We start from the raw sequence: 243,793 nt of genomic DNA on the forward strand, positions 1-243,793 counted from the left end.
CGTGCATATTCGTGTTTTGGAACATTTATTTATAAAAATTAAAGAAACACAACTCTAGAGAAACAAAAATATACTCTGGACCTTTAAGTGGTTCCCTCAGTGTAATAAAATTCCATCATATCTATAACATATTAATGTAGTCATACTTATCTGATTTGCAGTTAAATTATAGTTATGTGTAATTAAACCGCTGGTTTATACGAATATATTATTTCTTCAGAGAGCTATGGCTGAACAGTAACGAAGCGTTAAAAAAATCATGCGTTGGTTAATTACTGTGGGCTTTGAGCTACAATATCACAGAACAGTCATGATTATACGAAAACTGCATAATTTTATGAATAACCTCTAATATTTATGAATGTATTGGCAAAGCAAAGAAAAGATTTTTTACCATTCTATTTTAGGAATTTTACCCGTCTATCGCAGGACTGTGGAAAATTCGTGAACATGAGTTAACGAGTTTTCGCCAATACTCCTTGTGAACGACCTCCTGTCGTAGCCGATGCGTATAACACAGCTTGATCACCTGTGTTAGGTTTTCCAGCATTGTTATGACCGTAAGTGTTGCACAATAACGGAAAAAAGCACGAGCCAGTCGCTATAAATTTTTAGCGGCAGTATTCCCTATGAACAAGTAGTTTATGTATCTGTCGGCCCTTAATGTCATTACCATAAATTATCAAGGATTGTAGCTGAATGTATGGAATGTTCCTTACGATGTTCTTATCTATTGTTATTTCTACTAACTAAGAAGAGCATCGTTTTCCAAAATGTATGTTTAAATATCTCAGTATTATAGTCAAACATTTTCACTCATAAAATATGCTAATTATACATTGTTTAGCTTAACACACTTAAAATCAACCGATACACACATAAATGACACTTATACTCGCAGCCAACGACCTACAAAGATTAAAAGTAACCACTTTCAGCCAAATAGTTGGTCTTTATAGGGTTGGCTGACGCTTATTTAATTAAAATCTTCGTGACGTTGGTTGGGGCTGAGTGTGACAAACAAACAGTTGTTTCTCACTTTGACCCCAGTAAAACTGTCTAAAAATATTTCGACAAAGGAAATGACTATCGATTTCAAAAATAACTAGGTTGTGTGTATATAGAATGCAAATAATTTCCCTCTCCTGTATTATCAATATTAAAAGCCAGCTCTACTGGCGACCATCTTGATTTTAGCTTCACATAAACGATGCTACTAAACCTTATGCATTTTAGCATAGGATTCTTTTAGTCCTAGAATTAGAAGATGATTCATTTTAAACATAATTAATAGGCATCCAAACGCTTTTTGTTCTATAATTTTACCGGTTATTCACAACAAAATCTAAAATTTTGTTGTACTTCATTATTTTAATATGAAAAAAGTATAAACTTTCAAAGAAAAACTTAAAAGCGTTTGGAAGAGTACTAATAACATTTTCAAAAGCAGGCATAACGCTACGATAAGGCCATATAAAGGTATGAAGTTTCTTAATATTGTTCTCATGGGAGAAAAAGTCAAGGTCATTGCACTGCAGCCGACTTTTAACGTGGTATACAGTAAAAATTATTGGCATAATTAAAAATTTGGAAATATATAGCGGCCCATCTGACGTCATACATCACGGAACAAGGTGCTGATGCAGACAGGTCGCGACGTGTCGTCCTCCGATGACGTGACGTGACGAGTTGAGAGCGTATCGATCAGTGGTCGGCAGACAGTGACGGGCCAGCTGACCAATGGTAGCCCGCCACGCCCCCGGCTGATAGCGATAATTAGTGGTGGCGGCCAATCAGCAGGCTCGGCCTTGGCGGGAACTAGGCCAGTGAGGCGCGGACCAGTCCCAGCGCCTCTCCGTACATTGCGGCCAGCGTTAGCGGTGCAAGCGTCAAGGATGCTAATTCCTTAACCAGGATGTTAACTGCACTAGGCCAAATACAAAGTGAGCTGTCCTTTAGTTTATTTAACTATTATTAAAATAAAGTGAGTTTCTAAATATCGGTTTAGATAATATAGTGTGATTTTTTTTAGGACAAAAACTAAAAATAGCATCTTATTCGTTCTACAAAAATTATGGTTATACAGGGTTTAGCCCTGTAATTATTTATATTATAATACTAGAAGACATTCTCCTAAGACAATGCCTTACACTGTTAACTGTACGATAACCTGCATAAATTCAGGAAGACGATAAAAAATCAACTTACCATCCCTGGATTGAAGAATTCCTTTTCATCCTAGTCCTGACTTCTTCCCCCTCTATATCATCATTAGATGCAAACCATTGTTTATTATAATTTTTATTTGTACATTTTATATGTATTTGCTGTTACTGTTTTGTCTAGTTATTTAGCCCACTTACTGTTATATGTAGTTATAGCTAAATTGATATTATATATATTTCTGTTATTACGCCATTTAAAGATTTATTACTGTTGTATTTATACTTTTGTATTCAATGTTTACATTTATTTCAACTTTCTCCTACTTTCTCATCATTAACTATTTTGTTAAGATTTACACTCTCCAGTTTCACAAAGATTTGAAATAAAAATTTAGTTTACATACATTTATGTTTATATTGCGTTTTGATAAACTTAATGTAATGAATCTGATTAATTTCAAGGTCATCTCTTACATTTGGTAATTTTGTAAACTTGATTTGTTCTGAAATAACAAAGAGGTGCTGAATAGACTACAAATTTGTATAAAATAACTTAAATATTGCTTTAATCCTTACCTCATTTTTCAACAAGTACATATTTCACTAATACACTATCTTTCAAATTTCTAAAAAGACCAAATATACCTAGAGAATGTACAATAATATAGTGTATATCATTTATATCAATCTATCTGTTTAGTAATTGCAATTCCTATATAATTTTGATCTGGAGTTACATCTTAAATATTCTTGTCGTACAGTTTCTATTCAATGAATAGATGTATGATTTCAAATAACAAGCTGAAGAATTTAGTATACAATCGAATTCCGTATGCCATTACGTCAATATGACAATAGCGTGTATAAAAACCTTTTAAATTAAAACAATAGATGTTAAAAAGATCGTAACTAGATAAATTTATTGTTTGTGTTAACTGGGCAGATTAACTGCAGATAATGTCTACGTTCTGAAAATAAAGGATTTTATGACCTTAGTTCCAGGATGATATAAAATTTGATACTTTTACTGCGTACATCCTGTCGTCCACGATAGCTGAGTATTCGCCTCTCATCCCAGAGTCCCGGTTTGGACATGGATTCCTCGCACTCATATGTGCCAGCCTAGCCTGGAATAATAAAATAAGCGGTTCAAGGCTAGATGTTCATATTATCGTCACATAAAGAATTAAATAGGCTGAATCCTTTGTTATTATCACACATAGAGATGTTTCGTACCGTAGACATTTGCAAATTGCCATCTAATTTGCATTTTTAATTGCCAACATCAAGCATTCGTACTGAAGCATGAGCAGATAGAAATTGTAGGCTGCAACAACCATTTCTGATCTTATAGGTCTTTATGAATTTCCATCCAGTTAGATAAAGATATCCAATGACACATCTTTCAGAGACTTAAACTATTCCAAGATCGGGATATTAGTTTGACATTTTCCCAATGGTCAACTTTGATCCAAGCCATTTCTTTCCCTTTCCCCTTCCTTGCGGGAAATATTGCGGTGACATCAAGGTAAAAGGTCTCAGATGGTCTCTGCATCACTCTTCTGCAACTATTCGGGATAGAGAATCAGTGGATTTTCAAATTGTCATCAGATATTGGGAATACATGGGAACATGCTACCGAGGACTACAGGCCATTGTGTTCGATGACGTATCAGTGAAGACCGTGATAGCTTCTGGGTACTTAGCGCGAGAAGAGTTCACCATCACTCGCCTCTGATCCTAGCGTTTCCTGGGGTGACCTCGTGGTCTAATTAAGTGTTCCTTAGAGTACCTCAGATGGAAATGCGGGTCGGCAGCAGTTAGATAAGATGGGGCATTGGGAGTCGATTCCCTTCCAATGGCCATAACACACCTCGAAGATGCTGTATGGATAAGAAAGCCAGATTGCCTTTTGGAGAGCAACAGGTCTAAGACTAACGCAATAAGAGAAATTGGGTTCAGAAGCGTGTATTTCCCCTAGCCAACAAGTAGTGGCATATACAGATAATGATTATTGAGGTTTGAGTTCACAATATCAGAGGCCTTCCATCAAGATAGGATCAAACGAAGAATTGGCTAAAAACGTCTCGGATGTTCCAGATTCTTAGTGTGAATATACAATTATCTAATGCCGCCTCATTTTTATATAAAATGATATCACCTACCGTTATTTATTATCATAAAATATGCATGCAATAAGACACCTTTATTTATTCAATATATCTTGTGTATAAGTTTTGTTACTAATGAACTGTAGTTATAATTAAATATATTACTATGTCTGCACATGTTTTTATAATACTTAATACCGGTACAATTTTAAGAAAGTAATAATACGTTCCTTTGAAGAGCTATAATGGTCAACTCAGAACTATGCGATCCATAGATTTGAAAATAATAATATACCCTAACCATTATTAGACTTGTCATACCTTAATATAATTTTTCGGTTTTCAAAGTTTCCTTCTTCTTTGACGGTTTTTCACATTTAAATTGTTGACTTTCGTTTAAAACATGATATTTTGCATAATTAAATAGCATTATAGCAGGTTTTAAAATTAAACAAACTTTTTACACAAAGCAACTTGATCGATTTGTACTTTTTCACAGATCTAGATGACAACTACATTATACTACAATGAATTTTCAACAGCTAAATATACTGCTAATTACAATTTATTTAATATTAGTATAAGTTATTATAAAAATTTACCGAGCTCATCTAGTATTGTTATTGTATCATATACTCTATTTATATTAACTGTACATACTATTATCTATGTCAATTGTCAATGTTTCTCTGTTAATTAGTGTACAATGATATTCGTCAACGCTTCTCCAACTATAATATAGAATGTTTACTATCAAAGTTTCTATTTTATAACTATACAATTATAATGACTAACATTTCTCTAACCGTACTACACTATAATGACTATCGATTTCTTATTACTGTGACTATTACAGTTATTTTGCTAACATTTCTCTCATCATAATATACAATGTTAATGATATACTATATATAATACTATGTCTTTACAAATGATAACGAAAAAACATTGTAATCTTTTATTGCTACTATATAATTATCGCTGCATAGTTTGAACAATATATTCAATTATATAACATTTTAGCACAATTACCTGTTGTTGAGGAATTAATGGACGTTGGAAACGATAGATTAATCATTAGATGAATGCATTCATGTTTTTATAATTGTTTTCCATATGTACACTTGTATATTACGTTTAAAATATCTGACAATTTTCAGTATTATTCTTCAAACGTATTATACTGTATTTCTGCTATACCCTGCCTGAAGTAACTTGCCGCACACTCTAGCGGTAGTTCACATAACTACGATGCGAGGCCAGCGTTCTCTGTACTGTAGGCGTAATGATAGAAAAAAATTAGCTTTCGTCCGGATTTTATCAATACTTGGAGTTTTAAAACACTATTTTTTATTTTTGTATTGACCTTATTCTGAATTTTAGAGTTGGCAGAAGTAATATAAACACATATATAGCTTATGCAAGCAATACATGCGAGCTTGTAAACACAACGGACTTCTAATTAACTTATAATTGATTCAAACTAAACATTGTTAGGTTATAGTACTTATTTACACTTTTTACACACTATTTGGTTGTCTTCGTCGAGTATTCTCACATTGGCTAACATGCTTACACTATTTTCTCCATACACATTTGTGTTCATCATAATTTTAACTATATTGATTAAGAGTTATATCATTACTTCACTGCCCTTATTTATTTGTTTTATGTTATAGTAACTGGTTAATAATATAACATGGAGTTAGTTGAACTGGAACTCAAGATGGTGAACGTCACGTCTAGAAATATACACGTCACGTCCACTTTGAATGGTCTTGAGAACGCCTTCCCTAGTCCACGACGTGAAGCAGAATTTGGACGTGACGTTACGTTCACCATCGTGTAGCGGGGCGTTAATTCGTCTGGTCGTGGCAGTTAACGAAAAATATACCTCGATATATACACTATCAAATAACAGAATAAAATTCTGGAGGGTCAGATCAGAAATTTCTGAGACAGGTATAAAATATTATAAGCTCGTTTCCATAAACGTATTTCTGCATAAAAAGTTGAAATTCCAAGGCCGCCTGACCAGTTGCAGGACTAGTATTATCTTTATAGATATCTCAAAAGGTATTACATTTAAAGCGATAAGGCGTTTCAGTCATTTGATTTCACTGATAACCTATGAACGTTTTTTTCTTCGTTTTCCCTAATATTGCTGTTAATATAAAGCTCCTCGTAATTTGAGATTTAGTCCAACTGTCCAAAGACAACGCTGTATCTACCATTCCATATTAAATTTGTCTACCTCAACTACCACAATTTAAATGGTTTTTCGGACAACCACGTACTAAGTGATCAAGCAATGGACTTTGGGTTCGGAAAATCATTTTTTACGCAGAATTCATAGCACTCTTATATAACCACCCTGAATATAGAAACATTTTACAAACTTTTACTAATCACTCACGTAGGACATTCAGTCATTTTGTAATTAGACCTAAATAAAAACGGGTGAAGATAAAAAATGTGAAATTTTTACAGTATATGCATGGGTTTAACTCTTTTCTTCATGTGGATTGAACAAAGATATTTTTTGTATACAAAAAGGTTATCTTAAAAAGACAGTATTTAATATTTATATGTATTTCCCAAATCCAAAATCGAATGCACCTGCTTAACATTAACCCCATCTAAATTTAAAAACTTGTTTTTTGAATTCCTAGATTACTCATGAGGTTGAATGTACGGGCAACAACATAAGTTAATTAGTTTTTTTATATTTAGATATAAATATCTCAAATGTTTTTACTGACTTAAACTGTTGACGGTATCATACACCATTCATTACAAAATACACTTTTCCTCGCACACTGGTTGATATCCACATGGAGATAAATTCCTTGAACATTTCTTATGATTTATATTTGTTACTTTATGTAAATTATGGGGATAAACGCAACTAGTTTTTAGATTTAGCAGTTTATTTACTTTAAATTGCTCTACAAAATACAAATCTAATTTAATTAACCCTCTTTTTTGATTTTTCACTCATACATTAAGCTTCAGTCCGTGCGCTCTTCCTTTTCGCTGGAACATGCACAGTTTGTTGTTTCCTTATCTGGCAACACCTGCCGTACACATGCATTCAATCTGAAGATGACTCATATGTAGGCTGATAGTAAAAACTACATTTTTCTCCACAATTGAATTAAAATACACACATTGAAGAGGATTTTGTAATAATTATAAACATCAAATTAAATGTGTTGTAGGACAGGTTACAGATAAGGAAGGGCTGTTATGATAACAACAAGGTTAGAGTACGCTACACCAAGTGTCTAGAAACAGGATATAAGTCTATAGCTTACTTGTCTTGAGATGTAATGCGTACAGATAATCATACAGAAAGAAATATTAACAAAGCCGAACCAAAGAGAAATTGTGTGACACTACTGAACGATAGGCTTTAATGAAGCTCAATCAAATCCCTATTCATTTTGCTTAAACACTTACTAATTCTGTGATTCTGTCGTTGCCGTCATGGTGATCAAAAGAGCAATGGATAAAAATTCACTAACGCTCAGCCAAAACATATGGAGAGACATGCTCCATCATTGAACTCGGAAAAACCTATATAGAAGTGAAGCTACGTTCAAAATTTCAAGTCTAAGGCTCAGTTTGTTCTTAAAACATCGTGCGGACAGACGGACAAAATTTTGTTATCAGCCCGTCGACTAATAGGCCTTGCTAACGCTCAGCCAAAACACTGCTGAGACTTTACCGATTTGGTTTGTTGTTAAATAATTATTATAGTTAACGCCAGTTAAGAGCCGGGTGTGGTTGTGGCCATTCTTGGCAATTCTGCATAAAATTAAATATTATAAAGTTTATATTTTACAAGAAACCCCAAAAAGTGTGTGTGTGTGTGTGTGTGTTTTAGAAAATATTATCTTAATGAGACATCGTCCAAAACGCTACAAAAAAGAAGTGTGTTCTTTTGTAGAAAACCCCAATTTCTTTTCACTACAGCCGACTCTTCATGATGAAATAATAAACATTAATAATTATTGCAATAGAGAATTTTCGATTATGAAAGAACTTCCAGAGAACATGTACGTGTGAACCTTCGAAGACAGACGGACGCTATCTATTACTGACATATGCCCCAAATGAAAAGTAAAGAGGCACACACTGTAATCGTGGCGAGAGTACGATGGTAACCTTGTTGAGACGATAGTTCTTAAGGACTATTTTGGACGTTACATCGTTGTTCAGCCATTTCACAACAGTCAGCGCACGCGGTGTGAGGGGTGAGCAATTCCACACGATCCGCGATCACGCACACACCACGGTTGTTTACACGCACTGTTTGGTCGAGCGAACACCTGATATAGGACTACGTAACACTCCGCTCCCTAGGTGCACTGAGATATTGGAACCGTGAAAGTTCTGTTTGTGTGTGTGCACCATTTGTTCTACTCACAACACCTGCTGATTTTTATGTGTTTGCTAAAAACGTAAACAAACCTTCAAGAGCTGGAATTCTCAGGCACAGCCGATAAGCACAGTACATCTCCGCTTCGATCGGATGTTTAAGATCATTTTTATTTCAAGTGTGACAGTGTGTAAATTATCATTCAAATCATGTTGGCACTTCAATGTTATGTTATGTTCGAATTGTCAACAACTTGCCGAACTCGATTAAATGTGTCCCCATGCTGAAGGCATTCAAAGCTCGTCTAAAAACAACATTGATTACACATGCGTTCTACAGTATAGACGAGTTTATGGCACACAATTGGGAGACCTCTCAATTGGCTGACTGACCGGGGAAGTGGTGGATCAATTCGAATGAGTGAGAGAGAGTGAACGCAAAAATTGTATGTATGGAAGGGACTTCGATGGTAGAACGAGTGGAAAATTTAGCTCGATATACGTGACGATTGCTATAACATTGTTTTTATGTTCTACGCAATAAATAATTTATTATTATTATTATTATTACTTCTATTAACATTATGCATCAGAATAATATATTAATACTTTACTCGCATGACTAAATGGCCTATCGAAATTTTAGTTCGAGATAAGAATTTTAACTCGAAGCTTTTGATGCTACTCGAACTACATACACATCACAAATGATGAAAGTAGATTTAAAGGTTGAATATACTGTACTTGACGGAATACACTATTTACTCATACACTTTATACCAGCCTTATACCTGGACATTATAATGCCGATGTGACAAGCATGTGTTTTGACAGTTCATATAGTACACACATCAATACTACCACCACTATTTATAGTACCATTTCAAACAGAAAGAATTGATGATTTCAATAGTGACATTTTTTGTGGATTTGCCATCAGTGATGTCATAGTGACGTCATAAATCTTGCTAGAAAGATCGTCTTCATCTAGCCATTGTGAAAATTAGTGATATATCGTGGGTATGGTTTATTACGTTGATTTATATATTGTAATGGTTTTTTGTGCTATGCTGTGCTAATTTTGGTATATTTTGGAAATATTTAGTGTACTAGTTATATTTTATGTTATTTTCTTGAAAATAATTGTACTTATAGTAACAAATTTACGTCCCACCACTTTTCAAAAGTAAATAAAATTAGACAATTACCTTTAAATGGTTAATTAATTAATTATTGTTTTGTAGTGCATGTAATTCTCTAACTTTTAGTATATTTTGGAAACATTTAGTGCACTAATTATATTTTTTTTGTACATTTTTGAAAATAGTCGTACCCACAATAACAGATTTTAGCCTTTCGTGCACTATTTGTAATTTTTACAATATATATATATATATATATATATATATATATATATATATATATATATATATATATATTAATCTTCAATAAGAATTCTTCAATTATTGTAATAAACATTTTCTATATTTCGACTTAAGCCGTCTTCAGGAAATTACAAAAATTATATAAATAGGGCTATAAGAACAGAATAAACATAAAACATCAACACAGAAAATGAAAAATAAGAATGAATTATTGTACAATGGTGAACATATGATTTAATTTTATAAATTCACTTTGTTGACTAAGTCACCTTAAATTTAATCCACTTGGAAATTTTGATTTAGTGACGAGTTGATGGGCTTGTTTATTATATATTATTATATATTATATATTATATTATTATATATAATAAATAAATATATAATATATTATTTCTCTTCAAGATAACCGGGATACCATTATATATTTTCTGAAATTATATAAAATAATGCATAAATTGGCCATCTCAGTTTCTAATATTTATGATATTAATCACACTCTACCAAAGGGATTGCCCCTTTTCAAGAAGCAAGCGAATAGTGTAGTAATTTTGTTATAGTTTAAACATAATGTTTTATACCATATTTATATCCACATTTTTCTGAAAACAATAATATATTACACATATAGGTTTATGAAAAAATTTTATTTTTTTATATTTAAAGTACGGGTACAAAATCTTAAAAAATGGCCTGCCATCTGAAAAAATAACCATTTCAAGGAAGGGTTTTAAAGGATTTTAAAATTCTCACAAAATGGAAATCAAAGGATAGTTCTTGGTAGCTTTTCAGAAGGAAAGTAATCAGGTTTTAAGGCGATGGTGTTTTTTGATGATCACAGTATTCCTAACAATAATAATATGTTAATAATATGTCTATAACACGTAGTTTGGTCCTTTTTACTAGTTTACATCGCTATTGTTTAATATATTTGATATTCAAGTAATATTATTGGCCTATACATTTTTCAGACTTAACAAGGAGATAGTTGTAACTTAAAAGAAAGTTTAAACATCCCCTATTGAAGATGATGGGATTATGAGCTAATCCTTTTACTCTGTACTTAAAGATGATTTCCTCAGTGCAGCCACCATTACCAGGTGAGAACTGAAGTACCTCAGCGCTGCTTTATCGTAAGTAGGCTTTATTATTTATTTATTATTTTTATTTTCAACCCTTTAAATACTCTCCAATTTCGACATCTGCCAAAATTAGTGTTCCTGACGATCGGGGATTTTCTTTGGAAAATACCCCTATCGATTTAAAAAAAAGGTTGTTAGGTTACAAAGTTTAAATTGGCTCTCAACTCCTGGAATATGATATTAATTTCTTCAGCAAGTTGACGGAAATTATATCTCAAACTGTGGCCACTTAAACTGTCACTCACTAAGGTGAGAATTACGTTCATGCGTACCATAAATTACAAATTTCAACTAAAAACCATTTTGGTGAAATAGTTATTTTTGTGCAGCATATTCGAACTCTTTAGCAGTTATTAAGGCTAAAACTAGTGTAGTGGAAGAGTTTTTCTCCGATCCCTGGGGCAACCATTAATTCCCACATGTCCAGTCAACTAGATCAAGCCAATCCCACCTGTGACTTAACAGTGCCGATGAATATGTAACAATGAACAACTCTAGAACTAATAGCGCTATTTGCATGTGTACTGAAGGTTCATGCGATCGGTGATGAAGTAGCTTTTGATATGTCATTCACCATTAATTGCGAGTATGCCAAGGAACGGAGACATAGCTGCCTACGCTGACGGCACCCTTTGGTTACCGATTATCTACGGCAAAGCTGTTGTCTCTTGACGTTTAAGCTATAAACATATGAATACTACCGAGGCAATGAATGTGAATGTCACACCATTGTCAGTGTTGGCTGACACAAGAACTGAAACGCCTCAATCGACACTTCTTCGAGCGAGAAATCTGGAATCTTCTGGTTCAACTGGCTTTATTTCGAGCGATGGTGCGATCCTTTTTGTTACATTGTTACTTCATAGCGTTCAATGCCACCTACCGGTTTTCCTTCTGCCTCCTTCAATGAGCCCATCCAGGAGATTCTCATTAAGGACTTTTTGTGGTAATAATAGCAATCAAAAGAAGTATTCCACTTTTGGTGTTTTGAAGACTCACCATCTTTAAAGACGAGAGAAGGAAGGGAGTGAAATAATTGTGATCATCAAGAGAAGCTCGGGTCGCCCTTGGAAACAATCAAGAGTTGTTCATCAGTACGTGAATCAGACAGGCCGAACTGTGGGACGACCTTGCCCCGGCCTTGCCCGCAGTCACAAACGGACTATATTCGGCCACACCGCATTGCCGCAGCCGCGGGTCACGATAGCAGTCCTTTGCAACAGCACATTTTTCATTTCGGTCCGGACTTAATCGATTTTTTAATCGGCTTTGTCGTGGACACATGGGCGGGTGGATGTGACGCAAGCGCCGCCGGCCCGGGAGTACGATGAGATAATTGTGGGCGTTGTGGCGGCGGGCGGCGACGGTGAGTTACTGGCCGACTTGACGGTCAGGCTGTCCGAGAGCTACTGACACCCCTTGGGTTTTTATTCGGCCTTGGACACAGAAATGTGGCCGATTACTGGTCGTAAACTATCGTCTATCATAATCTAAATCTCTCAGCTAAGAGCTCTATTCGAAGATTTACGTGCATTCATGATACTCAACTGTACAAACAAGGCTCCGAAAATATCGAAATCCCTGAATAAAATTGTAAGGTTAGGTAGGTAGGTATAGAGAATATATACAGTATATAAAACAAAAATGGCTATAGATTATTTAGATAATTTAATTTCAATACAGAATGGACCATAAAAAGTACTTGCGCCGTTGGGACTCAAACCCGGATCTCTGACTTGCCGGGCGAGTATGCTACCACTACACCACAGAGTCCTTATTTTTTAAGATTTAATAATTTTGTATTTTACCGCTTCTGTCACATATGTGTCTAAATAAACTAAAATAGCATGATCGTAAACTTAATTCCTGTCAATCGACTACGAATACGGCAATAGCCTAATTTAATAGCAATACAAGATTTGACCAGAAATATTACTTTCTCCGCCTGTATACTGGGTTTCTTACAAGTCCCAACCTAATATTAACTTTCTTTTGAATAGATATGGAGTGATTTATTTTGGGGAATGTTTTTATGACCAATTGAGCAGTTTTTATCGATGAACATTTTTAAACTCCCTCTCAAGATGGGGTATTTTGGGGATAATTTAACATTTTTAAATAGGAACCACTAGCATATGAGGTACCCCCTCCTCATATTAAAGGTATTGTGAAAAAGGAAAAAGAATGGCTCAAACTAGAGGTATATAATGTTACTCTATCAAGTTTGGTGGCCAATAAAAGTTAACCTTTTTAAAATTGTTTTATAAAACCACTGTAATTTAAGTTACATTTAAAGTTATTATAAGGCAGATAAAACATTGACTCACTAGTTTTTTTTACAACGTACGACACCAAATCATAAAATAAGTTATTACAAGAATGAATAAATGTCAACAACCAAGAATAAAAACATAGCATTTATTAGGTTTGGTTTCGTCTGACGGAAGTCCAGTAGAATATCCTGGAAATACAAATGGCTTGTTTTTCCATGTTATCTCTTATTGGTTACCAGTTAGTGTGTGAGACACATTCTAAGCACTTTGGCACAGTAACTGGTAATTACATGTTAGGAGGTTCCTTATTTAAAAATATTGACTTACCCTAAAAAATACCCAATTTGCGGGGGGGGGGTCAACAATTTTCCATACACCAAAAACTCCTTAGGTGATCGTATATCAAAGTAAATCTTTCAATCTATATCCATAAGAAAGTCGATAGGGGGTAAGATTTTTAAGTTCCCCGGTACACATATCCATGCAAACTTTTAAACGTTTCGATCAATCAGTCATATTGTAGAATCAAAGATAATTCAAAACTATAATCAATCTCTAATATTACAACAGTTATTCAATTCCAGTACCGTATGAAATTTTTGGTTGTCACTTCTATAATGTTTCTAAGGCTTATACAGAGAACGATTTATCCGGATTTGAAACAATGCAACGTTTCACATTCTCAGTGTCTTAAGTACACGGGATTTGTTCTATACATTTAAAGAGCCGGCTGATCATTACGATCATATAACTAGTTGTGAGTTGTGGAAAATGTCTCTTTTTGACGTGACAACGTCTTAAATTAGGTTGCGGCTCGGAGTCACTCATGAAAAAGTGTAACGCCCGGTAACGTTACGATGCCCGTCCAGTGGGTCCGCCGCACGGGATCCGCACGGGATAAAGCAGATAACTGTGTGTCCGCCGCCGCACGGGATAAAGCAGATAACTATGTTTATTCGTGAAAATGTGGAGTGCTTAGATTCGTCATTTACAACAACTACAACAATAAAGGTAAATAATTGTACACTGATATTTCATTATCGTAAACTATGATTGATTGATTAATTGTTAGATTGACACAAAAGTTGAGATACTGAGTTTATAGGTTATGTCATACTATTGACAAATGTTGATAGTGTTAAGTAAATTATTAGTTTAGATCACTCTGCAATCAATCGTAATTCAGTAGATTGAGAAGAAACAGCGCGTATTGCTAGTCAAACATTTAAAATAACAAATTATAACCTCTAACCTGTCATAACAGTGCGACCAAACAAACGAACTAAACCGACCAATCACCACGCGCGGAGTTAGAATTTAACTGTGTTTAGCAAGAATTTCAAATTCCAATTTTAGTAAAAGTTTTATTCAACTTTACCATTTACAATAACAAATTTTAATTAATTTCAAATTATGTACAATGTTTTAGTAAACAAAATATATTTCTATAGTTAAAATTTGTGCAATTCTTATTTTCATTCAATTCCTTGTTCCTATTGTGCAATTTAATAATATTCATATCAATAAATATTCTACCGAGAAAAAGACGTTGTCACGTAAAATCTTCGCCCGTAAAACCGACTTTACAGGCAACCATAATTTTTTTAACATTTAATTAACAGCCTATGCATCCAAACGCCTTTTCGTTTTTTTCAATAACTTTATAATTTATTCAGAAACAAATATCAAAAATTGCTTAATTAATCGTTCAAATATTCGAAATATACACTTTATAACAACAAAAAACTAAAAATCGTATTGATCCTTTATAGTTATTGTATTTTAAAATTAGATATCCCTTTATTTATAAATGCATAGTTCCGTAATTTGGATGATCTACTGTTCCTTGATTCGTTTTTTTTTCGTTCCATAAATGTATACGAATAATTAGCCTTTTATCAATGTTCTTTTAACACACAAATAGATAACAGGAGTTAAATTAGGTATCGATAGCTATTTTTGATTATTAGAATCATTCTATTGTACAAATTAATATCATGCGGATATAGAATAGACAATAACAATTAAAAAACCCGTGCTCCGTTGAACTCACGATAACCTTGAGTTAGCTCATCCACCTATGTCAGTCCAACCTGTTTTGCACCTCAATCCATTCAAAGAAGAAGATAACAACAAATTATTGGTTCCCGGTCCAAATAAACGAACCCACCGAGACCTGTAGATTTCAATAAGCTCGTCCACGGCACGCACGCACACGCCACCAACGTCTCGCTTAATTAGAGAGCTCCCTAATTGGCAAATTTATCAACGTGCTCCCACCCGGGAATTTGGAGCAAGTCCAATTGATATGCAAACTGTCTCCGCGCAGTTCAAGTAATTATGCTTGGAAACACCTTGTTTGACTTGAAATGGCCTAATGCCTTTCTGCTGTTTTACTATACACTTCGACAATTGAGCAAGAATTTGAAATTATGTCAAAAATCAAATACACATGCACATTTTATGTAATTTTTATAAAAATATCTATAACGTACAGAAAAGCTATATCGGCAGTTCTGTTAATATATTGATAATCTAGGAATGTAAAGTTGAATAGTACATAACGTTACTTGTACTCAACTCAGACCAAGTTATACTTTGCTGTAATGCATTAAAATATTTAAAATAAACTCATTTACTGAGTGCAGTCAACCGAATTAATACAAAACAATTCATGAATACAAACATTCATGATTAGTAAACGAAACGCAAGATATGATATATAGTTAAAGACAATAGACGTCGAAAATTGTAACAGTATAAATGTGATCAGAATATTAAAGTAGAAAATATAAATGTTTTATTTACGATAATTCGTTGAAAAGTAACAAGTTGATAGTTTTATTAAAGAATTAATAATCACCATAATTAAAATCCTATTCCAAATATTTTAATGATTTTAAATTAAATAAAAATGTATTAATACTGAATTTTCTCTTTATAAACATTACATCTGCTATCTTAAAGAATCATTTCTTTACTTCTAAATTTAATATCAGATTTGTCAATCTCATTGAGTAAACTTAAATTCCATAACTTTTGTCACAAAAGACTTGTATTTTACAAGTGTTATGTTTCTACATCTGTAAACGTTCTAAAGTTGATGGATAGAGGATACAAATTGAAAATGAGTGGATGATGATAATAAAATTTCCCATTTTAATATATCTATTCATATCGTTCGTTACAAAGTGAGAGTCCTTGTGAAAGATTCTTGATTTTCGTGGAATGACAAAACGTGCAGGCGTTTTGTTAACACAGTGAAATACAAATACAAGGCATATATAATTGACTCGCCTTCGGCTCGCTGGGGGCTACGCCCCCAGGCCCCCATGATGTACGCTTGCAAATTCGGGGATAAGAGGGATTTGGTGATTGGTAAAATTCGGACATGAGGTCATGCCAGGAAATTCCCTGGGGGGTTTAAACGTTACCAGGGGTTAAGAAATCAGGGGGTTATGTGGTCATACCAGGAACTTCCCAAGGGGGGTTAAGAGATTTGGTGAGTGGTAAAATTCGGACATGAGATCATGCCAGGAAATTCCTTGGGGGGGTTTAAAGTTACCAGGGGGTTAACACATCAGGGCGTTTAATTTACTCTGGAGATTATCTGTCATACCAGGAAATCCCGGGGGGGTAATGTTATCGGCGGGGTTAATGAAACACCCCAGGCCCCCTTTCGGGTGTTGGCCAGATTCGGGGATAAGCGGAATTCGGAATTAAATTAGACCTATTTTATTGAATTTTTCAGTTTCTAATCAAAGTTTTGACTTTAATGGCATTTCACGGGTTAACCGTTAGAGATACAAGAAAAAGTGACTAGACCTTTCTTGTCGGAAATTCGATTCAACTCTCGGATTTGAGCTACGATCTCTGGTTTAGTCGGTACAACGCTTGGGATAAAAGTCTGCACTGGTCAGCTGTTGTGTAAAACAGATATAGTGTAAATAAATTTAAAACTACCTTTATCAGATTATTAAGTTGATCAGGGGGTTTAATTTAATCAGGAGTTCATCAACCAAGAAATTCCCGGGAAAGGGGTTTATGTTCTCGGGGGTTTAAAGAACGCGTGGTACTTTTCTAGTAAATTTTGTGTCTGGGCACGAGGAATTTTTATCAAAATAAAACGTTAATCAGGGGGTTTAAATAACTTCGGAAATTATCATTCCACGCCAGAGTTTTTGACAATGAACTAATATTTCATAAAATAAAAAAAACACTCTGTCCCTATCTACTATTGAAGCTTCACTAACGCTCAGCCAACTCCCCGATGTGGAGGGGGGTTATAGTCACATCGTTAACGTAGTAATACAAGGTCAATATGGAACCAGCATGAATCGCACTAATTATAGATTGCAAAATTTAAAACCCCTAAAATTGACGACAAAGAATTTGCCTTTTAGAGCATTTACCAGGCTTACGGAAAGATATACGATATAAAGCTGCTGAACCTTATTTGTAGATCCTATCAATAGCTAGTTACAAAAAAATTTTACATTTAAGCTAGGGCCAACGGTTCGGCCATAATCGAGCCCCGAAGGTAAGTTTTTAAGTGAAATATTCAACATAATCCACGTTTTACGGCTAAACCATGGAAGATAGGGTAACAGACCACTTGATCTTTTTTGTAGATCGTATTATTTTTGTATTAAAATAAATTTTTTAATTTGCCCTAAACCTAAGGTTTTGTCTGCAATGGAGCCCAGAAAACAATATCTCACGTAAAACTTGAAAAATCAATACTTTAAAACGCGTAATGCGGCCAAACCATTGGGGATAGGGCAAAATGTCATTGGATCTTTTTTGTAGATCGCGCTGTTTTTCTAAATCCTAATGGGAATTTGTTGAGCTACGACCAACAGTTTTAAACGCTATCGAGCCCGGAAGGTAAAATTTTTAGGCGAAACTTTTCCAATTTATTTTCACTAAATCGCATTTTTGCGGCCAAACCAGTGGAGATAGAGTTAAAAGTCAATTAACCTTTTTTGTAGATCACTTTATTTCCTAAATATAACCTTTGATTTATTTTGGCTTCCGATCAATGGTTTCTTATTCTTCGCTATCGACCCCCCAAAACAAAAGTTTTCACGTAAAAATTACAAAAAAATTGCACATAATCACGTTTTTTCGGCCGAACCACACTGGAGGTAGAGCAAAAAGTTAATGGACCTTTTATGTAGATCGCACAATTTGCTAATTTGATGGGTCAATCAGATTTGAGCTACGGACCTACCGTTCGGCCACTATCAGGCTCGAAACTTTATTTTAAAGCAAAAAAAATCTCTGGAATGTCTAACATTCCCGCGTTTTTGTCTCTTAACCACACGAGATAGGACAAAAAGTCACTGGACCTTTTTTGTAGTTCACCTTCATTCCTGACTAACGATTTTTCGTTAGATCGAAGCTAGCTCCAACGGTTTCACCCGCTATCAGGCTTACAAGAAATGCCTGCAGGGGTAAAGAATGCGCGATTTTTAAGGAATTTTTTTGAGGGGTTTAAGAGTAAAAAAGTCCGGTTTTCAGACTTTTCCTCCGGGTCATATTGTGAAAGGTACCTGCGTGCCAAATTTCAAGTTTCCAGCACTTCTAGAACTATGTTAGAATTTGTATCTATATATCAGTGAGTCAGTCAGTCAGTCAGTTTCACATGCGGCTGTATATACGATTTCAACAAATAATACAAGGACCGTATATCACTATTGTGACCCAGATTTTTACTGCTAATAAATTTAATTTTTTTCAATATTTATCAGTAACTGTTTTATAAATACAGTAATTTGATGGCATTGACAGACTCATCCTATGAAGTTACTTACACCGTCTCCAGGATGAAACTCACGATACCATGTCCTATTATCGAATCTATTTAGCCTATAACTTTCAATGACGTTATTCATGTCTTAGTGATATTTTACAATGCAAATCATTTACTGGTCAATTTTCCCAAGTACTATTTTATTACAATGGATGTGTGTGCATTTAAATAACAATAATAATATACTTACTAAAAAGATAATATAAATATTATATCACAATTGTCCTTAATTTAACCTAAATGTTTACTCTAACAGTAACTTACTCAATTTACACATCTTTTATACAGGTAGTTATAGATCCGATTCTTAATATTTATTGTGATACCATGGGATTTTCTAGTTTTTATCATCTCATCGTTTCATCATAAACTTTTCAAATGAGTGAAATGCTTTAAACATCAGCAAAGTTTCAACCCAGCTTTAAAATTTCCATAATTTGTTTCATACTTCAGGGATAATATTTATTAATCTGATCCCAACTTGAAAAACAAATTTCTTTATGCAATTGTCCTGTGTTGCTGGACACGAAATTTGCCCCTACCTCTCTTCTCGTACCATCTAGTACCGGTACAGTATCAGTTTCAGAATGTAATGGCAAGAAATAGTTTGCAATCCTAACTTCATAAAAGTTTTTAAATGATTTTATGATTTCCAAATTAGTCCCAACAGTCAATCCATTAAATCCCAGAATTCGTTTTGGAGACATTTGTTTAAAAGTTTCAGATTTTGAGATAGAGTGTCTCTTGCTGGAATTCTCTAAAAAGGATACTTCTCGCGTTCTGGTGAGCAGTCTCAGAGAACGACCTTCTGCTCAAAGTGATCTGAGACCGCTCCGAGCAATACGCAGACTAGGATATTTGAGAGGTTTGTAATTGTGTTATCGATGACAGTGCTCGAGGGAGCAGTTATTGTCGTTGGCGAATCTATGGAGCATTTTAGATTAAAGTCAATTAGAATGTCGCCTAATTCATGGTTGATTTTTCACGTCATCGTGGATATATTTCTAAAAACTTGACATAAATATCAATAAATTAAAAAAAAATGTTTACTCATTTTCACTGTTGTGGTTCTAATACAATTGTGGTATTTATCTTCTTGAGTAACTGTGTAATATTCTTACAACGTAGAGCAGGAAATAGATATGCCATCATATTTTCAGTATCAGACCTTTGTACTTAAATCCAACATTGGACATGTTGAAGAAAATTAAAAAATAACTGCAGAAACGGAGAGGTTTCGGATAAAAGGATTTTGGTCTCAGAGGATGTATGTAGCCTAAAGCTCCTCCTCCTGATGATTCAGAACGGTCACGCCGCGCCGCTTAGACAAGACCAGCGAAGGACCCCGCGGCAGGCGGTGGGTGGTTTTCATTCACTCTTGGTTACGGTCTGTTAGTGTGTTTTAACGACGAAGTGGGTGGGAACGTATTTAAATTTAGCACCCACAAAATATGTGAGTTGCCGCTTTCTAGTCGCGGTTTTGAATGCATATCAGGTCCCTGGGTTCCAATAGCTCCCAGCCGGCCATTATGCAATACATTAAACATAAACCTTCGGCTAGAAATTAAAGTCAACTTAATGACAGTAGAGTATTTGAATTGACTGTGTTATAAATGTGTTTACGTGATAGAATTTAAATATTTATAAATGGTCTAAAACTCTTAAAGAAAGATTAAGAACTAAGTGATCAAAGTATTTTCAGAAAATCATGAAGGGTATTTTTAAAAGCCAAATAGGAAAAAGCTTAACCACGAACAACAACATCATTTAATATAGTTATAGAACCATACAAGTCCTATAATGATTCCCAATGTTCATATTAGATTTCAGTAATGCTACATGTAAAGTACTAAACATCGTCAGTACGCAGTACTGCGATTTCATTCATTTTCATCAGTAAAGCCAAACGAAAGAGGTCGTATGAAAAAGAGGTGTTCTTGCAGGCCTAATTGACGATTTTATGTATTTCCTTTTTAATACAATTTAAGGATTAGCAATCTCTGGAAAGACTAGGAGGTGAAGAAGTCAAGCTGGTCAATCCGTGTGTCTTTTATAATTAGATGGTATGTTCGTGTTATTGTATAATTCCTATCTTTATTTCAGAATTCCTTATATAAACATTTCTCATATTTCTCCCCTAAATACATTTTCCTTACTACAGTTTAGTAGATGGCAACATCATCGGTAAAGCTTTAGAAACAGAGCTGGTGCTATTGCTAAATTCATTCCTTATTTTAATGTGGACAATCCATTACACTGCAGACAATGGGCAGGCTCCAAATGAAGAAAGACTCGACAACAATGGGCAATGGGGTGTCCTACAACGACAGTTAGTTGTCGCAGAGCGCTACTACCGACACCTGTACGTCCATTCGCGGCACAATAGTTCTGCGACCTCACATCGGCCGCGCTGCCGTCGCTTTCCCTGCTAATATAAACATTGCGCAAGCGCGTGTGGAGTGGACTGATCCGATCTGGCGGCATTGTTTAGAGAGCGCGCTGCGATCGGTGTCAGTGTAGAGTCCACGATAGCATCTGTGCGCGTCAATCCGACCCTATCTGACGGCACGCGCATCATCTGAGCATGCGCACTGACAGCCTTTCACCCGGCGCGAGATCTTCTGGTTATCTTGGATACACTTCAAACCTTGGATTGGACAAGTTCCATGAATGCGAGGAATACATGAAAACTGGATGTAATTCGCCTGCCAGTCCGAAGGTGACATTCAGTCACTAGCTGAAAAGTTAATTGGTGGTCTCTCAGTCATATGCCAAAAACTCCTCAACATAATATGTACGAGTGTGACACTAAAAAGCGTTTCAAACGAGTTTTTAACGCCTAGGACGTTGGAGTGTTTTTTATTAAATCTGTTAATTTATTTACGAAATGAATACCTGCCTGTGAAGGTAAGCGTTCATAAACCACCGATCTGTGTCTCCCAGTTCACATTTATGTCTCGGCCATTCGTCATTGTACATTTAGACTTACAAAACAAAGTTGTTTCCAAGATGTAGAGACCTGGCAGCGTCAACACTTGCAAATGTTTTAAGGCTTCCTTGCACGACTCTCAGAAATTGAACTTTCCGATAATGCGAATCACTCTTTTTGCAATTTGACCACCCTCAGGGAATGATTTATTTGCAGTGGTTCTCCACAACACCACTTCATAGAAAAGATGCGGGTGAGTTAACCCTTAATGTGCTGTAATCAGTACCTGTCTAGGGAGTATCGGGCCAAGGACCTTAAAACTTATATTCCTCAAATCAAATCAAATCTTTTTTATTGCATCGACAATTCTTACATTGTATGGCAAACGTCATGGTTTTTTTAAATTTCTGACATTCATATAACAATACACACTCATACATACAGTTTCACAGTTACGCCTCTTTCATACATCGCCAATGCAACCCACTTAGTACTGCGAGGGCAGGCGTTCATAAACCACCGTTCTGTGTCTCCCAGTTCGGTAGTTTGCTCTACCACGTGTCTTGGCACCATGTATGTCTTGGCCTCTGGTTAAGGCGCATTTACTCACACAAAACAAAGTTGTTTCCAAAATGTAGAGGCACGGCAGAGTCAACAGCTGCAATTTCTTGAAGGATTCCCTGCACGACTCTCTAAATTTGATTTTGGCGATTATTCGAATTGCTTTTTTTTGGAGTCTGAATGCTCTTTGAAACTGTGTGTTTGCGCAAGCTCCCCAAAGGACCACTCCGTAGGCCAGATGGGGGTAAATCAGTCCATAATACGCCGTAATCAGTACCTGACTCGGGCAGTATTTGGCTAAAGATCTCAGAACAAAAATACCTGAGCAGACTTTGGCGCAAACATAGTCAATATGCTCATTCCCAAGTCAGCCCTTGGTCAAGGTGCATTCCTAGGAATTTTGAAGAGCTGACTTCTTCCAGTGTGGAGTCATCTAACAAAATAGCAGGCCCACACTGGTTGCCCGCAGTGCGCAAGGCTATATTCAAAACGTTGGTTTTTGGAGGGTTTGTTGTAAGATTGAGGCTGTGGAAGTATTGGGGAAGTTGTTGACCTCAACAAAAGCCTGTTGTTCCAAAACTTCACTTGATATTGCATTGAAAAAAGAGAGATTGAATCGGCAAACTGCACTAATTTTGCATGTAGAAGCGATGATTTTACATCGTTGACGTAAAGCAGGAAAAGCACAGGACTGAGGATGGATCCCTGAGGGACTCCGTAACTCAGTTCTATTTTTTTGGACGACTTACTAGATATCTGGACAACCTGGGATCTGTGAGTTAGAAACGAGCTAAGCCATTTAAGAGGCAAACCTCGAATACCGTGAGACTCAAGTTTGTCAAGCAGTGTACCGTGGTCAACGCAGTCGAATGCTTTGGACAGGTCTAAGAACACACCCATTGTTCCGATCACAAGTAATTTTGATTGTGTTGTTTGAAGTTTGATCCTGAGGACAGTTTGCTACACACATGCTCAATGTGATTTTTCCATGTCAATCCCCATCGAGGAGTATTTCAAGAAATTTTGAGGAGTAGACTTCCTCCAATATGGAATCAGCCAAAATGACTGCTGACTTATATTAGGAGTCCACTGAGCGCAGTGCGAAATTCGGAACGTTGGATTTCGAAGAGTTTGTTTGAAGGTTGAGGCTGCTGATGTATTGAACACAATTAATTGTTGAGATCGACAAAAATGTGTTACTCTTAACCTTTTTGTGAGTTATCTCTGAAACAGAGGGTCGTGTCATCAGCATACTGCACGATTTTATCATGATGCAGCAATGAATGTACGTCGATGGCACATATCAGAAAAAGGATTGGACTGACGTATCGAGCCCTGGGGAACTCCATCACTCAGTTGAATTGGTTTGGAAAATTGGTTTGAGATCCATCACTCAGTCGAATTGGTTTGGAAAATTGGTTTGAGATCCATCACTCAGTCGAATTGGTTTGGAAAATTGGTTTGAGATCCATCACTCAGTCGAATTGGTTTGGAAAATTGGTTTGAGATCAGAACCACTTGAGCTCTCCGACTTAAAAATTATGTACGCCATATGAACGGCACGCCTCGGATGCCATGAGATTCTAGTTTGTCAAGCTGCATTTCATGGTCAATATAGTCAAATGCTATAGAAATGCCAAGGAATGTGTTATACCATATTAACCATACTCACCACTTCGTCTATCGTAGTAGATTTACTTTTCCTGAATCAAACTTGGTTTACAGAAATCTGGTTGTGTTTGTTTAAAAAGTGAAAAAAGCATTCTCGTTAAAAAAAGTTACTTTGCTCGAAACTGGGAAAATTTAGACGGGTTTATAATTATTGATTGAAATTAATTTTCTTCTTTTAAAGTTGGATACACTTTTGCAGTTTTTAGGAGAGGGAAAAACTTCTGAGTTAAAAGGCAAATTGACTACTTGTGTCAGTGGTTTCACATTATGCCTTGAGCATTTTTTATTAACCACATGAATCTCAATATGAGATCATTTGAGCTTCTTCGTTAGACTTGTACAACAATGTAAATGCAATGTTAAAACCAATCAAAACTTCTAGGATGCATCGTTCATCATGATTATCTTGCTGAATTAGTAAGGTCTCATTTCCATACGAACCACTTCTGTGTTTTTTTCACCATTATCGGAATGAGTTAATTTTTAAAAATCTATCACAAAAAAATTCACTATAACTTTTTGACATTCACTTTTAACTTTCACCAAGAAGACACTGTTTTACTTGTGAACCCACGTCCAGATATATATTGACATCTAGGGAAATGAATTCGGTGATAAAATGATTACATTATTTAATATATTATCTAAAGGTAACACTGTTGCCATTATATTACTTTTTGTGGTTGTTGCTTCTGCTTTAACTGTGATAATAATTATTATACATTTAACCACAAATTCTGGTCACTCATGACTTATCAGCCAGTCTTACGTTTCCACTTAATCCTTTTAGGCGCAATTGAAGAAGTCAATTAAGATTTCATCTTATATTAACAAAATTTTTAGATAACCACAACGTATTTTGAATTTGTGCATATGTACATTTTAAATGTGAAAAATATACTACTGAGTATTTACATGAAAAACACTTGGTTTTTTATATTTTCAGTTACATTACTTAACTCTTTTCTTGGCAGTATATAGTGAGAGAGACACGTCAATAAGAGTAAACACAGTCAAGATTATTTATTCATAGGGATACATTCTAAGTACAGAGTTAATCAGTAATAGTGCTAGCTAGTTTAAAGAGTGTATAGGATAACTATTTATAATACACTATTTAGTAGTGTAAATATAAAACAACTATCTTTAATAATAGCTGAAGATAATTGTTAAATAACCTAAAGACTTCAAGGAAGGTTAAAAAGTTTGCAAGAAATATACACCTGTAAGAAAACTCTACAGTTCAAATATAATATTTTAAAACTCCATAGTTTTGAAAGTACTAGCTGTAAATTATCAATCTGACCTTTCCGATTAAATTTGGAATACCTCTGTTTCAAAAGGTTCCGACAATTCCATCGAACAGAGACGAAGTATCTTGCTACTATAACCTTTACACACTTGATCATTACAAATTATTTTGGAAGATGAGCTCCAGCCTCTTTAATACAGTTTTTATATTCCAGGTGCAATCTTCTCCAGACGCGCGTCTTTGATTTGTTCGCGCAACTATCTACCATGCGATCTCCGCAACCAGTTTTTGTTCGTCGGCATCAGACAGTTGGATCATTGACACGGATCAGATACCAAACTCCATCTCGAGTCTTTATGTCTTGGATTTTATGACATTACATTGTTTTGGTTTTATTTGTAGATATGAAACATTAAGATAATAATTGGAGCCTGGCTCTGTGTCAGAAATACAATGTCGAGCTCAAAAAGTTCCCATCGTCTTCTTTTCATCACGATCAGTATATAGTATGGGACTCAGGTCTTAAGGAATCGCTACAATTGTTCTCCGAAGCACTGGGGGACTCGTACGATAGGTAATTCATCTATCCCACTTGTGCAAAAATCAAATTACGTTAAAAATTACCAGAGTCTTACTAGTCAATTCTTTCCTCTCTTGTTTCCCTTTCCTGTTCGTTTCTATCCTTTCGTGAAAATTTAAGGATAATACGGTTGTATTTTTATTCTTAATTCAGAAAGATCATGAAACTAATGTACTCAAAATGACTATTTATAACAATTTGATTTTGAACAATGTATGGAGAATTTTAGTTACTTTTCACTGGAATTGTTTCTGTAAAAGTAACTATTGGTTATGACAATGAAGAAATATCGCTCTATTTCAGATAAAATGCAAGACCTTGAAAGGTGTATAATCAGTTACATTTTTTACCCACCAATCATATCTGATGAAAATTGATGGTATCGTGAAGAATATCGATCTCCGCAAACTCAACCAATATTCTACACCAGACAGTTCGTAAGCTCCAAAATAATTGTTATAAGGCACTGTTACATGTACGAGCTATAAATGGGCATTTCTAGTGCCAGAGTTATGGAGATGAGAAAATCATATACATTATCCAGCACAACCAATCCAGAAGCTCTAATCGAACTTGGCTGGTATTCAACACCATTACCTTGATTTCCATATGATCCTTGAGTTTCAAGTAGTAATTATTAGTAAAATTTCTCATCTTCCTTCTCATAGCACTTGGAAGTTTAAAGAGTTCAATAAATATATCACCGAGCCTCTTGATATGGATCTATCTATGTCGCATGGTATTACTGTGGCTACTCTCTGACTTCTGAGAAATCACTCTCTGCACTTTATCTGATCTCATTGCACCAGGTTCAGAAGCTCATAAAATCCAACAGTGTCATTAACAGGCATGCTTCACCAATTTCATGGACATTAAAGAGAATTCTAATTTTTTACCCGTTCTTTCTCCCTATACTAGACCCGAATCTTTAAGACATCCAAAGACACAGCATTGGGCGGCCCAACGTATTTGATAACATCTGTGGCACTCTTAAGATAAACTACCCACATTAGGAGGAATTCTTACTCATAGAATCCCTCTGTAGCTACACCACGATTAGAGCCTTAAGGAATTACTTCTGGGAACACACCATGGACCCTTTTGCTCCACAATTTTTTTTTGTGTCAGACACTTGAAGAACACATTTACTGGAGATCATAGTTCTATTTAGTTTGAATCGTACGTAGAACACAAATTAACAACCGAAATTCAGAGCCGCCCTGCGTTCATTAGTTAAGAAGAGCGTGCACGCGTGAACAAAAGTAAACATAGGTGCTAAAACACCGATTTTATCAATATATTAGAGAAGTCATAATGAATGGTCATAATGTGCTGATAACACAAAAACTACTACGGAAAAGATTTGCAGTTTTTGTGCTTAATTTATTGGAATACAAACTTTTCTTAAGAAGTAATGTACGGTTATGGTGGAAGAAGTAGAAAAGTCAGTTAGGCTACATGAAACCTGAAACTGCAGACAAATCTAATTTGATGAATTTACTTTTAATGTTCTTTATTTTAAAAGTTTATTGAATAGGGATTATTTTAAAAAGAACTATTAAATAAGACGAATCTCCAACTGTGCAATTGCTTCAAATAGCAGAAACTAAGAAATTCACAATTTGACCGTATGATCCTCCAGGTAGAGTGCTGGTACCAGACGTCGACTGAGCTCTCCTCGCTACAGCAGGTATCAGCTGCCTCCCTGTGTCAAGTATTCATCTTATCAGCAAGTCGTGGCCTCTGCTCGTGACTGGGCCTTATCAGCTCGACCCGCTTCCCTCGCCCTCGCCACATCGCCGAGCTGCTACCGCCCTATCCACCCACTCGCTGACAGCTTCCTGCTATGCGCATCACCTTCGATCTCCTCTGACCCCTGACTTTATCACTTTCAATTTTCTCTCACTATCCAATTTGCATTTCTCCATTGCTCCTGCCATTAACCTCTTCAAGAATTCAATTGGAATTTATACCAATTTTATTTACATACAAGGCATCGTTCCAAGAATTTGTTTCACCATAGGTTGAACATCGTTTTTGGAATGCTGTTATTGAATATTTGGGTGAATTTGGGTTAACAATGTGTAAAAGTAGTATAAATGATCGGAGTACTCGTTATAATATTCATTTTGAATACGCAGAAAACAAAACGTGTAAACAATATAATTATAGAGAGTTTTATTTATAACATTACAAAGTACCACATATGTATGTATACACACGTTTAATTTCCGATTACTGTTGACAAATTACTATGTGAAGCTGTTTTTTATTAACAGTATCTATAACCTCATGAGTGCATGCATACTTCTCGATGACCTTGAGATTGTCTAAATGTGAGTAACTTTGCATTTATAGTAATCAGTTGTGTCGGCCCTAAAGCGTCCTACAGCAGCAAACGTTGAATCTTTCCTTAACAAGTATACTATTTAAATACCATTCATCTTACAACGTTTGAGCATATAATTAGAATACTATCAACTAATTCTTCAATGTTAAAAAGTCGAATTTAAAACGACACTATCGTGCATCCTTACCGTGACTTCAGCATATCTCAAAATATCCTTATGATCCGCGATGGTCATTATGATAGATCTCCGTGTCCTCAACGCATCCTGTTTCACTACATAAGGCCGGAAGTTCATGGTCTTCAACTGGATACTCTTACCTCTCTTGCCTATCGAGGTCATTGGTGGTCATTGAGAGATTACTCCGTCTCCAAAACCCATCCAACAGGATTATTATCAGGAAACCTTACCTGAACGACATTCATACCAACAGTTTTTGTGTCAAGGTATTATGGTACATGTTCCAATAAATACCTCTGTAGACTGTATCATGTTCCACACGCATATACTCCGTCGTAACATAAGCCCATCCGCTGAAAATATTAACCACATGTCACTAAATTACTGCATCTGTACTAAATTTTTATGATTAGTTGAAAGCAGGTTTAGCATTTTATAATGTTAAGTCCCCCAACATTTATGTGGTTCATTATAGAATATGACGCGTTATTGAACTTCGCTAACGCTCTGCCTATCTCTCGAGGGGCTGGAAAAGTCCATCTCTACGTATCTGTATGTCTGTCCGCACTGTATTTCGAGAACGAAATAATCTCTATAGGTCACATGAAAGTTTGCATGAAACTTCGTTTCTATACAAGCAACATTAAATTCGATTATGGTTCATATCACTGCATAGGATTTGGCATTAGCACCCAGTCTTATGGGGTAGTATGATGGCCACGAGAAAATTCGTGAATAAACAAATTTTTAAACAAACTCAGTACGTGGCATTTTAACATGTGTTACTAAGGCATGTAGCCTAACTACAGTATTGACTGATCTGCAGACTTGGAAGTTACAAGTAACCTCAGCGTAACCTGTACGTGGTGTGCCGTACTCGTGCCTTGTTTTGTTGGGCACATAAATAATTTAAATTTAAGGCTGGTTTAGTTAAAATTATTAGGAAATATGATGAATCATCCAAGAATTTGTAATATTTGTCGACTGCTTCTAGAACAGTTTTTTAATATAAGTGAGTAAGTGTAAAAGAAGTCCTCGCACTTCTTAGCCCTTAGGATGCTTTGATGAATGGGTGAATTTGTAACAGATACAGTCGGTGACAGATCGAAATGTCATTATCAGATTGCGCATCGTCGGATCAATTGAAACTGTGCCAGGGCAACAGCGAGGAGGAATCTCGGTATAATACCAAGGCTGCTCGGGTAGACAACCGGGTCCATAAGTTATCTGTGACACAACCACCCACTCAATTGGCAAATCCTTTATTGTTCGCCGATGGTCATGACGGCCGGGGCCGGGTATGTGCCTCCTCGTTACCGGGCTGGGGCAGACGACTCCGGGAGAAAGGCGTCCAGATGAGACGATGGCCTTGTTGGTCGCAGAGTAGGCACCTCATTAGCCATCCTCCCACCGGAGTACACGAATCCTACAGGATCTCATTGGGAATTCACTGGAGTTCATCTGAAATGGGTTTGTTTCAACGAGAAAGGTACTGAGTACTAGAAGTATTGAGATATCTTAATATGAACTTTGAATAATAAACTCACTGTATCTACTACAGAAGGGATGGTTTTAGATTATTTATTATTAAATATAAATATGATCCCATTAACAATCTTATACATTTCCAATTTATAAATTGAAGAGACAATGGTTAATTAGGTCTATGGCACAAACTGTTCAAAAATAAAATAGCAAGATAAATAAAAAAACCCATTTGATTATAAATAATTCATTTTATTGAGATGTAAATACTGCATATCCCAAAAGTTCCAATTCCCTCTCCGCACTGTAACGTTTGAAATTTTAAGAATTTAAAATCTTGAGGGATTTATAAAACCTAAGAATGTTCATGATAGATTTCAAAATTCCCTACTCTATCCTGGTAAGCTGAGCGGGGACAAGCAACTAAAATATATTTAACGTGATGAATCCTCTAATTATTAAAGGTATTGATGAGAAAAAAACTCAACGGCATAAAGGAAGCCAAAATCTGGCCACTCCATCCAAAATGTAACACAATTATATATAAAATGCTATTTCCTTGTTCAGTAAAAACTTTGGTTTAAACTCCAATAGTTTAAAAATTAAAAAAAAAAAATACAAACTAACCTTACTCGTTAAGAAAATAGGAATTTTTCCAGATGTTTGCCATCGTTCAGTGATACAAAAAAATCAGTAACATTAATCTTACTCCTAGATGTTCTTTTCAAAAGTAGGATTAGATTTAATAATAAGTTCAAGAAAAATCCCAAAACCTGAATCATAATTAGGTGATGGGGCGTTTATTTATGTAAATTCAATCCCATCTTGCACAAGAATTGTGGATTTATTCTTTAGTCAACTTTTGGTGAAACCATTTTCACATAGCTTACAAAGATATTTTTATAGGAGGTGGGAAACATTGTAAGTTGAGATAATATAAGCTCAGAATCCATACAACACCACTATGTAAGTTATTTTACCCTACTTTTCCTAATCTGACTATCTCTCTGTACGGCTGATTAGAGAAATATATTATCTATAACAAGTCATAAAAAAATAAAAATAAATAAATAATAAAAAAAATAAATAATGTTAATACCTTCATTAAATAGTTGAACATTACAATTCAGGATAGACGTGCAACTGATAACCAATAAAACAAAATGACAACATGGAGCTTTTTTATAACAGAGGGCCAGGTTTCCTGGGCCTGGTAATTGCCTCTCAGCCATCCGGCTTATTGTGCACCCTCTTACAGGTTTAAGTTGTGTCAAATCCCAGCCTTACCAAAACCATGAGATCATCCGAACAATGCTTGCCTGTTCCAATCCCTCTTCAGTACGCCTAAGAAGACCTAGGGATCTTGAGCGTTAGCTCTGTAATGCCGGACACTCAAATACGACATGCTCAGCTGTTTCATCAGCCTCGCCACATATCCTGCATAGGGTTTCCTGAACCGGAATATCTATTCTGTTCAGGTGGCTTGGAACCTTGAGGGACACCTAAATTAGCAATGAAAATTAGCGGATACACACACAAAAATATTTCTCTATATGACCACTATGAAAGGTAGGATTTGATTCAGCAAAAAGTTCAAGTAACATTCAATAGTCTGAATCATAAAAAGGTAATGGGGTTTTTTCAAATGCCTCAAGATAGTCAAGATAGAATCAATTTGACCCTGTCGCTTAACCTGAGAACCAGCTATAAATGATGAAGTGTTTATAACAGCTGACGACCCTACTACAGACAGATAAGGAAACAAACTCTCCTATAAAGAAACTTTCACATACCCTACACGGTGCTGATAAGCTATAGGCTACGTAATTCCTTCTAAGTAAGCTTACCTCGTAATTTTACAGCTTGACTTAAATTTGAAATTTTGTTTTTTTAATTGCAATTTTGTGTTTTATCCGGAAACTACTTTATAACTTTTAAGGTAATGGTGCTTAAAGCATTCCACTTAAAAATAGTACACTGCACTTGGCTGCATAGATTCTGTAGCGCTGTAGGCGCTAGGCTTGGCTAACATATGAGGCTAACCTTTAGCGGGCTAATATTGCATTTCCCTTTAACAATCTCTCCCGAAACATACCATTGTCATCTTAAGTGCGTTTGTTGCAACTACCGGAATAAAACCAAAGTATTTAGGTACCGTATTTTAAAGTAAAAAAAAAAAAACATTGCCAGGTGAGATTATGCAATTAAGGTTGCTATTCCAATAGCATTTTTATTAAACCATTGACTCTTCTGAGAAGTAAGTGTGTAAGCAGCGGAATTATCAGTTTTGTAAAACAATTCGGACATGAAAATCTGCATTATATCATAATAATTTCGGGAATTCTAATTGTTTTCTATATAATTCAGTTTATGAAATGACATCAAAAAAATATTTAAAGCATCTTCGATTTAGATTTGTAAAGCTTTTAAAAGGACCCTTGACAGTCTAATTTATACTAAACAATATAAACACCAACACTTGGACGTACAAAACTGTTAAAAAAATTGTGGTATACATTAAGTATTTAAATGTCATTATGATTTTAAAATATTTAGACACCATTCAAGAATTAGTATCTAAATTATTGAATTATGCTACTTTATAGTCTTTTGAAGTAGTGTTGTCTTGTTTTTGCCTCATGCTAATAATTTTAAGGCTTAAATATTTTTCTATACCATTGTGTGAGATACCTCATTTAAAGACGTCGATATTTTTATTGATGGTTCACACAAAAATCTGAAACTTTTGAGTACTTTCATTTAAATATATATACTTTACAAGAAAAGACTCAAAGAAATTCAATAACTCTACAACCAAACATAAGGGAAAGACATTATTGAGGTTCATCATTGTTCTTACCGGATAGACTCAAGGTTGTTATTTGCAGTTAACGCTTACTTAGGCTGAGAAGGTTTCAGTTCCTTGTTCTAATACTATTCGCATCCTCCTGAGAGTATTTATTCTATAAATAATACAAAGAGAGTGGTGGTTCACGCGTTCCACATGACAGGAACATAGGTCTATGAATCACCTGCGGAACCAGTCGAAGCACTTACTGCAGATACTACTCTATTAAGTAGCAGAGGTCAGGACGGCAGAAGACTCGGGAGAAAGGATGCAGCAGACCGGTCCAAGATGTCCTTGGTGGCCCAGGTCACTCGCTAGTCACTGACGTGTGTGGGAGACGATCGCCTTTCCATTGGGGAATTCCGATCTTTCCCCGCGCGTGATGAACATGCTCTTGAACAATACTCGGCAGAACTCTGTACCGTACAACGGTCAATTATACTGTCTCAGGACGTATAATGGTAATAGGATGATTTTGCTAACGAAATACCAACCATTCAGTTACATACTTAATCTTCAGAAGAATAACTATTGAAATGAACACAAAATTCATCATTAAATTTACATTCCAGTAACTAAGTAAATGATGATGATTTGCACCCGACTCTCAGGCATATTTGGAAGTCATTGAAGAGTTAGAAGAATTTTTTAAAAGGTAAATCTATTAAATCTTATTTATTTCTATTGTTAGCTTTCCTTAACTCAGAGATTTTATCATTAAGTAATGGAAATTTACTTGATCATAAAATCAAAAAAGTCAAGATTTAAGACATTTATCTTGTAAACCATTATTCTAACTCTTCGGTGAATTCCAAATAGTTCCTGATAGTCTGATGTACAAACACACAAATTACCCAGAAAATGTGAATAATATACATATTATGTTCTCAAGACTCTATCAACGTCTTGTGGGGGGAGGGTTCACAAAAGACCTAACGAAGTAGGACACATTGTTCATGATGTAGGATTAAATAAAGTAGTTCTAAATTCAGTACGGAATGATCCAGAAGTTAGTAGTAGATAAATTGCTAGAGACGTAGGTTTTGGACATTTTGCATAAGAATAAGTTTCATCCATACCATTTTACACCTGTTCAAGGTCTGAAAGCAACTGATTATGCTCCTAGAGTACAAATCTGTCGTTGGTTGCTAAAAAGAGACATAGAGCAGCGTCATTTTTATCGACAAATCCTTTGGACTGATGAGTCATTGTTTACAAGAGCAGGAATTTTTTTCAATTGTCATAATATGCACCACTGGGATCAACAAAAACCCACACCGGACAAAGGAACAATCCTTTCAAACGCGTTTTAGTATTAATGTTTGGTGTGGAGTCTTAGGCGACCAACTGATTGGCCCTCACATATTAGATGGAATTGTCAATGGAACAATCTACTTAGATTTTTTGTAACATGACCTACCTAAACTAGAAAAATTTGAACAATGTTGAAAGAAGAGAACTTATATTCCAGCAGGATGGAGCCCCTCCAAATTTTAATGCAACAGTACGTCAATGGCTGACTGAAAACTATCCCGAGTGGATTGGACGTGGGGGAACTGTCGAATGGCCTGCCCGATCTCCCGACCTTAAACCTACTGACTTTTTTGTGTGGGGTTTTTTAAGCAGGAAGTTTATTCCACCCCAGTAAACTCAGAAAAAAATTACGAGAGAGAATTGGTGTGGCTGCTCAAAGGCTTCAGGAATAACTGTCTTTTGAAATGACCACAGGAGCAATGCGAGAGCGAGCAAGAGCTTGTGTGAGAAAAGAAGGTCGCCATTTTGAGAATGAACTGCAATGATTTGACTTTTAATGTTTTAGTGTTTAAACTGCTTTACTTTTATTTAAATCTTCAATTCCCTGTTTTATGAGGCAGTTTTATAAAACATAAAAATTAAGTACAGTTGTTATTAAATCGTGTTAATCTTTTTGTAGCTTGCATGTTTTTTAATATTCACACCAATAAAAGTAGGTAACCGAATACTTAACTATGGTCATATGGCATACTACCATTTTAAAGCCTATTAAATGGCAAAGTTTTTAATATCACTTGACACATTCTTGTGTACAGGGTGTGGTAAAAAGATGGGGTTCAATGATATTTCAGTTTTTCTTAAACTTAGCAACTTTGCCATTTAAATAGACCTGAAGCTTAATTTTCTTTTCTTACCGTTTGAACCAATAACTTTTTCAAATCGAAAATTTAACGGAGAATCTAAAAATTGTGTAGTTTGCTCACATATGTCTATACGTTGCTGAGAAATATCAGATTTACGTACAAAAAACACGGGTTTTTTATAAAAACTGAAAATAATTCATTTCAGACCTAATTTTTGGAGTTAGACTTTTTTATAACCACCATTGTATCACATTTACATTGCATTATAACCCAAAAAATTTTGACATTCAATGGTTCGAAAGCAGTCCTGAATACAGCTATATATACCATCGAAAGAATTATTGCTATATTATAAGCTATACAAATATTAACATGGTCTGTATGTCATAGAAACTCATTTAAATAACGTCAATGCTTCTGAGCCACGATAAGATGTATCAATTATACTTTATAATAAAAGGTCTGATGAGCCAAATTATAGTTCGTTTAAGCACTTCGGTCAACATGATCTAAGCACATTAATCGTAACTCAATATCAGAAGCGTTATATATTACTTTTTTGCAATATTAAAACAACACGGACCAGAGCTAAGCACAATCTGCACTCAACATATGACCGTCCGGTTCCATGTCATATGTTGAGACGGAAAAGTAAAGAATACTATTTAGGCTCATTGCCAACAAGATTAAGGTGAATTTCCGATGAAGTTAATAGCATAATTGGAGGAGTTAGATGTTTGAGTTAAGGTACATTTCTCTATAGCATCATAATCTGTAGAAGATATGGAATGGTGTACATGACAAACTGACTTCTAGAACATTCGGTTGTGGCCCATAGGGCCTAATAGGGCTTAACTGTAAAAAAATTAGGACTCCGATTGTGGTATACTTCTGGGGCAACGTAATTTGTTGAAGCCTTCGATGTAAAACCACATACTGGAATCTATCAACCAGCTACGTAAGATCTTTATACTGATGGGCTGTCTCTAAACCTATAAAAAAGTTATGATATGGAATATTATAGATAAAGGTCGGTTTCCGTCATTGTTCAAAGAAGGATTATATAGTCTTTCACAGAATCAGGTCTTACGGTACATACGGTATCTCGGTTTCTAGGATCATCCAGCTATGGTCTTACGTAGACTTTTGACATCTTGAACCATAAGGATCGGCTTGTTTATGAAAACTTTGTCTCCTATTACAGTACTTCTATAGCAAGGTAAGGTATAGAATCCTTTGACGTATATGGCGTATACTATCACCCAGCAAGATCTTCAGACTCACGGGCCTTAAGACTAAAGGCGATGTCCATCGTAGTTCAAAGGTGAACTTGAGTTTTGAAAGCTCCGGACGTGAAATTATCTAGTACTTAATAGAATCAGGCATTTGAGTTTATGGGTGTTCTCTCTTGGACATCCTAACTTATGGAAGGTTTCTGGTATATATAACATCCGGCTATGATCCAACAGACTCTTGAAGCCCCAAGCCACAGCAGTCAAATTCCTTCTTGAAGATTCTATCTTCTCACCACTGAGTTTTGGATGCTCCCGATCACTGAGAGTTACTTATTTCTAAAAATTCTCTCTTTCCATGAAAATTTGTGATAATGTAAAATAAAATCGAAAATTTACATTAATTTTTTATCTTATTTCGTCCAATCCATCAATTTAAGGCAACTGATTTGACCTCATAAACCTGTGATCAAATAATAATGTTCTTCTATTCAAAAAAGGAAGTTATTATAATAATAACTAATATTATTAAAGGGTCCAATTCTGTATCCAGAATCTCTAAACGCATTGAATTTCCGATACTCGTCTTTTCAAGAATACAAAGTACAGTTTGACTGGCAGCTCTGAAGAGACTAGTAAGATGTGAGTTATGGCTTTCAATAATGAAGGTCACCCATAGCAAGACATCTTGATCGCGCTGTCGTAGGAATCCTTATACAGGCTGAGTAATTGTTAGCAAATGTCAAGTAGATTGAGTGAAGTTTTACAATTCCACTTTTACGGTTCTACTTTACCTTCCACGGCACTCAGTCTCGTAACATCAATATTGATAAATGTAATGCTTAGGCTGGCGTTGTTCCCTGATTTTGTAACTCCTTTGAATTTATGACACAAAGAAGAGGGGGGGGGATATTTAATGAAATGTGGGTGTTTTTATTGGTCAATTATTGCGTAATAGGAACAATTCGTATTTCACGAAGTTCCAACTAAAGTTATGAAATATTTTGTATTTTTTTATGCCGAATCTGCAACCATTCAAAATGCTAAAAGTCCGTTGCAAACTATCCCAATCATCCGTTGTATTAAGTGCAAAATTCCACATTTCCGTTCCATAGAAAATACACTGAAGAAGTCATTAAAAAACAATCTTGACCTTGCAAATGGCCGTCAACTATTAGCCTGCTAGTCTCTATTTATCTTTTGACAACACACGCGTTAACCTCTGGATAGTTTTTCTTAAAGGTCAGTTAAGGTAAGTAACCTTCTTTTGATACGTTCTACTGGTCACTGTACAATTTCCAGTTAGGTAAAACATAATTTAGTTTCTTCCTCGTCATTTTTCCTATTCAACTTTTTACTACTTGCAATGACATTTAACTATTTAAAAAGTCATTTCAGACAAAAAATATTATTTCCCAGTACTTTCAGTTAATACTTAGTTTTTCCATGTTTACTGAAAATTTAAAACAATTTATGTCATAACTAATGACTCAATTTTATGATTTTTATGTTTGTTTCATTATTAATTATCATATAATAAATTCCCACTGGCAGAATTTCCACTAACCATGAACACTATAAAAATGCTGATTGACTAGTAATAATAACTACATACCTTCGTCAAATAGTTCAAACAGTAGTTTCGACTTTTAATAAGTCATCTTCTGGTGTCGGTGTCAATAAATATTAAAAGCGAGAATCGTGTTTAATATTCGTGTGTGATAACCTTATCAAATATTGTGTTTCTTGTGCTATTTATTCTCTTGACTCCAAGTGCATAATTCTCGCTATTCATATATATTGACACCGACACCAGAAGATGGCTAATTAAAAGTCAAAACTATAGTAGTGTATGACTACAGTTTCAACTTTTTGACTAAGATACGTAGTTATTGTTATTACTTAAATTCCTGTTGTATTCGTTTCAACATGCAATACGCTTGCCATTAAAATCCACAAAATATGCTGCCTTAGTTAAATTTATGATTTAGCTACAATATTCACAAAAAATAAAGCCACAAAATCGCAGTGCCATTAAGAAAAGCAACAGATGAATTCTGAACAAGAGCATAATAATAATCACTTTTATTCAGAATATCATATTTCTACATCTTATCGTATTGTCACTAGAAAATAACAATTTTAAATATAAGTTTTGTTGGTCACAGGGTTATGTGTATTACCTGAATGTGAGGGACGCAATTATTGGCATATCTTTACAACTATACGAGTGTTTCTACTACGGGATATAAAGTACAATTACTGCAAGAAACTGTTTATACCTTATAGGTTGTGTGATAAGATTTATTGAAACAGGAATCAATAGAGAATATACAATATGAATGAGTCTTGTTTGATACAAGGAAAAGAAAACTGTAGCCACAACAATCAGGTAGAAACAGGCAAATTAAACCAGAAGATTTATTTGGTAATAAAGTTAATTTTGTAATGGTTAATTTGTTTACACGGTTTCGAAATCGCAGCAAACAATGCCCGACTGCGGAGGGCCGGGCGAGCAGGTTGTAAGGCCACATAATACCGATATTTACTGATATCGGGCTGTTTATTGTTGGGCCGGAGGGTGTTGGGTACAAGGCGGGGACTATTTACTCCAAGGCCGTCAATCTTCGGTGAACTCAAGTTGATGATAAGTAAACGTTCGCGGAGGCTAAAACTAGTCAGGGTCAAAATTGTTATTGGTTTCTTTGAAGTGGTTGTTGTTTACGTTATGACTACAGGAAGGCGCTTTATCCAAAATGAAATCAGAATTTTATTTTTCTATACGTTTCCAAACTGTTAGTAATGTAACACAAATGTTACCAAGCTGTTTTGTTCCTTCCTAACTGAACGGATTATGTAATCATCCGTCATGTATACTCGTATATCTGTATGCAGTACGATACCAACCAAGCTGGAATACAAAACATGTTTCTTGACATCCGTAGAGCCCTTGGAATACAAATTGTTAATTTGTTCCCAGAGGTTTCAAAATAATGATTGTTATACCCAAGAATCAAAATCACGACAAAAGTAATATATAATTATCACACTTCTTCATATTATCACTGTACTATTTAAGGTAGCGAACAATGTTCTGTACCTTAGGCCGGCCGCCCTAGGGAGGGCGTGAGAGAGATAGGTGTCTATTTCAAGAACATTGAGCTTTCCCTTAGACCCCATCCTTCGGTCTTCTGACCTAAGAGGCAGGCACTGAAATATTTACTGATTTATTCAGTTTTCTCGTGGTTATATTCAAATAAAAGGTGTTCCGATAGTTCTGTTCTGTGACAATCCTAGTATGACACCGCGTAGGTGAGCTCAATGTTTTGTGGATGGCTAGTACAGTCTCGGCCGCGCTCTCAGATTCCTTGAAATGTTGAAACAATGAGGAAAAATAAAGGTTTGTTATGACTACCTAGTATTTTTAACCTTTTTTGCGTCTGTATTTGGAAATAGTCAAGTTAATAATTTACTTCCAAGTGCGAATAGTGTTATCTTGATACATTTTATTGGTTAAGACTGGCTGACGGATTCATCCGAGCTATGTGCAAAGTTTGTACTAAGTTTAGTCAGGACCTATTAAAAGTGTTATCATTTCTCTAGTTCAGTTCATATCTTTAAAAATACTTCATTTGTAGACTTTAAATTTTCTTCGTTTGAAGGGTATTTTTGACGATGGAAGGATTGTGAAGGAAACATTTACCATCGTTCAGTGAAACAAGAAATCAGTAACACTACGTTTCGAGATCTGCAATCTGATCTCTTCTTCAGGTAAAGAACTAACCAAATACATATCTTACCAAAGCGGTGTGGCACGCCTTAGTCAGGAAATACAACCACCATGTTGTTTGTCAACTTCACTAACTCTATAAACATGAACTTAATAAAAAACTATACACAACACTAATCATTAAAACTGAACTACGGAATACAGGTCACAATATGTCTGCATTCGTCTACTAACCACCTACGACTGACCTACGACTAACCCCCAACCGTCAGAATTAATTGGAGAATATATTTATCTTACATGAATTCTTAACACAGCCTATTATGCGACACGTGTGTTGCGTCCTGCCGCCTTTTCCTTGTTTTTCAAACATTGTTAACGTGATATTCTTTTCTTATTGCAGTTAAATTTGAAAACATACAATGTAAAAAATAATTTCCAGATACTTAAGCTGGTGTTTTCAAGTATTTATATCATGTTGACGTTAATTTAAATTGTGTATTTTAGTTCTATGCTGTTTAAATATCGATTATACTTCTGTAGTTCTTAAAATAATACATTATTTATAAAAGAAAAACTGAATTCAATGCAAATAAACAAAATAGTTTCAGAGTTCTATTATATATTTTGTATACAAGTGTAACATGCAGTAAAACATGTTAACATTATCGCATGCAACGAAAGCTTCCTGATACAAAAATTGATTTCTACGTAACTTTTAAATGTACAGGGTCCAGTGCAGTTTTGGCATGACACTGCAACAAAATATAGAACCTTATTACTGTAAGTAAATGGGGATCACCATCGTCATAATTATAATCGGAAGAGTGGCCAGTCTAAACATGACTATTACTGACATTTTTGTGTCTGATTAGCAGAATAGCATCATATTTTATAATCTTGTCGGGAAGAATTATCGCATTATTAGTTATTATGAGATAGTTTATCATGTTGTACCCAAATGTTATGAGTTTTAATAGGTAAATCTATAATAGACTGGTGATAGAGAAAATATTTCTCAGTCTTTTATCGAGGACTTGTTAAGAATAACACACCAAAAAGATTTTAAATGTTATAGAAGTCCAAGGAAAAGTATTTTATAATTTAAATAATTTAAATGGTTCATCGTTTTGAAAACATTGAACTTTGGATGATCATTACAAATAAAGAAATAGTTATGGGGATTAAAATTCCTATCTAACATAACCAAATGTAACATAGGTCAGTTTTGAATCATTTTAAAAGCTCTATATCGCTAAAACGACAATGTAAAAAAACCGTTAATGTTATCTGGTACTTCAAAATTTTAGGAACTTACTCCAAATTGTGTCTCTCATATGAAGTTCCAACCATATCGAATCATCTACATCTGCATTTACAAACTACAGGGAGAGTTCCAACTGACGTTCAATATTTTTCTAATTCAGGAGGTTTGTCCCATGAAGATCTTATTGGCTTCAAGAACATCAGATAGAACCCTCATACCGGTTGCAATACTATATATCGTTCCAATCCTTTCATTTATCCCTTTACGAGCTAATTGTATTAAAAAAAACTCTTGATTGCAATCATTTGAAAAACTGCAGCCTTGCCCTTTCCATCATCCGGATAGAGAGATCACACATGTACATGCATACCATTAATAAGGGTTCCAAACGTTTATTATTGGTCGTTAATTAATACCTTTCAGTGTACAAATTGAAAAACCCATTATTATTTTTTTGTGAGTTATATTGCTGTAATTACATTGTATACTCTATCTCCTCTTTAATTGATGAAGTATTTCAAAATGCAAAACCTATGTGGTAGTTCATACGGGTTATGAAATCATATTGACCAATCTTCCCACGTATACGCCAGTAACAGAGATAAATAACACTTGTCATGGATCTAGTTATAAATGTTAAACGATTTTTAAATCAAAGACCGTTTATTTACATACGGAAATGTTCCTCAAAGGGAGTTTTATTCGGTTATACAGAAATTAAATATATGAACTGCAATATTTCATTTTCGTTACAAAAACTTATATTTGTATTTCTCTTAAGGTTTACAGATAGTGATCGTAATATACAGGTGTTGAGTAATAGTCTATACAGTAACAATATAAAAATAATGGCGAAGGTTTTAATTTCTAGCCAATTGTAACTGCACTTCGGTCAAAGAGAGTACTTATAAATTACTTGAATAAGTTAGTTACCTACCTAAAAATATTTATGCAAGATAGCCGCCATCCGCATTTGTGCCAAATCTTATCTTGGGTTCTTTGTACGATGGGTGATTTTGGCGATGGAAGGATTGTGAAGGAAACATGGTTTTCAGGACATTTGCCATCGTTCAATACAATAAGAAAAATGCTCAAGTGTAATTTGTTTATTTTAACTAGATTATAGTTATGATTATAGTTATGTGTGTGTGACTTATTGCAACGCTGTGGTATGATTACTTTATTTCAACCTGGATTGTAGTTATGTGTTAGATTAGTTATTCACCTGATGAAGAGATCAGATTGCAGATCTCGAAATGTACTGTTATTGATTGTTTGTATCACTGAACGATGGCAAATGTCCGGAAAATCCTGTTTATCTTGTGTATTACACAATATAATAAAAATTAACCCTTTTTATAAAATGTTACAGCGATTTCAAGTAAAATTTCATTTTTCAATAACTTTAAGATGGCGGTCGTTCAAATGAGCTGGTACACAATCTATTCGTTATTAGCGAATATGTATATTTCGTATTGTATTAAGTCATTTTGACGATTTTACACACAAATCTGCACGCTAATAACGACTTTCTGAATATTTTAAAGTTTTAAGAGTAGAATCATGTCAACCTTGGGAGTATCACCTCATCGGTGCTGTGTAAATTAAACGTATGAACCAATAATCTATATTCAGTTTTACACTGCAACATGACAGCCACATAGGAAATCTACCTTTCTTCCGACTAAGCTGGAATATATATCTTTGAGACTGATAAAATTGATGATTTCACACCAAGAAACTTGGGTTTCGCATTATTTTACTACACGTTTAAAAATGTCAGTAAAACTTCAAGAAACAGAAAAGTGGTTTCGTTATCAGCTGGCTTTATATAGCTGAAGCTAATATAACTTTTAGGTACATTTTCGACTGTTGTTTGTAATCTAAAGATGTAAACTATTAATCAGCAGAAAATTCTGAATTTCATTTATTATCATATTCATTTAATTTCGAAACCACACCAAAATTAGTTCGCCAGGAGATTGAATCCTTTCTTGGTGTGAATTCTTGTATCGATTTCACGTTTTTCTAAAGTGCACACTTCCTCTCGCATTTCGGGCTACATTATTTATCATATCATTATACTTGAACTACGTGCGAACCCTTTGGCAGTCCCACATTCTGCTGACGATCCACTTACTCGTATTTATTGCTGCAAGAAAGCCATATGATGCGTAACTCCCGTATGGAGACGTATAGGAGATAGTATATAACTGTCGCACATGGACCTCTTTTGATTAAATACATTAATGCGTATTTTTATTGTGGAACGATAAGCGTACTGATTCTCGTAATAAATCTTGCGTCTTATCGGGCAATCCAGATACAAACCGAGGATTTCGATAAACAGCAAAATAAAAATGTCATCCACTCAAAAAAGAATACCCAAGTCGTCCCCATTTCGCTAAATTTTTGTTATTCTACAGTGAATAATATTAAGCGATGTTTCCAGCAATTATGTGGTTTAACGCATAGAAATAAGATAGAAGGATCAGAATGGCCTTGAATGAAGACACGACGAAGATTGTCTATTGGCGACCAAGGATGGACAGCGAGAGCGGTGACAGGATCACGTCCACAGGAGTTGTGTGAGACCAAGCCTGGTAACTAGTGGTCAGGACTTGTGTGGATGCGTTGTAACTCAGCTGTATGAAACATCTGTGTTGGCCTTCACCGTAGTGTAGGGGTAAGGTTGCACCTCGGACTTGTGTGGATGCGTTGTAACTCAACTGTATGGAACATCTGTGTTAACCTTCACCGTAGTGTAGGGGTAAGGTTGCACCTCGGACTTGTGTGGAAGCGTTGTAACTCAACTGTATGGAACATCTGTGTTAACCTTCACCGTAGTGTAGGGGTAAGGTTGCACCTCGGACTTGTAGGGAAGCGTTGTAACTCAACTGAATGGAACATCTGTGTTGACTTTCACCGTAGTGTAGGGGTAAGGTTGCACCTCGGACTTGTAGGGAAGCGTTGTAACTCAACTGTATGGAACATCTGTGTTAACCTTCACCGTAGTGTAGGGGTAAGGTTGTAGCTCGGACTTGTGGAGAAGCGTAAATCAACTGTATAAATCAACTGTATGGAACATCTGCGTTGACCTTCACTGTAGTGTAAGGGTCATATTGCAACTCTTTAACGGAGAGGTTCTGGGTTCTATCAAGAGCAGAGGTCATTAAATTTTACAAGTGGTTTTCCGTAAAAACCTTCATTATGCTTAACTAAAATGCTATTGACGCAAAATCCTCCCTTAAAATAGATACGTCATGAGACAAGTTAACAATGCAATGAGTGTATTACTCATGAGTTAGTGATGTGTATATTTCTGCCCGTGAATGCACGTAATATTAGCCCAGTGTTACCTCACATGAGTCACTGCAATTTTACATATCCTCTCTTAGTCAACATATATTATAAAATAAAATGTTGAAGCAAGCATAATGAATAAGTACTTCCGCGCATCCAGAGAATCCAGGAGTGAACTCAAAAATGCCATGTTCAAAATGGGAAAATATGTACTATTAAATGTTCTTTCGAGTTAATCATCATGAATGTTTACTACCCCATCCTACAAATATTTGGAATGAGACATTTTTACTGCAATTAGTTATGATATGAGTACAATTAAGACATTTAAAAAAAATCATGATGGTATTTTTTGTAACAGTAACTTGGATTTTTTTCTTCATCCTCTGTAATCTAACTATTTCATCTTTCCAACACCTTATTCTGTTTTTCTTTTTCTTTTTTTGCAAAGTTGCATGAAGATAACATCCTCGATTCTGAAAAGCCTCGCAAAATTATATTATTATTGGAGTATGTGTTACAATTCAATAGTGGTATTAAATGAAAATATTTCCAATGCTCCATGAATTTTCACTTTATTCCGTGTTGAAATGAATTACACAAGCCATTAGTTAGAATTACTTTAACTAAACCAATCATATTTTCTCGTGATTTTTAATACATACGTGTGCACAATTTCATATTATGAACCCTTAAACCTGAAATAATAAATATTAACCACTTAGTTTATTCAACAATTAATGTACTAATGTCGATGTAACTGGTAAGGTTCTTATACAAAACGTTTGATTCCATACTTTCCGATATAGTATGAGATTTCTTGATCATTTTTCTTGTTATGATTTTCTTTAGAAAATAATGAAAAAAAAACTCGTACGTGCTATGATATCGAAGATTTTCAAGGAGTTCATACAAAGAATATTTATTGGTAACAGGAAGTGGTTGATCTATTATATAGTTTCACTTTCACAAGTTTGATCTTTTACCGCTTCCGTACCATAATTGTTCTAGGAATGAAATTTTGGATTAATATGTGATGAAATGTGTGTGGTAAACCCGAAATTGATAATATGTCATTACAATTTTCAGAAAATGCTTTTGTAATTGCTCATTGTTGGTGCTTTTCCAATTTATTATAATATTCGCTGATCGATTTAGTATGTGGCTCTGTCAATTGACAATCGCAAAATCAACTATAGCTTGCTTCAACTGCGAACCCATTTTAGCGGAAATGTACTTTTTTATTATTTTTGTGTTTGCCACCTTGAATTAGTTCCATTGATCAGTAGCCAGTCTCACACGCCGTGGACATCAAGGCGAGCTGGGCTCGATTGCACGATTTTGTACCGGAAAACCACCGACATTCCTTCGCGATTGTGATGTAAATACATGGAACAGGAGAGAGGAGGTCGGGAGCGCCCTTGGAGAGGACTCGCAGAAGCACGACTGCGAGCCACCATGTGTGGACGCCCGAGACTGCGGATGGGAACGGGGGTTGAGGCGGGACTATTACTATTTCACTGTTACAAAAAATCACTGATTAGAGCTGTGATTCTATAGATCACGTTAACTGTTCCTTATTCGTAACAGATTCCAACCTCAACAGTACTCAAAGTCAAACACGGTTGCGGTTAAGCAGTATAACTGATAAGCGGTTAAGCGGCATCACGCTTTAGTTCTAGATCTCTACCCTGTAAACAACATTAATGTCTTTGCGCCTTTTCTTTATTATGTCTGTAATTTTTGTTCTTCAGTGACTGTATGCTAAAGTAAAAAAATACCTATTGTCGGTTTCATGAAATAAACGTTGTTAACTTTTTTATGATATTTTTTATTTGATTTAATCGTGGTAAACAAACAAAACAAATCCCAATTCTGTTGATATCATATAGCATAAAATATTTATAGCAATGCTGAAGTAACAGGTGATGTTCTCAATATTATCCTAATCTGAAAATGATTAATATAAGATTAATTCAAGTTATCTACAAATACATTCGGAGTGGGTACCCGGTCCAAATCTATGGACTCAGAGCGCAGCACAGATTAAGAAAGTAATTTATACATATTTTTAGGATAAAATTCAATTTTTAAATAGTTGTGCAACAACTCAAATGCTCTTTGTTTGAAGTGTGTATTAACGATGAAACGATTGTGAAGGAAACAAGAATTTTCGGACATTTGCCATCGTTCAGTAATACAAAAGATCAGTAACACTTCGTTTCGAGATCTGCATTCAATCTAATTCCTTCCTCAGGTGAATAACTAACCTAACACATAACTACTATACAGGTTGACATAAACTAATCATACCACAGCGTTGCAATAAGTCAATGAGGAGTCACAGAACGGTCTAGAAGGAATTAATAATAAGAGGCCTACTCCAGGTTCCTCCCTTTTTACCGTCATCTCGTTTCTGCCATGACGATCCCCATTTACTTTTGGCCTCTGTTCAGTTCTATGTGGTTGGTTGATGACTGCAGATCTATTGTGACCTGTATTCTGTAGTTCAATTTTAATAATTAGTGTTTTGTTAAGTACATGGTTTAAAGTTATTGTGCATTGAGCTAACACTCAACATGGTTGTGGTGATTTCTAACTTATGCGTGCCACAATGCTCTGGTGTGATTAGTTTTTTAACCTAGATCGTAGTTATGTGTTATGTAAGTTATTCTCCCGAGGAAGAGATAAGATTGCAGATCTCGAAACGTAGTGTTACTTTTTTTAAATCAGTGAACCATGATCAATGTTTTTTTTTTATTTTTTTTTTTTTTTTTTTTTTTTTTTTTTTTTTTTTTTTTTTCGTGGTAAACATTTTCCGGCGGAAGGTATACCCTTTTCCCTCTGGAGTATGCCAAACTCCGCCTTTCCCTTCCCCACTGAACAATCATATTTCACAAGACTTGCAGTTTTGTAATATCTGCCTTACGCTAGCCCTGTATAAAATATGTTTCTTGCGCATTCTTCAACTTGATTCCGTTTTAATCGTAGTCTTCATTGAAATTCACATCATACCTATTTAATTTTTTGAATCTTTTTCAAGAATTTTCTCTTTTTTTGCCTAAAGCGTAGTGTAGCGGGTTCAACGGTTACCGCAGGATAACCGAATGAAGCAACGTCGAGCGTGGCTGCTGTTTGGATGGGTAAACGGACTGTAGGTCCACGTCATAAAACTGCCGGAAGCATTTCTTACCTACTTCTTAAGGGGTGGACAGTAGGTCCACGGCCCCGGCCTGGGACCCACTGTCCGACTCACGGGGTTTTTTTGACGAGGGGTTGATAAGGGATCGTCGTTCTCACACTGCAGCACTTGAATGGATGTTTCGAGATCTAAACTCTATATCTGCTAAATAATTTTCAGTACACTACATAAGACAGCTGCAAAAAGAATGAAACGAAATTATATACATAAAATAAAGTCAGGTTAGTTACGCCATTTCTAACTTAAGAATATCTGTAACGATTATAGTGTCTACTGGTATATACAGTATTATACAAACGATGGTCCAATATAAGGAATAACTAATACAAACTTACTGTAGATGTTTATGATTCATTAGGACAATGCCAACCAAATTAATCAGATAGTAATATAATGCTATATGGAATTCGTTAAGATATAATCCCTATTAGTAATCCACTTCATATGTGATAGCTTGAGTAAACTGTTGCTAATAGCTGCTGCTTTAGCAGTACGCTGTGCGAATGTAGTGGAAGCATCACTGAACAAAATAAAGAATAAGTGCAGGTAGAAAAACTAATGCACGGCCAGGTCAGTTATGAAAAGTAGGACAGTTAGTCCACAGGTGTCGGCGTGGACTAACTGTCCTACCCTGCAGAAAAGTGACGTCAGCCACCCTCGTCAAACTAGGCGTGGACCTACAGTCCTACAATCGTTTGGATGGGTGACCGCTGAGCGATCCTTGCAAGCAGCTCGCCTACTCGGCCGATAGTGGTGGTTCGGAAGTCACCTTTGAGCAGTTGGTCCCCAGGTTAAGTGTTAGAGATGAATTTTTAGCCCTAACTGTGCCTGGTAAAATAAGACATCTTTACTTTACTTTTACTTTGATCTAATTATCACATGCGATTAGATATCATTGCAAATTATCTAGGCTATAATTTCAAATATGACGATGTTTATACTATGCCCGAATTTAGATTACAACAAAACAAGTTTTTATTTACTTTTCAATCATACTAGTTTAATAATTTTCTCAATTGTGAACGCAAACTCGAGTGAAGATGGACACGGATTTTGCTGTACTCAGTGTGGGTTGAAGTGAACCCTCTGGGGATTGGGCCTGATTACAAAATTTCGTAAATTTTTAGCTTTAAATGTCTGTAATTACACGTGAAATGATAGAATATTGTTGTACTTTTCTGTATTCTGAGGAGATATTTCAAGGTGTAATGAATATAATATACAATTTTTTTTAAACTAAAATCGATCACTACCTCATGAAAAGACAAGTCTATCATTTTGGCGTTAATTTACCAATTCGCCAAAGACCAACACGATGCAAGAAGACTGAGAGGGAGAGTCCAGTACACTCCGAGGTCGGCGGGCGTGATAAAAAGTGTTCCAGTCTAGACAGGATTTAAACCTACGCTATCAATAAACCAGATTCATGTCCAAGTGCAGCCATCGTCTTTCCTGCTAATACTTTCCTCATTTGCTTCATTGATGCCATTGGAAAGCCATAATTCCAGACAGATGTCCTTGAATTATACTTAATGTTATTGTATTACAGACATATATACAGTGTGAGTTAAAAGTATGGATACACTCTGTTTAGTTTTATACGGATAAAGATAGAAGGATGAGCTTGGGACACCTTTCCAGGAAATAGAAATGAACTGTTTAGTCACTGTTATAACTTTACCCATTTCCCCAAAATTTAATGTGACCCCACATAAAGTAGTAAAGTGTAGACAGATCTTGCAATCTTGGTGGCTACTCGATACTTCCTCTGATGCCTATCCAACGATTTGGAAAAATATTTTTTTAAACAACGTTTATAAAGCTAAACCTCAATGCATTAATATCTTTAGAGACAGAATGGTAGCGGAAATTCAAAAAAAAATCCCACCTGAATCCATACAGCCAATTCAAGTTTCTACAAAGGGCTTGGACATTGTGAAACTGTCCTTGGACAACAGTTTTAACACCTAATATAAAAACATAGGTCATTAAGTTTTAGCCGTTGTAATTACTAGTGCTACTGTAACTTTACATTTAAAAATTTTAAACTGCTTCCCAAAAAGCCCGTTTTTGGTAAATACAGGTAGTTCGCTTTTGTTTCCTAGAGAGTTATCCTGCTCATCTTTTGTGTTTTCCTTCCAACATCTTCCTTTTATTTTAAAATATTTGTTAAATTACTGTTTTGTATAATTTATTTATTCAAAGTATTATGGTGTATATCAAGACCATCTTGGATTTTGAATTTCTCTACTGAATTTATTTTAGTGAGCCAATACATTCATATGGAAAGAGACGGAGACGATTTCATTCTTCCAAAATCGAACGCATTCCATACGATGTTTTCCACTGACTTGCGTTTAATGAACATACTATGTTCTTTTTTATATAGTTAAAAGATATGTAATATTCTTTTTTCTGAAAACGCATTTTCAAGTGAACTTTAACATACTATGTTCTTTTTTATATAGTTAAAAGATATTTAATATTCTTTTTCTGAAAACGCATTTTCAAGTGAACTTTATAGTTTTCTTCAGATATCTCGCATATGTATACTGCATTCAATTTACATTTTGATTTGTATGTTCTGCGATTCTGAGAAGTAATTGTCGAATACTTTTGCTGTTTAATTAATTAGTCTATAATTAATTCATTAACTAAGTCTTACAACTAGAAGAAATAGCTTCTTCTTTATCTTTGTCTGGAGAATATTATTTTAATAAACATTTTATGGGAAAAAATAAAAACTTGCATCGCAGTGAACGTGAAGCATTTTAATACTGCATCAGTAGACTCAGAGTATCACCTAACTTCAGAATAAAGATCAGTTAGCCTACTCCATCGCTTTATACCTTTCGGCAGTCTCTTATAATAGCATTATAGTATTTTTTACTTTAAATCTTAATAATATTATTTTCTAATCTAAAATCTCACTCATTGGCTGGTTCTTAAAAGAAAGCATAGAAATATAGCCGATACCCGTCTAGACTAGCTCATATTTTACTAAACTTGACAGTTTAATTGATAAAAATTTTTGCGTTTTCCAGTCCTTTTTTAACATTGTATAAATATTTCAACAATAAAAGTACTAATAAACATTTTAAAACCCCTGGAGGAAAGAGTATATATTTGATTTATAATATAAAGTGGATTTCTATATATGTTTCTATTCTAAATACTAATACAGACTTATATAAAGCTTTAATCTTCTTACGTTAAAATCCAACAATTGAACATCATTTTTATTATTGTTATTTTTGCTGATTATAATTAATTAACCTTTCGTTAGATGCCTAATTCAGAAATCCATAATAGCATGAATGCATGGTACCAACTGCTGAATTATTTATATCAAAAGTTTTTTTTTATTTACATTATACCAACAATATTATCCATAAGTTAGATGTAAGTTATATGTGTATGAATTATCTGTATAATTCTTAATGAACCGTGGTCTTTAAAATAATGCACCATAGTTTGATAGTTCTTAATTCCAATCCTTTTAGATGCAATAAACATTTGAAATGAAAACTGCTCATCCAAATAGTGTTTTCCTTTTTGTAATGGATTTGAAGTCCATAAAACAATATCTTTCACTTCAATCGGTAAAATAACATATCCATATAAATGAAATACATTAGTCTCTTACTTGCATAGTTCTTTTCTTTACTCCCATTGCCATTGGATAAAATATAGTTGGGCAGTTCTTAACTCAATTACCATATGAATACGCTATATATAGCAGTCCATTATAACATTGATAAAAAGGAGCACATACGTCAGTACTTCTCACTCTGGATGGATCCTAAACATCAAAAAGTTTTGTATTGCCGGCAGGCATATAAAAAAACTATGATAGATGTTCTTATATATCTTCTAATTTTACAAGGAAAATCTAGACAACCCTATCTTACCTATCTACAATCGCTGAATAATTATTGAGAGTTGGCGTCTGTAACATAGAGACCTGCAAGAATATTACAAACTCTGCATCCATTTTTGGTACTGAGCCAATTATTTGAACTTCGGATTAAGTGTAATAAGAGAGAACGTATTAAGGAAGACAATTTTGTAATGTATTTAATTGATGTGTGATTTGGACGAATGTAAAAAAGGAGTGTACCTCAATTTATCACATACATAACATTCAAGTCTAAGTTCAGAATGCTAACTCGTTTCCAACATCTAGTTCAATTGAGCAGCATTCCTGTCGACCTTCTTACCAAATCGAAAAGTGGCTTTGCACCAAGTACTTGACAGCAAATTAGTGCGATTGTAATCTTGAAAAATAATACACTATATTTCATTTATCACACAGAGAATTCTTACAAAAAGTGTACATTACATACATGGATAATGAATTGAAGGACAAACCCATCCCCTTTATAAAATTACAAGGAAGACTTCGTAACAATGAATTGTAAAGAAATAAAAGAAATAAGGCTGTATATTTAAGAGAGAGAAACTTATACAAAATTGGAAAAATTGTGAAATAATGTTATTAGACGACTAGTAAAATGAAAAATCATTAGCAAATTCTACAAAGGAAATAAACTTTTTCGCATATTCAGCAATTAACTGTAAAACACGATGCTATAGTAGGCCGCATGAAAGTAGTCCGATTAAATTTAAGCCGGTGATATTGCTGATAGTTACGAGCTGTTCCCGCTTTGATGATATACTGTCTGAAAGTCTGATTGATTAATATTTCTTTTGCAAAAGAAATGAAAGAAATTATAATGTACATTTATTTGTTTACGAAAATAGTGTATGATGTTTGATTATTACAACACACTTTGATACGGAAGATTAATTAACCGTACACGTAAACTGGCAACATTGTTGTGCACGTAATGTAGAGGGGGAATTCAGACGCAGCAGCCACCATCGGACTATTTTATTGCTGGCTGCTCTAGAGTAGTTTTTACAACGCAACTGTTAATGAAAACAAAGATCAGAATAGCAACTTGAATAAATAACATACAGTTACTACTCCTTTTGAATTCTTAATTCTTACGGGTCTATTGTCATGGATATAAAAGTACACATGTACTCTTGTTCACATTATGACAAAACCTAATTAAAATCTTGAAATCATTTGTCCGCAATGTGGAGTTGATGTCCATGCAAATATTTTGCCTTTATTATAAATCACTCGAGGCACTGGAACAAGTTTATTTCTGTATGTACGTATTTGTATTTTCCTGTTTGTCCACACAATACCTCAAACAAACACATACTTGGATGCTTGTATGTAACTTTTTTCTGTATGATATCACTGAGTCCGATTATGATGCAGGTCCCTCCACTGATTTTGCTGATCGTTAGCTAATATTTTTATTGGTCTTGTGGGTAACCATGGTGGAGACGAGAAAATAGCAGAGTAAATATATTTGTAAGAGAGCTTTTTACAATAATATAAGATTGGTTCATAGGCTTTTTAATAGAAAAATGTTTCTACTCCCTCAGTGAATTTATTGGAAATAAATAGTCTGTATGTATAGATATAAAAACTGTACATGTATTTTTTTTAATATTTATGACGCAATCCCATGCATTTTACTATGTCTGATGGAAATAAAGGATATTTGATTTGATTTGATTATGACATATTAACCCAAGCTTATTCATACAGTAAAATAAAAAATAATTGGACAGAGAGCCAATTTTAAAAGTATATTACAACATTTTTTCAGCACACTTTTGCTTTGTAGTACCCTCCCTACTTCACCAGAACTTTTATTGTTTAACACTGTTATGAAACCTAACTCAACGAACAATTTATCATTATTTATTAAGTTTTTGTGTTCGTATGAGAGTAGACCGACATTCATTCAGCCGAGGTTATGTAACAATTGTTTTAATGTATGTCTATCTGTCCGCAGGGGGTCTTGAGAACAAATTGAAATATAGACTTGAAATTTTGCATGAAACCTCAGCGAAGCCTGTTACGCGATACGTGGTGGGGCGTAATCATACCTTCCTTGTTGCTTTGAATAAACTAATTGTTTATAAAACTGTAACTTATTTATACTGTCGCAATGCCACTACTAACTATATTGTCTGTATATTTACACATGAGTCCATTTAACGCTGACACAATTAATAATTATTTTGACAATTCCAGCTGTCACGAGTAATACCACTAGTTCCGTGTACCACGGACGTTATGGAGCTCAACTCGCTCGCTGCATCACGACGACTCTTTATAAGGTTATTGGTGCTTCCAGAATATTCAAGTTCCAGAACTTGCTGGACGAGTGGAGAAGGGTCACAGTGTCCACCCATCACTCATGTATGGAGGGGCGACCAGCCGGACCCAAGAAACTGATCTAATCCGCTGAGCGCTATTCACCTTTTATCCCTTTTATTATTGTCAGGGATCTCGATAGTTCGGTCACATTTCCCTGTATCGTAAGTTTACCTGTTTGTCTGCATCATTCTCCCACATTCTAGTAACATTATTTAGTGTTACTGAGGGATGAAAGTTAAGTTTCTTTTGGTTCGTTTCTGTTGTTTGCTACTTACTTGAAATATTTAATGTCCAGCCTTTAGGATATATTTGCAATAACCACAAATAAATAGAGTCCATAAATAGAAAATAAATATTATTGAATGGTATATAACTGTAAACAGCCGCGCCACTCGTAGCATAACGCGCAGGTGCCGCCGTTAAAATATTATTCTAGTACGTCACTGAAGACTTCACGTGTCCCTTCCAAGGTCGCTCCCGATCACCACTCTCCCGTTTATGTTTAAATTACAATCGACAAGGAATGTAGACAGGTTTTCATTATGAAATCGTGCAAATCCTGTGCCTTTTTAGCCTTGATGAATACATTATAAAGGTCAGTTAGAGAAATGCATTCAATTATAGACATATATCGACATTTATACTTTTAATTTAAGTAAACTCCGTACTTTTTAATGCAGAAGAAATACCTTGTAGCATTGATATATTAGAATTTACCGCATCAGGTGTTATGCTTCAATGACTATAAAGGTTCTTTATTTCCGGAATTCTCCATTGTGGGTTTGATTCCTGTTAAATAGAAAATGTAAAGTTGTGCGCTGTGTCGCAAAGGCTACATGGAAATAATATTCACTCAATATGCAAAAATTGTGCGGATTGTCCTATAATCATCTTACACAATTTTACCAGGTTATTCCATAACATTATGAAACACATTTTTCATGTAATGTATAGTCCTATCTCACTTAGTGTTCCGTCCGTCCGCCTGTATGAGTTTGCGATTTAAGATATGTAAGATGAGATATATACTTGAGATAACCCGAATTTGTACGTTTGATGGTTCAATCAATCTACATCTTAGAAACAAATTGCAAGTAATATCGTTTCTAGTGAAAACTTACGTTTCTTACAAAAATAATAACTTTAAAACGAGTGGTTTTACTAGGATGTTGGCCTGATTATACCGCTAAACGCACAATTTTTAGTTTTATACCTTAAAACACCACTGAGATATAAATTATTTTTATTTTTAAGTCCCACATGGGCATACAGACAGAAAAGTAAGCAAAACAGGACTATGGATTATTTAACAAAATTACTTGTTTTGACCTATAGAATAAACAAGTAACCTTTTTATGCAGTAACTGCGATAAATCCTTTATATAATTTAATTATTAATTCCGAAGTTTACCCAAGTAACCAACCCAGCAAATGGTAAAATACTACTAAATGATTTCTCCTCACCGTCCAAGGTTACCTGTTGTAACGGAGTTACTGCAATTTGTAACCTCTTGGTTACTAATTCGAAATTCACATTACAATTTTAGGCAATTTTCAGTCTCTTATGAAGTCCAGAGATCAGAGAGCCTCCAGACGAAAAAGTATCTTACGAAGTCGTGCTGCTTAGTAAGAGCCATTACACATCAATTCGACCATAACAGGTGGTTCACAATAAATTGAAGTTGTCTCATGATGGTCCCCGGACCTTTACATTACTGAAGAGACCAAATCAAGTCGAGACAACATAATCACTCCTTCATCCTTAACAAAGGAATGGTTGTAATTTATCAATTCGTTACAGGAGATGACAGCTTTCAGTCAACTCGGGAGGTAGAGATCTAAGCACATATCCCTCTTCATTAACAATATCTCCATAAGAATATCGAACACCTTGTTCGAGTAAATGTATTTTCTTGTAGTTTATGGGAATAGTGATTAGGTATTCATCAATAGGTAAGGAGATTAGAAAAGCAGTAATAATATTGATCTCGCCAAACAGAAGATTGTTCTTCTCATGCACAAAACACTAGCAACACGGATCTGGTTTTCATCACAGTGTCTTCCTCCCCCAGTATCCTTCTGGATAGGGTTACTGTATTGGGTAACAAACTCATGTGTTAGATCAGAAAGCTTGTGCGCATCTCATGACATGCGTGATGACAGTTCATTCATAGTAAAATAACATAATGGAAATTACGTTAAAAATGAATAAAAGTCCTTAATATTCCAAATAGTTTAATGGTGTTTACTTTATTTTTATTTCATCTTAACCTTAAAAATATTATATATCTTAAATATTACCAAAAAATATTTCTTAGCCTTCCTCTTTGACACCCCTTATCCAAACTAGTGGCTTAAGAGCCACTCTTTTTAAGGAAAATGTTCCTTTCAATTTCGCGAAAAAAATCCATTGTGTGCTCTTTTAGTACGAATTTGCTCTCGGCTTCTATAATATCGCCAATATTAATATTAACTATTTAATTATTATGTGTAAGCTTTCTGAGATAAAATAATTGATGGGTTATTTTATATTATAAATGTTTATAGCATTTTACAAATCATTAGTTGACTTGACACTTGTAAGAATAGATTTATTGTTCCTTTGCAGAGATCATTTATAATGTTTTTCAAAATGAACGAATCTAATTGATTCGCAACACTGACGCACAGCCAGACGCTTGTCACGACATGTCAAAGTGACAGGTTTATCAGAGATCACCATCTTTGTCTCTGACAAATCACGAGACGAAAGAATTTAAGTCGGCCTGAAAATACAAGAGTTGTCATGGATGCTTAAGACAAGCTGTTGTGTATATGGACGTGATATTAACTGTAGTGATGTAGATATTATTTAATTAAAGCCTTAATATATGTTATGTATAAGTATATATGTTATGTGGTAAGTGCATACCTGCCTACTTCACCACTTCATGTTTATACCCCTATTTAGGGAAAGCGCAAAGACAAAAATGTATTCACTCAACAGCAAAACCCTTTTAGAAAAGTATTATCACGCAGACAATAGAACAAGAACATAAAATAATTTAATATTGGGTTTCCTATCTTCTTAAAACAATCCATGAATAAAATCAAGTCTTATGGTGGATAGTTATTTTATTATATTATTTGGAGGTTATTTATGTTATTTTTCAACATCAGGTCTGCTACATTGTTATAATGAAACTTCTTTGTCAGTAAAGTTTAAATTAAATAACTCAACGTAACAAATTAACATTTATATATAGATTATTCGTCTATAAAATACTTCCAGAGCAATAATAACATTATAAGTTTCCTGGAAGAAACAAGAAAACGCTGTTTCTATTGTAGTTACAGCAAAAGCAAGAATTAAAAAGGATGCAGGATTGGAACCAAAACTCGTACACCATAGTTTTTCAATCAGAATTTTATTACAAATCTTTATGTGTTATTTAAGCGATTTTCCATAATAATTCTATTATCAAATAAACACCTTTACAAGAACGGAGGGAAAATATAAATAAACACCTTTTTCTAAATGAAAAATTACTATTTTGTGGGAAGACTGTAAATATCATACAAATCATTTTTAAAAGTACTAATTAAAGCTTGAAATTGACTTAATTTTTTAATTAGTCTACGCTTTAATATATTACCTTTTTAGATATTATTTGGAACTGTTTACTCTTATATTAATTACTCGCTGTTTATTATATCCTTTATAATGCGGTTATTAAATTATCATTTACCCATCGTAACGTTAATGGTAAATAAATATATGAATAATAAATCAATGAACACTACCTTTTGTTTGAACGTTTCTCAGTAAATCGTAACTGGTTTGCAGGATATTTCATTTTGACGTGACAACGTCTTAAATTAGGTTGCGGCTCGGAGTCACTCATGAAAAAGTGTAACGCCCGGTAACGTTACGATGCCCGTCCAGTGGGTCCGCCGCACGGGATCCGCACGGGATAAAGCAGATAACTGTGGGTCCGCCGCACGGGATAAAGCAGATAACTATGTTTATTCGTGAAAATGTGGAGTGCTTAGATTCGTCATTTACAACAACTACAACAATAAAGGTAAATAATTGTACACTGATATTTCATTATAGTAAACTATGATTGATTGATTAATTGTTAGATTGACACAAAAGTTGAGAAACTGAGTTTATAGGTTATGTCATACTATTGACAAATGTTGATAGTGTTAAGTAAATTATTAGTTTAAATCACTCTGCAATCAATCGTAATTCAGTCGATTGAGAAGAAACAGCGCGTATTGCTAGTCAAACATTTAAAATAACAAATTATAACCTCTAACCTGTCATAACAGTGCGACCAAACAAACGAACTAAACCGACCAATCACCACGCGCGGAGTTAGAATTTAACTGTGTTTAGCAAGAACTTCAAATTCCAATTTTAGTAAATGTTTTATTCAACTTTACCATTTACAATAACAAATTTTAATTAATTTCAAATTATGTACAATGTTTTAGTAAACAAAATATATTTCTATAGTTAAAATTTGTGCAATTCTTATTTTCATTCAATTCCTTGTTCCTATTGTGCAATTTAATAATATTCATATCAATAAATATTCTACCGAGAAAAAGACGTTGTCACGTAAAATCTTCGCCCGTAAAACCGACTTTACAGGCAACCATAATTTTTTTTGTTTAAAGTTTGTTATTGACGATGGAAGGTTTGAAAGGATAAGAGGAATTTGGACATTTGCCATCGTTATAGGTTATATAGCCTATAAAGTTGTTGTACATTTTATAACCCACAACATTTCATGTTAAACTTAACACAAGATAACAAATCAAATTACAATAGGCAAAGTAAAATACTTATAATTAACAATGATGGTAATATCAAACTTACAAAGATCTCATGACTGCTTAGTGACTGGATTTTAATATATTTTTCAGTTTTTTATTTCTTAAAAGTAGGAATATACACAACATCTCTGAGTAATTAGCGAATGCTATTATATTTCTTTAGTCCACGATATGAGTAACTCCTCCAACCCACATCCAGCCTTACTCTGAAGCTGTTATCATGGCGGAAGTTGTGTTGAGAGATATCATCCCAGTACTGCAGCTCCAAGGTTTGATGGTCTTGTGAATGCAATTTATCATTATGTTTAAAATAGTTCCCATTGGAAACTTTTCAAGTTCATCTTTCAAAGCGCTTTAGGTAAAACTACAGCGTAATGAAGAGTTCTGAATCCTTTAGGTTTCGCTCTTGAAATACAGTGTCCGTTATTAATAACAGTAAAAACACCGACAAGACCAGAGTTTGTTTGAGATCCAGCTTTACATATTCTGGCAGGAAATTTCTGAAACCAGACAGACCCCTCAGCTTGCCAACGGCTAATAAATAAACTTTATTATCATAAAACAGGCTGGCATTTTATGTCTTCTTGTTATGATTAATAACAAGATAACTATGTCTGACATTTCAGCCTGGAGATTCGCCTAAATCGGAACGGACTTTTAGAGCTCTCTCCACAAAACCGTACCTTAAATGTATTTCCTACAAAATTGAATTAAATTACACTTAAATAATTGATGTTAAATTTTTAAAAGTGGAAATCTTCTCAAAAATAAATGACGTGAGTTTTCCTTATAAATTCAATGTTATATTCTTTTTTTTTAATGTATGAATTTCAATCTCGTTTCAATTATGTATAAACGTAAGGTCCTTGCTTGCGTTAAGACGTATTCCTGTAAAGATGTGCTAGCTGAATAGAAAGTACCTGCATGTGTATTGCTTACCGGAAGTCCGGAAGGATTTTTTTTTGCGAATTTGTTAATACAAATTTCTATTCTCCTTTTAATATCAGGGGTTGGTTCAAATTTGCTCCGTTCAAATTTGCAACGCTTACTCACCTGTCTATTCTGGAATTTGAAGGAGCACACGGAATATTTACCAAACCGCAAGCCTACTTCCGAATCGTCTTTCGTTCAAAAGTCGTCAGCTTTAATTACAATTTTACTGTGGTAGAACAGTCTTAGAATTGAAATTCAACCTATGGGTAATTCCCACGAGTGGACCTACCTGTCCATTCTGGAATTTGATGGATCACATAGAACATTTAGAAATCTGCAAGCCTACCTCCGAATAGGCATAAATGCTAAAATCGTGAGCTTTGATACAAGTATACTGTAGTAGAACAGTCTTAGAGTTGAAATTCAACCTATGGGTGATTCCCACGAGTGGACGGGCCTTAGAAGCGCAAGTTACGACAGGTCTGGCCGTGCTTTGTCCCCGAGGGTAGTGTCGCCATCGCGTGTCCGCCGGTCTCGGATCGGACACGACCTAATTGCGTCCGAACAATTGAATTGCGGGCGGATAAAAATCACAGGTGTTTTCTCGCACGACCGAGCGGCCCGTTATTGTTCCAAATAAACGCGTTGAATAAACACCGGTCGATTATGAATGCACAATTAGTGTGATTTAATGAGGACTCGGTGCGCATGCGTTGTACTACGGCTGTAGCGGCACGACTGTGTATGTACGCGCATGCGCAGTGTAGTCGCTACGTCACAGTCGCCGCGCTGTAACGAGACTCGCTGACCCGCGACAATGTCCCCTTTGTTGCGTCATGTTATTGTTGACAGCCAATAACCTCTCGATGTTTAATGGACCAATTAAGGCATTGTGTTTATCATTAAAATGGTTTTATATGACAATACAGTGGGGTTATTATGATTTTATCAGATAAGTAGAAAGTCTGAATGATGATTTAGACATGAAATTCTACGGATACATGACATTTTTTTACGCCTTAGTTCATAGAACCTACACAACTGAGATCAATTGCTTTTGTTTATTTATCCTTAGCACATAGTATATTATTTACACCACAGGCATCATTCCATTCAAATTGAATTGAATACACTTATTGTTTAGAAAATTAACTGAGGTTCTCTGTGAATTTCTAAATAGTTCATGAATCAAGTTGGAGGAGGACGTCAAAATCTTTCAATAGCGTAAATAATCACAAAGCTTTGAAAGTTTCGTTGTATTTGATCGGTGATTAAGGGAAGGGAAGTGAAAAATGCCACTGCAGTTTTATATTAAATTCATAAAACTATACTGTTGCTACGTTTCTTTTTTAAGTATTTCCACTGATATTTTCCGAAACCAATGAACCGATTTTTGTACAACGTATTACACGGATAAGTACTGTCAAAGGCTGGGCCCAATTAATTTTTTCAAGGATTGGACAAGTATCTGACCGAGAAACCACTTTGGAAGTTTTATATTATACAAACCATATGGAGATTCCAGACAAAGCAATTTCTAGAGATTCGGTTTTCCTACAATTACTACGACTTGGTTCAGGTTTGATCGAATTATCACTTTTCGTATTTGATTTCGGAATGATATCCCTATTGGAGGCAATGTACATGGCAATTCCAATAAAAGTGTGCATTTTGTCAGGGTCCATGGAGGATGTGAATAAAAACATTTTTTCCGATACACATGCGGTCGCGAATTCATAAAGAGGGTCGGGAAAATTGAGAGTTTGTGAAACGCCTACCTGTAAGCGACACATAGTGTTCCCTTTCAGTTTTCTGACCGAATCTCAAAGGGAAGAGAGGCGTTGCCTCTACATGTTTCACAAAAACTATAAATCTACAATAAAAATAAAGAAATATCGTGGTCATTTAAATAATATCTGCTTAATTTTTTTAATATTTCGTTTTACAAACTAGAACACGTTTTCTTTAAATCAATTTCAGGGATAAAATAAAAATAAATAATAATAACAAAGTAGAATTTAGTGATAATTTTCTAGGAAACCAGGAAATGCTTTCATATACATGTAAATAGATTTAGATTACATAATGTTTAAAATTGCTTCCCCATTATAAGCACTAAAATGTTCAACTCCATACTCCTTACAGACAGCTCCTAGTACAGAAATTTGGTCCTGTCCTAAAATAATGGTTGTCAAACACCCGTTTCTACAGCCAAACTGAATATTTTGAATCTGACCATTCCCTTCTGTTTGGCTATTTAAATTCATTTGTTTTTAATTTCTGCATGTGTTTAGTGTTATTATCTGTATATTGCATGTCCCAATACTCTTTCGATTGATATATGGACTTGAATTAATAAGCCCTGATTAAAACAGTGGTTCTTAGTCATAGCATGACTGTTTTGTATTCTTACATGTAGTCTTTCACAAAATGTATGACTAATTTTAGTTTTAATATTCACATTTATGCCTAGTTATATTTATATGTGTATTAGTGCAGGGCCTGTTATATATTAATTAATTAATTAGTGAATGGACATGAATTAATACACACTGTTTGTAACTATTAGTCAAATCTTTATTTTCTTACATGTAGTCATTTTTTTAAATGTTGGTTAGTGAATCATTTGAATCATTTAGGTTGCCCTCAAAAGGTTGCTAACAGCAACAATGCAACAATGAAGTCCCTGGCATGGTCAAATTTTATGTTTAATTATTTTTAATTTGTAATAACTATTAATTCTGGTGGACCATTGATATGTAACATACGAGTATAAGTAACTTAAGGTTCTCGTCTGCTGATTTCAAATTTTTTGATTAAACAACTTTGGCTGTAAAAAAATTATTATTTTCCATTCAACACCTCTTTCATTGAATAATTTATTCCAATTTTGATGTGGCAATGTTTTTCGATATTTTTCATTCTAAAATATTGTTTTATTTTTTCCAGTTTAGCGGATTTTCTTCTAAGAAACTTCTAAGAAAGATTGACAATTTGATGTTGTCTATAACATGCCTCCCCTGTCAGATCTTAGGTTGTAATATATATTTATGGAGAAGGTGTACAATTGAATTAGTACGAATCCAAATCAGTATTTACATCCAGTAAGTATTGTATAGTACAGTATTTTCTAAATATCAAAATAATTGCTAATAACAGATTTCTTAAGGGCTTATAATAAATTAATTACAACTTTAATTATTAATTAAGAAATTTTTTAATTTAAATTTTTTAAATTTTTAGTATGTCGTTTTCCAAGAGACATGCAACAAATGCTATATATGTATTAGGATGGTCCAAAAACTAAAATGTTAGAAAACATATTCTCTACATTCATGCCCTTATTCCATTTGGTATTATACAATACAGAAATAAACTTTTAGGTGAATAGATCAATATTTAGGAGTCCCTATGATTTTACACTTTAAAGAACATAAGTGAAAGGTAAGAAAATCTAAAAAGGTTGCAATCCCTTGAACCGTTGCCACCATTCTTGTTTCTCTTGCATGAATAGCAAATACAGCCCACTAACAACAGAGTTTCAACTCAAGTTGCTTATAGCAACAAAAACGGACACAGTACATCCTTTGAGAAAGTATTTAGGCATTAATGCCTTGCTGTATTAATAGCATACAGCAAGTAAGCCTGCTAACCACGATTTTGTCACAAGATTAACACATAAAGGAATTTCAAGACAATAACAACGAATCTCTAGGAATCAAACATAAACCTAGTTTATAACCTATCTTAGAGGGGGTTTCTTTTAAGCTTAGTCAATAATTTTACGTCTTTATAAATGTATTGAAAAATTTTGAAAATATTGACGAAACATTAATTGTTTATTCATTGACAAAAGATATTAACAATCAAAAGTAAATGATTTTACTACTAGGACTGTGTTTCCGAATTATAGTTGTATAAAAATGATTAATGAGAATGTCTAAAAGTTAACCCTAATTTAATATTTTTGTAAATTTTACTTCAACCAAAATATATTTTGCTTTCTCAAAAACATCAAATGTCTCTTTTACCAAGCCGTATAAGCATTTTAGGTCTCTTTTCTCAAGGATCTGTTTATTACACCTCCTTGTAAACGCTTATGTGCACTCTCCATTTTTTTTATTGCCATAATCTCTAAAACCACAAAAACATCTTACATCACAATTTGTATGAGTGCAATAAACTTAGTTAACATTAGAACATGCTTTCAACAAATGTAAAACATTCGACTAAGATTTTGCTTCTTATGTTCCTATCTTCCAGACCATGGGAGCAGTGTAGAGGGTACAGGGGATAACTAGATAACTAGATCAAGCAACGTCGAGCGTGGCTGCTGCTTGGATGGGTGACCGCTGATCGATCCTGTCCTTGCAAGCAGCCCGCCTGCCCGGTCGTTGGTGGTGGTTCGGAAGTCACCTTTAGCCGTTGGTCTCCAGGTTAAGTGTTAGAGAGGGCCTCTTAGCCCTAACTTCGCCTGGTAAAATAAGACATCTTTTACTCTACTTTACTTACTTTACCACTTCTGCTTGTTCTTCTTCTCTTCTCTGTTTTTTTATATTAAGTAGCCTATATAAATTCAAATTATATCCTTGAAATCTAACATAAGAAGTATTAAATCAAATATACCCACTAAAAACTACTTTACTACTTCTGTAGTACTTATAATTTTCGGAACCCGACTTCAACGACCTAAAAACGAACATCAGTACTAAATATTTTCTCAGTAATTATCAGTGTCAATAATGATATATAAACGAGTTATTCCAGTGTATGCACTTTAGACTAGGAGCAGCGTTGATGGAATCGCGTCCGCAACACAAATTAGACGTCAGTACTACAGAAGTAGTTCCAGCACTTAGACCTCAATCATCTACAACACAACTTCTTACTTTATAATAGTAGCTTGCCTCACAAATACCTGAGAGCGCTGATATGTTTTGACATCCGTATTGGTACAGGTCGGTGTCGTGTTTACTTGCGAAACGCTAAGAGGGAACGCTAGTCAGCTGCCGGCTGCGCAACTGAGGCTACGCTTTTAACATTTTACGAGTTCCTAAAACTGAAATCTAAATAGGAACTCGTCTCAGATCCACGAATGTTCCACCTCGAAATTTATATTTTAGTGTTTCAATGTTAATGAATTGATAAAAAGACGATTATGTGATAGTATGGCTGGTTAATTTGTTCCGGAAACCAAGGCTTCGGCTTAATACTTACAGTAGCTATACCAATCTAAGTACCAGCCACGCCCGACGTTGTTTGACGCTGATGATCGAACGAGAACCAGAATGGCTCGCTGACTTGTGCCAGGAACTAGGGTTTCGGCTTAATACTTACAGTAGCTATACCAATCCAAGTACCAGCCACGCCCGACATTGTTTGACGCTGATGATCGAACGAGAACCAGAATGGCTCGCTGACTTGTGCCAGGAACTAGGGTTTCGGCTTAATACTTACAGTAGCTATACCAATCCAAGTACCAGCCACGCCCGACGTTGTTTGACGCTGATGATCGGATGAGAACCAGAATGGCTCGCTGACTTGTGCCAGGAACTAGGGTTTCAGCTTAATACTTACAGTAGCTATTCAAGACTGTTCTAATGCAGGATGGCCCAGTAAATTACTCTATTGAAGGTCAAAGGCAATTATCCGATCCTTTCAGGGATAAGGAGTCAGTGCTGCTTCTAGAAAGGCAGCGTGAGGGAAAGCCTGCCAAAATGAAAAGAACATGCACATAGACGCTGCCGTTCCGCGTGACCTCAGTTCTTTGCGCGATACGATCGGACCTAAAATCTACGAAATTACCCATAAGAGATCACCGTTTGGGTCCGATTCGTTGAAAAACCACTAGAATCTCTTTTATAGCTGTACTTCTCAGACGAAATGCGTTTGGAATCACGAATTGGACTTTACAGAGAGCATATCGTTGATGTGGTGTAACGTGCTTGTGGCATTTTGCGAACGTAACTCTGAACACCGACGATTTTATAAATGGTTCTTAGTTTAAAATCAGTCTAATACATAATATTATTTGCAACGTATTCACTTTAACGATGTTGAATGGGATTGTATAGAAGAGTAACGCATGTAACGATGGTTATAAATTTTAATGCAAAACTGTACATCTATTTTGATTCCTTCTTGACATCCCTAAGGTTGCCCAGATTGAAGTGACACATCGGTGTTTGCTGTGCCCAGCGGTAGGTTCTAGTGGAAGTTATAAACCTGCCAGAAGTGATCCCTACTAGGTAAAAAAGAAGCTGTTAAAAGTATATAAGATCCTAGTGCAGCTAATTATTTTGTCACATACTCCAAAAAAGGCACATACGGATCTTGCATACAAAATATATCCCGGAACTAATAAACCTACTCGTAGGTCATTACCATATGCGACAAGTCTACAATACAACAAACTGCACTACAGTACAGAAGATAGCGTCGTAAATCTCCTCTAACTTGCCCAGGAAACTTCGAACCAGCCACGAAAGGAATCTTCTCTTCACAGCCTCGATTGTTATATAACTTATTCCAGACAATGGTAGCTTCTGTACAAGGATTTGTAAAGCATCAAACAAGAATCTTTGTTGTTATCAAATAAAAATAATATTTATTTACGTGTGTGTACACATCAATTCGCTCCTGTTTGCAAAGTTTATTTTTTCTCTGGTTTATTTTAAATCTTTTCAAATACTCGAATTTGTTTGTATTGAAAGGCAGTGCTTATAACTTAGTACCTTGAGCTAGGGGGTTTATAAGGTATTGTATACTCGTTAGAAACTATAATAGTGTATTATTCTACAGTAGCGAGACGAGCCTGAACACTGACTGCCTCTGACAGAGGTTACCTGCTCGGCCTTTACGGAATTACGGGTTACAAACAAAAGAAATAGACTGTTCCATAACATTGACCGTGAGGTATTGTCTGGAGCTATTGGAGAAAGATGCAATTTCTTCCCGCGGCCAGACGTCAGCAGCTCAGCCGAGTTGCCCAAGCCACTGCGACCTTGCGAAGGCCGTAAAGATAGAGTAGGCGATTCTCCGCAAACGGTAAACAAAGGTTCCCCGTGTCGTGCAGTGTCGACGCTGCGTTGTGAAAGACGGAGCACTAACTGTATTAGTGTACAGTTAGTGCGGAGTTAGTGTTGACCTTGAGGTGTGCGGCGACTGCCAGATGTGCGCAACATCAATCACACACCGGGCAGCTGCAACATCTCGCGGAACCTCTGGAGTGTTTCCGAGAAAAATTAGTGTGCTCTGCAATCATACTCGTGTATTATAATGTGCCTCAAATTTTAATCACCTTTCCTAGAGCTATTCCTTCATCTTCTCTCATCATCTTTACACAGCAACATCGTGATTTGCGTTTCTTCTGTATTGTTTGCCAATGCCACAGTAAGAAGAAGATTTTATATTTTGTTTACATAATCTGCTACTAAGTTAAACAACCGGTCCACATTTTATATCGTTCAGAACCGTTTCTCCTAAGATGAATCATACTTACCAAAAGTTTAACCTATTTATAATGAACGAGTTTGTGTATTTAATATTTTATTTCTAGCCTTAGTAAAGAAGTAAAAGGGTAAAATTTAACATAGTTTAGGTCTTTTTAAATATGTCCTTCAAATCTTAAATAGATTTTCATAGATTGATGGTCTAGGAGATTCACATACCTTGATCCTTGGATTTTGAATAGTTATGAAACATTGTTTAATGTAAATGTCATATAATACAGCGAGAAGAAATACATCTACGTTCAGTTCCGCGAACGAAGGTGATGTTTTCTTGTTCTGAAAATGTTTTGATTAGTATAAATGAGCCCATAATATAGCTATGGTAGGAAGGGTTGATTCAATTTGAATGTTACATTTATCTCCTGTTCACTTTCCTTGTATTGCAGCGTCAGACTTGACTCCTGGAATCTGGAGTCATGTTCCTCTGAAGAGATCCAAAGAAAGTCGGCGACGAAGAAGCTTAAAACGAATCTTTACATCGTTTCGACACCAGAGACACCTATATGTGTGTTATGTGCAGAAGACTCGGTTGCTACATCATGTTTAGAGATCGTGTCAGAAACATCACAGTGCACTCAATTGGGCACCTGATGAGGAAATGAGACTGTCACTTCACCTATTTACAGGTGTCTCTGATGTCAAAACTATGTAAAGGTTCGTTCTGAGCATTTTCGTCGCCGACATCCTTGGATCTCTTCAGAGGAACATGACTTCATATTCCAGGAGTCAAGTCTGTGACAGTGTGTGATAAGACGCTGCAATGAAAAGGAGGTGAACTGGAGTTAAATTCTACATTGGAAGGTGCACCCGTTTTAATTATTTCGAATAAAAATAAAACCTAATTTAATAATACTAAATTAAACAAATTCTAGTGCACTCTTTTTATCGTATCTTCTTTATATCACACCTGGGAGACATTGGATTGGCTAGAGCCCAGGGCGCTACGTGCAAGGAAAAAACACATTTTTGCACATAATCTGCCAATAAATAAGAAATTAACTACTGATACTTCTTTTTATACCTAGATTGATAATTGTGTATAGGTAAAGTTAAGAAATGTAAAAACAATTATTTCTACTATATTAGCGCTTTGGCGTTGTGCCCATTTAATGAATATAATGTACATAATGGATTTCTACAATGCATTGTCATCGATATGGGGTCACATATAGCTTTATAATAAAATAATTGAAATCACTGATAACTCATGAGGCATTTAAAAAATATTTTCACTGTGCAGGAGATAAGGTTATTATGTTGTATATCTTAGTAACATGACTGGGGGGGGGGGTTGTGAGGTGCAGGAATATTGTTATTAAAAGGACAACTTCAACACCTTCAGTCCAGGGGAAGTGCCGCCTTGAGCGGTGTCCAGATCAACAACTTTGATCATGAGATTTTGATCAGTGCACTTGTCCTCTTGACAGACACATTGTAGTACGGCCAGGCTAGTCATCGCTTCTTGGCTGGGGAGGCGGCCCCGCCCGCGACTCCTCAAGTCTTGTCCGACCTTCAACCCGTCCTTGACCTTGACAGTCAGCTGTCTACCCAACGGGACACCAAGGACGGTCGTCAGTCCAGACCGGGCCTCCGTGTCCTACAGGATTTTACAACGTGCTATTTACGTTGGTTTAAAACAAAACCAAAATAAAGAAATAAATTACTTCATAAATAACATTACTTACATTAGTTGTTATTTTTTTAAAGAAACGCAACCCCTAACTGTATTACAAAACATATTATGGCTTATTACTCTAGGATTCCGATTCTCGGAAGCTCTGTGAGCACAAAATCAGAATTATTCTGTTTTACATAATTCGTAAATGATTAATAACAAAGGAATAAGGAAAGTGAGGATATATTGTTCTTCACGATTAACTTAAGAACAAGCTCTTAAGCTCTGGGTTTCAATTATGGATGAGTATGGTTTCTAATATGTTTTCCTACTTTGCAGGACTATAAGTGGAAAAGGGATAAATAGGAAAATGGGTAATAATATGGACGGGACGATACACACAAGTCCCCTACACCTAATCTGTTTCACTTGGAAAACCCCATATACCTGACACTCAGGAAATGCTATAGGCGGTTCCCTAAGTAACTAGATGTGATAACCAGTCTTATTAAGAGCTTCGCATTGTGAAACCCAAAAATGGAATTGACGTAGTATACAATTTAAAGGTAAAAGTACGTGGACAGATAGACAAGCAGACAATCATAGCATGGTTGGACATAAACCACAATAGAACTCATTCGTGTCTATGTAGAAACTAAGTTCCATAACAAATTTAAAGTCTACAGATGAAATATTTATTAAGATATTTTGCCACATGATACATTTACATTTTTGTCAATGTTGAAACCACTGCGATTGCAGGAAATCACTTTCAAACCGAGTGTAATCATCACGCAAGTTGTCGCCTCTTTTGAACCTCCAACTCCGAGGATCCAACACTACCCCAACTGTAAGCCAAGGACATTCTATTTAAAGAAAAGATATTTACCGGTTTTTCTTATGCTGGTGTTTTCTCTTACAGGGACGGAGAAAGTCAAAACCTTTATTGCACGATTGAACATATATGGTTTATGGCGTTACTCGAATACTGCAATATGGTAACAGGGATTCGCTTATGATATAAGCTTATATGTTATGGAGAAAAATCATAGCAACCTTAGCAAAACTACATCTAAACTGATCTAAAATGACAAGATAAACTACAGCACCTCCTTCAAGCTATAGGAAGCTCTCTAGGACAGATAATTCTCCGACTTCTTCCTAAAAATCGGCATTGCCTGTAACCCTGCCGTCTAAACTCAGGCATACTTCCTCGATAACAATACAATATTAAATAAATCTTGATTGACTCCCTTACAAATACCTTTTTGGTTTTAGCAGAACACTTGCTTCTAACTTATTAAACGTTTAAACACGTATTTGTCGTGACACTTAAATTTTGGTTCATTTTATTCCAATTTAAGGATTTACAGGACATTTATCTGTTAAGATACCTAAATTCCCTCTGCTCATGCTGAAAAAATGCAAAAAATATTTAAATGTGTGATATTATTTTTGAAAAATTGTACTTAATGTAATAAAAACTTTAACTTTGATCAAACACAATACTTAAACAATATTTTACACCTAATATAAGTATGCTTTGAAACTAAACTTTATCTTAGTTATTATAGCATCTAATGGATGAAAGTGAGTTTCGTGCTTATAAATCGGTTTTTTTAAATTCAGGTCATTTCGCTGAGACCATATCGTATGAAAATATTCAGCCCGTACTTCTTATTTATACCTAGAAGGTTTATATTATATTGTTCTTTTTGTATTTATAGTTTTGTGAAAATGCTCGCTAAATAAACTAAATAAGTATTAAAACCTAAAACGCACTGCAAAAATAATGTAAATACACACAAAACAAATCTCATTCTTAAAGCAGAAAACAGTTTTAAACACGCAGGGTAACAGTAGAGAAGTACTATAAGACTAAAATGCATTTAAAAACTATAACAAAATCATTTTAATATCAATAAGAGGTCAGAGACCCTTCTTTGGATCAAATTCCCGGATATATAACCCTTTCGCGTGCTACTTAAAGGTATGAATCATAATTATTGTTGTATCGTATTGAATAAAATGTATATTATAATAATAGCAAAAATGAATAGTGTATATTTTAATGAAAATGTACATTTTGTATTCTTTAAAATATATAGACAACTTTATTTTGGACCGTTCCAGTAATTAACTTCATTCTTATATTTCTAGTCATTATACCCTGTAATTTACATTATCGTCCGTATATCAATATTGGTAAAGATACAGTTTAGAGACATACAATATTATTAGAAACGGAACAGCGTAAAAGTAAGTTGTCAAGTAGCTTTAAATTGGTTTCTCAAATTTCTTACGTGATAACACGTTTTCCAGAAAAGACCTTTAAATAAACAGATAACAATTTTGTACATGACACACATATTTTCTGTATTCTTGGCTTATTAGTATAAAGAGAGTTACCACGGTATTAATCTTAGTAATATCCAAGACCTACACATTTTAGTTTACCAACACTTTTTACAGCGGAACCGATGTATTCCTTAAATCTGGGTAACCCTATGGATGTTCAGGAGCGGCACATCACTAACCGTCAATTTCGACATATTGGGGTGGAAGGGTAGATCAGTAGATCTAGTATACAGCGTAGGATTTTGAAGTTGGTGGGTCCCTGTAACTATTAAAGGCAGTTGCTAGCCTAGTGTTGGGGTAGCCACCCCTGCCCGTTTTGACTGGAGAGGCTGGTACAGAGCTGGCCTTCTCTTCTTCCAAGGAGACATAACTGAGATATATAGCCCTCCATCCTACTCATGGAATATCGAGGCAGCCCCACCCACAACCTTACTTATCCTGAGTATCCTACCACTTCGGAAGCAAGAGCAAAGGTCCTTTTAGGACTAAGAGCAATGAAAGAAATTGTTGTTATCATCTTCTTGTTCTATGATAACAACAATTTACGCCATCTTAGTATCATCAAGAAATATTTCATCTTAATATTTCAGTTATTGGAAGTAGTAAAATATTTAAAATTAAAGAAAGCCATATCTGATTGTTAAGCATTGTTTTAAACGAATAAACCATAACAACATAAATAAAAACCTAATTTTTATAAACCCAACTTACATTTACTACTGTATATACCGAATAGCCTTTCAAAAACAAGACAACATACGTCAAATACAATTTTGAAGATTTTATCAATATTAGATTTCTATTCCTCTTTCACAAATTAAGCGGGTATGATGGATACCATTTTTTAATAGAGATTAATTTGAAGGACTCTGAAAATTAATCACAATATTTTATCAGTGATATAAATTCGAAGACAAATCATGTACATAACATTCGAAGGATAACTTCTAGTAAGTTTCAGTGAACTGACAGGCATCGGCTAGGCTTATCAGAAATCCTGGAATCGAAATCGTAAAAACTATCATGGGGTGTCAACGCATGATTTTATTAATATATTTCCTCATATTTAATCCAATTATATCTAAATTGTGAACAGGAGATTGACTGATCTGCCGGTCCAGACTGATAAAACCGGTTCAGTAACTGAGAAGCGCTCCGTTTGTTTTCAGCGGGAAATAATTTACACTTAAGAAACTGGAAACTTGTCTAAGTTATTGCTCAGAACATGTCCTTGTGTCTTTGGCTATGAGCGGAATGTTCTACAGCTACTTCGCATAAAAGACGTTAAAACCTTGCCTGGTATCACTTTGCATTCTTCGAGTTCTGAAAATATTAACGTCACCGGCAAGGTCATGTTTTCGACAACTGAGGTTAAATTTATTTGACAATTTTCACCGTTGGTCAACAGATACGGACTTGATCGTAACGGAACAAAAAAATCATCAAAATATTTTGAATGCATACTGGCAAAACTCTTTCGGCAGATGGCCGCATGGTCTTTGAAGCTCAAATTCTTTTTCAGTATGTTCATTTTGTAAAAATATCATGGTATTACAATATAAGGGCTGCAATAACATATCACATGAACATCAATCCTCATTTTATGTGTTTACGCTTCTTATTCGTAATCATAATCCTTCAAACATTTCGGAGAGTATAAAGAAAGAAACGACATTTCCTGGAACAGAACGATTAAATTGTGAATCCAAGAAAACTTTGACCTTAATTAATACAGGAAATATTTTAGGATAAACACTTTTTATGCAGTTTTAAGCACTATTTGTCTGATTTGCTTTTGTTCTAAAGATCATAGAAGAATGAAAATTTGTATTTTGTACGAACAAAACTTAATTAAAGTTTTGAACGCATGGACACCTAAACGTTTTGGATCTGAGAATTAAAACCTATCTTTACTGTTTTCAAATATCATGAGTACATTTACCTGTTTTTTAGTACTGTGAAAATGTAAATTTCAGCAAACTCACAATAAATACATTCAATCAAGAAAAACATGAGTATTAGGTTGACATAAAAATGGTGTTTGCAATATAAAAAAATATATAATTTATCTATCAGTAAGAACGGGTGTAACACAAGTTAAAAGGAGTGGGTATTGGATAAAGTGCTATGTGCCCATAATACTGATTCTGTTTAATTCATCAGATTCCCAAGAGATCATGTCCAAAACATCATAGTACACTAAATTATGCACCTGATGAAACAATGAGAATATCTCTTCACCTAGATTACACCATATTTTATGTTTTTGAATCTCTGATGACGAAACAATGTAAGGAATTTTGAGCTTCTTCGTCGCCAACTTTTTTATCTCTTCAGACGAACATGACTCCAGTTTCTATGATTCAAATATGTGACAGCGACATATCCCAGACGCTGCACTAAGAGCAATTTGAACTGGTGATAAACTCAACATTCACACTGAATCGAACTTTCCTACCATAGCTACATTAGCTGTAGGGAACTCCGAACTTAGGATGAGACCACGACATACTTTTTCTTCTAAGGAGCGGCCTATTGGCATGCACTTTAGCGCACCCAAGGAAGTATACTATGAAGCTAAACGGTTTAAATTTTCAGCAGGTCTGCAACCGCCGAAGCAACCAATCAGGTCTGTTCATCATCCTTGTCCAGACTACAAATGATGGCACCCCCTTGCTATTACAGAGCAGTGAAATAACAAGTGTAGTTTCCCCCTGCTCGTCACACAATCTACAGAGCGGGTCCTCTCAAAAAATACCGACTCTGTGAAGATGCTTCCTCCTCAAGTACCATAATCAGAACCACACCCTAAGAAGGCACTACTTAAGGAGAGAAGATCACTTCCTACCTGATCCAGATTAGTTCCCAACACTGTTACTTTTCGTGTGCCATCTAGAGAAGTTCCTGTACCTTTGGATGGACCTAGATGTATTTGAAAACCAACATTATAAGAAGCTTTGAGTTCTAGCACTATTAAAGGGTATTGTTACCGTCCTCAAAAAGGCCTCTAAATGCTGGAGCATCACTCACACAATAAGACCTCATAAAAAAGGTGTCGTTTTTTAGTTTAAACCATTATTGAAGAATGAAGTGCTCTAGCTCATCATCCCTCCTCAGATATGGAATATGAGGAGTAGTTCTTTGCCGTCATGAATAAAGGCCCATTTGTTTCTCGAACCTCTTGGAACGGTGAACTGCTGTAAAAGCCATGAATGATGATTTATACAAGGTATTTTTAAAAAACGTTGAAACATAAAAGCTTGAGATTTTTTGGTACTCTTTATTGAATACTCGGAAAATATCTCTTACTTTTACTTTATCATTCAAAAATTCAAAAAAGATTCAACAAAACTAAATATTAAACATTTTGATGCATATTGTTTATATCTTTCGAATTTCTCGAACCTCTTGGAACGGTTAAATGTTGTAAAAACCATGAATGATGATTTATACAAGGTACTTCTTAAATACTAAACCGATGAAACATAAAAGTTTGAGATATTTTTCGGTACTCTTATTAAATAGGTCTACTCGGAAAAAGTTGAGAACCTTTTTTACTTTATAGTTTAAAAATTCGAAAAGTATTCATCAAGAATAAATATTAAGCATGAGGATGCGTATTATTTATATATTTCAAATCAAACATCTTCCAAAACTTTTCGACAAAAAATAAGGGAATTTAAGTCTTTGAATTTTAATTGTTCTTATTGGGCTAAAATCTTTCATCAAACTCATACTATTTTAGTATCTCTTTCTAAATTAGTTTAACTATTCTATTTATACCTTTTGAAAAAGATTTAACATTAATAATTCATCCATCCAGTATCCATTTACAATAAGATCGTTTTAACATAATTCTCTTATTACTTAGACATATCAAATCACATGGATATTAATAATTTCGTAATGTCTTCAAGAGAGTTAAGCGGAAATTATCATGATAAAGTAGTTTTTATCTTTCCCTACCTTCCATCGATACCAAGTTTCACAAACAAATCCGTGATCCCCAGTAAATAAAGAAGCAATTCTAATATTTATTGTATACTGCGATCGCATTACTAAAGACTGATTATCTATAAACTTAGTCAATAAATACTATGAACTATTCCGATTTATTTAGTTCGCAGTGAAGTGTTTATTTATCTTTTCATAATCTTTTAACACGGGACTAAAATGCAAACAGTCATCGAAATCTTTTACCAAATTAAATGCATTTATCATCTGTTGCATATTCGTCTTGATCAATAAATCTTCATCTGTTGTGAAATTGTAATGAACTTACAAAAAGTTTGATTGAAAATAATCATAACAGGTTATCATCCTCTATGTTTCATAATTATCCTTAAAGGCATTTACATAGTTCCTTAGTTTTCCATACATAGATAACCTTGAGTAATTGGTCAAACGAAATTTCATTATCATCAGTCACCGTTCTGGCTAAAGCGGGCTGTTCCAATATCAGTACGATGGTAGAAACTACATTATAGCAACAGTAAAGTTTTGAAACGTAATAAAACGTTTAGACGTTGAAGAGAATCGAACGCACTATCTGAGGTACGCGGCCACTCGAATATCACAGCAGTATCTCTTACCTTGACGCAACGCTTGCTCAACGTTATTTATCAACCCCAGTCGTGTGTAAGGATCTGCAGAGCATGACGGAAACAGCAGTCGCGACCGCTGACTGATTGATCTTAACACTGACTGATGACTGGATCAGCGCGTATATCAACACCCACGCACACACTACACCATACAGAGTGTAACTGTCATGCAGGTCTGACAGAGGACATCAGTATACTTGGCACCCCGCCTGGGGTATGCGGATGTCTGACTCTCACTAGGAAACTTGGATTCTTGCTGGTGCAATTCGGAAACCCGAGCCTGGCGAAGGTGATGGAAGCTCCGGGGAGATCTCTGATAATAAAGCAGCCACGAGAAAATAGTCACTATCAGGTATGTAACTATCTGGACTTCATTATATAACGTTATATGTTGAAGGCATGGTCGATGTGACAGACCACGCTTGGAAGAAGTGATGCCTCGGATTAGTTTCAAATAGGCCACGTTATGCCTTTTAAATCTCCATTACTTCAATCGTATTTTCCCAAAAAGTTGGGGAACCGACGATGTACCACTTGGTAGCCGAAGTTAGAATCAGTGACCTTCCTATAAATTCTTTATTCCTTTACCCTTATTTCGTTTACATACCTTTTAGAAAATAGTCACTCTCTCGTTCCTAACTGTCTGGACTTCATTATATAACGTTATATGTTGAAAGCTTCGTCGATGTGACGGATCATGCTGGGAAGAAGTGATGCCTCGAAATTAGTTTCAATTAGAACTGACAAAATAAACCTTTTAAATCTCCATTACTCCAATCGATTTTCCCAAAAAGTTGGGGAGCTGACGATGTAGGCTACCGCTTGGTAGCCGAAGTTAGAATCAGTGACCTTCCTATAAATTCTTTATTCCTTTATCCATCTTCCTTTTATATACCTTTACCTGTAATTTTCTATTAAAATTCTGGCATTGGGAAACGATAAGCGTGCTAAGTAATGCTCTCACTTCCGAAGAAAAACTCTTATTTATAGCCAATGGCTGGAGAATGAAGACATCTACGGTTGAGCGGCACTTCAGTCCTCACTAGATTATGCTATTAAGCAACACCGCCAATCCGGAAACTGTATTGGTGGTTGTACTTAGAAAATCATCACTCACAACTGAGTAAAATCATGTGACTTATTAACACGTGTAGACAAATTATCCACAATATATCCCGAGAAAGATTTTGCTGGCGCAATATATGTTTTGTCTTCCCGGAGGAAGTAATAAATTCTTTTCTGCATAATTGTCTGTATGGTCGAAGGACATCTAAAGAATGGAATGAGTTATAGGCTTGAAAGTTTGCACATGACGTGGCGTACAACTACCTTGTAATACGAGTACAATATTATTGTTTGGTCGTGTTTGTAATAAAATTTACCTATTACACGAATCTAGACCATGTAATAATGGAATATTGGTTTTTTCCTACTGGTACTTTTGACCTTGGCAACCGTAGTGGCGTGTAAGATAGATAGAGAGGAGGGTGGGGGGTTCTCTCTTCAACTGTGGTACACCGTACGCCGTTCTCGGGAGACAGTTAAAAATAGACGACCATATAATTATTAATGAAGTAATTTGTGCGCTGTGAGTCTGGATGAATGTGTAATGGTAGCGTGATTTGTGGTTAAATCGCGTGACTCGGGTGGAACACAAACAAACACACGTTTGTGCAGGTGCTAGCGAAGCGACGAGGACTCTTCTAGATGCTACAACCTGTTAAATATATGGTTATATTAAGTTAAGAGTTCAAAGTGCTCTATTGTAAACGATTTAATTCATTAAGTGTCCTTCGCCGTAGCTTAGGGGCAAGGCTGTGGCTCTCTAACCGAGAGGTTACGACTTCGATTCCAGGGGAGGACAATAAATATTTGCAAGTGGGTTTGGACCGTTTACCCTTGAAAACGTAGAACATATATCATGTTCAATTAAAATATCATTGGCCTAGAAAAACCGCTATAAAAAAATTAATGAAAAATAACAAGTAACACAACGCACATCAAAACAAGAACAATATGGATTACTCTTTTTCTTGAAAAATAAAAGAATTAAATTTAAAAATTAAAAAACAAGGAATTGAAGGATAGGCAAAACACCTTTTAGCTTTAATTCACCTACCCACTGGCCACGCGAAGGTCTTATCATACATGATTAGGAGAAGGATCAGTACAGTTCAAGGTCGATAAAAAGTGGCACACATTGACAGGATTTTAATCTGCGCCACTCATACTCAAAATCCTGCGCCTTAGACCATTCGTCCACCAGCTCTCCCAAGACAATAACAAACTATTATTATGTGTACTTAATACTCCAAACTACAAAGATGGTGTAATGTCTAATAAGATAGGATGTTAATAAGACACCGCTAATTGGTTAAAAAGTAATTTAAAATTAAAACTACCATTAAATTGCTTACTCTATTCTTCTTGACAGTTGTATTATTAGAAATAGAACTGAGGGGCACGCAGACGTTTTAAACTATTCTAAATTATTTCCCAAAATAATTCTTATAAAAAAAACAGTCCGTTTTAATAAATGTTTTACGTGAAACTGGAGAGTATTTTAAATTTTAACAAATTTTGCGTTGTTTCCCAATTTTTAAAAAATATTGTAATGAAGTATTACACTACTAAGGACAAATATCTTTAACTCTAAGTATTTGTATCAAACATTTTAAATTTAATTTTAACAAAGGCTTGAAACTTTTGACACATTTCGGGCAAATAATTTTTAATCGGCTTAACTAGGACAATAAAGCAATAAATATAATTGAAGTAGTATTCAAAATTCGTATATGTCAGTGATATGCTTTGCTCGGCTCCTGTATGGAGCAACTTAAACACCAAAAGTTTTTATGATTATACAAAATTACTAATTTTAATATTATACAAGCCCTATATCGCAATTCAGAAATTGGGTTGGGATAAATACTTCTCAAAATATTGTGTTCTACCGCGTTATATCTTGCATGCTTATCATTCAATCATAGCTAACACGCTATAAAAGGAGAGTTTAATAAACACACAAAAATCGAGTAGTGCTATAATTAAAATGTAATAATGTAAGTGATATATGAATTACACAATACTTAAAAGGAAATAAATAAAAAGGTTAATATAACTCACGATTCAGTGCCTTATTGATAATAATATTGATTCGTATACGATTGAGGAGATTATCTCTTAGTTGCTTTTTTGATCCCAAGTTATGATGAGGGGTGTTATATCGTGGAAAAGTTGTCAGCTACATGGTTCTAAAAAAGATTTGTCTAAATAAAATCCCACCGTCTTGAGTTTTTCTTTATTTTAAATTTGTTTTTGAGGACGGAAAGATTGTGAAGGAAACAGGAATTTTACGAACACTTGCCATAGTTCAGTGTTACCAAAAATCAGTAACTCTACGTTTCGATATCTGCAATCTGATCTCTTCCTCAGGTGAATAACTAACCTGCACGTAACTACAATCTAAGCTAAAATAAACAAATCATACCAGAGCGTTGTGACACGCATAAGTCAAGAATCACAACCACCATGTTTGTGTGTCAACTCCGCTAACTCTCAAATATGTACTTAATAGGAATCATATCCCTATCAAGTAATCATAATCAGCCATCAATAATCAAGTATCATCATCATATTTCCAACACATCGCCTTTTGGAAGATTTTGCGCTTAAGATATGAGAATTCTCATCATAAATTTTGAGTATGATCTCTCAAAGGCCATAACATTAGATTAAAAATCGTTTCTCAAGAGAATCATTATAATGTGAGCCAAATTTAATCAAGACCATTAGTCAAAAGGGCGAGAGGTGCACGTTTCTTAGCATGGAGTATAGGTGAAACCTTGCAGAATACTGTTTACCAAAGATAATCTATGTGGCACGTCGTCTTTTCAAGCAAGATTCATGAGAATTAAGAAACCAAGTACAACTCAAGTAAGTAATTGAGTTACTGTTGATAGTTCTGGATGCTGAAGTGAGTAAATGAGTTACTGTTGATAGTTCTGGATGCTGCAGTGTTTACTTCTTATAAATGCCCATAATATCAGACCAATTGGCTACTGATTCATGAAAACGACACACAAATACACCATAAAATCTTATCTTAGAAATGTACTAGTTCATATGGAAATCCCTTTTATATAGGTAGGCTGTAGAATTATGCATTTATCGTACATTTAAGAACCTTAGGCTACTTTCTACACCGTTCCCATTTTATAATTGTTAGGAATGTTGCCTAAACCCACATGAACAGTTCCAAAATATGTCGCAATTGCTTCCCTTCTTAATTTGTCCTCTACATTCCGTTGTTTACCCGCACTAATATGGTATTCTGGAACTAGGCATGGCTCTAACCATAACGTAGCTATGGTAGGAAGAGTTGATTCAATTGAATTTTGAGTGTATCTCCAGTTCTCACCTTCCTTTTATTGCAGCGTCTGGTATCTGATGCTGTCTCAAACTTGACTCGATGTAAATGTTTCGCTTTGAGCTTCTTCGTCGTCGACTTTCTTTGGATCTCTTCAGACGAACATGACTCCATATTCCAGGAGTTAAGTCTGAGACAGGAAGGTAAACTGGAGCTAAACTCAAAATTCAATGGTTTTAGTGATAAAATAAAAATCAAAAATTAATGCACTGAAATAATTTTTTCCGAGTAAGGAAACATTTACCAAGATAAAGAAATAAACAGTTATTATTATTGAAAAATTTATATTTTATAATAGTTATTCCTTAAAATGGTAATATTTATAAATTTTACCGTTTCATAGCGTAAAATTTTGAAACTTTCAAACGTAAATCGTATTTAGGTAACTCCTCCTCCTGGAGGAAGTGGTGGTGACGTGTTTAGTCTTTAACTGTTTGTTGTTGACAGAACTTTCGTTTTCTTATTAACTTTGCACACAGACACTCTCCAACAGTGTAAAAGTTGAATGTGTCTTATCATTCCCGCTCGCTCCGAAGCAGTTCTACCTCCGACCTAAAATGACGCCTGCGAGTCAGCGAGGTACTGCAACTCATCAAAAAATCATCGTCTCTGTGGGCGACTGCATCGCACGCCATCGTCTATAAATTATCGTGGATAATGCGACGTGAGCAAATCACCAGATTGACGTCCAAATTGATCAGCTCTCAATAATGATGAGGCTGCTGGGTTATGAATGAACTCTGCCCACTCGCATGTCACTCACCGTACACGCACTTCGTGACTCATCGGCAAACTTCGGCCGGTTACGTACACGCCATTATATTTTGTCATCAAGTAGTGATGCCATATCTATTTAAGGGAAATTATGATTACATTGTCTTTTCTTGTCACGTTATTTCCTTCCTGGAGTGTTCTTCAGTTTAATCCTGTTCCTTTATCAGTAGTTTACAAATGTGCAAAATGGTCCGATCAAATTGAGAAACTGAATATAACAAGATAGGAGTACGTCACACCACGTGTCGCGTAGTTTGTTTCGCTGAGGTTGCTTACAAATGTTTAAAACTATAGCTCATTTCATTCTCGATCTGTCCAGCGGACAGATAGACAATCAGACAACCATACAGGTTCTTTCATACCCCAACAGTCAAAAGAGAAAGTGTGTCAGCATACAGAATAATAGGATTCAATGACGCGCAGCCAAATTCCATGGTTGAACATGCATCATCTCACCACCTTGAGTGAATAGAACTTATTTTTGTTTTTGTAGAAATACAAAATTCTGTCTAACGACGGTTTCATGCAAAATTTAAGTCTATGGGTGGAATCTTTTTCGAAATAATTTTCAACTTTATACGTTTAAATTTGTTTCATTAAATTAGTTGAGATAGGGAGAATATTAGGACCCAAGAGTGAGCTGAAATAAAATCTTGTCACCGACTTTTAACATTTACCTTCTATGTTATAACTTTTTTATGAATAAAAATGTTACGTTAAAATCTCGTGTTATTGTATTCAGTGTGTTTACACATTTATTAATTCTACTATTTTCTCGTTGCTATCATGGTTACCCATAAGACCAATGTAAAATTATTAGCTAACGCTCAGGCAAATCCCATTGGCTCATATGCACTATCATGTAACTAAATATTTTTCATATAGAAATGAAGCTTCGTGTAAAATTTCAAGTCTATTGGTCAGTTCGTTTTTGAGATATCGTGGAAACAAAACAGACGTACAAAAGAAAGACGGAAATAATTTTTTCCAGTCTATATTCTAAACTTTAACATCAAAGTAGATAGATTTTTTTTATTCTAAAATCGTCAGCTAATTGTATTGCAATATTATTGCTCCCATTTTTTGATACAACTTTATTTCAGTGTTACTCACATAATTCCAACGTTCGTTTGTCCATTTACTTTAAATAATTTAAATATACTCTACATTAGTCTTTCATTTGTTTTAACACCAAATCTGCTAACCGTATTATTGAAATAACAATAAAGTAGGCGCCCTCTTAACCGTCCTCGGATTAACCACCTTTCTTTCGTTTTAACCGTCTTCGGATTAACCACCTGTAGGCTTAACCGTTGCCGTTCCTGGAAGTGAGTATTATCTATATTTAACCACACTCAACGCAATACCTATAAACAAATTACTAGAAGGACCCATTGTTTTGATTGTCGTAGTTCTGAGTTATCTCTTGTGTAGTATAGTAGTGTCCAGCATTAGGCTACTTGTAGATTGTTGTGAATCTTTTTTTAATGTAGTGAATTGTATTTTGTAAAATGAATTCATACTGTACAAACAACAGAACTAAACGTCAACGATACTACTAATACGTTACGCAGTTACTATGAAATAAACATGGTTATTATGATACTTTATATCAATGGATGATTTTTAATTGATAAAGTAATGATGATTTTAAATTTTATGGTTGGTCAAGAGAGAGCCTACTGTAATAATTCTCCTTTTTCCTGTCAGATGTAATATACCTAAGCACATTACCATCCGTAACTTCAATGCTTTCAAACTAATTTTATTTTAAGTAGGTAGTAAAATAGTTTCATACATACAACCAATTGCAACTAGGACTAAAATGTGTGCCTAAGTAAAACAGAATCCAAAAACCGTCACTTTATATTTAAAATTCTAGTCCCACTTATGCCCCCGTTGGTCTCCCAAATAACTGTATACAGGGTAAGGTAATGAGAACTCCACTTTGGTTTTATATCACAAATTTTATGTTTTTCATATTTTACTGCTAAATAATATATAAAAACATGGGCAACACCATGCAATTTTACTTTGTAGAAGTCATTTCTTTTAACAATATCCTTTAAATGGTGACCTTGAATCCGCTGACATTCCCCAAGACGGCTAATAAAGCCGCCGAAGCATTTCATGAGGAACTGCCTGAACTTCCTCTGTAATCCTTAAGTTCGTAAAAATTACACGGACTAGTTTGAAAATCCTTGAACTTCAAGTAGCCACATAGGAGAAAATCACAAACAGGTCAATCTGGTGATCGAGCTGGCCAGTATACGTCACCCTGAGATCAAGCGACCATTAAAAACATTTCAGAGAGCGGCCATGGATAGTTCTGCAATGTGCGCAGTAGCCCACATTGATATCTTGCTGAAAGTACAAAGCAGTTGTATCAATTTGCAGCTCCTCTAGTAATGGATAAAAATGTTAGTCAACACTACAACATATCCTTGAACCATTTTGGTTATCCGAACGACACTTTACGTGTATCAGGGGATCATTATTCACTCGGCTAAGAGGTTGATCGTCCTCATAATCGGACCGTTTATGTTACCCGCGCATACACGCACTTTACGTGTATCAGGGGATTGTTATCCACTCGGCTACGAGGTTGATCTTCCTCATAATCGAAACGTTTTTGTTACCCGAGCATGAACGGCACTTTACGTGTATCAGGGTATCGTTATACACTCAGCCACGAGATTAATCATCCTCATAATCGGACCGTCTATGTTACCCGCGGAAACACGCACTTCACGTGTATCAGGGGATTGTTATCCACTCGGCTACGAGGTTTATCGTCCTCATAATCGAACCGTTTTTGTTACGCGAACAAGAACGGCACTTTACGTGTATCAGAGGATCGTTATCCACTCGGCTACGAGGTTGATCGTCCTCATAATCGAACCGTTTTTGTTACGCGAGCAAGAACGGCACTTTACGTGTATCAGAGGATCGTTATTATGAGCCATAATACGGCAAGCCTACTTGACATTAATGCGATCCCTGACAGCAATAAATCTAACGGTAAACAGCTGATAAATTCGTCACGAGGCGTCGGAAAGCAAGGTGAACCCGTCGCTTATTCCATCAGGACCTTTGAGCGGTCGGCCACTCCGGTCTGAGGACTCGGCAGTATCCTGTTCTGATAACATCGTGGTAAAACAATTACGACCCGCGACTGGAGTGAACAAATTTCTAAAAATAGTTGGTAATCGCGAAGTTGTGGTGCTTCATTTAACCTTGATGGGGACGTGTTAAATGTGGTGTATTGTCAATGAGCTTTGTCACTGCATGTTTTACAACACGTCGGACATTAATTCCCTCTGCACTAAGACGTACAAACCGACGCGTATATGCTAAACTTAATTGCCTAATTAATTAAATTCTCTTGTTGGTTTCATATTCCATGGAAATTCCGAGGACGGTTTGAGAGATTTTAAATGTTTTTTTTTTTTTTTTTAATAATAGACATGGAAAATAATCAAACTTGGCATAGGTACCAAAACTATAATGAATCCCTGAGATGGCAGAATTATTTTACAATTTAAGACATAACTGTCTAAATAAAATATTGTAAATCGTTAATCTTTTCCCATCCATTTTGTACTTATGCGTTCAAGATAGTTTTGAAGACAACAGATTTTAATCAAAATTATTTGATTTGGGATGATCCGAAATGAAGTTTGATACTGAACTCTCCTACTGGCCAACTGAAATCTAGTTGAATGGGGTATTTAGTTTGAAGCATAACTAATTCTAATATTCATTCCAAAAATATGTTATCTGCGTTATTGTAGCGAATTAACTATAAAAATATGTAGTTATACAAAATAAAAGTTTTGTATAAGATACAACAAAACATATCATACAACAAGTAAATGATACAATTGTTTCATGTCAAAATAAATTATGAATGTATATTAATCAATTAAAAATTGTGCGTATTGCTCAATTTGTAGATATTTTTATAGGCTTTAGTAAAGCATATGTTTATTTTTAGTTCGATAAAATATTTTACCAATTCTTACTTAAAATAGGTCTATAATTAATTGTGGAATATCTTTATCGTGCAAATTCATTTTTTGTCGAAATCAGAGAACACTCAAATTGCACTTTACCACTTCTGAACCAACAATAACTAGTTATTGTTATTTTTCTCTGTGTATGCAATCTTTTATATTTTTTAACTTAAGCAAATTATGAAGGTCATTATAGATAAAACTATATGTAACGAGTATACTATTGAGCTATAAAACTATACACCTCAAGTATTCTTTTGAAAATCATCCAAAATGTTTTATGTTATATATATATATATACAATATGTTTTAGTATTTTATATATATATATATATATATATATATATGTTATACATATATATATATATGTTATACATATATATATAGTTATATATAGTTACACATATAGTTAGTTTGCTTACTTAAACGCATATGTGACAAATACGGCCAAATACAAAATAATTGAATCGTAAAAAGTGAGTACTCTGTGGTGTAATGGTAGCACATTCACCCGGCAAGTGAGAGATCCGGGTTCGAATCCCGGCGGAGCAAGTACTTTTTGTAATTCAATATATATACATATTAACATACATATATACATATATATATATATATATATATATATACAAATTAAAAGATTGTGTGAAGACGATGAGATAGAATAGTGTTGTCTATTTTCAATGCAATAACAACAAACAACTCGTATACTATATCGGTCGATGTTTTACTTTGTTACTTCTGAATTATCTCTTGTGCAGTACAATTGTACATCATTACTTCTTGATTGCTTTAAATCTTTTTTCAGTACAGTGTATTTTATTTTGTTATATTAGTTCACAAAATAAGCGGTTAACAGGTTGAAGTGACCATTAATTAAACATGAATGGCTATAAATAACATTAGGCTCAGTATGATATTTTACAGCTTAGGATTTGTGCAATGGTGATTTTTGTTTTCACTGACTTTTCATTTATCCGATCAAGCTTCGGTTCCGTTAAGAGGACGTATACTGTATCTAGAAGTTTATGGTAAAAGTAAAGGTGACGGAGAGAAAACGGTTTATGAAGAATAATTTATTAATCTCAAGGGGTCGAAGAAGAAGTATTTAGAGAGATGGGTGAATGAGAATAAGAAGGCGTAACAAAACTTCTCTAATCAAACAACACAGTAAAAATAACCAAAGGATTAACAGTAACAACTTCGCATTCCAGAATCTAAGCAGGGATGTATCACCTTCATGTGGCTTTGCACGCCCAAGAGATGGTAGCCCGCATCCATCGACTCCTCGGTTCATGAGAGGTGTCTTCCCACTTCCTGATGTGAGCAGAGTCCTTGATCGTGGGGTAGGATTTCGCTTTACCAGGGCAGAGGCAGATACTAGATCCTTGCATATGCGGAATAGAGACAGACACGCTCTGAGTTATTCTTAAACAAATAACACGTAGATCCATTTAAAGAGAAGGTGGGAGACCTTGGAACAATATTGCAACGTTTGCTTTTTCTTACTTTGAGATTCCGAAAGGTTACCACTCCAACTTAATCTTGCAAAAACATTACTACAGACCAAACACTTGTATTTAATATAATTTATAATTGTATATAGTAATATGAGATTATACAAATTAAAAGGGTCATCTGAATGTCCAATTTGAAAAATACTCAATGTAATTCCTCACAGTTAATGCAGAATTAATTAAAAGTTCCTTCAGCACAGATCATTGGAGTAACTATTGATTATAGCTGTAGCAATATATCAGATATTGAATATATTCGGTAATAATTCAAATAACGTCATAGATTGTCTAACATTATGGCTATATGGTTCAAACACTAAGATTACATAATTTATGAATCATGATAATGTCACAGTGGTCAATTTTATTTATGACATTTATTTTTAACTATTTTATGTCCTAGAAAAACATTGTCTATGATGAAACCAATATATAAACTAAGCATTTATATTTAAACCTTTAAAACAAATAGCGTTCCACTCACATTTAAGGCGTATTTTTTATATAATCCAAGACAACACGATAGATGTCTAAACACAAAGTTCGATATAGTAAATAACATTTTAAGAGGACATTTTAATTGAATTGGCACAAAAATACTTCCACCTAGGTACATCAAAACGCGTTTTATTACTTTAGATGATATTTAGTGACAAAGACCGATGTTGATATGTTTCTCGTTCGAATTGGATATTCAACTGGTAATATTGGGAGTAGACTATACTCCATCATGTTTAGGCTTGAAAGGCCTTTAGGGATCGCTATGGATATCCCATTGGGTTGCCCTGATTTAAGTGACACACCTGCTTTGCTGTACCTAGTATAGGTTCTACTGGCTGGTATAAAGCAACCAAAATTGAACCCTCCTGGAGCAGTTGGTCATCTTACAATCGGCAGTAACCAAAATCAAACTTTGTATTCTTATGTAAAAAAGTAGATTTCGTGAGATCGTCGTATCCATAACCGTTGATATTATTGATATACACCAAAATTAAATTTCATAATCAGGACTATAATTGTTTGAAAAATGTAATATACTTTCGTTGTTGTATGTTTGGAGCTTTTAATAAGGTGATAGCGGAGTAGTTTTAATTGTGTGGCCAGTCTTTCCTAAGCTTGCGCCTTTCTTCATGTCGTAGTTGATGGGTAAGTTGAACCTGGCTTAGTGCTTCATAATGGGAAACAACGAAAAGTGAGTATGAATCGGTAGTAATTATTTTTTATGGATACAACAAAAAGTTCTGCAAATGCTGATGTTTGCCATAACATGGACAGTTTATGTTCACATACACTAACATACTGTCTTGTTCAGCATTCGAAGATACCTCGTCATCCGAAGGCATTCGTTGCGTAACCACCCCACAGACGATCACACACATCACATCCATCTCAATACCTTAGTAATGTCTTCTAAGTAAATTGCCATGTTCAAGGACTTTGGTTCTGGTAATGACTGATTGTTTGTTGTAGTTCGAACTATCATTGGTAGATAAGAATGCTTGGTAATTTCAGATAGGTATTATTGATTTCTGAATAATCGCTTGATGGAGAGGAGCTCGGCAAATTGGATCCAGCGAGTTTTCTCTATAGTCTAGACTGTGCCATGTTAGCCAAGGATGCTATGTTATTTCTATAGTCCCTTTGGTACGATTTTGGGGTAATGGGAGTACGCACGAGTCAAAATCCGCACAAAATATTTAAAAGCAAACTTGAGACAGGATTGTTCGGTGGTTAGCTAGAGACTGGTACATTCCTTCTATGAAAGCGATGGTAGGATACTAAGTCTCATTTCTTGGCCAACACTCACAACTTGTTTAACAATTTTACCGATACCTTTCGTACCTCGGAGGCGTGATTTCTCCTCCCTGTGACTTGTGAGAAGGTTCTCGTAGTAAAGACCCCTCTAGCCTGCATCTGGACTTGATAGCGTTACATTCTGACAGTGGAATGCAGTTCCATCATCTGTTGTAGCCATCTTATCCAAGCTCGTTGCTGGAATAAGTTTCATAACTTCACTGAGAATTCTTTGGTTAGTGCGACTATTTTTATTTCTTAAATTCCTTATTCTGTTTAGTTAAGAGATTTCTGTTCAAGGATAGCACCATAACGCCTTGGATGGCATTGCTCTAGATTTTTACATTCCCTGCTGTAGAGCAAATTGAGGATTATTCCACCGATCGCCTCTCTAAAAGAGATAGCTTTTAGAGTGATTATGCTTTGAGCTTAACGCAGGCAAAAGTAGGCTTTAACCATACTTAACATGCCTTTACGTGGAGTTAACATGCCTCTTCGTCACCGGCTTATATATGGATCTCTTCAGGCAGACATGGACTGCAGATTCCAAGTGTCAATGTGAAGTTGAGCTATATTCAACATTCGCACTGAATCAAGTCTTCTCTACAAAGCTGAGTTACCTGGGTTAGTCAGTTCTTCATTTGGCTCATCAATGGCTGCGGATGCCCAAATATGTCCCTTTTCTTACTCTACGGTGCGGTGCGTGATGATAGATTAAGCTTGTCATGCTTGGTAGGTTCAAAGGTTTTATAACGTATCACACCTGATCGATTCCACCGTTTTTTTCGGAATGCGGATAAGTAACACTTTGATTTGTAATCCCTTACTCAGGATGGTGGAGAAAAACTATTTACGAAGAATCAAAGGATGGCTAGAGAATATAACAATTTGACTGACCATTTTGAACCACCTCAACAGCCTGGATGGAATATGCTCCATTGGATCCTGGATCGGAACTATTATTTCCAAGTTTGATGCAATTCGGTTTTTCCAAGTTTGAATCGGCTGTATCCAAGAGTTGGCTACATACACTAAGACATGAAGTGGATTATGCACATTAATAACGTGTGTAAATAGAGTGTAACGTCTTCTCGTTTTAAAGCACAGTTCAGACAAAGCGTTTAATCCATCATTCCATCAGAACACTAGTTATTGAACTCTTCATACTCGTACTTACCATATATGACCACGATAGCCTGCTCTTTACTGAGATGGCAATTTAGTTGTAGATTAAAGTACAAAGTCTGAAGTGCCTGCACACGATTTATATTCTACCATAAGCGTGTATGAACAATATTAATCCTGCTCATGCGTAAAATATTCATCAACTTTAAATTTTCAAAAAAGTGTTACTATTTCTAAAATCAAGCGATTTTTATTAGAGTTATTAGATTTTCCTTGGCTGACCTATCACAACTTTGAATAATATAGTTCACTTACAGGACACCCTGTGTACATACTAGTACAGGGGATTCACTTACAACTAAACAAGTGAACTCACATGTAAGGTACTAACAAGATTACGTAACATATATCTTCTTCTCCAAATACTTCCTTATCGTTAAAATTGAGGAAGAGAACGCCCTTATTCCGTTCTGATCACTAGTTTAGTGTTGTAGTTGACGATGAAATTACAATGTTTTTAATGTGAAAATCGCATGAGAGTACTAAAATAAAAACTTGTCGAGAAGTACTGTTGCAGCGAGCGCAGTGTTATATGCAAGCAATCCGACATTCCTGCCAGATGATGCACACAGGTGTGTCTGCCAGCTCTATGTCGCACTATACTGTAGTTAGCCGCAAGGTCTCGTGAGTCAGCACTTCATTAAAATTCCGCTAGATCGCTCTCATCTCACGTCACACTGCGCCGCGCCACCGCTCTACTAACTGTAAACTCTCTCACACTCTCCCTATATACTATCTCATGTGTGCATTCTCTTTGGGAGATCTCTTTGCCAAAGAGAATAGACCTTGCATCCATTTGAGTATTGTGTGCCAAAAATGCTTAGCGGTAACGCTAGTTCTGTGCGGCGAAATGTAGATAGCGCTGCCGCGCTAAATCTTTTGTTTAGAGTTGAAACGTTTAAAACTTACAATTTTTAACTCTTAATGCCTTACAACTGAGTGAGTGATAAATTTTATTTTATGCAATTTTCATTTTATTTTTCTATTAATACGCGAACAAACTTTGACACATTCATCGTGTTACATTTCTGGAATGAAATAAAACCAAGTAATCCTTGTAGTAAAGGGATGTAGGGATTTGTATAATATGCATAAAAATTAATTAAATTGCTCCTATAATTTTCATTATATAGAATATTAACTTGGGTAGGTCAAGGTAAGGACATATTATAACAGTCAAAATAAACTGTTTGATCTTCAAACATTGTTTCGAAAGTCATCCCTCATCATTAGGGCCTCCCAATATTTGGAAAATAGGTCAGATTTTATAAATAGCCCCTGTGATGCTTGGATAAGTGGTACAAAGGAGGTATATATATTTTTGACACGAAACTCTTGTTTGGTCATAAATAATCATCCGGATATTTTAGAGGATCTCTCGGGTAAAATGGTACAATCCACACAATTCCTTTTTAAAGTAGACAATATCTCACACTACCAACAAACTTACACTGAAGTATAACAGATTTTTGAATCAACTTTTACGGCCGGATATTGTAGGCATTACACACTATAGCCTACCGCCAGATATCCGGTAGGTTAGATTAGGTTAGGTTAGGTTACGTTAGGTTAGGTTAGGAAGACAAGGGAACATAGTGGCATAGACAAGGTAAGGGTTATGGGGTTTACAACCCCCCAGGTATTATACAGGAGCCCCCTAAAATATAATCGAAAGGACAAATTTTAACCAACCTGGATTCAACCCATAACCTAGCAACAAAACAGATGTCAACAGGTAACTTATACTTTACATAATCACAATCGTGTGTTTATTATTGGGATTTCTCATATTAAAAACTCTCGGTTAACGCGTTTTTTATGTGCGCATCGTTTCTAGATATGTTAAAATATCGTAGCTACGCAGCAAATCATTTGTACAATTTTTTTTTCAAAGGAGAGGCCGATTTTTAAAAAGTTTTACTCCCGCCATTTTAAAGGGCCGCTGGCCCTTGCGAGGGTCTTACCAAGTAGAAAAAGGGGGGTTTGAGAGTTTTTACCTCCAAAGATACGGATGTGACAAATATATAGAAGAAATAAGTTCCGGGCATCTATAAAGAAACTGATCTCTGCTTAAAACAAATAAACGACTGAAAGCCTATTTTTGGCCCTTAAAGCACACACGTATAGGTTCATATATACCAAGTACAGTCAGCACTTTGCGTTGTATATAGTGTCAGGATTTATTTGGGCGATACGAATACTAGCATTCACTTTTCCTAATAAAATTTCTTATACAAATTTGTATACTTAATTTATCCTAATTATGTGTGTTTAAATACCAAACATTATATTCATACAACACACCAATCCACTCTTTACGTGTTTGCACAATTACAATAACAAGTAATAACTTATCGTATTGGAATGTAAAATATTGACAAATCTAAATTTAACTTTCCATTTTACTCGCTTTGTAAAGTGGTTAAGAAAAGGCAGCGGTGGCTGAATAAGGAAAACTCGAAGTTATTTTTCGCAGGAAAGTGTCACGGAAATACCTTTATAATCCTAAGCGCGCTGCAGGGAACTGAGGAAGCGGATTATCTGACGTAACGCTGATAATAGCCTCCTCCTACCTTATCAGTGCTGACGCAGTTCTTATCAGCAATCACCTGGTTGCTAGGCAAATCACTACGTCACCACTCAATACAACCCTTCAGATTGTTACAACAGGGATGTGTATTTTTGGCCACTCCGTCTTTAGGCCCACGCTTTCGATTAGATACTATAAGCGGAAAAGCTTTTACCACACCCGATGTGAATTTTCGTAAATATTTGTAAACAGATTTCACATATTTTCCTACAACTAAGTAGGGTTGATGGTATTCTTAGTTAAGTGAAAATATTTTAAAAACTAAAAACAGTATCGAGTAAATAAAAATGTTGCTTTCACAATTTCATGGAATTTTACGGATATTTTAAACTTCAACAACATGAAGGTTAAACGTATAATAATTTCAAAATTTTAAATTATACAAACCAAAAAATATTTTCAAAGAAACTAGGTACACTCTAATAAGTAGTCTACAGTTATTGGACATACCCAGTGGTGTAGATAAAGGGGATTTGGAGGGTGTCCGAAACTCCACAAACACAAAAGAAATTTTTAAAATTCTGTTCATGTTATTTGTTTTTAAATCATCTACAGATTTGGCCTGTAGACTTGAAATTCTGCTTAAAGCTTCATTTCTATGCAAGTAACACTGAGTTTTGATGATGGTGTATAGCACTTCCATGTGATTTGGCTGAGCGTTACCTAACATTTTTACTTTTTACATACAAATTTAATAAAATCGTAATAATACATGATTATATAGAACTTTTCTGCTTTTTATATAGCTGAAATGAATATTTATAGAGTACTATTTTTTTATTGTCCCGGGGGAGGGCTCCCGTACCCTCTTTTGTGCTGGGGGGGAATTCCATATCGCGAGCCCATCGACGCGACGGAACCCCCAAACATAGATTTTATTTACGCTACTGAAGATGAATGAGAGTCATATCTATCAGTTGTATCTACGTATTTGAAAAATGTTCCAATTATTGTGTTAATAAGGAGCTTGTAGTTACAAATATTTTTGATTCTGTAGGCTAAATAATACATTTGTCCTAGACTGAGTAGGCGAACATGAATCCTAGGAACACTGTACGATGATGGGCAGTAAAAAGCTGCACTGTTTTTTTTTGTTCAGTAAAACAATGATAAATAAAGTGTCAATCTGTATCAACGTACCTTAATTTTATTTCATGCTCAATTAACTTTAATTTATATCCAGCATTCCATTATTTTAACATGAACATGGTATCTTTTCGTTGATATGTTAAAAATGTTTTAATTTTCTCTGCTTCTATAATGTAGTTGTTTATCTCCTGAATATATTTAAGTAGATGTTTCAACATTATTCGGTATCTAATTTATAAACAGATTATCCTAGCTAAAAATATATTATTGTTACAGCTGAATGAAATAAGAACTGTCAAAATTAAAAAGTAAGTATATTGTAAAGTAATACAACGATAAAAATATTGAAGAATATTTTTTCAGTGTTTTGAAATAACGATTCAGGAGACAAGACTTTGTTTTGAATACTTTTCCAAATACAATGCACAATAGAGTAGAGGAATGAAGATCAAAGTCTGCAATCCAGGGAGTCGATAAGAAAGTACTGTAATGCTACATAGCGACATAGCCACGCATTCTAGCGGGCTTCTATGGAACTTCTATGCAGTCGATAACAAATTAACATAGTTTGCTCCAACTCCAAACTTTTTTAAATGTATTAGTATTTTATTAAAGTAGAGTTCCTCAAACCGAAAGTGGTATTTCCAAGATGTGTTATGCTGTGTGAATGATTAATACTCATGGTGGTGGAAACATTTCATTTCTGTCTCCCTATTTTTTCTGTCTGGATGATATCTCGAGAACAAACTGGCCAATATACTTGAAATGTAAAATGGAGCTTCAAAATTATATATTAGCAACACTGAGTCCGACGATGGTCTATGTCACTCCACGGGTTTTTGGCTGAGCGTTATCGAATATTTTCTATTAGTCTTATGGATAACGATGATGGCAACGAGAAGAAGCAGAATAAATAAATTTGTCCAAAACTGAATCTAATCATTTCAGATTTAAACATGTGACTTATTCATAGAGGGAAAATAAAAAGAATAGAAAGTAAATGTTAATAGGTACTCGGTGACTAGATTTGATTTCAACGCACTCTTGCGTTATAGTATAGGCTAAAGTTAAAGTAATACAATGATAAAAATATTGGAGAATATTTCATTTTCCATATTTAAATTAAATACGGAGAATTATGTAATTCCGAAATATTTAGTTCCGAATATTTAGTTAAAATATTCGGAACCTTTATTCTTTGAACACTGCTAAGCAACCTAATTTAATGAACAAAAATGAGAACGCATTAACTGGAAAGATACCTTGAAAAAGATTTCATATGTATTCTCTACATTTTGCGTGAAACTTTTCTACATAAACAAGAATGTGTTCTATGATGGTGCATGTCAAACCATGGAATTTGGCTGAGCGTCATTGAAGTAGGGTGACACAGTTCCTCTCTTTTCTTGCCGGAGAGGATGTGAAAATTTCTTTATTGTTGTCGTCTTTCTATCTGTCTTCAGGACATCTCTAGAATGACATTAGCTATAGATTTGAAAGTTTGCATGCAACCTCAGTGAAGAGTGCTACGCGACATGTGGTGCGGCGTTCTCGTATCTTGTAAACTTGAAATGTTGCACATGTAATGTAGCCTCTTAATAGCTCGTTTGCACATATAATTAACGTTTGATGTTTGATTTCCTAAAGTGGAGAATTTTTTATAATCTATGGAGAGATATTAAGCAAGCATTTTTTTTATTAAACCAAAAAATTTATAAATAAGCGATTCGGAAAGAATTTGTAGGTCAATGAGAACCAAACAAATGTTATGAATGGAACTTTCCCGAATTATTCTTCGAGAGTAATACATTAGAAACTAATAATTTTATAGTTTCTAAAACTACGAAATCGAAGTACCAATACCCCTACACGGCTGCGCCTTACGTTTTATCTTTTTTTACATTTATTAATATTATATTTAACCGATGTATTTTTATAAGGATCTATTTATAGGTATAATAATTTTTGTATTATGAATTATTCTGAATCAGTAGGTTGGAGAATTTATTAAATTATTATAAAACTTCGAATGTTTAAATATTTCGCAGGCAAGTCTGTTAAAAGTATTAAGGTAAAGGAATGTTCCTAGAATCATTGTTTACCTACTATTATGATTTCTCTATAGCTTTAAACTAACCGCTACACCTAGACTTTAACTGAAAAAGAATATATTTTGCTACAAGATAAACACCACTATAGGTATTCTTACTTACAGACTAGAATGTACTACCCTATCTTGAATTTAGCCCCATAGGAATAAAGGCAAACATTATCTTCTATGTCCTCATTTTAGCCATGGAATTAACTGATGAGATGTCTGAGTACGCTTGATAAGTACCAACACGCTTTTAAATATTTTTATGATTATTATATATTATTTAGAGTAAAAAACATGTACACATTATTTTAATATTAAAAACCCACATACTTTGCAAGAAACTCGCTTACAAGCATATGAATGCTTATTGATGATTACTTTAAATGAGACATTTCTCATAATGTTAAGAATAATTATAAAACGTGTTTTACGTTTAACCTTTGATTGCATTAGTTAAATAAGAGATGCTGAATTATCTCAGGTAGTAAATATTTTGACGGCAACATTCAAAGTTATGTGGGGCAGACCTTAACATCCGACGCGTCAGACCTCAGAACTACCTAAAGGACTACCCCGGACCTCAGCATATCTCGTCCCTATGAATGATTTATCTCCTATATTAAATCAAAGGTTTAAAAGTGTTCAAATTACGTTAAAGTCAAGGTGGTTTCACTTGAGCTGGCCCTTGTAGCGACTATGAGTAACGAATAATAGTGTTAACACGACTGCAATAATTTAATGAAAGCTTCATGAACTCAATTTCTAACTACAAATTCCATCCAATTGCCATCGTAATTTGAGATCTATTGATAACTCGTGACATATTTAACCCAATTGTTTGACGATTTCATACAGAAAGTAAAGTTTGTAATAATACATATTAGAAATCTTATTTTGGAAACAAACGTTACAATTATATTCACTTTATTTGTGTATACTGGCCAAAAACTACCAATAATTGTGTAATTGCATATAGACATTCAAACAAGGCTAGAGAAAAATGTATAAACAAACACAAATAGATGTGGCGTTTTGGCACTTGCGCAAATCACGTCACTCTCCGCACGGTCGGTCGGCGAGTTATGCCGTATTTGCGGGAAACGGCGTCACATTTAGACGTCTCAGTAAAACGATGTCGTCACGGCTTTTCTGGCAAAGTAACCCAACCCGATCTGTAGTCACAACTCCGCAACAAAACTTCACTGTGAGTCAGTCACACATCTAAACTATCTCACGTGAGTATTTCCGGTTTGCCAAGAATGAGAGTTGGCACTACTGGCTAGACAGTTTATTTTGACACAGCATGTGACATGTCACATCTCGAGTCAGCTGTTTGGGTGTTCTGTTGTTGCCATTTTTGGCTGTCATTTATCAGTCTCATACCGCCTACTTACTATTATACTTACACGATAAGTCATGTGACTTCCAGAATTATTCAAAGCCTGATATTGCATATAGTGTATTAGAGTTAGATCTTTATTATGGAAGTATAAGACAGTGTTCCAGTAAAACTTAAATAGTTTGCTTATAATCTCATTCAAATAATCTTTAATTGGTTTTCAATTCATATTTATAATATTTCTTAAAGTAGTGTATGTGTATAGTATTTAATAGGTGTGTAGTGTACATTGGCTAGTAAATACCGGAATTATTTATTAACTTGTAAAGAGAAAGAGTAAACACAATTTCAGACCGGAAGAAGCTTGCTGAGTTATGGATATTGGAAAAGGCTATAATGAGGTCAAACATTATCTTTGAAATATAGTAGGCAATTTGTTATTCCCTTTTTCACAATACTTAATGAAAGTGCCCTCTCTCACAAAGACCATGACAGTAAGAAATCAAGACAAAACTTATTTGGTTGATACTTTTGATTGTACTAACGCTCATGGCTCAGCCAATGTTTATTAACCCAGTTGGGCAATTGAGTGAATATTTTGATGATGGTATTAGAAATCCTAATGAAATCTCTGTCTATAATCAAAATTATATTTTGACGGAAATACCTAAATATTTCACATTGTTCTTTTTTTTAAACCCTTTTGAACACTGTTTACAAAACCGTATTATAAATGTTTTAATTGTATTCACCATGACGTAACACACAGTAGAAAAATGTTGTAAAGGGAACAAAACATCCAAATATCCTGATTGGAAACCTGTTTTGTGAACACTGGAAGAAACCTAATTCTGCCTTTACTTAATAAGAGATGCTTACTGAATAAAATGTCAAAAAAAAAAGAACTAATAGCATAGTTTTACTATATCATCTCCTGTAACACAAAGAAAATACTATTTTCAGAGAGTACCAAGCCTTCCCTGTTCAGTGAAATTTTGAAATCTTCCAATGAGGAGACTTTCTAGTGTTGCCAATGTCAGAACCTACTGCACAATTAACCTTTTACCAGCAAAGCACAAATTACTTTCACTAGCCCTAAGTGAAAGATCACTCACTTAAGCTAATCTTCTCTGAATTAAAAAACTTCTAACCCAATCGATGCGCTCAACATTTTTATAACTGTGAACTTCTATCAATTTGAACCAACTAAGTCAGTACATATGTTAAGAGACATTACTCACTATAACTTGAGTTATAAATTTAACTGGTACGGTACATATGAATTAGATTAATTTTATTGTTACTTCGATTTTTTCCCCAAAACTAAAGTAAGGATGTAACAACAATTTATTTTAACAGATTTAATTTCACAAGGGAAACTAGTTTTACTAAAACCCTCTTGTATACTTTTGTATAAATGACTTTTAGACAGCTCCTTTTAACCATAAAACAATACCTTTCATAATGAGTTTTGACACATAAAACTTTCACAGTAGAATTTATCCACCATTACTCATAAAATAGAATTGGAACATTTACAGTATGGTTTCAAACTATCTTTCTTTCGTAAACAAGATTTAACCCATTTTAGGATGTATTTTTCACAATTTTCAATGTTACTCGTACAGATACAGTGAATTAGGTGGCTCTCCTTTTTCACAGGTTCTTATGCCCCTCTCCAATAGACATAAATACTAGTTACAATGAAGATTTTTTACTATTCCAAATACTCGCACTAACACGATCCTCAATATCACACCTTTCCCAATAACATGTGAATTTCCCAACCCTCTTAAAATCACTGTAATAATTAATGTTAAAGATACCTTTATAGTATGACTTGAATCTATCTTTAAACTTCAATAGGACAGATTTTTCCCCAATTCAGTTCAAATCTCTAACCCTCTATAGCAAGTCTTTTTGCAACACAGAAACTTTATAAAGAGAATAACAACCCACAACTCCCTCTTATCCCTGACACTGTATATGAACCATGTGAACAACTATATTCTGTAGCATCAATTATTCACAGTTACATATCTGTTGTCAAATCTGTTCAGTCAATCATATTCGTTTATTTCCAAATACATAACATTACAGTAGGTGTAGCAAAAACTTACAGTATTGTACTATTCTTCTATTTTTTATTTATCATTGTTACAGTATTAATTCAAATTGTATATGCATTATGTACCATAAAGATATGATTGATTAAGTTGCAGTCACCATACTGCAGTACTGAACAATTTAACAACCTATGTTTTTGTTAAATTATGAGATTTAATTATTTTGCCTCTTTATGACAATAACAATTACTATACTGTATATGTACTTTTTAAAACAAAACTTGTAAGCAAGGGTTGATCCAAAACACTTGCTATAAGAGATTTATATAAAACAGTGTTTATTTTATTTTATATTCCAACAGAAATGTACACTTTTACAGTTTGAATAAAGCAATTAGAAAAGTAAATAAATATATAAAATAGATTATGATGGGATGTAACATGCAAAAGAATCCTAACCATTGATTAATAATGCAGATGAAATTTTAACAGGGAATATTCAATATGAATTCTATGATATTAAGTAGAACAAACAACAAAAATGATGAATACAAATAAATAATGATAGATAGAGCAGAGTATGATAATAAAATATCAGAATAGATTATAAGTATTACATTTTTTTTAAGAAGAGTGTGATCCATCGTGTCAAATGCCTTAGAGAAATCTAGATATACTGCATCCAACTGATGAATAGAGACAAAAGCTTCTTGAATCTTTGATTGAAAAGTGTTAAGTTTGTACGGTAGACCTTCCACCGGTGAAACCATGCTGCTGAGAGCAGATTATACCAGTCAGTGTGACCTTGTCAGTTCAAACGTAAACTAGAAGAGTCCCTTGATAACAAGAAGGTTTCACAAATTTCCCTTGGAACTCTTGCTTTTGATGTACTACTGTATGCAGAAGTATTTCACTCAAATGTAAACAACATGTTTTCAGATTATCCAATTCCTCGACACAGAACCATTAATATTACCTGTAGTTACTTCTTAATTAAAAAAAAAAGGAGAATCCATTAACATCAGGTGATTTTATGAGCACCGTAACTGATTGGAATATAATAACTATTGTGGCTGTAAATGCCTTAATATTTTTTGGTTTCATGAACATTAACAACCTTTTGTATGAAATACTGAAAAATCAAACTATTATCATAGGATATCCTGTTATGAAGACTGTAATAATTTATTTTCCAAATTATCTGCTTTGATTGAGAGTTTATATAGGGCTGGATTTAGAAAATACAGTCCCCTAAGCTCCAGTTGCTGTGTGGGCCCTGGGCTCGTGGTTTAGGAGTATGAAATAATGGGGTATCCCCCGGAAAAATTTGAAAACAGGTGCAAAATGGGGATTTTTTAGGGAATTTGCATTAAATATTCTGTATTGTCTGGACTGAAAATATGTATACAGTGGAGTCCCGCTAATCCGAACGAGTGTAATCCGAACGTCGGTTAATCCGAACAGGTCCAGGAGGAATTATTTATAACGATAATGAACAGTTATAGGAACTAATTACATAAAAAATGAAAATGGCTGCATCATTTCGTACATAAACAAAGAAACCTTTAATTAAATAGACATACAGTATTTTATTAAGACAAATTGTGTACGGTACAGCACATAAATAATGAAGTTAAATACAGTACCAAATTGAAACTTATAGATTAAGTATGAGTTAAATTACTGTATTAAGAAGTGAAATCAAACAAAAATTGGACGTACAGTACTGATATTATTATTGAGTACAATATTAATTGTTAAAAGACATAAATTCAGTTATTGTCTTCTGTCGCATTAAAGAGAGTCTATTGGATGACGCGTAGTTTCGTACAACTATTGAACGCGTGGACCCGTACAATATCCAGTACGCTCACATTGCTTAACAATAGAACTCTCACACTACATACGGTAAATGTGTTTAGTATTCGCAAACACGTTTATTTGTCAAGAAATACAATGCAACAGTCAGAAAACATGTTTTAATAAACAATGTTGATAATTCTATAACAAAATAGACCCATTCTCAAGTTTTAAAACCGTATTTTTCTGTAATTCTGGCTAATCCGAACAATCACATAATCCGAATAGGGCTCGGTCCCAATTAGGTCGGATTAACGGGACTCTACTGTACTTCGTTAGCTATAACATAATGTTTGTACCCATATGGATAAGAAAATTTAAGACATCATACAACTTTAATATCATTAATTTATAACCAGGTTATTTATTATAGGTAAAGATAAGCCACAAAAATAAATATAACTTTAACACTTTTATGTACATTGTAAGTTAACAAGTAAAGTAAAAGTCAATATTAAGTACTTATGAATAAATCTTTAGTCATAAATAAATGTACTGCAAATCATGTTCACTTATATCACTCTTGCTGATTGTTTTCCGTGTAAGCTTGGTAAGCAATGAAGCCGTGTATGTCGTCGTCATGGTTGACTTGTCTCAGAATGTCGTGTTCTATACTAAGCAAGGCAAAACATTTAGCCTGTCTTCTGATATAGAGGTTAGATTAAAAGAAGCACTGGCACAAGTACATAATATCTAATAGAAAATATTTTGTAGGTGACAACATAAATGTAGACGAATAAATCAATATTTTTCAAAAAATAAAAATTCCCGTTATGATTTTAACGTACCTAATAGTTTAGCCATTTTAAGTTTCATGACAAACCACCTGCCAAAAATTATGATATAATGAGATGCTTAAGAATAAATCAACAACTTTTATATCTAACATTCAATAATATTAATTTTTTAACAAAAATGTAGGTATTGATTTACTATCCAATTTTGTTGTATTTATTACTTGTTCTATAATGAAATATTACATATTGTTGGTTAAGAAGGTTATAATTACAAAACTTAATATTTTAAAACACAAACTTAATGTTTTTGAAATAAATTGTGATTTATTAGTTACCTATTCTAATACATAAGGGACTCTGATAGTATAATTACTTTTATTATTTTTTCTGGAATTTGTATATGGATATGCAGGATTGGAGTGTAAAATACCAATTCAAAAAATTGAATAAGTAGAGATTATAAATAAATTATATTGAAATACATTGATTGGCTAAGGCAAATTCATTAAAATATAAAAGTATTTCTAAAATTATTGTTTTAAAATGTAGCAAACAATATAGGAACAATGTGGCTATGCATACATATAAGGTAATATCAATTCTGACCAGTTGAGAAAAATCGGAGAAGGAATCTGAGAGCACTCTGCAAGACGGGTCTCAGTAAATATTGTATAAGTTCATTATTAAAAGAGAAGGTGGCATGGAAAAGGACAAGACGGAGTCTGAGTCTGGAAGTAGAATTTCAGACCATGTCCTTTGACCCTTGACCTTGACAATTACTATTCAATGATTTCATTGTGATAACTCCAGATGAATTGCAAAAAGGAAAACTAAAAAGTAGTAGTTTCTCAAGTCTGTATTTAAATAGTGTATAACTGAAATTTATATATGTGTCAAGAAATTACAGTTTTTGATTAATAATTTATTAAGGGACGGACCAGAGAAACTACAAGTAAAGACAAAATGCAGAGGTAGAAAACAGAACTATGATCTGTATGTAGTTATTTTGTATACTGTACTATTCAAAGCTTACATCCAGGTGAAATGTAGTAAAAAGACTTTTAAATAAAATTATAAAAACTTTTGTCAAAAGTGACTATATCATTGTATGTCTAATATAAACAAAAAATAAACTTTTGAATTTATCACTTTAACTGAATTATTTAAATGTCAACATTTTAAAAAGGATTGAGTTTTAGGATGTCATATGGTGGCTTGTTTGTAAGTTATGCAAGTTTGAAACTTTAACTAAGACCAAATGCCATCCACAACTAAATCAATATATTGACACTTTATTGAACTGCATCAAGAGATACTATAGCAAGGACTTCCACAACCATTTTATATTCAAATCATTGGTTGATCCACAACAAATGACACCACCAACAATTATTACAAAATATTTCATTGATAAACAACTAATATAAATTTTACCAGTTAAAATTTAATTTCATTTTATTAAAGTAATATTAGCTTTCAGGGTTTTTGTCAAGGCAGTTGGTTTACAATATTTACATATACCTACCATAATAGTTTCCACTTGTTTACCAAAATAAAGTGCAACCTCGTTAAGTTGGACTAGTTGGGGCCGTGACCAATCCGACATAATGAATCGCGGGGTTAAACGGATAATGTTTTAAAAAAAAATTATGGTTGCCTGTAAAGTCGGTTTTACGGGCGAAGATTTTACGTGACAACGTCTTTTTCTCGGTAGAATATTTATTGATATGAATATTATTAAATTGCACAATAGGAACAAGGAATTGAATGAAAATAAGAATTGCACAAATTTTAACTATAGAAATATATTTTGTTTACTAAAACATTGTACATAATTTGAAATTAATTAAAATTTGTTATTGTAAATGGTAAAGTTAAATAAAACATTTACTAAAATTGGAATTTGAAATTCTTGCTAAACACAGTTAAATTCTAACTCCGCGCGCATGGTGATTGGTCAGTTTAGTTCGTTTGTTTGGTCGCACTGTTATGACAGGTTAGAGGTTATAATTTGTTATTTTAAATGTTTGACTAGCAATACGCGCTGTTTCTTCTCAATCGACTGAATTACGATTGATTGCAGAGTGATTTTAAACTAATAATTTACTTAACACTATCAACATTTGTCAATAGTATGACATAACCTATAAACTCAGTTTCTCAACTTTTGTGTCAATCTAACAATTAATCAATCAATCATAGTTTACGATAATGAAATATCAGTGTACAATTATTTACCTTTATTGTTGTAGTTGTTGTAAATGACGAATCTAAGCACTCCACATTTTCACGAATAAACATAGTTATCTGCTTTATCCCGTCCGACGGACCCACAGTTATCTGCTTTATCCCGTGCGGATCCCGTGCGGCGGACCCACTGGACGGGCATCGTAACGTTACCGGGCGATACACTTTCTCATGAGTGACTCCGAGCCGCAACCTAATTTAAGACGTTGTCACGTCAATAAAAAAACAACATATACAAACAACAAAATATGTTTTTTGCTGCGGAAAAACACTTAAAATACACATCACGATAAAGTAGAATACAGCATATACACTTTAATTTTTCATAAAGAATTTTATTACTTTGAGTTGTGTCAGCTTAGAATGCAGTTTTGGTGCCTTGCATACATCCTTTTCAACATGAGAAACTCAGCTGGTGCTCTTCTTTTTGCTCGAAATACACCATTAACTCACCCAATTGATGCTGCTTCTGCATGGCTTATAACTGTAATATTTTCATTGTTTTTCTTTGTTACTATCCTCCCTATTAACATCATCTTCATCGACAACAAGTCACAATACGTGTAATTTTGTCATCAAAAAAAGGAACCGTAACCTCCATAGTTGTTAGCTTCCAACTATCAATATTATTAATCCATTGACATTTTTACACATCCCTAATAACTCCTGAGGCAGTACTTCATTGTCAGTTTTTCTCCTCATGGCTTAAATCTGGTTCACTGGCAAGTCAAACACATTATGCCTTACCTTCTTCCATGACTTTATGATCGTGCTTCTGCCAACTTATTCCCATGACTTGGGAGACCATGCACAAAACTGTTTTGACATTAAATGATTTAAGAATGTTCACCATGCCCTGTTCTTCCCCTTTAACTAGCTGGCCTAACATGTGTCACCTATATACACACTTATGGTTGAATTGTATGTTATTTATCTTTATTTTATTTTCTCATTTGAGCACTTTCTATTAAATAACTGGCATGAAATATGATAAAATGTTTCTTTTAGGAGACAGAAAGTAACTAGGAAATAATTAGGTTTATTTCACAAACTTTAATTTTTACTTTCATAAAATGTATCACCATATTAGTATATACTAAAAGACATTTAAAGATGTTAAAAAGGGGTTTAAGTATTTTCCATTAAATCAAGTACAAGCTACAAACACCAAGTGTAACCAGTTTATTTTCATTTAACATATTATGTTTAGAAATGCAACTTGTGTGATAATCATCCATCTATCCATGAGCTAATTCCATTTGTCTAAACGTTTGAATGTAGGAGAAATCAAAAAAATTAATACAGATAACTTAGACTATTTAATAATAAAAATATCACAAGAGGGTACAAAATTCAGTTTTCTAGGAAGGAGACAAAGTCGGTGAGCTTGGTGAGCTGCTCCTCGCTGGAGGTGAGAGTGGGCACAGGGGGAGAGGGGTGGGGTGGACTCACCAGGTTCCCCTCCACCCGCCAGCCCTTCTGTTGTGCTATGGCCTCGGGAGTTGTGCCTATCAGAGCAGCTGCAGTGTTGATACTGACTGACGTGTAGGCTCGACACACCAGCTGTGTGGCTCGTCTCACTACTTCCTCTGTAACAGCAACACGAGGAAGATATCAATTCATGGTCTTATGAGTAGTCCAAAGATTACCTAATATAATTTAATTTTACCTAGTCACTCTTAAGTAAAAATATATTATGAGAATGAGTAAAATATGAACTAGATGATCATTTCCACACTTGTCATGTAAAACGTTTTTTGTTGTACTCTTACGACAAAATACTAAGAAATTTCTCATTGCACTTAGTTCTAAAAGAACCTTTGTTTTTGCTTCCAGAGTAAAAGAGTATTTAGGATAGATCATGTAGGGGAGAATGGGTTGCCTCCTGTTTATGGGGATTGATGACGGACACTATATTTCAGTTACGTCACCCTGGAAGAAGGTAAGATCAGTTATGTACCAGCGGGTGGTGGCCTTTCCGATCATCAACACGGTTTTTGGGCAGGATTCTTCACAATCAGGATGGTAGCACATGTTTTACATACCTTCAGGGAGGCTAAGAGTGGGTATCACCTCACGAGCCAGCTGGTCATGTTGCCCTCGCCGGACGTGCGAAATGCATTCATGTGGAGGTGGTGATTTATTCAGTGATGGTGATGGTAAACTATATAAATCTTAATTAACAGTCTGAGGAAAATTACAATGCTATTAATGTACAAATGGAAAACTCAGTTACAGCGGTTGTTTGTTACTGCCTCTTTGAGCTGACTGAGGAACATTATTGGCAGACCTGTACTGAGTCAGCATCAACTACTTGTGTTAATCACTCATTCCATGCTTCTGCATATGTGTGAGATATAGGCGGATGCTATATGGCAAGAGCACTACAAACACAAGATGGCGGCAGTACAGAGAAACCGTCTCCGATACTGCCGTCCTTATGGTGGCACATGCCATTCCAATCAACTTGTTCGCTCTCAAAAGGAAGTCAGTATAGTAAAGGAAAGAAGCCAGATTTAAGTGACACATCGGTATTGCTGTACTCAGTCTATGTTTAACTGGAAGTTATAAACTAACCAGAAGTGAACCCTCCTGGAAACCTTAGTGAAAGAGAAGTCGGGAGGAGGTAAACCTAGTGCCAACTCCAAACCAGAAGAAAACGGATACCAGTTCTTGATATTATAGCCATTAATTGTGTTATCTGAAATACTTCATACATTGATTTCACTACTTACGATGAACAGCCTTCATGATTTCAGCCACATTATCAGTCCACATGGTAGCATTGAGTGCAGTGTACACAGCCGGAAAGTCACGTTGCCACATTGCCTTGCCGACACTCCACACGTGGGCTAGTTCTGGGTTCTCCGCTTTGGCCTGGCTGGGTATTCGCTTCCACAGGAACTTGGCATTGCACCTGTCACAATCATATAAGACTAATTTAGACATGGTTGTTGAAGAACTATAAACACATATTGTAGCTACAGACTGTAGAGTGCATTACATAATGGATTTAAAACTTAGCTGGAAACATATATAGCCATTAATAGAAGTCTATGAAAATAACATTAGCAGGCCAAAAAAGACATGACAAAAGTTACATGTTTGGGATAAACTGATGGTGAGATAGATAAGATTTGCTAAGATAATAAATCACCATTAATACTTGCAATGCCTTCATGTTACAGCTTCATATTGGAGAAGTATCACATCATGACCTAGACTTAGGAGGTTTAAATATGGTTTATGTTTTCTCAATACTAGCGTCTTCCTTTCACAAAGTTCAAATATTCACATTGCACCTGATTTTATACAATATTCATTTTAATTTTATGTGAACAAAACACTCAAATTTTAAAACTATGGTAAATTTATATGATCTTGTCACAGCAAAAATGTATATTACCTACTACAATGTCTGTTCTTTAATGATGATAGTATGTAAGAAAAGAATGTCTTTTATGAGGAAAATAAAAGTTGATATTATTGATACAATATAAATTATTACCAAGATATGATGGTAACTTGGACATCAAAACTATTTTTTTTTTTTTTTTTTTTTTTGAGTTACAGAAAAGTGGTACTTAGTCTATACCCATACAAGTGACTAACCTTATTATAACCAGTTAGTTGAACAAATTAAAAATTTTGTTGGCAATAAACTACAACAAAATTATGATTTTTTACATTAAATAAAAAACAAATGTCTTTTTTACACATTTACTGTGACATGGTTTACTGGTAACTTACAGAGTTGAGAACCCAATCACGTCAAAACTACCCCTACTACCCATGTAGTGCAAGGGGAAAGGATGCAGCCATAAAGGGGTGCCACCACAAAAATTCATTTGAAACTGGTACTGAATTTTGTAATTGTTATTTAACATATATAACATAATAGCATGCTGCATTTATATTTATACATAAGATAATCAAAATAACTGTGGTGATACCATTAAAATGACATACTACATGTTGTTTGTATAGTCATTAATGAATAGTCAATAGTACCCTGGATTATAGAACCTTTTGAAATCCAGAAGATAATAAGAGATCTCACCAAACGCAGCATGTTCACTGTGCCTCTCACAATATAAATTTTGTTTTAAATGACTGTGAATAACGTAACAGAAATCTTTGTGTTTTATGATCTGATAAATCATTCGAGGGTCATTATTTTTCAACCTCCAATCTCAAGCCTTGATGACCAGACATGTACAGGTCCGCGGTGTGCACAGTAGTCGATCATGAATTTTCTCCGCTACATCTTTTGTCACAGTTGAGTTCAAGTAGTCAGTTTGCAATGAGCCATATAAACATGGCAGTCTCTATTGATTCTCCCACCAAATATAAATTGAGGAGTGTTATTCGTTTCGTGCATCACAAGGGAAAAGTACAACAGAAATCCATTGGAGAGTGTGCCGTGATTACAGAGAAAACATTATGAGCATTATGAGTGATGGTGTTGAGTGTGAATCACAACAAAAGTATAAAGATGGCCGAATGTCAAATCCAAGGATAAATTCAAGAAATGTCAAAGCTGAAGCCATTTTTGTGGGTGTCAGTCAACATCTTTGGCTTTCTACACCGCTCATGTACAACACCATCACTTATAATGTTTTCTCCGTAAACACAGCACATTCTTCAATGGATTTCTGATGCACTATTCTTTTCTGCTTTGAGGAGACAAATAAAACGCCTCAATTCACATTTGGTAAGAGAATCAATAGAAGCAGCTAATTTTTATGCTACTGCTGTTCAGTGCAAACTAGCTACTTGAATTCAGCAGTGATGTGTGAATGTTGTAGCGGGAAATATGTGTGATCGACTACTACCCACACCGTGGACCTGCAATGTGCCTGGCCATCATGGCATGAGATTGGAGGTTGAAGAAAAATCGGCTCTTGTAAATGCATTTTTTAGTAACACTTTACCAAGGTAGCTCTGAGTACCATACCAAAAGAATCAAGCATGATTTGATTAACCATAAATATGTTCTATCCTACAAGAGTATTGATATTCTTGAACGTTATTACTTTATGTTCATAAAAGTAATAGTATGAACTTAACAATACCTCGAATAGTACACAAAGCTTTGTTTCATTTTACAAGCAATTTACCAAATATCGTTTGACAAAAATAAACTATTTTGAATTATTCTTATTTTCTATTTCTTCTTGAATAGTTCTCAAATGCTGTAGATAATTAATATTAAGACATACCTTTGTCAAACATTTCAGCAGTAAATGCTACTAGTTTCAACTTGTTTGGCAAGTCATCTTCTGGCATCAAGAAATCCTCACTTTAACATGTCTCGATGCCAAGAGATGACTTGTTTTATAAGTCGAAACTAGTAGCATTTCATCACTATTATTGAAGTAATTGATAAACAAGTCTCACTAGTACTGTCGGTGCAGAAATTATGTACATCGAGTTTGAGTGATGTTTATGAAAAAACCAATAGGCCTATTAAAAATTGAAACATATCACTGTTTTCCTTGTTTAATTTCACGTTACTTTATATAACTTTTTAAATTTATATTTCAAGTGTTAATAGTTTATATTGCAGCTATACAAGGTTAACAGGATTGCATAGTTCATAATTTATTAATTTCAGTTCTCTTCAAGAGAAGTTTTTTTTAACATTTTCTATTTACACTTTTTCTTGGCTTTGAAAGGTCATAAAATTATTTTCTTGCTATCGTAGATAATTTATAGTTACATTTCATTATTGCTGCTATACATGGTAATGAATTCAATGAATGTAAAATAACTATAATTGTACTAGCTACACGAAATGATGCAGTGCCTAGTCAGAGCTGGGAAAGTGAGTGCAATGTTGTCACGTTTGCACGTCTTTTCATGCTGCACCCTCACCAACAGGCAGGGAAAACCTAAGACTCATGGGTGTTTTGTACTATCGGCTCTGTACGATGATGTCTTCTTTACCAGTTGTAGTAACTTACTAGGCTCCATGTTGCATTATGGTGGTTCCAGAAACCAAAAATCCTACAATCTCATGGCAAAAGATGATAGAGAAGCAAATGTCCCTCTACCGCTAGATGGTGCTCAATGCAGGGGTGCCCAGAAGGGGGGGGCATGGCGCAATTTGCGCCATCACAATTTTTTGGGGGGGCATGATTTTTTTTATTGTTAACATTTTAAACCATGACGATAACCAGAGAAATGAGAATTATACTCAACAGTTAAGTTAAAAGTACTGATTAATCATTTAACCATATCATCAAGATTCAAGATCGAAATTGCCATAGCTAAATATTATTCCGCCGTTTAAACTAACTCCAGGATCTTCGTGTAAATCCTTAAGAGAAATATTTTATTTGTTTAGGGCGATTAGGTTGGCAGTGGCTCAACTGGCAACACTGTCTTGTCTGCCGTCTGCTGTCTGTCACAGTCACATCACAGCCGTTAGTGATGTACTGATGTGAATGTGAGTCGTGAGTTTTGAGTTTGAGTACCTATTGCAACAGAACAAAACTGTCTCGTTTGAAGAAGCTCGGATACGGACGTTAATGAAGGTTGAATGTGCGTGTATTTGTTTATGCGTATGGTATGTCTTATGTTATGTTGTAGATTTGTGATTTGTTCATAACTAAAACTAAAGATGCCTAAGAGAGCAAAAACGTTGTACAAATTTAAATGTCTAGAAGTGATGTGTAACACGATCCATCGCAAAGACAAATGGTTGGATCACTGTAAGAAGAAACATAGTTACAAGTTTAAGAACAATTTAAAAAATCAATTATAAAGTGGTTTGAAATAAAAGTCGACAACGGCCCATGGCAAAAATACGTTCCAGACCCAAGCCCAAGCCAATCTACATCCCTGGATGACATCCCTCATACTTTGACGAGTAGGCCTACCCAAGACCAAGATGAAGATGTTTTTTGAGCCAACATCAGAAGTTTCCAAGATAAATCTACCAGCGAGATCGAGACTGATGCAATTACTCTACCACTACTAGAAGTCACAGACTCTGAACTAGAAACACAAAGGTAGGCCTAACTTTGTAATAACTAACTAATGTAATCTAAGGGGCAAAAACGGTTTTTACTTAGTCAAAATTTTAATATGTCTAGGCCTAGGCGCAGGGCGCAGGCTGTTATATTGTTTTATAGAGGCAAACACGATTAACACGAATACTAAGCCTTTATGTATCCAACCTACCTAAAAACATAATATCTTGTAAAATGTATGGTATAGCCTAACTTACCCAAGCTTGTATTCTGAGGAGTCAAACCAAAGTCTGATTTGGTTCTGCCGTATTCACTGTTATAGGTATTTTGGTACTGTTCAGCACTCTGTGGAGTTAGGTATAGGTTATAACATAGGCCTAATAGTTATGTACCCAAATAGTTTGACCCCAAATACTGAATACAAATATAACCTTGTACAACATTCTTGACGTTCTTCACTGTCTGAATTTTGTTGTAGTTCGCCAAAGTCCCGTTAGAGTTCAGAAGCTTCTTGGTTGTTTATCTATCGACGGGTAGAGCATAGAATTGGCGTGCATAGAAGGGTTAATTTTCTTCAGGCATATGTTGGAAGTTATAGGCAATAGGCCTACCATTTTTTGAGAATTTTAAAACCTATTAGCTTAGGGCTTAATAACTTCTCACAGACTAAACAAATTTTGTATATATTTTTAGATCAAACCAAGAACTGGAAGAACAGGAACCTGACAATTTTGGAACAAGTGATGTAGATGAACCAGACTCGGATATTTCATCTAATGAAGATTACAGTGATCCAGCTTCATATGCTAACCTCAAGCTCTCTCCTGAAGACATAAATGTGGCTCTAAATTTGGAAAATCAAGACTTATCATCAATAGAATTTCCTTCAACGGGTGGAAGAAAATTTAATCCTCTGTGGAAAAATTGTATATTGCCCAATAACAGTGTGAAACCTAGGAAGTGGCTAGTGTAAAGTAAAAAAAGGACGCTGTATTTTGTTTGCCTTGCACACTATTTGCACTTCCAACCGAACGGTCTGTATGGGGAACAACCGGCTACAGAGGGTTGGACAGAGCATAGAGGAGAAAGAGATTTTTTACTCCACGAGACTTCCAAAAATCATATATCTGCAGAGGTTGCCAGAATTCAATGCATCTCACAAAAGAGAATAGATTCGAGCCTTGCTCAACAATGTAACAGAGCAGTTGACCAAAACCGAGAAGTCCTGTCAGTTGTCATTGATTGTTGTAGTTACTTGAGTGAGGAAATGGTTGCCTTTCGCAAAAACGATGTTTTAGAAGAAAGCTGTTAGGGTTATTTAGACTTATAGGAAAAATATAGCCCAGGATGCGAGAGTTTACCTTGAAAAAATTGGATAGAGCAAGGGCTGAGAATGTAAGACTGGGATCTAATTTCTTGAGTTACAGGAATATTTTGATCTATCAATACAATGAGTGACGTTGGTAGTTAATAAAATTGTAACAAGTGTGAATTTAACCAACATTTATTCGATTATACTAGACTCTACCCAGGATGTGAGTAAAAAAGAATGTACCACTATCATAGTTCGCTACATTGAGCACATGGATGATACACAACAAACTACAATATCAAACGTAAAACCAAAAGAGCGCTTGGTCAAGGTTTTTACAAGTGGGGATACATCCGGGGAAATGTTGTTTAGAGAGCTATAAAAATGCTTTAACAGCCCTAAACCTTGATCCCAAAGGTATAGTGGGCCAGAGTATGGACGGTGCAGGGAACATGAGAGGGCAGTTCAAAGGTCTCAAATCACTAGTCACAAAAGAAAACCCTAAAGCTTTTTATGTATGGTGCTGCTCTCACAGGTTCGCCCTTGTTGTAGAGCAGTCCCTTGATATGTGCTGTCAAATGAGGAATTTGTTTTCATTCTTGGAAGATTTGTATGTTTTCATGTCAGGCCACAGGAGACACCACCTTTTGCTCGAAAATCTAGAAAAAGGGGGAAAAAAGAAGCAAGAGACGCTTAAAAAGAGTACAGACTACTCGTTGGTCGAGTAAAAACTGACGCCCTTCAAACCATTGTGAGTTGTTTTGAAACAATAAGAGATACATTGCAAGATTTGTCGACTGACAAGAATTCTGACAACAACACCAAAGCCAAAGCAATAGGCCTCCTAAAGCAAATGACAGATTTTGAAAATATAAGCACAATATACATAGCATCTTCTTTGTTCAAAATATTGTCTCCCATAACAATTTGTTTTCAGTCACGTACCATGATTACAGTATAGTCCCAAAAGTTATTAAAGAAAACACAGGAAAAACTGGCGTTCATGCGCCAAGATTCGGCGTGGGAAAAGATTGAAAGTGGCATTACTTCCTTTGCTGAAGAAACACAACATTTCTTTACCCACCAGACAACGAATCAGAAAAAAGGAAAAGATTCATGGACGAGTTTGGCAATTGAGGAATGCATAGAAGACCCTATTAAGAAAGTAAAGGTTGATATTTATTTCAACGTTCTAAACTCTCTCTACAACCAGCTAAATGACAGATTTCCAGAAAGTTCTCTGGCTATGGTGTCCGCAGATGGGATATATTTTTCTCATGATGGAATTTTGAAGATGGTAGATGATAAGAAAAAAGGCCCTAAAATGTAATCCATCTTCAATTGAGAATCTTTGTGAATACTACAATCTAGACAAGGAATTAATTGTAGATGAAACTAGACATCTTCATTGATGTTTACAAAGCTACTCACTTTGGACATAGATATTTCTGATGTCATGTCTGAGAAGAAGAAATCAGAGAGAACCCAGTACTGCTAACCCCGAGGATAGTTTAAGTTCTGACCATGATGAAGATGAAGAACAGGAGGACGCTACAGTGACTGACAAGTTCAAGAAAAAGAAAAATGTTGACGACTGGGTGAAAAGAGGATTTATTAGACCATACAGGTGCCTATTGAATCTATCAGGATTCCCTCATCTCAGTATACTTTATAGGATACTGTTGTCTCTGCCAGTCACAAGTTGTTCTGCTGAGAGAACTATGAGTCGGTTGAAGATAGTTAAGAATCGTCTAAGAAGCACCATGGGGGATATTTGGCTTTCAAGCTTGCTCATTCTTTCTTGCGAGAAAGAAATTCTAAAACAGATCTCAAATGAAGAAATCATCAACAGGTTTGCACTTTCAAGTGTGCAAAGAAAAAAAATTCTTTTGTCAAAAATTTAAGAAAAGTATCAAATGAAGCCAATTTCAACCTTTCAAATTTACACCAAATTTACCACACAGTAAATCAAGTAACTATTGTAATGTTTTATTACTTTTTTCTTTTTTGTAAAAGTTGTTATTGTTTATTGGTATTAGTAGATAGAACTTACAAAATGTACTTATTCAGATGATATCTTTATTCCAAAAATCAAACCATTTAATGATACATTTTGTTAGATTTTGTTATTTGCTCTTGTAATGTAAAAGTAAATACAACCTACAACACAACATCAGTAACAACCTGTTTTCCAATTTATAATAAATTTAGAATACCTAAACTTGCCAACATTATATATTAATTTACAGCTATGTTTATTCCATTCACTTGTGAAAACTCTGGGTTATTGTTAAACATGATGCCTCCACCATAATAGAAAAACAAAATTAAATTAATACATTTATTAAACTTTTTTAATACATGCCGTTTTATGAAATAAAATTTACAACACTATTTGGATTATAATATGTTGTACTATTTGGATTGTATTGTATGATCAGCTGTAAATTGTATCTCATTGTTTTCATGACAGCAACATACTAGAACTAGTGACTATAATTGCTATTGGAACTACAGTTATAATTACTTATAAATAAAAGTGTTTAAAATGACATATACATTGAAGATTGAAGTTCTATTATTTCATTGCCTTAACCTTTGATAACCTTAACCTTCAGTTCTTCAATTCTTTTTCAATCCTTTTTTGGTTTTTTTGGCTGGAATCTAAATAAACGTTCCAAAATTGTATGAATGTTTTACCAAAGTTGCTATGCAATATTCTTTTGCAATAAAGAATTATCAATGATATTATTATTCAACTTTTTATAAGTAAACCTTAACATTTAAAAGGCAAAGCCTCCCTTACTGACCTTTTTAATATCCTATTAAAATATTTGTCATGTAGCTATTCCTGATGTAATCAAGTACTTTTGATAAACATATAAATATTAAAAAACTATAATAATTGTTTACTACTTTTTAGTCCTCCCGTACAAAGAACGGGTGCACTGCTAGTGTCAAAAATTATATCAAAATTCAAAAAGATACTTTATTTCTATTCTAAAAAAAGATAATAAACAGTGGTATATATTTTTACAATAATGAAAAAAGAAAGAATTCCTCACAAGACCAAAGGTAAATGATGTCCTTTGGAAGATTAGAATGTAAGATGTGAATTTTATTGTCATACACTGACTAATGTTAAAAACTAAAGGGTTGGGTATTGGGGTACTTTGGGGGGGGCATTACACTTGGATTGGGGGGGGCATGCGCCATTGCCCTTGGGGGGGCTGGGCACCCCTGGCTCAATGTGATCAAACTTATCTGGCCGCATGCAAAAAGGTGCTGTTGCAAAAATAAATAGATATAACGCTAAAGAGAGAGAAAAATAAAAAGAGAAATAAACATTACTAGAGATTTGTACCAAAAACTTTGATCTGTCACTTCAGAATTATGGGCTAAATGTGCGAAACATGCCATGAAAATAGAAAACCACTATTTGGTAAAAGATCACCTTACCCAAGACCTAAACAAGTTCAGACAATAACTGCAAATCTTGAGAGCTCGGACCATTGGGATGATATATAACTCCATGATAACCTTTCTGATGGTAATGAATAAGTTAAAAAAATCATTAAATTAAAAAAAATTAAAACAAAATATAATAAATTATTTTTTATTTAAAGCTGCTAATAGAAGGTTTAACCATATAAAATCAGTACAAATATAAACCATTTTACAACCTCTAAATAAATTACAATGTGTAGCAATGATGAAATGTAACTGAAAATCATACAATTACAATGATACCAAGAAAAGATTATAACCTCAAAAAGCCATGAAAAATGTTAATTAGAAAATGTACAACAATTTGTTTTCATAAGATTGAATTCTAAAATTTGTAAAGTATGCAGTAGCAATACTGTCAACCTTGTATTAAAATCAGAACACAACCCGGTGACAGGTTTTAAAGGAATAAAAATCTTAAGATGTAGTAGTATAAAAACGTCTAAAAAGAATCATTAATTTTTCCATTAAAACTGCAATATAAATTATGAACACTTCAAATAAAAATTTGAAACTTACATAACTAACATGAAATTAATGGGAAAACAATGATATGGTTGGGTTTTTTATAGGCGTCATTGGTTACGTCATAAATATCACTCAGACTCGGGGGTACATAATTTCTGCGCCGACAGTACTAATGAGACATAACTTTTTTAATTACTTCAATAATAGTGATAAAATGCTACATTTACAACTTCTAACAAGTTTTCTCCTGGTAACGAGACATATTAAAAAGTGAGGATTGTCCATCGTTTAATATTTCTGTACACCATAAGATGACTTGTAACTTTAGATGGGACCAGTATAAAATACGCATTAATTGAATGTGATTGCAAGTGTTTTGTGCCAGTTCCTATTGACATAGCCTACTTCATAAAGAAGAAGACTTCTAGGGCACTAAAGATTAGAATCATTCTACATATTTTAAACTGAACTGTGCATAGTAATTAATCAAAAGTTGGTAAAAACTGGCAGAAAAATATTGATATTTCACTCTTCTGACATACTCCCTTCTAATTTATTCAAAATGAAAATGAAACCTACTATTAATACTCTTAAATAAATTAAATATTGAAATTAGAACACAAAGGAATTAGATAAAAACCTTATTTATAGAAATTTAGTATAAATGGTGCATAACGTTGCTACTGTTTTTAAGCGAATAAGAAAATTACACCAGTACTGTTTAGTATCATATACAGTGCAAACTCATAAGTCGGAGCTCTTTAAGTTGGATCTCCGGCTAACCCAGATCAGTTCAGGAAAATTTAAAATTAGCTTTTTGTTGTCTATCTAGACTGCCAAGCGTGGGGCGCATGTTACTTTATTACTAGACTGTCCATAGAGCTCAAAAATTACATGTATTACGACTTGTTGCGATAAAGATGCCAATAACATGGATAATACTGACAAAAAAAAAGTATACTGCAGTTATGAGCCATGCAGAAGTAGCATCTCATTTGGGCAAGTTAATGTTTTATTTTGAGTAACAAGAAGAGATAACACCGGACGTGGTTCTCATGTTGAAAAGGATGTTTAACCACACGACAGAAACAACATTCAAAGCCGATGCAACTCAAACTAACAAAATTCTTTCAGAAAAATTAATGTATATATTATATTATATAGTGTTTTTCTGCTATAAGCAAATATTATATACTTTGTTCTTAATTTTTTCTCCGATTGACCCGGATTTTTGTTATGTCAGATCGGCTAGTCCAACTTAACGAGGTTGCACTGTACATGCATTAGGTCTAGTTATAAAAGGGCCAAATTTTACTTAAGTCATATGCTTACAAATCATTCTGATATAGATAGATGGCCAGGAGCTGTGCATACATGAGTGGTGTCACGCTTCCATCTGCCTGCGAACATCATCACATTATCATCATATGTTGACAATCAATTAATTACTGACACTGATACCAATAATTTAACTTTCTACTATCAGATATTGGAAGATTTGGGACACTAAAGTTTGTCTAGGAAGATATTCCATTTTAAAATATGTTTGGGGTCAAGTTACAACTATTAGTTCAGTTAGTCATACTGTCTCTGAGCATCTACATTCATTATAATATTCTTTACATAGCTTCAACTCTTAATCTCCATTTTCTAAACTTTTTTAGGCTTGTGTGTCATTTCACTATAGTGTATTTCATTGAAAAGCAGTCTCAAAAAGTTTGAACTAAGATTTTTTTGTTTTTGATTTTCATATGTGTAAGGAAATAAATATTAGCCCCTTCTTACAATAATTTATTTCCGTTATTCCTAAACATGTACTGGGTTACAAATTTAGTTTTAAAATGGTTTAAAACAGGTTTCACCTTGAAATGTGTAGAAGATGGGCTTATTATAAGAACTCTTGTGTCACTAATGAAACGTTTAATGCAAATTTAATCAGAAAAGTATTAATTTCTTATGTAACCTAAATTAATACAGAGTTGTTTCATGTACTCGAATTTCAAAGCACTTGGATGGTTAGAAGTGAAAATAAAAATGAGTGATTTTATATATTGGTTTGTAGCATGAAGTGTTAATCAATTTGTCAAAGAAAAAAAACTGATCTTATTTTAAATGTACATCAGTCAGTTTGGAATAGGCTACCATTAACCCTAGAACACCATTGTGTTTTGATATACCTTTGTTAATACCGATACATAAATTTTACGTTTATTTGCATGCCTGTGTGTTGTGTTTGTATATTTTCTTGCCTATGTACTTGCTTAAGGTGGGGATGTGTGTGTCAAAGCGTGTGCGACTTTGTGTTTGTGAATATTCTGTGGAATGCTTGATGGAATAGGACTAAAAAATAAAACAGTTAAATTATTGAATGACATTATTTTTCTTTATTTACAATTACATACTAGTTGAAACACAATACATTTTAAATCTTGTTGTATATTTCTATTTATTTTTACATAATGAACATGTTAAATGCAGTCTGGACATCTTTTAGTGTTCGCCACATATAGCTTGTCCGCAAGGGCAGTAAATTGTAGTCATTCTAGAAAACATAGAATCTCGTTAAAATAAAAAAATTATTTTACAAATCATACTTACAATACACAACAAACATTAACATTTTTCCTAAAAACTTATGCTCAGATTTAGTTACTCAACATGACAGCCAAAACATATAGTAGCTAGCCAGCCTACTGCATGTGGATTATGTTTTAAATCCTAAATACAATTACATATATAATAAAACAAATAATTACCTCCGTTTCTTGTAGTCACAAAATGAACAGTACTTTCGAGGTCCTTGTTGATCAACTACTGCAGGTTGTAGATGGTGTCCCAAAACATTATCAATGCATTTTTTCTAGTCAACCAATAGATCTCGGCTCATAAGTCTAGATTGTTGACTGGAAAATGTTAACTTTTCATGCAGGCTCAGCATAAACTCTATTCTTGATTTTTGGTTTTTCTTTTCCAGTGCGGTAGCTGTTGTGGACATAAATAATATAGGCAATGTTTATCATGTTGTAAAAAAACACATTGGCCAGCGTTTGGTCTTCCTGCCACAGATCATTCCTTGACACGTGATCCAATGTGTCAGCACTTCCTTTTGTTGAATTGTACGTCATAATAACTTCTGGTTTTGCAGAGTCCTCATTGCCTACAGCACCTGGATGCATTGTAGAGATCAATGTAACAATCTTGTTCCATTTCGGTTAATAAGAAACAGCTGTTATGTCATCACGAAACAGGAAGAGGCTACTACCAATAGCCCAATTTCTGTAATTAGTATCTGTGAACTCAGCCAGTAGTTCCTACTTCTTTTTTTATTAATGGTTCCCACAAGAGTTACTTTGCTTTCCTCTAGAAGCTGAGTTGTGAGTGGAATGGTTGTAAACCAATATTATCAAGGGTCACATTACGATTGCTCCCTGATATTGTTGGAGCAATCAATTGGCCAACAAAATATTTTACTATTGGAAATCTGGGAGATGTCGTGCCTTCACTGAGATAGGGTTCTGCACAAATCATATATTTTGTGCTGTTGTCACACATCATAACTATTTTTATTCCGTATTTGTTGGGTTTGGATGGGATATACATTCTGAAGGGGCATTTCCCCCTAAATCCAACGAGCTGCTCATCTATCGTGACGTAAGCACTAAGCTTGTAGTTCAATACGCAGTTAGTCACCAAAACTTTCCATATTTCATTATAGCTGCATGTTTGTTCTCTTTCTTCCTTTCTTCTCTTGTATCTTTGCAATCAATTCTCAAGCAGTCCACAATAAAACAAAACTTTCTTTCAGACATTGCAGCTTGATATTTATTTCCACATAGGTTAGAGTTAAACAAAAGCCTTGATGAAAGGTGATAGTCCTTTAGAGCACCAGACAAAATCAGTAGGCCCAAAAATGCGTGTATTTCTTATGAGTCTACAAATTTGAGCAAAAAAAGTGATGAATCTTTATACTTAGCTCTTTTCAAACTTATTTCTTCATTTGTATGTCTGATGATCTTGTAAACTAGTTCATGAGTGAAAAATAGCTTGAAGCATCCTACAGGATCTTGAGCTTGTCTTCCATTTGTGGTAGGACCAGGGTTAATGTGAGCAACATTTTTGACAGATGTTTTCCTAACCTTATCTTCATATTTACAATGCCACAGAAACTCATCCTTTCCAAAAAGTGTGTCTGTATCTGGCTTGACAATTTTGGTAGTATCAGTTTTTTCTTGCTCTGTAGAAATAACAGGCAAGTCTCGATTGGTAGCATCAGTTATTTTTCTTACTTTTGACGATTCTACTGCTACTGCACCATTATCTTTTCTTTTCTTTGCTGACCCCTGGGTTTGTTTCCTCTCAATATTTTTTATGGGCACAATAATCTCGTCATCTGAAATTTCATTGGCATCTGGCACGAACTTGGGATCTGCATCACTGTCATACTCATTTTCTGAAGAGCTTTGGAATCCTAAAATATTGTCACCACTAATGTCTTCCTGAAGAAAATTGAGAATTTTGTCATCTTCAACAGTACACGTATCTTCCATTTTGATACTACAAATTGTCTACTAACTGCAAGATAACTTTTTAACCAAAAAACAACCTAAAATAGGTTTAACTATGTATTTTACTATACACACTTATCACTACCTACACATAAAATGTACGTATTTTGTTTATCAAGCAATACTGCCGCTAAGTAAAATTGATGTCTAAATAAAAATCAATATTGAGACAAGTAAAAGACCTACACCCACCCTTACTCTTCGGTGGCCAAATGACCACTGATCGGTAGAAGCACTGTACAAAGCTTGAACCGGAAGGCGGGGAGGATAGTAGGCATGACTATAAACATGGCGCATATACGTAAAACTTACGCACAGTAGTGTTCTAGGGTTAAGTAATAGAAAAATTGATAACTTGATTATGCTAGTAATTATGAACAGTGAATTTTGAAACAGTAAGTTAACAGTCCTTAGCAAGAGGTGTGAATGTGTGAAGTGCTTGTATATAACCACATTATTAGTACTACTTGCATGCTACCTTCACTCTTAGCATGTGGACATCTCTTAGTACCCACGACCACTGAGAGTGGGAGCCTAACTATTTTTAAGGCCCAATGAGTTTATTCAAGATTAAAATTATTACTAATAGATCATTAGTGCATTCTTCAAGTGGAAGAATTTTATTTTTATTTTTTGATTATATTGCTGCAATGCTTTAACAGCCACTCAGAGAAACAACTAAACTAAATTAGTAATTTAAATTTCCACAACATTCTCTTTGACAGTCAGTACAGTACACTGCTGTGACTTAAGTTGAACCAACAACCGAGTCGTATACAAATACTCTTTGTAAAACTAGGACCGCATTTTGTTACTAACAAAGAGTGCAACATAATCTGAACTTACTATAAAACCTATTTGGTTAGATTAAATGAGAAGAAAATCATTGGTAATTTAATTTACTTTTAACTTGTGTTAACCATGCCTATGGATCATTTCTAGAGAGCTACGAGATACAAATTTTGAAAAATATTCATATTCTTTTCTAGCGAGTATATTCCTGTACTTGCTGATTAGAGTGATTTGATGTGACTAGCATCACATTAGGAACGTTTAAATTTCATCCATGAACATATTACTGGAGATATGTCTTTCTACTGCTACACGAAGTCTTTATTTTTGTTTTCCTGTGCTTCTTTCATTTTCTCATAATGGCTCATATGTAGGATCAGCAACAAAGCCTTTTACGACTTTACTAAAACCACATGTTACATGAGCAATTTTTTTTAGTGCACTAATTTTTTTTATACATGGTTATTAACCTTTACACATGATTTTTCAAAATTAGGATTATCTTCTGTATAACATATTACAATATCTTTATTTATTACATTCAATGTATTTTAAAAGATCACTTTTTTGGACCAAATTCTTTAACAAGAATCTGTTGATAATAACGGAATATCTTTATTCTGACATTCCATCAGAGATAATATTTTTATTAAATATCATAATGTTATTACGTATATATTACTATGAAACCATATGTATTGTATATCATTATATACTGTATTTTGTGTACTTTCACTTGATAAATGTGCCATCCTGGAGCCGTTTTGTACTTTGGAGAAAAAAATCAATTTCGGATCATCCACGTGCAAATCTAAGATTTCGATCTCTTTGGTAGCCTAATAAAAACTTTCTCAGCACATAAAACTAGATGTATTTTATATCATAATGCAGTGTATATTGTTTTCTATCACGTGGTATATCTGTCCTCCTGGTGCCATTTTGTATTTTTGTGGAAAACTTAAAAGTTCGGACCTATAGTTGCAAATCTAAGAATACAAACTCATTGGTAGCTTTAAAACATTTTTCAGCGCGTACAACCAGGTGTCCTTATGTAATTATGTAGTGTATATTACGGACTTTTATGTGATATATGTATCTTACCGGAGTCATATTGTTTTTTGAAGAAAATATACAGTTGGGACTGTCTACATGCAAATCTGTGAGATTTAAAAATCTTTGTTATGATTTTTAAATCTGCTGAAAATAGCCAGCTATGATGTTGTGACTTTTAAGGTTTATTTTTGTTCCAACTGCTGGCAGTGTAATTATAAACAATAAATTTATATGTAATTATGTATTGTTCCATCCCATAGATTGTTTTATTTAGATAACAATTTTATTTGGAAGTTTATAGTTTATGTTTCAATGACTGTAGTCTGCCATTTATTCTCTTGCTTCGGTAAGTAGTGGAAATAGGCTATGAAGTATAGTGTGGGTAGTAAGAGGAAACTCCTTGGCAGTTTCACACCGGTAGGTTTTAGGGGTTGAAAATGACAAATAATGAATTTTAGGACACTACGTAGAACTACTTTTCTTGCAACATAGTACGAAGTTAAAGTTAGGTTAATTTACAATATTTGTTTGTCATGATGCATTTCCTAGCTAGCAGTAATGACCACAGGCATTTGTTACCAAACCATCTAGAATTTAATTATAAGTAGGCTACTACTTCGAGGGATGTTTTTCGTATGTCAGTGGTCAGAGGCATTTGTATCAGGTTGATATTAACGTTTATTAAGAGTAGGTCTAAATGAAAAAAAAACACTTTTTATTTGGGTCAAATTCCCCTGATTTCACGTATCCAAAGAAGCTGGAACAGCTGATGTCAACAGCAACCAATAAGAGGTTGACTCACGATCATAACAAGACCATATGGTGCCTGTAAAACAATGAAATATTACTCTGCATGAGAAAAGTAATTCCACTTTTAATGTTCTATAACTTTGTTATTTGTCACTGGCACCCCTTAAAATCTTATATTGTTTTGTTTAGGAGGACAATAGCAATTGGTTAATAATACGAATGTTGTCTTTTGCCATTCCGGCCGTTAAGTTCACAATTACCTCAATTTGTGTTATGTTTGTGTGATAGTAACCTTCTAGAACTGTTTTACCTACAAACAATATATAAAATGGGTGCTCTATCAAGTTTTTTGATGTGTTGAAATTATATTATATAGTGTCAGTTTTAGTTTGACATGGAATTTAACTTTTCTTTATCTAACAAATGTGGCAGCGATTGTCCTCTAGGAGGATACACTGTTGTTCTGTTGTTTGCGACATATTTAGGTAAATCTTAAGATCAGCGACTACCGCTCTGATCGCTGTAATTTTTTGCATACTAACACAGGTTAACGTAATTTCACCGAAAAAAATAGTCCCGATTATCGCCGTAGCCGTTTACTCCCCCCCCCCAAATAAAAATTTGAAAAAAATAAAATTTAAAAAAAACCTGACTGACAGTGCATTTATTCGTTTTTTTGGTGTTATTAGTTCGTAGGGCAGTAGTCCAGGTACTACTTCTAGTATAAACTCGTCTTATCTTATCAGTGATTAGCGCGCGCCGCTTATCTTTTGCCTGCAATGAAACTGCGTTAGTTCTGTCTTGGTTTTTTGTGTGTAAGCAGTCATGGCGTGATCTGGGCTTGGACTTTGCAAGCTCGAGTTAATTTTTTTTCTAAAAGAGCAAGCAGCGCAAAGCGCTGCGCAGCGGGCAAGCATCGCGTGATCTGAGTTTTGAATAGGCAAGCTAGGGTCTTTTTAGCGTGTGACAAGAACCATCGCCATGTCAATACCTTCACTAATTATTCCTTCTCCATGTGGGTTTGTTTGTTTACGTCTGGCGGTCAATCGAAGCCGTCCTATAGGCCACGTGATCCGCCCGGCCAATCGGAAACTTTCCTGTTTGTCACGTGACTACTGTCAACTCATCAAAACGACCATGGTCGGCCATTGTTTTTAGTTTGATAGTCGAAAATCTTGTTATTTATGTGTTTTGTATTGCCAACATTGTACTGCCGAAAAACTGGTTTTTATATGTTAGCAATAATCGGGACTATTTTTTTCGGGTGAAATTACATTAACCTGTGTTTAGTATGCAAAAAATTACGGCGATTGGAGCAGTAGTCGCTGATCTTAATATTTACCCATATTTAATATAGCTGGTGGTATTTATTTACAATACCGTGACCATGAAAAATGGACTTTTTTTCATGGGTTGGGCATTTATAGCCAAGTATTATTATCACAGGTGCATATAAACTGGGGGGAAAGTATATCATTGTATTATATTGATGCCTTTCGGCCATTATTGCATTAAGAATGGAAAATAACCGACAAAATTTTGTCGAACAACACTTGGAGGGTTAAGGATCAGTGGCATCACGTGATCTGGGCTTCGACTTTTGCAAGCTCGAGTTAATTTTTTTTCTAAAAGAGCAAGCAGTGCGCAGCACTGCGCAGCGGGCAGGCATCGTTGACAGGATTAACGTCATCATTTCAGTAAAATTGCCAGAGGTACTGTCAAAAACAGAGTTTTTCAGAGGATTTCAAAAAATCTTAACTCCTTTGATTTTCGTGCCGACGAATTTTTTCTTCACTATTGTTTTCAGGAAAAATTGTAGTTTTCAGGAAAAAAAAATTACCATACCTTTCCATGGTCACGATTTTGTAAATTGATACCTAGCTGGTAAGTTTGTAATATTTAGTGAACAACCTTTTGGAATTTTATATTTGACTGATTGATACTATTTCGAGGGATATTTTTCATTTGTCAACATCAGTGCAGGCCAACACCAAAAGTGCTGCCATAGCCCTTGCTGATGGCTGAAGGCGTACTGTTAACCCATTCACCTACTATTGTTTATCATGAGATTAAAATTCTTTCCAAAATGTAATTGTTATCTATTGGGTTTTTTTAAAATTATTTTTAAGCATTTTCCTTTTGAAAAACAACAAAAATAGTCATGTTGTTAAAGTAAATCATAACCGAAACTGTACAGCTTTTGTAATTTATTTTATGTACAATTATTTAGACCTAGCCTACCTCCAGTTCCTTCTTCTCAATTTCTGTTGCAATAGCACTTAAATTATTATGTTCTTGAACCATTTTCTCGCACTGAAACTATTTAAATACCCTAGACTATGCAGTACAATGTTTATTCTAATGATAAATATTATTTTACAGCAGTCTTTTTAATTTAACCTCACAATATGACAACGACTAAGTAAGATATAGAGAAACAAACGACATACCAGTACCAACCTAACACCACAACAGACCAGACGGAGATTTGCTAAAAGCAGACTTTGATTAACTCATACAGCTTCAAGGTACACCATTAGTAGTTCTACCCACTAACCACCCATACAGTTTCTGCATCTAGTAACATTGCAGGGAAACAGATAAGACAGAGAATCTAACAGATAAGATAAATAGCATAAAATATTTAACACATTCAACACCTCGAGGAGTGTTTAAAGAAAGAGGCATAACACAGGAGTAAGGTAAAAAAATTAGAAACATTCCATAGATGGTATACTAAGTTGCAATAATAAATAAATGCCAAACAAATTTTAAAAAGTACGTTTTGTAAGCGTAATAGGATAGTAGACGGCCTGAAATTAAGTGTTTTAGTTCTAAATAGAAAATCTGCCCTTATTAATATAGGTAATTATAATTATTTAGAAACATCATTTTACTGCCAACACACACACACATACGTGTGTGTGTGTTTTATAATAATATAAATGTGTGTGTATAATATATAAATTAGGGACAGTGGTGTACCAACAACCTCTGTTTTAAAAGTACCAAAACTGCAGATGTTAGTTCACTTCGAACTCTGAATTTCTTCCCTGATCCTTTTAAGTTTCTGATGATCCACCTAGAACCTGGTCTGGAGTGGGAGGCTCACATCAACTCTCTCGTAAAAATTTAAACAGTGGTATTTTTGAAGTCAGAGATTTGGCTCGTGTTCTTTCTCGGCATGCTTTGTTGGCTGTGTATTTTGCCTACTTGAACAACCACCTGGCCTAAGGCACTGTTCAATGGGAGAATCATTCCTCGACCATACAAACTAATACAATATACCAATATAGCCCTATTAATACTATATTGTAGTATTGTATGTTGTATGGTAGTTGTAGGTTAAACTGTCATATTATTTAAATATGTTTTAATCTCATGTTTGCTAATTTATTGTTTTAATATACTTTATTAATGCTTATATCTTGTTTGACGAGATTAATGCAGATTGTATTTTCCTTTGGTTAATATAATTCTTGATATTACACGGTACTTACAGCGGTTTAGTCACTTTTTTTACTCACAATAAAATTATTGTTTTAGCTTTAGTAGCGTTAGTGTGTTAACTAAACACCTTATGCTGAGGTAGTGACAGTTTCATAAAAAAACCTATAAGGCAGAAGCACTATGCTAATTAGTTGGTTCAAATACATTCATAAAAATTAAATACATAATACAAATTTCTTCATTTTTAAGTGATTTTTTTTGTAAACTAAGATTTATACTTTTTCAAAGAACACTATATAAAAAATTGTATTGCAAATGTGAAACTGATTTCGCAAACTTTACAGTATTATGTGTTCCCTCTCGCTTTCAAGATAATTGTAAGTTTTATAAATCGCTCGGTACTCAATATATCAATACAGGCTTAGATACAATATAGGTTATCTTTACACTTTACTCGCTAAACGAAAAAATTATTTGAAAATCACTTGGACTACATATGATTGACCTTGTGATTACTTTCAGTAGTACACTGAATAGCTGGTCAGTAGTTATATGTAATAGTGAATACCTAATTACCAAGAGTTAATTTTAATTATACAATGTATATACAGAATGAATAAATACATCCATATTAACTTTTTAACGACCATACTGAAAAAAATCAGACTCATTACATCTCTGTAAGGTACAAAACTCTGCTTTCCATTAGTATCACAAGAATGCCTCTGCTACCAAAATACCACATTTTTTGCCCGAATTAAAATTGTTAAGTGTACTTATGTGAATGAGTACATACTCGCAGATAATGGTATCCGTCTAAGAGTTTCAATATATTTTCTGTTATCAAACAAAACATTGCATGCCTCGAACATACATTCCTTAACTATGTCAGCATCGATGAATATGGTTTCATATGCTTAGCAAGAGTCCAAGAAATATGTAAAAAATCCTAACCAAATTTCTTTTGCTCACCCATTGAATGACTCAGGATTAGAGTCGAAGACAATAAACTCGCAATTTTAGATTTACACGGGTTACTGTCAAGTGAAAAATTGTCGGCAAGTGGTTTGTGTTTGGTATCATAGTGTCGCTTTGTATTCGATCTAAAACCTGAAAAACGAATGCTACTGTTGGTTGACTACGGTACTGCACCAACACGATTTGGCAGCGTGAAATAATACAAATCAGTCCATTCTGGCAAAAACTTTCTGTTTTCGACGTTCACCTTTCTTTTTTCGGTTACATTGTAAAAAATAACAGGTACCTTACTTAAATCATAGCTAAATCGTAGTTAGGCCAACGTATTTAGCACATGTGGTGTTGGCGTCCAACACCCAACATAAAAACAAAACACTAGACTGTCTGAAGGAGCGGGCGAGTGGCGTCGGCGCGTACTCCCCCCTTCACCAACACAACACATCACTCAATTACCCACCGCAACGACTCATGATTTTGCGCTCTACGCCGATCCGTTGGTAAATCGACGACGTTAGGAAGGTCAAAGCGTGGGAAAACACAACACAAGTTCCAGACAAATTAGGTTGGCGGTCCGATCCTTTTGGAGACCCTTGATAGATGTTAGGGTTAAGTGGAAGACATTGGAGATTTACTGGATGAAACGACTTTGCCTCAAATTGAGATTTAGTAATTAATTACAACTATAGTGTGACCATTTTCCTCAGTTAATTTGTCCGTGGCCAGGCTTAAGATAAGCTGGCGACTATGCTATGTTTCAAGCAAAACCAACATTTCTAATTAAAATAAAAATTTTCTGGTTTTTAATTTGAAAACTCATAAAATAATTGCATTATCAATCTAAATTTTGGATTTTTGTTTAAATGTTGGTTGGTTTTTAGAAAACTAAAAATGTTAATATCTCAGAGTCTATGTTCAAAAAGTATGTTTTTTTTATATTAATTTATTATAAGATAACAGCATTTCAAAAATCAATATCAACAACAAGAGACAATAAGAACAAAAGTACAATAGCATTCGAGAACCAACAAGAGCAATTCAAACTAACTAGATGAAATGAAAAATCTTAACAATGCCTATTAGTTCAAATAACTGTGCATTAGTGTCAGTGGGAATCTAAAAGGATGGAATTAGTAAACTTCAGGGTCTACAAAATGAATTGTGGAAAAAAACTTTGGATTGAAGTTACAATTATTGTACTATAAAATATATTGGCTGAACTGACTGCTTCCAATATACTGCTTCCAAAGAATTCCAAGGATGTGAAAAATCGTTAAATGATAGCTGATGAAGATGCACTGATAAAAACACACTCTTAGCAGTTCTTACATTTTTAATAGAAATATTTTCTACATCATTTTAGATGAGGTAATTGCAGAACCTCAATTTGAGGTTTCAGTTAAATGAAGAAATTCTTCAGGCTTTAAAGAAATAGTTTTAGAGATGCGTGACAAAAGAAGGGATCAAAACAAAATCTACTGAAGTACCTAGGTCCAAGATATCAGATCAACATCAGACGATCGACATTAGACAATCGACATGTCAGACGACGAATTTGTAGATGAAATTCAAAGCTCTAAGTAATGCATACTATTCCATGCAATCTTTTCGACAAGTTCCCAAATTTGTGTATCACATAAAGTTTTTCTACCATTCCTGCAACCTTGGTAAGCGGGAAAAGATAGTTTTCAACTTTATAAAGAGTGGTGCAGTCTACAATAACAAAACAGAGAATATTAAATCTTGAATATGGATGGTCAACTGGCCAAGATGATCAACATCTTGCATTCAATAACTTTGTAGCAAGGAGTACAAGAAAAAAGAAGGTCCTACAGGTTACATTGGACAATTTAAATAAGTTTACCACACACACACAAAACCAAAAAATTGTTTATTATAAAATGTTTTGTAAATCTTATATGCATTCCAGAACACACTTTGTTTTTTCTCTAGGTTAATAAATAACAGAGTTGTGCGTTTTTATTTTAGTTTAAAGGACTGCCATTACGAATTTGAATAGGTACCTACTAAGCTGGCGAATGAACTTAGCCAAGATAATTATAAGATTGATTTGACAAGTCTCAACTTGTTTGAACTTTTTTTGGGGACAGTTATCATTTCCACAAGCTGCATAATCAGCATATGTATAAAAATTTTTAACGAGGACTGATTTTGACCTCTGGGACTCATGCTTGGTGAAGTCAGAAACTTTCAGTATTTGATACCATGAGGACAATAGAGTGATATTGTATACAAAATCCTACTAAACCATTGATTATCAATGCCTACATTGTACACTACATAAGGAAATCATGTGTAGATAGTCAGGTATCAACTCAATCAGGAACACTTTTAATTTAGTCCTGAATTACTCTGTTGTCGATTCTGCTCTTATTTCATTAGTAAATATATTAGAAAACCTGGAACCTTTATAACAGAGTTTCTATAACAAAAACCTATTCTGTGAGAATCTGTTGCTAAATCACCACAATGCGTATTGTTATAAGGATGATTATCCCCTGTTAGCGTTAAATTTTGACTGTAATGTATATTTATTATGACTCTGTAATAATTGTGTGTGTTTATCATTTTATACATTTTGTGTATACAATGTTCCATAGTATATTGTTATGTAAATTATACATTGTGTTACATTATGATTATAGAGATATTTTTAACTTGACAAAACAAGTTTCATGTTGGTTCATTTTAATTTACAACATTTTTTTTTAAATTTTCCTATTTGATCGCAATTGTAATTATTAATTTTTACAGCTTGGATGTATGCAATTATCATAACTCATTTGCTAAGGAACATTAATGAGGAGTGTTATTGATCATGTTGCTATCACTGATTGATTCCCTGATTTCTCCACAAGCACGCAATAGATAGTACCAGAACAACCTATCATCAGCCAGACAGACAGACAGACTACACTTTCATCAGCGTGTATAATTAGCTTTGACAGCCACTTGCTCTCTCTCTCTCTCTCCCTCTACTGGCCATCGAATCAACCAACATACCACAATCTCTAACTGATGCTGATTGAACTGTTTATTGCACTGAAGGTTGTACTACCAACATTTTAGATATTGGAGACTGGCATATTCTGCTGAAGGTAAGACGAAGTCAATCTTGTTACATAGAATACACGTGCATACTATGATTTAGTTTAGAATACTTTTTTATAAAGAAAATTATAATGCTTTTATAAAAAATTATTTAATGTTTTATTTAAACGTTTTTAATAAAGTACATTATGAACTATTGAGAATTTAATTCCTCATATAAAAATAAAATATTTATCATAGGACAGTTGGAATAAAAGAGAATTTTATGTGTAACTTAACTGGCATTTTTAATATTATCAGATTCTATTTTGAAAGTTAATATTTATATTGTTGTTGCTATGACAACTATATAAATGCTTACGTATTAATAAGTTGATTTCATAAAATTGATAGCTAACCATTTTGAAATCTCACACACTTTAGCTCTAGATATAAGTATAGAAGTGAATAAAAAATTTTGCCTCCAAAAGAGTGCTTTGAGAATAGTTTGAGTACTGAACCAATGGGAGAGTTGTAGAGAGTTCTTCCAAACAAGTAGTACTATAACAGGGCAAGCCCTTTAATTTACTATTACATGTTATATATTTTTCAAAGCAGAAGTAGTTTTGAATTTTTATATCACTATTACAATACAAGACACAAACAAAACCTTCTAATTAATAAATTCAGGTTATCTTTATTCAAAAATTCCCTTTTTTACTTTGTTCCAAAATTATTTCTCATTTTCACAATAGTTTTAAATCGCTTCTAATTCGCTTCTAATCGCTTTTAATTCGCTTCTAATCGCTTTTAATTCACTTCTAATCGCTTTTAATTCGCTTTTAAATTCAGTAAGAATCATTGTTGACTATAAACTATCAGGATCTAAAACTACTATTACAATTTTGCTGGGTACCAATTCTTTGTTGCATTTCCATACGTTATTTATTATTTTACAAATCATATACATTAATTTATGGATTTTTCAAATTTGGGAGAGCTATATTGTTTTATCTGTATAAAATTATGTCTGGTATTATTTTTTTATTTGCGTTTGTGTCACGAGAAAAATTATTTTTATATTGTGTAATTTTTACATAACACATAGTATGTAGGTATAAACTCAATAAAGTAATGATTTTTTTAATCCTGAAAAAGCTTCCTGCAAGGATCAGTTTTTTTATTAATAATTCTTACAGCTCTTTTTAGTATTAAGAATATTCTGTTAAAACTTACTAAAGTTGTTCCTCCCCAGATTCCTAATAGTTTACCAAACTGAAACAAAGCAAAATTCACTTTTCTCAATACTTCAACACTAACGGTGTTTGATAATATTTTTAACGAAAAACAAATTGAATTAAGCTTTTATGAAATTTATTCAACGCAGCATGAAAATTTCACATTAGAGTCAATATGAACACACAGAAATTTAGCATTAGTGGGCTCAACAAAGTTGCCATCAGTGCTATTTATAGTTAACTTCAATGCATTTGTAGAAAACCATGTTTTCAGGTTTATGATACAGTTTGTAATATTGGTATCTAGCAAAACTTTCTACTTCATACTTCACCCTAGATACTTCATCCTGACTGCCTATTCTCACATGTTACACACTCACTGTATACTACCAAGTTAAATCATGTGAATTAATAAAATAAAATTGTCTCAGTTTAATGTAAATGGCTGTATTTCAGTAACTTTTTATCATACAGAGGTGGCTTATAAACTTATTGAGAATAAGAAGTTTGGTTAGAATCAATTAAGGATTTTTGTATATATTGTATTCGCTTATTATAGAGTTCATGTACACTTTATTTTGCATATTCTTGAGTTTTCAAATGAAGAGGTTAGTTTGGGAGGCCAAGATCAGAAAAAAGGATATGAGAAGAGTTTTGAAAATTCTAATTTGAGGGTGATGGCAAAAGGCTTTCTTCTATTTAGATTTCTACGAGCTCAGTTAGATAAGACGAGACATTTCAGCTCCAGACAGATTTCATCTGTCATGTTTTAATACACTGTATTAGTATTAAGTATAAAACATTCACTATAGTAGGAAATATAAACCAATATAATGGAGTAACTTAGGAGTTGACAGAATATACAAGCAGAACAATTGCACTGATGTTCAAACAAACAGATGGATTGTCATTTGACCTATTGACCCTGAAATCAATATAGTTCTTCATTGGACCAAAATGAATTTCATGCCAAGTTTAAGGTCTGTAGGACCTTTCTATCAAGAGTTATCACGCAGATGTACACACAGACTCATACCAAGTTTAAGGTCTCTAGGACCTTTCTATCAAGAGTTATCACGCAGATGTACACACAGACTCATACCAAGTTTAAGGTCTGTAGGACCTTTCTATCAAGAGTTGTCATGCAGATGTACACACAGACTCATACCAAGTTTAAGGTCTGTAGGACCTTTCTATCAAGAGTTGTCATGCAGATGTACACACAGACAACAACATGATTTCAAGAGAGCCCTGTCCAGTCCTTGATAAATATGTTTTGACTTTTTGTTAGGTGTTACAAAAATATCATCTAAATAACATTCACAACTCCCACTCTCAATTGCTGTTACTCTGCACATATACACAAATATTGCAAACATTTATATGGATAGAAAGTGATGTTATTTAATGGATACACAATTAAGAAAGTATATTTTAAATTTTAATCTGCTTCACAAAAACATAATATTTATGCGTTTCTTAAACAAAATCTCAAACAAAACTTGCTGACATTTCTTTAAAACATTATTTTTTTTACTAAATTTGGATTATTATTGTTTCTTATAAATTATCTATAACAAAACTACAACTATTGAAAATTAACAGTGAAGTCATCTGTTTTATATAAATTAGTTGAAGATTTTAGCTATGTTTCTCCTCTTGTATATATACAAAAATATAAAATGTTAATTTTTTCTTATAACTTTTTTGTTCAAAAATAAAAATGAAATATACAACATAATAATCCAAATTCTTACTGACAGTTTTACTCTGTAGTATTTTGTTGTATGTGTACAGCATTAAAGTCTTCCAGAAACTATTAAGACGTAGTTTTGATATACTTTAGTTGAAATTCTTCTAAAAATATTCATGAGGTGATCCACATTTGATATCCATTTCTGTCAAAACAATACTTCTTTCATTTACTTTGAACCAATTTTCTATTTGTTTCTTACAATATAATATAAAATTTAAATTTTAAAAGCTTCATGTGTAAATCAGTCTTCTGGTAATTTAGTGTTCAGGCTTGTACTTTGTGTAGCTTCAGTGTACTATCAATTCTTTGGTCACACTATGAACCTTAGTCATAATAATTTTGTTTAAATTCTAATTCAGTTTTTGTTCACTTAAAGAAATTTGTAGTGTGTAGTAGACTTTCCTAATAAACATTACAAAAATGTGTAACAATTTTTATGATCTGTAAATTTTATTCAATGTTTGAAAAACAAGAAATGGGGAGTAATAAATTCAGTTTTCTGTTAATTAAATATAACTTATTTTTTAACTGAAAAGAACAACGTTGATAGTATTATTCATTACAGCATGAATAATCTGCAATAAATCAAGTTAAGTAAACAAAGCAGGCAGCTTTATAACAAAGAAGATAGCACAGTGTAAGACATTCCCATAATTCATATCACAATCTTTTCCTGAAAAAACTTCCGTTTTCACCATCTATAAACAAACATTCTCTTTCTACGCTTACAAATTTTCTGATTATGCACTTCTATTAGTCATCAAATAATCTTCAACCCTTGACTACTGTGTGTTGCAGGCTCGTTATTTCCTCGTACTTTAACCTCTACTTGCATGCTCTACAGAGCATTATAAAATTATTGGAACTTAATTGGTTCTGGTAGCATATGCATGGCCAAGGCCACCTGATGGAGAAAAGGGTAGTCTCCAATAGTCATAATAATTGTAAATAATTGAATAGTCATAATTAAGTCATTAATTATTTACTATATTTCCCTGTAAATTATATGAGTAGCAAGTAACTTACACATTCAAATTGTTCATTTTAAAATTAAATTATCATATTCGCTTTCAATACATAATTGTTGATATTCATAAATTATGATATTCTACTGAAAATTTCTGAAATAGTGTTCTCACATGAAGGGGCTCCATTACGATAGTTCAATCGGTACAGTGAAATATGATCCAGAGTGCAAAATATTTGGATTTTATAATTATTTTCAAAATTATGTAAGCTCTATTTATTCATAATTATTAAGAAATCATTTAATTATTCACTATATTTTCTTCAAAATTATGTGATTAGTAAGTAACTTTACACATTCAAATTGTTTCTCCCAAAATAAAACTTATCTTCAGTTTCCATACATTGTTGATATAAATAAATTATTAAAATATAATTCAATATAATATTGTTAACTAATTCTTTATTTTTGTGTAAATTAGTCTAAATAATTGTTCAAATGCTTTGTTTTTTAAAAGTAACTCAATTTAACATCAAACACAAATTAAGCGCTGAATTTTAATATGTAAAATAATTAAAAGGGGATGTTATATACTATGGTATATACTCTGGTGTAAATACTATCATAAGGTCTGGTTAGTATTAATTTCTCAAGGAAAACATTTAGAAATGTTTAAGATCTTATACTTCTAACAAAGAATATTTCCTTATTATTATTATTTTTTTATTAAATAAGAGCTATATTTAAGTAAAGGATAATGTCTACCTATAGCTTATTATAAAAACTCCAGTCCTTTGTTAAATTGTATCTGATCCAATTTAATCTGTAAATTATATTTTAGTTCAGTAATTAGTTTATGTTACCTCATACAAGTCTTTCAATTCCCCAGGTTTTTAACAAGAACATGTGAATCACACCTAAGCAAATACTCTACATTAAGCATAGCAAACATAAAAACCGAAGTGTTACTGGAACACATGTCACAATGTAATCCCACAGCCAAACCAAGAAACTAACAGTTATTTTAATAGCACAACTCAAGTGCATTCTGTTTGCTCTAGGTTTGGTTTGTCTTTGAAAGATTCACTGTCTTTATAGTAACGACTGAAAGGCAGAATAATTTGTTTATTCCAGATGTTATAAAGTTTGTGCAGAGATTTTCTATTTGTTTTTCCAGCAGATCAGATCCAATAAAATCAAATCAGACTTTTATTGCCAAAACGTCTTACAATGCACATCAAAAGTCATCATATATTTCTGGATAAAATGTTGACATACATACTACAAGAAATCTACAATTTTCTCGTACATACCTCCATCCATTTGTCAATCCTCCCACCTCCAGCAATAGTGTCAGTCTTATTGGGCGGTCTCCCAGTCTTATGCCAGAAACTCATTAACATCATGAAATGTTTGTGACACTAAAAACAAGTTTTTAACTCCTTGGGCGTTTGTGAATTTTTTATAGAATCTGACAATTTGTTGATAAAATTAAAAACCTACCTGTGAGGTCAAATATTCATACACTACCATTCTGTGTCTCCCAGTTCAGTAGTTATCTATGCCTCTAGACGCATAAGTATGTATATCTTGGACACATATCATAGCACATTTGACATACAAAACAAAATTGTTTCCAAGATATAGAGGCACAGCAGAGTTAATAGTTTTAACTTTTTTGAAGGATTCCTTAAAAGATTTTCTGTGCTTCAACTGTGTGATTATGTGAATCGCTTGTTTAAATGTTTAAAAGTTTAAATGCTCTCATGAATTGACTGTTTGCACAAGCTCCCTATAACATAACCCGTAGATGAAGTAGGTGTAAATCAAATATGGTGTAATTACACCATCATCAGAATCTGAATAGGGGAGATTTAGCTAAGGATCACAAAACATAAACACATGCGGCAGTTTGAAGCAGACATGACTAATATGATCATTCCAAACCTCAAATGTGGTTCTCAATCCTCAATCAAGGTATATTCCTAGGAATGTTGAACAATATATTTATTCCATTATGGTATCTTATACGATGACAGTAAGATTAAATTCTGTTGTTTCAGAATTGATTTTGATTTACTAGTGAAACAGAGAGTCTTGTTATCAGTGTACTACATAAGTCTTCCATGCTGAAGTGATGACCCTACCATTGACCTATACATATAAGGAAAGGAACTGGAGGAAAGCACCCTGTGGGACTCCATAGCTTTGCTAAATATTGGTTCAGAGAGTTTGTTTGAAATTTGAACAACTTGTGTTCTTAAAAATGATCTGAGCCACTGGAGGGGCACTCCTTAGACTGATAGGGGATTCCAATTTATTAGGCAGTCAACGCAGTCATATGCTTTCAATAAATCAAGAAACACACTTATTGTGGAAACCTCATATTCTACCTCCTCTACAACCTTGTCTCACAACAGTGTCTCTTGTTGATTTGCTATTTCTGCCACCAAATTGGTCATCAGAAAACTGGTTGTACTAGTTCAGAACCTAAAGCATTTTTCCTAGGAATAGTTTTTAAAATATTTTGATTATGGCTGGCAAAAGTGAGATAGGCTGTTAATTATGTGTGGATCTTTTTTTGAAAATTGTACTTACTTTTTGGAGTTTTAGGAATGAGGGAAAACTCCTTAGTTGAATGATAAATTTACTAATTGGGTTAATGGTATCACAATATGCTTGAGCATTGTTTTATGAGCCAAGTCAAGTCAAGTCAAAAATCTTTATTAACAATTTCTTCAAGAAATGTAATAGAGTCACAGAATTTACAAATAAACATTAAGTTTAGATTGATTGATTCCTTGGCTGGAAGCTGCTGAATGATTCTAATCACTTTGTCCTCAAAAATCGGTGTCAGTGCCATTGAGGTTGTTGGACACTGCCTCTGCCTATGGTTTTTGCAGGGATGAGGGGCGAGGACCATACTCACAAGCAACAGACACGAAGAATCTGATAAACTCATTCGCAATTCCACTGCATTCTCCACAAGTATATTCCTAATCTTTATATTGATTTGATAATATTTGTGTTTATGATGTTCCATACAGGTTTAGAAAGATTTTTACAAGCCTGTTTTAATACTCATCACATTATACTAGAGGGTATTATGAAAGGGTTGGCGTAACTTTCTCAATACACCATATAAAACACATTGGAATTTATTGAACATTTATATGTATAACCAGTGGTGTAGTGCTGAATTTAGCTGTGCCGGAGCGACCATGGTGTAAGTATAATAGGTGTACTACCGCGCAGATTCCCCCGCCTCCCACGCACAGGTCGGGCACGTGTCGTCAGCTTGGCGTTCCGACGGCGGCGTTACATTTGCAGACTTCCACTAAACTGTCGTTTTACCCACTTAAACTAGAGCGATTGTAATAAATGTTATATATTCTGGTTCATTATTAAATACACTTTATAACAGTAGTTATTTTATGGTGAAAACTGTAATATAAATATATTATACTTGCACCATGGGAGGGGCGGGTTGCTGGGTAGAGCAATAAAAATCTTATTGATTATTAATAAAGGACATTTTATTTCGTAAACTAGGCTAACACAATTTGTAATGACAAACAGATAAGCTATGATTTTAGACATACTTTGAAAAATTACCGTGCTGTCGTGCTAATACATTATTATAGCCTGAAAAAGAATACCGTAAAAATGCATTGTAAAAACTATTAAATATTGTACAAGTAATATTTTTACATATTTTCAACGGTAACACGAACATGAATATTGTGCGATAACCTCTAAAGTATGTCCCAAAATTCCTCTCCTTTTCCATTCCCATTTCCTTTCTTTGGAGGTTCTGCTATTCTTGTTTGGGTGTCGGCTGCTGAACGATGTCTTCTTAGCCATGTCATGACATAGAGGTCAGGCTTCCATCTGCGGAGCGGGGAACCTTGGAGTTTTAAAAACATTAGGGCTGAGACATGACTTACTGTCAATGAATTCCTTAATGGTGTGAGTATGTTATTCATACTGCTGAACCCTCTTTCACAGTCAGCGGAACTACAGGGTATTATTTTAGTGCAGTTTATAATCTCTTGCAGTCCATCAGGTATCCGCCTGCTGTTGTCCAAGTAATCCCTGTAAGCAGTTACAGCTCTGTTGATATTCAACTTGAAGCGTTTGCATAGCTGCTCCACTTGAGTTTGGCCAAACCCAGGTTGAATATCAGTAGGCCAGTATTCGGGTTCCAAAACTTTTAGTTGCTCTAAAAACTCCTCGTTCTTGACAATTTCTTCGCCTAAGCTAGCGGTAAACATTCTCTCCTCTAAGTTGCTGATTACTCTATAAATTAACTGCTCACCATTAAATGATACGATATTAGGGTTTTCATTTAACTTTACAGAAGCAAAACAGCCTTCCCTCATGGCGGCTTGTGCCTCCAGAACTCTTGTCCCAGGTTTTTCTTTCAAAGATTCCATACATCTGATTGATCTATGACTCAGTTTGTCTGCAAATACAAGGGAGGTGCTTCTGTGTTCCAGACTTTCAGACAACAAATCCAATTCAGCAAGAATGTCATACATAAATGCTAAGTTTAACAAAAACTTATGGGAATTCAGCTTCTTTAATAAACCATTATATTTGCATCTATCAGTGGATGTTCTCTCAGGATCATCCATTGCTTTAGAGAAGTGGCTGACTAAGGCTTGATAACCAAACCACATGGCGGAAACGGTACGAAAACTGCATGCTACCCACCTCGTGCTTCTGCCGATTTTATTAATTTGAATATCGAGCTCCTGTGCACATTCTTTTAACTCTCGCTTATTCTTTGGAGATGTGCTGTACAATGAATACAGTTTATCCATGAATGACTGGAAATGGTTAACCCCCACATATCTTCTGTCCAAGTTTCAAGCCACTGTGTTCTGTGGGGGGGGGGGGGGTCATCTGCTCGAACTTCCTTTTCATTAGCCTCAGGCTCAGCGAGGTTACTTATTTTAATTTTAGCTTTTGTATTTGATGTTTCAGGAACTAGATTTGAGTCAGTCATATTAGGGGCACTAAAAAATGACGTTATATATTTTTGTTTAGGTTTTGGTTCCATCACTTCACAAAATTCACTAATAATTAAAAAATTAGTAATAGGCTTTCACAAATGTATTATAGAGGTCTTAACTCAAAGAAAACTAACAGTATATATGGTACGCTGTTTGAACTCAACCACTACGACTTAGGCTTTCGACGATAACAGCTTAATACACGCACTCACAACATAGACACCGGGAACGCGAATAACAAGTCTCGATCTGTCTGTGTAAGTATACACTTCCTGCAGTTAGTAGGAGATGGACGGGCGGGGTGGTGTGGCAATGGTTCCAATGGTTCAGGAGCTACGTGGACTGCAAGTTTTTATCATCAGTCCAAAAAAATCCGAAAACTTGCAGTCCACGTAGCTCCTGAACCATTAGAGATATAGAAAAACTCTAAAATGCAAAAATTTCTTATTTTGTAGTGTAGAATATAAAAACAACATAAAATACAGGGTGTTCCATAAAATATTTTAAAGTTGGCCGCCATATTGGCAAAAATTATGAAAACTTCCAGTCCACGTAGCTCCTGAACCATTAGAGATATTGAAAAACTCTCAAAAGCAAAAATGTATTATTTTGTTGAGTAGAATCTAAAAACAACATAAAATACAGGGTGTTCCATAAGAGATTTTAAAGTTGACCGCCATATTGGAAAATGGCGGCCATCTTCAAAAAATTTGAAAGTGTATCCCTGAGTGAAACTTAAAATTGAGCAAGTTCCAAATTTAAAGTGTGGTGCTAAGTCGTGTAATTAAAAAGTTAGCTATTGGATCACTTTAAAAAACTCACCCTGTATATATATATATATATATATATATATATATATATATATATATATATATATATATGAATTATCACTCTAATTTAAAAAAATGTAATCTCATTGTTTCACTACTTCTTTAATTGATAGGAATTCTATTGTAATGACCTTCACTGTGTGTAGTTGTGTATCTGTCACCTGAAAAAATAAATGGTGATTAATTAGTAGATGATTAAGCTTTGAAGAAGGTCATGCTGGAGTAAAGGAATTCATGGGTGGCACTAGTTGCTATGTAAACCAGCTACTGACATCTCTCCACGCCAAGGAAGATTCCTCCTCCAGCCACCTATTCATTTCATTTCATATCTTATCTTTACCATTGTGACAGAAGATACTTTGTGCTGATTATGGAATGTCCTAGTGCATACTATTTATAATTAAGGTAGGCTACAGTACTTTTATTGCATAATTTCTTATAGTTTTCAGACATTTTTATATTATTTGTAAAGAGTTTTATAAATATATCATGTAATTAAAATAATACTCACATGTATTCAATTGCTGATGAGTTGGCACTTTTTCACACCAAGTAATTTTATTTACAGACTGTATAAGGTAATTTTACTTGCTAATTAGTTGCCTAAGGTACAAAACTCTAGTATAATGCTTATTTGTTATACTACATAACATTCATTGAATAAAAATGTGTAGTTGACAAGACTAACGCTAAATTGTGCTACAGTGTTATAACATCAGTAGAGTGTATTAAAGTAAGTGGATAAAACATAGATATATTTTGTTGAATAATTGGTGACAAAAGTTGATTAATTCAATAGATATTTGATATTAAATGAAAGCTGATTTTATTTGTTATTCCTATTATGAATTAAACTCGAGAAATGAAAATGAATCCATTTGATTAGTAGCTGTAAAATCCATTTACTCTATGGTGTTAGATGATTAAATAATACACTATTGCATATTTGAATTTTAAACCCCTAAATGTAAATAAAAATATAAACTGTAAGAATGCAATTAAAATCATAAACTTTCCAAAACAGGGGGGTTTATCCCCAAATAGAAATTGGAGTTCTCTCACTACTGTATATTTAAATTTTAACATTTATAAAAATATAAATTATTGTTTTAACCCTAGAATGGTAACGCCTATTTGTCACACATAAATGGTAACGCGTAGTCTCTCAGACTACTTTAGGGAAAAAATGATAAAAATTTATAACAATTAAATTAAAATTAAATTTATTTACAAAGGACATTATTTACATGTTAGAGGTCATATTTCCTGATTTTTTGTTGATTTCAGTCTTTATTGGAACACTTTACACACAGCATTCCTCGGTGCTCCAAGCAAATATGCTTATAACATTTTGTGCACTGTAATCGAGTCATTCTCCTTTTTTTCGCTGGGCATACTGCACAAATCTTCCTTGTTCCTGCTTCTTCAATAACACTTTGAGCCTCAGATGTTGATGGGCCAACAACATCTTCAATGTTGCGTTTGAGATTCCTTGATAAATTTGGCAGTTTTTGTCTTCCCTGAATGTGTGGAGTTGTTAGTTTAACACATATTTCTTTAGCAAATGCCCTTCTTGTCATTGGTTTAATTTTTTTGACAATGCCTGATGGACATAAATAACAAATGAGTTGATTAAAATGATAAAAAAAAAAAACGTTTCATCATGATCACTTTCTTGCTCATCACAATCACTTCGTTCAAGTTCAGATAGTATTTCTCTTTTTCAAAACTAGTGTTCAGTGCATCAGCCATGGTTACTTAACCATCTACGGTAAAAATTATCACAAAAACTAACACTACATTCGCACAAAACAACTTTTCATATATTTACTAAGGAACAAAAAAGTTACATAAACGGTAACGCGTAGTCTACAAGACGACTATGGGCTCACTGAAATGAACTGAGTGAATGAAATAAAATGGAACCCTATCCAGCATTGACCTTGGCTGGCAGGGGGAAGGTATTGGTGATGGGGGGTCGGTCACGTCATGCAACTACCACCTGGACCGGTTTTTGTAGCTTGCGTCGTCTGAGAGACTACGCGTTACCATTCTAGGGTTAAGTTTAATTTCTTGTGAAATATTTCCTGTTAAAAGTAGTAAATCTATTTCTTAAACCTCGTAGATGTAAACTGGTTTTACTGCTTTTTCGTAATATTAAGAAAAGAGTAAAGAATTTAATAAAAAAAAATATTGATGTGATACTTAAAGCATACCAAAATAGAAACAGTAATTTTAACTTTGAAATAGTTGAATATTTTATAATAGTACCTAATACATTTTTTGTTCACTATTTTAAGAATAAAAAAGCAAGTTGGTGGATCACTTTTTTCAAATTATTGTATACATATAATATTGGAATTATAAAAATATCGATGTCTCAAGTACATGAACATAAGAAATAGTCATAAAATATATTTTTATAGCTAAGTTAATTTTTTTAGTGTGCATCTAAAAGTCACATACATATATACACACAAATGTGGGTGCTGCTTTTGAGTATACCTGTATCAATGTCAACATGAAGATTCTCAGGAATGCTCAACCTGCCTCGGGTCTGTTTAAGATGTGAAACAAATGTTCTTTGTGTGCTCCCCATATAATACACAGCCGAATACCCTGGAAAACTGCCCTTGATCAAAATATTCGACCAGAGACTCTAGTGGGAATAATGCTCTCATCGAAGGCAGCGTAGGATGCAATAACCTCTTTCACGATGGAGGTCCTGCAAGATCTTCATCAAATAGAGAGAGAGAGGGCAAGCTAAAGATACAAGTAATTAGAACAAAAGGAAGCAGATACTCCTAGTGCATTACCGAAGAGCTCAAAGCTAGACTTCTCCTATGAAGTGGTGCCTAACGGTGTTTTCACAGGAGAATTAGAGGGCAGAGAAGGACAGAGGGTTTTTTTTTGGTATGGGATTATCTGAGTCCGACATATCCTGGCGAACAACAGCATGTCAGGAACACGCAACAATGTTTTCCAACCCCACACATACTGTAATAACTCTGTAGCTATTTGTCGGTACTGAAATTACTAATTTTTGTAATGAAATAACCAACGTTAATTTATTATGTCAACTCATTCTATTAGTTTTGGTTTTAGAATTATACGGTGGTGGACTCATTTTAAGGTGGTACAATCAATTTTGAGTCAGGTAAATTTTTAAAAACTGTATGGTCAAAATCCTTCAAGATCCCCTTCCTAAAGACATAAAAAAACAAAAACTATTTTTTCATCACTTTACGAGGAATTGTAGACATTTGAAGTAGTCATTTTAGGCCATTTTTTAATCAGGCCCAATATAAAACGACTACAGATAAGGATGTAAAATATTTACAGAAGGTATGTATGTCGTATAACCAGAGGGATGATTTTAAAAAAATACCAGTTAATGTTTCCACCATAGATAAAATGTCACAAAACAAAAATAAATTAGATATGTTTTAAAATTAAAAATACATCAATCCCTCTGAGGAAAACATACCTGAAATTTGTTGTTTTTTCAATCCTAAAAACTTATCTTATATAGAGAATCCAGGGGCGCACTTGCTCTTCCCCCACCTCCGGCAGTCCCTTGGGCCTACCTTGAAGGGCATTGTTCCTGAAGCCAGTATGGTAATAGTCACTCAGCGATAGTAGCTGAACACTGGTTAGCGTTGTTTCAAATACGACCATCGTTCTGATACGACTGCGACCGGAGCGCACCTCTGGGCTGAAGTTAGCGATTATAGTCTGGTCTAAGGGCAGATTCAGTCACAGTTGCTAAGTGATTTAGGTGGAGTATGCTTGTGTTTCTCATAATGTTTTCAATAAATAAATTACATTTTCATTATTGTAGGTTATATTAGTTTCTATAGCTTGGTCAGTATATCTTTTTCTACAATCTTGCATTTCCGAAATAATTACTTAATTTTCATTGTCATTATATTCTAAAAATTAAATTATGGGTTTATAATAACTGAAATAAGAAAACAATTCTGAAACATTCTTGCTAAAGATTTTGTAAACTCAGCATCTATTGTTGTCCCAATATCTCGTTGTTCTCGTGTTTTTGTCGTTTGACATTGTTAAATTGTATTTATTAATAAAAAAAGTCAATGAATAGTTTTGACGTTTCGTCAGGAAAGTTTGTATTAAAATCTGCTTTTAGGTCATTTATTTTTAAATTAATGTAAGGCTAAGTATAATGTAATTGAATAAAGGTTATAATAACCTTTATTATAATTATTATCATCAACAGAAATTTTAATTTCCTTCCAGAATTAAATTACGCTACGACTTTGTTAGCTAGTAAAGATCTAATCAATTTATTTTTAATCCTTCTTTAAACATACATTCATAGCACCCAAAAGTAGGAGCGATTATAACCCCTCATTGACACGGCTTGATTATTGATGGTAAAATTGAATACAGAATCGAATAGGATTCGAATACAGCCTGAGTACATATTATATAATACATATCCAAACACCTCAAATGAATTTGACTACTTTTGAAATGAATACAATTTCTTTGGAAGAATCGAATTCAAACCTACAGTATTCATTAGTTTGGACTAATACTGTTAAAATAAATTTTTCAAGATATCCCTCAGCGAGAAGATAACCTAGACCCTTACAAGACTCCTTCAACGTCTAGAAACAAATTGTACATTGAGGCGGCATGGGATTTCCCGAAGTCTATTAGCCTAGAGCTAACAATTAGAGAAGACGAAAAAAGCTTTCAAGTGCTGTATTCGTATTCATATACAAATGTTTATTGGAGAGTTTTAGATAAATAAATAACTATATATATTTTGGGACAGACAATTAAAAATTTTCAAACTTGACAAAAAGTATAATATTGTACAAATATTCAAGTAATAAATATATTTGTAAACAATAAAGACAAAAATGAACGTTTATTTCATGTTGTTGTGTACAAACAAAATATGATGGACGTTTTTGGCTTCAATCTATTTCTACGATCATGGTGACAAAACCTGCTGTACAGGGTGGTGCAGAGAAGCTGGAAATTTTGAAGTTGTTGTTGGTACACCTGTAAGTCTCGTAGGAGTAAGTGACGGAAGTCATGACGCCAAGTAGTAACGGTAATTTAGTAGTGATGGAAATTACGGTTACTTTGACGTAAATAGGTTCCAACGTTTACGTGACGGAGCCGTAAATAGGTTTCCAGTAGCCTATTATTTTTGTCACCTATTACGGGACAGCTCCGGCTCCGCCTTGGCGCTGTGGCTCCGCTCGCGCTCGGCCGGTCTGTCACTGTCACCATATTATTTAATGGTTGACAGTTTACGTTACAGCCGTAGCTCTCGTAACTTCAGCAAACACCCGTCACCGCAAAACACTGATAATTCAACTTAATTTTTGAAATTACAGGTTAGAGTTGCAATACTAAAACATATTATTATTTCGTAATTCTAAATTGCTTATGAACTAGTGTGTCATTTAAAATTTACTTAAGTTAAGTTACTATTAAGTCTTAAACCAGGGCTATAAAGTTGATAAGCCAATACCTTTTTAGAATGTAATTTATGAGATACAACGTATTGAAAAAATATACAAAGTATATTACAACTACAATATGCAAGTAAAAATATACAACTAAAAAACTTGTACTAAAAATATGTCGGCATTATAAAAACAACAGCTCTTAACACAGTTTGCCTGACATATAATAAGAAAACTAAACTAAGAACAACTAAAAAAAACTTATTGCACTAAATATCTGTTAGCATTTAAAAACAACAGTTGTTCACATCGTTTCCCTGATAATCTGGTACGTCGTTCTGTAATTAATGTATCCTGCTTTTGAGAATAATCTCTCACAGGGGACCGATGTTGCCACTGCACAAAAATGTTTTTTTACAACTTGTGACAACAGAGGGTAAAAAACTTCATTTTGTTTCCACCACAGTAGTGGGTTTTCTGAGCGTCCGATGCATTCCTCGTCTAAATAACGGTTCATTTCAACAATTGCAGCAGATGTCTTTGAACCTGAAAATACAATGAATTATTGTAAGTGGATAATAAAGTGTTTTAACACGTAATTGAATATGACAGCAGATGCCTTTAACCCTGAAAATACAATTATTTTAAGTGGATAATAAAGTGTTTTTTAAACCCAATTTAATATGGTTTACAGATTAATATATTTTAACGTACCTGACGGTTTCTTGGATGCTATCATCTTATCAAGGTCTGCCCAGATAGAAAACTTTGCCTGTTTTGTAAGAGGCTTGATTTCCATCGTCTTTTTCCTGACTTCCACTGACAGACGTCACAGAAGTGCTTGTCTTCTTGCTCCATATGGCTGACATGAGCTCAGTGCAGTAGGTTTTTATGGATCCAGCTGATTTTTCATCTGAAAATACTGCAAGCTTGAAACGTGGATCTAACAACGTCGCCAAAGCTATAGTCTTGCTGTTTTTCAATGTTAGAAAATCTGGTTTTTTGTCCTTTGAGCAATTCATCAACTACACGTTTGGAGACTTCGCTTAGGGTTTCTTTTCTCATTTTATTGCAGACAGAAACTAGTCCATTGATAAATCCAATCACTTGGCTAGCTGTAAGGTAATTTTCCCCAGAGATATTTCTGGTTACTTCTTCAAATGGTTCCAGAAACCATTACCAATTCGGAGCAAGTCTTCCATTCATCTTCGGTGAGCACTGGAATTTCTTTATTGATTAAAGCCACTGTCGTTTTAAACAGCATCCTTTCAACTCTGAAATTCTTTGCAACATATAAAATGTTGAGTTCCATCTTGTAGCTACTTGTAGAACTAGTTTTTTGGGTTCCAGTCCCAAATTTTTCTGTACTTCCCTTAGCTTCTCTGTAGCACTAGTGCTTTCTTTTAAAAATGAGAAACTATAGCTTTTATGCGATCTGTTAAGCTCTGACAAACCTTCAATGCATCCTGCAAAAATTAAATTAATTGTATGGGCGAAACATCCGAAGTGTTTTAGTTTTAGTTCATTAGTTATAGCCCCTACAATATTACTGGCATTGTCAGAGACAATGATCATGATTTTGCCTTCAAGGTGAAATTTTTTTACAATTTTTGTCTATTTCTACCGCCAAGTTTTACACTTGTATGAGAAGATCTGATGACAGAACACTCAAGTAAAATTGATTTTAATTCAAAAATCGTTTAGAAATGTGGTGGGAAGTTAGAGCCATATAACTCTCTGTGTTTGAAGAGGTCCAAGTGTCAGTTGTCAAAGTAAACATTTGATACTGTTAGCATTTCTTGTCGAACAGCATTCAAACACATCTCATATTCTGCTGGTAATCATAGAAGATGAAATGGTTTTTCTGTTTGGCAGAACATAGTTTGGATTTAGACCATTGACGAACTTTTTAAAACCTTCGTCCTCTACTACTGAAAAGGGTTGGTAATCTTGAACAAACACATTTAAGAGGAGCTTGTCTAGTTTCTTCTTTTGGGTTTCACTAATTTTTTTCTGCTGAGGTATGAAAGGACCTAATGCTTGGTTGGTTATTTGGTACAATATTACACATTGAACTATTAGTGGCAATGTTGTCAGAATTTACATTCTGCATGGCAATGTTGGTGTTCGATGTAGTCCTGTTTAAAGTAGAGGCCAAAGAAAGGAACAGCAAGGGGTTCAACCACATTTGATACCGGTAAGTGTTTCCCTCCTGGCGGTGGCAAAGCAACAGTGGTATGTTTTCTTTCTAAATGCTTTCTAAGGTTAGAAACTGTAGTTTTTAAAACTTGCCAATTGACCACATAAATCGCACCTAGCAATTTTACTTACGGGATCCGTAGTTGTGAAGTAAGACCACAAATAACTAGTCTTCTGTTTTCTGTTCATTTTGTTTCACACACCAGTCACACAAAATTAAAGATATTAACTACAAAAACTGAGTGAAACTATTAAACACAATTTTATTAATGTATAAAACTAGTGGAAAAAGTCCAAAACACTACTATTAAACTATTAATACGGTTAGAACTGTCAATAACCAACTTGAAATGCACAAACACGATAGTAGCCCTCAGAGTCAGAACGCAAGTGCATTGAAGTTTTCGTGTCATAACACGACACGAATGGTCTGTGAATCACGTGTGAATGACGTGACAAAACTCAAATATAGTGACAGCGGTAACGTAACGAATCCAGTGTCAGTGACACACCGTTCGTTCCGTATTACTCGTAGTTTTTGTAATAGGGTGATGGGGTAGAAGTGGACAGATCCAGACTGTTTCTCAGATAGCCGTTTTACTAAGTAACTGTTATGTTTACGTGACAAAAATAATAGGGTGTTTGTTGTAACCTATTACAACGGTGACGGCTACTACGTGGTAATAGTGTTATTAAATCCTATTACGTTCTGTAACGACCATCACTATAATTTAGTTGATATGGAGCAGTGGAGTGGTGCGGAGCATGCCGTTGCCGTGAGAGCGTACTACAAAAGTGGCGACAGTGTAACAGCTGCACAACGAGTGTTCCGACGCCATTATGATATTCCTCCCCGCGGTCGAGTTTCTTCTTCACATGCCATATCATCATGGGTTCGGAATTTTAAAGAGACTGGTTCGGCCTTAAAGAAAAAAACCTCCTGGGCGAATAGTGACTGTTCGAACCTCAGAAAATTTTGATGCAGTGCGAGTCATAGTGGAAAGGAGTCCGCGTCGTTCTGTACGAAAAATCGCCTCATCACAGCGACTTGAGCGTCGGAGTGTGCAAAGAATATTGCACGGCCTGCAGTTTCATCCTTACAAGCTTCAGATTGTTCAAGCTCTAAAATCAAATGACGGTGAATTAAGCTTACAATTTTGTGAACCGCTACTGACAAATCAATGAGGACGCAAATTTCCTTGAAAATCTTTGGATGTCTGATGAGGCCCAATCTCATTTAAATGGGCATGTCAATAAGCAGAACATGCGTTACTGGGCTCGCAGATATCCCAGTGAACTTCATCAACGTCCGTTATACAGCCTTAAAGTTACTGTATGGTGTGCAGTGTCTTGTCGAGGGATAATTGGATCTTACTTCTTTGAGGATGGTAATGTTTACACTGTAACTGTCACATCTGAACGTTACATTCATATGCTGTAGATATTTTTTGCTCCACGGCTTCATGATTTTCCAGATATTGACATTCAGCAAGCCTGGTTTCAACAGGATGGAGCCACCTCACACACTGCCAATCTGTCAATGGCAGCATGAGGCGTTTGTTTGGGGAGCGCATAATTTCAAGGAACGCTAACGTCACTTGGCCTCCTCGGTCTCCAGACCTCTCAGTATGCGACTTATTTCTATGGGGACATCTAAAGAGCGTTGTGTACCAGACTAGGCCAATAAATCTTCTTGAGCTCAAGACTCAGATTGAAGAACACGTCGCCAACATCCCAGAGAACACATTGCGTCGTACAATGATAAGTTTTCGAAATCGATTGAAAGAATGTGTTAGGCGCAATGGACAGCACTTAACTGATGTTATTTTTAAAAAGTGACTTTAACTTTATTGTTATTTCCAACATTCCTCATGTAATTTCCACTCTTGCCTAACACATTTTAAGCATTACAAATTTGTTTGTACAATTCATTGGTTTATTGTGATTATTTCAAAATTTCCAGTTTCTCTGCGCCACCCTGTATAAAAGAATTTTTCAGTTGGGACTGAAGTAGCAAGTAAAAAAATATATTTTTTCTGAAGTTCATAAATCATGGGTATGACATGTTTGTAGGAGGCACAAAATGAGGCAAAGGATTTCCCCCCACCTTTTTGGCAGGGCAATTCCAAATAACCAAGAAACAATGGAAGAAAGTAAGACAAGTCTAGACTTGTCTGTTAGAAATACTCAACGCATATAAAGTATTCGAATACCGAATACAAGGGTGCTTTTGAATACACCGTATTCGCTTCCTCCACCACTAGGCTGGATAGCCCCTAAACACTAAATGGAAAGGAGAAACGCTATCGATATGCCCGCGATGGTCCCGTCCCTAGTGGCTAAGAGCGTGATGCGTAACTTGACGCGGAACGAAATTCTCCTTCCTGAGCAAATCATACATGTACAGAAGGACAGCAAAAGAAGTAGTCACTTAAAAATTCAGTATCGTGCTGTCCAAATTGCTGAAACCCCAAGTATTCTGCTCTGTTGATAAATAGGCCTATGTCCTGTAAATTTTGTGATTTAAAAAAACTATTTTGTTTTATTTGTAATCCATAGTTACTTATAATAAAAATAGCATGTATAAAATTAAAATAATTAAAGTAGACCCATTTGAAGTTTTATATGCTAATAATTATAGGTTTTACAGTTCCATATACTACGTTTTTATAGTATGACTAGTAAACCTATCACGTTGATTTTCTTATATGTCGTGGCGTATTGCATTGGACAATGCTTAATGGCAGTAAAAATGTTCTCTGTTGTCTGTTTACTTGTTGGCAACGCTGAGTGAATGAACACAGTCTGCTTTTCAAAATCCAACAGCTGAGCTGAGTACTGACTGACGTTTGACGGTGACGGGCGACGGCCCGTGACTCGTGAGTCGTGCGTGACTGTCTGCTATAAACAAAATTACAAAAGTTGTAACTTTGAGAGGACACATGTCTAGAATTAAATTAGAAAAATAGGGATTTTAGGAATGGAAAATATGTAGATAATGGGAAGAACATATTATTAGTATATGACAGTTAGCGGTCCGTATTTACCAAATTTCAATAGCATTTATTTGATAAGTAATTATGTGTGATGACATATTAATACTTCTTATGATTTGCAGGTGAAATTTGTCTATACAATTGAAGAATGAGTGCGTTATTCTTTTAAAAGGTAGGCTGACTAATTTACATTAACATTAAAAAGTTAGATGATGAAACAGAATACTGTTAGAGGATCTCAGACCTCTAATAAAAAATGTGATGAATATTCATTTAAGTGTAAGTGGCTTATATTTTAACATATTAATTATATCAGTTTTGAACAGACACTTAGACTATCTTAACCATTTTTCAAAATTTGAGGTTATGTTTCAGCCAGAACTGTGTTTATTTGGGACAGAATTTCATTTGTTACTTTTACTCCGCTTTGACAATTCAGAATAAAAAACCATATTGGTATTTATTTACAATACCGTGACCATGAAAAATGGACTTTTTTTTCATGGGTTGGGCATTTATAGCCAAGTATTATTATCACAGGTGCATATAAACTGGGGGGAAAGTATATCATTGTATTATATTGATGCCTTTCGGCCATTATTGCATTAAGAATGGAAAATAACCGACAAAATTTTGTCGAACAACACTTGGAGGGTTAAGGATCAGGGGCATCACGTGATCTGGGATTCGACTTTTGCAAGCTCGAGTTAATTTTTTTTTCTAAAAGAGCAAGCAGTGCGCAGCACTGCGCAGCGGGCAGGCATCGTTGACAGGATTAACGTCATCATTTCAGTAAAATTGCCAGAGGTACTGTCAAAAACAGAGTTTTCAGAGGATTTCAAAAAATCGTAACTCCTTTGATTTTCGTTGCCGACGAATTTTTTCTTCACTATTGTTTTCAGGAAAAATTGTAGTTTTTCAGGGAAAAAAAATTAACATACCTTTCCATGGTCACGATTTTGTAAACTGATACCACCATATTTATTATGAGAGGCATAGCCTATATGTAATGATAACGTAAGTTAAGCTTATAAACTACTTAATAAAACGGTATTATGTAAATGAACTAGCCTATGAATAAACAACATGATTGTAGTATTACCATTATGGGCAAAACAAGAATTCTTGTTATAAAATAACACTACTACTATTAAAAATAAACAATACCAAATATCTGTCATTTAAAATCAATACCAACAGTAGTTGGTAATTGTCACATTAACGGCCGGAGCGGCAAAATACGAGTTTCGCGTTATGAACTTATTGGAATCGTCCTATAGAACAAAACAATACAAGGTTTGTCGGGGTGGAAATGAGAGATAACGAAGTTCTAGAACATAAAAAATGGAACAACTGTTCAAGCGCGGAGCAATATTTCCATGTTCTACATCCACATCGGGCATCACGTGACCTTTTGTGACCATGATTCAACCTCGTGATGACGTCATCGGATGTGGCACCATCTTTGCAAACGTAAATGAAAAATAATACTGAAATGAGCAGAATTTTGATCCAAATGAACAATGTTTTTCTTCAATTTCGAGCTACAAATTAATTAGTTGTTATCGAGTTGAGACGAGTGCCTTCGGCCATCAGCACGGGCTTCGGCAGTACCTTTGGTCAACGCTGATGTCAATGAAAGAAATCCCTCGAGATAGTACCTAACAGTAAAATATCAAATTCTAGAGGGGCTGATCAGAAATATAAATTGAATTGTAATGGAAAGGCAATTACGTACCGTGTAAAAAAACTTAGTAAATCATGAATATCCCTAATATGAATACATTTATAAATGGACATTAATAGAGAACACTTACCATTAGTGTGTTCCACAGAAAGTACAGAAACTAAATAATCTCGTTTCGGTCGAAACTTAAACTCTTAACATGCCCGACAAAACACTCTGACACACCAATTCACTATGATTGGTCGAACTAGTGGATGGTTGATCCATGATCGTCACGCACTCACTCGATCCAAACTACAGTATACGATATCTAGTGAAGCACTGACTTCTGCCCCGGAGCGTTCAGATAACAGAAACACTATCAGTCCCAGCCGCAGATAATATTTGCGACACACCAGTTCACTACGATTGGTCGAACTAGTGGATGGTTGATCCATGATTGTCATGCACAGCACTCACTTGATCCAACCTACAGTACACGTTATCTCTGACTTCTGCCCCAGAGCGCTCAGATAACAGGTACGCTATCAGTCCCACCCGCAGATAATATTTACAGATATCCAGACACAGCACACAAACAGAACATTAAAACATTAAGAACTTAACTACGAGGGTTGTTCAATAAAGACTGAGACTGTGTCTATAAAACATTTATTGTTTAATTCTGATCTACATCAAATTTTTCACCTTCAAAGTATTCCCCATTAAGTGAAATGCACTTGTCCCAGCGCCTTTGCCATGCCTGGAAAACGTTAGAGAAGCCATCCTTTGACATGTTCTTCAGGATCACCTCCAAAGCCTTTACTGCATCCTGTTCCGAATCAAAACGACGTCCCTTTAATTCCTTTTTTGCAGTAGGAAACAAAAAAAAGTCACAGGGCGCAAGTTCAGGACTATAACGTGGGTGGGGCACGACCTTAATGTTTCATTTGGCCAAATATTCTGTCACTATGTGTGCAATGTGAGGCCGCGCATTGTCGTGATGAAGTTTCCAGTTTCCTCGAAGTTCTGGACGCTTTCGAGAAATTTGATCATTCATTAATGTAGCCAAAACTTGTTTGTAATAGTCTCCATTGATTGTCTGTCCACGTGGAACTGAATGAGTGTACACCATTCCTTTATAGTCAAAAAAAGTAATGACCATTGCTTTGTTTGCAGATTTGGCTGCCCTAGCTTTCTTCGGGAGACCTTCATTTTTTTCTACCCACTCAGTGCTTTAGATTTTCATTGCAGGGTCATACTGATAAACCCAGGACTCATCAGCAGTGATTACACTCTTCCACCAATCCCTATCTTCTTCAACGAACCGCTTCCACTCAAGACAAACATCGACACGGTTTTGTTTTTGTTCAGGTGTGAGTAAACGAGGAATCCAACGAGCACACACTCTAGACATGTTAAGATTGTCTTTTAAAATTGTGTGAGCACTACCTACCAATATGTCAAGGAGTTCAGCAATCTGTCTGATGGTCAGACGTCGGTCGGTTTTGATCATTGCCACTGCTGTATTGATGATTTCCTCAGTGAGAGCAGTAACTGGGGCACCATCTCCTCCCTGCAACTCTGGGTCCTCTCTTCCCTCCTTAAAATCTTTGAACCAGCGAAAACAGGAAGCACGAGACATTGCGTCATCCCCAAAAGCTTGCTTTATGTCTTCATAAGTGTTAGTCGCAGTTTTGTTGAGTCTAACACAAAACTTAATCGCATATCGTTGTTCACGCAAACTGGACATGATAAAACGTTGGAGGCGGCACTTACCAAACTGATGTTCAAATGAGCACTGATGGCTTTGTGATAGAGATAAAGCAATTCAATGTCTGTTGGTAAACAATAGGGTCCAAAGGTATTGGAAAAACCTGGCATCATGTCTTATCAGAGCAGTATGGGGAAATCCCGGGCCCAGTCTCAGTCTTTATTGAACAACCCTCGTATTTATGTATGGTTACTGTTATGATACAGATACTTTACAATTTAATCGCCGTTCCTGTTATAAAGCATTTGGACTCATTTACCAGTAACTGGAACATATACCTGTACCATTTTATTAGTACCCTGTAACATATATTCTGATTCTCAATCAATACGAGTACATAATTCGGTTACTGAAAGTACCGAGTACAGGTAGAAGCCATAAGAAATAGTAAGAACTAACTTTCACTTTCGTAGTTGATGCATGATGTTGAAATTCACATATTTAGTGTTTTGAACAAAGTTCACATATATTTTCATTGCCATATATTTTGTAAATTAAATTAGTTATAAAGTTTGAATTTATATATTTGATTACGATTGATTTCAAAGTCGCTTCAAAAATGTTATTTTTAGTTGAAATAGAATATTATTTGATTAATTATTTGAAATAAAATACTCTTAGATGGGACAGGTCCCTTTCTCCCCCCCCCCTTCTGTGCACTCCTGACTATCTGTCAATATAGAAATAGTGATAGTGTGCACATGCAATTTGTGTTATTAGTTCAGGTAGTTATTGATCGTCTATTTGACAGACTGGAACAAAACTCTGCGGAACGGGTACTTTAAATCCTGTATTGATAAAACTTGGTATTACCTTTGTATACCCATTGTTTTGTATATACAGTAAAATATTCAGCTTCTCAGGTTTATCCTAAATATGTACTTCCCATGAAAAATGCCTTCAATTCCTACAGACTACAACAAAACTACAACTTTGTAAAAAATATATACAAGACATTTAATAAGATATTGTTTTTTTGTTATTTCTCTAATCTAGATTAAATATTTCAAATTTAAGGTAGAAATATGCCACACCATATGTCATGTAAAAGACTTCTCTGAGGTTGTATGCCAAATTTTGAATGTGTAGCTGATTTCATTCTTAAGATGTCCTGCCAAAAGACAGACAATCATATAAAATAGTAATTTTTATTTCCAGACTATGTAGTGATTAAGTTTTGTAATTTTAAAGTCTGCTGATATAATCTTTCTTGAGATATCATATGGATAATTATGCTAGATGTGTTAATGTGTAATTTTTTAAAATACCCAGCAATTGATTTATTCTGTGTTTTTCTCATTGCCATCATGGTTACCCATAAGGCCATGTAACAATTTTCATTAACAACCAGCAAAATCCCATGAAGTGACATGCACCATCAGTAAATTTGGTGTTGCCTCTTTAGAAATGAAACTTCATGCAATATTTCAACTCTATAGGTCATTTCATTCTTGAAATACCTTGAGGAAAAATGGACAGACATTAAACTTCTACAGCCCCTTTAGTGATAGGTTTCACTAATGCTCAGCCAATCAGTCAAGCTTTTGCTCATAATTTTACTTTTTTTACTGAATGTATTTTTGAGATGTCTCTAGACAGTACTGTAAGATACAAGTTCATATTATCAGTACACTTTTATTTTATTACTTTCAAAGACATTTTATAGATACTGTTCCTTTTCCAGAATTGTCAGTTTTGTTCTTCTAAAAATTATGGTAATCATAGAAATACTACTGCCCTCTAGTCAATCCAATAATACTTTGTCAATACCCATACTACTGTGATGACTCTCTAGCCAAGAGCATTATTTCACTTGTGATGATAATATTAGCCAAGTATGTTTTTACATTAAACTGTAACATGTTGACAGGTTGTACTGTAACAATGGCAGACAATCGAACACTGGGAGTGTGGGACTATGTGGTGCTCATTATTACGCTTCTAGTTTCCTTGGGAATCGGTTTATATTTTCGCTGTACTGGAGGAAAACAAAAAACTGCAAAGGTATTTTTAGTTGTTTACATTAGCATCAACCAATTTGTTATAAAAGACACAGATGGTAGGAATCAAATCTCTAGACAGGCTTTGGCCATGGTAAAAATCAGACACGTTATCAGTTTTAAATAATTTAAATTTTTATAGGATGAGCGGCATGTGTGAAACACATGCTTCAAGAATAAAAAAATACTTTTTAGACCAAAATTACAATGCCTTTCCCTACAAATCAAAGCTGAAAAAGCACTCGTCATTTAACTAACACTACATATAGTTATTTAAAATATTTGTTTCTTTTTTTATTACTACTAACTATAAACTAGTACAAGATAAAAGGATATAGATACAGATCATATACGAGTGTCATAGTAGCTTAAACACTATAGTTTTGTGAACACAGTAGCTACACATTGATTATCTGAAATCATTGCTGTATAGCTTCTGTAAATACACAGTTACCCAAATTAACATTAAAATTGGTCTGATGCTTATGTATCCGCATTTGTCTGTCTATCTATACAGCAAAATGCTAAGACTTTTTGCATAATTAATGTTCCTTATAAAAAAGTCAAATGCTTAAATTAATATTCAAATAAGAAAAACATGTAATTCCAGATGTGTGATTAATACTATTCAAACTACTGAATTGATGTGAATTGATTCACAACAAGGATAGCTGACTCATCTGTTATTGCAGGAATACCTGCTTGGAGATCGTAACCAGAGTGTACTGCCTGTGGCAATTTCTCTCATGGCTAGTGTCATGTCAGCCGTCACTCTGCTGGGTGTCTCTGGAGAGGTTTACATGTATGGAACCATCTTCCTCACTATTATCATCTCGTACATTCTGTTCACTGCCGTTGCCGCTTACTTGTATCTGCCTGTTTTCTTTAAGCTGCAAGCCACGTCTGCATATGAGGTAAGAATTTGCCGGTCTGGGTTGGAATATGTGGAGATAGTTACTTTTAATGTTTTGTATGACAGTTGGTCCCAGAATTTCTGATCATACTAAGTAAAGGTTATATTTGCATACAAATATTACATGTAAAAGATAAATAATGTTGAAAATGTTGAATAGTAAATTTGTATTTGCCATTATTTTATTTTTCAAAAATATTTTGATTCAAAAATTACTATTTTTGAAGAGTTTATTTAGAATTTTGTTCAAACTTTATTTGTTGAAAACAGTAATGATAGTTATAATAATATGTTGTACTGTAACTGTGCAATCATTGAAAAAGTAAATTCTTTTAAATACCTAGGTATAAATGTTGATGAAAATCTAACATGGAAAACACATGGAAACCCTTTGCATAAACAGTTAAAATATAACTTACGTAAGTTTTATTTTTTTAAGAAACTTTTGTGACGTAGTCTTACTGCATAGTTTGTATTTTGGGCTGATACACTCTAGACTGCTATATGGCATTGTCTGTTGGGCAGGTGGGTCAAAGACAGTTATTGACAACTTAAGAAGAACACAGAACATGTTTATATGCATTATTCTAAAAAAATTCAAATTAGAATCTTCATTTCCTCTTTACCAAAACGTTAACATCCTCCCTATACAACATTTGTTCACTTTTAAAACATTACGACTTTTTTACTGCATAAGTGGCAACAGAGGGTTCTCATGGAGCCACTATAATATGCATAGTAATAAGCTCAGATTATTCATGTTACCAAAAGTATACAATCATTCTTATATCTGGTACCAAGTATTTTAACAAGTTACCTAGTGAAATTAAAGATTGCAAAATACAAGACTTTTTTGTAAAAACTGAAAATATGGCTTTTAGATAAAAAAGAACTTATTTAAATATTTGTTAAAATTGTATGTATAATTAATTAAGTATCATTATATCTGTTTGCTTTTGTATTTGTATTAAATATTATTGTATTGAAATCAAATAACTGTGTACTTGTAGTTTTAAACGGTGTATCCATTGTAAAGAAGCTAAGTCTAGGTTCATTGTAAAAATTATAACTGTCTTATCTTATCTTACCTTAATGATATACTGAACTGAACTCAAATCTATTATATTTAATATGTATTGTAAATTTGTTAACTAGCCACAATTACTGGTAACAGTAGTTAGTAATATTCCATTATTGGCATGTCTTCTAAAATTGTATTACTGTAGAATAAACTTCATTTATCCATTAATTGAAAATGTATTCCTCATGTACTAATTTACCTTCTTTGCTCTTGCACTATTAAGCCCTCCTGTTATTTTTATTTACAATAAGGTTTGGATTTCCAGTACTTGGAGCGGAGGTTTAGTCCCAGAGTGCGCATTGCAGCATCTGTCCTCTACACTCTGCAGATGGTCCTGTACATGGGTATTGTGCTGTATGCCCCTACCATAGCTCTGGAGGCTCTGACAGGCCTGTCTCGCAACACCTCCACCCTGGTTGTTGGCGCTGTCTGCACTGTGTACTCAACCATTGGCGGAATCAAAGCTGTCATCTGGACTGATGTCTTCCAAGTACGATTTTATTACAAATAAAACAATCATTTTAAATTATTAAAAAAAGTAAACATAAACTTTACTTGCAAAACAATTTAATTTTGCTGTTTCACTTGTTCTGGTTGGAAAATACCAAGCCAAATGTGGCAAAAGTCTGCTCCATGTTAATCACTCCTTAGATGCATCAAAGAGATATAGGTCTGCTGTCAGACCACCTAAAAGAAGACTGTGGATGTTCACATGAGATGTTGTATTGTGTACAGCAGTGTTTCCCAAACTTTTTGACTGAAGGCTCCTTTTAGGTTTGTACTACTTTTCGCGGCACCCCTTAGTGGGCAGATCCCATGTCCTTGTACATTTGTTTTAAAAAAATCTTACTTTTTAGGAGTGTATTTAATAAAGTTGATTGCACCGATAACAGTGTTAAGTATATCGTGCAGTTTCTTAATAAGATGTTCAGCGACTAGTGCTTCTCTATGGATCATGCAATGTCTCCAAATCTCAATGATCGCTTTTGATCAAACTGAACTTGAAACACCCTTTTTTTTAACCTTCTATTGAACTGCCACTATCAGTAGATTACTTATTACAAGACATTTTTGCCAGTCAATATCATGCTTATTTGCTTGTCTGGTGGAATGATATGTAGCGCCAAGGCAACATGTTCCAAGAAATGGAGGTAAGTGTTCCTGCAAGTCTCTTGCCAGAACGCTATTCATGCGATGACACAGCAAATTTTGTTTATGCTTACAGTAATTATTTTAATGTAAAGGTAATTTTAAGTAATTTATGTGGCTGTAGGTATATTAATGATAATTCAGTAATTCAATGTAACATAAATCTAGTCTATCATGAAGGTAATAATAAATATATATTTTTAAGTTTTCCACACAATATGATATTTTTTTATTTCCCTGTAACTCAACCTCGGCGCCCCTTGCAAGATTTTGAGGCAACCCAGAGTGGTACGGTGCATACTTTGGGAAGCACTGGCGTACAATGACTTATTTAACTATTTGCCATTGGATCATTCTTTGCCAGACATGCAAACAAAGAAATATAATCATTTATATCATATGTTGTTTAGTAACTAATCAGCCGTTCTTAATATTTTTAATTATTTTTGTTCCTTGTCTGGTGTACTTAATACTGAATAGAACTTTTGCTTTAAAATATGTATTAATAATTTGTTCTCAGAATAAGCATCCATAGTGTTAAAACCAAAAGAACGCTAGATATGTTAGCACAAAATATTATAATAATATCTATGACAATTTGTCAAACTGTGAAGGTGAAGGAAATTTGATCGAACTGAAGTAATCAATATATAGAGTACGTTTGAACATAACAACACTAAATTTACTGATTTAGATTAGATTATTCAGTAATTTTCTGACTATTCAATTGGTAAAACTAATTTAATATACGTAAGGTCTTGTTTTAACGAAACGAATCGGATTGAGGGACAATCATTCAACAAATGACTTACCAAGATTATAAATTTAGCTAACTCATGTGAATTTGGTTCATTGAAGAATTACTTAATAAAAGGAAAAATCATAATGGGCATACATGATGACAAGTTTTGAGAAAAGCCACTTTTATAAGAAAACAACAGTGACTAGAGCTGCAGTAGTTTACAATTTATCCAAAAGAACAATAATGCAGCTCCAAAAACTGTCTCTAGATGATGATAGTCCTTCAACCTGTGGGTGGCCAAAAACTGTTGTTACTAGCATCCCTCCAGAAGATGTCATATCTTTAACTAAACATGGTAGCTGTATGCTACTCCATTTAACACAAACAGACTTCGCTGAAGTTGCATGCAATGTTTCAAGTACGTAGCTCATTAATTCTCGATAAGTCCTGTGGCCAGACCAGATAGAAAAAGAATTTTACGGCCTCCAGGCAAATTAAAGTGAAAATCTGTCAGCCAACAGAGAGAGACTTACTGATACTCAATCAAATCCCATGGATAGGCATGAACCTTCATCAAACTCATTCTGGTGTATATAGAAACAAAGTTTCATCCAAAATTTAAAGTTTACTAATGAAATCACTCGAGATATTCTGTGGATGGCTACATAAAGGCTCAGAAAAATTCAGAATATGCCCATTATCAAACACGATATTGCTTTAGTAGAAATAACATTACATGGAAAACTTCATAGGTCAATTTGTTCTTGAGATATCGAGTGAAAAACAGTCACATAGGTAAATAAACAAACATGCAGACAAAACTATCATTTTGCCAAGGCTCTTAGTGATAGTTAAGCAAAATATCCAAATTTTCAAGTTTATATCTAAATTCATTTTCGAGATATCACCTTTAGTTATAGTCTTTGCCAATGCTCTGCCGAATCCCATTGAGTGACATGCACCATTACCAAACTTCATCTTGTCTATATACAAATAAACTGATACAACAGAGTATCAAAGGACCAGATAGAATGTAAAAAAATCTTTCCAATGAATCCACCGTGTTAAAATTTCATATTATTTTTACCCAAGTCAGTTTACAAATTTGTTTATTCTTTGATTTCCCCATTGTCATGGTTACTCACAAGACCCATATGAAAGGTTTACTTACATTGAACCAAATCCCATGGACTGATATGCCCATAATTTTTGTCCTCCAACCCTGAAATGTCAGGTTTACCATCATCAGGCTTTTTATAACCCAATACAATTGAGCAAATTTAGACCATTTTCCTCTAAAGTACCATTTTTGGGGTATTTTTGGGTGTTACAAATTATTTGCCCGAATTCTTTGAAGTTTAAATATGGCTCAACCTACCTATATACTTGAAAATTTTCAAAAATGATCTCTCCCCAAAAGTACCATTTTGGGGGTATATTTTTGGGTGTTAAAAATTATTTTTCCGAATTCTTTGGAGTTGAAATATAGGGGTTTTTGTTAAAATGAAGAAGGTACGTTTCTTGGTTCAACCGCAATACATCGCGGATAGGTGGTCTGCCTGATGAATCATAAGAAATTTCTGTAATCCTACAGATATTTTAAAATAAAAAAATCAGCTATGCTCTCAATTCCCAATTCTTTGTTTATCCAAAATCTTGTATGATCAAGTTTAGTGTTTTAGTTAGTGGTATTTGTGCCACATTCCATATTGTCACATCAGGCCTTGTCTTTTGTTTGTGGTATGTTAAATCATGCCTCACATAATTCTGTAACATGTTGCCAGTATTGAACTGGCACATGATATTTAAAAATGAATTTAATTTTTAAGTATTTATTTTTTGGTGAATATATACAAAAAAAGGTGTCACTCAGTGAAGACTTTCTGATAAAGTTTTAGTGTTTTGTAACAGAGATGACTTATCATTCCAGGCTGGATTGATGTATGCAGCTCTCTTCAGTGTTATCGGTGTGGCAGCCTGGGATCAGGGGGGATTGTTACCAATCTGGAGGATAGCTGAAAATCATGGCAGGATACAGTTTTTTGAGTAAGTTTTTGATTTGATTTCATCTAGGATTGAAGTTGGTCTTGACACTGTAGGATGTTAAATTCCAATTCAAATATCTCCAGAATGCTATAGAAGCTAGGTAATGGTAGCTGTTTTGAATCTGTAACAATCATTGCATTCCATCGGTCTTCTATCTTCTTCATCAGGTGTCAAAAAAACCTTACGGCATGAGGTTAAGCATCACAAAACATAAAAAACTTATCAATATGTGGTAATGAACTTGCCTTAATCATAGTTGACAACAGAAGAATCTGTACGTCAAAAACAAAGTATATATATATATATATATATATATATACTTGACCGATTACACAACAGAAGTTTTGAAAGATCTTGTGTACCCGATGGGACACATGTCGTCGTAAACGTGTTAAGGAATTATTTCACTGTTATTCTACGGCTATTTATCATTTATTTACCCACCAGTAAGAGCAATTTATTCAGCTTTTCATGAATAATACTTACAGCCCCTGGTATTTTAATAACAAGTTGGTCTACATTTCTAGAGAGATTATTTGAACCCAGATGTAAACCAATCACTTAAGTATTTGCCTAATTTAAAAATTCAAAACCCTGCCCAATTTAACATTTACAATGTATCAGTTCACACAGTATGTATTACAATTAAAAAACTGAAAAACAAAAAGTCATCAGGTTAGGATGAAATTCCTGTCGATTAGATGAAACTAGCTGTGTACTTGATCGCTTTGTATATTTGTATCATTTGTGTCTTTTTATGTTCCTTACCAACTTAAATAAACAGAAATAAAATAAAACCTATTTTCAAGAAAGGAAGTAAGCACAATCTAGAAAACTTTAGACCAGTATCAATTTTGCCTTTTTATTTCTAAAGTTTTTGAAAAAAATTGTGACAGATCAAATGTGTTATTTTGAACACAATAATACGTTTGCAAATGAGCAATACAGTTTTAGAGCTAGACAAAACACAGTTTAGACTATTGTAGATTTTGTGTTTAAAGTGGCGGAGGGCTTGGATAGGTCGCAGGGCACAGCTCCTGTGTTCTGCGACTTTTCCAGGGCCTTTGACTGTGTTGTACATGAAATCCTCTTGGATAAATTCTCTATTATAACTTTTCTTTCTCTAGTTTGCCCTGGAGTTAGCCCTGGATAAACTCCTATCTTTTGTCTCGGTTTATGTAATGTGCACTTCTGACTGATTAAATAGTGTTTCAATCTAATATAACAAAATTACATAATATGTTTTTTATACACTTTTTAATCTAGCTTTATAAGAATGTTTAGGAAAATTCATATTAACACATTCAGTGCTAAGCGGGACCGTTCGGTCCCGTCCGAGCGTCTCGGCACCATTCACAGGTGCGCGCGGGACCTATCGGTCCCGCTGGGCATTTTTGTTTTGCTCTCGGCACTGTTTAGGCAGCACTGCAAAGAGGCCCTTTCTGATAGCGTGAGCGTGTTGGGCCGGTTTCGTTCTTTGTTCTAGTGTGCATAGTTTCTCGGTTCAGCTAACTATAGTTGTTTTCATCTAGTGCTGTGTTTGCTATTATTTCGTGATTCTTGTTAGCGAAATAAACAATGGCTGGGACATCTAGAGACCCCAAAGTAGTTTGTATAATACATTACCAATGATTCGTGATGATATAACAAGTGCCATGACAATAAGATGCACAATAACAAAAAGTGTTTGGTATGATGTACATATTGTAAATAAGACGTGTTAAAAACTACAAAGAAGGGAGGGGATGGTTGTAAATAATAAAATGATATACTATTAGTGCCTTTCAGTGAAAATTATCTTGTTTTAGAGTGTGCACTCATGTATAAATCAATGAAGACCTGTAGCCAGGACAACGGGACCCATTGGTCCCGCAACATATTACATAATTTTAGGAGTCTTGGGAACATAATGCCTAATTTCTTGTCTTTACTACCATCAACAGTCAGAAGGTTACGTGTAAACCCCTAAATAATACAATAGTTCTTGTAATAAATGTCATTTTCAGGTTCAATGGGCATTGGTCCATGCTGACGGGACCCATCGGTCCCGCAGTATAATGATGTCAAAAAAAAATGTAAATATAGGTAAAAAATAATCTTTTATGCTTTTATGTCACTTCTGCAAGTTATATCTTCTAATTAAACAAATTTAAAAAATTAGCACCGGGGTTTCGCTAATACTCAAATGCTTAGCAGTGAATGTGTTAATTAGTCATCTGAATAAGTTTTGGCCCCAATATATTCAGGTGTATGCTTTTATAATACTATCTTGAATTATGTTTGATTAAAGAAAATTTCATATTCTTACGTAAAGAGTATTCCTCATTTAGAGTAATTGAAATGTATCTTGATCACAGCTTCACTCCAGACCCCACTGTAAGACACACCACATGGGCACTGTTCTTTGGCGGCGGCTTCACGTTTCTATCAGTGTACGCAGTGAACCAGAACCAAGTCCAAAGGTATATGACCATGAAGGACCACAAGACAGCAGTACGCTCGCTCTGGTTCTCTCTAGCATTCTTGTACCTGCTGCTTCTTACCTGTGGCTTTGCAGGACTGTGCATCTTCTCCGCTTACTACACATGTGACCCTGTCAAGTGAGTGTCCCATCGATCATGTATTAAATCACGAGGTAAAATTTTCTTAGTGTGTACTAATTTTCATCTCAGAAAAGGAGTGGATAGGAGCCTAATAGAATGATACACAACTGATGCCAAACATAAAAGATTCCTTACCACTTTAACTACAAAGTAGCTAATATTGGGAATTTTACTATTGTAATTTGTTGTTAAATTAAGATTTTGGTTTTTAATTGTGTAGGCTGTTTGCTGAATACAGGTAATTTTGAAACAATTAGACATATTGGCCTAAAAATAAAATTATAAAAGAATGCTTATATTCTCGTTTAGCTATTTCTATATTTTCCAAAATTTTGGTATTGACATCTAATTTCAATCTGTTATTAAGTAGAACTAAGTTTTTTGGGGATTTGAACTAGTAATGGAAAGAAACTATTTGATGTATAGGAACCATTCAGAATCAAGAAGTAATTGTTGTTTTTTGTCCATCAATTTATTTTTTCATTCAAAATGGCATATCAGTAATATGGAATTAGATACATTTCAAATTTGTTGTGGTTTGATTAAATAATACTAAAAAAAAAGAATTATTCCGCTTGCGAAAGATCCAATTCTGATCACTATCTATCCAGAAATGATCCATTATGTTGTGATTCCCAGAAACGGCCGGATATCCAGTCTGGATCAGCTGATGCCTCTGTTCGTAATAGACAAGATGGGACAGGTCCCCGGACTCCCTGGTTTGTTTACGGCCGGAATATTTTCTGCCTCTCTGAGCACAGTGTCATCTTGTGTCAACTCCTTGGCTGCTGTAACTGTAGAGGACTATCTAAAGGTAGACTCATCATTGTGATCGTTATTACTGGTTCACTCAAAAAAGAGAAAAAAAAACAATCCAATACAGTAGAAACTGTTCCTTTGTAATGTACAGCTGCTCAGGTATAGCTGAAACAGTGGAAATTTGGACATACATCCAGATTTTATATAGCTTATCAGTAGTGCTTCAACATTTTTGCTGGTACAGTAAACATTCCAAGCCAGGTGGAGTTTGGTATTGTCATGGCAGATGCGACAGACACCATTATTGGCATGTCTTGCAGGAAATTATTTTCTATCACGTTTCACTGATATCACATGGCTTGGATACATAACTGACTTCATCAGTCATAAAAATGTCTTGGAGTAGTGGCCTGAGAGTGTCGTATCCATATTGTGTAATTTTATTAGATTTTTGAAATAAGTCACAATAAATGTTGTAATCCATGTGATCCAAAATAATTGAACTATTACTGAAATCAGTAGATATTACGATGCTGTTTCTGAATCAGAGTAGTGGTATAGGTTACAGCCAAGTGATGACAGCGATTTTGGGTCACATTTAGAATTTGATACTGTTAGTGATGGACTAGAGATGTCCAGGATTAGTTAGTCACTGCCTATTTTTCCTCAGTCTGACTCCAACTCAAACAATCACAGCTGTCAAATAGGGAAAACAAGCATAACTAGTACAGGATGATGGTCTAGTAATTAAGACTTTTTATTTAATCATCCTGCTGGATTACTTGTTTCCATGGCAGGAAACAGTACACCAATTAATTATTTCAGTCTTGTTGTTCGTTGATGAGCCTTTCTCAAGTCATCTGTTATAAATTATACTAATGTTATTTCTAAATAAATGCTTTTTTCTTTTGGTGCCAGCATAAATGCCCGTACAAACCAATGGAAAGATATAACATAACCTGATCAAGAAACCTTTTAGGACCTTTATTTTACATGGGAATAGTAAAAAGCGCCAAGCAGCCTCCATTATTCGAACACTAATAGATTTTTCAAAAAGTCTTGCTAAATTTAGATCATGAGACAAGATTCTTTACTTGTTTTGAGATGTATGGATTTTGCGTACATCATTGATTTTGTTTAAATATAATGCTTATTGAAAGTTAATTGGCTTTATCCACATATTGGAATGTTCATGATGAAATATGCTAATGACACCATTTGGCGGTATATTAATATAACGACTTGGATTGTGGATATTAATATTCCAGAGTATTAATATTTAAATTATCAATGAGACATCCAAGACGATATAAAATATTTTTTGATTAGTAAGCTCCTAGTGAATATTCAGTACAATTTATTACTAAATTTGTTAACTATTAAATATTAGGTTTGTCTAAAATTAAAAATCACAGTTCTAAATAAAATAATGGATTTATTTTAAACTGGCAAACTAATAAGTTCAACGTTTCAGAATTTTCATCACTCTATTTTCTACAAAGAATTGACAAACCGTTTAGTAAATTTAAAAGTTCCTTTGGCAAGAAATAAAAATATTAATCAAATATATCAAACTAAAAATCAGAGCTCTCTTCTAAAATAAAATAATAAAGTTTTAAAATAAAAATCTAATACCACTTGGAAATATCTAAAATAAAAATGTTCACTTCTAAGTTCACTCAAAATTCAAAAAATAAAAATTTAAACTTCTCTTTACACTAGTTGAACCTTAACTTTTAAGTCTCTGCAATTCAGATTACAACTCTCTCAAACAATTATTAATGTTCAATTAATTTCCAATTAATAATTCACAATAAAACAGTTCCAGTTAAATATTAATAAATTACTACTTTTCCAAATCTCAATTAAAGTTATTAACAAAGTTCAATTTTAATTCACTTTTCTTGTAAGCATGAACCAAATGTAACTTGTATGATTCTATTATGCTCTATTGTTTCTCGAGAATAAGTTATTCAGATTGCTCTGTAGTTTCTATGAATTTAATTTTTCCTATAAAAAAAGACAACAAAATTAATTTAGTATCAGATCAAGAAGACTATTTCAATAAAACGTCAATAAATTTGGTGCTTACCTCAAAATCTCTCGCGGAAAAAAAATTTAAGAAACACGGCGCACTGTAATCAACTCAATCACGAAAATAACCAAAAGAAGGGCAAAAATTATGAGCGGGCGCTTAAATACTTCCCTTTCCAATCAACTTTGCAGGACATCCACTGTGTTCTCTCATTGGTCCAGCTGTATCAAACAAGGAGAACAATACTCGCAACAAGACAAGTTCTAATCAATTCAAGGCAGTCAACCTGCCTTCCTAACAATTTAAAACTACCAGTACTAACTTGCCAAAGGATTACATGTTCATTTTTACCCTGACTTTTCACAATCTAATCTAAAATTAAATCCCAATATTTCGATCCCAAAATTTTAATTTAAGTTTTAATTAAAAAAAATAAATCAATGTAGCTTTAAAAACGCTACAATTAATAATTATTTTTTTCTGCTAAAAATTCATTAAATGTATTGTATGTATGTATGAATGTGTTGTGGACATTCAATTAAGTAATTCTAAACAAAAATAAAACATAAATAACAAATTATGATTATCCAGTATTTACTGTTTATTCAGCAGCAATCATATTAATAAGAATAAAACCACTAGGGATGGTTGATATCAGTCATTAATGAATTTCTTTTTGAATGTATTTAGTTTTAAATTTATTTTGGTCTTGTTTTTGGCTAACATCCATTGTTTACGATTTTATGCAGATTTTTATTTCAAATACAGGAATGATTCAGTTTTGCCTAAGTTTTTTAAATTAATGGAAAATTTGTAATTTATATTCTCCTTGGCATTTCATTGGAGGGTTTTCTTACATCTTCCTGTTCTCTTCTAGCCGTTGCTGCCCAGTATAAAAGCCACAGGATCCACAGCTCTCACGAAGAGCCTGGTATTGTTGTATGGCCTGGCCTGTCTGGGAGTGGGGTTCTTGGCTCAGTATATCGGAGGCTTGCTCCAAGCGGGTCTCAGCATCATGGGCATTGCAGGAGGACCCCTCCTCGGCACCTTCACACTGGGCATGTTTCTACCCGCCGCCAATGAACCGGTCAGTCACACAATACCTGATTTTATGTTTATTAGCATTATAAATGTTACATTGAAAATACGATACAAATTTGCAGATAACCTTATTGAATGGATGGATCATGGTTAAAACCGCAGATAAACTAAGTGTAAGTACAACATATAATTTCCAATTTTGTGTAGACATTGCCAGTTTCATTTTGATATGGATGAACAGCAATAAAGCTTTTCATTCTTAATCAAACAATTATTTGTGTAACTAAATAAATATGAGTAGTATGTAAATTTAATGGAACTTATAAAAATACACAATTTATGTATTGTGTATTGTATATTTCTTTGTGGAGTTGCCTGAAAATAGTCTTTAATTTCTAAAAGCCTGACACAAAATAACAATTTTTACTGGACATTTTTGTACTCTATGTAGTTGCAGTACATTAAGGAAAAACTTCCAGTTACTCCAAGAATCTTATTTAAACATGAGTGAAATTGAACAAAACATAATTATTTGACCTGATATATAAGAAACCAAATTATGTGATACAACAGTATTTTAATGATATAATATGATTATACGGAAAGGTTGAATTGAAAAATTAAATAGTTATATGTGCATGAGAGCTGTATCTAATATTTTGATACTACTGAAATACTACCTTACAATTTGCAACAAAACTTAAGGCCCTTCAAAGTAGTCTCCATTGGATACAATGCACTTGTTCAAACATTCCTCCCATTTGGAGAAATAAGTTGTGAAGTCCGCCTATGGTATTTGCCATTAGTTCCGCTGTTGCATTTAATTGTTTTTGTTTTTTTTTTTTAGTATAAAGGAGAGGCCCAATCTCATTTTTAGTCACCTTATTCTGCACATCCTCATAGGCCACTGGTCTTATCCATTGGTCACAGCCAGGATTCAAACCGGAGCTAATTCTAACTCGGGCTCAAAGTCCAACGTCATAGAGTGCGTTGTCATCGGCTTTTCCTTAAATCTCTTTAACTGTTTGAAATCTGATTCCTTTGTGTGGTGATTTCAACTTCAGGAACTGCCAAAAGTCACATGGTGCCATTATAAGACTGTATGGAGGATATAGTACTTGGTTGCTGTGGTGCTTGGCCTGTTAAATCATGTGATAGGAATAAGCAGATGCATCTTATCGTGGTGAAGCATCCACTCTCCAGTAATCCACAATTCAGGATGTTTGAACAGCACTGCATCCCTGAGATGATTATAAACTCAGGTAGTATCCTTGGTGATAGTGCAGTCCTCTGGAGGGTATTTATGATAACATTATTAGCATAGTCTTGTACTCTGAACTTGCCAAAGTTTTTTTTCGGGCACTGGATTCCATTATCGATCAAAGCTTATAATCAGGTTTTTGTTTGCCTTTGGCAGAATTTCGTCTTATATTGTTTGCATTCGTGCTAAATTCTTAAAAGATCGGGACAAATTTTCCTCCTGATAGCCACGCTGCATCATTTAAGACGTTTCCATACACATTTACCCGAATACAAAACTTGACGCTAATTTGCTTTTCTTTATGTTCCGTCTTTCTCGAGGAAAAAAATCTGATGAAGACTTGAGAAATACATGGAGTAAATACTGACTAACTGTCGACATATTAGTGGTATGGCTAGATCTATTCTCGGTGCAAGCAGGACACTACAGAGTTAGTGCAGATATCAGTAACTGCTTTAGATAACGAGTAATGATCAAATATTGCATACTTCTGGACAGCCCTCACATTAGATAAAGACAAAAATGTTCTATTAAACATTTAACCCTCAACAATTTACAAATCCATATCAGGTAATACTACTGGAAACTGCTACAAGAAACATATCCTAGTATATGAAACAAATCTGTCCTAGCTCACCAAAGGTTTTAAGGAAACTGATTGGGAACTCCAAATATGGCAAGAGAACATTAATCCATGTTGGACTCCAGTATTTATAATCATCATAATATATTTATTCATTAAAATATTTTACATTATGGCTTAAATTGAATTAAATTATCAGAAATAATTCCTGTGTAGACTATAAATCTGTACGCAGGAATTGAGTCCCATCAGTCAGTCCCAACCGACTGATGACGGGTAAAATATTTACTGTTATGACGAGTAAAATATTTATGTATTAAAATTTTGATTTACAAAAACTAAAAAATCAGTATCTTATTATTTCTTATGACAGTATTTCTACTTGACATAACAAATATGTATAGTATAACATATACAGAGGTATAGTAAAAAATTATTATTGTAATCCTTAGTCTACTAATTGTGTTTTATGATATTACACATGTATTGCAATTCAGTAGAATACCTGAATTAATGCACCTGCTGTGAAATTAAAATGGGTATAATATATACAGTGAATTTGTAAGATAAACTTATTAATAGTATCAGTAATTGTTTTGTAATCGTAGACAAATTCAGCTTAATTTCCTCATTTGTAGATCGATAATTATTTGTACGTGGGGTCATTAGTGAAGTTAGGGGTCAAGCGTCGCTTGTTGTTTCATATGCATTATAAAGCACCCCTCAATTGTACAGTGATTGTATAAGTGTCTTTGCAGCCACTAAGCCCACACAAAGAACCCAATCACTCACCCTCCACTAGTACACAGCGACACTGCCACCCTCAGTCTCCAGCACTAGCGGCATATTTCTGTATATGTGATGAGCTAAAAGCATTACTGACTTCTGAATGGTGAAGCCAAACTACAATGTTTCTAGTTAAATAATGGCAAGCAACATGTTATTTACAAAACTATGATAATTTGTTAATTTGATTATTTATTGGTTTTCAAACACAAAAATCAGTAATGATTTGGCAGTTAGTAATTTGCATATTACGTATTAGCAAATATGTCTTGTCCCAATACAAGAATATACACATAGAATATATCGCACACCCAGAAGAATACTGGCACAACTAAAAAAATTGTCATTTTTGAGTTATGCCACTATTCTAGGACCGCAAAGACGTTCTGCGGACCTGTGTTGAACTCCCGTACTCCTATCTCGTCTAGTTTCCCGCGTGGCAGCGCTAGTGTCAGTTTTCTTCTAACCGGTTTTTTGCAGGTGTTTTGGTAGAACAGTGGCACTTTAGCCTTGTGCGGAGACGGACTGTATTTTTCGCTCTTGAATAGTGACACTTTTTGATTTGTGCCTGTGTTCACCTACAGGTAAGTTTACTTTACTCATTACGTTTTATTAAAATAGTGGCACGTTTTAAGTTATGCCTGTATTCCACAAAATATGTGTGTCATTTTTCGCTTAAAGTGCCACTTTTATTCGTAGTTTTTTGAGTTGTGCCGGTATTCACGGAACAATTTCCATTTATATCAATTTCTATCTGGTACATTTTGAAAAGTGCCAGTTTTCTAATACGAATTAGAATAAAATATAGGTTGTTTTCTAGTTTATAAAGTGCCAGTTTTCAAAAAATTTTACAATTATTGTTTTATTATTATTTTTTATTTACGAGTAGTTCAGATTAATATAAACTGTAAATAGTTTATGTTAACACCTAACCTACCTGACATTGTTTTAATATTCATTTTACACATGATTATTCATTAAAAATCTCTCCTCCTTGAAATTGCAAGTGTAATGTTATTTTCAGGCTATAGAGTCAAGAGGTAAAAAGGGCTGGTGAACAAAGTCCTGAACCAAGAGAATAGTCCAGTGCCAAGTTCAACATGTGGGTTGCGAGAAATTTTCTTCTCCCCTTATCATGCAGATGCATCAGACGGACAGAAATCTATGAAGAACCAAGAACAAGAAAAGACTGAATGGGACAAGACTGAAAATGATGTTATTACCAAAGAGGATGATACTGAAAACAACACAACTAGAAGAGATAATACTATGAATACTACAGCTGAAAGAGTTTATGGCTGAAAACAATAAAAGTGGAGAAGACAAGACTGAAAGCATTATGAATGAAGAGGGACACTACAAGACAATTTTGACGATAATACTACTGAAGAGAGTAAAACTGAAGAAGATAGACTGAAGAAAACAAATATAAATAAAAGTAGAGTTGAGATAAACAAAAAAGAAGTACATAAGACTGAAGGGGCGGAAAGAGTAAGATCAGATAATGAAAAATGGAAAATTGGAGGAACCGATTGTCAAACTAGAATTAAACTTACTCGTATCCTTGAAAAAAGTAAAAATGTCAAGCAGAATTTACATCGTAATTCGAGCTCTTCTTCAGAAGCAGATGACACTGACCAGGATCCTGATTTTGATATAAACGACGAATGTCCAAAACGGAAAAAAAAACAGTTGTAAACTCTTACAAATCTTTAAAAGGCATAAGAGTAATAGTTCTAACGATTCGTTTCATATACCAAGTACTTCCCGTTTTGACAATGTGAACATTAATATAAATGAAAATAATGAGCTGTCAGCACAAGTGGAAGACGAAATGAAATTGAACCGAGGAACCCCAGAAACGGTTTCTGAAAGAAAAGGAAGAAGAAGAGAAAAGAAAGGATTAAAACCAAAAACAAGATTTTGAGAAATTCTGGACAAGGGTACACTAGTTATAAGTGTAAGAAAGAGTTTAAGGCTAAAGCTATTCGACCCGGCATGTGGGGAAAAATGTAGACTCAAGTGCAGTTCAAGAGTAACTGAAGAACAAAGGAAATATATTTTTGAACAGTTTTGGGCTCTCGGAGAGATATTAATAGACAGCGTGACTTTATTTCTAAATGTTTGCAAGAAATAAATCCTACGTACAGATATGTCGGACCAGAAAGCAAAAGACATGTTGAACAACGCTTTTTATTTCACTACTGATGAAGAAAAAAGTTAGAGTGTGCAAACAGTTCTTTACTGCAACTTTGGATATACCAAATCGATACATTCAAACTGTGGTAGAAAAGTTGAGCACAGGTGGTTTTGTAAATAAAGATAATTGTGGCAAACACGGTCATCACAAAACGATTGATCCAGCTATCAAGGAAAGTGTAAGAAACACATTAACTCAATACCCCGGATAGAAAGCCACTATTTGCGCAAGCAAACCACTAAAGAGTTCATCGAAGGTGGTAAGCAAATCGCTGACCTGTATAGGGACTACAAACAAGATTGCGAGAGAGATGGAATACCTTTTGCACATCCTGCTATGTATTCTCACATATTTAACAATGAGTTTAACTTATCTTTTTTTATACCAAAGAAAGACCAATGTGACCTATGCATTGCATATGAAAATGCCGATAATGAAACTAAAAAAACCTTACAAGAAAAAGATATGACACTCACTTAACAGAGAAAAAGCCTGTCTCGCGAAGAAAAGGAGCGAGATAAGAAAAGTGAAGACAAAAATATTATTGTTGCTTGCTATGATCTCCAAGCAACTTTTCCTATACCAAAAGGGGACGTTTCCATTTTCTATTATAAATCTAAACTGAATTGTCAAAACTTCACAATTTGTGATTTAAAAAACACAAAAACTGTACACTGTTATACCTGGCACGAAGGAGAAGGTGGCAGAGGTGTAAATGAATTGGGAACTGGTGTTTGGAAGTTTTTAAAAGACACATCAGATGCTGCTTAGTGAAGAAGTAGAAGTGATATTTTACTCGGACAATTGTTGGGGGCAGCAAAAGAACAAATTCATGATTTCCATGTACGTCTATGCAGTCACTGTGTGTTAAAAAATTAAATATATTACACATAAGTTTCTCATTAAAGGGCATACCCAAAACGAAAGGAGACAGTGCCCACTCTGTCATAGAAAGGGCAGTTAAGAAGACACTAAAGTCAGGCCCAGTTTATGTTCCTTCTCAATACGTATCAATCATACGTATGGCAAAGAAAACCGGCACTCCATTCAAAGTAAATGAGATGTCCCATGATGATTTTATGATTTTAAAACAACTGTACAAAGACTGTAGCTTTGTGGACGCCTCAGGCAACCTCAAAGACAAAGATCCTAAAGAAAAAAGAATCAAAGGAATCAGGATGTAAAAGGGCCATCAAAAAGCACAAAGAAACTGGAAACTGTAGAAGATCAGGAAGAAGAAGAGCAAAATTGATGAAAGTGGCAACAACAATGACGAAGAAAACAAATTTATGTTAAGCAAAGCTCTGGTTGTACGAGTTGAGAAAAATCAACCTACAAAGATACTTTACAAGAACTCCTATAGTGAACAGGAGTTTATGGAACATCAACAAAAAAGGAAAAGGTACTGCAAGCCAACTGCCTCAATACAACTTGTAGGAGCTTATAAGAAGAAGCCGACCATTGGAGAGAGAAAAAAAAACTGATTTAATGAGCATGGTTGATGCCAAAGTAATCCCTAAGTTTTTATAGTGACTTTTTTCAAAAACCTTTAAACTTCCCTAAGCTTTACAGTTGAAATTGTGTATTTGGAATTTATTACCTTAGCTCTTTTTTACTTACAACCAAAGGTTCCTCATACGGTATCATTCGTGTCTTTAGAAAATGTTAATTTCTATCTTATCAGGATATTATTGAACTAAAAAATACCATTTTGTAGATAGTAACAACAGTATTGTAAAAGTTTCTATTTTTTATCTGTAAACCCTTTATTATTATTTTTTACGTATTATTATTAAACTAAAATAATTTTTATTAAAAAATTAGCCCTAATTAGGCTATTTTAAACCTTAAAGCTGCATTTTTCTATATATGGGTTTTTCCAATGTTTATCTTTTGTACTTTTATAATACTTACAATTAAAAGGGTTTATCATCTTTAATCTGTTGTCTACTCTTTCATTGCTTTAATTCCTTTTAGCACACTTATAAATAGGCGGAACAGTGATATGGATAAGAGGCACCATCTAAAAGAAGTAAAATAAAATAAAGGCAAAAGAATTCTGGAATAGTGGCATAACTTAAAAAAATCCAATAAATATTGCAAAAGATTTCTAGAAAAGTGGTACAACTCAAAATAAACTAATTAAACTTTTTTTGTAAGAAACTTAGCAGTAAAAACACCTATGAAAACCTCTTGTATCAATTACTCCATAGCTATAAATATAATTAAAAAAAACCAATCAAGGTTTTCAGCTTTACATTAGCGAGGCAAAGAATGACAAAACTTTATTTCGCTTCTCCTGAAAAATGACAATTTTTTAGTTGTGCCAGTATTCTTCTGGGTGTGCGATATGTATATCAAGTCAAATATTGTTATAAAATCACAATATTTATTTACTTTGATTAGCTACCTCAATTTCTTTGTCAACCGCTACTAACTAAATGACGATAACATTCATATAACAAAGAACTAAACAATTTTAGTGAATAAACACATAATGCGTGTACTGATGGCCGAGCGGTCCGAGATGTTGGACTTCAGAATCAGAATTGCAGATAGCGCAGGTTTGAATCCTGTCTATGACACTTGCACTTTTTATCAGTATCATCGACCGTATAGTGTATTGACTCGTCCCTTTATTCTGTTTGATAAGATCCTTGCACGGGCTAGTGGTCCATGAGGACGGGCAGAATAAAGCACAAAAAGGGATCAGCTTCTCCTTATAAAAAAATAAAAAATAAATTAAATATTGAAAATGGAAAAATTATGAAAAGAATTATGTAGATAAAAATTTAGTACAATTAAACTAATGTAGATTTAATTAATTTTAAAATATTGAGACCTGCATGTTAGCAGAGAGAAAAAACAGGATTGGAAAGAACAATAAGCTACTAATCAATGCGTTTTCTTTGCAAACCTAACAACAATGGATTCCAGATCAATTGGAATGTTCCTATAGACAATTCTGTTAGTCTTTCCTCTCTCACCTTGTCTCAAAATCATGACTTTAGGCGTCGTAGAGTTGAGAAGCTTCGTTCTGCTGTAGCTGAACTTGCGGAGAGAATTGTCAAGTTATTGGGTACATGTTAGCGTCGCAGCTATCTAACACTTCCTTACTGATTAGGAGGTGTGACTGGTGACTCTTTCACCACTCAGTCTCCAAACACTCCAAGAGCATATCACGTGACTTCAGAAACTTCTAAGTGTTGCCGGAAGTGCTGAAGATTACCTGATACACTTCCAAAAATGCGCATGTGATGGAATAACTGTCATTTCTGTTACGTGAATTCTAATTAGAAACCCTTAGTCCTCCTTAAATCACCCAGTGTGTTCTTTTGAATTAAGTCTTAATATATTATATTCTTTTATCTAATATCTTCCTGTTTTAATGTCAATTAATTTTACTTTGGAAAATCTGCGCAAGGCCTCATGGTTCTCAAGATATTTGGATAAACTGTTACAATGTAGCCTCATTCAAAAATCCAATACTTCAACTAGTGCTATTTTATACTACTTATTACTAAAAGGGTATAGAACAATTTTGCTGCAAGGGTAGACACTTCTTTTGAGTGTTGAGTTTTAGTCAATTTTCAAGCTAATTTTATTTTATTAATTCAAACAGGGTACTTTGATACAGATCCCTTTTATCTGTTAGTTTGGTTCATCTAAAAGTAAAAGTAAAGTCATGTCTTATTTTACCAGGTAAAGTTAGGGCTAAGAAGCCCTCTCTAACACTTAACCTGGGACCATCGGTTTAAAGGTGACTTCCAAACTACCAACAATGACCGGGCAGGCGGGCTGCTTGCTGGAAGGACAGAATCCTCAGTAGTCACCCATCCGAGCAGCAGCCACACTTGACGTTGCTTCACTTGTTTATCTCACGTACCCGCTACACCGCGCCATTAGTCCTGTCACCCAATGCACATCTTTCTCAAGTCTGTTGTTTCTAAGAGAATAATTTCGTTCTGCTTTATTGTGATATTTTAAACCATAAGAGCCGACCTTTCAAGCTTTCAAGTTCATATTCATTTTTCTGATATGGACAAGCAGATGAATTCCTGCTAGTACACACGTACACTACACTTATCTTGATATAATATTAATTTGAAATACTCTCTGTGTAGAAAGGCCCTGTATTATATACGCTAGATTGTATAAACATGCATTCTAGATTATGAGATGTATTTCAATTCTGATTGTATTGGTAGGTTGCTGAAGTCCAGTTTCAACTCTAGGAAAACCATGTCCTTCAAGGTGTATTGGAAATCAACCAATAATAGAAGACTGATAATTCAAAACCACTGCAACTTCAAGTGTTGTGTACACCCTACTTCTTAGTAGCTGGATATACAGCATTCTGCATAAAGATTTAGTGAGCTTCAAGAACTATCTGGTCTTCTCAAGCAAGACTCTACTATTTTTAATATTTATACACTTCCAGTATTTTCCCTTTACTAGATTGCACAAGCATTACATTTATGGCAAATCACAAATTTAAGTTTTCATTTTGCAAAGTAATGTATTGCGACTAATACCAAATATGTTGCTAGCAGCTGTTGCTTGCAAGCCACATACCTTTCTTCCTGTTGGTCATGCATCCTGTATGTTTTGCATGAAAGTGTTTTTTTTTAGTTCTCCATTTGCATTGTTTCTGATTGCTTCTTATTCTTAACTAAAAATCATATTTTTTATGAGAGAAACATTAAATTAAATTTTCATAACAGTTACTATTTGTTTACTCTTTATTAAAGAATGGTCTTTAAGATCTCTCCATGCTAAAAATAATCAACTGAATATTCTAGCTGAACTAACATATTTTATTTTTCTATACTTCAAGATTTGTTGTAAGCTCCCACTCTGTGCGTTTTCTTCAAAAAGAAATAGGTCTTTACAAATTTTGTTTTGAAATTTTTGACTTGGTGTTTTCTAAGAAAATATAATAATAACAAATATGTACATCCGCAATATTGATTTGCAATCCTCTCACTGCAATAGTGTTTCAGTTGTAGTTTTGAATATAGAATTCAATAGTTTTTAAAATACAAGTTATTTAAGTTTCAGTTTTCTACAATATTTATTCAGTTATATTGTGTTCTTATAAATCAAGGATGTATTGAGATTGTTTTTTTTTTTGCACCATAAGTCTCTTTATCTGATCAATGTTACAGTTGTGCATGGCATGTTTAATTTGCATAAATTTACTAAGTAAGAAACGTTTGAACGTTTGTATCCAAAGATCACCAGTTTAATTATCGGTTATGTGAAGATTTAAACTGCCTATTTATTCAATAACTATAAAGCTGATGAAGTTATATGTCTACAATTATTTAGCAGTTTTCGATGTTTAAATAAAAATGAAAATTCCAGTGATTTCTATGGACATAACACCCATATACTGATGTCACAAAGCAACCACAAGTTAATGCATCTTCATGATTACATGAGTAAAATAATAAATAATAATATTAAAAATATATAAAAGAAGTTACTAAATAAAACCAACAAGTGATGTTAATGCGGACCAATGTGTAGTATTGCTATGTGCCTTTAGGAGTATTTGTTTACCTTGGGCAATAGTAGCCTCAGTGTTTTTTACCCTAGAAAATAGTTTACATCTACAACCAAATTTATGGAACAAAATAAAGATGCTGATAAGTTCAAGTAAAAACCAAACGTTTGGGGAAAAGTGGAATTGTTTCTTTTTTTGCAATGAGTAGATTTTTATGTTTACTTATAATTAATTATATTTAAAATTATGCAAGAAAAGGTAAACTGACAACTTCACATCATGAGGAAGTTGCCAGGAGGTGACATGTATTCTAGCCAGGAGGTGGCTAGGAGGTGACATGTATTCTAGCCAGGAGGTGACATACATTCTAGCCACATTCTCCGTTGTCATATTTTTACCTTTTCTCACTCTAAACAATGTTTACAACATTTTTATTGAAGTCACTTCTACATTAAAATGTCATTCATTTGTGGAGAAACCATTTTCTTCTACCCAATTAGGTGGTTGTTATATAAACAAATTCAGCTCATAGGATTCTTATATAGATAACTTATTCTTACAGGTGATATAAAACTAATAGGCTAAACAGTATGAGGCAATGAGAATAGGCCTGTAAGGAGGGAATATACGCTAATTAACACTTGCAAATATACAACAAAGAGGACTGGATTGGGAAGGGTTACATAAATATGAAATCAGTTTTGTGGAGAATCAAAAAATGAGGCACAGGTTTCACTGCTGATCCGACTTTTTCCTGGCACTTAATTATTACTGTACATTATAGTTATTATTTGCTCCTGAAATATTATAAGATTTATTTAGATTATTATTTATTTAATGTTATTGTTATGTTATTAACTCCACTTATAGGGTTATCTATATATATATATTAATGTAATGAAAATAACTAAAACCCTTTAAATTAAAACTTTTCATTACATACACGTGTTTCGGTTTTTAACCATCATCAGTGTACATTAACCTCTAAATAAATAAATAAATAATAAACAATTAGATATACACATGTGGACCTTTTAAACATATGTTAAATTTAAATGATACAGTTGTAATTTTCTTATTAGTAATCTGTATTTAATATTTTAATTTTTTCAAAAATTGGATTTGCCTTATTTTTCAGATTACTATTTAAAATGTTATGAGGATCTTTATTATAATTTAGATAAATATGTAATTCTTCTTTTGTGTTTAATTTCTCTCCTTTCCTTTCGATATCTAAAATTTCCATGTTCTTTTCAATATTTGTGTAGTTATGGTCAGTCTCCAATAAGTGTTCAGCAAAATTTGATTTTATTGTAGACATGTTATTTGTTTTTAAAGCTTGTATGTGTTCTTTAAACCTTTTATTAAAATTTCTTCCAGTTTGCCCAATATAATAGCTTTCACAGTCACTGCAGTTAATTTTGTATACTCCAGATTGTTTGTATAATTCCTGTTTGTCATCATTTTGGTTCACTTTGTTTTCAATAAGTTTAAATGTATTATTTCTTGTTTGGTGACTGATGGAGAATTTTGAAAGGTTTTTCGAACAGCTTTGTTTAATTTAGTATTGAATGGTACACATATATATTTCTGTGTACTGATGATGGTTAAAAACCGAAACACGTGTATGTAATAAAAAGTTTTAATTTAAAGGGTTTTAGTTATTTTCATTACATTAATGTTATTGATATATATATATATATATTTTTTGTGTGGATTAATTCACACCTAACAAATCTATTCTATGTCTTACAGATAGAAACAATGTTTAAATAACTTAAAACTACATGACAAAATTAAAAGTGAAAATTAAATGTTAAAGCTCAGGTTTTTATAAATAAATATATATATATATATATATATATATATATATATATACATAATAATTAAAACAGATTGTGGTAAGATAAATAATGAAATAAGGTTTATTGTAACTTATGTTTTATATATATATATATATATATATATATATATATATATATATGTATATATAAGTTGTAAGTTATATATATATTTAGTTCATCAAGATAGCCTAGATCATAGCTGAAGTCTGCATCACAAAATAGCTCATTAAAAATAAGATCTTCATGTCTCATAACTTAAAATATTCACTCCACTTTCTTTGTCACTATCAGATAATTCACTAAACTCATGACACAATAATTCTTTGAGATCTTTATCGAATAACTCACGTTTACGTGAAGCCATATTTGTGTTTACAAACAGCAGCTGCTGGCTGAAACGCCAAGGTGTGTCCAAGGAAACTCAAAATTAAAAGGCTTGCAAGCAACCGCAGCTCTGCGCCAACGGGTTATGACTGCACACTTGTCTCAGCCGCAACTTTGCGGCAGGGAGATCCAACAAGTTAAGTGGTTTTTGCTGTGTCCAGCGTGGGTTCTACTGGAAAGTATAAACCAGCCTGAAGTGAACCCTCCTGGGTAACAGTTGCATTGGGTTGATCTTGAACAGTTTTAGATTAATACAACAAGGTAAACAGCTCACAGTATAGAAATGAGGTATTAAAACCAAGAAAATCTTTGTTGTTATTTGTTTTGTTTTTGCTGTATATTGTACAAATTTTTATGAACTAAATGTAATTAATATTACCTAAACATTATAATTTGTTTCGTTCATTGCTGTATTGAACTGGAATCATTTGTAATACTGTGTAGCAAACTGAGGTGCATCCATCAAACTTGCAAGCTGGTCCAATTATTGAGTAGCTGTTTAAAATGTTAAAGTAATTCAAATACTGTGTAGGTAAAACATCGTCTTTCATTGTCGTAATGTCAGTTACGTAACCTGCACCAATATTTTTCTTTGCAGGGAGCATTGGCTGGGATATTGTCAGGTATAATATCATCTGCTTGGATCGGATTCGGACAACCAAAGCCCAAACCCACTCCCCTCCCCCTCTCCACTGCTAGCTGCCTCAACATGACAACTGCACTGCCTACCACTGTTCCGACAAAGTAAGTTGTTTTTTTATATTTGAAGCTTTGATAACTATATTAATAAATAACAGATAATAATTTATAACATGTTGTCTCTAATTAGTTGTTAATGACATCTGAGAAAATCCTTTGCGAGTAGAGTTAGATCACCTTAATTGTAACAGTACATAATAACTGGAAGAAAAGACCAGTGAGTTGTGAGGGATATATATATATATATATATATAAATACAATATATATATATATATAATGTATATATATATATACAGTGTCGCTAAAAAGTTTAGGGACAGGCTTAAAAAAAAACACAAATTTCTGACAAAAGTTTGTTTTTAATGGAAACAAATATTTAAATTATACAAAATAGTAAAAATGGACATGAATACATACAAATCAGTAATCAATAGGTCCTCCATTAGCTTTATAACATTCTTTGATCCGTTTTGGCATCGAATCAATGAGTGTCAGACAGTCTTCCTTCTTGATACTCCGCCATATCTGTGCCAACATGAACTTCAGTTCAGCTTTGTTCTTGGGTTTGTTCTTCGCTAGACGACTGGCCATGGTATTCCATAAATTTTCTATCGGATTAAGATCCGGGCTTCGTGGTGGCCACTTCAGAACCTCAACATCATGATTACTGAACCATTCTTGTGTGTGTCTCGATTTGTGGCACGGTGCATTGTCTTGTTGAAAGATGTAATTTTCACCAAGCAATTTATTGGCAGATGGTAACATGAATTCTTCTAGAGTTTGACAATATTTAATACTGTTCATTGTGCCTTCAACGAACTGAAGCTCCCCAGGACCCTCACTTGAAATGCAACCCCATATCATTACTGCTTCGCCACCGGCCTGCCTGAACTGCAGGCGCTACACATGCTGGTAGAAATTTTTCAGTATTGGTACGTCGTACCCTAACTCTGCGCCTTGGAAATAGTTCAAAACGGCTTTCATCAGAAAACAAAACACGCCGCCAAGCTTCTTTTGTCCACCCTAATCGAGCCTTGCACCAAACTTGGCGTGTCTTTTTGGCCTTGTCATTTAACAAAGGTTTGCGGATAGCGTAAAATGATTTCATACCTGCATCTCTAAGTCTGGAACTCACAGTTGCTACACTCACATTGTAACGATCATCATCTTGTTTCATGCTGCTTAGTAAATCAGGTGCACTTGCATTTCGGTCCTTTTTGCTCATCACGAGTAGCTTACGATCCTGCCGAGGCGTGGTTTTACGTGGCCTACCACTCCGCGGGGCATCAATCACGGTACCGGCTAGGTTTTAAAACGTCGCACTGTATTTTCAACACATGTTTTAGACACATGTAACTTGGATGCAATTGTTCGGTATGAACTACCGGTTTTATACATACCGATAACTTGCCATTTAATGTCCTCGGACACAGATGAGCGGCCCATAATCACAGCTTTAACTTTCACAAAACAGCGAAATAAACAAATCACAAAGAAGATTGCAGTACAACTGTCACAATGGCAGTGTGGAATGCGCGCGCAGGCTTGTTTCACAAAACAACCGCCAGAGGAACAATGACGTGCAGACCGCATGTCTGTAAATGAAGGCGTCTACTTGTAGAAGCGAAATTAAAACTCACATTTTTTGTTATAAAATGTTCGAAAATAAAATTTTATTTGTACCCTGACCAGTTGAGTACAAAATTTATTTGTAACATGACATATTTTTTTAAATGATCATCATATTATAATAAAAGTACTGTGCAAGTTTCATTACAATATGGCAAAGCCGTTAAGAAGTTATAAAAATAAAATATCTAAAAAAACAAGGTTTTTTTGGCAGTTCCTTAAAATACATTAATGCATGCTTCTTCCACATTTTTGGAGATAAAATATTGAAATTTTGAATAAAAACTTGAATTGATGTCCTTAAAACAGCCAACAATCAATAGCATTGAGGAAATTAGTTAGTTTAGGGCCAACTGTAACATTTCTCTTTCAGACAGGTGTCCCTAAACTTTCTAGCGACACTGTATATATATATTCATTTAATTGTATAAATGGCAATAGCCGTATTTAATTTCAATAAACATTGAATCACAAAAAGTACTTGCTCCGCCGGGAGTCGAACCCGGATCTCTCACTTGCCGGGTGAATGTGCTACCATTACACCACAGAGCGCTTACTTTTTCCGATTCAATTATTTTGTATTTGGCCATATCTGTCACATATGCATTTAAATAAGCAAAGTAACATTTATATATTATAACAATTTATATATTTTCAGTTATTGATACCATATAAAATTCAATTATTCATAAACCAAGAAAAACTGAACTCATAAAATAAATAACGTAAACTATGAAACATAATTTCTATCGTCATAGATCCAAATATAGTCATTTTATAAATTCTAATGTTGATTCATCTGCCATATGAAGATGGGCTAGTCTCATTGGGAAAAACATGCAAAGTCTTCAACTATATGGCAACATTTTTGCGTTGTCTGTGTTTCAGCTCCACAGTCCCAGAATTCAAAAGGAGGCTGACCCTACCTAAACTTCCAAAAATCACTCATATCCATGTCAGTGCAAAATCTATTCAAAAAGTCCGAGGGAGTTGCACACCATCTGCTATTTCTGTTGGATTGGTAATCTGGAACTTATACCTGCCAACGAATAGTTTTGGTTATGACGAATAGTTATGATTAATAATTACATATACTTTCTTTATTTCACAAGTGTGACCCTCTCCTAGATTATCGCCTCCACTGGAAGCTTGGAGCTGAAGTCCAATCATCTCTGATCACCTCTTACTACTTTATCATTGATCTTTGCTTTTTATTTCCATCATACGGCTAGTTATGGGACTGTGAATGGAATTATCTATTTACAGCATTGTTGTCCTTGTTCATTGAATATTTTCATGCCAGGGGTTGGTATGTAAGAGTAATATATTAAATTTTTTATTAATCTCTTCATTGACAGTTATTTAGTTGATTTTCATCACAATTCCTTCCAGCTTGTTGTCCTATCTATGTTTTACTGAATCATATTGTCACATTTTTTCACATTTATACGCTGTACAAGACATAAAAACTTCTGTTTTTGTACAGCAATACCCACATGTCTTCTAGAAATGACTTTTCATTTAGATTTAATCATCTCATAAGCTTACAATGTTGTTAAAGCATATGGGGAATTTAATAATCTTTATAACAATGTAAAGTGTGTAACAGTTTTGTTCGAATAGAGTTCTGAAAATAATAAAAACACGAAGATGTCTCTGACGTCACAAAAGAAAAATCAACTCAGCCCGGTAGCTCCAGAGTGGGTCATACTAATTCGACCTGGAGGGGGTTAATCAATATACAGTAGGTACATTTGTTATGTAGAATTACCATGTAATATGTTAACTGTTATTTCCAACTATACTTTCAGTCAATAGTCTGATGCATTATTAATTGTGGAGTGTAAAAGTATCTCAAACAATATGTAGAATAGTAAAATTAGTCATAAAAAAGCTCAGAAATTATTTTAACACTGCCCTCACGTCACTCAGATTTTAGTGTAGTCAAAATAAATTTTGAGAATTCCCTGATGCCATTCATGAATTATATTTCTTTTACTCTTGACTTCTGTAAATATAACTACAAACTTACGACATGTGACTCTTATGTGTTCTTTTTATATGAAATTAGACAAGTAATGAAGCACACGAAAATTATCTTTACCCAAAAGGCTTCATTAAACAGAACTAAACTAAAACATTTTAATACAATAATTGATGAATCACTTACTTCATTAGAACATTGATTAGTGTTATACTAAATAAACAGGGCTCTGTTATAATTATTTCCTTTCTGCCATATAATTGTTTGGTGTTAATTAATTTTGTTTGCTCATTCTATTTACCATTCAATCATAATTTACAATAAACCTTGTTTCATTATTTATCTTACCACAATATGTTTTAATTATTATGTAAATATATATTTATAAAAACCTGAGCTACAACATTTAATTTTCACTTTTAATTTTGTCATGTAGTTTTAAGTTAATAAGTTTTAAGTAAAGTTTTAGGCAAATACTTGAAACAGAGAATTTTAAAGAAAGAAAGAAACACTTCTTTATTGAGGCGAAATTAGGACAATATGATATTTTTTTACATTTAACCTCTACCTACATTTGCCCAATACTGTTTCCACTACTCAAAGCAGGTTTTGAAATCACTTTTCAGAACCTCGAAAAGTTACTGGGTTGCATTTGATTGTACTACATCTTGAAATCGGCATTCTTTCAGATAAAATTTTATTTTGATATTAGATGAGTTAAAGCTAAGCTATAGAATTAGCAAGTGATTGTAGGTATTTAAAGTGTGATTTACACTACACAACAACAACATTATAATTATGCCCCAAGAAAAACAATTGAAGAAAAGGTTATGGAATTTTTACTGAATGTTTATCTTATAAATAAAAATTAATGGCGAAATGTGTTGGTAAGCGCTAATCTCGATAACGGCTGAACCAATTCCGTTAATTCTTTTTGTAAAATGTCCATTGAAATCGGAGGAAGGTTTTTATGAAGAAAAAGTTAAGAAAAGTTACCTGGAATATTTTGGAATTCAGAAAAGATTGTTGTTCTTACGTTTCATAATTCAAATTACACTGGTACTAAACAGCTGTTGACAGCTATAGTTCGACAAACTTTCTGAAACATCTGTTTACATTTAAATTTTATCAATAATAAGTAAGCAGTGCTTGATCGGTAGTGTAATGCAGATAGTAAATAAAACATTAATATATAAATTTTACTCCAGATTGCGCCAGTGATGAATTAAAATCATCTAATGCATTAAATACTGTAACATACTATAAAACTAACCTTAATGAACAAAGTTATGAATGTTTTCACATAATATACTTTAAACTGGTGAGCTTCCTTGACATTATGATATTACATTTTAACAATGGCTTATGGAAAAACAGAGAAATGAATACTAACATGCCTCGATTCATTCTTTCCCTGGCTACAGTACAAAAACAAGTGTAACGCAAAACTTTAATAACGATTATTTTGGAATGTTGCATAACCTTAATAAGGATTTCCCCCTTATACAGAAAGTACATAAGAAGTAGGTAGGACTTCCCCCTAGGTCGTAATAGGCTTTTCAGTCCTACTTTTGTGTGTATTTTCTTCATCAGGGCAAGGCAAACTCAACTATGTCAACACGATTTTAACCAAAATAGATTTCCGAGAACTAGATAATCGAACGTATATAGTATTTTGATCGAGGTAATATGGCAAGCTAAACTGTGACATAGTAGGTATGTGAATTTAAATGGTCTTAAGTAGGCACTTTTTAACCGAAGTAGGCATCTCGGTCCTACGTAAGTGTATATATGTTTTCTTCGTCAGAACAACAAGGCAAACTCTACTATGGTACTAGAAATATCTTAGACCTGAAATATATGACAAGGACTGGAAATATACGCTTTTTGACCAAAGTAAGTTTCCGAGACCTGTGTGATCCGAGATTTGTGTTTTCTTGATTGGGCAGATTCAGCTGTGACATTATGTATATAATTAATTAGAACCAGAAATGCTCCTACACGTGCCAAACATGATATAATGATTAAGTTAAACTCTGATACTATTTACCATGAACTTAAATAATATCTACCTCATGTATGCCTACTTACGTTTAAAAATTTGTATAGGACTCCCATCATTTTACATCATAATTGCTTTTACTAAGTAATATAAGGTTATAAAGATTGCGTGCGAAGCCGCGGGTAACAGCTAGTAAAAGATAGAAAAGAAGGAATGACATGTTTTTATATTTGTAAAAAAATTCTTTAAATAATATACTAAAAAAAATTATTTACTAATGTACATTTTATTAAAAAAATCACAATTTACTTAAGTTTCAAATAATTTTAAGACATTTTCTGAATTTATAACTTACATACATACCTTAAGAAATTTACATTTTGATCTTCAGCTATTTATTTGGACCTAGTTACAAATTAGTCCAAACCTCCTTCTTTAAAAGCATGTCATTGTTTTTCAATGAGTGATCAAAAATATCTTGAAACCTCTCTCATATGTGAATTTATTTAAACTGTTTTTGCTTTTAATATAGTAATTAAAAATAAACATCCAAACCAAAATTTGACAGCACCACCTTAATTCCTACTTTTTCATTTCCTCTTGCATTACTGTAATCAATATCAATAAAGAATATAAAAAATATCAACTCAACAATATGATTAACATATTGGTCTTTAATCACGGACAATTTCAATCTGGTTCCAACATTCTAACTAAGGCACTATTTTCATTGAAAAATACAATGCTACTGTAATTAGTCCAATTTTTATTTACCATGAGAATTTTTGAAATATGGTTGCAATCTTTAAGGAGAGTTGATATTTTAAATAGGAAATTGGTACGGAAAAGTATTAAGTTAAAAATGGTTGCTCCTATCAGCTTTTCATTATAATAGTTTCAAAAAAGTTACCAAAAGAAGTGATGGTCCAACATATAACTTAACTGCTACATTGTGGAAATATCTGTTCCAGTGTGCACTACCCATACATGTACAGACTGAGCTACCTTCTGTATGTTGTGATCGGCTGTTGTATCACCCTCGTTGTGGGTTGTCTAGTCAGCAGGTTGGCAGTGTCTCTAGGTTACCGATCTCCTCATTCTGTCAGCCCCGATCTCTTGACTCCTATTGTTGCCAAATGCCTGCGGGAACCACATTCTACTAATGATGTGGTCAGTATGAAATAAAATCTCTTTATTTACTATGTAAATTATTTAAGTATAACAATAATATAAGGTAAGAAATAACAGGTTTAAATTAACATAGTTAACAGTTAGTTTAGTTTTTGTTTTAAGAATGTTAAAGTACAGTATCATTCATATTGTCTAGAAATTTTAATAAGTTTTCATCCTTATAGCCCAGTGAACAAATAATTCTAGAATGTCAATAAGCGGAAAAAACAACTATGGGAAGTTGTTAAAGAGTTCATTTTTTGTTATTTTGCCTATACCTCAGGTGGATTGGGAATTTATGAAAATTTTTAGATTTTGAATGTTTTTAACAAGCATTTTCAACAAGTAATTTCTCCTTGGGACTCATGTTCAAATAATCTTTGGTATAAAATATTAAAAAACTACCCATTTTTAATTCTTTGATCTTTAAAACATTGAAAACCAAAAATGTGTTTATTTCTAACAAGGAAGTTAAGTCCAGATCAAAAACCTAAACCTATATCCATATTTTTTATTTACAATATAAATTAGAAAGTAGGAATGCTCAAATAAAAAAATAACAACTATGGTTTAGCTCTTATAATGGGGTAATTTAATTACAATGCGTTTTTCTGCACACCCAAGACATAAAGTCAGGATGGCTTGTGGTCTAAGGTCATACTCTCAGACACAGGATTTGGGCTTTGGAGTTGTGGGTTTCAATTCCCATTATTGATATTAAGGATCTTTGCGGTCTGATGTGCACTTATGAGACAGGTTTGTGCTAAAGCTAGCGGGAAGGCCCACTTTAAATTAATGGTGGTTGGCTTTAGTGGAAGTTGGCAAGATACAGGTATGTGTATTCATGTATAACCGTTTGGTGTGTAGCAGAGCCAAAACACCTGTTTGCATTTTTAGTCTTTATTTTTTTTTTTAACTCACTCAATCTGTCTTATTTTGTGTTTTAAGGCATTTATAATTGAATCATAACCATAATAGTAGCTTTTAAGAATTAAAATATAATTTAAACATGACTGATTGAAAAATGACTAGCAGTTAGAGGGTTAAAGTTGGTAAAATTTTATACAGTTTCTTACAGTTTTTTTCTGTCTGTTACTTCCAAGCAATATTATCACATGCTTTTATCATTGCACACATTTTTTACTTATTATCAAACATTAATTTATTATTTTTAATCAAAATAAAATCACGTTTGGTATAAGAAATATTTTTATTTAAAAATTATACTTCATTTCCATTTTTCCTTCTTTCATCCACCCCTCCCTTCCTACAGTCCCAATTAACCCCAACCCCCTTCTGACCATGGCTGAAGATAAAGTACTATCATGTACAAGGAGATGAAATTGTACATTAAAATAATTTTTAACAGTAACACTATCATTAACTATTGATTAAATTCATATAAAATGATAAAACAAAAACACATATTGAAGTAAATTGGATTCTCTACAACAACTACCCTTGTGACAAATTCTGTGTGAAATGAAAACTTGAGGCTCTGATGTGTTAGTGAAAACCCAAAAAGGACCTGTGGTTCTCATTCCCCCACTCCTAGGGAGTAACTTGTACTACCAGATACCCCAAACAATATCTCATAGTTGGTTTTTATGCTTATTGATTTTCTTTCTAGATCCCTCATTTGGGCATTCGTTGACTGGACTATCAGAAATTGGTGTATTTAATATATACTTGTAAACCGTTCTCTTGTTAAAACAGAGTTGTAGCATTCAGCATATTGCATAGATGCTCACATCCTGGCATCTTTAGTGAGCATCTTGTGCAGGGCAAATCTGTAGTTAATCTGATTTTAAGGTGTTTTAAGATAATCAAATCAAGCTTACATACAAGTTAGTCAATAAACTATTGTTTGACTGTAAAACATTAGCTGTATACATTCATTACCAGATTTTCAGGTTTATTTTCCTACCACAAACAATGAATGTGCAAAAATAGATTGGATAGTTAAAAATTGGAATGAAATCGTTAATGGTGATGCCCGATCAAGCCATCTTTGGTCATTTTGAAATCTTAGTGGTTGCAGATGGTACGAAAACTTGTGTTAGTGGAGTTAGCATGGGCGGAGTTTTGCTCAAAAGTGCTAGTACTTTTCAGAATTTATTTTAGAAACCTACTTGAAAAAATAAATACTATCAGTGGGTCCAAAACTCATCTAAGATAACAACAAAAATGATAAAAATATCCTCTGATCGGATCCAGATTTATGGACTTTCAGCTTGGGAAGTTTTTGGCCACCTGCTGTAATTCACAGACATTGTTACAAATGATTTCCATCTCTTTATATTAGATATTTGTATTAGACTATAAACATTAACTTGGCAGGAATTGTTGCAGTGATGATGAAACAGTTGAAAACTGATAAACTGGCATAATTCATGGTTATTATAAATGCGGTAAGTTACTTTGAAGAAAGTTTTTGGAACATATTTTTAAAATATGACAAGTTCTAAAACTTAAAACATAATTTCCTTTAAATTGAATAAAACTATTGGATCAGATATAAATGGATTTAATAGATAAATATCTTTTGTATTATCTTATTTAAGAAGTTATGACTTATCTTCAGTGATATACTGTTTATTTTGATTTTTAATATTCTTAAACTATTGATATTATTTAGAAACTTATAATACTCAGAATAATACTCATAATAAGATAATATAATACTCAGAATAATACTATAATAGAAAGAATAATACTCATTATTCTTACTCATAACTGGCACATACTATTTTCCATTTTGAATGGAATACCGTGGAACATTCTTAACAAGTTATGTAGTAGATTATGTAGTGTCAAAAAATGAGGATTTTCAAGATCTATCAAGAAAAATTTAAATGCTTATTATATGATGCAAATCTGTCATTTGAAATATATTTTGAACTTGGGCTTGGCTTTGAAACTAAAATTTTAGTGCCCTAAATGTTCAGAAATTGTTTTGTAAAGACAGTTTTAAACTTGTTGATTTTATCAATATATCTTTTCAGAAAAAATGTTCAAAACATTTTTTCAGTAACCAACACACATTCTGTTCTCCGTAACGTTTATTCCAATTTCAATTGCTGAACCCACTAAACCACATTTTTGTAATTTGAAAACCAGTCAATTACAATTTTCAGTTGCCCAATGGACCTCTGTGAAGAACACAGCAAATATCAGGACACTATTCGTCCTGATATTTGCTTCGGCGAGCTCCATTGTCGATGCTTCTGCAAACCACATAGCTGACTCCAACCTAAATGTAAATAACCAAAATTGTAAATGTAATATGGAACAAAATATTAAAGATTTCAGAAAATGGAATGAGGAAAAAAAAAGGAAAGGAAATACAAAGAAAAAACCAATCAAAAGAGTTCAAAGATCCTATTGCTATTGCCATTCCTTTAAGCAACAAGCATGAGGTTTTAAATACCGTGGTGCATGACTCGGAAGTTTACTCGGCACAAATTACTAACAAAAAAAAACCGTGCAAAAAAGAAACAAAAAAAAACATTGATCACTAGACTAGCATCAACAGGTAGAAGGAATGAAGATGGTAAAGAAATAATGGATGTTGAGTTCTATTCAGACAGCCACGGAAGGGGCCTTCCTGAATTAAATCGGTGCCCTTAGCAAGGGAAGGATAAGAGTAAGTGGTCTTGTTATGCCTGGGGCTACAACCAAGAAAGTGTATAGACAGGCTGAAAGAGCTCTTCACCGTCCCCTAGTGATAATTGCAGGGACTAATAATGTACTTAAAAAGTCAACAAAAGAAATTTACTTAAATTTAGAAAAAAAATTTGCAGTGTCTAAGTAAAGAAAGAACTGTATACATAACAACAATCCCCAATCGTTATGATACAAATCCCACTGATCGAACACATCATGAAAATAGATATAGCTAACAACTACATCAGAGAAGTTGCAGTAAGAATGAAAAAGATAAGCATCATTGACTTGGAGGACCTTAAAAGACATCACTTCACTCGTCATGGTTCTACACCTAAATTACCAAGGCAAAAAGAAACTATCTTATATGATAATCAACTCTCTGAGCAAAACTTCTGTATATGAAAAACGGAACATTTCTACCGGTAGACCACAACAATATCACACACAAGAATTACAAAACGTTAAGAAGATAACACAGAAATACTGGTGAATGGTGACATAAAAATAATTGAATCCAATATGAGAAAGATAATTAATAAAAATAAAAATAATGAGCATCTAGCATTTGCCCACTGCATTTCAAGAGACTTCAGTCATAAACGGCATATGAGTGCTGGGGTAGCAACCGTCTTCTGTAAACAGTTCGGTAAACCAACCACTCTCCTTACCAACTATTTAACCCACCAAAAAAGTATTGATGGAGTGAATGTGTACGGGTTGATTACTAAATCAGACTTTTATATAAAAAGCCCAATTGTTTCTGATTACGACACAGCCTTTAAGCATTTCACAGAGGACTTTAAAATAAAAAATTTAAATTATTTAATTTGCTCCCCCATGGGTTGTGTCCGGGATAATATTTCAACAGAACACTTTGCAGCTAATATTGTTGATTTCCAGCAACGCACAGGAGCCCTGTGCAGATTATAATTTTTAATGAAAACTCAAAGCGACCATTAAGAAATGGACTCTCTTTCATTGATTTCAAACAAAGTCTGCATACTGCAATTTCTGCTCATCTGTTAAAACAAATGGAGACCAATCCCAACTTAGAGATGGCTGAAGCAGTTCAACCAGCAGTTCAACCAACATCCCTTGCATTCTGCAAATGGAGATCGAAATGGAGCAGAATGCAAACACTGGACTGGTGACGCCTCAGGAATGTGATATATCCCTTGTGACGACTTCACTGAATGAATTTCCACCTTTACAAACTACGACTAGAACTGATTTCAGATAGTAACTATTCCTTTAACTCTTGTAAAATTTTCAAATATCTCATGCTCCAAAGCTGATGAAAATGTAAGAATTTTAAAGCAAAACAGAAATGTGAGACCGAGGATGCCTTGCCTTTAAACTCCCCAATAACTCGGATCCAAAGCCCCACTTAAATAAATTCAATAAAAAAATATTAAAAATAAAAGCATAAAAATTTTTCACCAAAATATTAGGGATTTACAGATTTGTGTTGAATCTTTAGAAATAACACTATCCGAATTAGATCGTCGAATAATTGTGTTTAACAGAACACAATATGTCAAAAAATCAAACTTGAACGCTTTAACATAGAAAATTATATTTTAAATATCAGAATATTCTCGTACTACAACTTCGGGAGGAGGTGTAGTAATTCTCTCAAAGGAGGGTTTAAGGGGGGAGGCAGCTGGTTTTTTCCAACTGTTGTTGAACTTTGTCAGGACAAATTATTTGAATGTTGTTTAGCTAAATTTAAGATAGAAAAGTATAGTTTTTTATATTAGCAGGAGTTTATAGAACACCTCAATTTTAACAATAACGAATTATTTAGATAGATTAAACTCTCTTATAGAATTTCTTGTAGCAAAAGACAAATATTTAATCATTACAGGAGATTTTAACATTAACATGTTAAATGAATCTAAAGAGACAAAGGAACTTAAGAACATTTTAAATCGCCATGGAATGAGTTTCTTAATTGATTTTCCTACTAGAGTGACACCAACATGTAAATCCTGTATAGATAATTTTTTTTGACAAATATTAATAAAAATGAAGTTAAAGTCTCAAGGAATTATAACAGCCTTATCTGACCATGAGATGCACAAATGCTCGAACTTCTGCAAACCCAAATAAAAACTGGGAAAACATTAACTTTTGTTGGAAGACAATTTTCATTAAATAATATGGTACTTTTTAAATCTTTATTGGAAAAAGAAGACTGGCTCCCAGTCTTTTACTCAACAGTCAATGAAAAATATGATTGTTTTGACAGTATCTTCAGATACTATTTTAACCTTTGTTTTCCGCTTACACAAATTAAAAAAGAAAATAAAAAGCACACTTGGATTACACAAGATTTAAAGGATGAAAAAAATGAAATAAATTTATTTGTCTTAGTAAATTGTCAAGGCTTACAAAATCTGATAATTTAAAAAATGAAGTTAAGAATAAAGTTAAACAATACAATTCAAAACTAACTAAATGTAAGAAAAATTATTTTGATACCAAAAATCAAAAACACAGAAAATATTAGTAAAACAACATGGCAAATTATAAATAAAGAAACAAAAAAGAATAAAAGTAAATGTGAAGGCAATCTTGTACTAAAAACTAAAGAATCATCTATTAGTGATCCATCTCTCTATTGCAATCTCCTTTAATGATTATTTTATAATGTGACAGATGCACTGTTAAAGGATCTTCCTTCAGTACAGCCAAAATATGACAAATGTGACAATCACAAACCTGGTAACACTTTATTAAAATTTCAATGCCCCCGCCCTTGACTGAAACAGAATTGATACAAATTTTTGACTCTCTCAAAAATAAATCGTCTAGTGGATATGATGGAGTTCCAGTGAAATTGATAAAATTTGTCAAACATTCCTTAAGTAAACCATTATTGCATTAATAAATTCTTCTCTCATTACAGGCATATTTCCTGACAAATTAAAAGTTTCAAAGGTTATCCCAGTCTTCAAAAAAGGCTCAGCAACAGATATTCAAAATTATCGTCCAATTTCAATTTTACCATCAATCTCAAAAATTTTTGAAAGAACCATGTATCATAGGTTAGTCAAACATCTAGAGGTAAATGATCTTTATGACAAGGCACAACATGGATTTCGAAAAAATAAATCTACTATAACAGCATTGGTAGAGTTCACTGAATCTATAATAGAATCAGTTGACAAAAACAAAAATGTAACAGGAATATTCATGGATCTGTCAAAAGCTTTTGATAGCATATCTCATGACATTTTACTCGGGAAAATTGAAAAATTTAGGAATCAATAACATCCATCTAAGATGGTTTGAAACATATCTTTCCAATAGAAAACAGTATGTTTAGAGATATCTCACATAGAAAATAACAAATTACAAAAAATTTCAATCTAACATCCAAATAGTAAGAAAATGGAGTACCTCAAGGGTCTATTTTGGGTCCTTTATTATTTTTATTTGTTACATAAGGGAAATGCCAAAGTGCCTTAGTATTCTTGAAAATAACAAAAACCAGCTCTGTTTATTTGCAGATGACTCAAACTTAATCATTTCTGCCAAAACAGAAGCTGAAATTAGAAATAACGGTGTATTTGGAACTTTCAAAATTACAAACATTTTTCATTTGACAACAAATTAGTTCTAAATACGGAGAAAACTAACTTTATTTCTTTCAGTACCAAACAAAGTAGAAAACACTCAAGTCCCAATATCTTATTAAATGATTCCTGTTTGGGTCAAGTTCGCAATACAAAATTTCTAGGACTAATCATAGACAACAACCTTAGCTGGGATTTGCATATTGAACAGGTGATAAATCGTATCAATTCTGGAATATATGCTATTAAAAAGACTGTCTTATTTATGCAGCTTATCAGCTTTAAAGATGGTCTTTCATGCCCACATTCAATCCCATATTGCATATGGAATAGGTGTGTATGGAGGAACCACAAATCAAAATTTTAATAAAATTCTTATCTTGCAAAAAAAAGCGCTGCGAATAATGTTAAAAAATTGATAAGGAAGAATCAGTTAAAAATCATTTCACTGAACTAAATATTTTAACAGTGCATAGCCTTTACATTTTAGAATGTGTGATGTATGTTAAGACTCATCAGTCCAGTTTCAAGAGTCACTGTGAAAATCATACATATAACACTAGAAATAAGAAGGAATTAGTATTACCTAAGCATAATTTGGAGTATTATAAAAAAAAAAACTTCTTATGCTGGAATAAAATTTTTTAAAAATCAATTCCAAAAATAATATCAAGTGTTCGAGACATAAAGAAGTTCAAATCAATGTTAAAAAAGTATTTAATTCAAAAGGCATTTTATTCATTTGAAGAATTTTATACAATATTATGATTTTACTCATAACTATTATAGTAACTTATTTTTAGTGACGCTATTTATTGTAACTCATGTGCAAAATATAAATAAAGATATTAAATAAAAAAAAAAAATTCATATTCAACTAATCTTTTATTTTTCTGAAGCTGGTAACAGTTTAGATACACATGGTCACTTCAACTACCATTCGAGCATAACCGGCCACTGTCCTAGGGTGACTATCCACAGTTCTTGCATGAATATCCACAATTCATGATTACCCATAGTTCTTGCGTGAATATCCACGCAACTGTCCATTGTTCTAGCACGACTGCCCACTATTCTAACATGGCTGCTCACTATTCTACTATTCCACTATTCTAGCATGATTATCCACAGTTCTTGCATGAATATCCACAATTCATGTTTGCTCACAGTCCTTGCATGACTATCCACAGTTCTTGCTTGAATATCCATAATTTATAACTGTCCATTTTTCTAGAGACCCTTTCATTCTTAGGTTAGAATTTAAAATTGTCAACCTCATTTTAAAGTAATTGCGTTTAAAATTGAATTCTCACCTAATTAAATAGTGTTATTTATTTTAAAAAATTAAAATTTTGTTTTCAGGAATTACAACAAACCATGTTGAAGGAGCCCCAGGAGACCAAGAAGTTAGTAGAAGACTGACACTGTAACCATTGTGATATTTATCTTATAGGTGCTAGTACTATTTTACAGTATTGTTTACTGTGTAAATTTTGTTATTCTCTTATTTTTTAAGAGTATTTGTTATAGAGATGTTTATTAATTTTATATGTTCGTTTTGCATTTGAAAATCTTTATTATCCAACAATGTTGGTCTAATGCTGTTGAATAAAAAATCAATATTAAAAAAAGATTAACTTTTGATTATTTAGTAGACCCCCTCAGTACTCTTCCTTACTTAGAGCATTACCCCTCATCAGTGCCGGTTTTAGCACTACTAGTGCCCTGGGCGAGATTTCTTCGGCGCCCCCTAACTGCAATTCAATTACATACGTAAAAAGGCTACTGGCGCCCCTGGGCGGTCACCCTACCCTAACGCCGCTCCTACTCGTCATCCCCAGTTGTGTTTCTCTCAGTTTCTTGCTGTAGAATCCGTTAATCATACAGGGTGAGCACCACATGAACCTTGACTTGAAAATCTCATGGATGGCAGGGTCTAGCTCTGGGTCATGTATCTCTGCACAAATAACTTTGTCGATCGTGTCTGGTTTCATCTTTTCTTCAGCCAAAGGAGAATGTGTACATGAAGAAGGCCTCTTTTTTGCCATTCCATGCAAAACATGTAACATCTACATGACCCAAATATAGACGTTTTGGCAAGGAGCTTTATCATCTGCTTCACCCTTAAGCAGAGACCCCGATCTAAGTCATGTTTGTGCTGAGCTTTCTGACTTTCCTTAACAATTCATGCATTTCTTACCAATTTGTGTTGCATGTAAAAGTTATAAACAGATCTGGGTGGACAAAATGGTAGACATTAGTTTTGGCATCCTGAGTATGCTCATGCATGTAGCGAGGTCCTCCAGTGACGCTTGATGGCAGCACTACCATCAGCACTGTAATACCTGATCATCAGCTGTTCTCATGACATCCTTCAAGTGAGTATACTCATCACTTCTCAACTTGTTTTATTGTTTTGAATCAAGTTTAATCTTTCCGTTTCTATTTTTCAACAAAAACCTTTGGTTGATATGGACGCAAAAATAGAAACGGTTGGTTGATATTACAAAACAAAAGTAAATAAGATTCCTTTGCCTTCTCATTCCATCAACATATAACTGTAGAAATCAGCTGCAAACAGTTTTTGTTAAGTGGTGTATTGGTGTTTGGGTCTCTTCTCGACAGCAGGACATGTTTTTCATCACTTTGTTGTCTCTGCTGTGGAGAACTTTGTCTCGCTTTTCAAACACCTAGCCAACAATCAAGACAGCAACTTCGATAGTGGTAGGAGTATTGTAACATACCCTGTGAACATTCAAAGGCTTTTTGTCATCACTGATAACTACCTTGAAATATTGTAGATCTTTGGGAACAGACTCAACAGCAGCTTTGAAGTTCTTGATACACTTGTTACTTTCATGAAGAATTTCTGGAGCTGGCCTTCCAACGCTGGTGAGTCCAGCAAAATTTCATCAAGCATAGTTCTTGTCGTCTGCTTCAAAGAGAGTCTTTGTAGTCAAATCTGAACTTCTTGTTTCAAAACATTTTCAAAGGTAGATGAGTACTTACATAATCGCTGAAAATTTGACTATATTTGGCAGCTGATTTCCATCTGAATTGAGACAAAGGTATATTCCAGGTTCCAAGGGATTCTAGGGATTAAATTCAGCAATGCTAGGTTCAACTTGTTCAGATTTGGGAAAAAACAACTTGGAATAGGCCTGGTTGAGAAGAGCCGATCTGAGAAGGACCAGGCTCAGAATAATTATCTTGTGACCGGAAAGCTGCAAGAAGAGTAGTTGGGGATGAAGCTACTGGTGAAGCAAGGTAGTGGGTTACTTGCAAGGAATAAGTACATCGAAGTGGACTTCCTTGTCATCACCAGAAAACCTAAGTCTTTTAACCCCCTAAATTTCCTCTCCAAAGCAGGCTATTAGCTTCCCGTCACAAAACAGCTTAAACTTGTAAGGGAACACCTCTGCAGCCACTATGAGTTCACAGAAATTACTATAGATGTAAGTTTTTGACATTTCAGTAAAGTATTTTTGTTTATCACTATAAGGAACATTATTTGTGGTCAAAGTGTACGGCTTAAGCCTGCACTAGTTGTGGGAGACACGGTGCACAATGTTTGTGTGCACTCAAAACGCCAATAAAGCTGTACCATGGATCAAATATTATAGAGGAGAAAAGTTATACACAACTTAAAATGCATCTAAAAAGGAATTATAAGAAGTAGATTTAAAAAAAGCTTAGCAGACAAAAAAAGTTGTATAAAATAGTGATCAGGATTTCCAGAAAATTAAACACATTTGCGTAGACTGAAACGGAAGAGATATTGCAAACAAACTTGTTTAATATGAAGGTAGCGTCAAATAATGTGATGGTTTGAAAGGTCTGAATAAAATAGAAAAACTTAAAGAAGGCGGTGAAAGAGAAATATATTGTTCTTCAATTAGAAGGCAGAATGCTAAGCGATAAGGCAATAAGCAGTGAGCACTGAGGAGGACTGGACAATCAGAGATCAGAACATCTCTGTACTGGTCAGGACCATGAACGTACTGAGCTACATTGTATCTACACACTATTGAAACAGGGTAAGGTGGGGAGGGGTCAAGATAAAGATGGGCTCTCAGATGACATGGTAATCAATACAGGGCAAACCATTATCTTTACTTACCGTTACTGCACTGACAGTATATTAGTTGTACAGAAAGTATATGATGGTTAAACACCAATTTATATACTTTGAGTGTAATTAAAATTGAAAGGCTTATTTCACATTGTGTGGGATCCTAATATAAAATATTTTTAGGCAACAAAATAAACTTTACATGACGATTTTTTCACAGTAGACCTAAGTAAGCTACAGAGTATTTTTGCACTAAAAGTTATATTCAGTTGACAATCGCATGTATCAATCCAATGTACGCTGGCACCTTTTTTAGGACTTTTAAAGGCTCTGGACTATTTAGAACACTATCAAATGTTTAGTGATTGTTAGTTTTTACAGTTATACAACTGTGAATTACCAATACAGGACAAACTGCTTAGAAAATAATTTTTATCGTGCATCTAACAACAAATAAGAAACTATGTACTAAGTGACATTATGATCTGTAATGTTGTTTCAAAGAATTTGCAACGCATAAATTGTGTTTTCCGTGAGTAACTAAAACCCTTTCTTAGTGAGTACTTACCCTGAGGAAGGCATGTTCCAAATTTCATTGCAATCCGTTTTGTGATTTATGAGGTTACGTGACGAGTGAGGTATTTGAGCTTTATATATAAATATAAAATTTCAAGGCAGTGTCTGGGAAGTACTTGGGAAAGACATCTTCAGTTATTGCAGTTTTCTAGATGCTAGTTGACCTAGCCATTCTTAACAGGGCCATCAAGATCACAGCTCCAAATGCTGGAACAGGTCTGATTATAGATATATTATAGCCAATTTAAAAGTTTTGGCTTGAATCAACAAAAATATCTCTCACATGTCTACTATGTACCAAGGACCACTTGTCCTTGTTGCCAATCATGTCTACTATGGATGAAAAAGTATATATACCACAAAATAACTAATAGATCTTCATTATCTGGAGTTACATTTAAAATTTAGCTTATTTATGCATTTAGACACATAAAGCAAATAATTTTAAAACAATAACTTTCAATTTTATTTTGATAACAATGAAAAAGTACCGGTTTTTGGCATTCAACCAAACTGAAACTTTGAAAACAACACAGAAACTTGTTTTCGAAAGACCAAATTTTTATACAAGATAGGTAAATGTGGACTGCTCTTGATTGAGTAATTTTAGAATTACGGTCCAAGCAATTCTGCATGGGCCTGTTTATGGAGCTCTTAATGTTATCCGGTATGAAATTTTTTAAAGCACTGGTTAAAATATTGAATTTTTAACATTGATTTAATTGAACAAGGTTTTGTTCATTTACCACAGCCAACATCTGCTGGTTTGGACACGCAAACCACCACACTGCACAAGGCTATGTTGTATATGTACAGTTCATATATTCGTACTGGATGATAAATCCTGCATCCTTGGGCTATTTTGATTTTTTTAAATATTTTTGGTACACAACCAGGGAACTCCTACATTTGTGCTTTTGCACTAAAATTGCTCAGGAACCCACTAGTTTTGCTACGTATTATTTTATGAGTGCTAATATTTTTTAAAATTTTAATATTCAACTTCTGCATATTATGGGAAAAATACATATATTAACTGTACCTTTACAAAAATAATTGACAGTTTATAACTGTTAAAACATCCCTTAAAATGGTCTTGCCACTACAGAAGTTACTATGTGGGCAGATGGAGGGTTAAAGTTTGTGTACACCATGTAAATAATCCAACTAATTTCAAAACATTATTAATTACAATAGACATCAGTTGAAATCATCAATAAAACAAGAAATAGGTTATATTGGTATTTATTTCTGTTAGTAATATGTACAAATAATATCTCTACAAAAGTCACATGATACATATGCTGTTATGCTAAAACGACACTAAATATTATGACAATAACTTCTTCAGACCATTGTTTCAGAGTTGCTTGCTCCATTGACACTATTACACAATCATCACTGACAGATGATTTATGTACGGTTTGTATTTAAAATACAATATTGATAGAGTAGTAAAACGTTCATAGGATGACAAATGTTGCCAGTCTTACGCAATAATTACTTAAATCACCCAAAGTGCAGTGTGAGTTATTTAAATTGTGCACTCTCAGGATTTTATTATACTAAAATAAGGATTAATATGACATTTTCATTTTGAGTGCATTCTTTTAACATCATACAGATTTGAAAACTTTGCCTATTTAGATTGGTAAAAAATGTAAAATACTCCTTTTTAACACAAAATTACTGAAATCACTTGTTACACTCTTTTTAAACTCTTTAATAAACTACATATTCTCAAATACATTTTTCCGCAGTAACAATTAAAATAATTAACAAATCATAACAAGAATGGAGCAAACAGCATCACTATCTTAACACATAACATGGATCAATCAGGGAAGTAACTAATTTAAGTACAAAACAATTTCACTAGGATTGGAGAGATATTATTTCTGTACTGTGGACGGCCTATTTATAGGGCACCTACAATACAATCAGCTGTTGCTATATCTATAAATATATGAACAGACAGACAGACAATCATTTCTGGGCTGTCGACAACAAACATGGTACCACTGAAATTAACAAATACTACCGGACTGGCAAGTTCAACTGAGTTTGATTTTTCTGAGAAAATAATACACTTAAGTTAACATTACAATAATTAGTAATAGTATAATTAAAACATTCAATAAACGATACACTATCAAACGTAAATAAAAACAATAATGTAAACATTAATCAACATGTTCAAATTTTGCATCATAATAATGATTATTACCTTACGAACTAACAACATTAACTGACAGCGCCGACGCCCTAACACCGCGACAGCACGCTACGGAGCAATAGGAACTGTGAACAGAAACGTTAACGTTTCTTAACTACTTGACACGTGCTCAATCGACGACAAGGCACCGGTCGCCAGACGACGAGCGCACATGCGAACACATCTGACGACCACAACTACAGTTAGGAACCACATTTTTACATAACACAAAACACGCCGGTAAGCATTTCTGGAAAACAAATTACATCCGATTGAGGAAGAACGAAACGAATCGTCATCGAAACATTTATTCTTATGGCACTGATACACGAATCTAAGTTCCTATTTGATTTTAAATAAGCTCGGCATTATTATTATCCCTAACCGACGATGAAATAATAATTACAAAAGCGACAAATTAACATCACTAAAAACTAAGGAGCATTAGTAAAAGCATGCACTAACATTAGAGAAACGCTTTTCACAATGGCCATTCCAGGGTCGCTTAAAAAACTAACAACGTTTAATATATGTGGACGTCTGAACAACATTTCTAACACACATCTAACACTAAGTATATCCAACAAAAATTTCAAAAATATTTTTCTCTAACAAAACATTTTGAATTACAAAAGTGTCCTCTAAAATTCAGTATATAGACAAGAACATGGGAACCGAGTGTACTGTTGCTCTTACGACTAACCAAAACCTATCTAAAACTAAAAGACAAGGCTACACTAGCACACTTAAGAGCGAAGCACCATGTTATATATACATCGACAGTTATCTGTCACTTAGTAAGCAGCACCGACTATTGGCTTTACTTTACTATCTACACCGGTTACTTACTTTACTAGCCTTACTTGCAACATTTATTTCCTTACTATATATCCACCATTACTTGCAACTTAATCTGAACCTACTGTTACTACTTTTGTGTTATATTGCTATAAAAATTATACTGTATTTTGTAACATCTAGTGCACCAACATTGTTTCTGTACATATTATTTTATTTCAACGTTATATTTAATTTTTGTAGACAAACGACAAAAACGTTAACTGTACAGATCAATTAAAAACGGTTTAAAAATTTAAATTATTTTACTATTATACAAGGGTACCTTAATGTAATTTTTGTATTATTGACGTAAAAATATAGCCCAAACCAATGTTAATAATATTGTTTCCAATGTGTGTCTGTGGAAAAATCCTTCTATAAAATTCTTAAATAAAATAAAACCACAATAAATGTTTTATTAGAGGAATAATAAAAAGAAAATATAAAAATATATGTTTCTGAGTATTTTTTTCAGTGACTGATATTCGGAAACAAATTTACTTCATTAGGGTGATACTTATAGAACTGAATAATTAAATAGACAATAATGTGATGCTATATATTATAAAAGTACTACGTTTAAACATACATGTGAAATTATGGCAACAATTTACAACTAAAACCAAACACAACAAATAACCGGCCTTCCCAACCGTAAAATATACACAATAAACAACTGTTAGAAAAAGAACACAATAAAACCTATGGACCCGCACTGAAATTAAACATAACCCGCAAAATATAGACTGAGTGAAGTACTGTTAACGTACAATACCTGAGATTTCAAGAGATTGAGCACTCCCTTTACTTGGCTGGTCTAAACTACGTTACGACTATGAGGTATCGGAGCATGAGAATAGCGCACAGCTACACTCGTGAACACACTGTGATGCTAGTCCTGGCGTAATATACGTCACAATGTAATAAGGCTACGATCAGTCTTCTTCATATTACGCCACGACTGAATCAAATATTGCTTTAGGGGCATTACGTTTTCTTCAATGAACAAACATAAAATTGTATAACAACCATTTTCTAACTAATTATTTGTTATAAGGTATTATTTTCAATTCAATTAGATACATTTGTAACAATCATCCTTAAAATATAGTTACTGCTTTGTTTTTAAGTTCTTATTTAAATAAAGGTGAAAATTAAGGTGTTTAAAAAAAATTGAAGACATACATTACTTATGTTTATTCATTAACAAACTTTTTATCCTAAATAAGAAACAATAATAGAATTAGTTTAACTTTGAGATTCTACAGCACATTATGAGATTCTACATTGAAGGTATGTTCAAAATAAATATGAAATGTGGACGGATTAAAAGTTCTCTAACTTTTACACTTTAAAAAATACATGATTAAACTGGGAACGGTATTGACACGAATGTAGCTGTGTGCAAGATTCCATTTTGTACTCAAGGTTACATAGAAGGACAATGACTAAACCTAATACCTGTATCAAGACTACAAGCAAGTGACATGGAAGCATAAGGAAGGTACAAGGCCCAAGGGTGAGTTTGTACTATGGTGGTCGCACTATACTACATTGTACTCTGCAGATCTGATAAAGAGAGCGTAATAATATCATCTGTATATTGTATATTGCTGTAAATAAATGCTTGACGTTCGTATCAACAACTACATATAAATATAACATTTGGAAACCTTATAGACATACCCTGATTCAACTTTGTGGACTGCTCGTGGGTACGAGAGAATTCAAACAATTTTAGATACATCTTGTACAAATATTCGTCATACACGTGAACGACGTGATCAGGTACTTATTCTTGATTGTTGTGGAGAAATTTCTTAAAAACGTCATGGATCTTTAGTCTCAACGTCACATCAAATCGTTATAGAACAGCAAGAAGACTGATTACAGCAGAGCAGAACCCAAGCGAGCATGTGATGTAAACAATAGGTGTAAACTATAAAAATATGAAACAATAAACGTATTAATAAACTATATGTGAGGCGAACCAATAACAATATGTACATGTTAAGTACTGGTACGGAGGTAGCAGAAGTGAGAGCTTGTACTATAGTAGAGCTGAGGTAGCTGTCAAGAGGTAGTATATGGAATCTGATACAGCTGAGATCAGCCAGTTGTCATGTCTTGTTGCGCAAACGTCTCGTCTTATTGTAGTGCAATAATTGTACCAACATGTATAACAAAAATACAAATGTTTTCCATGCTATTTTCATTAGTAAGTCAGGGAAATGTTTACAACCTAAAAATCTTTTAAACTATTTCTTAATACAATCGAAAACCATAGAAATTTCTAAATCTGTCATGGAAAATGGATAATGTTCCAAATATGAGGTTAGACCAAATATTCGTACACTTCCTTGTCAATATTTTAACTGTTTCAATGCAGAGAAATGTGAATAAGATGTGATAATAATAATCTACACATATTATGCAAGTAGCTGTAAAATGAGCTCTTAGCTTTAAAAAAGGTAACCTATAAGGTTGTCTCCTTGACATAAAGGCTGAACTTTGTTCAGTTTCTTGCCATGTCTGAAGAAAACAGCAATTGGTATAACATGTAGTGAAAAATGTTTAAAAAATGTGAAAAAAAATTCTGTACTACAAGGTAATAAATAATCAAGGTGAATTAAATGTTTTCCAGAGGTTAAAAATGAACATTTCACCCATATACTGAAATTTCAGTACAGTTTATGGTTTAAGTTTCTGAGTTAAAAAACATTCCCTAACAAACTCAAAGAAAACAATTTCTACAGGATTTTTTGAAAACTCAATTGACATATTGATTCTGATATAAAATATAACAACTTTCAGCACTAAAACACAGTAAAAATAGGTGTAAGTACATTAACCATAACAAATTTACAGATTTATTGCACTACAATAAAACGCGTTAACGCACATATAAAAACTAGAGATAACTTAAATCTATTCATAAAATTGTAAACTTATCCCTGACATAAAACAACGGAATATCTGTAACAACATAAAATAAAATAAAAAACATTGTAAAAAACTACAACAGGTGAAAGAAATGCTATTAAATGCTGAGAACTCTACATTTGTTTTGTCAGTCTTAATAGCTATTTGTAAACATTATGTATCAAGTAAAAAACAGGAGGCATGTCATAGAATATGTCTGTTTCATTAAAACTATGTCGATATACTATTGTAAATAATACTCTCATAAATATATTGTATAAAGGAAAACATTCTCTATAAAATACTGCTTGTACAGTTGGGGAATGAGGTAGACAATGGGGTGAGGTAGTCGATATGGCATTGGACAAAATATAAACAGACAATTCTGACACGACAACTAGTCTTTCACCAGGTCCAACTGAGATCGCCGTGGAAGCATCAAAACTGCTTCCTAAAATCTTAATTAATTTCACAGTATCATGTTCATTTTGCTCAACAACAACAAAATAAAACACAGAAGTGTACCACAACACAAATGTACATTAAAAACAGTAGCGCCTAATATACAATAAAAGATACAATAACCATCAGTTTTCTCAAGTAAATTTAATTATAAAAACTATTTATAAAAATATAGGACAGTTTTTGTCAAAATTTAAAATAAAAAAAAATTGAATTAAATTATGATGCAACATAATCAATGTATAAAAATATTTGTCAATGATTTCCAAAATATAAAATAAATAAACCATTAACTATGTCATGGCTCAGTTTGAGTTTAAATATTGTTAAAAATCAATAAATAGTTAGGACGAGAAAAAAATCATGCTAATGTTCTATGCAAAATGAACAATTCCTGACTGTTCACTGAAAATTCAAAGATTATCCTCTTCATCTAACCATCCACTAATTAAATGGATTAGAATGAACAGTGGAGTCACTCTGCTTTGATGGCTGGTGGTTCGGGCTCCTCTTCCTCACTGTACTCATCTTCTTCTCCTCCTGACGAGTCCTCGGGTCTATCCATCATGCCCCGGTGGTGATTGGCCAAATTTCCCAGGTTTCCCAGATTGCCCAAGCCTTCCAGCCCGAGTCGGCGCTGCTCCTCGGACATTCTCGCTGCCATCTTGGCTGCCTGTTCTGCCGACAGCTGGAGTTGAGAGTTTTCGGCAATGAACTGCAGGTAAGTGTCTAGGATTGCCGACCCTGTAGAAGGGCCCCGTGGATCCTTGATGGGTCCCATGGGTAGTGGGGCCCGCGGGGGTGACAGTGGCCTCATCTCGACGCTACCGTACCGAGCGGAGAGTGGAGTGCCGGGGTACCCTGTATGGTTGTGAACAGTGAGGTCCTCAGGATCATCACCACCACAGACCGAGCTCCCTGAGGACTTGAGGTCCAGCCGAGTATCTGAGCGACGGGGTGGTCCTGTTGGTGATGACCTGGCACGTAGTTCCGCCGCTGACACCTGTAAAATTATTTTTTAATAAAATCTAGGTAAGCCATTTCTAACCCTTTACGAAATTACAAATGGTCGAAAATTAGATAAAAATCATTAGCAATCTTTGGCTGAGCACTAGTCATAGATAACGAAATCCAATTTCTCTGTATGTACAATATAACTGTACAACGAGGTCAGCTAGAAACTTTGTTAATTTTGTTTGAAACTTTCACTATAATTTCTACCTGTCAAAAAGTGACTCCGATTACATTCATCTCATTGGTAACAAGAAAAACACAGAATAAACAAATCAGTAAACCGAGTATGTCATGAATTCATTATTTCCAACTTGTGATGAAGTTACCTTGTTGGATTGGTTGGTTTCAAAGCTAGAAACTTGTTTACCTTAACCCACAATGTTATCTTTGTAGCAAGCTGCTAGAGTAAACGGTAACGTGATTTTTTGCTGTATTGTGTTGACTGGGATTACTGATGAAAATGAGATGGATCTTACATATGTTGGTTCAAAAGGATCTATTTATTCATTTTATTGTCTGTCAATTAAGTACAAATATTTTTATCAGTTTTAAAACAAGCTTGCAAAGGGTTTACAAAACGTGAAAAAATAATGGAGAAAAATTAATTAAAATTATTTATAAATTAAATGAATACCAAATTTAACCACAAAATTAAAAACCAAAATCAACTTTTTACACAACAGTTTATTCAGTAATAATTGTGGAAGGGGGAATAATATAATCAAATTCAACAATTATAATTTCTGAATCTTACAAGAATAAACTTCCTTAAAAATCTAAATGTACAAGTACATTTTATTTAGTTGTATGACAAGATTTTCTGTAATAAGTTCTCAAATATCTATTGGGTTAGTATTTTCAGCAGTTATACTGCCATTCACCGGTTTAAGAAATTATAGCCTTAGAAGACAGTGTAAATTGATCTCAATTCTTCATTTTGTAGTAGAAAGTATTTTTGTGTTTTGTTTTGCTTGACATATTTATGAATGACAAACATAAGAAGGCTTGATAACAAAAACTCTGACAGTAAAGCTTACATTGTATAGTGAGCACTTACCTTAACTCCAGCCTTAGCGAGTAGCCTAGAAGCCAGTTCAGGGTCGAAGGGTGAGGGCATGGGCAGCACCGGTAGGTCCTTGGTACTGATGCCTCTGTGTTGCCGGCTCATGTGGGAGTGTAGTGAGTTGCGGCTCTTAGCAACAGTACCGCAGAGCACACAGCGATAGCCTGGACACACTGTGTGTTTGTCCTCGAGGTGGGTGCGCAGTGTGTGCGCGCTTCGGTATATCTTGCCACACTTGGGACACGGCCTTGGGTCGGTAGCACGGACACGCATCATATCCAGCCCTCGTCGCGCTGAAACAGTTGAGAGAGGAATTTAATATGGGTAGACACATTTATAAGAAATAATTCAGTTAATCTTTTACAAACGGTGTTTTGAATGGTTAAATTCTTAAATATTTTGGTTTAATAGTCTGATTTTGTAAATATATCATTTAATCAAGTATTAGTGAGTAAAATCTCCAGTCTAGTTACATACACATAGTATTATTCTGCATTTCTGTAACTTACCCCTTTGTTATCATAATTATATGCACAGTAAAAGGTTTTAATTTTCATTCACAATAACTACTTCAAGTTCTGTAATAATTTAACTGTACATTTATTAAAACTGAATGATTATATGTCAGGAAACTTTTTAAACGTTTTCTGTACTAGAAACAGTTTACTTTGTTTATTCAACTTAAAATACAAAAGTGGACCTAACACACAGATGCTCAACTTTGAAGGTTGCAGAAAGACATTGATAAATCATTTTCTTATGTTAAAATAGTTGATAAATCTCTTATAAATGCAATATAAGAGATTTATCAACTATTTTAACATAAGAAAATGATTTATCAATGTCTTTCTGCACATACTTGGCGGTTAAAGAATGAAGAATGGAGATCTATGGAAAGGTGTAAGAAATATGACCAGCAAAAAATAAGTAAATTAAGAATAAATATAATGAGGAATTTGAATTACCAGTGTAATATATTTTTTAATTCATTATTGTATGAACATAAAAAATGCACAGGGAATATGCACTTAAATAATAAATTTTTAAAATAAGACATTTCAAAATGCCATAGGAACGACTAACAGTACATTAACAATTTATCACAATAGGGGTTAGCTGATACAATTGACCAATAGTAATGTGCTTTATTTTGACTGTCAACATTACATTGAACCTATTTTGAAATATTAAATCCATTCTTATAACACAATTCTGAGATGCATTATTTATTTTTTAACGGTTTTAATACATAAAAGTAAAACTTCAATGCATTATTACATTCTTTCATCGTACTGTACAGAAAATAAGTATTTTCAATAGTAGTTGCAAGTATGGAAAATGGAATTTCTTCATCTAGATCAGAAAAAGGAATGTATATTTTTCCTGTATTGTTAGTAGTTAGGCTTTCAAACATTATTTGTGCTAGTAGCTTATTGCCTATATCACTTGTGGTATTTCTTGAAAACAGATGTTACTTAATATTTAGTTAGTTATTATTACATGTAAAGAAGTTAAATGTACCATTTTGCACTAATGTTCACTTTTAAGTCTCTCAGGAAATCTTTCTTTAAAAACCTAGTGTACTGACATCATCTTGATTGTAGCCTCATAAGAATAATTTAAACCTCATACACTTTAACAACCTTATTTTTAGTTTTAGAATTACACGGATGTTTCATTTAAAAAATACTAAAACGCATCCAAACACTTCTCTGTTTTTTTATACTTGAGATGGTTGTTAAGAAAAAATCCTAAACTTTTATACAATTTATCCTTTAAATATTATAAAAGTATACACATGACAAAAAACTAAAACACCTTTATATGCTTATTAATTTATATCTTTAAAATGAGTCACCTCCCATAATTCACACATGTACAAGAACGTTTTGGATCGGCCCATTTGATTCATTCTGCTCAGACAAACAAAATATAAAGTGTTTATATAGGTATTACATTTCTAGGAATACAAAATATAACATCACAAAAGCACTTAATAAGGCTAGGTGATGTCAGGGTGGAATCATGCACAGCATATTTTACCAGTATTGAGCATGCATCGCATACATACATTGTCCATACATACATACACATATATACTTATGTTCATTGCATTATTACTTATTGTGTCATCAAATTAGTTTATGACACAATATTTTACTATTTAATAGTAAATTGAAGTTATTGAAGCGATACATATTTATTTCAACTATTAAGAATCCTGTCATTACGTTGATGTCCAAAAACTAGACCTCACATTTATTATAGTTATTTGCTGTTTCCAATGAGAGTTTCAGGAGGTTCTGATTAGCTGACTAGGATGTGCACAAGTATTATAGAGCAGGATATTACTCCTTACTGAGTTAGATCTAATAAATACACTCTTTACACTACATTAACGCATATATTGCTGACGATGCATATATGTGTCTCTTAGTATCCAAGTCATGTGTAGGGAACGCGTAAGTGCACCAATTGGTAGCTTAGCTGACTAGTATATTGTCAATCACACTTCATGACAGTACACATTATACGTTAACCTATGTCAAACTCAGTTTTGATTGTTATTTACGTGACTGTGAGTTTTGTGTTTGCCATGTTTAGAAGAATTGTTCTGTTTATAGTGTAAATTGTAATAATATGGTGAATGAGACAGTTTTATTTGTAATATTAATTCACAATTATCGAGTGATATATTGATTGACTCAATACCCACGTCTGTGGTACATAGTACAAACATGATGCTATGTGCTGAAGATATGTTTACAAGTGCATTTTTTGTTTTTCCTAAAATATTATAAAACCGTTAGTAATATTGTTTTTCGCTGTTACACGCAGCACTGGAGTATACCAATACTAATGCCATACAGTAAGGCTGACTAAGATGGCGGTGTTGGATTCATATTTTTTGGTAAAGGTTTTGTTTATAGAAATGATATTTAGCAATGATAATGTTACATGAACACCCACATAATATATTAATAAAACTACAAAACTGTTTACTTTTGTATCATAATGTTTGCTTCAAAATTACACCAACTCTTACACAATTAACCTAATATAAAATGCTTAAATCCCTATCATGGTATGCATATCTTTTTTATTAATAGCTATAAAATGTCATTGAAAATTGAGTTAATTGTGAAGAAAACTAGAGTTCTGGAAATATAATTCTATTGATTGATAGCAATATACAAAAGGTACGTTTAGTAAAAATGAACACATAATTGGTAAACAATCACAGATTTATTAGTAAAGTCTTAAGCCTACAACAAAAAATCAAATAAAAATCTAGGGAGATCAATAATAAATAAAGGGAATCTTCACTTTTTGGTAAAATAAAAAAAACTCACTGGTAAATGGAAAACTAATGACTATTAACAGAAATTATCACAAGTTTGGATTCGGTGGTTTTTCACATGTAAGTCCATTTAAGGCTCTTCATTTTAACCCATGTGATGGCATGCTTGGTGCGCATGTGGTTCCGGACTGAATTTGGGTGCGCAAACAGCCTGCCACATTCGGGAACGGGACAAACGGGGGAATCGCGTGGATAATGGTCATCGATGTGTGCTCGGATCGTCAAGAGATCTGGCAACACTGCGTCACACAGGGGGCACTCGTAACTCGCCAACGCGCCATCTGCAACGCACGACCCACACCATTAGTCACGCACGGACTTGACGTAACCTAACCTACCCTAACAGACTCGTGAAGAACGATCACAGACACTTTGGAAATCAAAGCTATAGTATAAATTGAGGACGAACTAGAAAACATTTAAATCTCTGAAGGAAGATAAGAAATCACACGTAAGAAATGGTCAAAGTAAAATTAGAAATGGAGATAGAATAGTAACCGGCGAGATGCCAGAAAGCATGCGGTTTTCTTTTATTTCCATGTTGTACACGATTCTCCAACAATAAAAGACTAATTCGGAATTAAAATCATTAATTTTTATAAAGCTTGAGTTATATAGCACTGAAAACAGAATATTCCGATAATTGCACTGTGACCAGTTTAGATTTTACGTTTCAAACCTTTTTTACAAAAGCATCTTTTAATGATAAAAGGACAATTATTGATTTAATAAATTCATGTATCTTTTATACATTATCAAATAGATAATTTTTATCGACTTATCTCTAACAAAATGCGCAATCTAGTTGGGATATTTTGGATCCTCAATAAATCCAATCTGAGCCTTAAAGAAGTTTAAAAAAATATTTCGCATCCATGAAAGAATTCCTTACTAGGTTCGAAGAATGTGGCAAGACCTATATAAAATCTTTAAAAAATACAAATTTGACGAGAAGCTAAATTCATTTTTTAAATAAAAAACAGAAATGCACATTATTATCTTTTCAATAAACTTTAAAAAATTAGGGAAGTTTTGAAATAATCTAATATTAATTCAGCTCAAAACATATTTGTAACAACTGTACAAAGAAAAAGTAAATAATTTAAATTTGAGTTAATTAATAAAGTTTTATTTTTTGTACCATCGGATAAGATTATAAATGTCCACAAATTAGTGAGATGGAGCACTGCGATATTATAGGAAAAGGACCAAAAATTGATCAAATTTATTACTTACTGAATAGTTTAATGCATTTAAATAATGACAACATACAATAAATTACAAAGTGACGCTTGGAAGCTACACCGATTGTGCTTTTATAATACATATGGCACTACGATATAGGGAGTAGTTAGCCTTGCGAGTTATATACCTGTCTAGTCTGTACAAAAAAAAACTTATGTAAACTTTTGCAAAAATAAACATCTACGTACGTTATTCATCAATGTATAAATTACACTTAATACAAATTATTACGCATAACATAAATTATTGTTAAAATATGAGATATGTATCTTATTCTATTGCTTATTATTATACTGACTGGAAATTAAAAGAAATAAAAGAAAGTTAGAAGTAAAAGTAATAAGAATGTAGTTTATCATTGTTGATTAACAGTATTTACTTTGAGTATTATTGTATCAATATTTATCAAATTCTAATTTTGCTACTTCTCTAAACACAATATGCAAATTTTTTAACTTCAAATTTAAAATATAATAATTTATATACTCTTTTAAAATATTTTAAAACTATTCTAGTGTTTTGAATGGATTTGTTTTTTCTTTATGATATAATCTTTCCGAAGTTCATATATGTGAAGATACAAAAGTGTATATAATCAATGTCAGTCAGAAAGGAAACTGTTATAACGATAACTCATAACTTTCAAAATAACTGTTAATGAGTTTCATTAATTTTTCTTTTTCTTAAGTGATACATGAATTAGTTTGTTACTTTACTGTTATTTTTCTGTTAGCTCAATATTAAATTTAGTGCAACTGATAATAAGTACACAATTTTCCAATGTGTTGGTGTACAAAAGAGTTCTTTCTTGACAAAGAATTTGTTTATTGACATTCTTGCATAGCTTAAATTTATTTTATTTATTTTCGTTGTTGCTTTTTATATTTTAAGTAAAAATTTTCGGTATATCAAAATTTTTTTTGAAAACAAATTGGGAATTTGTAAAATTAAATGCAATGACTGTGATAGATTGTAAATTTGCCAAACAAAAAGGAACACCAAATTACAATTTAGAGAATGTATTGGATACATAAAATATGGAAAAACAGAAACATCTGCTGTTGTGAAACACTGCATTGAATATTTATATAATCACTAATACAAATTTATGTTTATTAAAAGAAGTTATAAAAATAAAATGTACCTGAATGCTTAGGAGACATTTTACATTAATAAATATAAAGAAAACTTTATAAACAATGAAGACGATTCAACTCTCTTCTCAATTTGTACGAAAATTAAAATGTAACACTATTTGAATATTTTAAACTGGCTAACCCTATGTCAAAATCCATTACCATATGTTATTTTAATATTTATATTTACGTATTATTAAAAAATATTATGTTTGTGAAGTGACCTAAAGGTGACAAGTTTGATTTCGTTGGAAAATGTTGTTCTTACTATTAGTTGCATTTATTCATACAGTAATTGTATGTTTCAGGAAAATATATAGAAGTACACTTTATACTTATTAGTGTCATGCTATTTTCGTAATAATCAATAATACTGAGTTGTTTTGTAATGAAAGATGTTTGAATTTCAGTGTAATTGTTAATTGTAGTGAACAATAGTGAGTATGGCAGCATTCTATTTATAATACATTTGTCACTTTTAAAGCCTTTCACATGGTATAAATATTCCTTCCATACACCAAGTTTGAAATCAAAATTGTATGAAAACTAAACATTAAATTAATAACACATTTTTTATTAAATAAATTTAAAAAATTATTATTACATTTGTCACTGCATTATAAAAAGACAAAATTTAAATAAAGCGTTATAAAGTTAATATAATATTTTTTTCTAATCTACTAAAATCACTATGGTACTCATTACAAAACTTTGGAAAATGGCCACGGTACACACTGGGCTAAATAAAAATATTATATATTAATTTCTACAATATTTTTTACTAAACAAGAAATCATTGTGATCAAAAATGATACTGAAATTTAATTCATGTTGTTTACATACTCATATATATTTTTACAAATTAACAACTTTCAGTACTGTCTGCAAGATAATAAATCCCTGGAATTTTGTCTAAATTTCAAATGAGGGCTCTATATTTGTTTCTTCTATAGGCTATTAATTAATAAACAGTAACAGCACAGATGAATTAATCTATATATTTGCCATTCGCATTATACAAATATGTTTTTATATATATAAAACCCTATTATTTTAATAAAATATTGTGACTGACAAAATACTTTGTAACACAAAAAACATATGCATCTATAGCATGCACATGATTCATTATATAGGCATAATTTTCCTCTAGGGGTATAGGCTGAGCCTACTGTGGGACCAGAATGGCATTATCACCAACGTGTTCACTTTTTCGCCAGAATCAGTACTCACTGACCTTGTTTGTTCTTCACTACTGCACTCTCCCAAAGGTATTACAATGTCATAAATAGCATTTTCTAATAAGAGACTTTCCATAAAAGCGGTCTAATGATTCAAATCACGCGTCAACGTAGCTCCTAAAACAGTGCTCTAAGCATTTATTGGGGCCGCTTGTACGGATCATCAACCTCTCTTTTCAATCGGGAACGTTTCCTTCCTCCCTCAAAATCACAAATCACTCCAATTTTCAAGAAGGGCGACCTTCTTTTAACTCAAAATTGCCGCTCCATCTCGCTGTTGCCGGTCTTCAGCAATCTTTGAAAAGCTTTTCTTTATCGTGTGAATTTTCTGGACAAACACCATCTGCTGTCCGTAAACCAATTGTACGTATTCTATTGTATTTTATTCACATCTATTCTGAAGTTGATGTTTATGAATAAAGCTTTCTGATTTAATCGCGTGTCTCTGTGTCTAATGATTTCCCTTGACTTTTATGTATAGTTTGATCCACACTTCCTAACCTTTTCCTTTTATGCTTACCGTATTAATTAGCCCTTTTTAACATGTTTTGTACGTATTTTAGATAGTGGTTTAATAGTATTAGCTGTTATTTACAATTACATAAACAATTCAAGCATATAGCAAGTTATCAACATTTAAAAACAATTTCATCATTGGCTAATGAAGTTGGGTATGCGTAAGTCACTAGGAAAAAACACCTGCCAAACTGAAAACGTAACAAATGGGCTTAGACAAACAGCTGGCCAAGCCATGGCTTTTCTTCGCTCTCGTGGACAGTATGTGTTTGTTTTATATGATCAGTACAATTAATAATGTAATGATGTTGAAATAAAAAATTCCAACATACTGATATTAAATGTATGTGATATTAAATAATTAATTATAAAACCTTTTTTTGGATATTAATTATAGTTTTAAATAAAGTATTTTCAAAATTTATAACAGTAATAAATCTGATTCTTTTAACATATAATAATGTTTAAATTTAACTAATATAATGTGAACCTCCTAGAAATCGAGTCGTGCTACTGTGCTAAATGCATTTATATCTTACCACGTGTGAATTCACAATTAAGATTTCGCTATTAAATAGTTTAAAATAAATTAAATAGGAGTTGATTTTCTTCTGCAGAGTGTACCGCTGTTATTGCCCCCGTTTACACGCAGCGCGTAATTGAGCAACTGGGATGAGCAGAGAGAGGCTGCCTGACCAGTTATTAACGCGGCTGTGCGTTGTACTAATAGTTGCCTTCTGACAGATCGAGTTATGTAAGTATCATTGACCTTGTGCGAGCAATGCTGCTCTGAAACTGGTTTGGGAATTATACTTGCCCAATGTGCTTATGTGTATGGGCAAAAAACCTTACTCAGACAGATGCTTGTAACGAATGAATCTGTAGCATTGGCCTCGTTGAAGCTTGAAACTAGCCCTGTCGCCAAATGGTTCAAGGAAAGAGCCCAATGACATGTTGACACCGTTTGGCCAAATACATGAAAACAACATTATGTGAGAATTTTCCAACTAGCCGGTTTTTACTAACAACTTAATCATACGCAAATGTTAATTCATTCCCAGCATTTATTGATAATAAAATATTATTCATCCAATAAATTTTACTTTGATCAGTTTAATGTTCCATAAGTAAACAAATATTGTAAGTCTGATGGAATAGAAATTGCTAATTTTATGTATTGGTTATATGTTTATGATGTTTAGATAAATTTAGTAAAACATTTACTATTTTATTAAGCAAACCTGCATGTCTTAAAGAAATGAAATAGTAACTATTACTACCAAAATTTACTGAGTCAACATTTAAAAATAATTGATTAGAAAATGTTGATAAATTTTTCTAAAACAATATTATTTATAAATTGTAATGAAATTTAAAACATAATAATTTAAGACCCCTGAAAACAAAACATCTGTTCGCTCTACTTAAATAAAACAAGATTGGTCTTTATAATAACAAATACACTTATACTGTGTAAATAGCAGAATGTAATCTATGATAGTTAAGTTCTATAAACCGAACTAGTGTTTTAGAAGGAACCATGGTCCATTTTAATTCTAAAATATAATATAACTAAAAATTACTAAAACCTTTAAAAGTGTTACTTATGATATATTTAACACTTGGTAATAAATAAAATGTAAATCACAAAATTAAAGCACCATTATAGCTAACTATAGTAGCATTGTATAATTTCTACAATATCGTCTAAGTATACAACAGTGTCCTATGATATGGTAGTACACGAACTATAGATTCTAGTTAATACAATATAGCTAATTTTATATAATAGTATTTTGCGTTGTCATATTATATAGGATCTGTGCTGTCCATACGCAATGACATAGTCTTCTGCCAGATAAGGTATACAGAAATGAAAACTTATTTGATGCAATAAATGTTCAGTGATATATGATATTAATATGTCCTTGCTACACAAAAATGCTTCTAAAATTCAAAGATATCTATCTAAAAATTAAAAAAATATTTCTAAAACTTTATATTTTGAGGAAAAATACAATATTAACAATTGGTTAATAATATACTTGGTTTACGATGAATTTTGACTCTGCCACAATATCACTAGATCGAGCGATAATGCTGCAAAATTGCAGCCTCTTCCACAATAAGACTGCAACATTAGACACTTTTCCTACTGGTAATAGAACTATTATGATATTGTAATGTTACATTGTGATATAAATTAATCATTGTGATAAATATAAAAAGGTAGCCTTTGATTATTATTTTAGTATCTTTAGTAATCTACTATAAAATAAAATACACAAAATACTTATAACTTTTAAATACCTTATCTGGCTGACAATACATTATCCTATAAGGAACATTATTTCAAAGCTTATAATCTAGGCATATCTATACATAGCATGATAATATTAATCTTACTATTGGGATTGGACGAGAATAATACAATTTAATATTATATACTTTTAACAAAAACTATTAACACAAGAATTAAAGTTCAATAATATATAAAAATTTTCTAAAAATTAAATGTATTTTCTAATATACAATATACAAATTGTATCACAAAAACATCAGAGAAATCTAATTACTTTTACAAAACTAGACAAATATAAAATAAATATACTTAATATAAGTCCAGACTTCAAATTTAAGTTCAATAGTGAGTGTTTTATTTTATTAAGCAGAATATTTCTCTTTAGATTTTTTAAGCGACTAGATTTTGGTTCCACATTTACATAAAAATACCTTTTCCAAGAGTAAAAGATAGATATGTATTGAATGACATCTTCATAGTTTCTACATTTCACATAGAACAATCTATTATTATACTGATTGTTAATTTTAATATATGTGGTAATAAAATTAAAACTATGACAACAACCTTACCTTACTTAAATTTCCGATTTACATAAAAGCAGTTTTTCTAGAGATTTTGAAATAACCTGTTGATATTGTTTAACTTTTTTAATTAAAAGAACTATATATCAAAATTATACAAAATATATGCCTGTACCAGTAAATCAGTAAAGTTTTGATGCAATTATTGTTTACTTTAATGAGGGACTTATTCATATTTATGAAACTATTGTGAATATGAACAAGATAGGCTATTTTATCTGTGACAAAAATCTAAAGGCACTTAGCATAAAAAGGAACTGTTGGACAAAAATATTTCAAAAAAGTATTACTGTTTCCCTTAAACACATAAAATGGCTGTATAACGATGAAAAATTATTTATACAAATTAATTTAACACTACTTTTGAAATGCATTTGGTTTAACGTAATAATACTTTTTACTACTATACAAGGACATTAATTTGGAACATATTCCTAGCTTTGTAATAAAACCGGGATACTGTTATTGTCAGTGGTGAATAAAATTCAAAATTGAAGTACCGTTTATATACAGGGTTATTAACCCTGTATAGTTAAGTTTGACTTGTGGTAGAATTATTAATACCTAAAAAATAAAATGAACTCTAGTAATTCTATTTTTTTTTCATATTACCTATTAGTTACAAATTAAGTAGTGATGGCAATTATTATAAAGATTCTAAAGTTTGGCTATATTAGTCCTTTTCGAAATTATACATATGAGTATTTGAGTGATGTTAGGCCTACATAGTTATAGTCCAGATAAGCATACAAATACGTCAATAGTTTACGAGGTCCAGTATAAATGAAATATTTGGCCAAAGAAGACTTTCTGGCAGATAATATTAGGCTTAACGAACCCTACGACTGGTTCCCGCTCTTGGTAGCCAACAGAGCTTTGAGGAAGTCTCAGAAAACGTTGGACTGGCGCTGCCGAACGCCATGGGCCTGCAACTGGTGGTTGATGAGGTAGTGTTTGGTCTTGCACTTCTTGCCACAGATGGAGCAGTCGTGCCACTGGTCCTGACTGGTCGGAAGATGTACGTTGATGACGTGTTGGCGCAGGTTGGAAGCGGAGCTATAGAGCCGCGAACAGTACGGGCAGACGGGACGGTCGGATGAGGGGGAGGGCCCTGCAACACCCAACCCCCTCATCACACACACGCACAGTGTATTGGTTGCACTGGCATTGCAACCAGAAATCAATATCTTTTCAGAAATAATTTTTGTGTTTGTGGCAGATGATAAAACAAACAGTGAAGGAAACAATATACAATAACGATTCTACTCTGACAAAATTTCTCCGTTTGAAAGATATTTTTGGAAGAGGACACATTTTATTTTCCAACTTCTTATTTTAAAACAGAGTAAACAATAAATACATAGTTAAACCTGATTCAAACAACATACATAGACCATTTACACTTATTTAGGTTATTTTACAAGTTTGTAATCAAATCAAAGTATGACGGTTTAAAGACTGTTGCAACATTTAATTTTACAAACAACAACACGTTGAACTTAGCTAATTATATTAAATTAATATTTTCACACTATTTTTGTTCATTTTTTAATTATTTGGATCATTTATAAAACAGATCTGACCATAGATATATTTTGAATTGAAATTAGACAATTACATATTTCATATATTATATACAAAGTATTAATGGGATGGTTTCGTTGCTATATTAAATATTTATTAATACACTATATTTTTATGTCATGGCAAAAAATGTTATTTTAACATCAAAATCTCTAGAAAACTTTGAACTTAAATGTATTAAGCTTAATCGGTGTAATTTTAATGAAGACAGTGGTAAAAATATTACGTAATTTATCAGCCTAATTTTATTTTAAAACGATTTCAATATTTTCTACTAAGACATTTTCAACAAAACACAGTGGTTGAATATTTATCAATCTGAGATAAAAAATAGTAAATCTTGCTATTATATTCATGACATTCATTTGACATTTGTGGTTAACAGTTGTTCTTCAAACTTAAACTTTCTGTTCTTTTCAGTTTATTACAGTACTGTCTAACCACATGAGAATCAAGTTTTTGAGAATCCAGGAAAGTCCTAAAATGATTACACCCCTAAGGTAGCTTGTTTTCCGACACCGTGTGTTTACTGCAGATGATTGAACACGTACTGATGTGTCTTGAACACGTACTGATGTGTCTTGAACAGTTTGTGGCAGATTTGCAAGGCTTCCAGTGCATTGTGGGGGTGTGAACGTTGGCTACATGTTGGTTCAAGTTACACAGAGCTGTAGGAGCACACTTGGTTTGATTCGACTCCACCGCCATCTCTGGAACCGCAGACGTAATCAGTCCACGGCCTTTCAATCTTTTTCTGCTATCAACTCTTTCCTTTCCACATGTGCTTAGTATTGGGAGTAAGGACTGTAAAGGTATTCAACTTCTTTTCCACAAAGACGAGCAAGTAGGCTTACATTCAGTAAAGTCTTATTTCTTTAAAATCTCATGTAATCTTTCTTATAAAATTGTTTCATAACTTTTAAAGCCTACTTTCAATAAATTAAGGGTTCAATATTTACAGCATTTAAAATTTGAATTTTTTTTTAACACAATGTCCACCATGACACCAATGTATCCCAAGTACACGTGATGTTGATGTAAATACAGTGACACCTTGTGTTCAATTAGTCCAACATCACAACAAAAACAGCAACGGGCGATTTGATGGTAACATGCGACCCGATCTTCATTTGTTCGGCCACCGATCACATGCACTACCTTCATCCGTTCAGTTCTGCACCTCCCCTGGATAAAAGGGGTTATAGCTCTTGCGCTGGCGAATGCCGTGGGTGGCCAGAAGATGTACCTGCAAGTACTGTTTGGTTTTGAACCTCTTGCCGCACACTTGGCACAACTCCCAGGATTGCGCAGACGAGTGGACATTCGCGATGTGCTGTTTCAAGTTGCTGTTGTTGCTGTAGATTTTGCCGCACTCGGGGCAGATCGGTTTGTTGGCGGGCGGCTCGCCGGAGCTCTCCCACAGCCAGCCGGCAGTCGACCCTGGAACCACCCGCCATTATCCGCCACCTCGCAAGTGTAAACACTGACCACAACACACAACACTAAACACTGACACTGAACACAACACGAGTCAGCAGTCACTGAGATATGTCAACATCAGCCTCAGAAACCAAGGAGAACAAAACTGAACCACACAACCGAGCGCAATATTATGATAAAGAGAAGGAGACAAAGATGAAATTCATTTATTCACATGGTAATTATGGTGACAAAAGCTAAAAAAAATAAAAGTATGAAATGAGAAGTAAAATAAAGAAAGAACAAGTAAACTACGGTATTTAATGCCAAACTTGATTGTTTCATAGTAGATTGACAATCTAATAACATATTGGCTATACCAGCATACAATATATATACTGTAAAAGTTCAATAAAATGTAGATATCAATGTAAAACACAGTTCTAAGAGATGAATTGAATAATAAATAATACGTTACGTCAATGATAAATACTAACTAGTTTAATTAATTTAAGTATCATGTTTACTTAAAAAATCTAGCTAATTCAGCTTCAATTTTAAATAAATATTACAATATATTTTCATCATATATTGACAAAGCTTTACCATAACCTAGGTAAAACTTTACATCAGCTTAAACTTCATTAATTAATACATGTATAACCAAAGTAATTCTTTGTTATTTATTGATTCTCTATTAATCAATAGATCGTTATTGATAAGGTTTACTAGGAATCCTATTTATTTTATACATTACAGCAAACAAAAATGAAACTCAGAATCTTCATCAGGTTATATATGGTAATTAATCATTTTTTGTGTTTTCTTCACCATTCACTTATTTAGTAGAATCCTGCTAATCTCAAGTCATAGACAGAAACATGTTTGAGTTACTGATTATATCAAAATAAACAATGAGAAAAGAATGAATGAATCACAAGAACCAGCTTCAATACATCGAAATCCATAGTACATGTGTAATTTTGATTATTACTAAAGCTTTAGTTTATAACAATCATAGTTTTTTACTCAAAACTGAGGTAAAATAAAATACTTCTTTTTTATTTAAATAAATACACATTGAAAAAATACTGAAATATAATATTTTTTAAGACCAAAATTTTTAATATTTTACAAATAATATATAAAATATGAAGATTACTATAAAATCCAAAATTAGGGCTTATACATGTTTTAAAATCCATAGGTTTGTAGTTTAACAATATATTTTTTTTTATTTCACAGGCATATCAACATTCCTAAAGCCATTTGGTGGAGCCGGGCTCATTTTGCATTCTTTTACAAATTCAGTAAATATTTTTCAATTCATATAAATTGGGAATAATTTGAATATTTGCACTGCACTGACATTTTAAAATAAGGAGCTACTACAAACTCAAAACAAAAATGAATGTTGTTATTTATGTCTAGACTATAAATTTTGGTAATTCGTATGAGTACGTCAGTACAAATCTTCATTCAGTTTGATTTATATTTCACAATAAAGATTATTTATAAGTGAATACGATCAAATATGAAAATGTGTGTTTATTACTGAATAGATTTTATTACTTTTTTTATTTACGAACTTGCAAAAACTTATAAAATCATGTAACATTTATGAGTTGAAGGGATGAAGATGTTTTCAATTATAGGCTTTGTTGAAATAGTCACAATTAAGGCCTATATTAACTATTACAATAGCTCAAAAATTAATAATTGATTTTGTATAAGAAATTCAATTTATGTCACTGATTATGTAAATGAAAATTTAATTCATGTTATTGGCTATGTGTATGAACGAATCCAATCACGTTATTGACTATCTGTATAAATGAATCCAATAATTGTATTAGCTATAAGTATAAATGAATCTTATTCATGTCATTAGTTATCTATATGAACAAACTCCATTCAAGTCATTGACTATGCCTATGAATGAATCCAATCATTTTATTAGCTATAAGTATGAACGAATCCTATCCATGCCATTGGCTAGGTATAAGAAAAATCTAATAATGTTATTGGCTACGTCTATGAAAAAATCTAATCATGTTATTGGCTAGGACCATGAAAAAATCCCATTCATGTTGTTTGTGATCTCATTTGTGGATGTAAAGTATGCAGAAATGTAAGAAGGCTCAAGTCATAGTCAGGTAATGTGTAGAAGTATGGATAAGGTTGGCTTAGTTACTCCCTTTACAAAAGCATTTGGTAATATCACTCCTACAAATTTGGTCTTCTATAAGCTTTATATAATTTTAGGTCAAAACTTAATTTTTCCAAGTAGGATAACTACTGTAGGTACTTATATTCTAAAAACCACTAAAATGTGATCCGTTAGTTCAGAAAATGTATTTAAAATTTAACTGTCGATTACGAATGAAACTTTTATATATGTTTGTTTATATAACACATTCAAAGATACTATCTCTTTTAGTGCACCAACAATACCAAAACATATAACTAGTTGGAAGTATCTTTTTCCATTGTCCGAGTCAAACTCCTGCTGTTATACAAGCCATATTTTCATGTCCAAACAATTTGTAAAAATTGTTTATCCAATGATTTATAGAAATTGTGATGAAAATCGCTCATTCATATCATTATTCCACGAGGCATTAATTTATACACTGGCTATTATGAAATAGTTACAGTACTGATATGGTAGTTCAGGTATACGTCTCTGTAAAATGGGTTTATTCCTAATTATTTTAAAGAGAAAATGTGATATAGACTTAATTAATTTCTTCCGAAGTCCCACTCGTCAGTTATTGCCAATAAAAATATACTTTTCTAAAAATCATGTAATTTGACATTATGTTTTAGTGTTATAAATTACAAATAAGTATATATGGGTACCAATTACTCCTTTGAAGAATAATTATCCATTGAAAGTGAAAAAATATTTCCAAAAACTAAGTTGGCTTTTATTATTTTTTTAAAATAGTTTGTAATTTTTTATTTCAACTTTTGGCTTGTTAAAAAATTCATTAAATGTGAACAGAAGACTTGCTGTCAAATTTCAAATACTATATTTTAAACTATGGATGGATGGTTAAATCAATTGAAAAACAAGTCAACAGTATTCTTGTTTTCAGGTGAGAAACAATATTTCACAATTCCCAACACCACTAGGAGGGGAGGAGACTGGGGCTGTCTGAGGGGGTGGGGGGAGGGGAGAGGTAAAGATGAGCATCTGTAGTTGTAACGACTGAGAGAGCTACGGAACAACAACCGACAAATCAATCAATACGTAAGCCTAGTTACTACCAGACCCCCAGCCCACTGCAGTCAGGCCACCACTGTCCCGTCTGCTCATTTCGTATTTGCTCTTAGCATTTCCACTTCATTTCTCAATATTTTCTCATATTTCAATAAAATAAAATTGTACTCAAATTCATTTCAATAAAAAATATACATTTACAAAACACATAACTTTACTATTTCTTTTTATGTAAAACCAATCCAGAAGAGTTAAAAAATACAAAAAAAAATTATAATCTTGTTTACAAATTTAGCATTATATTATAATAGTCAAAGTTGAATGTTATGAAAATGAGAAGACGTTGGTGGCAAGACCTCAGTTGGTGTTAGTAAAACCGTTATCAAGTAATGTCTACTCACCAAAGTTATTGTCCTGCCCATTGTTGTGCATGCCTGAAGGTCCTGGTAGCAATCCTGTAGACCCTAGGGCAGAAATTAGCTTCACTATCCTTGCAGGACATGGTGACAATAATAAACTAATACGTGAATGTTTCAGATAATATCATCTGATAGAAAACATTCGGAAATGCACAGATATGAATTAACAACAAAATAAAACTAATTTAAATTTTTTCATTAAGGCACGTGTTGCTGCTTCCTAATTTGGTATTTAACACAAGATTGTGTTGTTAATGATACTAACATCAATATGTAAAATTAGTATTGATTGGCTACCAAAGCTTATAAATAGTATGTGTGAGTGTATGTGTACAGTTGTGAACATAAGTGTGTATTAAATAATGAAACAATTTACAAAAATAGTTTTTTTATTTACTAGTCATACATGATACAAGTATTCTGAGATGAAGCCTTACCATCTCTTAATCTCAATTTACCATAGCCTTTACCATGATCATGATCAAACTTAAATGATTTTGTTGTTCAGAATTTTTTCTAATTCTTTTTTATTTTATTAAGACTAAGAGATGTAATATAATCTGTTTCATTACTTAATATGTAACCAGATAAATGTTATTTAAATTGTGTTTATAATAATTTTGTTACTGTAAACTGTGCATTAAAATTAATAAAGAGGCTGATTAATTTTAATGAAACTTGTCAATATCTCTGTATCTTATTTTGATTTTAGTATTTTTTATACAATGATAATTCCTTTCCGAGCAATCAATTCAAATGGTTTCTAGGTACAATGAAATACTAATTTAGAATAATGACAGCTGAAACCAACAGGATTTACTGCAAATATTTTTATACATTTTTAAAAGTAGTTGGAAGAAAATAAAAACAAAAATAGGAGAAAACTTTGACGGAATTAGTTCACTATTTTTCTAGTAGGCTAATATGTATAATTTTTTGAAGTGTAAATTTTAGACAAACCATTAGATACAAATTGTTTTGGTTAGTTAAGTGTTAAAAATTGCACAAATGTCAAGAACAGCAATTTCCAGATACAGTAATAAGAGTAGGAAAGAATAATAACAAGTGATTGAAAATAGTGGCCATGCCCAGTATGTTCTGAGCATGTACTGTGGTTGACTCATGCTCATTGTCTCTTCATTGCCTTATCTGTAATACTGACTTTACACAGATATTCCACTTTACCATTGTATTCTATTTTTGAACTTCTTCCTAAACATTTATTTGGAAAGGCTATCCAATTTAATTGTATTTTCTTTGATTTTTTTGTTTTCAATTCTAAATTCATTTGAAAATTGTCTTTATCTTGAAGAAACTTATCACTGTGAATCACAAATTAGTAGTAAATCTAAGTAAAACTACTAACTACTACAGATTTGTACACTTTTTTGTAGTCAACCTGGTCACCATAAAGGTTTCTGAAGTCAAGAACATAATTTTTCACCAAAAAACAAGACACCTGGATTTTAGCTTGACTTAAAACTCATGGTTTGTCCTTTTTTTCTATTTACATTGTCAATTTAAGACATCTACTATATCAATTATTTGAACTAGCTAGTACATACATTCTTTAACCGTTACAGCCCATACGATCCCAGTAGTATGCAATCTTTTCCCATAGAGCGTGATCACTTTATTAACTGGGCTGATACAGATTAAATCATCAGACAGGGTTTGAACATTTACACTACATCACGCTGCAACCTTGGAATATAGAAGTCAAATTGTTCCTTGAATAATTTATTCTTGATTGGTCCGGTTTTGTCATTTCAGATTGTTATATGATATCGATAATAGGTTTGTTATCTTTTAAATGTGGTATATAATTTTAAAACCGAACCACTGATTATAGTATTTGATTAAAAAACCAACACTTTTCATTTTATATGGAAATTTGTTTTTCATATCACCTTCTTCATTTTGTAAACACGTTTTCAAAATATTAGTTGATCAAATATACTGAATAGTCTGCCAAACAATCTAAGAATCTTGCGGGCAAGTCAGAAAGTTCACAGTAGATGATGAATTTTTATCCTTATAAAAATTTTAATGAATAAAATGACCATTATCAGTTTAAAACATCTACTCAAAACTTCGACCTCAAAAATATTTGGTGACATAGTTTAAACTTCTGTAATAATTGTTATTTTTAACTAAAATCTTATCAGCTATCTAGTGATCTAAGGGATTTTAGAGTTCTAGATTTGCAGGGCAACAGGGTTCACATGTAGTCTTCGTGTCTCATGTTTGTTTTGTCACTTTAATACATTGCATCAATGTTATATTCTTCATTTAGATAACATGATGTTTATGTTTTTCTCTCTAAAACATTTCCAAGTGTGTGGAATGGTAAAAGCAATGGTTTTGTTATTGTTTTTTAATGTTACTTTTCTTTAATACATCTAATGGTGTGCTTGATGAGATATATCCTTTCAAATTCATAATCAGACTGTGAATAATTAAATTAAGATGTATATTTTTATGCTTATCACTAAATCATGTATTCACCCAACTTGTGATTCATTACTCTCTAACTATTGAGACTATCAGTAACTACCCGGGACATTACTATAGAGCGGGTTGGCCAGGAACTCGGTAAACAGTACTAATCAAACAAAATTGAACCTAAATGACCTTGCAATCCGAGGAGGGCTGCGGGAAAGTTGGGCGTTCGAGAAGGGTCGAGGACCAGAGAGTTGTTGTGGTGTGGCTGTGAGTGCTCCGAGTAGTCCTGGGGTTCCGACTTGGGGTGGACCAGGTCGAGACCGGTGGGCAGAGGTGGGTTACCCCCACCGTTCCCATTTCCACTACCCCCACCACGCTCACTCAATCCACGCTCACTGAGCCCCGTGTCTGAAGAGTTGCTCTCCTCTCCCGTCGATTGCGCGTGCACTGACGAGTCAGACCCTTTCAGCTGGAACAACAAATTTCAAAGTGAAGACCAATTAATTCAATTCTTACTTTAATAAATCATAATAAAATCACATCATATAATATAATTTTGATTTAATGTTAAAAACGTTAAAATATTTCAAAATCCCTTTAACTGTTAGTGCTAAAACATTTGAGTTCCTAAAGTTTGAAAATTGGTAATACATTAATCATCTAAATCTGATGTCCGTATTATACAGATGTAAATATGGCGTCAATTCCCAACGTCCTTATAGTGCAGACGTGCACTTTTTATTATTTTACTGGCCACCTATTTAACTAAATGCTATGAAATTCCACAGACTTGTTTAAAAAGATGTATTGCATCAAAATATAATTGTTTGCAAAGCTTTGACTTTGTATTTTGTCAGTCTGTGATTGAGAAATTGCAATTTATCTCAGCTCACTTCCGCTGATTGTCGTTTACAGCTGTATTTCACTAAATTGTAAATATTCCAATTTGATTAATGTTATTAGGTGAAAAGTTTCGGAGTTTTAAATTTTTTTCTATCACAAAAATTCTTGATATGGTTCCACAAATTATACACAAATTTAAACTCTGTAACTTATGAATTGTAACATCAATAAACAATTAGTGAGTCTATCCCATAAACTTCAATATACGAGTAATAATCAACCTGTGCGAAAATACAACACACTGGAGACCGTTACAAAAGGCAAAATAAGATCATGTGTCTTGTAGTGTTCCCTTGGAGATTCAGCCAGAAAAATTCAAAGCTACTGAAACTAAATGTGTTTTTCTTCTTAGTTACAAATAAAAGAACCACTTCATGCAAACAAGAATTTAAAACAATATTAATTGAAAAATTTAAGACAGTCGAAGAGCTCAGCTTCGCATTGGCACAAGTGGGAGAAATTTTGTGAATATTTGCTGTAATAATAATTTTTATTACAGTCTTGTTCACATTATGAGGTTCTTTTATATGTTATTACAAAGGAAATAAAATTCTGTTTTAGCAGCTTTGCCTTTTTTAGGCAAATTCCAAAGTGAACTCTAGGTGTTGCATACAGGAAGGCGTTTCACAACTTAAGTCTCAATGTTCTCAGAAATGAAATATTTGTCACCCCATGTGTACTGGTCAAAAATGTTTGTATATATATATATATATATGACTTTACTTAACATGTTTTTTATTCAGCGTTAGTTGAATCTAAATTTAATCATTGAATTAAGTAAGATTTGGCTATATTAAACAATATTCAATCTCATGCCTATACATGCCCTTATTTTTTTACACCGTTATGGAAGATGTCTCATTTAAAGATTTAATTAATACGCATCCAAACGCTTTTTCATTTTTGGGTAAGTGTATACTTTTTTAATATTTTAAAGATGATGTACAAAAAGGTTTGAGAATGTTTCCTAAATAAGTAAATAAAATATATATATATTTTTTATAAAAACAAACTGGATGTATATTAATTGTATCTTTAAAATGAGACATCTCCTATTACTATACGATTAAAAATGAGATTAAAAGAGCACATGAGTTTTAATATTTTTCTTATAGGTCTCTAATTAATAAGGTCACCAGTAAAGCCAGCTCTTAAGTTATCTGATCGTTCAAATATTTCAGGACGTAATGTTTGCTGTTTGGTATTACCTGGTTGGTGTTGTTGTTGCTGGTGGGCTCCAACGCTTGACTGAGCAGTGACTCCCGATTGCTGGGCTCACAGTGGTTGTTCAGACTGTTGTGCAGAGAGGCGGGCGAGGGCGAGAAGCGGCTGATCACCGGTGTGGTTGGGTGGACGAGTGGCGTGTGCTGCTCCGAGCTGCGACTCCTCTTGGGCGGCGGTGGGGACAGAGGGCTGTCGTTGACAGGTGTAGGGGTCTCGTTACTGCTAGGCCACGGCAGTGAGTTTGTGTTCTGGAAATAATAATAATAATCATCATCTTTATTGCTGCAGACTATATGAGGTAGTATAGCAAACATCACAGATTGTGTGTCGAGTTTCAATACAAGTAATACAAATTGAAAAGATAAGTTTAAATTAGCTTAGCAAACACAAGTACCCAAACATCTTTAACCATCACAGCAAGTGACAATGAACTCATTGACCAAGTAGAAAGCTTGAGGAACCAGAAGTCTTTTTAATCTTAGAGTTAATTGCCGATTTCAATATCTCAGGGGGCCTTTTGATCAGTTTAACACTAGCATTTGAAGACAAACGTTCAAACATCGTTTTCGATGTTGGTGATGCAAAACTTACATTAATAAAAACCATCTGAGTTTTTCTTACTGAAAATCTGTAGACTTTTTTTTTAACATAGTTTTAATGTTTAAATTTAATTGATTTTTAATTACATATTACTAAAAAAATGTTATTAGATAAAATCTAGACACGACTCCTTTGTTGTTAACAAATCAATGTTAATTAAATGAAATAAGGTTTTTCCTATATTTTTACGTACATGTGTCAGTTAAAAATCTAAAGTCGATTAGTGCCCGTCTTTTGCTAGTGCTCGACTTTTAAGCCCATCCAGTCAGTTTTCACTGACTACGTGCACAACACTGTACTGGGTGTCCACGTGCACATCACTATACCGGGCGTCTTAAAAATCCGCCCTCCCCCTATTAACATTTTTATTAATAGAGATTGAGTGACTTACTTTAGGGATTGTTTATATGACCAACTGAGAAGTTTCTTATACATGAACATTTTTTGCCTCCCTCCCCCCATAAATGGGGTAGCTGGGGGTAAGTCAAAATTTTGAAATAGGAACCCCTAGCAAGTGACAACTTATTTTAAAAACATTATATAAAGAAGAAGAATGGTGCAAACTAGAGGTCTCTAATGTTATTCTATCAAATTTGGTAGCTAATTAAAGTTTGAATTATTTATAAAACCCCCACAGTTTAAATTACATTTAAAGTTATTGTAAGGCAGATAAAACATTCAATGGCTAGATATTTTGAGAACTTAGGGCACATAATCATAAAACATTTTCAATCTTTTTAAATTTCAGTACAGCACACTGCTACATAATTCTGAGCAACAGTTAATATGTTAATGAATCACTGCAACGATACGTTTCAATGAATGGATATCGCTTACATCATAAAAACTTAAAACTCTACAAGTACACAAAACTGTATAAACCTCCAGGTAGTTGAAAATGACCTGAGATTTCTAAAACGTTTAAAATTTTGCTCTACAATACCTAATAAGTGATATTTAACTAAAATCATTTTCAATATGATTTACAGTAATGATTTCAATATGAATTACTGCCATCTTGAAATCTTTGCATAAAATTTGACTGCCTAACACATTAAACCAATGCAAATAAGAAATTGGTTTTATACAAAATTTTGTTTAAATACTCTAGAAATTATTGCAGTTTATGATTATAAACTTGTATTTGATTGCATAGGTCAATACATATATACACACATATATTTATGATATAGTAGATATTTTCATTTAGGGGTGGATTTGGGACTTATACATTAGCATCAGTGAAAATGAAAAACAATTTGTCTAAAACCTATATTACAAGGTTGATTGCAATTAACCAATTTCTATGACCTACCTAATTGGTGATAAAAGATGCAAAAATTATATTTATTAAATTATAAATCTTTTGTGGAGAGAGTTAACAGGAAGCTGAATTTTCTCAAACAAACTTGTAATAAACTCAAAAATGTTAAGAGGATATTCTTAAAAGCAGTAGAGTTTGATGCCTAAACAACACAGTCACATTACATAAAGATGTCTTTGGGACTGGACTGTATGTTTCCAATGTACTAATACTAGCAAAATTTGTAAACAAAATGCTAGTAGCATTTAAGGCGTGTGCGGCAGTGCAGGATGACAAGTAGGCCACACATGGCCGATGTCGCAACAAGACGATCCTCTCTCCCTCTCCCTCTCTCAAGAGGAAGCATTTATTATCCACTACAATGTGAACTGAAATTGAATCACTCCTCCTCTTATACTGGCCCAGTTATTGTTCATTATGCAATTACTTTACTTCGCTACTCCCGTCATGTATTTGCTTACATCAATGTTTGATGCTTACAACTTAAGAACAATAGTTACTTTTATTATTTTAAGTAAAGCTAAAACAGTATTAAATCCATTTGTTTAAAAATATTGTTTTCTTACGTATGTTTCAATTTCTTCGTAAATTAAAACTATGAAAATACAACAGTAGAAATATATGTTAAAGCTTCTCCTCATGGTGACAAGAACTTACGCTATAAGCCTAATAGTTTTAAAGTCATAAACTATTTTCCACATTGAGAAGTGAATTTAGACCATAACTGCTTATTTTACCTGCTTTATAAAATAAAATTTGAATTTATATTTATATCTCACTATTATATTCTGTTATGTTTAGCCACAACTTTCAAAAACTTGTTGTCCATAAACTAAATTTAGGTGTGGTTTTTATAATTTATTACGATTTATAAACTTTCCACAGAGTCATTATATTATAAAATTTGTTTTAGTATGAATTTTAAAATGTTCAGCTGACAATATAATTTAATGTGATTTATATTTTGTTTATTTTTAAAAATTTTCAACATTTTACATAATATCTTTTGAAATTTTTGTCTTTATAAATTATATATAAATTTATATATATATATATATATATATATATATGAAAATTTTGAACTTCTGAATAACTTTAGTGGTTTTCTTCTTGGTCTTAAATCTTAATCTTAATCTTAAAAGATTGTGAACTACAAACAAAAATCTTTAGGAATATCTTTAGAACTATTAAAGTCATAACATATTTAAATCAACAGATGTTACCTCAATATTTTCTAAAATTGTCATACAAAAAAACAATAAGACTATCTACCAATATAGAATGAGTTGTGTTAGTAAATATATTTTTATTTACTTAAGTCAAATTTGTCAATTAATTTATGCCTTTTTAATGAGAGCATGTTATAGCCTGTTTCATTAGGCACGTGTGAGACATTGCAATTGCTTTAACCCTGGATCTGGCTGTTGAATTCCAGGCACTATTTTGCTAGTTACGCACATCATCATTCAAATACATGTAGAATGTTTATTTTTGAATTCAAGTATACACTATTATATGTTTTCTTTTCCATTACATTGGAAGGAACGTTTATATGGAGTTGAATCTATTTTTGTATTTCAATTTAGGATTTGTTTAGCATTACAAATGAAAAAATGAAAAGTAAACAAAACAAGTTCCAAAAACCTTACAAAATTAGAAAGGTTTTTTGTTTATTTTTCAAAATATACAAAACATCCCCCAAAAGGTTATCTATACAAAATATTAAAATATTCCAATCTCCACTATTTGATCTTTTTTTTTAGAAAAATTATTAAATTTTGCATCTAAACAAAAAACCAGATTCAATAAAAACACACATTCAAACATTTTAAAACATTTTCAATATGGTTATTGTATTTCTAAACTGTCACTATTACATACCACTAGATGGCAAATTCCACAATGAAAAGTTTTATGTCACTTGTTACAATCACAAGCCTATAAACAAATTGTTGAATAAAATACTAGCCACTAGTCAAAACTAGTTGTTTGACATTATAGAAATGCCGCTAACCGTTTTTGCAATAGATGTCTTTCTTCGGACCAGAGAAATAAACAGATGTTTGAAGCAGATGTTCTTGTTGAGGAAGAAATTTTGAACACAGTTGTAATGTAGCCAACCATTTTCCTGGACGAAATTCCTCATGTCAAAAGTAGAAGACTAAATCCTGTATTTTACATTCTGTCAAAGTGGGTTGAGCAGAAACGGCAAACCAACGTTTTGTATTGCAACTTTATAATTTTGGTGCGTACTTATTATGCATTATTATTTAATAAACAATACATCACAACTGTGAAACACTCCAAGTAATCTGATATATTATTTGTCTTACTTTAATCTGATTTTCGATACCAAAAGTTTGATTAAAAAGAAACTGCAAAATTGACTAGTCGACTAATTCAAAAATGTCGACTACTTTGTCGACATTGTAAAAACATTACTCTTGGAGCAAATGGAAAAAATATAAATTAAAATAGTAGTAAATGTTATTAAAACAACACTTTTCCAATATAGTTTATTTTTTATTGGAGCCTTTTGAAACCAAAGGTTTATTTGTGGAGTCACCTGATGATGAAACCTTTGGTTCCGAAAGGTCTCGTCCAAAAAATAAATTATATTGGAAAAGTGTTACTTTTAATAACATTCACTACTATTGGAAAAATAATTTTAAGCAACTTGTTACTGGTCGTTTGACAAATCTAGAGTTAAAAAATATAAGAAACATTTCACAAAACCATGAGTTTTTAATTAAGAAATTAATCCAGAGAGGTCGAGAGCAAAAATATTAATGTAACAGTGGATTAAAATACACAATCGCCAAGAATTTTATCAATCGCCTGTATCTTATTCTTATATATTAAAAATAGTTTTAAATTTCTACAAAATTAGAATTGTAAAGTCAAAGTAAAGTTTTATTTTTCATAAGTGAAATGTACTAAATTTTCCTTTGAATTACTTCAAATTTCTTCAAAACAATTCTCAAAAATAAAAATTTAACCATATAATGAATACTTTAAGTTTAGAAAGTTGCTGAAGTAGATTTAACTTTACATCAAGTTATATATGGTTGCCACCTTATCTCATAACTATAATCAACTACTAGGATAGATTCAATTGATTCACACTATTTTTTCATCTCCAAAAACGGAACCCCTGGTAAATACACTGGTTGTATTATTAACATTCTTTGGCACAAATAGCATGTATTGAGAGGCGAGGTGATATCACAAATATATCACCCATACAACTTGGATATGAAGAGACAGAGACAGAGACAGTGATGAAAGCTGATGTCATCTGTGCAGAATGCAAATGTCGACTCATGCTGGAAGTTAATTAGAGAGTGAATATCAGTCTGGCAATGATGACCTTCACTGTCGAATGCGTTATTGCCGTCATTATTAGACTTAACTGTGTACTGCTCTCGTAAGGGCACAATAAATGTAAAACATAACAAGTTCTCTGACAATATTAATTACTTATTAAAAGATTTTAAGCCAAATCACTAATTTTTTTATCCAATTAGGCAAAATTATTATAGTGCTGATTAACAAATTAAAACAATTCATAAGCCATCATGAAGTAAGGTTTTATTTTTATAATTGCCATTTTTAAATGGCCTTGTACCATTATTGTATTTCTACATTTCAAATCTAGACAAATTACCCACATTAGTTTATTTGTTATTATTAAACAAAAATATTTGATGGATGTATAATAATTGTGTTTTTTACTCAAACACAACATAACTGGCGTGTCATCAGAAAAATATTGCAGATTAGTTTAAATAATGACACTAACTTCTGTAACCTTTGAAAAATTGAAATTTATTTTGACATGTTAAAAATCTGCAAAATGTTAAAGTACTCTATTTTGTACATTTAAGATAATGCAAATCAAATGTTGAAATTTTGAATCACAGAATAAGTAAAGTAGGAGCAAAGGAATAGACACCCTTCAATTCAATTTTATTTATTTAATACAATGGAATTTGGATTAAAAAGGTGAAATACTCAAGAATTATACAGACTTTCTACTGTCAGGGACTTGAAGGAAAGTTCAAATTACACAAAATGTTGAATTTAATTGTTTGATTTAACCAACTTCGACTCAATTTGTTGATTATCAAATATTTTGCAAACCCAATCCTTTTAGAATTATTTTGCTAAATTTTTGTGGAACACAAAAATGTATTAAAATTTTTAATCAAAATAGAAGTGGTTTATAGAAATAATAATTGTTATAAACAATCACAACCATTGATCTAGTCCATTAAATATTTTATACTTTTATTGATACTGTACGTTTGTAAATACGTCACAAACTCATAAAAATGAGTTTAATTTATTTTTTAATCCATTTGCTGTTAAGAAATAATTTTATATTACAGGTTCTTTATTTTATTTATTTATTTTGTAAAATGTACCAAAATTAACAAGATTAGTTTATGATATTAGTAGTTTTATAAATTAAATGATCTTGTTAGTTACCAGAATTCCATAATATAACAGCCTTCCGATAATAGTAACAGAGAAGTGTTTGATTAATTTCTCAATTGATGTCTTCTACTATAGAGATGCTCATAAGCTTTAGACTAGTTACAATGTCTGCCATCTTGCACAGTATTCATGATTGTTTTAGATGCTTCTGGACTAGAATTAGGTGGTTTATTAATTAGGGAAATAAGGCAATATTGTTGAGGGTGGTAAATTTCTTTTTGCCCCAGTTGTTTTTGTCATATAAATTGTTTTGAAATGGTAGAACTTATGGAGCATTACGTAAACGTACATGAATGTAAAGACACTGTTTAACAGTTCATATTTCGAACTCAGCTGTTTTATATGTATGAAATTTTTGAAGATTTCTAAGCATTACCCACATTTTTGCCAAATCAAGTATGTAAAGATTACTCTCCTCATATTCCACATTAACAAAGTCCATATTTGTGGCTTTAAAAAGTAATAATGATAAAACTTTGAAATCCTGACATCTCTAACTGTTGACAGAAATGCCTTTGCAAGCATTTTCTCTATATTTTATAATTTCTGGTACCATCGAAACCATTAGCATTCTTAATCTAAGGAAAAACCACAAATTTCATAAGACACTTTTTGATCTTATTATTAGTAAAAACCAGGATAACACTTTTTTAATTGGAGTAAGGCATTAAAACTTTTGTCACCTTGATCATTTCCACCATGCATAAAACCAACAAGCATATTATGACAAAATATACAAAACAGGATTTTTTTAAATGGTGTAGATTGCTCAGGTGTATTAATTTCCAAATGAGCACAATAAATTTCTGGATCTTAAGGCAGTCTTAAATTTAAATAGCTAGAAATATATCAAATATTAACTTTTTAGTCGTATTCTCATGTAAATTTAACTTTGACTTACTGGTAGAAGTTTTTGATGGTCTTTGGTCGGAACATCCGCCAGGCCCCTCACTTGCAGTGTCTGTGCAGTCTTTAGAAAGTCTGTTAGTTGCTCCTGTCCTATATGCACTTCTCCATTATACATAAACCTTAGTAACGCCTCCATGTCCTGCTCCCGGACATCTCTTAATATCACTATGGGATGTTGGCATGGATTAGCCTGAAAATTTAAAATTTATTACTACGTATACCTTACTAACAGGATTTAAGAATACACATTAAACAATCACTGATAAAACACAATATAAATAAATTTATTAAATGTAGACATATATATAGGTTAATCAAAATATATAATTTAATGTTATTATGTCAAAAACATAATCATCTTCAAGATTTAAACTTGTGTTAAAATTAAACTTTTTGAAATATTACAGCAAAATAAACAAATAATAAAAAAACAAAAGTTTTGAGTTATATTTCAAAGGTTTATGACACAGATAATCATACAAGGCAGTTTTAAATTGTATGAACTGTTCTATATTTCCATGATTCTGTTTAATGTTAATAATTGACTTTGATAAAAACATTCATCAGCTACCTTGAAAAAGCAGAAAATTACAAACAACTATTGTATTTACAATATTTTTAGAGCTACAGAATTTTTTTTAGGAATCAAAATATATTAAATATTCAGATCTAGATACCACCATTATAAATTATCATGAAGACCACTGCAAACATGTCCAAGCCTGGAAGATCTGTATATTTCATAGGTTTAAACAGTTGTTATTGCAAAGTTTTAAATTTTTGTTGTAACTACCACTAATAATTTTATATTTACCATTCGGATACATCTGAAATCTACTGGCAAATTAATGGTCAATAACGTTTAATATTTAATAACTAAATATAAAAGCTTTCTGATCTCTTCCATGGAACTGAATTATTACAGTAACAATTCATTTTAAAATGTAGCCCATAACTTAAAATATTTTAAATGATGATGTTTTTAGAAAACTGTTTTCCTCCAATAAACAAATAGTTTACTAAATAATTGTTTAATTTCCATACTTACATATAGTAATAAGTAATTTTCTAGCATATTCTTAATTGGTTTTATATTTATAAAATTATTCGAACAATTTAGTATAAAATTTCCTGCAATTACGTTATAAACAAATAAATTTTTACATAGATAAGTAACTCAATTATTATTAAATGTATATAAACTATGGGTACAGTGAGTGAGTGTCCAAGCTCACTTAATATTTGTAAGAATTTGCGATTTTTCTTTGAAAGTAATCTAAACTTTCAAACTGAATTACAAATGACTTGTTATTGTCAAATAAGTTAAAACTATGGTGAACAGGTAGGTGACTGACTAATGAAACACCAATCAATTAGGGTCACTATCTTATTATCTTAAAATTAGGAGTTTTTTGAATTAGTAAACTTATTAACTTTGTATTGACTGACATGTTTTTGAAATATTTCCAGCTGGTTTCAATTTCGTTCATAATTTAACATTACATATATTAGGCCTAGTCTGAATGTTATTGTATTTTATATTATTTTATAACATTTAGAGTCAGTAGGCCTATTTTAAATTATTTACATGACAAACATATAAACATCTTCACAATGGATTTTTTGTTCAATAATTGAGTACCACAATATACTAAAAAAAATCCTACGAGAATCTATGAGACATAAACTATGTACAGTATGTGATAATAATAACTTTGTATTTTGACCACTGCCAATTTTAGTTCTGAGACAAAATTTCACATCAAAAAATAACTACAGCACTATGTTCATTGTTTATTCTACTGAATAACTTGGTCTATTGTACCACAGTGTAACTTGCGGTCTAAAGAACAATAAGAGCTAAATTAAATTTAATAATTTACTGTTTATTGTTGAAACATAATCAAATGTTGACATTGATTTTCACTCTTAAAATAGGCCTACACATATTACTTAGTTTGTAACTGTGTTCTTTTATTGTATGTTTAAGACTTTTATTTTTATTTTCCTCCCAATAACTGTGTTTTTCTCCAAATATACATGTATATTACAAAATGGCAAAGTAGTTGTAAACAAATGAATAACTCTGTAAAAAGAAACTTCTTTGTCTTATGTATTTCTTAGCCGCTTCTTACTCTCTTACTGTTTAGTAACCAAATTTGAAAGCAACTTAAACCTATTTTGTAATTATAATTACAAATTAAAGGGGAAAAGTCCGAGGTCTATGATGACATTAAACAAGAATAAATAAAAAACAATTAGATAATTATAAATGATACTCAATTTTAATAAAACACCTGGCAAAACTGAATTATACAAAATAGTAATGAAGAACGCCTAAAATGGTTTAAACTATCAGTTTTTAAGAGAAAAACTCAATGTTGTTTGAATACCACCAGTCCTGAAAGGTTTTAGTATATTTATAATTAGAAATTATATTTGTAATTTACAAGAAACAAAAACTTTGAAAATTAAACAAATTAGCCTGAATTATTGAGGTGGAGCATTATTATATGTTTTTATTTAGGCCTAATAATATTTTTCTTCATGGTTTTTTTATAAGTGTAGGCAAAAACAGATTCTGTAAGTAAGCATTTCATGTGAATTAGGCTAAATAAAACATGTAACTTAGTAGCCATATTCAACTCTTCATCTGATTGAAGGAAGGTAAGACCCTACACTATTATATAAAATAAATTTTCTATAGCAAAGGTTCTACACTACGTTATAAACTATGAATATGTTTGTTATAACTTAAGTTCAGTTCTTTCATATTGCTAGTTAATACATAGCCTAAGCAACAAACTATTAAAGAATCCAATGATGTTATCTTTACCTTTAATGGAGAAGCTATTTAATATTTTTCTATGCAGTAACTTACTATATTTAGCATTTATAGGAGAACTTTGTTTCTTCTTACCTTGAGCAAACTTCGAAAATATGGACTACAGGCAGACAGAACGACCTTGTGTGCTGTAAATGAGCAGCCATCACAAGCTAACGTAACATCAACAAAGTCTTCTTCATCCCTTAAATGCCGAAACGAAGATAAAATACTAGCATGAAAATCATTCCACCGCAGGGAATACTGCTGCTCGGAATTATCAATTCCCCCCATCACAGCACTTCACAAAGCTTATTAACTACAAAACACTGTAAAAATTAACTTGGCACTCTTTTAATTCCTAACTTAAACTTCACTTTTAAGTTATGAACCACTATATGCTTATTTTCCTAATTTCTTTGAATCACTGGGTTTCACTATTAAAGCTTGACACTTCATAATTGCTTTTGGGTGACCATCTTGCTGACTAATAATTTTTGTAATTCCGTAAACTTGAATCGCAATTCATTTCCATCATTTCTGCAACAAAGAACATGAATTAGTCTACACACTAATTATAAATATATTGAACACTATTAGTTCAGCTAAGTGAAATATCCTAATGTTTGTGTAAGATTCGGACTATATCAAACTTGTGAAATTTATGTTTCTCTGAATATTAACAAAATTAGCCCTAGTCTAAATTAAAACATTGTTCCACAAACTAGCCTAGACTTGCTCTAAACTATGATAAGAAATAGTAAAAGACTATTGTAAAAATAAAGGTTTTGATTAATTAAATTTAGCTACAAATAATTGTCTAGAATCATATCCTGCAAATTAAAAACCTCAAAATTAACAAACAATTTAACTTTTTTTAGAAGAAAATATAATTTTATATAGCATGATATGTAAACACCCTTAAATAAACAGTGTCTGAATAGGTTTCTAATGTGTACTATGAAAATAATATCAACAAACCATAATAACATAACCTCAAAGCGACCTGTTCGACATGCACACCCATAAAGAATAGTGTAAAACTAACAGTGCAGAGAAAACGATTCTGATTTAAGATCCACCCTTTTGTTTCATCCCTCCCCACCCTGGAGGGGTAGGCTATTCAGCGCTGCCAAGCCCATCACCGAGATGAATTGCAACTAGCCAATGGCCATTCCGAAACCAAGAATTATTAGTAATTTCTTTAAAACCCAAAAAAATTTATAAAAAAGCGTTAGAAATTTATGAGTAATACAACTAAACAACAATGGCACAAATTTTAAAATAGAATACAAACTACAATCTAAAATAAATACGTAAACCTCTGGTCTATTTAGCCATGATGGCTGCACAAAACAATTGAACTCGCACAAAAATAATCAATCATTTCCTTTAAAAAAAGTAATTAAACACCACAATTAATCACTGAAATTAGAAAATAACACAAATTATAATAACACTAGAATCACTAAATGACACGTAGAGCACATAGATTCCCACCTTTTCTAATAAACTCTTGAACTTGTCATGGAATCGTCTCCGCGCGACTTGGCGCTTTGCGGCTTTGCGCACGGATGCTAGACTGCCAGTGCCAAACCGAAGCGATTGATGCGCGATAGTCCTTCCCACCACCACTGCCACCACCTCTCTTTGTATACTCGCACAGAGCACAGATTTAACGCTGTGCTGCCTTGCCTTTGCGTTTACTCCCAATTGCTTTTAATTAATTCCTTTAGAGTTCTAATAATACTGTAAAAACCATCTATAACTAGTTTATTAGATTGGAAAGTAGTTTTTTTTTATTGCCGGTACATTTACAAAAGAATTTCTTCTTACTTATATCGCATCCGCAATTAATCCAAAAATATTTATTTAAATTGCTGTACATTTATTGCCACGTTTAAAAATTAACAAAAAATCAAAGTTTACTTGTTATAGAATTATTTTACACATAATTTCATATAAAAATACGAGTTACTTAAATCAAAAGACTTACTTTACCTTAACTCAAGATACTACACTGTCAATGTTAGATTCTTTTTCAAACTGTAACAATCCGAATTTTGAAAGCATTCCGGCTCGATTTATTTTTACCGAAAAACATGGACTGACACAAGGGGGGGGGGGCAAGTGAAGAGTGGGAGAAACGAATTGTCAGTAAAAGATTCGGTCATTCACTCCCCACCCTAGAATCGCCTCCCACAGAGAGAGAGAGGCAAGTTCATGTTATCGATTTTAGTACTTTTGTAAGTCCGTACTGTATGGCGCCGCTACTGACATCGTAAATCGTAATGGCGCTGGCGTCTACGTCTACCCGCGCACTGTCTGACTGAACAAAACAAGGTCCTATAACAAAGCATCATCTCTATGCTTGATGTGTTATATAAATAATCCATTAATATAATTGCTGCAATGTAGCAAAGTAATTATTTCAATTGCAATTAGATTGATATGCGCGTAGGCAAGCCATATGGGCGGAACTGTGAAATTGAGTTGAGTGTTCTAGTCATGTGTGGCGCAATGTTTTGTACTTTTGTCGTTAGAGGCTGAATTCAGTACTGGTAGTAGTCTGCACTTTTTTCTTGGA

The 243,793-nt window shown here is 33.5% G+C and overlaps 3 protein-coding genes across 8 annotated transcripts; 1 reads left to right on the forward strand and 2 right to left on the reverse strand.

Moving 5' to 3' along the window:
- Positions 1-105,112: 105,112 nt before the first annotated feature.
- LOC124364664 (COP9 signalosome complex subunit 8) lies at positions 105,113-125,680 on the reverse strand. Its single transcript, XM_046820306.1, has 4 exons — positions 125,478-125,680; positions 117,409-117,476; positions 106,548-106,729; positions 105,113-105,401 (listed from the first exon to the last, which is right to left on the reverse strand). The coding sequence occupies exons 1-4, from the start codon at positions 125,538-125,540 to the stop codon at positions 105,166-105,168; spliced, it is 549 nt and encodes a 182-aa protein (XP_046676262.1). The 5' UTR covers positions 125,541-125,680; the 3' UTR covers positions 105,113-105,165.
- Positions 125,681-130,656: 4,976 nt separating this feature from the next.
- On the forward strand, positions 130,657-197,913 carry LOC124364665 (putative sodium-dependent multivitamin transporter). 4 transcript variants are annotated; one of them, XM_046820307.1, is made up of 12 exons: positions 130,657-130,780; positions 151,292-151,341; positions 156,480-156,613; positions 157,302-157,523; positions 158,869-159,093; positions 162,425-162,540; positions 164,898-165,140; positions 165,783-165,957; positions 168,815-169,024; positions 182,144-182,289; positions 188,832-189,030; positions 197,643-197,913. In XM_046820307.1, exons 3-12 carry the CDS (start codon positions 156,494-156,496, stop codon positions 197,700-197,702), a joined length of 1,716 nt encoding a protein of 571 aa, XP_046676263.1. In that variant the 5' UTR covers positions 130,657-130,780; positions 151,292-151,341; positions 156,480-156,493; the 3' UTR covers positions 197,703-197,913. The 4 variants fall into 4 exon arrangements, with proteins under 4 accessions (XP_046676263.1, XP_046676267.1, XP_046676266.1 ...); XM_046820310.1 differs by lacking the exon at positions 130,657-130,780 and adding an exon at positions 151,036-151,208; XM_046820311.1 differs by lacking the exon at positions 151,292-151,341 and having other exon boundaries at positions 130,665-130,780.
- A 4,244-nt stretch (positions 197,914-202,157) lies between these two features.
- LOC124364666 (protein abrupt-like) lies at positions 202,158-242,840 on the reverse strand. 3 transcript variants are annotated; one of them, XM_046820314.1, is made up of 8 exons: positions 242,707-242,840; positions 241,303-241,746; positions 238,375-238,572; positions 231,034-231,297; positions 229,112-229,391; positions 226,460-226,513; positions 209,439-209,737; positions 202,158-208,370 (listed from the first exon to the last, which is right to left on the reverse strand). In XM_046820314.1, the coding sequence occupies exons 2-8, from the start codon at positions 241,498-241,500 to the stop codon at positions 207,843-207,845; spliced, it is 1,821 nt and encodes a 606-aa protein (XP_046676270.1). In that variant the 5' UTR covers positions 241,501-241,746; positions 242,707-242,840; the 3' UTR covers positions 202,158-207,842. The 3 variants fall into 3 exon arrangements, with proteins under 3 accessions (XP_046676270.1, XP_046676268.1, XP_046676269.1); XM_046820312.1 differs by having other exon boundaries at positions 226,460-226,522; XM_046820313.1 differs by lacking the exon at positions 242,707-242,840 and adding an exon at positions 242,188-242,310 and having other exon boundaries at positions 226,460-226,522.
- Between the last annotated feature and the right edge of the window lie 953 nt (positions 242,841-243,793).

Source organism: Homalodisca vitripennis, chromosome 6 (assembly GCF_021130785.1).
Source record: "Homalodisca vitripennis isolate AUS2020 chromosome 6, UT_GWSS_2.1, whole genome shotgun sequence".
In the NCBI taxonomy this organism is placed as follows: domain Eukaryota; kingdom Metazoa; phylum Arthropoda; class Insecta; order Hemiptera; family Cicadellidae; genus Homalodisca; species Homalodisca vitripennis.

What these genes read in the sequence shown, in the direction of transcription:
- LOC124364664 (XM_046820306.1), bottom strand. Translation starts at nt 125,540, where the DNA reads ATGGTTCAAGAACATAATAATTTAAGTGCTATTGCAACAGAAATTGAG. An exon ending in TATCTATATCAGAATGATTT is followed by an intron (nt 106,730 to 117,408) that starts GTAAGCATATGA and finishes TGATTGTGACAG; the next exon opens with GTGCAATGCCAAGTTCCTGT. An exon ending in AATCATGAAGGCTGTTCATC is followed by an intron (nt 105,402 to 106,547) that starts GTAAGTAGTGAA and finishes TTGCTGTTACAG; the next exon opens with AGGAAGTAGTGAGACGAGCC.
- LOC124364665 (XM_046820307.1), top strand. Translation starts at nt 156,494, where the DNA reads ATGGCAGACAATCGAACACTGGGAGTGTGGGACTATGTGGTGCTCATT. An exon ending in TCTGGACTGATGTCTTCCAA is followed by an intron (nt 159,094 to 162,424) that starts GTACGATTTTAT and finishes TTATCATTCCAG; the next exon opens with GCTGGATTGATGTATGCAGC. An exon ending in CCTACCACTGTTCCGACAAA is followed by an intron (nt 182,290 to 188,831) that starts GTAAGTTGTTTT and finishes TATCTGTTCCAG; the next exon opens with TGTGCACTACCCATACATGT.
- LOC124364666 (XM_046820312.1), bottom strand. Translation starts at nt 241,500, where the DNA reads ATGGGGGGAATTGATAATTCCGAGCAGCAGTATTCCCTGCGGTGGAAT. An exon ending in ATTTTCGAAGTTTGCTCAAG is followed by an intron (nt 238,573 to 241,302) that starts GTAAGAAGAAAC and finishes TTAAATTTTCAG; the next exon opens with GCTAATCCATGCCAACATCC. An exon ending in GCAACAACAACACCAACCAG is followed by an intron (nt 229,392 to 231,033) that starts GTAATACCAAAC and finishes TTGTTGTTCCAG; the next exon opens with CTGAAAGGGTCTGACTCGTC.